At 36.4% G+C, this 243,793-nt stretch overlaps 2 protein-coding genes across 3 annotated transcripts; one reads left to right on the plus strand and one right to left on the minus strand.

Annotated features, from left to right (window-relative positions):
- Positions 1–4,877: 4,877 nt before the first annotated feature.
- On the minus strand, positions 4,878–220,299 carry LOC134652123 (adenylate cyclase type 2-like). The gene is made up of 24 exons (XM_063507291.1): positions 219,979–220,299; positions 185,498–185,643; positions 170,784–170,990; positions 151,465–151,593; positions 140,637–140,831; positions 59,553–59,765; positions 44,087–44,214; positions 43,446–43,604; positions 38,749–38,881; positions 23,898–24,105; positions 23,152–23,322; positions 22,324–22,451; positions 22,169–22,227; positions 21,672–21,833; positions 18,471–18,627; positions 17,884–17,967; positions 17,336–17,461; positions 16,774–16,949; positions 8,638–8,875; positions 7,832–7,981; positions 7,499–7,600; positions 6,787–6,904; positions 6,018–6,162; positions 4,878–5,000 (listed from the first exon to the last, which is right to left on the minus strand). Exons 1-24 carry the CDS (start codon positions 220,016–220,018, stop codon positions 4,886–4,888), a joined length of 3,489 nt encoding a protein of 1,162 aa, XP_063363361.1. The 5' UTR covers positions 220,019–220,299; the 3' UTR covers positions 4,878–4,885.
- LOC134652098 (probable E3 ubiquitin-protein ligase sinah) lies at positions 80,625–134,159 on the plus strand. Of its 2 annotated transcripts, XM_063507263.1 has the most exons (5): positions 80,625–80,800; positions 108,810–108,936; positions 122,249–122,385; positions 126,924–127,093; positions 133,481–134,159. In XM_063507263.1, exons 1-5 carry the CDS (start codon positions 80,777–80,779, stop codon positions 134,049–134,051), a joined length of 1,029 nt encoding a protein of 342 aa, XP_063363333.1. In that variant the 5' UTR covers positions 80,625–80,776; the 3' UTR covers positions 134,052–134,159. The 2 variants fall into 2 exon arrangements, with proteins under 2 accessions (XP_063363333.1, XP_063363334.1); XM_063507264.1 differs by lacking the exons at positions 80,625–80,800; positions 108,810–108,936 and adding an exon at positions 120,476–120,721.
- Positions 220,300–243,793: the final 23,494 nt, after the last annotated feature.

A 243,793-nucleotide genomic window follows, 5' to 3' on the forward strand; every position in this document is an offset into this window, starting at 1 on the left:
TTGGGACCCTTTTGGAAAGTAAAGAAAGCTAATTAAACTAACATTTGTCTACTATGATCTTCTATTTATTATGGGTAATCAAATATATGGTAACTGTCTGTCCTTTGGGGCCCCCTGAGGGCGGGGCCCTGGGCATGGGCCCCGTGTGCCCTTATGGTAAAGACGGTACTGCATCTATTAGATGTGAATTGGATCTCTAAGTCATATCGTGTGGAAATCGTTCAAGAGTATCTCCAGAATCGCAGAAATGTCAAAGACACATTAGATCTTAAACATATCGTTATCGTATCTTGGTGACGTCTAAATGATATCTAGTAGATGTCTATTTCAAAATCCGAATGCGGCCTTTAGACGTTTTTCAGCTGATTTTATGATAAAGTTTGTTTATTTTTCTGGATTCACAGTAAGGCTTTAAGCTTTAGTAGCTTTGTCTAATAGTAATTTTTCTTAAAGCTTATAACCAAACAAGCATACGTAACGATTAACAAACCACATTGAAAAAGTATTCATATTATCAAGCGCCTGCTAATATGTAGGAGCAAAGATCATTAACAGAATTATACAAAAAAAATTGGTATAGGCGCTCTGGTTGAACGGTATTTTCTACTTCGATAGCTAATTATATTCCTCACTTTATCAATGACATTATTCCATGAAAATGTCGAAGAAATGAGGTGCATATGATATTATAAGGAGGCGGTTATCACACTGATGAGGCGATTTCCATCGGCTTTAGTGTGGTAACCGCCGTAGAAAGCTCAAAAATCGATGTGTTTTGGAGTAGCGAAATAAACAAACTACAATAATTATTTTCACTTCAATTTAGTATACAAAATATACAGATAAAATAATAAACCGCACACAAACAATAGTCCACAAGGCGGTTCTACTGAAATAAATCACGCATGCGTACGCGTAGGTGGTCGCAACCACCAATTACCAATTAGCTTCGCCGAGAACGTTCCGAATTCAAAATTCAAATTCATTCGGACGCCGCCCGCTGCCACGGATGCACGTCTAAAATGGTAACGTGAAATTGGGATGTGGGCATAAAAATGGCGGTTATTTTTAACCCTTTATTATAAGAATATTTTGATATTTATTTCAGAATATTTTAAACCGTACCCAAGTTGTTTCTTTTAGGTAGGTCTTATTGATTTCAAATGCCAAACTTATGAAAAATATATTTGAAATAAAACGATATGATTATCGAACATTATTTTTATTAAATTGATAAAATTTTCAAAATTATAATCTCTCAGAACTAGCATTTCAAATTTCTTATTTATTTAGAGTGAACTAATATAAAATTTATAATATATGATGACATTGATAGGTATGTACTGTAAGAGATAATACATTTTTAAAATACAGTTTGTATTACGTATTTATTTTTAACAAGCTAAAATTCTTTAATGTGCTAGTTTTAACTCAAATTACAGCAAAAACCCGACATAGACCATGTTGGAATCTTTTTTGCAGAGCCATCTGCGTTGGTATTTGTCCATAATGGCTCGAAGCGATATTTGGCCAAGGTACCGAGGTAAGTATGTATTGTGATGTTTGTACCGCAAAACCACCCGACTGTAGTCCAAAATACTCCAACTATTATGGTTCAAAACTAAATCGAATATCTTAGTTTAGGTGAAGATTTTTTGAAGTGAAAACTTCTTTAGCGGCGCTGGGCACTTTTTGAGATGGGGAAAAAATTATAAACTCGAGACAGCGTAAGGCGATCACGTGACCGTAAGGTTTAGATGGCCACTCATTTAGATGGCATTTAAATCAATAAAGAAAAACTCAATGACATAATTCAATAAAGCTACATCTTTATTAAATCGCTAATAAAGTGAACTCTAGTACTGGTGAATAAAACTCAAAATATCATGACCAAATACATATATTTAGATGCGAGGTCTGCAAGGTAACTTTACAATTTCTATTCGAATTTTAAACAATTAACGCTACAAATTTGAAGTTCGAATTTTAAACAAGCTCACTGACCAGCAATTTCAGAACTAAAGTTTTTCAATAGAAAGGAGGATGGGTCAATTATACATAGTGCTGCAGACATTTTGGACTAGTCATTGAGTTTTACTTCTGTCGGCACTCCCGGAGTGCAACCCATTGTTTTTTTTTTTAATTATACAACAGTGGTATAATGGACTTAATTATAATTACGCATTAAACTTGTGGACTGAAGTTGGGTGGTTTTAAGTATTTAAATGTCACCTCAAACATTTTAAATAACATATTCACATTCAATATATCGCCTTAGCAAAATAATAAAAATACAAACTTGATATATTTATCATGCTAAATTTTATTATGCATTTAAAATTAGGCTACTTAACAATTTAGCACCATACTAATGAGTATTTTAAAATTAAACTTAACACAATGAAAATTAAACACAACGCCTAAATATTTATAAACTTTCACTATTAAATGCAAAGTAATTGTAATCTCTACTTTAGCCATTTAATTTATTAACGTATTTATAAATAATATTGTCATATTCAAAATAATTATTTATCACACCTTTATTTACAAAATTATACAAAAATATATGGAATAATTTAAACTACCTAAGATTAATTTATGAAGACTTGAAGAGCAACACAATAAACGGAACGAACATAGAATTATACAAAGTGATTGTATTTTACGTTTTTAGATGTGTTGCTCTATTTAAACTAAATAACTAATGCGAGAGAAGTACGGACTTAGGTAAATATTGAATTTGTGCAGTATCTATTTTAGAAGTATGGCCAATCATACATAACTCTATAACAAAATTCTACGTGTACCACATTTGATGTTATAAATTTTTCGAAAAACCAGTAGCATAGACCGTAATCTTACGTAGGTAACTAGTAGTAGTTACGTACTTAGTTTAATAAGTAAAAGATTTACTTATTTATAACGATTTCTAACTATTTCTAGTTATAAATAATAATTTGGCAATTTTGTGAAAACGAGGTCTTGGACCTTTTACTTAAAAATAGTGGGACAGTTTAAAAATATTATCAAAATAAATTACTAAAAAATACTTAAATAGGCTTACTTTTAGCAACTCTTAAAATACCTATTTAATAAGAATTATCCTATTAGATAGTGTTTCAATATGTGTTAATAAGTTTGTAAATTTTTAGATATGTATTAGAATTCTGAAAATATACTTATTTTTGTAAATAGATTGTAAACTGCTTTTATGTGTTGCAAAAAATGTGTATACCTAATTATTTTCATTGACACAAAAATATATCTACCTATATAGGTCTGGTCTATATAGGTGTGGTCTGGTATAGACCACAGAAACTAAACTCGAGTCGAGTGTAAGTAAAACAATCGCTAATCGTCCACTAAAGTCAAAAAACCTTTTACACATAATACACATGCCAGTCAAAATAAAACTTTGTCTGACCTATATTTCAAGACCAAACTGTACAACTAAAGTAAACTAAAATGACTTATTTTCCATATACATTTCAGTGTTCCTCACCAATATTTTATAATCCAGTATTAAGGTACCCTAGAAAACACCAAATCTTTATGTCGAAGAATAGACAAACATTTCTATTTATAATGCCTTTTCTATCAGTTGTTGTAAAATATCACTCGTAAGTGATCAATAATTATCGAAGTATAATAAGATACAGCTTCATCCGCTGTATGTATTACAGCCTTGGAGGATACAACTAAACGGAGTAGCCATTAACAGGCTTTCCCCTCTGTCGAAAATAGGCGGCCAACGGTCATACACAATGTATGGACTGACGTTTATCTGACATGGCTATTTTTACGTTACGCATACATTTGACGTTCCCCTCCCCCGCAAAAATCGGCAGACTGTTTTGTACAGAAAATTACAGACATGGCGTCTCCGTTTGATTATATCCTCCAAGATTACAGCGGATGAAACTTTTTGTGACTATAAAGTTATTCATCATGTTGATATTAAATTAATTCGTTCAATATTTCTTCCAACAAACATTGTTAATGTTTGGTAGGGCGTATGCAAGCTGGTGCAGTTGCACGGAGCGGAGCGGGTAACCGAAAAATAGTTTGAGCAACGCTAACTGACGCGAACGCGTGCGACGGATTTTACCTACACCCGCGTAGTAAGTGCAGCCGCCCAACAACTGCACCCACCCGCCCGCATTAGAAGAAATGTTGGCTTGGCTGTCAGATCATACATACATACATACATACATACATACATACATACATCATCATCTTCCTCGCGTTGTCCCGGCATTTTGCCACGGCTCATGGGAGCCTGGGGTCCGCTTGGCAACTAATCCCAGTAATTGGCGTGGGCACTAGTTTTTACGAAAGCGACTGCCATCTGACCTTCCAACCCAGAGGGTAAACTAGGCCCGTATTGGGATTAGTCCGGTTTCCTCACGATGTTTTCCTTCACCGAAAAGCGACTGGTAAATATCAAATGATAATTCGTACATAACTTCCGAAAAACTCATTGGTACGAGCCGGGGTTCGAACCCGCGACCTCCGGATTGCAAGTCGCACGCTCTTACCGCTAGGCCACCAGCGCTTTTTTACACATACATACATACATAATATATAATCACGCCTATTTCCCGGAGGTGTAGACAGAGACCACGGATTTCCACTTGCTTCGATCTTGACCTACCTCTTTCGCTTCCGTTACTTTCATAACATTCCTCATACACGCTCGCCGGTTTAGGGTGCTCTTGACCTGGCCATTCTTCAGGATTTCCCCGATCTGATCGGAGAAAGTCCACCGAGGTCTGCCCCTTCCAACTCCCTCTTCTACTTTTCCCTTATACACTCTGTCAGCCCTCTTTCACTTATTCTTCATCATAAAGACCATAAAAACCAAGAATCGCTCACATCCCATTTACATTCCTCCGATGGACGTGGGCGGTTTGACGAAGTATGTAGTGAGTGTTCCTTTCCCCTTCACGAATGTAGGCCCGCGGCACTCACACGTGTAACCTGCGTTCATGAGAACCCTGAAACAACATTTCAGATTAACTTTTAAACATAAAGCGCCTGGAAGTATTGCGGAGCAAAGTTTGTTTTAAGGGAAGAAATATCATGTTGCTTCAGGCGTTAATAAGCCGATCCAAGTATTTATAATACGACTTTCGCTTAAAGTTTCACTACAGACAAAAACAGTGTAATATTTCTAGAGTGAGCTGTTATATTAGTTTAAGTAAGTAAGTAAGTTTAGTTAATTGAAACTCGTATGACAATGCATTTGATTTGATTTATTTTAAAAGAAATAAAGCTTTAGAAAGGATTAATTTTAATTGGGTTTTATTTTATTCTCTTATCTAAGTACGTCACTCTTGATAGAGTGGTCGTGAATATGGTCATTTATAGCTGTGACGTCATCCCTACTCTATATTTCTGCGTACCAACGTCCCTATGAACGCAATTTTAATTTGTAACAAGCAGAATCGTCTGCGAACGATGCTATTAAGCTTAGAATACATTTTGAAGTCGAAAAAATACCTATGAATGCACTCGGTGACGGAACATTATCATCAACTTCACGAGGTCTACACATTCATATGTGATAGTCATCAAGCGAGCAGACGAGCCGCCTAATGGGAAACGGTCACCGTCGCCTATGGACATAAGTAGCATCGGAGGAACCAAACCGTTGCCGACCCCTGAGAACCCTGAATACCCACTGGTGTTTTTAGGGTTCCGTACACAAAGGGTAAAAAACGGGACCCTATTACTAAGACTTCGCTGTCCGTCCGTCCGTCCGTCTGTCACCAGGCTGTATCTCATGAATCGCGATAGCTAGACAGTTGAAATTTTCACAGATAATGTATCTCTATTGCCGCTATAACAACAAATACTAAAAATAAAATAAAATAAATATTTAAGGGGGGCTCCCATACAACAAACACGATTTTTTTGCTCTATTTTTTGTTGATGGTGCGGAACCCTCCGTGCGCGAGTCCGACTCGCACTTGGCCGGTTTTTTTTTGTTTTGTTGTTCGACCAGTACTTACTTAGCGGTGTCCTCTGTGACCTGTATGCGTCCCATGACGCCAGTGGAGTCCATTCTTGAAGCCACGTTGACGGTGTTCCCCCAGATGTCGTACTGAGGCTTCTGTGCGCCCACCACGCCGGCGATCACCGGCCCGTGGTTTAAACCTGTAAAAAGATGATATACCTAATAATGTTGTGATTATAGGTTGTGTTATTTAATCCTTTATAAGGCAGAGGGAATACATTTCCCACGTGAGTTTGAACTTTATTTCAAAGCGATAAGGTTCAATTTTGCATAATTCCTGACACTTTTATGCCTTATAAAGGGTTAAGACTACACATTATTGAGGGTGTGATGTTTCGGCGGTTCCGTGGGAATCTGCAAAATCCTACACCGGAACATGCGACATAACAGAAAACCACCGTATCGCCGAAATAATTTTTTGTTATGTTATGTATGTATGTTAGTTAGTAAGGTATAATGGGCCTTAGTTGCCTGACAATAAAAGATATTTAATTTAATTTAATTTAATTATTTGCGTAAGCACATAAACTAAAATTTTATTATTAGCGTAAGAGTCGTTGTAACCATGGATGCGATAAATGAATTATGGATCGTGAACTGCTTTTACTCGATATTTCTGAATGGTTTAAAAGATACAAGCTTCCATGAATCGTGCAATCCTCATCGCAGTCCCGTTCCTATATTTTTTAATAGAAAACATAGTACTCGTAACTGAGATACCAATCTAGTTTGTGTACAACATTGTTTATTGAAATGTGACTCACCTATCCTAAGCTTGAACCTCTGAAATGATTCTCGGTTGATCTGGTCCAAGATTGTGATCAGAGCGAACGCAAACTCCACTAGGATCGCCACTGTGTGCTCTTCCTTTCCTTTTGCGTCCTGAAATAATATATTTTTGTAGTTAATTGACATTCAGTCAGCAGCAATAGTTGCTAAGCGGGCGAGGAATTCAAAATAATCTTGACGCGACTTTATCGTTAAGCGTGTCAAGGTAATTCGACCACCTCGCCCGCTTAACAACTTTAGCCTCTTGGCTGTCCTACGTTAAAAGAGTATACTTGTAGAGTGCCTAAGATGGACGTACTTATACTAATTGTAGGTATTTCATCGTGGTCGTAAGGGCGAAAGTTTAGGGTGTTTTAGGAATCTAAATCAGCTAAAAAAACGAAGTATACTAATCTAAAAGTAGTATACTTCGTTTTTTAGCTGTAGAAAAAGGGTAAACAATCTTGACGTGCGTTTTTATTGAAAATCGCTTTAAAAATAGTAACTATTCCTTATGAAACCAAAAGAATCTAAGTGATCATAATATATATTCTATAATAATTGTTACATATTTGCTGAGATTAATTTTTCAAAAGTGTTTTTCAATAAAAAGGTACGTCAAGATTGTTTATCCTTTGACAAGTGATACTATGTATTAACACAGTCAATTTCATTAATGCTTCTTATTTTCTTAATGGTTTTTCTTACCGTTTGGTCCTCTTTCCCTGGCCTCAGGCCTGAAGCAATCATGTACGTGCTTCCGATGGTCTTGATCTTTTCTATTCCGCTGAACTTCGGTTTCAATAATAACTGTAATATATCAGCAAAATATTATTAGCAGTAGAAGTACCTAGCAGATATGCGGGTGCGATAGAGATAGGAACGGGCGGGTGTACGAAATTCGTGCTTAGTGACCTTACTATAGTAAACTGGTTCGAGTTGTTAAAATTTATTTAGACTAAGACACTCGAGTTCTTACCAAATCTAATGGTAGATTAACTTATTTTAAGTCTATGTGGCCTGTTCAAACACTCGCCTAACCTTATCAAAGTCGCAGATAATCTCGTTGAGTAACCGGAGACACTCGAGTCCCTGCTTGTTGACGTCTGTCTCGTCGTAGAACTCCTTGTAGTTGGGGATGGACGCGAACATGACCGCGATGCTTGAGTAGCGCTCGTGGTAGAGGTCTTCCTGAAATAGTTATGAATTTAAAATTAAATATGGGATGTACTCACACTGAATATAGTATCACTGTTTATAAAATGCGCAAAGAGATTTGGTCTGAATGCGGACATGAAGTTAAATATTCTTCACACTTTTTTACATTTGACAGTGTCAAGTCAAGCTATGTGTTTGGTTCGAATCAATAAAAACAATTAAGAACACTGTTTAAACATTTAGTCAGAATCCTTTTGTTTTACCCAGATTACCCCATAAACTCCATACAAAGTCACTGAGGGCCCAAATTTTCATACAAAAATTGCCTGAGGAAAAATGGGCCGTGTACTTTTCAGGATGATCCTATCGTTAAGAAATGTTGTAGGAAAAAGTTAAGAAATTAATAAAAGGAATTATAAAAGAAAATGTTAAAAATTAAATAGTTTAGAGATTAGGTATAGGAATTTTCAGTATGACCTCAGTCATCATCATCAATATTTAAGAGCTTATGCTCTTGTCGGTGGAGTAACCGCCACTCTTTGCTGGGCCAGCCTTTTAACTCCCTCGTACTACACAACAGAAACAATATCTCAGCCAAATAAAAGATATCAGTAAAAGCATTCAAATATTCTTTACACAAATAGGCCTAGCATCCCTATTAGCAACAATTTAAAACACCAATGTTTTACCTCCGAAGCCACAGACGTCAAGAAGTGCTGCGCCACGTGGGCCGGCAATATATTCTCCAGCAGAATCTTGTTGATCCCCCGCATCGTCTCGACCTCCTCCTGTTCGAACTTGAGCTTGTCTTTCCAGAGGAAGTCGGTCCTGGACGTGAACTCGATCTGACGGTCCAGGATGTGGAGTAGTGCGGCCACGAATACTAGCACCAGGCCGGCTTTGGTTGCGTATGGGAGCATGGAGAATCTGCAAGTTTGAGATTATTTTCTACAATTTAGTTGATAAGTATAAATGGAAACAAGACGGCCAATGCAACCAAGATCATGTGGTTACACTAAACGCTATGGATGAAGAGAAGTTAGCCGCAACTTCGCCTATGTGGAATGATGGTGATAATTGATAAGTATATTGGTTTAAGCGTGAAGAGGAAACAGACAAACAGGCAGATAGTAGGGATTGTGGAGATAGTGATAGTATGAATTATTTTACGCGTCAAATATATTTTGGTCCATTAAGGCCGATTCTGATTTAACAATTTGTTAACGTTTTGATCTTGTTATGATACGACTTTGAGACGACTTCCTTGTGCAATTCAGACGCACGGGCCATTTTTTGAATGGAACGTTTTGATAAAGGGACGGAAGGGGGTTTTGGGAAGGGAAAGTCAGGTACCCTTACGTGCCCTTACTCTTAATCTTACGGTAATTCTCGGTAGGTACTCTTAAGGTGACGGTAGAGGTGGGTAAATTTTCAGATTCTGTCAATTTACCCCATTTCACACACAAGCGCACTTCACGCACACTACCTCACTTTACTGGGACAGGTCATTGACCCATCAAGTTTTTTTAAGATTGCGTTTTGAGTTTAGTGTTAACCACTGACCTCTTTTGAGGAACAGAAACTGTAAAAACGTTCCATTGAAAGAAGAAAGAGAAACAATACATTAAATCTTGCTCTCCTTGTCTGTTCATGTCACACGTGACGTATTTAAATTCTAATTTAATTCATTTGATTGTTAACTATTTTCTGCATATTATGGCTTTGTCGAGATATGCGTTTTGTAAAGTTAAACCGAATAAACCCAGATGTCATTAAGTCAGATGTAAAATGTTATTTACTACTCTATACGGTTATTCATAAGGCGAAAAATCAATTCAATTAAAAATTTAAATAAATAAAGTTTCGGCAGGGTGGAAATTTAATTAAGGCCGACAAAATAAAATTTAATAATATATGTCGGCTGATGTACCCCTAAGATCTTTACAGATTTACTTGTACGAGTATCCTATATTCGCTATTTATTTTGCTATTAAATTTATAAAATTAAAATAAATAATTAAATATTATACTGGCATTCCACCGCTATTATTTCAGTGCTGAACTGATTATCTTCGATCGTAGCCTTGATGATGTAGTTGTACTTACACTTACGGCGGTAGGAGCGGCAATGAACCCCGCGCAGCGTAGAACGAGAGGTGCGTTGGGATAAGTGCATATACATATAATTCTTCGTGCGTCTGTCTGTCTGTCCGTCCGTCTGTCACAGTCTATTTTCTCCGAAACTACTGGACCAATTCAGTTGAAATTTGGCACACATATGTAAATTTGGCACACAAATGTAAATTTGTGACCCAAAGATGGACGTGTAACGTAAATAAAATGTATTTTAGAGAATTTGAAATACGGTAGCCATTTTTGGGGGGGGTAAATGAAAAAATTAAAAAATATGTTTTTTAAACTATATAGTGTTACATATCAAATAAAAGAGCTCATTGTAAGAATCTCAAACATAACTTTTTTTATAATTTTAGGATTAATAGTTCAGCAGTTATTCATGAAAATAGGCAAAAAATGATCATTCTCCGCCCACTTTCTCCGAAACAACTGGATCTAAAATTTTGAAAAAAATACACAAAGTAGTTCTTTACCTATATATGTCAGGAAAATCTATAAGAAATGTGCAGTCAAGCGTGAGACGGACTTAATATACGGAACCCTTAGAATGCGAGTCCGACTCGCACTTGTTTTTGTTTAGCTCTTATTAGGTTTAAGGAGTTTTATGAGTGAAAAAAGAAGTTTTTTGTTTTATGTGCCCGCGTTATTGCCGATCGATTGTGTTTTAAACGATAATTAGACAAAAAAACTTGTTTTTCACCCAACGAATATAGATCCCCATGACACATCTTCCAAGTCGCCTTTGGATAGGCTTAATTTTAAAAATAATTGAAATAATGTTCTATATCATTCATACTTGCAAAAAAAGACTAAAAATAATTTACGTGACCAATGCTTATTATTAGTAAATATCTTACAATTTAATATCTGATATATCACACGATACAAAAAAATGGCCGCAAAGTTAAAAGTTTATTTATTTACGTTACTAGTCCATCTTTGGATCACCGACTCTTTGTCATATGTGAAAAATGTGTACCAAATTTCAATTGAATTAGTCTATTAGGGGCAGACACACGAGTGATCTTAAAAGGGATTTTTTTCTTGAATGATTTGTATGTACTTACCCCAACGCACCTCACGTTCCACGCGGCGCAGCGTAATCAGTAAGTACCTAATAATTAGTGTCCGACCGAAACACAAATTTCTGTATATATAAATATTGTTGTCCTACTTGCTCGCCAACTTTTGGTCTTTGTCACATAGTTTAGTTTCATAATACGAAGTACTATTTCGTATGTTTCGGCCAGGCCGAAAGATTCGGCCGTTTTTTGGCCGAAACCGAAACTACGGCCGAAACATGATTTTATGGCCGAAACCGAAACCGAATCTTCGGTCGAACACTACGAATAATCACAATGGTCTTAAGTACCACAGACCCTACTGTCGCTTAAGTCCTTTATGCCAATCTCTGCCTATTAGAACTTATAAAAAAAAAGAAACCGAGTAATTATATCCAACTACCGAACCTGCTTACAAATTTTCTCGAGATATTTGAGAAATGTGATATGCAAAGGAGAACATTCGAACAAACGAAAGTATTTTTGCCCAAGCTGAAACGGAGACCTTCGCCTACGCTCGGTCAGTGATGGTTTAGGTACAGTCAGCTGCAGGTCACCCCTGCATAGAAGATTGTATGCAGGGGTGGTACCTTTTCTCTGCAGCTGACTGTACACCTATAAAAAATTGTTGTACCTGCTGCAATTTTATACCGGTACCGTACTTTATATTTCAACAGGTATAGTACCTTCAAAACGAAGCGGTATTGATAAATAATAACGGTACCGTACCGCCTATAAATAATAATAATAATTCAGCCTATATACAGGGTGGTCCAAACCTTGACGTCCAAAAATTTTTTTTTAGATTCCTCACGTCGTGGGCTATCAGAATATACCCCATGTATGTTAGCCGATTTTTCGTAGTTATCGAGTTATGATTTTTTTTTACTTTTAACTTTTCATATGAAATTCCGGGGTTCCCATACAGAGTGGCTAAAAAATAACTGCATTTCCGTTGCCAGGGAGGTTTTGGGATTATACTGAGCAACTTTTACAATGGGGCCAACCCCGAAACCGCGAAAAAAAATTACCCTTCCATAGAAAATGGACTAGCCAAAATGTATAAAAAGCCAATTTTTTTTTCGCGATTTCGGGGTTGGTCCCATAATAAAAGTTGCTCAGTATAATCCCAACACCTCCCTGGCAACGGAATGCAGTTATTTTTCAGCCACTCTGTATGGGATCCCCGGAATTTCATAGGAATAAGAATAAGAATAGAATAAGAATAAGAATTGTTTATTGCCACATACATGAACATAAAATAGAGTTAGAATTACTTACATAATAAAATAAAACAGTTGTTATCATATACAAAACAAAAGTGAGAAGATCTTTGTATTAGGCACAGGGTTCCAGTCTCAGCGTGTGCCGGGCCTAGGTGCCCGGCGCTGGTTTTCAGACCGGTCCCAGACTAAGGACGGTCGGAGAATATTACCTACATAGGAAAAGTTAAAATCTTAAAAAATCATAACTTGAAAACTACGAAAAATCGGCTAACATACATATGGGGTACATTATGATAGCCCACGATTTTTGGACGTCACGGTTTGGACCACCATGTATAGACAATAATCTCAACGCTAGCCCAATGCGGATTGGGGACTTCACACACAGCTTTGAATTTCTTCGCAAATGTATGCACTAGGGTCATTCTCTCATTTCGTGCAAATCGGTGAGATTCTCTCGATTTGTAATTTTTCTTTTAAATGGTAAACTTTTGGGTTTCGTCAATTTGTGGATTCATTTATTAACATTTTTCTGCTAAAGGCACCTTTGTAACCTTATTACTTTTCATTTAATAAGGCTACTGGTAATGAACTACGCGCTGGTAATGAAATCGGCCGAGATGGTAATTTTATCTGTGGACGGTAATGAAACAAACTTATGAAATCGAACATAAAAAAACTGTATTTCAAGAAAATTAACACCAATTAAAATCGACAATATTAAAAACATGTGTCTTAAGCACTGTGGAGATGATCAAACCGACTTAACATACACTTGGGGTTGACAATCTCAACTTATAATGTTCAAGCTAGATGGTACATTTACCATTTACTTATCATCATTATAAGTCGAGATTGTCAACCCCAAGTGTTTGTTAAGTCGGTTTGAACATCTGCGCACCATATCACATAAAACGTAGTTTTCAAATTTTCAAAAATTAGCATAGACAAAATATATTTAAATCATTCGCGTTTTGTACCTATGTAATTTATTTTTATCGTTTTAACCCTATAGTGTGGGGTGTCGTTGGATAGGTCTTTAAAAATAAATAGGAGTTTGCAAACAACATTTTTTGATAAAGTGAATCATTTCGGAAATAATAATTTAGAAAGAACAAAAAACGGTTATTCCTTCTAACTTTTGAAAAATCGATCCAAAAATATGAAAAAAAAAATCATAAAAATAGTGCTTAATAAACTCATTCAAACAAAATTAAAGCAAACTTGATAAGTTAAGCCGTTTATGAGTTATCGCTAAAAGTCTTCCCTTCTTATTTTATTTAAAAGCCTGGCAACCCTTATTTGTGATCGGATTTTCGCAAGCAACCCTATAACCACATAATAGTGACCGGGAAAAGATAGGCAACCTAGTTGATTTATATTGTACAAGTTGTATACTTTCCATTGGAACTTATTTTGTTTGTCAGACAGATCGGTGAAATTTAATAATTAAAAATAGTCTTGACCATATTTCTTTAAGCAACCCTATTTATTTATGTTCAGGAACATATTTTCTTTCATAATATGTAAGTTTCATCCGTCAGACATATCGGTGAAGGTCGACCATCTTAGACTACAAAGGCTCCCCTATTATCATATACAGTTTTAAATGTTTATAACAGCGTAGTATTTATAATTACTAAGCCTCTTTTCATTAAATGCACTGCCTCGAATATATTATCATTACCTTCTTAAGTCATTCATTACCTTCCCCAGTAAAATTGGAAGGAAAAGAAGTGAATGAAACCGATATGAATGAAGTTTTGGAAGTTTTTGTCGCCTACATCAGTTGGCATCAGACCTTAATTTTGCAGAATAAACCATCTGAAAGGCGACACTAAAACACTTCATTACGTATAATTATAATAATGTACACTTGCTACTTACTGTATAAATCACGCGATGGCGATGAAGACTATCGAGAACCACACTCCTTCCCGACCCGAGAGATCGTATATATTTTCGCTAACAGTGGCACACGGGCATCCGCTACGAGATCATGCGGCCAACTGACTGACGAACAATGTGTTGCATCGGCGGTAGGCGCTATATACCCTCGCTATGTAGCAAAATATAGCTAATCTATTTCTCGCGTCGGTAATGAAGAAATTACTTGAACCATACACTTATAAGGCTGTATAGTTTTTATTATTTATTTCTAGCTTCTAATATTATACGATTTAAAACATAACTAAATAAGTCATTTATTGCACAAACAACGAATTTTCTATTTGTAGTATCTTAAGGTTAAAATGTAGGTCAAAGTTATATCTTCACGCGTTACATATAGAGATGAATGAAAAAATTGGGTGTTAATTGTACATATAAAGAAAATACTAACTTTTTTAGAATTTTTCATTGGAGATACATATACTTTAGGCCCTATGTTACAACCTTGCATTAACAGATATTCGAAAACGCCACCACATTTTTGGTAAATTTCCGAAAACACCGATTTGCACGAAATGCGAGAACGACCCACTACGAGTATGCAGGTTTCCTCACGATGTTTCCTCCTTCACCGAAAAGCTAGTGGTAAATATCAAATGATATTTCGTACATAAGTTCCGAAAAACTCATTGGTACGAGCCAGGATACCAATGAGTTTTTCCTTACCGCTTATACCGTAAAGAAATAATGCAGTCTCTGCTTTGCACGATTATTGTGTGGACATAATTCTTATAATCACCGAAACATACATACCTCTACGCACAGAATGTCATTGAAATAAAACATTGTTTTTTATAGTAAATTAATATAACATTCGATTTATACACATAACAATAAGCAGGCCAGGCCGCAGCGATATTGGCCTGTAAGCTTCATCTCGGTCTCCAAATCCGCAAAACTCGCTGGTACTAAATGCTGGTCTTGCCGTTATTAATTATCTTGATTCTTGAAGATTATCAGAACAGCACGTTACGTAATCGCATACATAGACGGAACGAACGTCAACAAAGTAGGTGTAGACACTGCAAGTCTTTAGGTATTAAACGAATTACGCTTCGTATTAATAGATGAGTAATATTTAAATGAACATATAATATTCTCTAACATAAATACAAGATTACAATTAATTGACATCAAAAGTCATTGACGTACAGAAGTCATATACATTTTTATAATGACGCAAAATTGATACCAGCATAATGAAAATCAATCCCAATCAGTAAAACGAGTCTTTAAACTTTTTTCATTTTAAGCGGGTTTTGAAGGAACAAGTTACTTAAATTCGATTGTAATCGTATTGTTTTAGGATAATTTACTGCTGTTTTCGACCGTTACGACCCGTAAATAACAACAACTCACATTTAAAATTTGACTGGAGCTCGACGTGATTATATTTATTTACCCTATTTTATGAAATACAATTTATCTACTGGTATACATTTTCGTATGCGTATATGATTAAATGTCTTTATTAATGTCAAAAACGAGCTATGACGATGTACACGTCTGCTTCGATGCAAGGCCAACGGCCATCTGACTCGAAGAAGAGTTTTGAGTGATGTCGTCAATGTATGGAAATTATACGAAAGTTTACATTTGGGATTGAATTTCTGTGTTGTATTTGTGAGTAAAAATATAAGTAGATAATAATCTGGTAGTTTAGTTATCTAGCCTTCAAAATCCCACAACAACTCAATTACTGTCAAAGACAAAACTGTAATGCGTCTTGCTCAAACGGAACTCCATATTTTGATTTTTGGACACTTTTAGTGTCGATTTGTAGAGAATTACAGGAAATAAAAAAAAATATGGCGTGAAGAGCCGGTACACGGCTTCTTCGTGAACAGATTTGCGTATAATTTAATGCAGTTATTAATCATTCATTGAACAAATTGATTGCACAAAGTGAGGTCTAAATCGAAAACGTCATATACCGTCCCCTTATATATTATGCAGGTAGGCACCTACCTTAAAGCTAAATTTGTTTTTATTGTTCCGTTGGCAAATTGTGTTTATTCAATATTTTTAACTTACTCATCCGTCTCCTCGCTAAGCTGCAACAGCGGGTTGTGGTAGAATAGCTCCGAGGACGCGAACAGCGCGATGTGCGCGGTGAGCACGCAGCACATCACTGCCAACTTCAGGACAAAGCCCACGCGGAGGAACACGGAGATCGAGGCCAGAGTTAGCACTGAGCTGTAGAGATAGCTCTGTAATGTAGATTAAATATATTTTTAACTTACTCATCTATCTCCTCGCTAAGCTGCAACAGCGGGTTGTGGTAGAATAGCTCCGAGGACGCGAACAGCGCGATGTGCGCGGTGAGCACGCAGCACATCACTGCCAACTTCAGGACAAAGCCCACGCGGAGGAACACGGAGATCGAGGCCAGGGTTAGCACTGAGCTGTAGAGATAGCTCTGTAATGTAGATTAAATATATTTTTAACTTACTCATCTATCTCCTCGCTAAGCTGCAACAGCGGGTTGTGGTAGAATAGCTCCGAGGACGCGAACAGCGCGATGTGCGCGGTGAGCACGCAGCACATCACTGCCAACTTCAGGACAAAGCCCACGCGGAGAAACACGGAGATTGAGGCCAGGGTTAGCACTGAGCTGTAGAGATAGCTCTGGAATGTATATTAGGTAAATATACTTTATTGTGATTATAGATTTCCACTGCAATAAGTCAGTTTTTAATGTGTGGGATCGAAACAAATGATATACTTAGCAGTGAGCGAAAAACACGCTGAAAGTTTATCCGCTTCGTTATGGTTCAACATGCCAATGAACTTCAATACCGGCAACATTTCAGTGTGGAGTACAATACCTTTTAGTTCTGGCTACTCATAATCAATAACTATTGCAATTTTTTATAAGCTACGTTTTTTTGTTTAATGCAGCTGTTGAAAGTGGGATTAATAATAGCGTTATATGTATACGAATACTCCTAAGTTAGTCTTAAACTTGGATGAAAATAATCACTATATTTTATACATTTCCATGACAAACTTACCGGCGCTTCTTCTAATTCGAAGTGGCGCACTCTATCGGCCTTTACATCGCTAGTAAAGTTGGTGTCGTTATGTAGCCTCTGCCACCTCAGTAACTCGGGCTGGTCGTCGAGGTGTAATGGCTGAAACTATAAATAAATAAATAAAATTTCCACAAAAAATAACTCTGAGATTTAGACGCAAACACAACATTTGGAGACGATGTATTTACTTATTGTAATTCGGATTTGACGCCAGCTGTTCACACAGTATACCTTTTATGTGTGTTGTGGTGAAAAGATTGTGGTTTCGAATCAAACCTCGGTTGTGTTGTAAAGAGCAGAAATATACGTTCTCGAAAAAAATGCAGAGATGAATAAAAATTTGGCCAGGTTCCTTATTTGGTCAGGTTCATAGACAAGACGGTAATTCTTATATTGAACAAAAGATGTTGCAATTACATATTTGATGTCCTTCCATTAACTTCTGGGTCAATGCTGAAAGCTCTATAAGATGAGTATAAAATTTGGTAATTTATAGTATTGGGAGAATTTCTTAGATAGATACTTACTAAGTTGATGACAGCACAAGCGCCTATCAGTAAAACTGACACCAGGAACATTGTAATTCTGATGTATCTATTTTTCGTCACCACCTGAAATGTATAAAAATATCGATGTACCTACATATTTCAAAACTAACACTGACACGAACTAGGATATTATTATGGCATAAAATAAAAAAGAAACTGATATAATTAATAACCAGGAAATAGGTAACTTTTACTGAAACTTAACTCATCTGCCCTCTGTACTTGTTTGGATTAGTTAGCGAAACTAGATTATAATGTGCAAAAAGAGGCTGACTAATCAGTTAAAGTTATTTTGAAGATACTTATACATCACGTCAAACGGACACAGTTAAGACAAGCACAAATTATTTCTAAAAATGCAAACATATGGAAGAAAATAGAACAATGCGAACGGCTAAGGAGTGGAATTCACTTCCTGCAAATCTATTCCCAGTCCACTTGGATCTTTTTAAATCGAGAGTGAATAGACATCTTTTCGGTAAGCATGTTCCATCCTAGACTGCATCGGCATTTACCATCAGGTGAAATTGTGGTTGAATGCTATTTCTAATAAAAAAGAACCTCACCTGTCCAGGTTTTGTGCAGTTGTCAGCATACAGGTCATCGGCAGCGGGAATGTCGGACAGCGGCCGTCGAGGGAACGTACCGTCGTACCACGACAGGTACACGAACACCATGAGGGTGAAGAACGTCGGCCCGAATGATGCATATAGGACGATACCCCTTGAAATATAGAAATTGTGTGCATTGTATAAATGTACAGTCGCCACAATAAATGTACGTCAGATACATAGGAGCGGATAAGGTCCTCAAAATTATTTCAACGTGTACTTTAACGTTTTAATAATAAGGGCTTTGTTCAGATATTTGTGAATACCTTAGCAGCTCCGATATATCTAATAGGAACTATACTCGTAGTAACTAGTTAATACCTAGTATAAGTATAATCGTTGCATGACTTGGAGTGCCCAAGTTAAGAATACCTATGGAGCATACATTATATCATTTTACCTACGCCTAAATAATGTGAATAGTCTATATTAAATCCATATTCGTGTCAAAAAACTAGCTTAACGCTAATATTAATTATGGATTTAGAGTGAACCAAACAGTTGTACAAGCATTTTTTCCGGGACCCCGAGTACAATATCACGAAATGTTGCACGATTTTATTAAGTTCATTTTATACGCGATTAAGTCCCCGTTTTAGTAATTACCAATAGAAAAATAATTGTTTTGTAATACAGGTATTCTACCTAGAAAAATAAGGCCCTGTCACCATTAAATATAACGATCAAATGATTTGCAAGAATATTAATTAAAAATGATCGACTATGAATTTTCTCCATCATAACCTCTGTAGAAGTAATTACTATAAATGAGGTCGGTTAATGAAGCATTAGCTTTAAATAAAGACTAAATAAATCCCATTAAAGTTGAGTGTTCGCGGCTGCAGTTAATTTCTATCGCAGTTAATTTGCTGTTAATTAAGATTTACTGGCGGTCCGTGATTTGCTATTCGAGTTTGTAAGATTTAGCTTAAGCGATGTGAAAATTGCAAGCTTAATTAGTGCAACCTAGCTTGTAGAAATCATCATCATCACTAGCCTATATACGTCTTACTGTTAGGAACTTAAGTTAGGTAAATTAAGTTCATGTCGGAGGATATAAACATAGTGAAGGTATACTTAGATACTAATAAGTGGTTGGTAACCTTAATTGTTATGATCAAGAAAAGGTCCATAAACATCTATAAGTAAATAGATAATATTTAACTAGTCTGATTTTGTTACATCTTAAACCGTTTTGGCATATGTCTCTTTCGAAAAATAGATATGCAATAAATTACAGTGGTTCCTCAATGCCTTACGATGTGGGGCCCGTTTCTCAAAAGCTTGTAACTTGTAATAGGTACAAGTGGAAGTCCCTTTATAACAAAAGCTGTCAAAAAGTGACATCCGCTTGTATTACAAGTTACAAGCTTTTGAGAAACGGGCCCGTGGTGGCAGATCTGAAATCACGCAAAATCTTATAGTCTAATAAAAAAAACCTACAAGTTCAGAACGATGGTCTAGAGATTAACTCAATCGAGTAAGTAACCTAAACGATAAAATGAGATGAAATGAAAAGTCTGTGACTACTTAATCAGTCAGAAAAGAACATTTAGCATCCAACGATTTTACGATCGCTTAAATCCAATGAGTCGTTCATCTCTAAAGCCCTTGCTACACGGTCACCGACAAGCCCCCAGACCGCGTGGCCTTGGTCCGTCCCGGACCGTGTAGACAGTTGTTTACAACAAAATTTGACCAAAACTGACCAAGGACAGACCAAGGTCAGACGGTTAGAAGGCTTGTCGGCGACCGTGTAGCAAGGGCTTAAGTACGAAATGACATTGATCCCTTATCACAGACTTACGTCCAGACTAAAACATTTATAATCTTCGCCTTTTATAATCTTTCGCTTTTAATAGACACCGAAGATAATCTTCCAAGATAACATTCCTCACTTAAAATTAAAATGAAGAAATTGACTTGAAACTTTTATCAGCTCCATAAATTTTCTAATAAAATGAAAGATGGCTTCCAACATGTCTTAATAAATCTAGAATTCGAAGATCAAGACGAATATACGGTGCGCTGGATAATGAAAGTTAATCAAATCCTGAGGCGTAAAGCTGAAACTGCTATAGGTACTAAATTAATGCATTGTTGCTTACAAATTCCGACACACAGGTACTCGCATTGTGCACTATGCAGGACATATATTAAAAAAGCGGCCAAGTGCGAGTCGGACTCGCCCATGAAGGGTTCCGTATTTAGGCAATTTATGACGTATAAAAAAAAACTACTTACTAGATCTCGTTCAAACCAATTTTCGGTGGAAGTTTACATGGTAATGTACATCATATATTTTTTTTAGTTTTATCATTCTGTTATTTTAGAAGTTACGGGGGGGGGGACACCCATTTTACCACTTTGGAAGTGTCTCTCGCGCAAACTATTCAGTTTAGAAAAAAATGATATTAGAAACCTCAATATCATTTTTGAAGACCTATCCCTATATACCCCACACGTATGGGTTTGATGAAAAAATTTTTTTTGAGTTTCAGTTCGAAGTATGGGGAACCCCAAAAATTTATTGTTTTTTTTCTATTTTTGTGTGAAAATCTTAATGCGGTTCACAGAATACATCTACTTACCAAGTTTCAACAGTATAGTTCTTATAGTTTCGGAGAAAAGTGGCTGTGACATACGGACGGACAGACAGACGGACAGACGGACAGACAGACAGACATGACGAATCTATAAGGGTTCCGTTTTTTGCCATTTGGCTACGGAACCCTAACAAACTTTAGCAATTAAAACTTAAATCGCTTTAACGCAACATTAATTTAACATACTTACTCGTAGTTTAGTATTAAGGTTTTAGCTTTAACGGCGCTTTACCTTGGATTTTATCTAAAATAATTTCATAAATTACTGTTTTCTGGTCAAATGTAACTGGTAACATGTTCGTTGCCGTTCGTTCGTTGTTGTTTAAGAAATCTAGTATATTTTCTCGCAGTTTTTTGCCTTAATATTTTTATGTAAATATAGGACACTAATTTATATATTCATCGGTAACCGCTGGCCGGTCATACTGCTTCGACAGTCGAATATGTTTTTCTATGAGAGCACACTCGCACGCAAAGAAATTCGGCACCCACTGCTACTCGCTGCCGTCGGGCCCCTGCGTTAATAGGAATTTTACAAAATGGCACTCACCTTGGCACAGTCAGAATTTGGATCACAGCTAACAGCAGAAACAGCAGCGCAGCGCAAGCCACATTATATTTGAAGTGCTCGTCTGGCTGGTTGCGGTACTGTCGCTCCTGGCTGCCGCGGGTGAACCATAGTGTGACGCGGTTCATGTCTTCCGATGTACTGCTATAATGTGAAATATTATCATTGACTCTAAGCTCTTCTACGTGGAAATTGCGAATAAATATTAGGCATACGTTATTCTACTCTACATGTAGACGTTTACGATGTGCTCTGTGTGATCTGTGCTGTTATCTGAATTTATTGACTGGCTCCATGTTTTCGTTTTTCTAGAAAACAATATTCACAGTTGTAAAATGTGCGTATACTTAAACATTTATTAATTTTGATCTTATATAACTGTGAGTTTTTATTTATTGGTGATAAGTAACAACATAAATTCTGAGTAGATAATTGAATCAATGGTGTTTCTGAAAATTATTACAAATTCTCAAACTAACCTACAATCGCAACACGTTGTCCTTTGAGGCAATAAATTGTGCTCGATCATGGCAAGGCTCTGAAAGAAAATAAGATCTATGGGTAAAATCACACTATTAACAAAAATGTACCTTCTAGGATATTTTAATAATTAAAAAGATTTTGGTACACTTACCGAAATCCCAATATTTTTAGCAAGAGTAGAATCGGTGATGTTGGCAAAGGGTTTATCGGCGCCCCAGCATTCCACGTATTTTGTCATTTTACTAGAAGGTCTAGATCTAGTAGGCACGCCAGGGATAGCTGAAAAGTAATATGATAAGCCAATATTAGTAATTAGCCCTAAAATCACATTTAAAAAGAATCGGATTAAAACATCTATAAGAGAGTGAGATTAAAATCAGTAGGTATGTTATGCATTGATACATATCAAACGATTGGTTGTCACTGAATACCAATCTTTTAATGGAAAAGTCGAATCGTGCTTTAAATCCAGTTTAATCTAAACTAAAGACAGTAATCTAAAGTTTCAATATGACAACGACAAATGAACAAAAACAACAGATGCAAATCATGGGATGGAAGTGTCCCAAGACTAACATTGAGATGATGATTCCGTTGAAATAGTTGTTGAAGTACTTAACATTCTAGAAAATACACAAGGCGGTAGAGAGTCCAACTCAATATCAAAAGTCAGTTCTAATCCAGTGGTATTCTCTAAAGAAAAATAAAAAAAAAACAGTTTAATTAAATTCTAAGTGTCATTTGTTTATCATTATCGTCGAAAATATTACATTTTTAGGCCACAGTCATGCTATTTATTTTTTCTTAAAATTGTCCTAAAACTATAATGCGTATAAATTATAATTAAAATTGGTTTAGTGGAATTCCCTTCTATAAACTAAATCATGATCAAAATCTTAAACAGTTATCAATACTTTAGAAATAAGTGTAATTAATAATATTTTAACTAAGAATATAATTTTCGATAATTTTTCATTACCTGTTCCCATAATAGGACTGATTGCTCCGATGATAGACCCACTTCGACTTTTAGGTTTAGTACTGGCTGGTACCACTCCATTGCCTAATCCTTCGCCTGGGCTCGTTGCTTGGCTTTCAAACGCTACTGTTTTTGCACCTTCAACTTTCACTGATGCTCGTCTGCTGAGATCTGTACAATTTTACAGATAAATATTATCATAACATAACAAAACATTGTTAATGTTAAATCTATCAAATGCATGAAGAATAGCAGGTCCTGACATTGAGATCCTAATCAAGTGAAGTCATCTGGAAGAAAGCTCACTTGACTGTGACTGCTATTTGAATAGTATGCTATTGGTATAAAATATACAGATGATAATAAAAAACTTATAATTAATGAACACGTAACAAAAATCCGCGGTTTTGGATCACGCTGATGCGAGGTTTCCAGATGCGGCGCCAGTGCGTGTATTAACCATTGACGCATATCTCAGGACGGGCCTTACGACCACTAAAAATGGTACTAGTTCAGCGGTTTCACTCACGAATTCGAGCCAATCGTGCAGTCTAACGCAACTAGTTGCGACGAATCGCGCGCGTGATGCGAACTCATCAACCAATCGCGTTCTAGCGGTGTCACACCGCTGTACTGGTCCCATTCATGCCCCATTCTTATTGCCGTTAAGGCCAGTCCTGAGATATACGTCAATGGTGATAACCGTCTTAGATGAACATTCAACTGAAATTTCACTGATATCTTACCACCAGGCGCTCCCACAGTCGTCCTCATAGACTCTGTCCTGAGCACTTTAGGAACGACATCTTCAAAGCTGTTCGTCGACGGCACCGGGCTGATGTTGTCGCGCGGCTTGGTCGGTGAAATGTCGTTGTAGATGGACGACACGATGCTGGCCTTGCGGTCCACTGTGCAGACGGATAGACGACCGTTCTCGGATATGCCGAATGGTTTCTGAAATATAAATTGAAGATTATTTAAAAGATGTGATTATGTAACTATGTCAATAAGTATAAATTTGCACTACGCCCTTTTCTTCTTCGTTGTAAACATCCTTCCTCTGAGCGCTACCGCTTTTAAAGAAAGGGCACTTTTGCAGGCTCTGTTGAATACAATAATATGATGAAATGCCTTTGTTGTACAAAAAAATTAACTTTGTAATGGTGCCGGATCAACAGTAGGTATATGTAAGCCTACTTCTCGTTGCAAAAATCTAGATAATTCGACGAAAACCCTTCATTCCACCAGAGCTTTAAGTTAATCCTCCAATATTCTTCCATTGCTTATCAGCAATGCTTGATTTTAATCAACAAGTTGAAGATATCAATAACGCGAAGAGATAGCATATACTTAAACCACATATGTACTTATGTAACTTCACGTAATTTATATTATAGTTCTCTTCAATTTCCAAACTTCATTCCACAAACATGTACCATGTACAGCAGAAAACAGTTACATATTAACAGCAGTTTTGCCAAATGGCAACCGGCGGCGCTTCGAACACTCGCAAAAACGCAAGACCAAAATGTTTCCAGTGAAACCATTGTTATAACAGCAAAGTTGCGTATTTAATTATGCACCTATAACTACATATTTTACTAACTTTCAGCATAGCACAATAAACTATACAATACACGTGTAACAGTACAGATAATTATAGTTATTTTCAATCGTATTTTCACGGAAACGTACGAACGTGTCTTGCTATTTCAGTCAGTCGACATAAAAAGTACTGAAGTTGAATGAAGTAGCATGACAAATATACCACCGTTTTCAAGAATATACGATGGAAAACAATTATGCACTACGAGTAAGGGTCGGTTGCACCACACTGTATCAGTCATCGTTAAAGAGTTCGCTAAATTTTATTGTATGGAAAGATTCATAGTAAACCGTCACGGCGCGCCGGGTGACGTTGATCAGTCTGTCAAAGGTGGTTGGTGCAACTGGCCCTAAATCTATCTACATTTTCCGATCAAGATACGTAGCCAAACGGGAACTTGGAAACTCCCCTAAACTCCCCTCGTTAACCCTTCCGACTAGACACAATTAAGACGAACCGCTATCGGCGCTTTGATCTCGAATTAGGACGAAAGGGGACGACCGCCCCGAAACCGCCTTTCCGTACACACGTAGTCCTCATTTTCCTGCTTTATATTAAAATTATTGAAAATATTTTTACACAATTTGAATTATTTTAATCATAGATAGCCCGACCGTTTGATTTTTTTATTCTAAGAGTTAGGAGCATTTAAAATTTTGTACGAAACCTGTTTTTCGCTCCTAACTTTTATAATATTTAAAATAATGAAAAAATCTAACGGTCGGGCATAGCTATAACTAAAATACCTACATACAATTCTGTAAGCATATTTTCCATAATGTCGATATCCAGGGAGGCAAATGAGAACTACGTTTATATGGAGAATCGACTGTCCCTTTCCTATTAGGGCTGGTTTATCTAAAGCAATTCAGCGCTGGGACGATAAGTAGATCACCCTGTAAGATACGGTACGGTGTCAAACAAGGTTAGTTTATTGCGGGGTTTTGGGTTTCCACTGGTGGATAGTTGGATAATTTCGTAAACCCGAACTTATCCGCAAGAAACGAGCCAATAGTGTTATCTCATCATTGAGTTGTACTTATATTATATACTAGCTGTTGCCCGCGACTTCGTACGCGTGGATTTGTATATTGGTGGTTATACATTCTACATTAGTTTAGCTTTAGAACATTATGCAGCAAAAGATAGCAGTAGGGACGGTTAATCATTTGTTAATTATTATACAACGCATGAGATTTGTCTTTCACAACCTGGCTACGAAGTTTCAAGCCCCTAACTGAATTTTATTGTTCTCGATATAATCTCTCTCAACCCGCAGAAGATTTTCAAGTCCACTATTTAATAAAACCTACTACCTAACTACCTATTTACGAAGTTTGAAGTTCCTAGCTTTAAATAAAATTTGAACCCTCTACCAACTCTCAACCCCTGTTTAAACTTTTAGGGGATGAATTTTTAAAAACGCTGAAATTACTTTTCTTGTATTGTAATAATATGCCTTTATACAACGATTCAAGTCCCGCACTCAAATAAATATTTGGGTTCCATACAAATTTTTGACCCCCTTCACCACCTTGGGGAATGAATTATCAAAGACTCTGAAATTAGTTTTCTTTACCTTTACCTTTTTACAAAGCTTCAAGTTCCTAGCTTTAAATAAAATTATAACCTATACAATCTTTCTACCCCTTTTTAACCCTGTTATGGGATGAATTTTTAAAAACGCTGAAATTAGTTTTCTTGTGTTCTAATAATATGGCTTTATACAAAGATTTAAGTCCCGCACTCTCAAAAATATTTGATCTCCATACAAACTTTCAACCCCTTTTTCACCTCCTCGGGGGATGAATTTTTAAAATCGCTGAATAGGGTTTTTTGTTTTTTAATAAAATACCTTTTTACGAAGTTTCAAGTTCCTAGCTTTAAATAAAATTGAACCCTATACAGACTTTCAACCCCTTTTGGATCCTTACAGGGGATGAATTTTTAAAAACTTCTCTTTTAATGAAATAACTTTTTACGAAGTTATAAATTCGTAGCTTAAAAAAATTTAAACCCTATACAATCTTTCAACCCCTTTTTAACCCTTATAAGGGATGAATTGTTGTAAACGCTGAAATAACTTTTCTTGAGATCTAATAATATGGCTTTATACAAAGATTCAAGTCCCGCACTCTAAAAAATATTTGATCTCCGTACAAACTTTCAACCCCTTTTTAACCCTGTTAGGGGATGAATTTTCAAAAACGCTGAAATTACTTTTCCTGTCTTATAATAATATACCCATGTACAAAGTTTCAAGTCCCACACTCACAAAAATATTTGATCTCCATACAAACTTTCAACCCCTTTTTCACCACCTTGGGGGATGAATTTTCGAAAACGCTGAAATTAGTTTTCTTGTTTTTTAATATAATACATTTTCACAAAGTTTAAAATTCCTAGCTTAAACTAAAACTTGAACCCCATACAATCTTTCAACCCCCTTTTAACCCTTTTAAGGGATGAATTTTTGGAAACGCTGAAATTACTTTTCTTGAGATCTAATAATATGGCTTTATACAAAGATTGAAGTCCCGCACTCTAAAAAATATTTGATCTCCGTACAAACTTTCAACCCCTTTTTCACCACCTCGGGGGATGAATTTTTAAAAACACTGAAATAAGTTTTGTTGTTTTTTAATTTCATACCTTTTTGCGAAGTTTCAAGGTCCTAGCTTAAAATAAAATTTGCACCCCAAGACAAAGTCTCATCCCCTTTTTTACCCCCTTAGGAGTTGAATTTCCTAAAACGTCGCAATTCCTTTTTTTTGCAATCGGCTATTATGCCTTTCTAAAAAGTTTCAAAGCGTTTGTAATGGATTCAAACTTTCAACCCCTTTTTAACCCTGTTAGAGGATGAATTTTTAAAAACGCTAAAATTACTTTTCTTGTCTTATAATAATATACCCATATACAAAGTTTCAAGTCCCACACTCACAAAAATATTTAATCTCCATACAAACTTTCAACCCTTTTTTCACCACCTTGGGGGATGAATTTTCGAAAACGCTGAATTTAGTTTCCTTATTTTTTAATTTAATACATTTTCACAAAGTTTCAAATTCCTAGCTTAAAATAAATCTTGAACCCCATACAACCTTTCATCCCCTTTTTAACCCTTTTAAGGGATGAATTTTTAAAAACGCTGAAATTACTTTTCTTGAGATCTATTAATATGGCTTTATACAAAGATTGAAGTCCCGCACTCTTAATAATATTTGATCTCCGTACAAATTTTCAACCCCTTTTTCACCACCTCGGAGGATGAATTTTTAAAAACGCTGAAATTAGTTTTCTCGTTTTTTAATTTAATACCTTTTTGCAAAGTTTCAAGGTCCTAGCTTAAAATAAAATTTGCACCCCAAGACAAAGTTTCATTCCCTTTTTTACCCCCTTAGGGGTTGAATTTCCTAAAACGTCGCAATTACTGTTTTTTGTAATCGGCTATTATACCTTTCTAAGTTTCAAAGCATTTGTAATGGATTCAAACTTTCAACCCCTTTTTAACCCTGTTAGGGGATGAATTTTCAAAAACGCTGAAATTACTTTTACTGTCTTATAATAACATACCCATATACAAAGTTTCACGTCCCACACTCACAAAAATATTTGATCTCCATACAAACTTTCAACCCCTTTTTCACCACCTTGTGGGATGAATTTTCGAAAACGCTGAAATTAGTTTTCTTGTTTTTTAATATAATACATTTTCACAAAGTTTCAAATTCCTAGCTTAAACTAAAACTTGAACCCCATACAACCTTTCATCCCCTTTTTAACCCCCTTAGGGGTTGAATTTTTCAAAATCGCTTCTTATCTCTTGTACACTTTACAAATGCAATCTAGTGTGCAAATTTCAACTTTCTAGCTTTTGTAGTTTCGGCTCTGCGTTGATGAATCAGTCAGTCAGTCAGTCAGTCAGTCAGTCAGGACACTTGCATTTATATATATATATATATATATATATAGAAGACAGGGATTGGAACCGGTTTTTTGCAAAAACTTTGAAATAACCATTTTTTTCTAATTATTTTATACTCGAAATGTTGGACGCAGTTGTGTTTTTAGGTTACGACTTCGTATTATTAGATTGCCTAATTAGAAATGAAGTAATAAGCAAAGAACGAAAAAAAGTGGCTGTGAGATACGGACGGACAGACAGACAGACATGACGAATCCATAAGGGTTCCGTTTTTTGCCATTTGGCTACGGAACCCTAAAAATACCGTTTTCGTTCCCAGACAAAAAATACCGGTATCCGATCGATGATATAAGACCACGAAGTACCCACGTTACGTCCACCTACTCCAACATCCCGGAGCTTTAATCTCCATCTAAATCGAGCGATAGTGGACACTGGGCAGGTAAACATATTTGGAAGGACAATAGTGTCGGAAATTGGCAATATTCGTGACCACTGGTGTGTTGCATGGCTGGGCAGCAGACGGTACTGTGTTACTACAGAATTATATATTGATTGCTCAATATCAGCCTTACTACACATCGATAGAATTTCTTCATTTCAGTGAAACATAAATCATTGTTTAGGATCTGTATATATTCAACCTATGTTTACAAATTTTGATAGAAGACCACCTCACTCACTAAATACTTACCTTCATAAAATGTAGCCCAATTCAAGTAAGTAAAGAATTTTGGTCGAAATTATAAAATGAATGGGTTTTTATGCTTGTCTAAGTTTTTATTAAAACAGTACAATAAGCTTTTTAATATTGCTAAATGTACCTTTCTTGAGACAGTCAAAAACAATTATTATTTTATAAACAATGAGCACTAACTTTTAATGTAGTTAATCTGTCTAAAATGCTTCTTCTTTCTCTTTCCTGAATGTTTTCATCATATTGATTTGTTCAAAATTAATTAAGTTCTGCATAATCTTGTCATCGATTGTATAATCAGTATAATCTTCGGTTTAGTTTGTAATTGCCTAGTTAATTTACATACGTGCATGTTGTTTCTCTCAGTACGGCTACCATCAGTTTGACACTGACATAAACGCCATCGAGAACGTAATTTACTTTCTATACATCTCGCTCGTACTCGCATATTAGTGCGAACGAGATGTATAGAAAGTAAATTACGTTCTCGATGGCGTTTATGTCAGTTTTGACACTCTCAGTGACTCATCGTACGGGCTCAGAGCAATAATTGTGTTATCTATAAGTGGAAACTGTTCTGGCTGTTGTATTAACTTAATTTGTTAAACTGTATGTGTAATTATATGCTGTTTGTTTCCCTTTGCAATTAAATAAATAAATCTCTGGGAAAACGCGCTTTTTTGAGTTTTTATATGTTTTTAGAGCAAAGCTCAGTCTCCCAGATATTGTATTAAATTTCAGCTAATTTGGACATCGGCGACTGGTAATTTTTATTCTTGTAGTATATTTATAACCTTTCAAAGCTAACAAACAATAATAATAAAAAGCTTCGAAAAGAGGCAGCGACGTCATAAAAGCAGATAATTTACTTGGTTATTTTGAGGAGACAATAAATATCGAAACATATATGATTATCAATTAATGAGGTGTCTAGCTTCATCCTCTAATATAATTGTTCTAATTTTAGATGTGTATGATCAACGTGAGCATTCAATCTATTTATAAACTGAACGATGTTGGCTTGTTGGCGAACGTTGAACGATGTTGGCGAGGTTGGCTCAGAGACAGCCGCTGCGCTGTAAATACAAATTACTTATACTCTGATGACACAGCGTCAAAGAATATAAGTAGTGCAATTGGCCCCGTAGACAACATGCCAATCGCTAACGCTACGTAGCTAAACGCAACTGTCCCTGTCGCACTAATATGGAAGAGTAATAGAGAGACACAAAGCGGTTCGATGGCGAAGCGCAAGCGATCGTCACCTTTGGCTAGGCCGCCTGATGCACCTTTTAAAAGGGGGTTATTGGTTCAAACTATAGTAAAGTGGCCATCCGATATATAGGAGCGGCCAAGGTGCTCACAAATATTTGAACACGCCTCTATTGTCAAGGCGCTAGAGTGATGGCGACTGTACAGATACGGTATAAATCAAATGATTACATTAAATATTTTGATTTGGTTCGAATCCAGCCTTAGGCACTTTTAATGCCTTAGTTACAAGGTGTACACGACATACTATGAAAATAATTTTAGTGTTACGTATATTATGTAGGTAAGAAAGTTTGGAGACCCGATGTAGAGAATAGGTAAGTCTCAAAAGATTTAAATAACCCGGATACGTATTTATTTATATGTATTGTACCTTTAAATTCTAATCTAATTGTTCCAATCGAACCAGTTTTTTAATGTTAGATATTGACAGTGCATTTAAAATACTTGGATAAATTTGGAGCACGTGCCGCACTCACACGTTTGTTTCATGTAGAGAGACTACTCTTTTTACTATGTAACAAAATAAGTATCCACTGATGCTGCGACACCCACCGCTCCGCACTTTAAGTAGGCAGGTGTGACGGAGCCTTAATATGGTTATGATGCCAGTCTTAGACACCGTACAATAGCGCCTGATTACTTTCAACATTATAGGTATTTGATGAAATTGGCTGGTTAACAACGCTAAAGATACCGTTGTGCCATCCAAAAGTTACCAAAATTGCGTAATTTTGGTAACTTTTGGATACCAAAATTCCACATTAAAATATATGGGAATCGAAATTTTACGTTTCCAAAATGGGGTTGCGTTGTTTCCTGTGAAAATTTCCAACCTTATGGAATCTTTCCGCAACATGCAAAACTGTAGCTAAAGATAACATTTTGGATATAAAAACAAACAACGGGTTGCACTCCGGGAGTGCCGTCAGAATTGAAAACTCAACGACTAGTGCAAAATGTCTGCAGCACTATGTATAATTGAGGTTAACGCCATCTAGCGTTATTTCGTCGCATTACTTGAAACCCCTAATCACATCACTGTTAGTACTCGAGTTATATAAGTACCAGTTAGAGGGAAACTCACTAGATGGCATTTAAATCAATAAAGAACAGTTATTCGATCACGTCACGTGTCCGTCTTACGTCTTACGCTCTCGCGAGTTTAACATTTTTTCCCCATTCCAAAAAGTGCACAGCGCCGCTAAAGGAGTTTTCACTTCAAAAATCGCTACAAAATCGGCAAAGCTGAGACCCTAACAAAAATAAAAATAACTTTATTTTCACGAAATTTAAATTTTCGTTTTTCACGGCAAGCCCTCTGTCTTTTAGATAAATGGGAATATTCTATTGTATGAACAAACAAAAAACACACAGCCTCTCACCCCCAAATGCATATACCGCCTGCTCCGTAAAAAATAATTAATTTAGCTCCACTGGTATCCCCATTGAATTAATTACTGCCCGTTTTTCATGTTTGTTTTTATCAGTACGGAAATTTCCCCTCGCATTATACTTTTATTGTGCCTCATATACCCTCTGCATTAACCAAGATTTTCGACGGCGTACAACGCTCATTTTTTAACCGTAAATAATAAATTAGGGGACATTTTACACAGATCAACCTAGCCCCAAACCACACCTCGGACACTGGCGATCAGATGTATGAAACAAACGCGTTCCTACACACACAGCCTAAGCTCGTGTATGTGAACGCGTACCATGCTTGTGTGAGTGATATAAGATATTGTAGGGTAACTGTGAGGTAACCGAGCGGGTGGGCGGCACTTTCAACGGGAGGCAGGGAGTGTCCATACTGTAGTACCTACTCTTTATTATACTATGCCCAAACTAAGCAAAGCTTGTAGGTACTACGGGTGCTAGGCGACGATACATATACATACTTATACAGATAAATACATACTTATATACATAGGAAACACCCATGACTCGGGAACAAATATTTGTGTTCATCATACAAACAGACCCTTTACCGGGATTCGAACCCAGAACCATCACAGGCAGGGTCACTACCCACTACGCCAGACTGGTCGCCGTTGCGTTCGTTTTGTTCATTTGTCTCCCATTCTATGTATAAGAGCCTGCCATATCCACAGAGAGAAGACATTAATCTCCTTTTTGGACGAGATGGTCTAATTCATTGGCGAAAAACTCTTAAGAGCTATATTATACTGTTCATTCATAAGCATTCTGTTATTTTGCAAAGTATAGACGACAGCGTTGGATAATACTATCTGAAAACTGATTTACATGAACTTGAGTTACAGACCAATTCGAACACTGACATCAGAATGATATTTGAATCATGTTTTTTAGTTATCATACGTCTCGCCCGCGCCAATCCATACTACGGAGAAGTACGAGCGAAATGCACGATAAATAAATCAGTTTACGTTCGAATTGGCCTGTTACGGCCCGATTCAAACTTTAAGATACGTCAAATATTACGTCACGTCACTTTTGACAAATCTTATCCATATCGTATCTAGACGTAATATTTGACATCTTAAATTTCGAATCGGGTCTTCAGTGTGTTTAATACATTCAGAAAACAGTCGCTTTGCCTCTACGAATCATTTCGCTACACGTCGGGAAACCAATAACTATTGGCTACGACTGTAGCTTAGCAGTAAAAGAGCTAAATCTGTTAAAAGTACCTACAATCAGAGATCTGTAATGGAATAAAACCTTAAAACCTACTCTAGACTTGATTGCATACGTACTTTATTTTCATACAAGTTGGAGAATATACCAGTGTATATCTCCCAATATTAAAGCTTCCAGTACGAACAGTAGAATAGCTACTTAAACTCATTTAAGCTTGATTAATCAAATTCATCTCCACAACACTGCCAAAACAGACAGCAGATTACCGAAATCCCTCAAACGCTACATTTTGATTAAAATTGCACTGTTTTGTGGCTAAAATAAATGATCTAAATTTGAGATTTCTACATCAGACAGTCTTTTGCTCATGTATAAAAGATGAACGACGGTACAGTCGACGTGAAAGATATATTTACATTTTTAGCCTTATTACATAGGAGTAAGGTGCAAAAGTGTAAACATATATCTTTGACGTCGACTGTCCGTCGAGTACCGTACGGCGCTCGTTCCCTAATCCATAGGTATTAGGTACCTATAACATTTGTATTATTTTCGGAGTTTACAAACGGGTACTTCGGTTAGACCTAGCGTTCTTCACTTTTAAGAACAATGATTTTAACTGAATCCGTACGATATTATGTCTCAACGTAGCAATATACCTACCTAGTAACAACTTCATTTAGGGTAACAGCACCAGTGGCCAGCCGGGTACCAGTGGTCAGCCTTTTGAGTCGTTTATTGGTTAAAAATATCTGGTATATTCGTTTAAACAAATCGCGAGTACTCAAATAGGAGCTTTGATTCCTTATTGGTTAATACGTCACACGACAGGTGCGGTGAGGGAACGGGGGGAAGAAATATACTCGTTCATACAGGTGCTGTTTTTCGACGAGTGCAATAGTGTCATGTCCGCCATATTTTTTACTGCAAGTGGTGTTCTCTTAACAGGCAACAAAAAGTATGTTTTAATGTTAAAAGTAATTGTTTTTGTTAATGATTGGTTTACTTATTAGTTTATCTATAAATTGCATTATATTTGAATGAAAATATTAATATTTCACTTTTGAGGGGGCTGGCCACTGGATAACACTTTTTTCCAAAGAATCCCCCACGGCTGACCTTTGGGTTATTCGTTTATTTTATTATTTTCGAGCCAATGCGACCGTTAGGACCGTTAAATTTACATTTTCAAATTTAGTTAGGCATGTCCTAGTCAATTTAAAGTAAAACCCAGTAGTCAGCCGCATTTGAAATAACGTTTTAATGCAGCTGAGCACTGGGTTTCGCGGATCCAGTACTCAGCCATTGACCTGGCTTGGTACGTCGCCGCCAAAAATATGCCCTCGTTTTTAAACCCTATCTCATTGAAATAAGGTTCAAAAGTGTATACATGTTTTTGACGTTAACTATACATAACTATCATTTTGCTTTTTCCTGGTCGGTATATTAATGATAATTAGATCTGCATAGACTCAATTAATTATTTTTTACCGAATACCTACTAGGAATATAATTATATATTACCTGATACCTCGTTAATTTTTGACGGATTAATTATTAGAAAATAAATATTGCGATACTTAGTTTGCAAGAATAGTGTTAGTTAATTAAATACCTATGGCCAACAAATTTCGTGTCATAAGAATTGTATGTACCTATAAGATTTTTTTTTATTAAGTAATACTTATATGCAAAAAAATATAAACTAAAATTAAAAACTACAACTAACTACAATAACAATAACTAAAATTATAAATAAAAAATAGACATTATAAATTATAACATCGCTGATTTTGATATATGCAAAAAATTATAAACAAAAATTAAAAACTACAACTAACTACAATAACGATAACAAAAATTATAAAGAAAAAATAAATATTATAATATCGTTTATTTTGATATAAAAATTATTGATTTTGAACTAATTATTATGAATAGTTTATATAGGCTGAGTACTGGGTACACAGAGGCTGCTTACTGGATTTTGGAGGCTGACTACTGGAGAAAAGTGCCACTTTTTGTTTAAACTTAATTAGAGATATTATAAAGAGGATTGTTATTTTTTTAATATTTTGTTTTAAAACTATGATAAACAATTGATCTAACCATGTCATTTGTTTAATTATCCGACTAATCCTGTAGAAATGCCGAACGTTCAAACTTAAAAAAGTCGTTATAAGGCTGACTACTGGTGCCTTTACCCTATTCAGTGTAATAAGAAAGTTAGGATTAAATAAAGGAGTAAATAAATTTATTAATTCTTTGGAAATAGCTGATAGCCGGTGCTCAAAAAAGATTATTTTGGTAAGATTATTTTGATCGTTTTATCAATCAACTTTGTCTTGTTGTTTTATTTCCCTTTGTCCAAAGTAATCTCGTGTCGAATCTCGAGTCGGATCATCTAAAATTGACATTTCCTCGTACCATTACCTAATTCAAAACCAAAAGCCACGGCCTTAAATAAACTTTTATATCAATATATTTTTTCTTTTATTGCTTTTTGTTATCCCGGACACAAATAAACAATTTGTGAAAATTCAAACCCTCAGCCCAACAATTACGATTCATAATACCTATCTACAGTCCATAGACAGAAAGAAAACGCCAAAATCACGCTTTTGTATGCAGACTCCTTTCATTTTTTTATTGTTAGAGCGGCAATTAGTAACACCGGGTCACAGAAATTGGGGCCAACGTGCAGCGAATTTGTACCAAAGATTATCACTCTTTGTAGAGTAGGCATCATAGATATCAACGCAGCCAAGGTGCTCAAAAATATCTGAACACGCACTTTACCGTCTTGATAATAGTTACAATGGAGGCTTTGTTCAGATATTTTTGAACACCTTGGCTGCTTCAATTTATCTGTAACAACTGTACTTATGTGTATTTTTTTCCAAAGCGTGACATCTATGTGTGAGTGAACGTTGTAGAACAGAACTCCCTTAAAATTGCACTCGGGACCAGATGCGAACAATGTCGAGTCGAGACTAGCGCCCCGATTCGAACAATGTTTATAAGATGTCACTGCGATGCGATACCGATCTGTCAGTGTCAAAAATTACATTTCTTCAAGCAAAAACGTCACTTTTGAGACGGACAGATCGGTATCGTTTCGCTGTGACATCTTATAAGCATTGTTCGAATTGGACAGCGTGGGGTTGACGACTGTGTTAACTGAATGGCTGCAATCTGGGAAAGGATGCGAATTGTTCGGGCGAACGTAACTCGCTGCAAGGCAATTTCACAGTAGGGGCCCGATTCGGATTTTGAACTAAACATCTATTAGACATCACCAAGATACGATAACGATAATTGTAAGATCTAGCCTGTCAAATTTGACATTTCCGCGATTCTGAAGATACTCTTGACCGATTTCCACAAGATAAATATTATTACGATATTTTAACGTAAATGTAACATTTTTGCCTGAATTGAGCTGCAAAAGAGAACTAGTTGAAATGTAAACTACAACGTATCTAGTACATATCGTATCGTTCTCTAGTTTAGAACGGATCTTGTTTTCCGAATACCGCGGTACGTCGATTTAGTACTTTGACACATTAAGAGCCAACAGGAGTGGTCATTTCTCCATACAAACGTACTCGACTGTTTCCTCCGTGGGTTTTGAAGCTAGAGCAATGATTTTTTTAACACAGATTAATATTGTCAATATCTGTGTCGGACCGTTTTGCTTTTTTTGATATTTTTGTTTTTTAAGGCGCTAGAGCCCTTCAAAAATGGCCAAAATGGCCTAATTGACTATGCCGCAATGAGAGACGTGGTATTCAAAACTGATATCAATTAGCCAAAAAAGCAAAACGGTCCGACACAGATAATTTAATAATCATTTAGATTTCCAAATTTGGTTACGATTGGTTAAGTTTTGGAGGAGGAAACAGTCGAGTACGAAACCTCGATATTTGAGATTTTTACGCAGGATTTTTCGCCTTGTCCTTATCGCACTAGTTTTAGGAGCCGCTTCCGTTAGCGAGACGGGTATATTTACCTAAAATATTTAAATCTCAGCTCCTGTTGGCTCTAATTGTTGTTCGAATAGTCAAATTGGATTAAAAAATATTTATAGATGTTGGTTATTGCAGAAATTCAAGATTAAATACGTATGGTTGTTAGTGATCATTATGACCAAGACTCTATTTGTGGCAGTGAACTTTTAACTAAATATTATCTACTTACGGCTGAGTTATCTTAAAACCAGTTTCATATATTTTGTGTGACTAAAATATTCTTATACTACCTAGGGTCGGCTTGGGGGTCAGCTTAATATGTACATACATATTTAGCTTTCATTGTCCGACTCCACGTCACAAGAAGCATCATAGTAGAGTCTTTATGTTATGAACTCAGCTGAACCTTTGGAGGTATAATCAGAAGGTCTCCACTTTGTGGTCGGCCAAGTAGCCCTCTCTGAAGGCTCCATCGTTCACCTCAACCTAGAAGCGTGACTGCAACTACGCAGTCTTAATAAATGTGGACTTGGCTGAAACATGTTACCTTCGGGGGTATAATCACGAAGGTCTTCATTTTGTGGTCGGCCAAGTAGCCCTCTCTTGAGGCTCAATCGTTCACCTCAACCTAGAAGCGTGACTGCAACTACGCATTGATAAATATAGACTTGGCTGAAACATCTTACCTTCGTGGGTATAATCAGGAAGGTCTCCACTTTGTGGTCGGCCAAGTAGCCCTCTCTTGAGGCATCGTTCACCTCCACCTAAAAACGTGACTGCAACTACGCATTGATAAATGTAGACTTGGCTGAAACATCTTACCTTCGGGGGTATAATCAGAAAGGTCTCCACTTTGTGGTCGTCCAAGTAGCCCTCTCTTGAGGCTCCATCGTTCACCTCCACCTAAAAGCGTGACGGCAACTACGCATTGATAAATGTAGACTTGGCTGAAACATGTTACCTTCGGGGGTATAATCAGGAAGGTCAACAGACCTCTCTTGAGGCTCCATCGTTCACCTCAACCTAGAAGCGTGACTGCAACTACGCAGTCTTAATAAATGTGGACTTGGCTGAAACATGTTACCTTCGGGGGTATAATCAGGAAGGTCTCCACTTTGTGGTCAGCCAAGTAGCCCTCTCTTGAGGCATCGTTCACCTCCACCTAAAAACGTGACTGCAACTACGCATTGATAAATGTAGACTTGGCTGAAACATTTTACCTTCGGGGGTATAATCAGAAAGGTCTCCACTTTGTGGTCGGCCAAGTAGCCCTCTCTTGAGGCTCCATCGTTCACCTCCACCTAAAAGCGTGACGGCAACTACGCATTGATAAATGTAGACTTGGCTGAAACATGTTACCTTCGGGGGTATAATCAGGAAGGTCTCCACTTTGTGGTCGGCCAAGTAGCCCTCTCTTGAGGCTCCATCGTTCACCTCAACCTAGAAGCGTGACTGCAACTACGCATTGATAAATGTAGACTTGGCTGAAACATCTTACCTTTGGGGGTATAATCAGGAAGGTCTCCACTTTGTGGTCGGCCAAGTAGCCCTCTCTGGAGGCTCCATCGCCCGGTTCTACCTCGAAACGCCCGCCTAGCTGCAGCTGCGTGGCCTTTGTTATGTGGACTCGGCTGAAGAGACAACAATACGCAAAATATTTAAAATGTTTATAACTAAAATATTTATTAAACTGAAATAAATGACATATACTAAGAAAAAGTGACCACGGCCTCCAGTGCAAAATCCAAGGAATAAAAATTGAAAACATTTTTTCTAATAATATTAAAACTATATTATAGTTTGTCAAAGGACTGTCTCATTTCAAACATAGATGAATCATACTATCTGTGTCTTACACTAGTACTAGCACCCAAAAGAAAAGGATGAGTATAGTTTTATTTGTTCTTATTTACTGACAATTTGGTTTGACCAACTATAGTAATGTATTTATAGTCAGTACTCGGCCATGGGGTCCAGTAGCACAACAAGGCCAAAGGCAATGTCAGTTTCGCTTAACGCTAAGCATTGCGATCTTAGCCTTAAAATAATGCTAAAATCCTCATAACAATGGTACAGGCCACAGGGATCTATTTTGTAAGAACTACAATGAAGTATTTTACTTCTTCTTGAGCAGATTAATTTACCTTAATGTTACTTCCACATTAATATCAATTTCAAATTGCAAAAAGCTTTCAAATGTCCCAAATCTTAACTCTCTTCTCTACTGTACAAAACCTTTAAGTTGGTTACTTGTTGTTTATTAAAAAAGTTTTACTATATTCTCAGACGTTATCAAGTCAAGTCGTAGGTATAACTTCGCAACGAAACTCACATATCGCTAAAATGTATTTACGAGTACATACTTACCTGAACTTATTACGAATATAAGACATATTGCCAGGAAAATGTACTTAAACGAAAAATATAGATTAAAATGTTTTAATAGAATGATATCTATTGTATCTGTTGGAAGTTTATTCATTTATTTAACTAAATCTTAATTTTGTCCGAAAATAGGTACTTAGGTACTCCTATTTCAAGAAAACCAAAAAACAATATCGTTAAAAGCCGCGTCATAACAAGAATTATTTTGTCCCTCGGAGCCATAGCCATAGTCTAATAAAACATGGTCTTCTTGACTCTTCTCTTCCCAGAGTGACACAAGCCTACGTCACAATAACATTGCCACTTTATATAGCGCTATCGCATATTATCATATAGCGCTGTCGCATGATGACGTAGGCTTGTGTCAGTCACGTGACCACGAAAAGACGGGAAGAGAGGGTACTCTCTAATAATAATAATATACCCGCCTGGTAAGGCGGAGTATATTATTATACCATGCTCGGAGCTTTATTTTCCGTGCAACATCTCCATTATTCCCTTAACTACTGGAAAGAAAAGTTATTGTTATTAAATTCTTCGAGTCACTGGAAAGGGTGGATTCTCATCAATTTCAATTAGTAAAGAGGTCACCGCCGTGGAACGGTTTTCTTTTAAAGGAGTTTTCGATAGCGTGATTTAAAATATTATACTTAAGTATTTTTAGAAGGTACAAATCGAAACTTATGCGAGTTTACGTATACTTTATATTCAATTACATTTGATTTGATTTATTTATTAAAAATACATAAGCATTACCAGAGCATGTCCAAGTCGCTTACATACTATAGGTATTTATTTATTACATAGTTTATTTACATATTCGGCACTTCTTCAATTATTCTGGCTACAATAATCTTAATCCGGAAGTATATGTAAAATGTATGTATGAGTAATCTAGAAATAAAAGTGGTTCAAAATTAATTGATGCTGCTGTAAGTTGAACTATAAGGTGATACGTGGTATCCATAAAATGTTAAATTCGCGAAAACTCTGTTGGATTAATCATTACTTGAGCTAAATATATTTTACTGATTTTTTTTTTGTTATAGCATTTCTATAATTATCAAGATTTTTTCAATCTACCTCTTGCAATATAATAAATAATAATAAAAAACTAATGAATTAAGAATCAATTATGAAAGCAGAAGACTATAAAAGATCGTATTAGATTCATAATTGTTACATATTTACCGTAACTTATTTTTAAAATAACAATAAAATAACCAAAATAAAATGGAATTTGTGCATTAAATTACTTACTCCGACGGAGTTTGTGACTGTGTAAGTAGCACAAGCATCCAAATGGGATATGGGCATAAGAGTAGATAGTACTAGTATAACGATTGGTAAAATACTCGTAAGAGCAAAATAATTTAAACACAGTAGACAGAATCTAGAAATTAAATATTTGGCAGTGCGGAAGGATTTACCAAGCACTTTATGCCATGTTTCCGCTGGTGAACGGACAAACTGCATGTTCAATATGTTCATCGTCCGGCAGGTCAGCTGTTATAAAATCCTCTGATTCTCATTATAACTATTTGTTAATAAAGGCTGCTTCATATAGCAAACTAGAGAATGATTGATTGTTTTAAAAAAGTGTTTTTCAATTAAAAGACATGTCATGAATTAAGTATTTATTAAATATAGAAAAATCTAAATTAATCCTATTATGTATTGACCTATAACTGTATGTTACGAATAATAAATTTCATTTTATTTCATTTCATTTCATTTCATTTCATGAATTGTCATGAATTCATGATGTCTTGAGTGACACACCCTTAATTCAGGGACATCGGTCATAATTAAAAAGTAGGTACTCTAAACAAAAAAATAAGTACTCGATTAACAATGCTTTTATCATAACTGCATTTTCCCATCCTAAAGCGAAAAGCCAACTTTTCTCCCGAGTGCATTAACCGTAAAAGCTTTTCCCTGGACGCATCCTGTCGGAAAAAAACGAATTACTGGACAGCAAGTAAAAGGTGTCTCTGTTTTGTGTCATATTTCATACGTGTGAAGGAATTTTATGTAGGTACCTAATGATATTTTTTACCCACATACCTAGCTTTTTTTTTTTCATCTTTTGAGATGGTATTTGTTTGTCCATTTAAATAACTGCCTAAAAAGGTTGTGTTTGAAATATTAAGAATATTTATTTAACATGTATATGTCTGTTTGAACAATATGCCTCTCACGTTTGGACGTGTGACATTTTTTTTTCACGTGTTCTGATACTTAATTCGACTACAAGGGAGTTTAGACTCTAGGTACAATAACCTATTTGTTTTCAACAACTTGTATTATTTTATGATGGTAGTAAAAAGTAGAATTAAATCCAATGTAACATTTTGTTGTGATAACTATTCTCTCATATTGAATAAATAATTTTACGGTCTAGACTCACTTGTTTTAAGTCACTCGCGCGCTAGTAGGTATGTTTCACAACTGTTTAAATTCGATTATTCTCTCATATTCAGGAAAATTTGAAAAATATACCTATTATTAAGTACAAAGGTGTTGCTTAATACTGAAACCCACTTTTGCCGCACGAGGCAAAAAATGAACGTTCAATAAAAACGTTTATAATCAATTTTAACTACGTAGGTACACGCGATTTAAGTTCTTCTAGCTATGTGACTAAAATCGAGAATGCAGTACAGGTTCTCGGATACTTAAACCATTCCAGTTCTGAGGAATATACATGGCAAATCCAAATGAATTGTTGATTGCATTTGTTTTGTTTAATTCAATTATTATTAATCCTCACATTGATGTCGTTTTTAATTAAACCAAAATATTACTACCTTTGTTTCCTAGTGACCATTTATAAAAGAATACGAGTAATTATGATTTCCAGCGTTTGAAAATTTAATCACCGTATAGTATGTGTATGTGTATGTGTAGTATGTGTCGAAATATATTCGGACAATTTATACGACGGTAACTTTTCATTCAGATCATCCAGTTAATTGTTTATTCAAAATTCGGCGAAAAGGCATCTCGATCAGCAGCTATCATCGAGAAATTAGTAGCGAACCTATATTGAACCTCTTCACTTAGAAAAAGTACCTACTCACTCGCCAGCATTCGAGTAGACGAACAAACGAACAAAAGTAGAACATGGAGATAAACGATTAATATATGAGTATGTAACTATCATTCCCGCCATTCATACGCATTTGTATCATTCCGCATTGCCGTGTGGTGGCCGGCTTTAGAATAGCGCCAACCCTCGCATGGGATAAGGGTGTCGTACGAGGCGACTAAGTCCACAAACGAAGTAAAAAGCTGTTTCGTCACAGGGGAGATGGACCTCTTAGCATTGGCTTGCAATCCATCTAGGAGAAGGATACTCCAAAATTAAATCCCGGTATGGAGTTACCGTAAGGCGCGCGTAGGGTCCAATCTGAAATAAGCGGCAGATTCCTGCAGCCGACCTGCCTCCACACGTATTGGCTCGCCTCTCCTGTGGGTTAAGACTTTAAGACAATGAAGCCGAGAGGGTAATGCAGGTGCTGGGCATCCCTGCGTTTCCTTAATTCCGTCCCAGGCGGTGTTAAGTTTGGAGAGGTCATTGTCTCTCCGATTTGCACCATAAATCGTCTGCAATAGACGCAAAGGCCAAGGAGGGGGGGGCTCTATCATTCACACAGGATCTATCCTAATCGCTTCCTAACCGTCAATCGGACAGACTATTTACTCAAGAGATTACCGATAACGAACTGAAACCAGTTTTTTGGAAATTAGTTTTTATTTCATAGATTTACTTTAGTAATTATACATTTGCTATGGATGTAAGCTCACCCCGCAATCCCGCCGGACTCCATGTGGTTGGCGAGCGTGACGTCATCACTCCACACGTCGAACTGCCACTTGCGCAGGCCCAGCACGCCGCACAGCACGTTGCCGGTATGTATGCCTATGCGCATGTCCACGTTGAAGCCGGTCGCTTCGCGGACGAATCTGTGGAAAAAGAAGTCATTTTAGACCCTTCACTGTTAGTTTAGGGTACGATATGCAGTATGATTAATTATTGGCGCGGTTGTGGGGGAGTAGAGCACATTTTTGCATCCGCGCCAATTAGATAGTGAGTACTATCAGAAACTCCTGGTTTTACTTACCACTTTCTTTGTAGCATGCCGATGCTCCAGAACTAAGATTAGTCTGGCTTAAACTCTTGCACTGGTTCTGTGAGGTTTATTATAGACCTTTACTTCTTTAAGTCATTTTCCTCGGTGATTACTTGATTAGAGTTATTCCCCTTCCGTAGTGTAAATTTCTGTCATGTTTATGTGTGATTATGTTTAAAACTTCCGCCTCCTCATTAATCTCTGGCAAAGTTGATGACCTGCTGTTATATTTCTGTCTGTCTTAAATCTGCACTGCCTTGATAACCAAGTTTTCTGCCGCATTTCATGACAAAGACCCGAATAATGGCACCATACCTAATAGCGTCGATCATCTGTAGTCCCATGTTGACACAGTTGTATGCGTGGTTGGGCCGGGACACAGGTAGACCAGACACGCAGTAGTAACAGTCTCCCAGGATCTTGATGCGCATGCACTGGTTTTCCTGTGAACAAACGGTAATTTCTAGAAATTACATGTCACAAAAGTCGACAAATTGAGAGGATATTGAGCCCGCGATATTCAGTCAATTCTAAAATAATAAAAATTGCAATTCTAAAATACATCTCTTTTCTCGCCAAACTTGTCCCGACAGAGGATTTTTTTTTATTTATTATTATGAGATAACAAAACAACCAGTTCATCAATATAGCCTTCACCCGAATTGTGGCTTGCGGTAGCGCTCTCTTCATTGTTGCGGTCATGACCGAACATTCTGGGACTTAATGAGGAGATTATAAACAACATAAAATTAGATAGCATGCGAGATATTTCTAGACACAAATATTATCTCTACATCTTTATTAACATTATTACCTATAGCATTAAAATTAGTACGTTTGGGTACATTTAATATGTACCTAAAGGCTTTTAACTATTTGAAATGAAAAACAAAACTGAAATGAAAACTTTCTGAAACATCGAGAACTCATTAAAACAAATATAGTTACCTACCTACATGATAAATAGTATAAATAATAAATATCCTGTTTGTAATCAAAGGTAGGTTATTATGTATTAATAAGTTACTACGTTACTTTGAATGTATTATAGCTACTTTTAGGTACTTATAAGTATATTCGCCTTGGCATGGGGTTCTTCGTTCACATCATTTTTTTTTAAATACGACACCAATAAGTGATTAATTCTAAAATGGCATGTCATGAAATAATCAAAATCTATAATCTGACCACGACAGATATAACAAACAGCACCGTATTAAACAGATAGTGCATCGCCTGAAATACTGATGTGCCTAAGGAAACTTTCCAAAATTGCGAAATGTTTCGGAAATTTAACGTAGGAAAAATTCGGAAAATTTCTTACATTTTTGTATGAGAATTGAAACTTTCCAATTTTAAATTAAAATTTCCCATATTTCCTAGTGATTGTTTCATGAAATTTCCGAAAGTTTATAGAATTTTATGGAAACTTTCCGCAACTTGCACATCTGTAGCCTGAATCCTACTTAATGCACAATTATTGCACACTAGTCAAGTAATTGAGAGCTAAGAGGCAGTCAATTAAAACTGATGGCCGCGGACGCCGTGGCTAATGGAGTTCAAAGGGAGATGAAAGGCTTTGAACTTCGCTAATAGATGAACTGATAAAGACAGATTGAGTTTTATAAATGGAACAGTCTATCTTTGATACATCTGTGGGTGAAACTTTCATTTAAAATATCTAGGAAGATAATTTATACATATATAATACATATTACAATACACATTATAATATACATTTATAATTTATATACAATAAAGTGACATACATACATATGTATGTATATGTACAAAGGCGAACTTATCCCTAATAGAGATTTCTTCCAGCTAACCTTTAGAAAATGAGAGAGGAACAAACACTAAAAGGTGAAAGACAACTAAAAATGAACATATAAAAATACTAAGTGGATACTCGGTAAACATTTCAAAATAAGCCCAGTATTTCGCTTCGATTTATAATCATAAATGTCATAATCAAATCAATTTCTTTTTTCGAACTGTCAAAATGACTTTGCTACTATGGAATTTATATGAAACACTAGCAATAGCATGTGACGTCACAATCAAATTACCTACTCTTCATAGTTTTATACGGGTTTAACCCCTCATTTCCCAGGACCTCTCAAATCCATACAATTCCGACTCATATTGGAGCCACTGGGAACTGAGAGGTTAAAAATAGAAACTGCGTCTAAAAATAACTGCTAATATCTACGTTTCTCTTTTAATCTTATGGTACTTTATTTCATGCATCGTGTAAAATAATTTATTTTAAATACTGTCAAATACCCTATTGTGAAAGACTTTTGTACTTACTTTTCCAAACAACATTTTCAATTTCTCGTTATTGACGTAACCACCAGCTTACAGCTTACATAATGTATGAACGCGGTACGGAACGTCCCACTGCTGGACTTTATGTCACAATAGGCTTTAGGTTTTAATCGCTACGCTAGTCCGATGCGGCTTATATGCTTATTATTATCCCCTGTTAACGATGGGGTTTTTCTTTACTTTGTGCCTAAATACCTGAATACGTAACCTCTACTATAGAGAAAAAAATACATAGATTGCTCACTCCATACATCAGGGTTGGTACTCCATACAGCAGAACTATCAGTACTGCTACTTGACAATAGATGTAGCAGTACTGATAGTTCCGCTACTCGATGCTAGATGTAGACACTGAAATTAATAGTCTTTTTGGTACCAAATCTGATATATGGAGTGAGCACTCTTGTCTTACTATATTTCTCTATGCCTCTAGTTTATCGGTTTAATCGCCAGACCTAGACGCATTTTAACATCGTATTTTAACAGAAACCAACCGAACTAAGCTAAAATGCAGAGAATGTTCCGAACAGCACATAAATCGCGGAGTTACGAACTTCCCGGCCGGTTCAAGATTGCATGTCATACAAAGCTTTCATATTTTATACCCTAAGAGATATAAATGAGATCTTCGAATACCGGGTCAAACTTCTCATGATCTCTAAAAAAACATTGCTCATGGGAAACTCATAGATACAATAGAGTATTCAGGAACATTCTTACGCCCAAAAACAATAAAATGGGTGACACGATATTTCTTGTTACTCATTGCCATGGTTACGTTCCCTGGACAAAGCTTAAAACCCGGTATTTAAATTTAATTAACAGCCAAACTGGCCAAATATATCGCGACTACATTTGTTACTATACGTATAAATAATGATGTGTACCAATATAGTCCAACATATTGGTCACGTTACTATCTTAGACTGTAAGTCATTAAAGTCATTTCTGTAATGGGTTCTGTTCTGTAAACGTGTTAGTAGAACGTGTTACACCATTTCTTCTAACACATTATACCAATACTGTCTCCTGACCTGGACAATTGGTACAGAATTAACAACACAAAAAATTACCCATAACAAAATATTTTCCAAACAAAAAGTTCATTTTCAGTTCATCGGAAACCGATTGAAGCGGACTCGTTTGTACACAGCTAATTTGCAATTGCAATGAAAATTTACTGGCCAAATAAACTAAAGGGTTAACGCCAGTTCTTTTTTGAAGCACTCCAATTGACGCCTTATCGCATATAGTGTAAGGTTTAAATTAAATTGAATATAAAAGCGACATCCTATAAACCAACATAGTTCTTTTGTTTTCAGTGCAAAATGGCATCCGATGCAAACAATGGCTCGCTTATATTGGCGCGATTTAATTTAAGTTAAATAGTCTAGTCTAGAAATTATACGTAGGTACCTACTTATCTTGTTTTACAAGGGGGAAAACGTCGGTGCGAATAAAAAAATCGCCATGTATTTTTAAGCTACTTTTCAGGAGACAAAAATAACTGTTTATTTTCCTGTTTGTATATTTGTTGCACCTGTATTTTTTTTCTAATAGATCAATAATTTTTACATGATACTCATGAAGAAAATAAACAAATTTTTCGTAATTTTTTACAATATTATTATTTTAACCATAATTTTGTCTACATAGCGACTTAAATTTGGTTCACTTAAAATCGTCATGTGGGAAGTTTGTACACATAGCGATTTGTTGCCAAAGTAACATAGTACGAGAGATGATACATAGCGATTTTAGGGTCTATGTCGGGTAATCCATTCTACAATAAATCGCCATGTCCAACATTATCGCCATCACCCTCGACGGAAAACAAGGCATTTAATTTCGTTATGTGCTAAAATATCACATAGCAATTTTTTTTTGTTTCTGTTCTATTTTTTTTGTTCAAATGTTGTTCTGTGTTCACATAGCGGAATTGTTATTTTCAAAACGAATAAAGATATAACAAAAATATTTATGTGGGTCGACGGGAAATTGAAAAAGGAATTCAAATATGCCAAAATAAAAAAATCGTAAAAAAGCACATAGCGTTTTTTTTTATTCGCACCGACGAAAAGTTGTTGTTTAACTACTCGTGCTAATATTGATACCCGAGTAAGCGAAAGATTCCAAAATTGAATTGGAATTCAATGTGGAATCTTGAGCGTTTCGTGGGTCTCAAGGCACAAAGGTTAAACAAACTTGGCTACCGCGTGAAACACGAAACCACACCAAGCCGAGGAAAATACTACGTAGCAGTCACATCTATTATTATGATGTCGTAATTAGTAGACAAGTTAACCTGTTATATCGGATAGTTGATCTACACAAATACTAGAATATAATAAGGTGCGTGGGGGTAAGATTGAAAGGGTTTTTCATGAGGGGTAAGATGACAACTCGCCCGTAATGCTTCGCGGCACACGGGCGATTTTTTGTCGAGGACTAAATAGATTTTATATGATTTGTATTTTTTATAGGTACCTTTTTGTCTATTTATTGTTTGTCACTCTTTTTGTAAAATACTTTTGTTTTTAGTTGTCATTAAAAGATTAAACTGGGAGCCAGCTTTTTCGTCTCCTCAGCTATCGAATTGGTAAATTTCCACAATTCCCGGACACCCCTCATGAAAAGCCCTTTCAATCTTACCCCAACCATAGAGGAAAAAATACATAGATTGCTCACTCCATACATCAGTTTTGGTACCAAAAAGACTATTAATTTCAGTGTCTACATCTAGCATCGAGTAGCGGAACTACCAGTAGGTACTGCTACATCTATTGTCAAGTAGCAGTACTGATAGTTCCGCTACTCGATGCTAGATGTAGACACTGAAATTAATAGTATTTTTGGTACCAAAACTGATGTATGGAGTGAGCACTCTTGTCTTACTATATTTCTCTATGCCCTAACGCACTTTATAGCAGTGTGGGTCATTCAATAAATGTATTTGGTTTATTTCACAATCTGTATGTTTTCGTTACAGCCTCCAATATCCGCAAAATTAACAGAAAATATAAATAATCCTCCAATCAATTTGAGTAAATTAAACCTGTCTCTCTACGGGTATAAAAGGGTATTGGGTCCATATTGCCAAAACAAGTGGAAATTGGCAATAAATAAAGTTATTTATTGGATCACACCGCGCTTTGGAGCGATAACGTTGATTTGTGGTCGTATTGTGGTAGAAAATGCCCACAAAATCACCTCATGACAATAAAGAGCTGAATATTTGGGTAACATGGTTTGTAATCTATTAAATATTATCAATACGAATATTATGGCTTCTAAGTAGGTCCTGTAGAGGTCGGACACGTTTAGGTATAACCTTGAATTAATTTATGCAATTTTCGTAGTAGTAATTACAATACAATATTTAAACTTACCAAATTTTGTTGGTTAAAATACAAGTCTACATATTTATTTACCAGTCTTGGGCATGAACCCGAAGGTTGTAGGGTTAATAATAACACGTTCACTGCCAGCGCGAGCTACGCGCTACGAGCGTAGCAGATAGGTACCTAACATGACAAAGGGTCCGATTCGGATTTTGAAATAGACATCTGTTAGATATCTTTTAGACATCGCCAAGATACGATAACGATATGTTTAAGATCTGTCCAATTTGACATTTGCGCGATTCTGGAGATACTCTTGAACGATTTCCACAAGATATGGCTTAGAGATCCAATTCACAGCTAATATATATTTAACTCTATCTAACGTAAAAGTGACATTGGTTGCCCGATGCGCTGCAAAAGAGAACTAGTTGAAATCTAAACTATAACGTATCTAGAATGGATCTAGTACGTGTCGTCTCTTGTGAATATCTCGAAGAACCGTATGTAACGGAAATCGCCTATAGCCCGATTTACACATTGATTAGTGCGAGTTCACACATTTGTATTTGTATTTTATGTGTAAATCAGGGCTAAGAACAGAGAAGCTAGCTTAGCGGGTCGCTGGTAGGGCTTGCAATATCGGACGGTTTCCAATTCCGGAACTGATTTTCGATATTGGGTCCCAATTCCGGAATTCCGGAACTGGTTCCGGAATTAGGGTTTATCATATTTTTATTAGATTTTTTAATAAAAAACAACAAAAAATATGAAATACTGATACTTTACGTTTATTAAAGAAAGTATTGTTTTAGAGGGATTTAATCTGAAGTATTAACAATCGAAAAATAACAAAAAATTGAGTAGTGCACCTAGTGTCTTTGCACCTTATTACTATGGTCACTTTTATTGACTTCAGTGATACGGTGTATTTATTTGGGGAAATTACGGATGCTAGAAATCGGTTACCTACATGCCCAACTTTATATAATGTTTAAATATAACGGCTCCGTAGCCTAGCAGGTAGGTAGGAAATGGCCCTGTTTACGAAGATGAAGGTCCTGGGGTTCCGGTCTCGGTAAGGACATTTATGTGTTATGACGATTATTTGTTTCTGAGTTAAGGTTGTTTTCTATGCATTAAAGTAGGTATTCAGCTATAGGTACATATTAACTTTATGCATTGCCGACTAGTGCCAAAAACGCAAGCCTTATTGAGATTACGCTTTTTAAGTTTGGTTTTTTTCCTTACTAGTTCCTAAATTCCTAATTCAGAATATTTAAGCTTCTACAGGATCCGAAAATTCCATCGAGGAAACTTCTTTCTAAATTGAGAATAAAATATCCAAATGTTTATAAATTTTAAATCAAAAGTTTCGCGTTGGTAGGATTCTGGGCAAGTAAATGTATGGCTTTGCTTAAAAAAAATATGGTTACGTTAACGGGGTATGTTAATACGTGCTGCTAGACTTCAGACTTTTATCAGTGACGGCTAATAATAACACCAGCATAGTGTATTAGTTTTCTTGGAAATGATCACCTATATACGTATTAAAATCGAATAAAAGTACTTAAATCCAATTCCGGAATTTTCGATATTCAATGGTCTCAATTCAGGTATTGTAATATCGGAAAATTTTTCCGAGATTCCGGAATTTCGAAATTCCGGAATTCCGGAATGCAAGCCCTAGTCGCTGGCAGTTAATTTGTTAAATGTAAATTGAAAGTTTAGTGTCATAACACCTAGCTACTTTTAAAGAGTCTAGAGATACATATATGTCTGGTACTAATTTTCGTTGCTAAAAAATATTCAAAGAAAATAGAGCGCGCACAAGTTTTGTACTTATGTAATACTTTTTAGATTGTATGGCGGCAGCTAGGTTCGTAAGTTTATTTACTGCAAAGCTAATTGACAAAAAATAACGGGTTGCACTCAGGGAGTGCCGGCAGAAGTGAAAGCTCAATGACTAGTGCAAAATGCACTATGTATAATTGAGGCTAACGCCATCTAGCGTTAGCGTTAATTACTTGAAACCCCTAAGCACATCACTGTTAGTACTCGAGTTATATTAACACCAGTTAGAGCGAAACTCACTAGATGGCATTTAAATCAATAAAGAAAAACTCAATGACATTACATGTAACAGTTTTTCGACCAGGTCACGTGTCCGTCCTACGGTTACGTGACCATCTTACGGTCACGTGATTGTCTTACGCTGTCTCGAGTTTAACATTTTTTCCCCACCTCAAAAAGTGCACAGTGCCGCTAAAAAGCGCTGCGCAGCGCAGCGCTTTCAAAAATCCCTGTCAGTATTATCCCTTGAAGCATTAACTAGTAATTTATTAATGTCCTCCATCCGCCGCACAAACTCAACGTCAGCCGTGTCAGAGTGATGGATGGATGGCCATGGGAAGAACTAACGCGGATAACTGTTGAAAAGCTTCGTTTCATGTTTTAAATCATGTAGATACTTACCACCACTACCACCATGTACGAGGGCTGTTTGATAAGTACCCGTTTTCCAAATGTATTAATATCACGGGCCGAAAATATGTATACAATCGTTTTAAGCCATTTTTCAGAGGTGGGAAAATTTAAAAAAAAAACAGCATTCTTTTGTTTTTTTCTCATTTGACAGCGATTCAGTGAAAGCGTGAACTTAAAATTGTGAAAATGGAGAAAGAGCAGTATCGGTCTGTAATTAGATTCTTGTTTTTGGAAGGAAAAACATGTGATGAAATAAAAGTAAGAATGCAAGCGGTTTACCATGAATGTGCTCCTTCTATGACAACCGTCAGATACTGGTTTAACGAGTTTAAGCGGGGGAGAACAACCGTCTTTGATGAGGATCGCCCAGGCCGCCCAATTGAGGTGACTACAGACGATATGGTTAAGAAAATTGAAAATATCGTTTTAGCCGACCGCCGAATTGAACTTCGAGAAATCGTTGATGCTGTAAATGTTCCAATCGAGCGGGTACAAAACATATTAGAAGAAAAATTGGGTATGAAGACAGTATCGGCGAGGTGGGTGCCGCGTTTACTCACGGAGGAGCAAAAACGGAACCGACTGACTACTTCGGAGCAGTGTTTGGCCGTGTTCAAACGTAACCCGAAGGAGTTTCTGCGTCGTTTCGTGATCCACGTTTCGTCTACAAACGTGGGTCACCACTACCCCCCGGAAATGAAAGGGCAGTCGAAGCAGTGGATTTTACCGGGTGAACCTGCGCGAAAGATAGCAAAAATCGTTCCATCGGCTGGAAAGGTCATGGCGACCGTTTTTTGGGATTCGCAGGGTATTATACATATTGAGTTCTTAGAAAAGGGGAAAACGATAACAGGGCAGTACTATGCCAATTTATTGGATGAATTTGACGCTGGGTTGAAGGACAAACGACCCCATTTAAAAAATAAAAAAGTACTGTCTCATCACGACAACGCACCAGCTCATTCGTCTAGAGTTGTGATGGCTAAATTAACACAATTACGCTACGCCCTATTGCCTTACCCCCCGTATTCTCCAGATTTGACCCCATGGGATTTATTTTTGTTTCCCAACCTGAAAAAATGGCTCGGTGGTAAGCGATTTGGATCAAATGACGAAGTCATTGCCGCCACAGAGGCCTATTTTAATGACTTTCCGAAATCATACTTTTTGGATGGTTTATTGAAGCTTGAATATAGGTGGAACAAGTGTATAGAGTTAAAAGGAGACTATGAAGAAAAATAAATGCATATAAACAAAAACAACTGATTATTTTTTTCATAAACGGGTACTTATCAAACAGCCCTCGTAGATGTGTGTACTTAGTACTATTATTTATTCTGTGACTTAGGTAAATTTATGTACTGATCTTTATATACTAAGTCACAGAATAAATAATAGTACTAAGTACAGAAGACTCACTCTCTAACAAGACGCGTCTGTTACGATCAGCACAGATATGGCCGCTAGGTGGCGACAGCGCCACGCGCGGCTAATGGCTTTCCCCAAAATTGGAGCCGAACGGATGTACTTTTAGCTACGTAGCAAAGCGACGAAATCGCGGAGTGAGACACGCCTGCCTAAGTGTCAAGTCAAGTAAGTACGTACATATAGTACGTAATTAGGGCGCGTTTATTTATAACGCCATAAAGGTGTTTGTTTAAAAGTAAAAAGTCACTCCGATTCAAAAGACAAGAAAGTTTTTGATTGATAGATCACAAACCGTAGACACTTGATCTGGACTTGGACTCCTAAACTTTACAACTACCACCAGTTTGGCACTGACATAAACGCCATCGAGAACGTAATTTATTTTCTATACCGCGAGATGTATAAAAAGCAAATTATTACGTTTTCGATAGCGTACGAGTATATGTCAGTTTTCACACTGTCAGTGACTCATGGTACGGGCTCTGGACGTGGTTTTTTCACGGTTAGAACGCATTTTAGGCGTTTGGCTCCTTAAGCGAGTTTTACTGTAACTGAAACAATCCGCAATCCTCGCAAATTGAGGTCATTGAATAAGAGCACTAAGTAGTCTAAGTACTAAACTGAATCAATACGAAAGCTTTCAACCCGCCAACGCTTTCTTTCATGCATTGTTTGTTTCTTTCGTTAAAATCTTAACGCTTGACTCGCCAGTTGTTTCAAGTTTGCAACTTGATATTTTATCAACTGCTTTAAGCCAGAGACAATTATATAATGTAGTCTGTTAATCCTTAAACAAAATCTCGTCACCGACCATTTTTGTATACGCGCATTTTTGCATTTTTGTTTTTTGCGCTACTTAAGGCAGAGTTACACCGTTGCCGACCACAATTGATGAACTGAATTCTAATAAATATAATGTAACCCAGCCGTTATTATCCCCTAGAAAATTTCAAATATATTATATACAGGAAATTTAGTAGTTGTAGATTTACTAAAGTCGAACCAAGCTATACCTAGTGTTTATTTTATAGTGACATTAACCCACTTGTTACTTAACTTAGATGGACACTATCACTGACGGCCAGTGAGCACTTACTGATAAAGTATTTACGGTGTAATGTAAGCGGACATTAAGCGCCAAAGAATATGAAAAGGAATGAACCTATAAGTTTGACCTAAGTCTTTATTATTGTGTAGTCTTTGGTTGAACATAATACCTATTATGTTTCGAGTCTTAGACGGGGGTTATTCAATTTGGCAGTGTTCAACGGAGCTTGGATAACAGAATTACGGGTTTATTATACAGTGCATGCGAAGAGAACCGTAACAAAGTATTTTATTAAAAATAACATTATCATTTTGTATATCAGAGCTATTTTGTTGAGATAAATAGGGTTGTTTAGCGTATAATATTTTATCATATTCACATATAAGCATATATACTCGTATATACTTATGTCTAATAACCGAGTTTAATATTGCTACAGCAAAGTAATCTCATTCCATGAAATAACTAACCGCCCGTAAACATCAGTTTACGTTTACGAATACCACTGTATATAATGAAATGTTGTAAAATAACAAAACAAGAAAAACGTTTGAAATAAAGTTTTCTGAACTTCGGAGAAGAACCAGGGTGCCTAGCCAAGGTGACAATAGTTTGCGCTACGATAACGAAACGCTTGGTGTCTTTCTATTACTCTGACGGCTCAGCCACGACATTGAGCGACTTGCGACAGCGGCAGCGATAACCATAGGTTGAATCGAGACACAGCGATCGGACCTTTCGTTCCCACCTACGGTTGTCGCTGCCGCCTTTGCCAGTCACTCAATGTCATGGCCGAGCCGTTACATTTTAGCCCCACAGTGATAATTCGCGTTTTGTTCGCTATGGAGCGTAAACGATTGGCATGTTGGCTACGCAATCTGTACGTACATTTGCGCTAGCGACTGCACCAATATTAGTGCGACCGAGATGCACTGCGATCGAGTTCACGCAGTCGCTAGGGTAAACGTCAAAATGTCAACTCATGGTATAGTCCGTAGATTTGAAGCTGGCCCCTAACGGCTTATCTTTTGTCTATTGTTAGGTAAATCGGCACGTACCACTACTCCCTGCATAATGGCAGGGACTACACACACAAGAACTACGGTTACTGAGTCCCGGCGAGTCGAACGCTATTACTGAACCAGTCTAAAATGTGCATTATCGGGGAGCGCACCAACACTGGTTTGTTGAGCGTTGGACTAGTCCGCGCTCAGGTAGGTATCAATTAGAATGACACGACCCTTTTTTTCGCCGGTAGCGGCACGTGCGGTTTTACTCAACACAACAGACAAAAGGATTAGCCGTTCGGAGCCAGCTACGTACGTAATCTACGGACTATAGCCGTATACTGAACTCATTGCACCTTAAAGTTCCAGCGTAAAATGTCGCGTTAAGCGTGAGAAATCACTTGAAAGTTGGCGCTAGTTCTGAAACCGCTCCTTGTTATGGATAGGTATATATAGCTGTGGTTTCAAGTCTCCCGCTAACTTGCAAACGGGATGTTTAGTTAGAAAAGTGTGGTTTAAGTTTGATAGTTGTTGTTCTGATGGTAGTTAGTTCCGATTTGGTTTATAACGAATGTGAGCAAGTTTACCAAACGTAATTTATTACTACATAGTATAAAACAAAGTCGCTTCCCGCTATCTGTCTGTCTGTCTGTCTGTATGCTTAGATCTTTAAAACTACGCAACGGATTTTGATGCGGTTTTTTTTTTTTAAAGATTATGTATAATTTGTTAACCCGTGCGAAGCCGGGGCGGGTCGCTAGTATTACCTATTATAAAATAATCATCCTAGGCGTCAAATCGCTTCCGATAGGCAATGCCTTTATAAACTAATAGTCTACCATTAGTCCGCCGCAATAAGTATGAATTTCATGTTTTTTTTTATGATATAGGAGGCAAACGAGCAGACGGATCACCTGATGGTAAGCGATTACCGCCGCCCATGGACACCCGCAACACCAGAAGGGTTGCAAGCGCGTTGCCGGCCTTTAAGATGAGAGTACGCTCTTTTCTTGAAGGTTTGAAGGTCGTATCGGTCCGGAAATACCGCAGGCGACAGTTCATTCCACAGTTTGGCTGTGCGAGGCAGGAAGTTTCTGGAGAAACGCACAGTTGAGGACTGCCAACCATCTAAGTGGTGAAGATGGTAATGTTGTCGCGTAGGGCGATGGCGAAAAGAAGCGGCAGGGATTAATCCGAACAATTCCTCGGAGCACTCCCCGTTATACATGCGATAGAAAATGCAGAGCGAGGCTACATCTCTACGCAGCGCCAAGGAGTCAAGCCGTTCCGAAAGACGCTGGCAGTCGACAATTCGAGCCGCTCTTCGTTGGATGCGGTCCAGAGGGAGAAGCTGGTATTGGGGTGCCCCTGCCCATAGATGAGAGCAGTATTCCATGTGTGGGCGAACCTGCGCCTTATAAAGCTGTAGGCGCTAGGCCGGTGTGAAATACTGTCTCGATCTGTTGAGCACACCGAGCTTCTTGGAGGCTAATTTAGCCTTACCCTCTAGATGACCGCGGAACTGGACTTCACTCGAAATGCCGACACCAAGGATTCCGATACTGGCTGCGGCACTTAGGGGAGTGCTTTCAAAACGAGGTGACACGACGAACTCTAACTTTTTTGCGGTAAACGCGCAAACCTGTGTCTTGCTAGGGTTAAAACGGACTAAGTTAAGTCGACCCCATTCAGAGACTTCCTTTAGGGAAGTCTCAATTTCAGACACAAGTTTGTTCCGGTTCTCGATGACGATTTCCCGAGAGATATTGGTGCGGCCGGTGTAAAAGGCATCACCTGTACTATCATCAGCATAACAATGAATGCCGCTGATTTGCAGCATGTCATTGATGTGCAGAAGGAATAGCGTGGGTGATAGCACACAGCCTTGGGGGACACCAGCATTTACAGACATAGGGTCTGAGCATTCACCGTCAACTACGACCTTTATGCTTCTGTCTGCTAGAAAGCTACTGACCCATACACATAATCTCTCGGGAAGCCCATAGGATGGTAGCTTCGAAAGAAGTGCTCTGTGCCAAACGCGATCGAAGGCCTTCGCAATATCCAAGCTAACAGCCAATGCTTCACCCTTTGTCTCGATCGCCTGTGCCCAACGATGTGTCAAGTAGACTAGAAGATCACCAGCCGAGCGTTAATAGTAGAATCAATTTTGGTTAAAAAACAAATGATGGTTAACATTTCTTAACCATTTGGAAAGGCCGTATGATGGTAAGAAGACACAAACCCCCTTATTCATAAAACTTTGCAAGCCTCAATTAGTTATATTGTGTTTTATCTCTTTCTTACAAATAGATAGGTACTTACCCAAGACAAAATGCTAAATTAAGACAAATGATTAATTAACACTTGTAGCCGTGGTTACAGGACTCTCCAGAAGTTTTAATCTTTTTCTAATTGAGACCTGCAAACTTTTTTAACTAAGAGGTTTTGTTTTTTCTTTTACAAATAACGCCATAATAAGGATTCGCTTTGTATACAATACCTACCTAGGTACTTTATTATTACACATTCGTGATTACACAAAAGTATAAAAAGCCACGAGAATTTCATCTTTGTTAGTTTGTTAACCCTTAAATGCATAGTGTTGCCAAATGTCTACAAAGCATTAGACAGCTCACAGTTTAAGGGTTAAACAAATTCTATTTGTTCCTGTATATTATTTCAATAGTAAAACTAATAAATTTTCCGAATTATTACATAAAACGCAGTATTTTAATTTATAAAAATTACATTTGTTTATAGACGAAATGTAGGAAAACTTGGAAAAACCTGGAAGTTGATGATTTTTAGTATGTGATTTTGGGCAGATTTTTCGGGGTTTGTAATTATTTTATATTTACAAACTTTATTATAGGAACATCATAAATAGTGTACCTTTCTGATGGCACTTAAGATTTTTCCTATACCCCTTACTAATAGCTATATATTTCCAAAAATATGATTTAGCCTATGCAAATTTTAACACTGATTTCGCAGTGAAAATCGATGATATATATATTTTTACTATTTTTCCTAGAAACGGCGAACAATTAGGTGGTACATATATTAATTTCGGGCAAAAAGAATAAATCATGCATTTAAGGGTTAACACAGAGCCTTACAATATTAAATTGTATTTCCTTAACAAACGCAGTAATTACAATCTATTACAATCTCAACGGTCTACCTAAACTCGGCACAAACGCACATAATTTTCAGCTAACGTATTTAATTTCGCATTAGCGTTCCCTCGACAGACGTTCATACTATGAGATTATGTTCAGGCATTCGTACTTTTCTCAATCATCAAGTTCTAAAACCAACTTTAATGCAAAGACCCAAAGTTCATTTTCGCGATTGCTGGAAAGCTTTATAATAAAACGCTTAAGTACTTTATTGGTGTTTCCCGACACATTCAAGTTTGAATTGCTTGTTTTCAAGTGTTAAACTAACATTGAATTCGCGATTGAATTTCCAATTCACATTGACTTGCGGACATTTTGAAATTCAAATTGGGAAACTACAACTATTATGCATTTGGAACTAAGGAGAGGTTGAATTGATAATATTACATTAAGTACTAACCTACTTACATCCTAACTAATGTTGTGCTATAATATCATTTTATTATAAGCTATTATATGTAGTTCATCTCCTAATATTAGCGCATTCCCGGTTGCATTACTTGCACCCTAAAGGTCCACAGTCCACTTTTTGGCAGCCGACTTCCAGGATTAGGTGCAGACACAAGTCATTATGAAAGTGACTTTCAACCCATAGAGTATCCCATAAAACTGCCATCGCAATTTTAATTTTAGAACTTTTTTCTCCAGTTTCTTTTGTCCTGAGTAAAGAGTTCCATTCATTCATAATTCTTCTTACGCCTCTCCTTAAATAACGAGACTTTTATCATAATTTTTTTCCGCACATCCTTAAGAACAGACCGAAGTCTTTTTCTAACCCTGTGAAGGCTACTACGGTGAACCTTATCGGTATGCATGAAGGTTGATATTGTGCTGTAGCCGCGCGCGTCGGTTTACAATGTTTACATCTTTGACGGCCAAAGGTTTAACTTACCTATTTAGGAACAGACCGATGTCTTTAAAGTTTTGTCTAATAAGATTTTTGACACTAACCTGAGCAATCTGATCGAACCGTCCAAACAGCTCATTGAGCGTCTTCACCAAGTCGGACGCGCTCAACCGCTCACTCAGCGGCGTGAAGTTGACGATGTCCGCGTACAGGATGCTGACGTTGTTGTGTCTCTGGACGTGCATCTCGTGGAAGCGCGTCTGTTTGGACGCGTCGGCGCAGGCGTCCGCCATCTTGAGCATTATTGAGCGTTTCACCTAGAACAAGACACATTCAATTGCTAGGTAAGTTACAAAAATAAAACAAGCTGTTCAACTAAGTAACTAAATAGATACTCTGAATGTTTCGGCAAATTGTATAGTGAGGAGAAGATATGTAATACATATGCTATAAAATTTTCATATATTTAATGTCCCTGTAAAGTTGCCACGTTTGACGGTAACCTTTTTAACCTTCTTGGCGTGTGTGAGAATGTGAGATATATTTGGCTCAAAAGGTTAATAATTTTCAGAAGGAGGTTTTGTATAACCACACCAATATTCGTTTATAAATATTCAACCCGAAACTTTGTGTACCTAATAAAAATTCACAGAAAACTCAAATTAAAAACCAAACTTTTAATTGGAATTTCCCACTCAACATAATGGAAAGCCACTGTCCAGTTCAATCACGTTTATTTATAAGACAAACTTTTAACATTGAATAGGTACCATAATCAAATCGTTTGATCGTCTGGATTTTTCCTCTGAAATAAAACCTTAATCCGCTTGGAAAGCTCCAATCATAGATTAATCTCCATAGACCCCGCATTATGAAGCATTGACGAAGATTTGCGGTCACCACTTATAAGCGACCTTATTTTTGTATTTTGTAAGTTACCACGCCAGGAGTCTCATCAGCCAGATTCATCCTACATTATTTCACTACGTTACACTGGCCCATGATAGCTTACGAATTTATTATTTGTCATTGACATGCAAATAAGCCCTAAACGTCGACACAATAGAAATGAGCAGTTGCGCCTCCTGGAAGCCGCTTCTGAGTTTTCCAATTTGATATTGATGTGATTTGCACGGCTCTGTATTTTGTGAACAACAATCAGCGTGAAAGATCGTCAAGCTCGTATCAAAACAAAATCAACACCTTAACACATTCATTCAGTGCCAGCGCTTGCTACGCGCTACGAGCGTAGCCGACAACATGGGAAAAACCGTATGTAACGAAAAGTGACTACGGATAGTGCACCCGCCTGGCGGGTTGCTGGCAGTGAATGCGTTAACAAATTGTTAAAAAAGAATCTTCGTCCGATGACCCCGATTTATATGCGACGTCTAACGGGGTAAGTTGTCTGTAAGCCGGCTATAAAAGTTAGGCTTCGCGTGATGAGACTTTTTCAAACTTCTTTTTGCTGTTGACAGTTTGATGTCGGTAGATAATTAAAAATAAAATTCTAGATTGTTTGCGGTTAGTTTTATCTCTGTAGCCTGTTTTATTTTAACTAGGAAGTTCTGGCCATAGGAAATTGTATGGAACGCTCATTTGATTTAGCATAGAAAATGTTTGACGTAGTACTTTATGGTTTAAAAAAAGACTATAGTCACATAAGATCCTCTGGGCCTTTTAAACCTAATGAATTACGCGTCTGATGAGATTTCTGTCTTTCCAATATTTTTAAAAACCTATACAATAGGTACAATAATATAGTGCATGGACAAATTATTAAGAATCTTATGTAAATTTACGCTATTAAGTGAAGTTTTTTTGTTATTTATCTTTTTGAGAATAAAGTTTCTTAAGCCTGATGTTTACCGTGAAAAACGTTTTGCTATTATCTTCCTTCAGGCGCAATTTTAATACAAATCCTAAATAAGTAAAATATATTTTATTTATTAATTATTAAATTATTTATTTCTTCATCATCAGATCCATATATTATCACGCCTTAATCATTTTTGTTGATTTAAGTTACCTTTGACATACATCTTGATTAACGATTTTTTAGTTGAATACTGTTTTAATTTTACATGAAAATGAGCAGACTAGAGGCTATCCGCGGTATTCGGAAAACAAGATCTGTTCTAGAGAAGAGAATTAACGATACGATATGTACTAGATACCAACTAGTTTAGATTTCTACTAGATATCTTTTGCAATTAATTCAATTCGGGCAACCAATGTCACTTTCACGTTAAATTATCGTTTTAAGATCGTTTCAAAATCGTTTTGGGATCTAAAAATACATAAAGAGACGTTTTAAACATTGTGAAAATTATTCAAGAGTATCTCCAGAATCGCAGAAATGTCAAATTTGACAGGTTAGATCTTAAAAATATCGTTGTTGTATCTTGGTGATGTGTAATAGATATCTAGTTCAAAATCCGAATCGGGCCCTAGAGCTAGGAATTTAATTTAATTATAGTTTAATTTTAGATAGTGTGCCTGTGTGTATGTAATGTAGGATTCGGATTTTGTAATAGGCATCTATTAGATATCTTTTAGACATCGCCAAGATACGATAACGATATGTTTAAGATATAACCTGTCAAATTTGACATTTCCGCGATTCTGGAGATACTCTTGAACGATTTCCACAAGATATCACTTAGAGATCTAATTCACATCTAATAGATATCTAACACGATCTATCGTAAAAGTGACATTGGTTGCCCGAATTGCGCTGCAAAAGAGAACTAGTTGAAATCTAAACTATAACGTATCTAGAATGGATCTAGTACATGTCGTCTCTTGTGAATATCTTGAAGTTCGAATACGGCAGTAGCTTGTCGTCCTTTAAAGGTCTAGAATAGTAATGTGGTGATTCATTAGGTAAGCGTGACATTTCTAACTAGGGCTCCTAAGATCACTCATATTCTTAGAAATTATCGTGTTAGCGAAGTATGAGTGTACAGTTTGTCTTCTGGTTTGGAAGACAGGCTAGATGGCTGAAATTCTTATGGTCTTCTTCTCTCTTTTCCTCTTGATTCACTGAGATGAGAAGGGAGAATTCATCCAGTTCGTTCGTGTAAGTACGTATTACCAAGTAGTAGTTCCGTAGCCAAATGGCAAAAAACGGAACCCTTATGGATTCATCATGTCTGTCTGTCTGTCCGTCTGTCCGTCCGTATGTCACAGCCACTTTTTTCCGCAACTATAAGAACTATACTGTTGAAACTTGGTAAGTAGATGTATTCTGTGAACCGCATTAAGATTTTCACACAAAAATAAAAAATAAAAAACCAATAAATTTTGGGGGTTCCCCATACTTAGAACTGAAACTCAAAAATTTTTTTTTCATCAAACCCATACGTGTGGGCATAGATAGCCCACACGTATGGGTTTGATGAAAAAAAAATTAGGATAGGTCTTCAAAAATGATATTGAGGTTTCTAATATCATTTTTTTCTAAACTGAATAGTTTGCGCGAGAGGCACCAAATTGGTAAAATGTGTCCCCCCCCTGTAACTTCTAAAATAAGAGAATGATAAAACTAAAAAAAATATATGATGTACATTACCATGCAAACTTCCACCGAAAATTGGTTTGAACGAGATCTAGTAAGTAGTTTTTTTTTAATACGTCATAATCCCCTAAATACGGAACCCTTCATGGGCGAGTCCGACTCGCACTTGGCCGCTTTTTTCATTCCTTAAAATATGTATTATCTACCCTATTAAATGTTGTAACCTACCCAAAGCCAGTGTGAAGTGTTAGATTAAATCTTAAGCGATAAGACCGCCTCTTGTAACTCTATCTATTCGTCTTTGTTTATGTTTCTGTAGGTACATGAATTGTAAACTGTGTGAGATGTCAATAAATAGTATAGTATTGTGTTGTATTGTAAATATACAATTTGTTTAGTCACGTGATTGGTATAGGTTGGCAGCTAAACTATTAGAACAAACTTTAAAAAAATACGAGGATTGCCAGCCTTAAATCCAATGGAAGTACATTTTGTGATTTCAGAGGATTTTCCTGCCGCGAACGTTCCACAGCCATGTTTGAACTTTAAGATACGTCAAATATTAGATAGATATCTAGTTCAAAATCCGAATCGGGCCCTTGCTAATCTTGAGTGTATGTGGGTCGTTCTCGCATTTCGTGCAAATCGGTGTTTTCGGAAATTTACCAAAAATGTGGTGGCGTTTTCAAATATCTGTTAATGCAAGGTTGTAACATAGGGCCTAAAGTATATGTCTCTCCAATGAACAATTCTAAAAAGATATGTATTTTCTTTATATGTACAATTAACACCCAATTTTTTCATTCATCTCTACATGTAACGCGTGAAGATATAACTTTGACCTACATTTTAACCTTAAGATACTACAAATAGAAAATTCGTTGTTTGTTCAATAAATGACTTATTTAGTTATGTTTTAAATCGTATAATATTAGAAGCTAGAAATAAATAATAAAAACTATACAGCCTTATAAGTGTATGGTTCAAGTAATTTCTTCATTACCGACGCGAGAAATAGATTAGCTATATTTTGCTATATAGCGAGGGTATATAGCGCCTACCGCCGATGCAACACATTGTTCGTCAGTCAGTTGGCCGCGTGATCTCGTAGCGGACGCCCGTGTGCCGCTGTTAGCGAAAATATATACGATCTCTCGGGTCGGGAAGGAGTGTGGTTCTCGTTAGTCTTCATCGCCATCGCGTGATTTATACAGTAAGTAGCAAGTGTACATTATTATAATTATACGTAATGAAGTGTTTTAGTGTCCCCTTTCAGATGGTTTATTCTGCAAAATTAAGGTCTGATGCCAACTGATGTAGGCGACAAAAACTTCCAAAACTTCATTCATATCGGTTTCATTCACTTCTTTTCCTTCTAATTTTACTGGGAAAGGTAATGAATGACTTAAGAAGGTAATGATAATATATTCGAGGCAGTGCATTTAATGGAAAGAGGCTTAGTTATTATAAATATTACGTTGTTATAAACATTTAAAACTGTATATGATAATAGGGGAGCCCAACCGGGGAGCCTTTGTAGTCTAAGATGGTCGACCTTCACCGATATGTCTGACGGATGAAACTTACATATTATGAAAGAAAATATATTCCTGAACATAAATAAATAGGGTTGCTTAAAGAAATATGGTCAAAACTATGTTTAATTATTTTTTGAAAAAAAAAAATTTTTTTCTTCAAATTTCACCGATCTGTCTGACAAACGAAATAAGTTCCAATGGAAAGTATACAACTTGTACAATATAAATCAACTAGGTTGCCTATCTTTTTCCGGTCACTATTATGTGGTTATAGGGTTGCTTGCGAAAATCCGGTCACAAATAAGGTTTGCCAGGCTTTTAAATAAAATAAGAAGGGAAGACTTTTAGCGATAACTCATAAACGGCTTAACTTATCAAGTTCGCTTTAATTTTGTTTGAATGAGTTTATTAAGCACTATTTTTATGATTTTTTTCCATATCTTTTGGATCGATTTTTCAAAAGTTAGAAGGAATAACCGTTTTTTATTCTTTCTAAATTATTATTTCCGAATTGATTGACTTTATCAAAAAATGTTGTTTGCAAACTCCTATTTATTTTTAAAGACCTATCCGACGACACCCCACACTATAGGGTTAAAACGATAAAAAAAAATTACATAGGTACAAAACGCGAATGATTTAAATATATTTTGTCTATGCTAATTTTTGAAAATTTGAAAACTATGTTTTATGTGATATGGTGCGCAGATGATCAAACCGACTTAACAAACACTTGGGGTTAACAATCTCGACTTATAATGATGATAAGTAAATGGTGAATGTACCATCTAGCTTGAACATCATAAGTTGAGATTGTCAACTCCAAGTGTATGTCAAGTCGGTTTGATCATCTCCGCAGTGCTTAAGACACATGTTTTTAATATTGTTGATTTTAATTGGTGTTAATTTTCTTGAAATACAGTTTTTTATATAAATAATAAATAAATAAATAAATAAATATTGGGGGACATCTTACACAGATCAACCTAGCCCCAAACTAAGCAAAGCTTGTACTATGGGTGCTAGGCGACGATATACATACGTATATAGATAAATACATATTTATATACATAGAATATGTTCGATTTCATAAGTTTGTTTCATTACCGTCCACTGATAAAATTACCATCTCGGCCGAATTCATTACCAGCGCGTAGTTCATTACCAGTAGCCTTATTAAATGAAAAGTAATAACGTTACAAAGGTGCCTTTAGCAGAAAAATGTTAATAAATGAATCCACAAATTGACGAAACTCAAAAGTTTACCATTTAAAACAAAAATTACAAATCGAGAGAATCTCACCGATTTGCACGAAATGAGAGAATGACCCTGTGTACCTAGTACTCGTATGAGGTTCTTCAGGGAAGGAACTATATATTACTAAATGCCCTGCAACGCAGTGGCGCTCATAGGTTGTTACAATTAACCATCAAATGCCGTACCATATCTACACATAAAAAAACAAGCAACGGGTTGCACTCCGGGAGTGCCGGCAGAAGTGAAAACTCAATGACATTGTAACAGTTTTTTGATCAGGTCACGTGTCCGTCTTACGAAGCGTCTTACGTCTTACGTCAACATATTTTTTCTTGACTTTTGCAGTTTTAAATTCCTATATTTATTAAACACAATGAACGATGCTATACAAATCTATGCCTTGCTTTGCCTTTAATATTCCTTGAGAACGGATAACTACAGAAATATCTACATTTCACCCGAGCGAAGCCGGGTTTTCATCCAGTATATTTCTTTCGCTATTTTACACAGACGGTCAAGCCATCATCAGTCACAGTCGCAGTCGTGTGAATTAATACACATGTATCCTTATTCCTTATGCAGACCTCGCATCTAAATATAATTATATTATTTGGTCATGGTATTTTGAGTTTTATTCATCAGTACTAGAGTTCACTTTTATTAGCGAGTTCATCAAGATGTAGCTTTATTTGTTTAAAATTCGAGAAATTGTAAAGTTACCTTGCAAACCTCGCATCTAAATATATTTGGTCATGGTATTTTGAGTTTTATTCACCAGTACTAGAGTTCACTTTTATTAGCGATTTCATCAAGATGAAGCTTTATTGAATTATGTCATTGAGTGGTCCTTACGGTCCTTACGCTCTCGAGTTTATAATTTTTTCCCCACCTCAAAAAGTGCCCAGCGCCGCTAAAGAAGTTTTCACTTCAAAAACAATGCAAAACAGATTTGCGTGCTCATGAGGATAACCTTTAAAAAAGCAATTAATCACATTATAACTAGCTAAACATCTGAACGCGAGGCATCGACACGAAACTGATAATAATTAGTTCACCAACCTTGATTTCCTCTATTTAAGAACATAATATGTAATAGGAAACAGGAATTAAAAGTATGTTTCGTAATCAATATGACTAATATTACTATGGTGCTTATACAGGCATCATGCACCCTGGCGAATAAGATATAGTAGTCCCAAATTCAGCACCCCTAGCACATGATTGGCGCGACAGTTTCTCGCGGCGAGATAGACTACTGGTCTTTTTCTAACTTTTTTTCGTTAGCCTGGTTTAGTGTCCCACTGCTGGGCAAAGGCCTCCCCTCCCTTCCTCCACTCAACCCTGTCGTTTGCATTTTCCCGCCAATCCGGATAAAATGCGTCCAAGTCGTCCCGCCATCTCCTCTTTGGTCTGCCTGAACCCCGGCCTACACCATCGATGGTGTTCCGTGGGTCCCACTCGGTAACCATTTTGGCCCACCTTTCAGGGTGCATGCGGCAGACATGTCCCGCCCAGTCCCACTTAAGCTTAGCGGTCTTGGCACCTACATCTACAACTCTTTTTCTAACTATGTTAATAAAACAGAGACGGGTACTCTATCTCGCCGCGAGAAACTGTCGCGCCAATTATGTGCTAGCCCGGCAGTCCTGTCAAGGGCCTATATTTGTGTTCTGGAATGTTTTTTGTGATGCGTGGTTGAGTATGCCCGTCGCTCTTGAAATAAGTCTTGCCCATATTTAGAACAAAATGGTTCCCTACTGTGCCTACTTCTGTTCTCAAAACATTCGGTTAGTCATAAAAACTTTCAATGACGAATTTGCCATAAGATTACGCCGCCAAAGCGCTACCGCATTGATGTGCAGATGAGCATAATGCATACCTATGCATCACTTCAGGCCATGACCTCAGATTCTGACGCATTTAATCTAGCCTTCTCGCCGCAAAACTGCTAAATATTTCCTATCATTAAAAACTACTACATGCCTAACCTAATAGTGATGGTTTCAGAAATCTAAGCGCTACAAACAAGCAAGAAAAATCTTGCCAAGCTTCGACATGCCTGGACCTGTCGTCCTGCCATTGCTACTTACAGCTAAAGTCTGGTCTGGACTGAAATAAAAAAAGATTGTTAAGAAAACAAAACAAGAAAGTTTTTTTACTTTGACATACCAAAATAGGTAAAAACAGTTTACCTAGAGTCTGTGCGGAAAGCGATGAGTCGTGGAATGTATTGGGCCTCATACATTCCACGACTCTTCTCTTTCCGCACAGACTATATCTTTGTTGAAATACGAAGGTACTATATTATATACGATTTTTGTAGTTATAGTGGACCCTAATTACTCATTATTAGGTAAACAACCCACAACCCAATGAGAAAATAACTTTTTCTCAAAAATGGACGGCAAAGTCGACGTTGCCGGTTAAAAAATAGGTCGCGAAGTGCGTAGTTTATGGTCATTCAAAAAATTAAAAAGTTAAAAACATTGCAGTCTCGATTTCGGGACTGCAATGTCGCATACAAATTCCATTATTTAACGTGTTCCAAACTTTTTAAAACTTTAAATGGCCATATCAAATGAAGGCATAGGTCCCTTAAACAGCCAAACAGATGATCAGCACTTATTATTATAAAGCTTATAACAGACTATCGCACCGCACCGCGACCTTGGAGCGTCGCACCCATAAGTGAGAGCGAGAAACAGATATCTCTTTCTCCCTCACTTATGGGTGAAACAGATATCTCTTTCTCGCTCTCACTTATGGGTGCGACGCTCCAAGGTCGCGGTGCGGTGCGATAGTCTGTTACAGGCTTAATGTTGGTACCGCGACTATTTAGGCGTCTCAAATAGGTTGACGTATTTTGAGCAGAAAAATACACTTCTTTTTTTTTTTAAAGGCGGCAAGCAAATTTTTTTAATGGTTGTATTTTTTTTCTGTGAAAATTAGAACGTTGCTTCTGTAAGTTCTGTAAAATATTTCTATTTCTTGCACCATTTTTGAGAAAAGCACTATATATGACTCGGCTGGAAGGCTACTTGCTGGCTTCGGATTCAATTAAACGGACTCCCAAGGTCGTCCGTTTAAAACGAATCCTTAGCCTGCAAGTAGCTACTTCCGAATCTCGACAATAATGTACTATTGTTGGCCAAACTTGGTATACCTAATAGGTCGGCGAAAGAATGCTTCCAATGTCCTGCCGACCATTTAGCATGGAACGTCGTGTCATACGTCACAAGGATGTCTACGGTGTGTCATTCGCCCCACTTACGGTTCGTGACTCGTCACTTCACCGAATAACGGTGTCGTTTTCCACTTTCAAAAATGTGACGCTTTTGTTTTGATGAGTTTTCCATGAAATTGAGATCACGAAACAAGGACGGTGTCAAGTTACAAATTATTTTTTACCGACTTCAGAGAACTTTTTCCCGTACTGAATTTGTATTTTTTACTAATGTAAAAAATATCTTAGAGGGATGTTTTTTTTACAATATTAAGGAAACCTGTCTTCAAGTCAATCTTTTTTCTTTTGCAGCAAACAATAACTGTTTACCTAAGTATAAATTTCTTCAGAAAATTTGTAATTGGTTATCATTAAGCAAAATTATATTGATTAGCTATGCTATTATCTTGAATTATTGCGTCGTCAACATATTTCTTAACTTGTTTATCCTTAGATTAAAAAACATATAATTTTGCAAGAGAAATTATAAAAATAACATTGATTCAAATGAAAATGTGGTTTGTCACGTGTGCAGGATTCGGTGGTTTTCCAGGGTCCATTCAATGAAGACGTTTATTTAAATATGTAGAAAATTCGTTTATTACGAAAAGTGGCTTTATACAGCTCAAAATTTAAATGTAACGAGTAACGTGTTTATCGTGTCGTATATCGAGGCGAATGAACGAGACAAGATGAGCGCGGAGAGGGGCGGTATAGCAGTTGTCGTCGCAGCGCCGCTAGATGTCGCTAGTAGGTGCGTGAACATGCCCCCGGCCTTGGGAGCACCGTCTCCCAAAGTAGTCTTCATCCGTCTAGGTCTGCCGGCTCTGGTAGTAGCGGGCAGATCTTTGAAAAGCTGCGTCGTATTGTTCCTGTCGCCGTGAGGATGTCGGCGACACGGTTCACGCCATCGCTCCCAGGGTATAGACGTGTGACTCGGCCTAACCGCCATTTGAGAGGAGGCAGGTTATCGTCTTTGATTAGAACAAGATTGTTCAACGCTATGTCGTCTTTCTGCGTCTTCCACTTGGTTCGTCGCTGGAGCTCCGCAACGTACTCCGTGGCCCAACGACGCCAGAAGTGTTGACGTAGGGCTTCGATCCTGGCGTAGCGAGACAGGCGGGAAGGCTGCACGTCCGTCAGGTCCTCGCTAGCAGGGCAGGTCAACGGCCGACCAATTAGGAAATGGGCAGGCGTGAGCGGGGATAGATCAGTAGGATCTGTGGACAAGGGTGACATGGGCCGGGAATTCAGGATGGCTTCGGCCTGTGTCAAAACCGAGCTGAATTCCTGGTACTAACGTACCAGTAATAGTAATAGTAGTGGTAATGCTAGGTTAACACCTAGCATTACCTACTACCCGTTTTAAATGAAATTTGCACGCTTTTATTCCAGCCTCCCACAATCCGCCAAAATGGGGGGAATAAGGAGGAATGAAACTGAATTTGATGCCGTCATTGGCAGCGAAATCGACTATATCCTTCGAATTATTTTTAAAAAATGTGGAAAATTCTTTTTCGGCCCCAACAAAGCATTTTCCGTTATCCGAATAAATTATATGAGGCTTTCCTCGTCTACTAATAAAACGTTTAAGCGCTAATAAATAATCTTCAGTGGTGAGACTCGTAACAAGTTCCAAATGAACGGCTCGTGTGACCATACATATAAACAAACAAATATACGATTTAATAAGCTGAGCTCCTCTCCCCTTTCGATTAAGGATGAAAATTGGCCCGCCATAATCAACGGCTGTGCGAATGAACGGGAAACCAGGCTCTAAACGATCCAAAATAACATTACCCATGATAGGACTAGGTACTTTACCTTTCATTCGAATACAGGTAACGCATTCTCGAATTATCTTCCTTGCCAAATTTCGCGCACCTAAAGGCCACCAACATTCACGCAAAGTAGATAAGAGTAGCTGCGGTCCGCCATGTAGCAGCCGCTTGTGTTCATAATTGAATAACAACACCGTTAACTTATGTTTACTGCACAATAACATGGGATGTTTTTTGTTGTAATCGAAACTTGTGGAATTACACAATCTACCACCGACTCTAATCACTTTTGAATTATTACGATCGTCTAAAAACACGTTAAGACCGGATATACGATTATATTGTTTACTATTCGTCTTAATCGGTTTATTTTTAAGTAAACTATCGTAGACGTCCGGAAATGATTGCATCTGTGCAAATCTAACTAGCATAAGACGTGATGCACTCAGCTCGTCCACCGATAATGAACCGGTTTGGCGGAGTTGTTTACGCTCAGAGTTAATGCGTGAGTTTAATATAAAGCGGAGTACATACGCGCCGATTCTAATTAATTTATTGTAAGATGAACATCTATCGAAATTAAATAGTTCATCTTGCTGATTGCAAACTAAACTTACCGCGGTCGAACGTAACTCGGGTAAATCTTCGATTGCCGTATTTTTACTCGTATCGTCATGAATAAAATCCGATTTTGTGTCTTGCAAAAATGATGGTCCGAACCACCACAAGTTACAATCAATTAAATTATCTAAAGCAACGCCTCTAGACAATAAATCACTAGGGTTGTCTTCGCTTCTCACATGCAACCATGTCGCATTACCGGTGAGATCGTTTATTTGCGTAACGCGATTTTGAACAAAAGGCTTCAATAAATGCGGAGACATGCCTAACCACGAAATTACTATAGTCGAGTCACACCAGAAGTAAACTTTAGTGAACGCTAACCTTAAGGAATCGGTTATTTTCTTGTAAAGTTTAGCAGCAACGAGCGCTCCTGAAAGTTCGAGTTTCGGGATAGTTAGAGATTTCAAGGGTGCGACTTTACTTTTAGCACACAATAATCTAACAGTTACATCCGACCCTTCATCATATGTCCGAATATAAGCGCACGCGCCGTAAGCATGCAACGATGCATCTGAGAAAATATGCAATTCCGTTTGTCGAGTGTGTACACCCCTTACATGACGCGGAATCCGTAAATCGTTTAAACGGCTCAAAGTATTTATGAAATTATTCCACATCGATTTAATGTCTTCTGGGACCGGGGTGTCCCAATCGATACGACTTAACCATAATTTTTGAAGCAAAATTTTGGAAATTATCACCGCAGGAGAAAGTAAACCTAACGGATCGTAAATCTGTGAAATAATCGATAACATCATTCGTTTATTTAAGTACGACGAGTTAGGCGAGGGATCGATTTTTGTAGTGTAATACAATTCATCGCGCGTATTATCCCAACCTACCCCGAGCGTTTTGTTCTGGGTGTGCTCACCAACAAAATGCTCCTTGGACTTATCCTGCGTAACGTCACAATTAAAGGTCCATTTACGTAAAGGAAAGCATCCTGATTGCAGAACGTCATACGTTTTTTGACATATGTCAAGTAAATTTTGGAAATCATCATCTCCCGTGATTAAATCGTCTACGAATATATCTTGGTTGATAACGCGCGCGATGACGTCATCACCACATTCCAACGCTAACTGTCGTATACAACGTTGACTTAAATATGGCGCACTAGTTTGCCCATATGTGACCGTATTGAGTTCATAAACGTGTAATGGATCGGTAGGTTTTTCACGCCAGAGGATCATTTGCAAGGATCTCTGATCTGGTTCGATCAAAACCTGCCGAAACATTTTCTCCACGTCAGCACAAGCAACGTACTTGTATTGACGGAAACGTAGCAGAATAGCAAAAATATCGTTTTGAAGTGCTGGACCCGGCAGCTGAATGCTATTCAACGATTTATTCGTGGTGGTGGGGGCAGCACCACTATACACAACGCGTAATTTAGTGGTGGCACTCCCCTCCCTAAATACACCATGATGAGGATGAAAGTAATTAGGTGTACCATAGTCGGTAACACGAGTCATGTGACCCATTTCTTCGTACTCTCGCATGAAATCACAATATAAACGTTTATATTCCGGCAAACGTTCTAGTTTACGTTCTAAGGATAAAAATCGATTTTTCGCTAACGTATAAGAATCGCCCAACGTATCAGCTGATTCTCTTAGCGGCATTCGGACGGAGAACCGACCGTCTTCTTCGCGTTTAGTCGTATTGATAAAAATATCCTCACATTTCTGCTCGTCAGCTGTAAGAATACTATCTACCTGAGGGATATCCTCGATCTCCCAAAACTTTCTAAGTTGAGAGTCAATCGTTTGAGTAAAATAACAATGGACTTGATTATTAATGCGCAAGTTCCGTGTATTATTTGGACCAGATACCAACCAGCCGAATTTCGAATTTATTAAGTACGGCCCTGTTGGCAATCGAATCTTTTCACCGTCTAAAAGGTCCCAAAATATCTCTGAACCTATCAGTATATCGATTTCTGAAGGCACGTTAAAATTGGGATCTGCTAACTGAATGTTATCAGGAATACGTATACTATCTAAGTCTATGTAAGTCGAGGGCAAACTGGATGTTACGCGCTTCAAGACAAAACACCTTAATGACATAGAATAATCCGAATTTTTAGATCTTATAGTTACATCGCATGACTGATTTGACTGTGTAACTATTTCTGAAACACCGGAAATCTGAATAGTGGACTGTATGGGTTTAACGTTTAATCGATTACGTAACTCTTCCGTTATAAAACAATGTTCACTCCCATTGTCTAAAAACGCGCGACACGTATGGTATTGATTGTTCGCGTCGGCTACTTCTATTAACGCAGTAGTAAGTAAGCCTCGCCTGGGAATGAACCGATTACCTTCCGCGCCACCTTCGCACTGAGCCATAGGCGCGCGGTCAGCTGATACACAGTAGCTAGATGTACTCGGCACTGATAACGGCGCGTTGTGTGCAGGCGCACTCGACGGCCTCACGCACACATTATCATCGCGAGTACTATCCATATGCAATAAACTATTATGTTTTTGTTGACACTGCTTACACGGACCGAATATGCATTCATTTAAGGAATGCCCTTCGCGTAAACAGTTATTACATATGTTTTTATTACGAATTAAGTTTAACCTATCTTGGACAGATAAATTTAAAAACTTAGCACACGTATAAAGCGCATGATTCTCGTTACACATCGCACAGTTTCGAAAACGTTTATTATTTAAAGGCTTTGATTTATTATTAGCATTGACACTAGCAGAGACACAACTGACCACTTGCGTAGGTTTATTGGACGTGTAATTGGGCTTAGTACTAACCGCGGTCGGTGCCTTAGAGTGATTAGAGTTTATCATTTCTAACGTATCCGCCCGGTTTCTGAGGAACGATAAGAGATCTTCCAGCTTAAGTTTCTTAGACTCATTATTGATTGACTTATCCGAGATAGACCCTATGTGAGATTCCCACTTACGCTCCGTGGTCGTATCGAGTTTCGACACAATTAAATGAATAATCAACGTATCCCACGAGTCGGTAGGTTCATCTAACGTTTTTAAAGCGCGTAAATTACGTAACACGGTATCTATCAGTCTACGTATTTGAGTCGAAGATTCTTGTTTCAAGGCTGAAATATTGAACAACGATTTTATGTGATTATGTACTAAAAGCCTAGGGTTATGAAAGCGAATTTCAAGCAATTCCCATGCTTGAATGTAGTTGGCAGCCGTGAATTCTAACGCACTAATTACTTGTAATGCACTACCACTTAGCGATGATCGAAGGTAATGAAACTTTTGAATCGCGTCGAGATCGGAATGTTTATGAATCATTGTTTCATAAGAATGTTTAAATTCGAGCCAACGATCATACGAACCATCGAACGAGGGCAACTTAATTTCGGGTAGTTTAAATTTTGAAAACGGTTTGTTCACGGCAGCATGGTCACAACTTGAAATAGTAACGTTATTTGTCTCCACACCATCGACTAAACAATTAGCGCTAGCCATAGTACCGAAATATAACTCCTCGAGAGTTTCTACGTATTCAGAATTGGCTGACATTTCTGTTTCTGGAGAGTAAAGTTCGATTTGGCTTTCAATGTCATTAAAATTTTTAAAGGTCTCTGTAGCTGCTTGCATACGTAATTTTAATTCAGCAATTTGTACTTTAGAAGGAGTCACCGATAAAAGAGAATCAACGAATTTTTTGAATTGCGTAAGCCGGCCTTTCAAGGTACCCCTTTGTTTGCGGAGGTCTGAAATTGTAGCCTGACTTTTTCTAGGTGACCCTGATCCAGAAGGAATAGTCAATTTAGCACCAGTTTCATCCCCCTCACCCATTTCGAAAGATTAAGAGAAATTGGAACTACTCACGTGCACAAATTCCAAACTGGTACGGTAGATCACAAACTGCTGCTGCGCGACTTGCGTAACGAGCGGCACTGGAATGCACAAAAAAACTCGGTTTTAACACAGATCGATTAGGAAAGGAATAGACGGGATTGGTAGACCTGACCGTTCACTGCTGCAGACGCTGATGAGGTGCTGGTGTCGTCTCGCAAGGGTATTTCGTCTTCCCGACGAGCTGACTTCTCTCGCAGTATCCGGCTCGAGGATCAAATTATGTGCAGGATTCGGTGGTTTTCCAGGGTCCATTCAATGAAGACGTTTATTTAAATATGTAGAAAATTCGTTTATTACGAAAAGTGGCTTTATACAGCTCAAAATTTAAATGTAACGAGTAACGTGTTTATCGTGTCGTATATCGAGGCGAATGAACGAGACAAGATGAGCGCGGAGAGGGGCGGTATAGCAGTTGTCGTCGCAGCGCCGCTAGATGTCGCTAGTAGGTGCGTGAACATCACGTGAATAAATACCTAATAGCTTTTAATTTTAAATTTTAATATTAAACGCAAACTCCTTTGGACTTTGTTACTTATATGTAATTAGTAATTACTAGGTGAGAACTTTCATTTTAACTTGTACTTTAAAGCGCGACTAAGTCATGTTTCAGTAACGTCTCTAACTGTTACGTTATTGACAAAATTTAAGGGATTTGACATTGACCGTCAGTTTTGTAACATTGCTAACCGGTCGTTAACGGTACATAGATATGAATAAGGTCCAGGAAACTTTTGAACCACTGTCAAAAATGTTACATACTTAAGCACCATGTTTAAATAATCTGTCTATAAATCAAATGATATACTTATCGAATACCTTTAAACGAGCAATTCTTGCTTATTTATTTTTATTTATTTATTTATATGCTTATTTATATCCAGATATTATATATTATTCTAGTTTTATTTGAAGGCCACACAAAATGGAGAGTACAGTAGGTATATTTTAATATTGTGATAAACATTTATCGGTATTTAACGTCATCGCCCGAGAGCACTAAATTTATATCTAAATCTTTTGATAAAACTAGAACAATTGCCGGCCTAAATTAAACAAATCGGGCTGTTAACACACATAAGATAAGATAAGGTAATGTGACCCGGTTACTATTGTTTTTCCTGTTAAGTGCGTTGCGTTGATTGATGAATCAAGTTTCCTACACGTAAATTCTAAGAAAATATATAAACATATATTTTCTTAGAATTTACGTGTAGAAAACTTGATTCAGGACGGTTTTCTCAGTTTTTCGCAAATTGTTTCATCATAATCAACGTCATATTTAAGATTAAGAGTGGATATAAAACGTTTAATAATCAAACATGTAAAATTATTAAAAATAAAATAAAAAAGAGAAAGAGCTAGACCGAGACTTTAAGACTAAGTTATTGTAAGTGGAGTTGTCACCATTCATCCCAAATAATGTACCTATGAACCAGTGTTGGCCGAAACGTTAATGCAATTGAAAATGTTGGCCATTAACCATTATAAATTGAATTGTAAATTGTAATCGTCCGTTACGGTTTAAGGTTCAATTTATAATGGTTAATGGCCAACATTTTCAATTGCATTAACGTTTCGGCCAACACTGCTATGAACTACAAATTGACTTATATCCATGCCGAACTTCAGCCTTCTATCACTAAAGATCACGGAGCAAAGCCGCGGACGGACGGACAGACAGATGGACATGACGATACTATAAGGGTTCCTAGTTGACTATGGAACCCTAAAGGAGGTTCTGAAATCGTCGAAATATTTAATATTTAAATACCTAAGAGAAGCATAAACAAACTGAACTTTAATTAAGAAATAATATAGGTACCTAATATTTATTTACACCATGTAACGGCGATGTTCTCAAACGTCAGTTTTCAGTACCTGGTTCTTGATATTAATATTGTAAGATACGCACCAGGTATTCTATAGAAGGCTAAGATACAAGGACAATAACCAACCCAGTCTGATAACCCAGCTAGCTTCCGACATTACAAGAACTTATTGTATTTAGCTACTCCGATTACTAATTGCAAATCAACTGAGTTTATCATTTGTAAACGGCTAATCTGCTATAGGTAATATTCAAGGTAAATTAATAAGGAAAATACCTGCTACACGTAAGGTATGTAGTTAAACAGTTTTGTTTGAGACATTAATGAAATACGTAATGTCGACATTATATTCCAGATACCAAAATTACAGTTTGACTGGTCAACTGACTATGCTAGGCATAATTCATGCATTTGTATCGATTTCGGACTTAAATGTGAGATTATTTGGATTAGTTGAGGAAATATAACTGTCATCTAGGATACAAAAACAAGAATTACATAGGTTGCAGGTGTCTTTTTAACATAGGTAATAATATATGTGAAAATGTTAGATTTTGTGGGCCCAAATTTTCATACGGTTTCACAACTGTCAACTACCAAATAACTAATATGACCAATGGCCATAACCTACCTAAATATATGAACGCGATTGGTTATGTTTAAGAGGCGTATTCTGATTGTTAATAACAGGTTCTTTTGGTCTGTACCTATTTGTTATGGATATGATCTGTCTGAAATCACATTTCACACTGGCATAACTATGGCAGCGCCTAGTACATACTACATACCTATATATATGTATAACAACGTTAGGTATTAGGTACCTTTATTATTTAATCTCTATTACTTAACTCAAGTACAGACGTCTGAGACAATGGAATTGTGTTCATCCACTTATCGTTCGTAATCTACACTGGATTAGATTGCGCAACAAGACAAGAGTGCGCAGCGAAACGACTACACTTGTCCTAGATGCATTATCAATATCGATTTATTCTGAAATTCAGATTAAATTCTATGGGACAGCATACATACATACAAATGTGTAGGAAAAAAGCGAAACCAGCCTATTTTACGATATTTTTTGCATGCAAAGCGCAGTAACATATTGTACCGTAGTTTTAAAATATAAAATATTTACACGTTTTTATTATCAGATTTTGAATAGTAAGTCGCCGTCTGCCTGCAATACGGCCACATCTCAAAATTTATGATTATTGGAGATTCAATCTTACTTAAAAATAATAAAGTTAAGTTCCTTTAAAAATGTTGGTGCCCAAGTGGTGATATTCCCAGACAAGCAAACGTAGTAAATTTGGTCAAACAAGGAAAACTAGAAAATCTGTATTTAACACTAATTAATACGGAATCCCTACTAAAATTATAAATAAACTTTTATTTAATAAACATATAAACCATAATTAACTAAAATATATTTTCCAGGTTATAGAAGTATTAGATATAGTATCGAAATCTGTAATTTTTAGTTATCTTATCTAACCCATAAATAACGTAAACACTAAACACATTTGACTATTACTTAATAGATCAATAACACTTAATCCGCAACATAACATTATCATTATTATCAATAACTACTAGGTAATATAACAAGTGATGGCACGTCATTCCAAGTAATAACACAGTAATGACGTCTGTTCACTTTATTAGGTAATTTTTATTCCATAATGCTTGTACCGACTGCATTTGTCACATTGCAACTAATCTGATAATTTCCTTCCCGTTCAGACGGCTTATTAAGTACCTATGTTATAATAAATATTATTAAAAAATATATTTATTAAAATACATTCATATGAATATTGCAAAAGACTACATAAGTTACCTATGGCTTTTGAAATTCACGTGGTAATAATGCCCTCCTCTTACTTTGTTGATATTTTGTGTTAATTTATTTAGAAACCATTAGAACCTTATTTCCATTTAAATATTATCCTTTGTCCATATTTCCAACTTCCGTTATTAAACGTTATTTACGAAACCCTTTTCAAAATAATAATTAAAATAATTAGCAGGGAATTTACTTGTAAATTATGGTAATAAGCAGTTTCTCGAAGCGTTACTTCTGTTTCAACTTTAATCACTGGATCAAGTTATTATCTGAGTCGAAATGAGTCATTTAACTCGCAGAAAATAAAATTAACTTAATTTCACAGGCCCTACAACAGCCAAACTCAAACATCAAACATCAACATTTATTCAGCAAATAGGCCACAAGGGCACTTTTAGACGTCAACATGGAACTTACATACAAGCAAAAAAAACAACACATCAACAAAGGACCCTTTTCTAATAGAAAGTTCCTAGTGGACATGAAGCATAAGGACCCTTTTCTGTTGGAAAGCCACCTATTTGACCTAACACTCGTGTAGAATTGATGTACGAGTGAAAACTTGTAAATTTAAAAGTGAAAATGTCTATTACCATATTATGTTTGCGTCTTTGTTAGTTGTTTTGCATCCTTTTTGGGGTATTAGGTCGCATCAATAACGGGTAAATCGTCACACGTCAGACAACCCGGTCGCAAACTTGCGAACTGTTACAAATAACATGTGCAAAGATAACTTTTACTATGCACTTAATATTATCGTTTGTATTATATTTCCTTTTTTTTAGCATTAGGAAGAGACAACGCGATCTTGACGTGTCTTTTAATTGAAAAACGCTTTTTAAAAATCAGTAACTATTACTTATGAAAGCAAAAGAATGTAAATAATCGTATAATATTTAATTTAAAAAAACAAAGGTATTTGTAATATGTAGGAAATTTCCAAAAGGTGGCGAAAGATGCCGAAAATTTGTGACATCTCTAATAAATATTCCACGCGACACAATTCGCTGGTAGAATTCCAAACGACTTTACAGTTGAAGCAAACTAGTTAGTGTATTATAGATTAGTGTATTATACATATATACCTACGTATCTAGGCTTCGTTATAGGTATTATAAATATTTCTATCTAAACTTCTGATTAAAAGAACCACATTAAGATACAAACTTTTGATTTAGCGTGACTTTTTTTTGTAATTTATTTTATAGTTGTATTCTTTGAAAAATCCCATATTGTTATTTTTCTGTAAAACACACGAATGTACCACAATGAGCATATGTAGGTACATAAGTAACACGTTTTTCAAATTTTAGGCTTCTGCTCAATTACATGCTCATGTAGACCTGAGTTACTTAGGTACTTACATTCAACCAACATGCCAGTAAATAAGTAGGTCACGAAGTTGTATTTATTTAAATACATACTATGAAGTTGTATGACTATCGATTTCATTCAACTTCAACATTATCTATCGGACCAAAACTATCTGAATATAGTCGTACAGTAGAGATCCCCTATGTCTTATGTCATTAAAAAATATAATTAAGAAAGAATATAATAACGTGGCTTTTAATTTTATTCAACGAATAGACTCATTTATTTTCCATCGCATTAAATCAGCCGGGATTAACCCTACCGTTGCACTCGCCTGTTAAAACAAAACAAAAGATATAGGGCTCCCCGCCATGATTCACTCGCATGCCCGCGCGCACTCGCGTCTCACGCGCCGACTCGCGCGCACGTTGTGTGGTGATAACTGATAAGTGACGTGCTAAGTGACAGTTGTGTTCGTGCAGTGTAAACACGCCTTTGTATTTGGAGTCATTGATTTTTGTCCACAATGTTTCCCAGGATACAGGGGCTGGTGAGTTATTTGTTTGTGTTTTTATAAGTTTTGTTGGTGTATGATGTGTTGTTTTTATTTAATTGCAATTATAGGCACTTAAAGTTTATTTAACTTCATTATATGCGTGCTATTTTTTTAACGTCAGTTAGATCGTAGTTATGTTGATTCGATAGTTATACAAAAGATATGTACATTATATAAAAAGGAAATTACAACTACATCATAAACTCTACATGCAGTAATTTGCATGCATGTGCATTTTTTATTTCTGTTATCTAAACGTGTGATATTCTTCATAAGAAAAAAATGCTTGTGAAAGTAAATAATGACGTTTTTAAAATAACTACTTTATTTTGTTTGATTATCGAGTAGTTTATAGATACATACATGTACATTTAATGTCTTCTATGAAATGTGTAAGTGAGGAATGTTACAATAACATTTACAATTTAATTTACTCATAATTTACCTACGCTTGATGTGCTTAATTACACCTAGGAGACCTTATTTTATTTAATAATTTAAAGGTCATGTGATTATTTATGTGAGTTGCCACATGTATTTATGTTTAGTCCAAAAGTTTTTCATCAATTAATTTTGCTTAAAATTAATCTTGATTATTCACAATCCAGTTATTTTATTAGTAATCAAACCGTTTTGTGGAACCCCGTATAATAATATATTACGACCACATACCTAGTCCAATAAAAACAATATATTCTCGGGCTTATGTCCAAGGATTAAGGTTTAAAATAGTGCTACCTATTCAAATAACGCTTAGATTTCACTACACAGTCACGTATGAGATAGAGATTTGTACCTCCGGGAATGGTCGCCGACAATATTGGAATTGCGATCAGTATAACTGGGTTAAGACGTGATTGGATCATTAGGTGTGGTGTGTGAAGAAAGCTTAATTGTTCTGGATAATACGTGATCTAAATGTTAGTATAATATAGGTCTCGCTCGTTTTCCTAAAAGAGTAAGTAAAACGCATGATAAATTAGATTTAGGACACATCCAGCCGAAACATGGTCTCATCGGAAGATCAGCGCTGGAATTCGCCAGCAACATAATAAGGCTATTTCGTGGCACTTTATTCTTTCTACGTTTTTCTTTTATGTACTTAAATTGTCTCGTTTGTGTTAATGAATAAAATATTTCTATTCTAATATCAATATATGATGTATTGTGTAGCACTCAATAGGACATACATTATACATGACACTGATATTTATTTAACACGCATGGCCCCTAGTATGGCGTAATGGAATAATAGCATGGACTACGTGAAATGCCTTATCATTATGAATGAAAGAAAGCGATCAAAAATGTGTTCTACTTAATAAATGACGCAACCTATCCTAAATGAACCATAACAGTGCTTCACCTAACAAAGAAAAAAGTCCACGTGTAACAATGTGGTCTTTAAAAATCCACATAAAGCAAGTTTTATATCGAAACAGTGTAGGAACAATGCACGGGCAGGTAAATAAAACCGGAGACGAAAACCGGTTCTGCAGTGATTATTAGATAACCGGTAAATTGAATACGAGTAAAACACGTACGACTACTATCGGCTTAGGTGTATAATGCGACTATTAGCTGTGACTTGGAAATGATACGTAGAAAAATGTTCGTAGGACTAATCGTTATCTGCTCAAATCGTAGAATTACGATATCCAAGTATTTTCGTAATATTACTCATCATCTTCCTCGCGTTGTCCCGGCATTTTGCCACGGCTCATGGGAGCCTGGGGTCCGCTTGGCAAATAATCCCAGTAATTGGCGTGGGCACTAGTTTTACGAAAGCGACTGCCATCTGACCTTCCAACCTAGAGGGTAAACTAGGCCCGTATTAGGATTATTATCTACTACTACTATTATTACCTACTTTAACTAGAGATCTTTGTAGTGGTTTTTTGTTTAGAATTTTTTTTTTTTTTTTTTAACCCGCATAAATGTCAATGTGGTTCAGTGAAGGGGACGGACTGAAAATCAGCGCTGCGCAGGCAATTTGTAATGAAATGACTGACGCAGCGTATGCTGAGCCCGTTCCTTTTGCCGCACAATTATTCTTATTTTTTCAATCCTTATGTTTTGTAACCTGTATGCTTTTTGTGTTGCAATAAATGGTTTCTTATTCTTATTCTTATTCTTATTAGTCCGGTTTCCTCACGATGTTTTCCTTCACCGAAAAGCGACTGGTAAATATCAAATGATATTTCGTACATAAGTTCCGAAAAACTCATTGGTACGAGCTGGGGTTCGAACCCGCGACCTCCGGATTGCAAGTCGCACGCTTTTACCGCTAAGCCACCAGCGCTTACTATTAGTATGTAAGTTAATGCTTACTATTAGTATTAAGTTCGTAATATTACTATTAGTATGTAAATTTTAAAATAAAATCATAGACTATTAAAATCCCAACTCTCAATCTAAATGTCTCTCTCTCATTTACATTAATGTCTCGAATACATTTCGAGCCTCAATTACATCAACCAATATTTTATTGAAACGTGGAAACATTTTTAGAACAAACTTCAGCGTCAAATGAAATTTTGTGAAACTTATTAAAAAAGAAAAGGAATATCTTGGTTCAGTTCTGCGATATTGCTAGCAGGTTTATGATTCAGTAAATAAAGAGGAAGATGACGTGACTCCAATAATTAAGAACATGATTCACGATAAAATCAGGATGATGGTGTTACAGTTAACAAAGATGAGACAACAAAGAGTTCACATCTAAACTTCCCGTCAACGTTTAATTAGACGCCGTTGCAAATGAGTAAGAGGTTTGCAAGAACGCTCATTAGATTAAACGGTTGTATTACAAAATTGCATTATAATAGGGTATTTATTTATTTATTTAAACTTTATTGCACAAAATATATACAACAATGTACAAATGACGGATTTAATGCCAAATGGCATTCTCTACCAGTCAACCATAGGGCCAAACAGAGATACCTTCAATTAGTGCAGAGTATTTGACACATGTTCAATTTTATAACTAAATGTTCAATTTTATAACTAGAAAATGAGCAATTTATCACAATACATTGGAAATTTAAAAAATATATGGGAATAATAAAAAAATACAAGATCTTAAAGTTACAAAAAAAATAACTTCCAAATAGGAAAAAATTATCTTACCATTCGATTTCTTACATTTTATTTAAAAAAAAATTGTATAGCAATCATAATCTACCTATAATAATACTACCCATAATCTACCCATAATACTATCTATCTAAAACCTTTAAACGAGCAATTCTTGTATATTTATTTGTTTATATCTATATATATTTCGGGGATCTCGGGAACGGCTCTAACGATTTTGATAAAATTTGCTAAATGGGGGTTTTTGGAGGCGAAAAATCGATCTAGCTAGGTTTTATCACTGGGAAAACGCGCATTTTCGAGTTTTTATATGTTTTCCGAGCAAAGCTCGGTCTCCCAGATAATATATATAAACGCAATATGTCACTGACAAAATCGCAATTTCCTTGTTTTCCATACATTGAAACGGCTTCTAACGTTACATGGTGACGTCACGATGTATTGCGATTTTGTTCGAAGCGTTTCGTCAGTAAAGTGCGAGTGCCAGACTTTGACCATCATTTGTGACTTTTGTATTGCTTTAAGACAATGGGTCAGGGGACCCATCTGTAGGGACAGACATTTAATCCTCAAAATAAACCTGATCGACTTATACCATTCATAAAATAATGACAAATACCCTATTGGGTATATTCACGAAGAAAAAATACCTGCTTGATAGGATAAACTTACTGACGCACATAATACGTGTTGCGTGTGCACTTTTGCATCACTACAAGTTCTTAACTTAATTTGATTCATAAATTATAATGATTAATGTATTAACTGGTTAACAACACCAGTCTGTAATTACTCATTTTTATTTCTTAATCGTTAATCTATTGTTTAATTCGTTACATTTAAGATTCCTTTTGAATGTTGAAACTACTGAATATTTACTAATACAGTACCTATATGTAATGAATGAACATTTGCTTTCGAAACGATTAAGCCGTACATATAGTCATATCAAACCCTATAATCTTTAAAAAAAATAAGTTTAAGTTTATAAAATACATATCTACATATGTTAGTCTGTAAGGTATTTGTAATATGACAAAAATTATAATAATATGTATGCTAGTTTTAAGGTATTTATCTATGGGCCAATAGTTGCCTTAAAATAAAGTTTTTCATTTCATTTCATTTAACTATGGTTGCAATTATGTTCATTTGAACCGGAGTGAAACAACTCTACATGAAAATGTATACCATTTCAGAACGTAATATTCTAGAAATAAGCGATATAATCGTGTGTAATACCTAATAGACTTTAGTCCGACTCCCATTCACGGAGTTTTGCCAAGGTAAACTACGCTGATAACTATAAGAGTATCGATTTTAAATGCAAGCATTAAGTGCAACGCTCATTCACTACGCTTGCTGAAGCAGACTACAACATACTTCATTACAGTAAGACCTGTATGTAAATACACACACTGTACTAATAGCAACGCAACGAGGAGGCTAACGCAAAATTGCAGTACATATTTATATAGAATTTTTACACGTTTTAACCACAGTAAAATGCCATGAAAAAAATCACACGGAAACTATAGGCTATATTTGCAAGGGCAAGGTAAAAACGCACGACGGCCATATCTTGGTACGCCTTATATCTTTGTAAGAAGGTCTACACCTACAACTAGCCAGTGGACTATGGCATATTATCTAAATATTTGGCATAGTATCTAAAGGTCCAACTATAGTGGATGCCAGCTTAATGTCGTGAAAATGTTTTGTGAATATTAATAAGGTTAGCAGTACGTGACTGTCAACACGTTTACAGTCTCAAAACAAGATTTCCTACACAGGTCATGTGAATGGCCTGACGTCAGTTTGGTTTGGAAGCGACCCAATATTTATTGTTTAATATCATTCGTTCAATACTATGCTGTTTGTATTATGTCTCTAAACATGGCTGCCGCTGAGTCATGTGATTTTAAACATTCGCACTTCGAACTCTTTTGATGAATAAATTATGTACACTCACTCATACAACGTCTGTGGGATTTTCTTCCGCGAAAGGTCGGGCTGTGAAATGTTCTACGAAGGTTTTCTCAAGGGACTGCAGTATGAGGTTCTTCAAAGAGAGAACAAGTTTTTAGGCACAAGACATCCTTATCAAGCGTCTATTAGATATATATGCGGTGGAGAATTTAGCGCTTACAAATATTACAACACGTGGGAAAATTGTGAACTTTCTTGGGCAAACGTTTTTATAGTATTTGAGAGAGGTTATTTAACTACAATATAAGAGATCTTATATATAACATACAATGGTCAGTCGAACTCGAACTGACCACTATTAATCACACGGTAGACCGCTAGCTTCCACGGAATTCAGATATTGTAAGTCGTTAACCACTGCCCTGACACTGATTTGAATTCTACAGAAAAGGATAAAAGACCTCATTAGCTGTTTAATCTAAATGGTGGTCTTTATAGATAGTATTCAAGTTATTTCAAAGAAAATTGGGATTATAGACATTGATCTTCAATGCTGATTACTATCTAATTTCAATAAACTGAGCTGAAAGGAAACAGGTGGTGAGTTTTCCTTTTTCTTATTTGATTATTTTCTTTTCTGAGCGCATGCGAAATCATGATATATAATTTACAAATACATATTTACTTTAATCAAGCTTGTTCTTAGCCAATCCTGCCTCGGGAGCGTTTTATAGCCGATTAGTACAAAATTCCAAATCCTAATATTTTGGTCTATAATGATTTTTTCTCTTCTAGGAATAAAAGATGCAACTTTTACCCATAATGTCTGTATGGCGCTGTTATTCATAATATGTTATTATAGTTTATAAACTGCACTTGATTACGATAGGGCTACGGTACTTATTCATTAACAAGGAAGTGGTATCACGCATCCGCCAGTTATCGATTACTAGTAACGCGATAACGGAGGGAAAGGAAGGGAATTTCATTAAAAAGGACATGACGAATTATAGTAAATGAATGACGGTATCGTCATTAGAAACCTGGTGTTGAGTTTTTTGTAGACTAAAAAAGGAGCCTACTGGATGACACGTTATGTTGGCGTATCTTTGATAGAGGCGATGTATGTTTTCATTGTAAGACTGTAACTTAGATTTGTTATCCATATTATTGTCTGATGTCTATTATAATGGACAAAGTATTGCATTAAAACTAAACAAAGAACATATTGTACCAAGAATGCATGCATGCATGCATTTATATAACATGATGTCCTCGGCAAATGACGCTTTGAAGACTTAATAGTAGGTAGTTAAATAGTAAAGTTTATTAGACTGATAATTATTGGATTAATTGACTGTCAATTATAGTGCAGTTACTTTATAATTAAATTCAATTATGATTACTATCATTATCACCTATGCTTAATTTACGCTACACATACTTCCATGACCAAGTAACGCGTAACATTTAAAAAAATCGCAAAATATGTAAAAAATATGCCAAATTTGGGTCAAGTTACAAGTTCAAATTGTCACCATGTAATTTTTCATTTGAATCATGAATTTATCGCGTTAGAATAAACCGACCGTTTTATCCTATTAAATGTATAATTTTTTGTCAACCCAATTGTCAAGCAATAAAGAAGCCAGCTAAACGACCAGGACCGCATAGCCGGCAACCACCTGTCAATACTCCCACAGGATGTCAGCCTCAGCAATTAACCACTCCGTTGCCCCGCTACTCCGCCGCTTTTTCATACCGCACACAGCTTTTTCTACCTTTTTGAAAAATATTACAATCTCGTTATGGCGTGGACGAGATAATTAATTCACAGGTGCGTTTTGTAATTATACAAAGTTTAAACTTAATTGTCGCTCGGATCGTCTATCTCGTTAAAATGGAAGGGAAGTGCTAGATGAACGAGAAATTGTATAATATATTATGCTTGCGGGCTAAACTAGGTTGGGTTTATGGGAAGAATGCAATTAGTGTGTAAGTACGTATAAAAAGCTACATTGTTGAACGTTTTTGAATTTGTAGTTGGAATCTTGAGACCCTGCCAAGTTTGAAACACGTAGTATTTTTATTATCCTATTAGCCTAAGATACATCGGCTTGACTCACAAGTTAGGTATATCATATAGGTGAAAAGACGTAAGTTAATCGCTAACTGGTTTGTAACAAAGCAAATTAAGGCTGGTTTTATTGTCACGCGGACCGTCCGTACGGATCGCTCCGCACCGGACCAATATGTATTAAGTTCAGGGAGCGTTTTAGAGTGGTCCGTCCGGACGACCGTCCGCGCGGACAGCTTTCTCGTACAATTTGGCAATCTGCACGGACGGTCCGCGTGATACTAAACCCAGCCTATGAGAAAGCTGTCCACGCGGACGGTCGTCGGCGCGGACCCGTCAGCTATAGGCTGGTTTTAGTGCCACGCGGACCGTCTGTGCGGATCGCTCCGCACCGTCAAATTGTATGAGAAAGCTGTCTACGCGGACGGTCGTCCGCGCGGACCCGTCAGCTTTACTCTAAAACGCTCATTGAACTTAATACATATTGGTCCGGTGCGGAGCGATCCGCACGGACGGTCCGCGTGACACTAAAACCAGCCTTACTCTAAAACGTTCCCTGAACATTGAACAAATTGTTCCGGATAGTACATAATATTGTTCCGGTGCGGAGCGATCCGCACGGACGGTCCGCGTGACACTAAAACCAGCCTAAGGACAATGCTAAATATAGCGTAATATAGCTCGTAACAAAGAATGAGGCAACGGAGGTTTAGGATCTTAAGAAACACCGCCATTCGCCAATCGTTCGTACATAATCTCCGTTATATCTTTTTATATGAAACGAGCACAAATTTTGTGAAGCAATGACATCTGACCTTGGCTTCCTTCAATGTGCTGATTCTTACTCTTACAAAGGATACATCCGAGTTCACATAACATTTGATTCAAGTACGTTACGTATGTGACATATTGTCAGACAAGGCCACAACACAGTTAAGCCGCACCGAAATTGAATACTAAGTGAGCTGAGATATTAATATTAAGACAAAGAACTTAAGATTCACATTGAACGTATACAGAATACAAAATATTCAAGATTTCCAGCATAATCTTCGGTGGGAACTTTGTAAACAAGTTTTAAATTGGCTACGTGACATAGGTATTTCAGCTTATTTTGTATTACCTCTTGTAAGATAACGTATATGTAACTTAAGCACATTTGACGATTGTCAGTTTGTTAAATGAAACAAGGACTTAAGTATTTTTACTAACAATTAATATTGATGCAAAGATCATAGCAATGCGATATGTTTTTACCTAACTGGACTGAACCAATAACCTAAAATTGTGTGTTCATAACAATATTTGTATGGGGTTCATTAAAAATACCATAAATAATTTGATACTGTTGAACCTGTCGAATCCCACGATATGACGTCACCCATAAGCGTTCTGGCTCAAATGTGAGCCGCTGGGAGCTGACAGATTAACTTGACGAAAGACGACATTATATTATAGAATTTATAGAGTAGCCCACATTCCTAGCATTCGTGTTCAGGCATAATTACTGGTTATAGGTGAATCATTTACATTATATTATTGGATATATTATATTAGGTAAGTACTATCATTTCCATGAAGATAAACTGCGTTGAAGATGAAATACCTACCTACATGCAATGTCACTTTTATTTGTAATTTATTATATTTACACAATGTAAATTAACTTTAATAGAGAATATCGGTACATCTAATGATATTATGTTTTTTTTTTAATTCCGCCATATATTTAATTTAGTTCAATGATCATGTGTAATTAGATGGTGGTAACATCACGGTACAAAAAAATCTCTGGTATCTTTCTTTGCCAGTAAAACATTTCCGTTACAAAGACAAGTCGAATCCTTTCAATCCTTTATTTAAGCCATGCTCGTTCCAAATCCAATTTTCTAAGAGCCAAGACTGGCCAGTTTATTGCAGCTGTTTGCATTTAAAATTCGAATTTCGAACTCTTACTGGCAGTTGGCTGAATTACTCGATGATTTTGTTACAATGTTTAACGTAGTGATATTCTTAAACTTAGATTGGTTTTACTCTTTGTATATTTTTTGTTTGAATATAAATAGAAATTCTATGATTGGAGCATGTGCAGAGCCAATGGAGTAAATAAAATCGAATACTGAGAATAATTTGCATTATATTTTATGCCGTTTATATTTTGTTTTATAGGCATAGAGATTATAAAGAAGACAGATTTTTGACGAAGTAAATGCAATAATGCGTAATTTTTTGTGTTAGATAAGTTTCAAGAAAAGGCCATTCAAATCATTTACCAAGAGTTTGAATAATGGGTAATTTATTAGTGCATACAAACTATACACAGTACATACCTAGAAACAAAACATAATTAAATAACTAACCTACAAAACTTAAAAACTAAATCTAAAAATAAATAAAACTAATCTTAAAATAAATTATTACAAACTTTTCCCCTGCGGAATGGTGCCGTAGATGCTGGCAGCATTTCCTCGTTGTATCGCAATACTTATTCTTTGTGCGAGGAAGCTGCCAGATCTACGGTCACCAGTGGCGTCTGCTTTCCTTTTGGATAAATCTTTAAATAGCGTAGCGTTCGGACCCCATGGGCCAAGGGTCTCGACACCAAAAGGTACGAAATCGTATTCGGGGCCGAGACCCTTATATTTGGTCTTTGAATAATTATTTTCAAAATATAAGTAAGTACGTTATAAACTGAAAAGAAAATTTGCCATACCGATTTCAATACCTAACGTTAGAGTACATACTACAACTCCTTTGTGCTATCGCAATAACAATGAAAAGTTATTATATAGTGCGACATAGTTGTATGTTTGGATTGTTTGTTTATGAACACGATATGGCTAGTCCTTCGCAGTATTTGCTTTAGTCTTTAGCTAAAGTCATTGCACTGTAAAATAACAAAACCGCGGAAATACGAATAGCGACCGGCCTTGTCGGTGAGGTGAAGGTTTCGCCTTGAAACTCTAACCCAGAACGTGAAATGCGGAGAAAAAAGCTTATTTCATTACAGCTAGGTAGGTACATAATTATTTTAAAATGGAGTTTTTTTCTGTTGTTGACCATTTATAAATTCTGTTGCGGTTTATGGCGTACTCAGGGTCGTGAAATACAACAGATTTATTGCCTTTTTATAATAATTAAAAAAATATGGTTGTCTGTAAAGTCGGTTAACGGACGATAATTTTGCGTGAGACGTTATCACGCATAAGAAAACATTGATGAAAAATTGCATACTTTTATACCATGGAGATCTGTCCACAACGTTACCATGGAGATCTGTCCACAACGTGACACTTTATCGTGCATGCTACCGGTGTTCATCGATTTATAAGACGTTATCACGTCAAAAATTCGAATCTAATGTTAATGTATATTATTTGAAAAAGATTTGTATATTATTTGAATATACAGGGTGTTTCCTGTAACAGGAGCAATGAATTAAACTGTAGGCTGTACTCCTCAAACTGACCAACATTTGTTCAGCAACTTTTGAAAATAACGCATGTATTGATTTTTATTACACTTTAAAGTTTATTCTAAGACGCAATGTATTGCAAATTTTGTTATGTTTAAAGCGTGACAAGCAACGTCAAACACACTGATGTCAGCGTACATTGAAGGCAATATTTATTTTGTATGAAAAAGAGGAAGTCTAAAGGATTCATAATTTTTAAAAGTTGCTGAAAAAATGTTGGTCAGTTTGAGGATTACAGCCTTTAGTTTAATTTATTGCTCCTGTTATAGGAAGCACCCTGTATACAAACTATGTTACCAGACCAACTTGACTTTTCTCGATCAGTCTGAAGAAAAGTGGAGTCGATGATAAAATTTTCTAACAAAAGTAGTTTTCTAACAATGTTTAAAAAAAATCTTGATAAAGGAACAAGGTTTTGGGGTTTAGAATAGTATAAAATGTGATACCTAAATAATTGTAAAACGTGCAAATATACAAAAACGGGTATGTATTGAAATGTAATTGTAATTTATCTCTAAATATTTTTCAGGAGCAATAGATATTTTTAGGGTTCCGTACCCAAAGGGTAAAAACGGGACCCTATTACTAAGACTCCGCTGTCCGTCCGTCCGTCCGTCCGTCCGTCTGTCACCAGGCTGTATCTCACGAACCGTGATAGACAGTTGAAATTTTCACAGATGATGTATTTCTGTTGCCGCTATAACAACAAATACTAAAAACAAAATAAAATAAAGATTTAAGTGGGGCTCCCATACAACAAACGTGATTTTTGACCAAAGTTAAGCAACGTCGGGCGGGGTCAGTACTTGGATGGGTGACCGTTTTTTGCTTGTTTTGCTCTATTTTTTTTTATGGTGCGGAACCCTCCGTGCGCGAGTGCGACTCGCACTTGCCCGGTTTTTTCATAATACAAGAAACCGACGCGCCATTTGATGGGAAGTTGTTGTCGATAACTATGAACATGTGGCGCGCTGACGTACCCTTATGGCATTTACGACGACATAACTTTTTTACGCACTTACTTTTTTTTGGCGACTGTATGTTAAACGTAGGTATGTTATAAAAATTTACCCATTTCAACTAAAAGGTACCAATATTTTCGGTGGTCGATAAAGTTGATTTCAAATTGAAGCTTTATGGAAATGTCGTCTTATTTGACAACCGTCACAAATGAAACGGCACAAATGTTCATATAAATCCACGTAGAAATATATTATGTACCTATTTGAATTAATTTCTTAACAGTTATCATTTTACAGATAAAACTTATAGCTTAGTTTTATACCAATTAAAAATAAAGATTACATACGGCAAAAACTTTTTTGCTTCAGTCCTTAGACCTCTTTGTAAAAGGACATGGCCCTAGCCTTACGAATCACCAATCAATTTTGATCCTTATCGCGGTGCAATAAAGCGCAAATTAACTATATTACAGCAATGCAACATGGATGTTGACGACCTTTAGTGAGTCAGAGTTTCGCAACATTTCTTTAAAACGGCTTTGTTTATACGAGTAGTAAAATTTTAACACATCATAAACTTGCTGCGACAGACTATCAAAATTGTTATAGGACACCACAAATTGTACAAATTGTCATCACGAAACACAAAACGTCACATAATTTAAAAAAAGCGGCCAAGTGCGAGTCGGACTCGCCCATGAAGGGTTCCGTATTTAGGCGATTTAAGACGTATAAAAAAAAAACTACTTACTAGATCTCGTTCAAACCAATTTTCGGTGGAAGTTTACATGGTAATGTACATCATATATATTTTTTAGTTTTATCATTCTCTTATTTTAGAAATTACAGGGGGGGGGACACACATTTTACCACTTTGGAAGTGTCTCTCGCGCAAACTATTCAGTTTAGAAAAAAATGATATTAGAAACCTCAATATCATTTTTGAAGACCTATCCATAGATACCCCACACGTATGGGTTTGATGAAAAAAAAAATTTTGGGTTTCAGTTCGAAGTATGGGGAACCCCAAAAATTTATTGTTTTTTTTCTATGTTTGTGTGAAAATCTTAATGCGGTTCACAGAATACATCTACTTACCAAGTTTCAACAGTATAGTTCTTATAGTTTCGGAGAAAAGTGGCTGTGACATACGGACGGACAGACAGACGGACAGACAGACAGACAGACATGACGAATCTATAAGGGTTCCGTTTTTTGCCATTTGGCTACGGAACCCTAAAAATTGAGACTAAATTGTAATGTTGAATTTATTTCAGATAGACCCAATTGTTTTTGACTCTCTGTCAATTTGACAGAGTTAAAATGAAGCTGGCAAATTTTTAAACCAGTCAGGAGGGTATAGCAACTATGATACATTTTTCACTGTGAAACACCGTTTTACACCGTAAAAATTATGGATACTGAAAGCCGTTTATATTTTAAACCAGACCCTGATTTGATTTCAACACTACTTTCAGGGTAGTGTTGAAATAAATCGGGGTAAATAGTACCTAATATTTATTCAGAGCACACCACTTAGGAGTCGTTTGCTCGTGATAGGACATTCACATGTCAAATACCAACTTTACCAAGCGGAGAACCTTTTCAGTTTTACAAATACGAAAATATTCTAATAATATAAATCTAATAACATCAAATAAATAGTATGTAGTTGGTTTTCTGAAATGATCTACTTTGAAATAAGTGAAAATATTTTCTATCTAGCAGGTACATAAATGAGTAATTTGAACCAATTATTTTAAAGCCATTGAACTAAATATTCTACCACGATTATACATAGAGCATCCCATCTTATTAGTCACTTAATATCCTCACGATGTCTGCAGGATTCGGCACACACAGACATACAATAACTTCCAGTCTGGTGGGATGACACATCCGGAATGAGTCAACGCTATTCCCGAAATATCCGCCTGTCTGTCTGTATCTCTCGAACTATTTGTGGGTGTGGGGAAATGCTTACGCTATTTCGATTATACAATACGTTACGCGATAGTTTGATTATCTGTGTATTGAGTTGACTAATTTATATGTATTGTATTGCCTGATTGATACATCAATGAAGTGGAAAAACTAACGGACTACTGAAGTTTGGACGTTTAATTTCAACTGCAGGTAACTCATAATAACGTTTTTCTACTCCAGCACTTAAATGTGTCAATTAAATGACTGACAGTGATATCTAAAGCAATGTCATTTGAATGATTTGTCTATAGGCTCATAAGATGACTGCTAGCAGTCATCTTATGAGTATAATACAACTGCTTTATTTTTTTTAAAGATACAAGTTCCGATCATCTTGATTGAAAGAGGTATGTTTTCATTTACAATAATAACTCTTTTTTTTTTAATAATAACTCAATTTTTTTTAAATAATAACTCTTTTTTTTTAATAATAACTCTTTTTTTTTGCTGCAGCTGTCATAGAAAAAGTAATGTATGCAACAGCTCATAATTGGTTCTTAAAATTCAAGGGTCTTTTTTTACAAAACTCGACTACGTCTCGTTTTGTAACTTCGACCCTTGAATTTTAAGAACCCTTATTATATCACTGTTGCATAAACTACTATTGTTCTACAACCAATATTTCTTAGAAAAGTCATATCCTAGTAGTACTATGCCTGATGGGAAACGGTCGATGAGATAGTTCAGATCCGGAAACCGCTACCAACTTTTAGTATGTTGTTGGACATGGTATTAGGTCTCCAAAACTGCCGGGAGACAGCGGCGCCGGCCATCTACTTCAGCGGAATGACGTCATCAAAATGACTCCCGCTTCGTTGCGAATATTGCATATGAATGGCACATAATTGTGTGGAGTATTGAATGAAAGCCAGTTAAATATGTTATATTTCATTTATACAGTGTGTACCAAAATATACAGCTGTTTAAGAGCCATTTACAAAAGAATCAAAATGATGTAATAAAATATTCCATTATTTGGGTTTTACAAACAAACCAAAAGTCGGATGTTAAAGCAATGTACTACAAAATTAAAGACGACGTCTGACGTCATACGCTGATATCAATAAAGTCAAAATTGGACCAAATATATGGAAATTATGCATCAAAATGTAGATATTTGCCCATACAAATGCATTAAAGTTAAAAAATCCAAATTGGCCATTTTCAGGATAATCCGCGTAAGCTTCTAGTATGTTATTAGTAATATGACCTGGGTTCTAAAACTGTCGGGAGACCATCTCTATTGTCCCCCAGTCAGGAATAATGACGTCATACAAATAATCACTGCCGAATTTCGTAAAATGTAAATTATAGCTATACTATGAGTCACACGTACATGTGTGTTACATGTAATGAAAGATTATTAAATTTAGTATGATTCACCTAAACATTATTTGTAAAAAAAATGTATAGTTTCAGAGCTAGAAACAAAGAAATACCACTTTTTATGGAAAATGTAGATATATATCGATTTTATAGCTAAACTAAAATCGTCAGAAAAATGTTGCGTATAATATTTAAACAACCAGTTATTCAACTATACATCACAATTTAAATTTTACATTTCCGATAAAAACTGTGAAAGTTGTGGAAAAAAAACTAAAGCGCGCCAACAATTCTACCTTAATGCGATCATATTATGCAAAGAATAGTTCTAATTATCGAGTATTAAATGAATGAACATTACATAAAATACATGAAAACGACATTTTCGAATGGAACCTTAATTAAAAAAATAATAATTTACTTGATAAGTAAGCAAAATACGGTTTCTTTAAGTACCTAATCTCCTAAGCGGTTTCCGGATCTGAACTATATTCCCATAAGGCAGTGCACTATAGGGGACTAAATGATGTTGAATGTTATCATGGCTCATGTAACCTACTGCATTTGATACGCCAGTTTTTTTCGGTAAAACCCATGTAAATAGATCCCGGATAAATAACTAATTTTTCTGTTTACATACTCGTATTGCGTGATAAATATTATCCCAACGGAAACTAGTGCACATAAATATAGGGAAATCCAAAATAGGTACTTATAGTTCGCTAGTACGAGTAAGGGCTTACTCGTACTAGCGAACTATAAGTAAGTAAGAGGGGCCTCTTGCATACAGCAATAGGTAATCTGTATCAGAAAAACTACTAGGTAGGTTTGATTTTCATTCATCAATTTGATGGCCGATTACAATCACAATTACTCGCAATGTATGACACATTGGTTATTTGAAATTAACGCTGAATTTAACAATGTTTTCCCGTGTTGTACAGATTTCTTCACTATATGGGTAAATCGGAAAAACACCCATAAGTATAGGTATTTTAATAAACTTAAGCATATACATATCATAATATTTGAAATGTAAAATGTTACAATTCTAAATAAACACATCCTATGGCACGTTGCGTTGTTCAATTCTCAAAACAAAAAAATATCCGTGGCATATCACGCGATATAATAAAATCAAGACTAACTTTCTCACTCACCTGTCAGGTAAAGGAAAGCTATCATTTACCTGCCCATCTGATTGTAGATAACACTCAATATTATCGATAAACCGTGGGAGTTTCTAGACTTATTGTTAGCGTGTCAGCATGCTCTAGTTTAAGGATGGTTATAGTATTAATACTACTTTCGAAATAGGCATTCATTTTGAAATTCAGTCCGTGGTGGTTATTTTATTTAACTTAATCAGATATTTAAAAACGATGAAGCCTGTTGCGCATATCATCATAATTAGTTTATACTAAACATATAAAGTTAATACTATATGTTGACATTATTTAAAAACACTTATTATGTATTTATTATTTACTAAATAGTAATACTTACCATTGATCTTTCTTAATAAGAAAGTATTTATTTCTGTAATATAAGCATATAGCCCTTTAACAATTTTATACAATATACACATAGGATAGGTACCGGCAAGGGAGTGTAAAACTGCATGACCACGTTATGAATGAATTCCACTCAATTTTACAGCTCGTTGTATAAGTATACAGTAGATAGTAATTACAAAAAAGGTCATGAATGAACGGACGAGTCAATGTGATATGAATGTACAATATTCAAGCTGAAGTTGGCTGTTGAACTTGCTATCTGTATAGTCAAGATGTTCACAAATATAGCAACAAAGCCTCTTTTACCAAGAGATTAAAGTGCATGTTATTTTTGGGCACCTTGGTCGCTCCGATCTTATGACACTGTACGAATAAAGAATACTATACTTGGTCAACCAGATCTTGTCAGTGGAAAAAGGCGGCAATATTGAAAAATGTAGGCGCGAAGGGATATCGTCCCATAGAAATTTTGAATTTCGCGCCTTTTTTTACTGACAAGATTTGGTTGACCAGCTATAATTTCAAAATCCCGCTGTCATTACACGACATGGTGTTATGTGTGTGACCTCAACAACTGTTACGTCTAATTATTAGGTTATTACAAACTGAATCACTATAGTGTGTGAATGACTTAACAGAACCGCAAGAAATTTTCCGCATGGTATATTCACAACTATTAAAATAATGGAATGGTTGGTCAGTGTTGGAGAGGCCAGTTAAAAAAAAAGTTATTTAAATATGTCTATAAAATATATACATTTATTAAGTACAACGGACTTAAGTAACAGTAGTACCAGAAATAATCAACGGACTGACGAAGCGATCTCAGCAGTAAACTACAAAACTTCCTAAACAATCAAATTTTACGAACGCGATCATACTGTCATCTTGATTACAAACGGTTTAGTGCAACTCGGCCTTAAACTTGTCTGATATAGGTATATATTTCAATGTCGTAATAAAAGGATATAGATAAACGTGTCTAAGACGTAAAACAAAGAATCTATCCATCGTAACTAGTAAAATAATACTTATATCCGCTGTCATAAAGTTTAGTTTTCCTCGATTGACTCGTGCACTTAGCAAACGTCGCAGAACTATAAGGTACTTTACAAGTGATGAGTTTACGAATTCCTTAGACATAATGTGTTAGTAAGTTGTAGGTAAACATTAGTAGTGGCATAAATATGATAAGACTAGCATTTGCTCTTCGACAACACACTGATAAGCGATAAGAAAACGCTGTATTTTTATTTTGCGACGTAGGTTTAAATAGCTGGAAATAAATACATACATGATAATATTTTTATTAGATAAGGTAAACTTATAAGCATATCCACGTTTAAGTTTCTTTTACCATTTTCCAATGTACATAGTTTTCTTTCTTATTTTATTTACAAAAGGTTGTTATTTAGACAATATACATAGATAATTTTATTCATCTCAATGTCAAGAAATAACCCATTCTTACCAGAAGGCCGATTCTGATTTTATTTCTTGTACTGAAACTGTTAAAATCAGAATTCGTCTCCTGGTTGCAAGAATGACAAAGAAAGGGTTTTGACGACTTGTAGTACTTTTTTGGTTATTTCCTTAAATCTACACAACTGTCTTAATCTATTTTAATATTTGAGGTAAAATATTCAACCTAAAAATTAAATAATCTGCCAGTATCATATAAATCCTTTTTAATAAGAATGTATTGCAATTGCCATTGAAATGTCTAGAAAAATCTTTATTTCACCGCATAGATAAAGTACAAAAACATAAATATGCAGTCAAACATTCGTAAGCTTCAAATACGTTAACAAACAAAATAGTAGCTGCACTATTCAGTACCTAATCAAAAATCAAATAAAACAAACAAACACTAACTTTCTTATTCTAGTCTACCTCTGTTTACTTAACTCCTACACTGCGTAAGGAGAGCCACCTATTTATAGTATTTTAAGACAATTCATTTTAAGAAATACACCAAAACTTCTACTTGATATCATCATCATTGGCCTTCGAGTCTATTACAGACTATACAAGCAGTGTCAGGTAGAGCGACAACGTTTTTCGTGGCTGTGTAAGCCAATACGGGAGCGGCAAACACGACCACAGGCCTGGCAGGTGTAATGTGCCCGTGGAGAACAGGTGTCGCGCTGATGACGCTTGGCTCGCTTACTTGCGAGTGTCTTAAACCAAGCGTCGCCATGAATTTTACGCCCGTCAAATACCAGTTTGCGCCACTCGACTCTGTGCTCGGCAAGTTCCTCCCATTTGTGAACCGGGATGTGGAAGGCGTGCATGTCTCGCTTGGCGCAATCTTTATGTCGTAGCATTGGCCGACCGACGCTTCTCTTGGCATTCGCTATGGCACCAAACATTACACGCCGCGGTAAACGAGCAGGTTGCATTCGATGCACATGCCCCAGCCAACGTAAGCGTCTCTGCTTTAGCAGCGCAAAGAGGCTGGTCAGCTGAGCAATCTCAAGCACCCTCTCATTTGTGACCCTATCCTTCCAGTGTATGCCCAAAATGTTCCGGATGCAATTAACGCATATGAAAAGCGTTAAGACGACGTTCGTGCTTGGCATACGAAGTCCAGGTCTCAGCTCCATACAAGAGTATGCTCAGGATTCACTTGATATAAGTAATTAGTAATTACACATCAAAAAACAAGTAAAACATCTTCCCTAACACTCGAGACGAAGTAGAGAGATGAGATCTAACCCGTAACAAAATATTTTGCGAGGCCACTACAGATATGGATTCGAGTTTGTCATCCGATAGTGTCACGATGTGGGTCAGACTATTCCGATAAGCAAGTACGTGATAAAGTAATACATACTGGCTTATCGACATTAGGTCATCATCATTTGGCCACAGCATCTGTTGTAGATGTGTTTTGCGGCGCCTGTGGGTTTACGGGGAGCATCACCGTCGATGGCTAATCCTATAACAGCGCGGCATTTCTTGCCACATAGATCGCACACAAAACGCGAGTCCGCTAGAGGTTGTAGACTTTTCTCCAACCAAAATATTGGTTATTTCTTAATTAATGTTGAAAATGGATCAATCATTTGTAATGTTCTGATCTACATAATTCTGATAACAATAAATGTTTGTTATTTTGGAAGGTGGTTGACCCGCGAGCCACTTTGGCGCAAAGTAGGTAGATTCACGATAATAATTATTGTAAGCATTACGAACAGTTTATTTAGGCGATGCTGATTATGTCATTATGATTTGTTATGAATTTTGATTATGTTAAACCTATTGAGCTTACTCCAGAGTTATTACAAGTCGATCGGTGTACGTAAAAATGTCACTTGATATTTAGTTACTTTAGGAAGTAGACCGAGGAATAAGTAAAGGAAATTGACTTATAAAAAAATAACATCATTACCTAATTAATTTTATTTATTAAAATGATTTCTCTTCCTAACAAAGATTGTAAGAAAATGCTTCTTTGACATCAAAGGCTGCTTTCCAAATCAAACATTAGATTAACATACATTTATTTGATTATGCTTTATATCGAGCAAATGCAAAAAAGAACTATGTATACACGTTAGCCATAATTTCAAAGCAAATAAAATTAGGACAAACGAATGATAATGATGTAATATGACGATAATAGGTGTAATAAACATTCACATTTCAAATTTCATGGTAGCCGACAATCCTACCCAAAACAAAAGATAACCGTCCGTCTGTTTACGCATGCACGGAAGGTATAACACTTCATTCATTCGAGGAAGTCACACTGATCACATTTCCTTCGACCACAGACAATCCAACCTCTAGACATAGCATAGTCGCGCTACCCCCTCTGCCACACATACGGTAGCGTTACTCCATCTTCGAGTCAATCCCGTGCCGTGATTGGTCCGTGTCTTTGAATGGACCAATCACGGCACGGGATTCGCTCACCTCGTCCCCCCGCACCCCCGTATTTTTGGCAGCATCGGTTTCATGAAAGAATTGGCCTAAGCTCAGTCTAGAGGTTGGATTGTCAGTGCCTTCGACGTACGCACTTCCTTTTGTAACGGATGAAATTTGAGGCGCATTCAAATTTTAAATAGACATGATAGTAACATAAATTCAAAATCTGCGACGTGCATGTGCATGGAAGAAAAGGAAACAACAAAACATATTCTTCTAGATTGTAAACAGGTAGAAGTACAGCAAATACCTAGGGACTCCGCACACTAAAGGAAGCAGTTAGTAACCTGTAGACATTGCTAGGTTTTGTGGAGGAGCTGGGGTGGTTAGAGTAGGTCTACCTCGGTCTCACGCAAAATAGGTACAATGCTTGTCGATTTGCGGAAAACGTTCAGTAAAACTAACTAACTAGGTATTTAACAATGTCTGCAAGCTCGCACTAATGTTGTAACATCAGTGAGGGACTACATGATATCATATTATTTGTTCTAAACATGCCTACTGGAATGTGTTTTCTCTTCCAGATTAGCTATTAAGACCCCATTTAGATGAAAAATACATAGATGTTACTGACGTATTGCTGCTCTGGCGTAGAGACGACACATACAAGTTATATTCCAAATTTTAACCTTTTTTCCTTAATCTCCTGGGCTCCAGAAGCAATTCTGTAACTGTAGTTATTTAATTTTCAATTTTTATTATTACCTCAACTCAAGCGACAGTACTTTCGTAATAGTTTAAAGAAATTGATAGACACGTAACCACAAAAAACTTACAATTTAGTAGTGTCAGAAATAGATAAGTTAGGTATTGGCACACAATTTTGTCACCAGTAGACAAAATAAGCAGTATCAGTAAAAACTCTCCATTGTTGTTCACACAAAGGCTTACGTACTAATTCTGGGCTATTGTCGGTTGCGGAACTTTTTCTGATCAACCGTTACCGTCAGTATTCAGCATTCTTAGAACCCAATCGGTCGTGATTCAAACTATTCAAAATTGGAACATAAACTTTAATAAATTTGGAAAGATTTTGCAAAAAGAGAGTTTAAAAAACTAGCTTGTGATTGAAAAAATCTGTCGAGAATTTTAATACATACTATAATATTAATAATTAAAATAAAGTTGGGACTGCAAACATACATAAAAAGGAAGAATTCAAATGCAAACAAAACGGTTTTAAATAGTTTCTAAATTTTCAATTCTCAAAACAACATAAGCCAAAATAAAACATTTCAGAAACTAGAGCCGTATAAACATATATACAAGGCCGTTTTTGTAACTAACTAACTAACTAAAAAACTAACTATTACGGCTCAGCGACCCAAAGAGGATCTTGGCCTCCGAAACGAGAGCACACCATTTTTCCCGATCCTGCGCCGTTTCCTGCCAAATATCGTTTTTGTAACGATTCTATTAAAAATCATAACCACAGAACAGTTGCAAAAACAAAAGACGTTCGTTCCACATTCGAATTCGTGAATGTAAATGTGACTGTGCAAAAAAGAGGTGTGTTTTTCTTTTGGAAATGAGACGTCGCGCTGTGTATTACCAGGTACCGTCGGATGAAGACGAATGTTATTGTAGTGGCAACTACTCGTACCGGAGCGTGCGGCGGGAGACCAAGATGGTTCTGTTTCGGAGATCCGTAAGTTTAATGAGAAAAGTTATGAGGGACATTCTGAAACATAATGTTACGTTGTTAGACTAACAAAACGCATAAGACGCGAATGTCGCTATGATAATATAAACTTACAAAACTTTGTAGACGATAATTTATAGGTCATAAAACTTTTTGGTGTCCAGTACTGTTACTATAATCTGGTGGACTAATCTGAATTAGTCCAAGTCCAAACCAAGTGAAAGCCGGTTGATTAATTTCCCTTTTCAAAACTTAAATTATGTACTATATTTAACTATTTCCCAGCAACTAGGTATTGCATTGAAAAAAAGTTATTAACGAAACTATGTTATGATATTCTTCTTTGAATTTTTCTTACATGGCTATTTTGACTTCACAGCCTTGTACTACTGATTTTACTTTGCTAACCAATTCTCATAATCAAACTATTTATAACGCGTCATAATTATTATAAACCATTTCGCAAATATAACCAGCGATCACTATTTTACCACGCATTGAACGCATGTCAGTTAAACCAGAAAATTCAAGTGGTAAATTATATGAAACATGTTAAGTTTTCTTATATATTGTATACGTTAACACTATATTGTAAAATCGTTAAGCTTGATTATCTAATTTGAATTATTATCGGTGCCTTGGTAATTGACTCCATCACGAATTGTAGAGTTTAAGTTAACACTTCATTGTATTGTGTGTTAAAAATTTGTCACATGATTGACATACTAGGCCTATGTATTATGACATTGAGTATGGTCAGTATAATGTAGTTGTGTGTTACTAACAGTCAACGGACTTTATACTTTTTATGTCACGTCTTTGCTTTAACTTTTTTTTTTAATTTTTCCACAATATAGGTACCTACATATTTTTACGAGTCGACAATTCAATAATTTCATATTACAACGGTTTACCAATATTGTCCCACAGATTACAAATACACGTTGAATCGATCTCATTTCTTCTTTCGTTTCTAAATTGTATTATTACAATTATATCGGCACTGGCGCAATTATTGAGTTACGTTATTGTATTGAATTTTATTTTAATCGCTTTATGGAAGGAAAACTAAAGTTACTATATGAATCAGATCAGAATCATGCTATGAAAAAGTGATATCGATTCTTCCTAGTTAGCATACAAATTGTGTAATACCTTTAGGATGTATATGACACACTCGTGTACACTCGCTAGTTACCGTAGTATTTTACAAATTATCTCAATTTAAAAATAAATACAAAGCATATGGGCCATAGCTTCGTTTGCCAGTGCCGAGATAGAAATTATAAATCATTTATTGAACATGAATTTAAGGTATTTATACTCAAAATTATAATAAGTTGATATGTCTGTAATATATGTACTTTTACCCACCGCCACCGCAGCATTGCCGGTCAAAAGTTGAATATATCATGCATCCTTTACAAAAAAAATACCTCATCGAATAGACCTATGTCTACATAATACTAAATGAAAAAATGATAGAGCGTAATTTCTAATCAAAACGTAATCTCGGCACGTCCCATCCCTCCCACATACAAAACAAAAACTCGTATGAGCGTGGTCCTGTCTGTACAATGACCTGTTCAACTTCACTAGCATGATGATTTTTATCCACTTTTGTTATAACTTATAAGTAACAACATGAACATTGTACTGTATTAGGCATTATGCTAGGCCTATACTAATAACTTGTCTTACTTGACTGCATGTAGACAATGGTCTTTATTATAGCTTGGATTGATTGTGCTATGTCAACCGAAACAAAACGTAGGTACTTACTACATATAATGTAACTACCCATATAGCGAGATTTAGTAAGCTATTTATTCTTAGTTCTTGTTATTTAATTTATTAATTTAAAGCGTTCGTTGACAATACGTTAATAGCGGGCCTATTTGTAAGTAAACAACGTAAAAGTGTTAAGTTTCGGGTCTCCGACAACTGTGTAAAAAATTAACTGCAATATTCCTTGGGTTCATTTGTCTGTTTCCGCTTCACTTTATTTAAACTCGAAACAAAAAAAAACCTATATTACCGTGGCATATCCTTTCCCAGCGTTAACTGTAATGAAACACACTTAACTCCAGTCTAAAAAACAACTACCTACCTGCCTGACTATTCAGAAAACATTTTAACGATTGTTATTAAACTCCAGTATAACTAAAGCCAATCATAAGTAGCAGCTATTTGTATTGAGAGGCCAGTGTATACTGGTATTTCTGTGGCAAAGTGGTGGGTTAGGGTTTTTGAATTCTGGCATCCGGGGGTAACCTGTTGCTCTGTCCAGGTATTCTCATTGCTTACAGAGCGCAGGCAAATCGACTGAGAACTAGTGTAGCGTGATCTAGACATCCATAGCAACTATGCGTAATCAACGAGCGCACTTATAATGGTTCAACGCCTAGGCAATTAGAACGTCACTAGTTAGTGGGGTTTCGTGTTTTTTTTTAAATCGGCAAACGGCAGACACAATCTAAGAGGCATGTTTAAGTTAGAATTTAACTAGGAGAAAACTCTGACTTAATTTTTACTTTCGTTGATAAGGTTAGTTCATGATCTCAAAATAAGTGCCAGTTCCACCATCCGTACTTAACAGACTGATCAACGTCACCCATTGCGCCGCGGCGTTTAACTATAAAATTTTCCATACAATAAAATTTAGCGAAGCGTTTAACACTGACAAACAGTTTGGTGCAAACGACCCTAAAAGTCTCAGTTTTAGAACGACATTATGCTAGTAGTAGTAGAAGTAAACTCTTTATTGTACAAAACGACATTAAAAATAACAAAAAAATAGTAATAAACACAAAGGCAAACTTATTCCTTTGAGGGATCATTGTAGTTTGGGTACAGAAGTAGAAAAGTAACTTGAGCATAAAAGTAAAAAAATATATATACAGTGCCTTTTGATCCTCTATCAATATTTTAACACACTCATATTACACCTTTACCTATTTCATGCTTTTAACTAATTAAAATCTTACATTACGTATACAGTGTGTGGCCTATAACGCGGGCTAAAAATTAAAACGTAGATTCTACTCCTCAAACAATAAAACTTTTGTTCAACAACTTTTTGAAATTATGTAGTCTTAAAATTGTCCCTTTTTCAAACAAACTAAATAATATTTTCAATGTACTTTAAATTCCGTCTAATTGACATTGCCTGTCAGACTTGTCACCGTACAGGCATAATCAATTTCGTAATACATTGCGTGTTCGATTAAATTTTAAAGTGTTTTAAACTACAAACCACAAGTTATTTTTAAAAGTCGCTGAACAAACATTGTCTAGTTTGAGGAGTAGAATCTACGTTTTAATTTTTCGCCCGCGTTATAGGCCACACACTGTATACTATAATATGATTTCCTGCTCCATTAATGAGTATATTCAACGGCATTTCTATTTGGCATTTAATCGTTACAATTTCCTCGTTTTATTGACATTATAATGAACGACATTGACGTCATACAGGATAAATGCTAAATGTATGCAAATAGTATGTCTGTAAGTACAGTCAGCAGCAGCAGTTACTAAGCGGGCCACGTGTTCAAAATAATCTTGACGCGACTTCATTGTTAAGATAATAAGAGCGTGTCAAGGTAATTTTGAACACCTCGCCCGCTTAGCAACTTCTGCTGCTGACTGTACACACCAACGTCACGTCTGACGTGTGACAAGGAAAAACAAATTAGGTATAATTAATGATTTATTAACCTTCCATTGCAGCTTGGTACTTTAACAGCTGTTATTTCATACAATTTTACGGTTCATAGAGATAAATTAAACTGAGAAGTCAGTCATAGCTATACGCCATATTATAGAAAGAAAACATAATGTCTATTTTTATTTTATTACTGGCCTTAGGGCCCGATTCGGATTTTGAACTAGATAACTATTAGACATCACCGATACGACAACGATATTTTTAAGATCTAGCCAGTCAAATTTGACATTTTCGCGATTCTGGAGATACTCTTGAACGATTTCCACAATGTGTAAAACGTCTCGTTATGTATTTTTAGATCTCAAAGCGATTTTGAAACGATCATAATACGATAATTTAACGTAAAAGTGACGTTGATTGCCCGAATTGACCTGCAAAAGATATCTAGTTGAAATCTAAACTACCAGGTATCTATCTACTACATATCGTACCGTTCTCTTCTCTAGAACGGGTCTTGTTTTGCGAATACCGCGGTTATAATCCCTACTAATATTATAAATGCGAAAGTAACTATGTCTGTCTGTTTCCTCTTCACGCTATTAAGATGAAATTTGTTAATGTTGATAGTTTGACGCCTGGTAATGGACAAAGGATAGTTTTTATCAATCATCATCATCATCATTCGACACAAACGAAGTTGCGGGCAGAAAGTAGTATTTTCATAAATATTATATCATAAATTAAACAGAGAAAATAATATTAAGGTACTTCGGAACTATATGTTGTGGCTGTTAAATTACAGGTCAAATAATACCTAACCCCTTTTTGAGACATGTCTCTGTCTTCGTCTCTTTCAGTAGTTTGTTGCCAGAGTGAATGTGTTAGATATAGATAAAATGATAAAATATTATCTCATGCAATATCTTCTCACGTATAAGATCAATTTATGGCAAAGACCACAGTAGCAGTGCAATACATGCAGTATTACGTCAACTAATCGCAGTTGCAAAAGCCTAGATCTGCAGTGTGTTGCGCAAACGCACCTTTCATAACTGATGCAGCTGAGAGGCAAAACACCCGTTACCATAGATGACAATGTTGCACTACTTGCAACTTGTCTGTTTGTAATACTTAGATGTAAATTATAATCTGAAGGTCTTTATAAATTAGTAGACAGGATACTCTTTAATGCACATCTCAAAAAAGAAACAGTTTCAGAAAAAACCGGCCAAGTGCGAGTCGGACTCGCGCACGGAGGGTTCCGCACCATCAACAAAAAATAGAGCAAAACAAGCAAAAAAACGGTCACCCATCCAAGTACTGACCCCGCCCGAAGTTGCTTAACTTCAGTCAAAAATCACGTTTGTTGTATGGGAGCTCCACTTAAATCTCAATTTTATTCTGTTTTTAGTATTTGTTGTTATAGCGGCAACAGAAATACATCATCTGTGAAAATTTCAACTGTCTAGCTATCACGGTTCGTGAGATACAGCCTGGTGACAGATGGACGGACGGACGGACGGACGGACGGACAGCGGAGTCTTAGTAATAGGGTCCCGTTTTTACCCTTTGGGTACGGAACCCTAAAAACACAATTGCCTATAGATAAATATGATGAGTAGAATCATAAGTTGGTGTCCTTTACTTGTAGCTTGAGATTGAGAGATGATTGTACACATTTAAATGTCTTTCTTATTGCTACGATCCTAAAGTTTAAATTCAAGAACTATACCATTGAGCAGGGGTATCAAAGTAGTAATCCAGTAGGTTACTAGGTTCATATAAATCCTTGAAATATTATTTAGAGCTACATGTTCTTAATCGTTTTTAAATGATGGTAGTATCACCAAATTCTGATACAGAAAATACTAGAACCTACTTCAAACCTCAAATGGGGATAATTTAATTGGTAGGTCAACTTTAGTAACATTTAGTACTATAATAATATGACTTGTTTCAAGGAGTACTTTAGTACAGTCACCTGCAATAATGTATTATGTATGTCGAAGGCCGCAAAAATATGTGACACGCTCTTAATATGGCTCTACAAATAAAACCGTGTCAGATATTTTTGCGGCCTTCGTTGTGTAACATATTATTTATTATTGCAGGTGAATGTACCTATAAACATTATTTTTCACGTTACTAGAAACTCCGGTACTTTCTCATATGTACTAGTACGTGTGTATTTAAATTATTTCGTCAAGATTTTTTTTTAAGTTAATTGTCATTATAAGATTATATTATTATTTTATGGATTTGTTTTATTAAGTCTGTACTTTTAAATAATATCAATGTGATCGTGGTTTGCTGGACCACTTTAAATACATAGGTATTAGGTATATCTGTATGTAGCATGTGTAAATTTGATATTTTCTTGTCCACAGTTCCATTCGGTGACAGAAAAAAGACAGCACAATGACTGTGGAGAAAACAGTGTGACGATAGTCACAGAGAAGAAGATGGAAGATGATTCGTCAGACTCTTCTAGTGGAGAACATGTCGAAATCGAAGGTAATTAAACAATTAATCAATAGTAGGCAGTTAATCTTAGCTAAAAACAAAATGTACTTACTGAATCGAGATTTTTTGCCCATAAAAGCTGACAAAAATATTCCATCTAGATATTCCTTGGGGAACTAAATTCCTGGCGTCCAAATATTTTTCATCGCCGTTGAATATTACAAAAATAATTTAAGGCCAAATTTTTTTTGTCTCCGAGAGAAAATTTCAAAATGGCCGTGGAATAAAAGAGCCTTGTTCAGAAATTGATTATATAAATCTAAAAATAGGTAACAAATTAGTTATAGTAAATATATTAAAAACGGGTCACTCACGTATTTTAAGTCGAAAAACGCTCGACATGTTTCACTTCGTACCGAGAAGTGTCATCAGGAGCTTGCGTTTACGGTGACGGACCGGTGTTATTAAAACAAATTAGTTGACTTTGTAATTAATTAGTTTGATCAAAATCGTCACAAATCGAATACGGACTTATCAGTCATTCTCGGAACTAACTAATAATACGGCTAATTGATTCCGAGACTAATAATTCATTAATTAACTGTAAATTTCAATAACACAGTACATTACAATGGTCAATAAATCCAACTAATTACAATCAGTTTCCGAATAAAACGACAATTGGATGGTGGTTTTAATTTGGCTGACCAACACCGCATAGAATCGGTGAAATTTAATCTATTGCACTACTGATTCCAATGCCGATGCCGCGTCCAGTGATTCGTAAACATTTTAATTTGCAACAATATAAAATTTTTACCAATAAGCGTTGATCAAGGTTTATATACAGTGTTTTTAGAGATCTTGGGCGAATATAAAATGTGTAGACTAGACAATATGACATGATCTACGTGTATTTCAATTAACGTTATACACTTACACAAAATACGAGTATGTATATAATACACTTTAACACCTAATAGACTAATTAAAATCAAAATTATGTGTTTATTTTAATGTTAGTTTAGTTTCGTAGGTTTAGTTCAATTTTAATTTTAGTTTACTATTTAAAATGAAAATAAATGAAGTCAAAATACCCACCTATTAAAAGTCATGATACTCATGCATCTCGTGATCTAGATAGAGTAAGAAATTTATACAATTTTGCGCAAAGCTTTTTATTTTAAAGAAAGATCGGAAATAATTTCTTATTTAGATTCAAGTAAAGATTTTTTGCAAGGCTTCATTTAATGGGAGATACATTTCTTCTTATTTTAAATTGAGGTAAAGTGGTAGTGCCGTTCCAAAGTTCAAAGCAAAAATGAAAAATGAAAATGAAAATGAAAATGAAAATGAAAAAAGTTTATTGTATAAATTTAGACATACAGTAAATCACGTCCCTGTGTCCTGATCTAGGAAACCCTGTGTTACAGGACCCAGTTTCGTTACTTATACTAGTTTCTTAATCTATATCTAGGTACAAATTGTACAGAGAGTTACACTGTGTGTGTGAGTGTGTGTGTGTGTGTGTGTGTGTGTGTGTATGTGTGTGTGTGTGTTAGTGTGTAAAAATGCATACTATAATATTTATGATAAGGGAGTATTATTTCAATGTTATTATTATAAAATGTATATCTATGTAAGTATTGTAAATATTTAATTAATTATTTTAACACGTTTAGGAGGAGTTCAGTGTCGTGGTAATCTAGTTGAGTAAGCCAATTAGTTAAATACCGTTTGCTAGGAGGTCTCTTTATGGGATGTAGTTTGCAGAATGATTTCATTACTAGAGCTGAAATGAAGGGGTGAAATCTTTGGGCAAATTTTGTACGCGTTTTTGTGGTTTTCCAGCGCTGACGGCGTCTTGTGTCTGCTTCAAAAATCTTGTCATGCAGTTTTCCATAATTGTACATGATTTTTCTAAGATACAATTGGCGAACCGAGAGAACATTGGCAAGCGTGTATAGTTCTTTAGTACTGTATCGTGATGGTTTCCGGTAAATAACTTTGAGAAGAGACCGTTGAGCTCTTTCTAAAGTAATGAGGTGCGTCTTTGCCGCCCCTCCCCACACTGAATTGCAGTAGCATAGCACGGATTCACAAAGAGCGAAGTAAACTGTCCTCAACAGCTCGGGATATGCAATATTTCTTAAAGTTCGAAAGACATACGTAAGCTTACGAAGACGGCTTTTGAGTGACTCGATGTGCTGCCGCCAAGTGAGGTGAGTATCGAGCAGTACACCAAGGTAACGCATGGTGTTTGAACGCTCTAAGAAGCTAGCACTGGTTAAATTAGAGGACCCGGACAACACGTCATTCTGATGTCTAACCGTAATACAAAATCCGTCATGAGGTTGGCCTCTGGAGTCGATTGAGAAACAGACATATTTGGTCTTCTGGACGTTTAATGTCAGCAGGTTGGAATCGAGCCACTCTACAACTAGTTTTAAGTTAAGCTCCGCGGTGCTCTGGACTTCTGGCCAGCTTTTTCCGCGTACCAGAATAGCTGTATCAACGGCAAACGATATGGTTATAGCATTTGTTAGTTTAAGGTTACAGAGGCCGTTGAAAAGAAACCTAATAATTGCTACTTACATCTTTATTAAGTTACGAATTAAGTCGGGTATGTTTGCAGTGTGCTAGAATCAAAGGCAGGTAATATCATTGAGGTATATATAAGAGACGACATCTCGAACTCGAAAAAATAAAAAATAAAAAATGCCTTCGTGCGTGTTAAAAAGTTGCAACAATAGCACAAGAAAATATAATAAAAGGGTTGGAATAACATTTCACCGGTAAGCAATGGAATAACTGTTGATTTACAATTATTTAGTTTTCAAAGTAAATTTTGGTCATAGAAAAAGTATTGTATGCAACGTTGTTTAACTGAGTCAAAAAATACCTACTCGTGGCGTCTTTATTAACAATTTTCGGCTTTGCATGCATGCGTGCACTTCTCTGAGGTGCGGAAACATTTTGTTCGAGATGTCGTCTCTTGTATATACCTCAATGGGTAATATGCATATAAAATACGGTAATATGCATATAAAATCTGAGATTTCTCACATTTGTGTGTAAATATGTAATGATTCAAAGTTATTTACAATCGTTGCTTACGATAGCCACATACAAGTAATTTCGTCAACAGTGCAACTTTTTATGTCTCACGTTATTGATACGATTGAGCGTTTGACGTTAAACAATGGCTATTGTGTGGGCGTAGAGGAATTCTCTCAGTCACGCGTATACAAACATTGTATGCGTATAAGTTTGTTTGAATGAGATTGATAGGTAATATTTTGTTGACAAAAAATATGTTGGGGATAGTGTTGTCTTTAAGAAACAGAATTGTTTATTGCCAAAAAAAACCACGTTATAAAAAATGCAACAAGCTATCTAACATTAAATAGTCCTACTAAATTGGTCACATTATTAAGGTATTTCTTATTAAGTAACATATTACATATTAAGTAAATCCTACGTAGGCAGCAAAATCAAAAAAGCGGCCAAGTGCGAGTCGGACTCGTCCATGAAGGGTTCCGTATTTAGGCGATTTATGACGTATTAAAAAAAAACTACTTACTAGATCTCGTTCAAACCAATTTTCGTTGGAAGTTTACATGGTAATGTACATCGTATATTTTTTTTAGTTTTATCATTCTCTTATTTTAGAAGTTACAGGGGGGGGGGGGGACACACATTTTACCACTTTGGAAGTGTCTCTCGCGCAAACTATTCAGTTTAGAAAAAAATGATATTAGAAACCTCAATATCATTTTTGAAGACCTATCCATAGATAACCCACACGTATGGGTTTGATGAAAAAAATTTTTTGAGTTTCAGTTCGAAGTATGGGGAACCCCAAAAAATTATTGTTTTTTTTCTATTTTTGTGTGAAAATCTTAATGCGGTTCACAGAATACATCTACTTACCAAGTTTCAACAGTATAGTTCTTATAGTTTCGGAGAAAAGTGGCTGTGACATACGGACGGACAGACAGACGGACAGACAGACAGACATGACGAATCTATAAGGGTTCCGTTTTTTGCCATTTGGCTACGGAACCCTAAAAAGCAAACCAGAGGCACACAGATACGCACTTTTGCAGCTCGCTGTACCTAACACAAATAATTAATGATTTAGCTACCCACATAAACACAGTTTGCTGGTTCAAATCATTGACGCCTCAATATACCTTATCAGAGGATAATAAACTTTCATCGTTCATATTTTATCTCTTGAGCAATATGTGCAATATACACTTTAGAAGTGCATTAACATCTTGTGAAATTCAATGAGGTACAATAACATGCAACTATGAGTACAGATTAGCTTGCATCTACGCGTTACAGGAAAACGGTTTCATTCAAAAGTGTGTCATTGCTAAAAACCATGCAACTCAATCATGACCAGGCATCGGAGTTTTTGTCGCATGGTAAGACTAATAGCAAGCTATGGAGTCGACATTTGCCATAAATGTAAACTCTTATTCTTATTCTCTCTTCGTGGAATATCTACCAGGTAAGGATGGAAACCGGCCGTGCGTCTAAAAGTCCGATGGTAGAATGGGGACGGTGGAATAAGGTCGTGTAGCTCTTGAGCACACTCCCCGAAGTGCAATCTGTAGAACACCGACAGACTGGCGACTTTCCGCCGATGGGCCAAAGACTGAAGCTTACCCGTTAGCTTCTTGTCACCAATCATCCTCCTGGCTCTGCGCTCCACTGAGTCTAAAGCAGCGAGTTGGTATTTAGCTGAGCCGTCCCACAGGTGGCTGCAATACTCCATACACGATCGGACTTGAGCTTTATAAAGTGTTAGAAGCTGTCCAGGTGTGAAGTATCGCTTCACCTTATTTAGGACGCCCAGCTTTCTGGCCGCAGTCTGTGCTTGCTTGTACTGTATGCTTTTTGTTTATTTACAACCGTTGGCTGTGAAAATCTCGCCAAATATTTTTTTTCTTTAAATTAAAATGCAGCGTAATAATTTAAAAACGTTTCTGATCCATTATTATTCAAATCCAAAACACAAATCTACCGTTGCATAAATATTTGATTGCTTACTTATCAAATATTTGACGAACAGCGCAAACATTAAAACGAGACAAAAAAAATATTCAAGGAAATTCTGATCTTAGTCATATATAATAGCTACATAAAATAAATTAGTCATTAATTTCACAAATTTGCCTATCTCGTCATCCCTTGTGTCAACAATTCGTCATATCAATCTCAGTGTCTCATCTGATGTTCTTTTATCTGTATTTACTTATGTGACTTAATTTGGGGCTTTGATATCTCAATGTGTTGTGACGTCACGCGTGACGTCACTAGTGGACGTTTCTCGAGAAATGTGACCGTTAGCGGTACCGTGAGTAAGACGTGGATTCCGTTGCAATATCCTTCGTGACTTGGCTATTAATTGAGTTTTATTGAACACGATATCCTTTGGAAAATAACTGTTTTAATTTATAGACCAACATAGTGAATTATTACTGGATTAAGTAGATTGCAATTTGATATACCACTATATTTTTTAGTTAGAAAAACGGACGGACAGTCACAAATAATATGGTAGGTACATATTATTATCCGCTATTAACTTTATTAAGTAAACTATAAATTTATTACTAATCAACTTAGAAAGGCACTAAAATTATATACAACAGTTCCCGTACAAAAACACTCTTCTTATTTCCTCTAGAGTACTAAACAAGAACACCTGGCGCTGTATCCGCAAGGACTCAAGGTTATTAAATTGTACCAAGCTTATTACTCCACAATGTTGATAATAGCGGTTGTCCCTCGACATAAAAGATGACTTTACACCTGAGGCATTGTCATATGGCAATAGTAGTTTATGTGACTGCTGCTACATATATGTTCCAAATTTAAACTCATAACGTTACAAAAAATCTGTAATGTAATAACATAAAAGTACAGATTTTACGTACTACCACAGATAAGGAATTTCTCATAGTAAAATTGGTTGCAATAAAGCTCAGTCATTCCCTACGGTTTCTGATTAGTCTAAGCCAAGCTAAGTCTGCCTTATCCCGTCATTCTATTTATATTATCTATGAAAATATGACGTTTTTAATTACACTCCCTTACTTTGTTCTGTTCAAGGCGTCGCAAAGTTAAATTAGACGGGCTTTAGCATTTTTCCGAGTTTTACCTTCATTTTTCCTTAGACATACCTACCCAAATATTCCAGTGTAAAAAATATCCTTCATGATACAAGTTACAAGCTATCGGTGTACAAAATATCACTCAATATCACACCGTTGGGTAATGCATGCATGATTGAGTAACAAACATATTTTACATTACATTATTATGATGTCTTTGACCAACGTCCATTACATTAATTCCTTGCGACATCAAAGCGAGACTACCGGAGTTTACGCCTATGTAAAGTAAATATCCAATTACTGGCTAGCCTATGGGCCCGATTCTGATTTTGAAATAGACATCTACTAGACATATTTTAGATATCACCAAGATACGATAACGATATTTTTAAGATATAACCTGTCAAATTTGACATTTCCGCGATTCTGGAGATACTCTTGAACGATTTTCACAATGTCTAAAACGTCTCGTTATGTATTTTTAGATCTCAAAACGATTTTGAAACGATAATTTAACGTAAAGTGACATTAGTAGCCCGAATTGAGCTGCAAAAGATATCTAGTTGAAATCTAAACTAGTTGGTATCTAGTACATATCGTATCGTTTTCTTCTCTAGAACGGATCTTGTTTTCCGAATACCGCGGTATGTCCCAACCTATTGCAATCTCCGGACCTGAATGCACCATAGAATAGATAGGTAGTGTCTACATGACCTAGATGTAATGTAACCACAACATCGTATATTTAGTCAAAAATCGTCAGACTGCGGTATTCGGAAAACAAGATTCGTTCTAGAGAAGAGAACGATACGATATGTACTTACTAGATACCTGGTAGTTTAAATTTCAACTAGATATCTTTTGCAGCTCAATTCGGGCAACCAAGGTCACTTTTACGTTAAATTATCGTATTAAGATCGTTTCAATATCGTCTTCAGATCTAAAAATACATAACGAGACGTTTTAGACCTTGTGGAAATCGTCAAGAGTATCTCCAGAATCGCGGAAATGTCAAATCTGACAGGTTATATCTTAAAAATATCGTTGTCGTATCTTGGTGATGTCTAATAGATATCTAGTTCAAAATCCGAATCGGGCCCAGAGACAGCCAAATGTACATATATAGAATAGTCAAAAGTTAGCTATTCCATTCTTTTTCAAAATGTATGAGGAAACCAAATGAAATGAAGCAGGTAGTACTATTAAAATATAAGACATGTTGAAATAATACGAGAGAAAATATATGTTGTGGTATTTATTATTATTGGGGTGGTATCGGGCCTTTGAGTGTCACGTCGACCAAGTATTAAGGTTTCCATCAAGTTAAAATGTTCCAGCATTTTGAGTCAGCTTTATCCGCTGTTAAGGTATTTTGGAAGAAGAGAGTTATTGCTCAATTGTAAAATACAATTAGTACAAAATAGCGTTGACGTCTGTCATTGATTTAAAAAAAAAGTTTAGGTCGCTACGCTTATTTTGTGTTCATAATATTGATGTAACAATACGTTTACGGGCATTTTAATTTTTACTTGTATTTCAAAGTGCGACTAATGTTTAAGTCAGTCACGTCTAGCTGTCAGTTTTGTGATGAAATATGGTTTGCCATTGATAGTCAGTTTTTTGACTATTACTAACCAACCTATAAAAGTAAACAGCATATAAACAGTTAAGTGCACAACGCTCTTACGACACGTGAAACTTACTATTAAAAAGTCTGCGCTATAAAAAAGCGAAACGTTATGAACGTTAAACGAAAACAAAACAACAATATTTTTGCGGATAAAAAACCTTGACCTTCAATTAATCTTCACACTGCATTATTTTACAACACCGTTCGCGATTCGTTTCAGTTTCTAGCAAAATCGATAATTCCAATATTAAATCGTCAAATCAACATTTTTACAAATTTATATTTGCATGTCTGGGAGTCGCCACTGATGAACTAGTTAATTAATTAAAGATAAGATACGATAAAGATAAAAGATAGTTTATTCAAGTAGGCATAATTACAATGCGCATGAACGTCAAATAAAGCTAGGTAGACCGGCTCCAACCCTACACCTCTGCCCCGAGAAGATTTAATTAGTGAGCAGAGATTTAGTTCCTCGAGTTTACCACCGGAACTAATATGTTGGTAAGGTATGGTGTAAGCGGATTGGTGCAAACATGATGTAACTAACAACCTTGACAGTCGACTCGTGGACTAGACCACTTTGTTTTAGAAGGGAACAACTAGAAATTGTGGTTAGATGACATCGATGTAACATGTATGCTAACTGGTTCACCAATTTAAAACATTTTAACTAAATGAAATAATTAAACTAAATTAAAAAATATACACGTGTACAGATGATGTCAAGTATAATTACGTTAATATTGTACCTTATTAATCTTATTAGTTGTACAACAGTACAACATCCAAACAAGGCAAGCAAAAAGCGAACGTGCTCGATACGCATGAGATCCGGTCAAACTGGATCTATTAAATGAAAATATTAATCGAGTACAGTAGTCTTAGAGAATGGTTGTTCTTATTCATTGTCTTAAAGGTCTAAGGTCTAAGGTTAAAGATCAGGTATTAATATTTTTATACTTGCAACTCAGGAAAAATCCACAAGGCACACTCAGCTGAATGCACTTTAAGAATGAATTAAATTCATAATATACCATAAAATTTTGGAACTCGCTGTACAGTGAACTGCAAAAAAAATCCATTGATACAATTCCATTTATAAAGTGGGTTTGCACTTTTGCAGCTGCGTGTACCTACATTAGGAGATACGGATATATTTCGAAGTCAGAAAAAAGCTTTAGTGTATAATACCTATTTAGTTTGATAAAAAGGAAACTTTTAGTCAAAGTTGTATGTATATGATAATGATCCCCATGTCAATGTTAACATAATAATTTTCCATCGAAATAACTTAAATTTTGCTATTTATAAAATACTATAATTATCCTTTGCACTGCAAATGCAAACAAGTTATTGCGACGAAACCGTTGACTATCCACCGCAATACCTAGCTCACGCTATAACACTAACTTGTCAAAGGCCAGAGAAAGAGGTTATGCGGTCCTTTAGAAAATCGGTGTTACATGTACGTAGCTTGTGCAGGCTTATGTCTTTCTGATTTTGAGTCGGTATCTCCATATCCACGAGCGAAAATGAGCTTTGATCTTTTGCTCTGTTAAACCAGTCGTATGTGGTCTCCGGCTACGCGTAAGGTACTTGTTTTTTTTTAAATATATGTACAATGATGTATGGCACTGGGCACATAATAACTTATGGACATCATAAGTGGATGTGATGATGCTGTTGACAACTTCGCTCATCAGGGCGGAATATATACACTACTATGGTATTCAGCAAGGAAAAGGAAATTTTGCGATTCTGGAGTAACTTAACTGCTTGGCACTGTGAAATCTAATTGGGGCATTATCTATGAAAAGGGACCTTATTGTCGATGGCGCTTACGCCGCACAGCGTCGCGCGGCGTTGTATTTATATCGGAGCATCGTTAATAATGGCGTAAGCGCCATCGACAATAAGGTCCCTTTTCATAGATAACGTCACAATTAAACCTTGGGAATTTAGTTGCCTCTCTAAATACCTCTTGGATGTTGACTCGGACGTTCAGGCTCTAGATTCTACTATTATGCTATTCCGCTGTGCCTTACCTTTTTAAAAACATTTTTCAGATACTTATAGCCTCTAGAGGTTACACGTTACTCTTTTAAAAGAAGAGAATCTCTGTAAGCAATGTTGACATCAACCCTGAACTGTAGACCGTTAGCTTTTAGCTTAGCCTTAAAACCTTTCTCTAAGAATTGCGTGAGGTGTGTTATAACACTTATAACGCTACGGTATCGTTGTTAATTGTGATAGTTGCGTTATATGACGTAATATAATGTGATGTTTGTGTATCATGTGGCTTTGCGCAAACTAGAAAAATTGAACTAGTATTTAAATTGCAAATATGTAGTTTAATGTGTCCATTTCACAGGATATGTTCACACGTATCAAGTTATATGACTTATATGTATACCATAGGTACGGTAAACTAAGCTATAATGAATAATGTCAATCGTTTTCATAATTCATAATAGATTTTAGGTACAGTCAGCAGCAGAATTTGCTAAGCAAAATTACCTGTTTAAAATTACCTTGACACGCTCTTATTCTCTTAACAAAAAAGTCGCGTCAATATCATTTTGAACACCTAGCCCGCTTAGCAACTTCTGCTGCTGACTATACAAATAATGGACAAAGGAGACGTTAGTTACTAGTATAATATCATCTTTATCCATCAGCTTCCGGCGACCTAGAGAAGGTCGTCTGACCATCTTCGTATAAAGTCGGAAATATAAAAACATAATATTACCGGAAAAAACAAAGCTTATATCACATTCACTACCTCCTCTATAAATAAGCAACGTAAATATACATAGTGAATAAAAGTACTTACAGGTAAACAACGGGTGGGCTTATCGCTAAAGAACGATCTCAGCCAGACAACCTCTGGCTAGCGGAGATTTTGTAACAAGTTCAGGAGAACCTACTCAAATCTAATCCCTACTAATATTATAAATAAAACCGACCTGTAATATTTATTAGTATTCATTTATTATAAAAGTCAAAATAACTCTGTCGATTTAGGTTACATTTGGTATGGAGATAGCTTGAGGCCCGAGGAAGGACATAGGATAGTTTTGCAATCATCATCATCTTACGCAAACGAAGTCGCGGGCAGTAGCTAGTTTAATATTGTAATAAAACTGTTCAAGTGCTCCAAAAAATCAATTACGACATAGAAATAGAAAAACGTGACATAACATTACTACAATTATCTGGTACGTCAGTACACTTGTAAAAGCATTTCAAAGTACTGATAATGAACTAGATAGCGATATGTTACAATCTTTATATAGATAGAATTGCAATCATTAGATCATAGGGTACGTGATACAACAAAAAGACATTTAGAGTATGTATACTATGTACAATATAAATATGCAGGTACTTACCTATAAAAATAATTATGGCACGTGTCAACTCTATGGTACCTATACTGCTTTGAACCGCATATCTAATGTATAGTGTCATAGATTCAAATAGTTACATCTTGAGAATACGCTAAGATGCGTTTCAATAAGTAACCCGTTAATTAATAAACTGCGTAGATAATAGACAAAACGCTTAATGGACGAACTATGTAATGATAAATCGCGAATTTTACGAACGGGGTAATGACGAATCGCGATTAGGACGAACTGCGTGGTGTCGAATCGTGAAATCGATGCATCATACATATTACGGACAGAGTGCGTAGTAGGCGAATGAAGAAATGCGATTTGGACGTACTGCGTACAACAACAACAAAAACACACAGAATCTATTATTACTATCATTGCTGCTATAAAAAGAACTGATATCGGTAAGTTTCAGTCATTCCTTCGTCAAGCGTTGATATATGCGTGACACATTTGTATTATTATCCAAATAAATCGCTATTTAGATAATTTTAGTGAGTCAGTGCTAATTTTGTGTCGTTGGATCATTTTAAAGTGTTAGTTTGGCTCGGGAACTCAAAGCGGGTACACAAATCGACCTTAGTCATACAATTTGGTTAAATAAGTTATTGAAAATATCAAAATGAAGTTTGTTGAATTTGATCCGGCTGATTTTCTACCGGAAAACAAAGGTATGTACCTAATCATGTAAAACGCACAATGTCGCATTCTAAAGTAACACATTAAAGATGCAATTATGCATACTACATAATAATTTGTACCTATTCCAAATGAGCCTAGTAGCACACACATGAACAGTAGTAGTATTTTACACACATGAACAATGTTTATATAATTGTGTAGGTATTTAAAAGGTTGCTACGTTCTTGAAAATGCAATTCATGCCTCAACATTGACAAATATGTAGGTACAGCCAGCTTCAGAGAGAGGTGACCCCTTTCCCCCCTGCAACTGAAATTTGTTTGCATGGGGGCAGACTTAAATTCAGATCCCAGACTACGTTGAATTTTTTGTTCCCACGTTAAACTGAATCTAAAATTCTAAACAAAGCGAATAAAGCTGGCAATTAGAGAGGCTTAGTTTAACTAATTGATGCGAGCCGAGGGATGAAATTAAGGAAAATTAAAGTATTAGGTTCGTTAGCATAATTTAGAAAATCCACAGGACACGTTGCAAACGAAATCACGAAGGTTTAGAAAATACGAACACAGGTTATAAACAGTTTTCACATCATCATCATCATCATCATAACTTAAGAGCTTTGCTCTTGTCGGTGGAGTAATCGCCAATCATTCCTTTCTTGTGCCAGTCTTATAATTTCCTCATACGACGTATCATTTTTTATTTGGCTAAGATAAGTTATTCTAGGTTTACCTTCTTCTCTTGTCTTTTCAATCCTGCCTTCCAAGATGTTCAGGAAAAACTCCGTATCAGGTGTCCTACCATCATGCCTCTCCTATTTCTTATTGTATAAGCATCGCTTTTCTCCTATCATCCTATCATACTCAGGACTTCTTCATTCGTCTTCCTCTCAGTCCAGCTGATCCTTTCCATCCTCCGCCAACACCACATTTCGAAAGCTTCCAACCGTTTTCTATCTTTTTGTCTCAGTGTCCATGTCAGTGTCCCAGTTCCACACATAATAATGTGGAAATTTTAGACTCCTTATTTTCAGAAGGAATTATTATCAAGGATTTAAAAATGGTATTTATAATGGGCAGCTAATACATTTAATTTTGGCGTCTTCAATGGATATCATGGCTATTTGACTTACCATAAAGAGCATTATACTTAGTTACTTATATTTAGTTGTTTACTGTTTCATTTATTATACATCTTGAAAGTCCTTGCCAAGATTACAGAGAAGTCGAGTTTTAAAATTATTTTAGGCTAAGCAGAGACATGCTAGTCGAGTGACAGGCCAATTCGAAAGTACACTGACATTAGAATGATATTTGAATCATATTATTTATTTATCATGCGTAAAAGCGAAATGCAAGATATTTGAATGACATCAGTTAGATGTCAGTTCGAATTGGGCCGTAAGTGTCGATAGCCCAGTTAGAGCGATAGGATTGGTATCCCAAAAGATCGCAACGTCGCAAGTTCGAATCTTGCTCGACGCAGACTTTTTATTTTTATTCATTCAATAAAAATATTGAGGATTATTTTTTACAATGTTATTCTCTTAATTTCAGACAAGCCCCTCCCGATCGTGGAGCCGGCTGCCTTGGAATCAACAGATGAGGGCCACGCGGCGCAATGCGCATGCCCGAACTGCGATGAGGTGCTCGCACGCTTCTCAGAGTGCAGCATTTGCTTGGAACCGTTACAGGTGAGGATATGCTCCATTCACTTGTTTAGACAAACTGCCTGATTCGAACTTTAAATAAAAAAAACAACGGGTTGCACTCCGGGAGTGCCGATAGAAGTGAAAACTCACCTCACTATGTTACCGCCGCCCGGTAACACGATACATACGTTTAGCGGAGGTATTCTATTTATTTATTATATATTATTATCATTCTCAAATAAGATCACACTTTTTCATTGACATGTTTATTTACATACTGCCATGACAACGTCAAATTATTTGAACAAATTATTACCTATGTAAAGAGTCTTGAAAAGGAGTACGCAACATAAATGTCAAATAACATTGAGTTTTTTTTTATTGATTTAAATGCCATTTAAATTATGAGTGGCCACCTTACGGTGCTTACGGTCACGTGATCGCCTTACGCCCCTTACGGTCACGTGATCGCCTTACGCTGTCTCGAGTTTATCATTTTTTCCCCACCTCAAAAAGTGCCCAGCGCGGCTAAAGAAGTTTTCACTTCAAAAATACGTATCTTAAGGTTCGAATCGGGCTGAAACCTCCCATCGTGGAGTCGACGAACTGAGGGCCTACCACGAACCACGTTCGACGTGTTACCTCCCTGTCACACTTACGTACGAATTTACAAGTGCGATAGAGAGGAAACACGTCGAACGTGGTTCGCGGTAGGCGCTCTGTTTACGTTATAATACTTGCCTTACCAAAAATTACTCTATGTTTATGGCCAGTTGGTTCAGGTTATTCTTTGACTAACTGAGCGTAACCGTAAGGGCTGAATTAGACGGCGCGCGAACTCGCATGCGATTTTAGTTACATGGCGGACTGTTGATTGCATCCAATTTAACCGGCCGATCAAAACCCGCAATGTAATGAAACTCGCATGCGAGGTCTCGCATAGTCTAAATGAGCCCTTAAGCGTGCATGCCCGGGATCTGGGATATTTTTTTTGTGTAAGTTTAAAAAAAGTAATTTACGCGTTCGATTAAAAATAAAATAGCGCATTTTTAGAAGCAGTTTTCATGTATTTAGCTTTTTTGCAATCATTGTTACAAATTTTTAAGGTGCGTTTTAGATTCGCGCGGTCTTCTAACCGATTTGGACGATACCAATAATGCCAATGATATTTTCATGAATTCAAAAAAATATGACCTATTTTCTCATTATTCGGTTACTATAAAATCTGTATGATATAACTTTTAGCGCAGGCAATGGTCACATTATTGATTGCAATGAAATAAAAATGCGGAAAGTCTACCAGACGGCGATATCGTGATTGCGTGCAAGAGCTGCACGTTTTTACAACGTTTTAACTGAAAATTAATGAAAAAAAAAATGAAAACATCATCTTTTAACATGCACCGGCTAATAAATAAAAGTTATTACCTGGTATAAGAAAGACTTGTACATGTATACATTTACATATTGTCAAACCTGATTTCCGGAGGACTAGGCAACGATCACGGATTTTCACTTGCTAAGATTTTAACATAGGTAGGTAGATTATTCCTATTCTAAAGTTTCACTTACTTTTGGCACCATAATATCTCACACATAAAATCACTAAAAACTTAGTGAGTAAAACTCCTTTTATAATACAAATACACAAGGTATGTAATCAGGGGTACTATATATCATGTTACCTCAAATAAATAGTAAATAATGTTCTATACAATAAAACGAAATAACACCTCACAACAGACATAGAACATCGAAATTACTAGACATATTTCGCTTAACGATGTAGTTACGTAAAGTGGCACTTTGCAAACGCTCTTTGTGCGTTGTGTCTCTAGTATCGTATTATTGTCACCACTTAAGTATCCTTAGACTAGAAGATAATAAGATGTTGAATAATCTTCATAATAGTCGACTGTTGTTATTCATTACGATATGAAGCTTGTAATAATATCCAGTGGGACATCATAACTCGAACCTCGATAAAGCGAAATCCTCGTTAACAGGAAATGAAATGTCCCTTCCCAGCCCAAAAACTCCATAGCTCGAAATATTTAACCTTACTAAGACGAAGTAACCAACGATTCGCTTCACGACTATGAAGTACATTTTTTACCTCTATAACCCGAAAAATAAAGACCTCTTCAACTCGAGAAAATTGTCGTATTGTTTTACCACCTCTGATCTCTATATCGCGAAGTTAATTACTAACGAACCTCTGTAACTCGAAAAAGATAATAAGACTGTACTTTCTGCGTTTCTATATTTACCTCTCTAACACGATTTTTTCATGCGTTTTACCTCTGTAGCTCGAAAGCTCTTTAAGACAACCAAAAACCTACAAGAACCTCCCTAACTCGATGCCCTCTAGAAATGCAAGGCCTGAGTGGACGCTCGAAGCGGAGCGTTCGGCGGGGCGTGCAGCGTGGCGTCGAGCTCCCAAGTGATTTGAGCAGCGTGCACTAAGGCTGCTCCTATACGTTTGCATTTGTTTAACATGCACGCCGCACGCCCCGCCCCGCTGCACGCCCAACTCAAGCGTCCACTCAGGCCTTACACGAAGAAACCTCGTTAACACGAAGTTTTTCGCGTTTCCCTTGAGATTCGTGCTATCGAGGTTCCACTGAGTAGTTTTAGTGTAAGCACAGGAATAAATAAAACAAGGTTAAATCTTTTTTATATCTTGGGTGAAAAACGTCAAGGTCCCTCAGTTCATTATTTTAGATCGTCTCTGTTATTTTAATTAATTTTATTTATTTGCCATTTCGAAGATTGTTCTAGTACTTCCTGTTCTTGTTGTTCCCAGTTTCCAATCACTTGGTCAATGTGACATTGTTCAGAGTTCAAAGTCTAGTAGTGTTTATTTTTAGAACGCGATAAGGTGCTTTAAGGTCACTTCGATAGCGGGGTAATTTTGAAAATAGCTAGTATCTACTACACTAGAAGGGAAGCACATTTCTATGATTTCTACTATTGCAACAGTAAGTAAGATGCCTTGATAAGGGTTGCCAGAGAATGAAGTGCTTCTAGTTTAGTATATGTTAGCGATTTATAAAATTATTCCGTTGTTGAAGTCACTCCAATGCACTTAAAGTCAATTAAAATAATATTGCATGGTATTTTGGCAATAAGCAGAAACTGCATTTGTATTTTATATCTTCTAATAAAGAAAACAAAACTAAAATATTATATAACATATATCAACATATACATAAATAAATTTCACAAGTATTCGCTGCGCTGCAGTTTGATGTATAAGTAATTTTATACTAGGTACCAATTAATTTTCTTAAAATTTTAATCATAAATTGTTCATACAAAAACACAGTAACGTTTGAACTTTTAGTCAGACATATTGATATTGATCCTTTGTGAATAATAATCTTATATGTGACGTTATCTATGAAAAGGGACCTTATTGTCGATGGCGCTTACGCCATAATTAACGATGCTCCGATATAAATACGCGGCCACGCGACGCCGTGCGGCGTAAGCGCCATCGACATTAAGGTCCCTTTTCATAGATAATTCCCCATATTAATAACAGTCTCGTATCTTTTAAGAGATTTAATTTATTTTTAATCAATTTCAATCTTCTGAACTATGAAAAGGTACGTACATAGGTATTCGCATAATATGTATTACGCGATGTGTACCTCATAACTCGGTGCCTTGGCCTGAATTCATCTTCGAGTGTTACCCAATTGTGAATCTTGTTCATATGACTTCAGAGTTGATTTCGCAATATAACCTTCCTCTTGAACTCGTATGGACGAATCTTTATGAAGTAGTTTTACTTGAAAATGATGACCTTTGGACATTTTTGCTTACAATTTTAAGATTAAACTATTGGCGAAATAGTTACATATTAAGATTTAAATCGCAAATTCATCCGAGTAATACGAATTGATCAATAAATTATTTAGCCAAGAGTTTACAAATACTAAAACGAGCATAACAAAACATCATCTTCTGATTCCACTGTCTTTGGTGTCTTAACTTAACCAGCAGCATAATTAGAAAACTAAACCAAAAATTCGAATCCTGTCTTTTGTCTAAATGCCACATAAAAAGTGCAAACAGTATGTGTATGTGTATGACATAATATTACTATAGGAACAACAAACAACCCTCCACCTTGTATGAAGATCTTACACAAAGTTGGTTCACCTGCCGGCCTAGCCAAGGTGACGTTCGCTTGCGCTTCGCTATCGAATCGCTTTGTGTCTCTCTATCACTCTTTCATATTAGTATGACAGTGACAGTTGCGGTTCGTACTTCACTACGACGTGGCGTTAGCGATTAGCATGTTGTCTACGGGGCCTGCCGGCCTAGCCAAGCGGACAATCGCTATCGCTTCGCCATCGAATCGGTTTGTGTCTCTCTATCGTTCTTCCATATTAGTGCGACAGTGACAGTTGCGTTTCGATCGCTACGGAGCGTAAGCGATTGGCACGTTGGCTACGCGGCCAGATTCGTGCGCTGTCAAGCGACATCAGTGCCAATTTTGACCTGCAATGCATCTCATACTGAGTCAACGTAAAACTTGGGTTGTAACGAATCCATTGCTTCTTTTCCAGTGCTGCGGTCCATGTGTGTGTCCCTGGTGCGGCGGTGTATGGTGCGCGCGCTGTTCTCGACGGATCTCGCGTTGCGCGTGGTGTAGAGGCGCCCTACGAGCGCCCGCGGCGCCCTGCTTGGCGCTTCAGAGGCTTGTCAATGATCTCATGCTACCGTGTAGGAATTACAGGTAAATATACTTTTTTTATAACTCTTTAGCGCCACTTGCACCATCCCACTAACCCGGGGTTAACCGGTTAAACCGTTAACGGTAACCGGTACTGGTAACCATGGTAACTCTAGATTTAACCGGTTAACCTCGGGTTATTGGGATAGTGCAAGTGGACCTTAATATATTATTTAGTAGTCTTTTAGTTTATTGACATTTAAGTTGAATATAGAACAGGATCTCTAGAACTGTGTCGTATGCATAATTATTAGACAATCTGCCGTATTCGAACTTCAAGATATTCACAAGAGACGACACGTACTAGATCCATTCTAGATACGTTATAGTTTAGATTTCAACTAGTTCTCTTTTGCAGCGCAATTCGGGCAACCAATGTCACTTTTACAATAGATCGTGTTAGATATCTATTAGATGTGAATTAGATCTTTAAGTAATATCTTGTGGAAATCGTTCAAGAGTATCTCCAGAATCGCGGAAATGTCAAATTTGACAGGTTAGATTTTAAAGATATCGTTATCGTATCTTGGCGATGTCTAATAGATGTCTATTACAAAATCCGAATCGGGCCCAATATTAGTCAATTCATGAATCATCACTGAAAAAGATGGGACTGGTGGACTGTATGAGATGAATAAAAGCGAGTTTTACCTTTGATATTTCTATATTTAATTACGTTTTATGTTAATATTTAGAAGGATCAGAAAACCACACGTTTGACAACCAAATCAAGGAATCTACAAATCTAATGTGTCAGTTTCTTCTTTTGAATTTATAATCGGAAAAAAGAATAAATACTCTAAAGAGTCTGCAACAATCACCATCCACTTTTTTTGCCATTTCTCTTTGTGATTTGTGCTCATGACACGGTAATAGGTACATGAATGTATAGAAATAATATATACACGCATAATTTGCAGGGTGGACTTTTTAAATAGGGTACTGAGGGTAGGTACAAAATCTCGTGCTGCTGTGCCAAAATGGTCTTAGGAGACCTGCTTTAACTTTTTAAGAAACAATATTTGACATTTACAATGACATGAACTTCCAAAACGTTTGAACAGATTTTGTAGACATTAGTAAAAAAAGTGCGAATAGCTTTTTAGAAATCTATAATGCAGTTTAACATTTTCAATCCTAATAGCTTCAACAAATTAGTGCCATTTTAGTCTAAAAGGAATTTTACATCTTGTCCCATTTAATCTAATTTCGTGTTAGGTCACAGCTAGTACAATATTTGATTTAAGAAAAGCGGCCAAGTGCGAGTCGGACTCGCCCGTGAAGGGTTCCGTATTTAGGCGATTTATGACGTATAAAAAAAAACTACTTACTAGATCTCGTTCAAACTAATTTTCGGTGGAAGTTTACATGGTAATGTACATCATATATTTTTTTTAGTTTTATCATTCTCTTATTTTAGAAGTTACAGGGAGGGGGGGGACACACATTTTACCACTTTGGAAGTGTCTCTCGCGCAAACTATTCAGTTTAGAAAAAAATGATATTAGAAACCTCAATATCATTTTTGAAGACCTATCCATAGATACCCCACAAGTAAGGGTTTGATTAAAAAAAATTTTTGAGTTTCAGTTCGAAGTATGGGGAACCCCAAAAATTTATTGTTTTTTTTCTATTTTTGTGTGAAAATCTTAATGCGGTTCACAGAATACATCTACTTCCCAACAGTATAGTTCTTATAGTTTCGGAGAAAAGTGGCTGTGACATACGGACGGACAGACAGACGGACAGACGGACAGACAGACAGACAGACATGACGAATCTATAAGGGTTCCGTTTTTAGGGTTCCGTTGCCATGTCTCTCATAAAGAAGTTACGGCTTTTTGATCTTTTTAGGGTTCCGTACCCAAAGGGTAAAAACGGGACCCTATTACTAAGACTCCACTGTCCGTCCGTCCGTCCGTCCGTCCGTCCGTCTGTCACAGCCACTTTTCTCCGAAACTATAAGAACTATACTGTTGGGAAGTAGATGTATTCTGTGAACCGCATTAAGATTTTCACACAAAAATAGAAAAAAAACAATAAATTTTTGGGGTTCCCCATACTTCGAACCGTATCTCACTATCTCACGAACCGTGATAGCTAGACAGTTGAAATTTTCACAGATGATGTATTTCTGTTGCCGCTATAACAACAAATACTAAAAACATAATAAAATAAAGATTTAAGTGGGGCTCCCATACAACAAACGTGATTTTGGACCGAAGTTAAGCAACGTCGGGCGGGGTCAGTACTTGGATGGGTGACCGTTTTTTTGCTTGTTTTTTGTTGATGGTGCGGAACCCTTCCTGCGCGACGACCGTCCGACTCGCACTTGGCCGGTTTTTTTTAATAAGTACTTAGAGGCTAATAGATTGATGACGTATACCGAAATATAACTTTTTTTTTTTTAAATTGATATTTAGGACAACAACAGCCGTAAATAAAAGTATTACATATGAATGCTTACATAACAGACGGCCAATAACAGTTATCCATTGATTGCATATTACTTAAAATAACGTAAGTAATATCTAGGTATTACTTAACATATTTACTTAACATTTAAAAAAGAAAAAAGAAAAAGTGTGCTAGTCATACAAAATGCTCATCATTGATTTAAATGGTGTATTTTTGGTGTTTGTTTTAATTAAACTGCTCTACAGTTTATAGCTAAAATATGGAGATCTAATTAACATAAATAAACTACCTCTTATAAATGTCATAAAACTATTGCCACTCTACCAACTGAGACGAGTCTAATGTCAACTGACACATAAAAAAATCATCAAACTACTTAGGCTGCAGAGCATGGACAGATAAACATACACTCTAAAACAATACTTCACAGTTATCTTTACAGTAAGTTAAAAATTAGGCCACAAGAACCCTTAATTCTGAAGCGAGCCTAATAAACCTAGTCCCAACCCATAAATTGTGCACTTTTAATCTGTTTTACGATTTATTTGATACCTCTCTGGATCATTGCAACGTCAAAGTTACCTTTAAAACTTTTTTTATGAGGGTACTTTAGGCAGCAGTAAAGGTTCGATCTTATTTATTTTGTTTGAGGTTTTTTATTACGATTTTATGGACGGTTAGAAAGTTACTATCGATTAACTTGACTTCATTCAATTCACACGTCCCTAATTCTTCTAATAGCCGTTTAGACTCTCGCGCGAGCCACGAGACGAGCTGCGAGCCGCGCCACGAGACGCGAGTGTAAACGGAAGGCTCGCGGCTCGTCTCGTGGCTCGCAAGCTCGTCGAGCTAATATAATTTAAACACTAACGGCACGGCATAAGGTTTTTAACCGAATGACAAGCCGAACGCGAGTGTGTCGAGGCGAGCCACGAGACACGCTACGAGCCGATCCGCGAGCCGCGAGTCTAAACCGGCTATAATGCTAGTTTATATTTCGGTCACGTTTAATATTCAATCGACAAAAGTTGGCTTTGGTACTTTGAAACAGAAACAGAAATCGACTGGTAGAGTTTTCACTATAAAACTCCAATGATAATAAATGTACTCCCTTCTGTATATTAAAAATGTGAAAAGTTTCAAAGCACAAATAATTCGAATACCGCATAAACTGCTCAATAAAATATGAGTAACCTTTTGGACATTATCATCACATTCACTAAGGGGGTAAAAATTAGTATGGTGTAACGAGAGAAAGAGGGAGTTTAACGTCTACTAAACAAAGTCTAAATACATGGCAGCATGTCCAACGATTCAATAAATATGTACCTGTGAAAATTTTACGTAACCGTAAAGAAATTTTTAGATCAATTATTTGTATTATTCAAGAAACAAAGACTAAACCTATGCCCCAGTGACCTGCAATGTCAAATTTCCTGCACTTGAAAACAAAATGAGCTGTTAACCACCGTAATAGAATGCGAAACAATCACAGTAATGCTGCTATTATACCCTCATTCACATAATAACCGTTAGATACGTTATAAAATTACCTTCAAATGGACAAACCCATTATGGTGATTAAATTTTTGTTTTCGATTCGATTAGATTCCTGGGGCCTAACCAAGATGATAATCGTTCGCAGAGAAACAAAACGAAACGATATCTGTCTCTATCGCACTAATATGGAAGAGTGATAGAGAGACAATATCGTTTCGTTTCGTTTTCTGCAAATGACAATCTTAATAGCTAGGCCGCCCGGTTCAAATATTTAATCGCTACTTGTAGGCTGAAGTGATATATTATGTAGCGACCGCCTCTTATACAAAATAAAGAGATTCCTTTTGGAGACAAGTTCGCCTTCGTACATTTAATTCATATTATTCTAATTTTCACCTGCCTTATAAAAAAGTGTATACTCGTTCATACATACAATAAAATGTTAGAGACGTATTAAATAGCTTTGCTTTAAAGTACTTATAATTTAATCCTAAATAACATTTTCAAACGAAGGTAACGCGCATTAGGTACAATAGGTATAATATAATTATACAACAGTTCCCAAGTGACATAAAATGGTAAATTTATATAAGCCATAATATAAACAACTCCAATCCCATTTCATGTTAAATAAATCCTGTTTACTTAACATCTGAAACATTATTTTGTTTCTGCTAATTTGAAACCGATACCGATGTTACTTTTCTTATACTTATTGTCAAATAATTTGAATTCAGCTGAGACATATTATAATTCGTTGTTTTTATTAAAACATTAGACTAATTTAAAAAATTAATTAGACATGTATCGGACCACAATGCCTTTATAATTAAAGAATAAGAATACATTTTATATATAATAAATAAGAAATACGCATGCATCATTTATTGTTTTTTTATAATTAAAGTTAGGTACTTTGAAAATATATATTGATTTGATTCTTATTTAATTCTTGTAAAAACAATAGATGGATATTCGATTACTATAATTAAATAGTCATTTGCTCTTTTTAATTATACCCAAAAATCGTCTACATTGTATCCTTTATTAAATATTTTATATCCCTGGTGATCATAGCTCTGTAAATTTATACTTACGTGTATTTTAATTAACATAAAGTAGCCCCTTTTAATAATACTGTAGTTTTTAACTATGTATACCTTTAATTTTCGCCCCTAAGCGCACATTATGTAATGAAAGACCACCCGTGCAGTTCCATTGTACGAAACTAATGAAAATTAAAACTGTAAATCATAAAATTAATTACTAAGTTGGTTAGCAAAGCGAAATTAAAACAGGTGTGTTTGGGTAACAATGTTGACTTCAGTAGTTTTAACGAGGTTTTCTTATGATAATCAGGGGGTCCAGCCAAGATTACAATCGCTTGCAGAAAACGAAACGAAACTCTATCATTTTCATACATAGTTTATCATCTGGGCTAACTTTGACACGTAACATGAAGTTAATATAATATTAACCAAGTTTCAAAGTGAAGTGTGCGAGCAATTTTTCTTATGGCATGTTCATGTTCTAGACTAATCTAGACTAACTAAATTCCAAACGATGGAAACTGACTTCCATTAGGTTATTAAAGTACGAGTATAACGTCTTTGGAATAACCAAGGACGTGATTTTTTGCTTCAATCTTTTTTTATTAGCATGATTGAATAAATATATAAAAGATGTATTTTTGATAAACTAAGGGGTCAAAAGGGCAAGGCTCATTTAATTGGATTTTGGCGACAAAATAATTACGTGCTACTTTGTACAATTGTTACATTAGTTGTGTTAGTGAGTGCGATGTTTTTTTCGGGTTCTCTAGTATTTTTACGAACGAGTTCATAAAAATAAACGCGTATGAGTGCTACTATAAGTATAGCATTAAATGTAAAAGAATTAGCAGTTGCTATAATATCTAAAAATAGACTTAATAACTGAGTCTCAGACACGTACTTAAAGTTATTAGCATAACTAGAGCTAAGACGTAGACGTATTAAACACGACTAGAAATTGTGGAATAACCTCATGTTACTCAACATGCCTAGAGCCTACGTGACTGTAGCCATCTATACACAGCGCATAATTGATGTGCTTCTTGTATTGAATTCGAACGAAGCAAGCTAGCAAGCTACGTAGGTATCTTGTAGGATTTCGTTCTAAGAAAATCCTATTCCTTTTTAAAAAAATATGATGAATAAAAACATAGCTCAAAGCTTTCCCAACCCTGGAAACTGTCGCAATCTAATTAGTAGGCCCGCCTATTATTTTCTCCACAATTCATAAGATAAGCCAGATAAGAAAAATACATATAGGTAATAGGTAATCACCCGGTCATTTCATCATCCTTGTTTTGTAGAAATTAAATGCGTCCTTTACTGATAGGCCACTACCAAGAAACATTTTCGTAATCATAATTACCTACCTATTTGTTTCAATTATTGAAAACTAACCATATCTTTTCTTTGTCAACAGACGCGGCTGCACAGAGCTCCTCACAGCGGCCACCAGACCTAAGCACGAGGAAGACTGCAAATTTGATACCATGACCTGCCCCATTACGGCCAACTGCTGTTCCATACCATTCGAAGAACTCTCCGCTCATCTCCAGGGCACCCACAATATCATCGCCGTCTACTCACAAAAAATCAAGATCCTCATAGAAAACTTCCAAACCAAGTTGAAGAAGACCGCTTGCTGCAGAACTAAATACAAGATCATTCTGCTTCATCAAAAAAGCGCCTTCATCATCAAAGTATGCATCTACAATTACCATGTCAGAGTAGAAGTGATGAGAAGAAAACTAGGATACATCGCAGACGCCAAGTCTGAATCTAGAAAAAGCGACTACTGTGCTTTAGTCGAGTTTCAATCTAAAGCGCTAAGTACAAAGTCAGCCATCCTTATTGAGAATGAGAATTATAGCAAGAAAGCTGAGATACAGTGGAATGATGTTATAATGAAATCGGAAAACGACGAGGCTATTACGATTCACGTTAATATTGGTAAATCTGATGCTGAAAGGAAAGATTATGCGGAACCATAATCGGCGTGACGATGAATAACTTCAGCTGCTAATTGAACAATTTTGAGAAGTCTAACTAGAGACTTGATTGTGATATGAGGGAAGAACTATTCAAGCATAGGTGCTACTGTTGGTATTGACCTTTCATTGGAAAGGTGGACGGTTTTGACCAAAAGCGTCGGTTGAAGTTCTAGAGCTGCTGGTGCCATCTGTTAGCTTGACGTGTGATTCCTTTAAATGGACACTTTGCTCAACTATCTCAGTGAGCAGTGAGTGTGTGTCTTATTTTTAATCAGCGCCGGAACTTTTAACGAAGGCCAATTCGGCTTTGGCGATATCGTAAATGTGGTTAATTATTTCGGCCTTAAGAGATCTGTGAGCTTAAATTGTATCATTTCCTATTAAAAAGGTCAGAGGTTTAGTAAATTCCATAAAACGAGTGACGTCTTTCAGTTATCGGTCTCATTACGTAACGGTATGAACACATATTTTATGTAGAGTAGACAGTGTAAACGTCAAGGCATTGATAAAAATTATCTCTTAGTCAAATTACAAGGAACAGTTACATTCCAAATATATATTAAATACATTTAAAAGCATTTCTTTTCGACGTCAGATTATTATATTGCCATAGAAAGTCATCGTTCAGCATTAATTCCGTACCTACCTACATGAATTTGTATTGTTATGAACGTGAAGCAAAGTTCCAGGTTTATTTTATGTAAAAGACCAATTGTGACTGATCTAGTTTTAAACATAATTGTATTGTAATACTAAGAGTAGTATAATAAAATTATTAATAAATATGTACTTAGATTTTTTTACACAACATTGCATTTTTATTTATATTTACTTAATCCCAGATGGAAAACAAATATTATCATTGCTATACGATACGACACCGTTCTAGGATTCCATGAGTCATTCAAAGGAACGGCAGTTCAAATATTTGGTATATAATTAGTTTTTTTGGAAATCGCTTTTTTCTATTCTACAATTAAAGATTTTACCCATTATTAAAGAAAAACAAGCAACAACGGTTGCACTCCGGGAGTGCCGATAGAAGTGAAAACTCACCTCACTATGTTACCGACGCCCGGTAACACGATACATACGTTTAGCGGAGGTATTCTATTTATTTATCATATATTATTATCATTATCAAATAAGATCACACTTTTTCATTGACATGTTTATTTACATACTGCCATGACAACGTCAAATTATTTGAACATAGGTAAAGAGTCTTGAAAAGGATAGTCCGCAACATAAATGTCAAATAACATTGAGTTTTTCTTTATTGATTTAAATGCCATCTAAATTATGAGTGGCCATCTAAACCTTACGCCCCTTACGGTCACGTGATCGCCTGACGCCCCTTACGGTCACGTGATCGCCTTACGCTGTCTCGAGTTTATCATTTCTTCCCCACCTCAAAAAGTGCCCAGCGCCGCTAAAGAAGTTTTCACTTCAAAAATGCAGTAATGTTGATATATGTCTTGTTAGGTACCCACTGATTTAACCAGTTTGTATATACATACTTAAAATATTTACAACGCCGACTTTGTCAGGTGGCCACAAATCCGCAACAGGCTTTTTATAAATAACAAAATATAAGCAAAGTTAAACAAAATAAAGGCTTAAAAGTCCCCATCACACTGGCAGCGTTACCACGCTTAATGGCCAATGAGATCTGCTAAACCCCCTGGTCACAGCCCCTGTCCCTCAGCCTTATTTATTTTATATCTAAATTAAAAAACTCACATAAATATCAGAGTTTCACTCTCATTTTTTATACGAATCTGGGGGCACGGTAGTGCCCCCGCCAAGACGAGCAAAGCGAAGCGCAAGGGCACTACCTACCTTTTCTCGAAGTGCTTCGTCGTTTTTTTGAACCCTCTTAACTTGGGTTTGGATTATACCAGATAAACAAAACTCTCGGGATATGATGTCAATAGTGGACTTAGTAAGCATAAAAAAATTCAATTGCATAGCTCTTATACTTTGGATTTTATGAATGTCTTAAAAAACCCCGATTTCGTCACTGACTCATTCACTCACTGTTGATCATCAAAACCTCTAGGGTACTTCCTGAAGTCCTAGGAAGCTGAAATTTGGTATGTGAGATAGTATTAGTCCACAAACAACAAAAAAATTCAAAAACTTGAAATTATTAGCCCCTAAGGGGGCGAAAAGGGGGGTGGAATTTTGTATGGGAAATCGATAACCGCGGAACCGATTTAGCTGAAATTTGGTATGTAGATAGTTGTTGTTATGGGGAAGGATATAAAATAGTTTCAACCCCAAAATCACCCCGTAAGGGTGAAAAGGGGGGAAAAAGGCGTTAGGGGAAAAAGGGGGTTGAAGTTTGTATGGGGAATCAGTAAAAAAGCAGATTGTATATAAAAGATGCCCCCCAAGTACGTATTTCAGGATTTTTAATAGTAAATCACCCGCAACCCTTTAAATCAGAAGATTGTCATAAGCAACTTGCAAAAAGATGTGAAATCCCACCAAAAACATTTTCATGTAAAATGTTGCCAAGACGAAACCATAAGGCTCGCACTGACAAAAAGTTATCAGATATCTTGTAGAGCCAAGCTTCTAACTCTACAGGCCCTACCTTCACAGACTCTACACTTTAGTCAAAATATGTGGCTTGGCCGTTTCATTATTACAAGAACTATTTTATAATAAAAAATAATGAATAATGAATACATATTTCACCTTACGCCCATGTGACGAAACGGCCAAGCCACATATTTTGACTAAGGTGTAGAGTCTGTGAAGGTAGGGCCTGTAGAGTTAGAAGCTTGGCTCTACAAGATATCTGATGATAACTTTTTGTCAGTGCGAGCCTTATGGTTTCGTCTTGGCAACATTTTACATGAAAATGTTTTTGGTGGGATATTTTCTTTCATGTTTAATCTTCAGAGCCCTTGAAGGTGACATTGCATACGGCATTTATAGTTTATTGCCTCTGAATTCACGTCGCGTATCTTATTTTATTTGTCAATATTACTCGTAATTGGTACATACCACGACAAAATTTCATTTCGCTTGTAATTTTTTACTGTGAACCTAGAAAACCTATATAAAACGTGACATTAATTGTAATCAGTTCAATCCAAGTACGAATCCGAGGATCTGAAACTAAACTACTCCTCTAATTCGGAACCCATGTAGCAAAATCAAAAATTTTAGATAGCCAGAGATCCATACAGTATGTTAAGATAGTATAACAATTTAAAATACCACAATAATAATAATTCAAACAGAATAAAATCAAAAAACTTCAAATAAATAAATAAACTTGAAACAGACGCATTAAAACAAAATTAAAATCCCAGTCGGTCACCAGTCGGTACATTACATAATTAAACTATTTTTCTCGCTACGCTCGTGGTCCAATTTTGGAATCTTTCGCTTGCTCGGGTATCAATATTAGCACGAGCGGTTAAACAACAACTTTGCCCCCTTGTAAAACAAATAACTATTTTATAACACGCACACCCCAGATAAAGTCAACCCTTGCCCAAGGAAAGGCTTCTACCCTTATTCTCAGCCTGTTTCATAAAATGAGATGAGAAAGTATCCAACTCATATAGGAAGTGCCCCTTGTATAATAGCGATTTGGGCATAACATATCTGGCCGTGCGCGTGACCTGTCAAACCAGATGATAAATAGTTCATCGAACCAATACACAAGATATTAATTAGTACAGGTAGAACCACGACAACACGGCGTGACACACTAAACACGTGATCTCATTACGTGATCTTGGCTAAACCGGTCGATTTTTTAATTAAACCAAATTTTGTTTTCGTTTTTTTTTCGTCAGATTTCAATAAAATTTGGTGCATAGAGTTCCCTATTCTGCGGAACTTTACGGAAAATTACATAAGTGTTTGTCCCAAACATAGACAAGACATCCTCCAGACTGAGCATAGTAGCGCTACCCCTCTGCCATAAATAGTAGTAGTATAATAGTATACGGTAGTTTTACTCCATTTTCGAGTGAAAGTGTCTTTGTGTGAGGTCCGTGTCTTTGAACGGACCAATCACGGCACGGGACTCGCTCACCTCGTCCCCCGCACCCCAGTATTTTTGGCAGCATCAAGTTTCATGCAATAATTGCTGTAAACTCCGTCTAGAGGATTCCTAGTCTATCGGTCCCAAATTGAGATTGGTGTTGGTTCCGTTCAGAATGAGGAGAATTTTCCATCGGACATACTGTTTTCGAGCTACATATAAGCAAAAAACTGAAAAAGAACATAAATGTTGTCACATGCACTCTCTTGGGATAGCGCATAACTCTGATTACATGCATTTAGGACCAAATGAAGGTATTCAAATGATTTCCAGCTTGCTGGGAATTAATTCCTTGAAAAAAATCTAATTTGATTGGCCTAATGTTAAACAAAAGCTTGTAAAATTGGCCCATATGGGAGTAGACGACCTTATTGCAACTAGGGGTATTCAACAACAACGTGACGATAAACAGTATGTCGACTCATCATAGACAAGATATCTGCAGTAGAGGTAACACCACAATTACACACAACCGTAGGGTCTTTACCACAGGATCATATATTACGTGACCTTGGCCAAATGGTAACAGACGGCCTTATTGCAACTGGGGCGGTAACGGTCATCCACTTGGCATGCCACGCACGGAGCGGGAATGTTTCCATTGCGTACTTCAAATTGGCTAACATGAACTTTCGACCTTTGACAGACGTAGCGTAAACGTCTAACAGACGTCATTGCGTCTGTCTCATAATTCATAGAGTACCTTTTTATGTATCACAAATACCTTGCTTTTTCACTGTCTAGTATTATAAAAAAAAAAATTAAAATTTAATCTGTTTATTTTCAATCAAGAGGTTAGTTGTACAATCAATCTCAGTTACAATCTCTATATTTGGAGATTATTTAAACCAAGCTTAGCCTTATATGTGAACTTATATTGTTTTGTTACAGTTAGTTAGTGCTTACATGTTAATACTAGTTATATCTTACATTAAGAGGCCGGTATCGATTTTAGCAGCAAAAATGTAAAATTGATAGATTTAGTCGATGAAATTGGACACCTTTTGTTACGTAATAGAAATAACAAGTACTGGTATCTATTAGCACGTCTTCTTATCTTGCACTTGTACAGATAATTTTTTTGAAAACAGACTCACTAAATTAGTAATGATTTTTTTTCTGATGGACGTTTAGGTAAACGCGCGCAAAGCACTGATTTAGTCGATCCTATTTGGAAATTTCGTAAAGTTTGGACTACTAAAAATGGTAATTTTGTATTACACATATCCTGTACTCCAACTTTCATAGACTACATTTTTGTTATATGATATTGAACAAGAGTAAATGAAAGTTCGACGAAATCAATTTTCACCAGAAATTACATCAAAACAAGTGATTTATTTTCGTGAAAATCGACTTAATTTCAACGTAATTTTGATACTTAAACAATCTACAACATTTCCTGAAACTGTTCTGATACATCATTTTGTATAATTTACCATTATAATTTTTTGATGAATTTTTAAAAACTGCCCCTTCTCGTCATATATTGCCGGTGACGCACGCTCGAGACCTCATTATTAAAAGGCAAGATGAGAAGACGTGCTAAAAGAAACCAATACTTGTTATTTAGATATTACGCAACAAAATGTGTACAATTTCAACGACGAAATCTATCAATTTTACATTTTGACACTAAAATCGTTAACGGAGCCTTAATTCATGTTAATCAATGCTTTCTTAAGTGTACTCTTTGCTTTATCAGGATATTTTTCTAAAGTTTCTACTACTTGTTTGGGTAAGCTGTTCAGGATATTAGGTAGGTATATTGACCATTAAAAGGAGTGTGAGTGACTACTAACGTGCCTTCATTTGTCCGAAATCTGAAACAGAGTCGATAAAGTCGAGAAAGTAACACCAAAGACCAAACCAATGTCAATATCGTAGACAATCATTATTACTGAAATCAATCTTATACATACATAATTATAATTCAAACATTTGTCAACCTCAAATTATCATGAAGAGAGCAAGTTTATTTTCAAATCATTTTAAAATTATATTCGTCTTTCCCGTGTGACAATGGACACAATTAAGACGTTTGTCATTCACAAAGCAAAAATGTCGCCCATTATAATTCATTATTTCGGGATAATGTTGTTCTGAAAACACGAAGAGGTAATGCTTTTGTTTTTTTCAGACCTTTTAAGACGCTTTTGCAAGGTTTTAAATGTTATTTTCACTTTTCATCCCGCGAAACCAACTTCATAAAGTGGTTATTTACCATTTGTTACTATTTTTTACCGTTTGGGAAGTTACCATGGTTTGATTCGCAAAGGCCATTTCCTTTGTAAAGATGATATTCATATTACCTACTCATTACGACACGCTGTTTGAGGCAGGCCTGGCATTGAAAGTCTGCATCAGGCGGCCTAGCCAAGTTGCTTGCGCTTCGACATCGAATCGCTTTGTGTCTATCACTCTTCCGTATTAGTGTGACAGTGACAGTTGCGTTTCGTTCGCTATGGAGCGTTAGCGATTGGCATGTTGTCTACAGGACCAGTAGCACTTACCTCAGCAGCGATATACGCAGGTATGACAGAGAGCAACAGCCTCTCTTGTTGCTCCCGCTCGCACTCCAGCTTGACACGCTGTTCCAGACAAGTCCTGGTGCCAGCGAAGGTGTTCCGGTGCGCTCGCTCGGTCAGCGCTCGGTAGTACAGCCCGATCCCGCTGGCTGAGAAGAGCAGGGCCAGTTCACAACATAGCTGGGAAAGAAAAAATGAACTTAAGTAAGTAGCATATAATATTAACCAAAAGCTGTTCTCTTTTTAATATAAGCTTGTTTACCCTAATAATTAATAAATAATTTCATCTATGTACAGTCAGCATCAAAAGTCGCTAAGCGGGCCAGGTGTTCAAAATTATCTTGACGCGACGTTATTGTTAAGAAAATAAGAGCGTGTCAACGGTATTTTGAACACCTCGCCCGATTAGCAACTTCTGCTGCTGACTGTATTCTAATTTTCAGCGCGTAATCGTCAAAAGTTCCCTTGGTGACGTCATATGCTTCGACTACCGCACTGTGCGCACTTAATAATATTGTATGAGAAACTACCAACATTTCAAACAGAGCTACTTTTAACTTCTGAAATAGTACTGCGGATTGGACATCAGAGTGCCTACCGCGAACCACCTTCGATGTGTTGCCTCTCTGTAACCCGTTTTCACAATTACAATACCCTTAAAATACCTGTCTGGTACACGTGTTTTACATTAATACTTCATTACCGGTTATCACTACTTATCACTGTCACTTGTCAGTTGTCAGTCACGCCTATAACGACCCTTTAATGTTTTATTTCCTTCACACGCGCTCAAAGGTCACAATGCCAAGGCTTTCAGAGCACGTGCGTACACTAATAAACTTTTTTGGCTTACGCCATCTTTTCCCATTTCATTTCAAGTTTTTAAGCATCCGTTGGGACCTGAAAATCTAAGTAGTTATTTACCTAATAATGAGGTCTGAGACAAACTGTTTATTGACATGGAAGCAATTCCGAATGTGAGCATTTCTCAAAAAGTTTGTACATTTCGATCACATCTTAGATTTTTATAAAAATTGGTATGCTGATAAAGTACATGAAGCTGAACAATTTCCACCATATTTCCCAAATGTCCGAGAAAGTTTGTATGAAACATTCCTTTTGTGTTACCAAATGTGCACAGAAGTGCAACCCGTTGTTTTTTTTTATTTATTTAAGAACCTCCTCCTCTTTCAAAGTCGATTAAGAAGCTTATGTCGATGGAGAAATCACTAAACAAAATCGGTTTAAGAGTTTTACGCTACGATGGCTTAAATCATAATCGTTCCTGTAGTCGGGTAAAGAAGCGTCACTTTACATAGTTTTATTACGAAACCACTCGTAGTTTTATTTCCTTCACACGCGCTCAAAGGTCACAATGCCAAGGCTTTCAGAGCACGTGCGTACACTAATAAACTTTTTTGGCTTACGCCATCTTTTCCCATTTCATTTCAAGTTTTTAAGCATCCGTTGGGACCTGAAAATCTAAGTAGTTATTTACCTAATAATGAGGTCTGAGACAAACTGTTTATTGACATGGAAGCAATTCCGAATGTGAGCATTTCTCAAAAAGTTTGTACATTTCGATCACATCTTAGATTTTTATAAAAATTGGTATGCTGATAAAGTACATGAAGCTGAACAATTTCCACCATATTTCCCAAATGTCCGAGAAAGTTTGTATGAAACATTCCTTTTGTGTTACCAAATGTGCACAGAAGTGCAACCCGTTGTTTTTTTTTATTTATTTAAGATCCTCCTCCTCTTTCAAAGTCGATTAAGAAGCTTATGTCGATGGAGAAATCACTAAACAAAATCGGTTTAAGAGTTTTACGCTACGATGGCTTAAATCATAATCGTTCCTGTAGTCGGGTAAAGAAGCGTCACTTTACATAGTTTTATTACAAAACCACTCGTAGTCAGCTACAAACTTGTACTATGTTGCTATTGCACTTCGTGAGCTCATTGTTTGCTGGATCGATGCCGCAAATATTGGCGAAGAAGTTCTACTGCCACGTGCACGTGTCTTCGTGTTGGCTCAATGATTGGAATAGCTTGACATGAAGCACGTAGCCCTGAGTAACATGTCAGGTTCAGAAGTAGCCAGCAGATTATAATGCGAAAAGTTTTTGAAGTGAAAACTTCTTTAGCGGCGCTGTGCACTTTTTGAGGTGGGGAAAAAATGTTAAACTCGAGACAGCGTAAGACGATCACGTGACCGTAAGATTAAGATGGCCACTCATTTAGATGGCATTTAAATCAATAAAGAAAAACTCAATGACATTACATGAAAAACTGTTACATGAGTGTAATGTCATTGAGTTTTCTTTATTGATTTAAATGTCATCTAGTGAGTTTCGCTCTAACTGGTATTAATATAACTCGAGTACTAACAGTGATGTTCTTAGGGGTTTCAAGTAATTAACGCTAACGCTAGATGGCGTTAACCTCAATTATACATAGTGCATTTTGCACTAGTCATTGAGTTTTCACTTCTGCCGGCACTCCCTGAGTGCAACCCGTTGTTTTTTTTGGTACTCCGTAAATATGTAACAACTGCCTATCTGTCAACTCCAGGTACCAAGGCTGCCGCCATTGCCATACGCTCTGAAAGGTCGATTAAGATTTTTTTATGATAATCCGATATCGTACTCACTCATCGGGTTTTAGGTATTCACCGTTCAGCCGCGAGTTGTGAAATAATCATCTTTGTATATTCATAATTAGTCCCTCGGTCAAATAAATATAATTTAATTAAAATGCATTTAAATCATAGTAGAGTCTGTGCGGAAAGAGAAGGGTCGTGGAAAGCATGGGGCCCAATACATTTCTCGACTCTTCTCTACGCACAGAGTCTATGGACAATTAACTAGTAGCAATTATCATTATTTCTGCAGACACTACAATGTGGCAACTTTTTAATTTCTACAAAATCTTGTTAGTCTGTACCAGTGTATGTAAATTAAGTTGGTCGGTCATAGCCGTGACAATAAATAAAGTTGAGGTAAAGTTGAAACGGGCAAAGCGTGTGCGAGCTCAATTTCGAGAGAGCCGTGTCTGGACTAGAATACAAAGTGTAAGTAACATTTCATGCAAATTGAGGAAGCTGTCGGGAATGAACCGCAGTAAACGAATGTCATTTATCATTTTACTAGTGTCATGCGGTTTTAGGTAACCTGCTTTGCATAAATGTAATGGTACTTCAATTATTTATTCGATTTGTAAATGTACCTATACTATACATTGTTGTTTTGTTGAAGTTTATGGAAAATTCACATTTTTGCCATTAAGGTCAAATGTGGCGAAGACCGACAGTAATAGTTTTGGTTTGGCAGACCGAATTTTGGCAAGAATTCTTGTATTTGTGTACCTACATACTTTTATCAGACAGTCGGAAAGGAAGAGCTTCGCTCTTTCTTCTCCACCGACCTTCTGTGAGTGGAGAATGTGTACTCTAAATCTCCTTTATTTAATATCTAAGTAGAATTATTCATGAGTACATTGTAGACACGGCACCGCCAGACATGTTGTCTATTCGACTATAAAGTTCCTTGTCCTGTAATCCTTAAAAAACTACTTTCCTTCCGTTACAAACTTTAACAAAAGAAACTGAATATTTAATATCTAGTCTTATATATTTAATATGATCTCAATCTGTTTGCCCCTAAGCCTTAAACATGTTGAAAGAAAATATATTGCCTTGACTTTTGTTTGGAATAAAGATTTCAGATTTTAGTTAGTGTCGTACACCTAGTACCTACCTAAGTATCATGAAAATTGTTGTCTAGCCAAGATTATTCAAGTATTTTCGTTTTGTTAAAACCTGCACGTAACACTTAATTGTTAGGGATCCGTATCCGTACCCAAAGGGTAAATACAATTACTAACCAAAGGGTACTACTACCATTACCAAAGGGTAAATACTCCACTATCCGTATATCTGTCTGTCTGTCTATCCGACTGTCCGTCTGTCTGTCATCAGGCATGTATCTCATCATGAACCGCGCGTGATAGGTAGACAGTTGAAATTTTCACAGATGATGTATTTTCTGTTGCCGGTGGGCGAGTCCGACTCGCACTTGGCCACTTTTTTAAAGATTATTTTCTGTGATTTTGGTGTATTTGTTTACGTCAGTTTCTAGTGCCCAATTCAGATTAAATAACTTGTTATGGTTTTAAACAGATTTTGTTTTGACACGACCTCCGATTAGACAATGTGAAAATGCTCTAATCCTAACAGAATATGATGAATACCTACGTAAATACCTGTTACTCAAGTTTTATCTCTAAACAAACTTAAATGAGTTAACTTTACAAATTCTCTTATTTAGAAGTTATTCCTAAAGAAGTCGTAAAAGTTTTTGTACTTTTAGTAACCTGAAGGCGAAATTCTTAACTTTATTTCCACGATTTCGAACTTCTGCTGAATTAGTACGATCGTAAAGAATATTAGATTTAGAATACTCTAACGAACTTAATGTTTCGGTAAAGCTGTTTTTTTTTTGAAAAATGTGACCTATATTTTTATAAAAGAAAAAAGCCATTCCTTACAGATGTAGTGCATAATTATTTTCCATCGTATTTTCAAGGAAACATACGAATGTTTCTTGCTATTTCAGTCAGTCTTGGTACAAAAAGTACTAAATTTGACTGAAGCATGTATACGAAAGTTTCCGAGAAAATACTTATTATGCTTAGAAAATAAATACGACACTGTAAATGACAAAAACAGTTCAGTATAACGTTTTCTACAACACTTCATATTAATATTAAGCTCATCCTTTTAACACCCTTGCACGATGCACATGCAAGCGCCTGCACAAAACAAATGAGCAAAGATTTCCAATTACGACACGTGGCTTATCGCGCGTCGGCAGGCGCTCGCATTGAACTAAAAAGGTTCGCAGCTTCGCACGAGGAGTATTATAGATACGGTAGCTGGTTGAGTTATATTCTAACTAGTGTTTAATTAATACCAAAATATTAGCTTGCTTTTGGTATTAATCAATATGGATTTCCGTAAAGTAACGCCTGATTCTATTCATTTACTAGTTATACAATTAAAAATCCTTAATAGGTGCCACCATCCTACACGTATAATTTTACATGTAATTTATGTTTACCTATGCGGTATATTTTAAACGTGCTAAATGCCTGGAATTATCAACTTTTCCTGATTGCTTCATTAATTATATAAGTATAATAAGTAATTGATAATATTATATAACCGTGCATTCAGATCTCCATGGAACATTCTGGGATTTGTGTAATCTGATTACCTAACCTATTTTCCTGAGATGTCAACAAGAACAAAGCACATTTTAAAGGTCTTAATCTTGACAATTCAAAGAGCTTTAAGCCAGTTTCTCTAGAGACAATGTAGAGATTCCACAGAGCTTTAGTCTAACTTAACCGTCTCCTGTACAACCGGGCTCCAAACCCATTGTTCTCCACGCTAGCGAACAGAGGCGTATTCCGATGGCCTACTAAGAACAGGTTAGTTGTGTAAACCGGAATAAGGACCTCTACTAACACAACTCTCATTTATCATATTACATAATATCACCTACCATCTATTTATTTATTTAACATTTAATGCACAAAAGAAATAAACTTGCAGGAGCACTTTTTCTTAGTCATGCGCTGTCCTGTTCCGCACAATATAGACGAGATTGTATAGGTAGATCCACCATTTTGTGGAAAAGCCTTACTTTAACTGCGAATTGTAGTCGTGGACACAACTAAAGAACCTTCCACCTTCTTGTTCCAGCGGCCATCTGGTCTACGGACAGTCGCCGCTTAAGTTTGACAACTATATTGAAGCCCTTGACCGTCTGGCTTGCAGTAGGTACACGAGCAAATATGTGGCTCATGGTACAAGTTAATAAAATTAGTTTTTTAGGTGACCGCTAGGGGCTCTGTACAATTACGGTCTCGCTAACTAGGTATCTACGAATCTTGTTTCGAATAGTAACCGAATTTGAGATCATGCTCAGTGGACAACGCGATTCGCCCGCCCTCGTGCGACTAATACGAACACTTGAACAGGATTTGCTCTGAACTCCAGGAGATAATGACGAACAATCACAGCAATAACCTGGTTTCCCGCCCTTCATTTGTTTTCTTTCGCTCTACAGCAGCTTCAGAAGGGATAAGATAAGGAGCATGTGGAGCAAACAGTACGTACCTATTTACCTTACTGAGGTTCTTAGGGATAAACGTGTAGCTAATATTATTTTCTTTCATGATTGTTTTACTTTCGAATAACGAAAAGCGGAAGATAATTTATCTCCAATGTACAATTCAACCCTCATCGCCAATCTATAATCTAAAAAAATCCGTACAAGAAAAAAATACAAGAAGATAATGTTATAGGATGGTCTTTTTTGAGACCTTTGGCCTATAAAAGTATAAAGAATGTCATGTGTCTATAAGCAGATCATATTGATACAATCTTTATAAAATTATTGAGATTCTACTGTCATTTAGTTACACGAATTAGTACGGTATACCGTAATATTTTTCAATTCATTTTGCTGTCAGTTCGAAATGTACATAGTTGAGTTTAGTAAACTTCGTACAAAAATGTGCAAATGCATGAATATTCAACAGACCTTGCATGTTACAACCTCCCGAGCGATTGAACAAAATGGTTATAGTCGACGGCAAAAAAGTGTACTGACGGCCAGATTTCCATTTTAACTTAGATATGAGCGCCGCGCCGGCGCGCCGCCGCCGCCGACAAAATTTTCGCGCCGCCGCCGCCGACGCTACGCTATCGGCGTGGCATCGGCGTGACCTTGGTAGTTACTACTACTTTCAGAATCAGATAATATATTTTTAATCGAGTTTCGATCATTAACTGCGCCACTTTGAATAGTTTATAGGCATTCAAAAGGTATTTTAGGCCCATATAATTCAAAAATATCGAAGGCAAATGCAAACTTATCTGTCTAGTAACCGCGCTACTAGTCTTGGGAAACGAAATTATTTAATATCAATTTTAACATCAATATGCTTGTAATAAACATACTGATTTCCTTCCATTTTATTGTGGGACGTTCCACATTACAATTTATAGATTGTATATATATATATATATACACTAGACATATGTCAATCACAATGAAAAAATTAAATGTGATCAACTCTGGCTAACGTGAGACTCGAACCCACATCTTTGGATTACCGATCCAATGCATTTTGCCAGCTAACCATCCGTCATTTACCGCGAATTTAACTATTGCAAATTGCAAGCATGGTTAAACGTCTTTAAAAGGTATAAAATGGGGTTAATTTTGAGATATTAAGCGTTTCCACGTCCAAATGTACGGCCGTTGGCTTCGCACGGAAGGGCATCGGAATCGGGTCTCAATTAAACTTGGCCACTGTTCAAATTTCAAGCTTTGCTCTCTCGCAGCTCAATCTTCGGCCTTGCATCGCTCGCATGGAATTAAGCCGCTATCTGAACCTGCAAGTTTTTGGCCCTGTTTGGAGCTCAACTTTCGGCCTGTTTTAAAACGCTTGAGCATTGGTCCTTATCCGATCTTAGCTCCATTGCAGCTCGGCCTTTGGCATCGCACGAATGCGCCCGCAGGAAAGCTCCAGTGGGCTCAGCACGGTTCCTTTTTTATCGACTATCACTATGCCCGTCACTTTCGCAATTACATACTTGTTAGAACGTGACAGGCATGGTGATAAACGATAAAAATGCTACCGTGCTACTAGGGCAGATCTTTAACAGCTCTATGGCTTCAGTCTTTATCGGCCTGCACCCTCGCTCTGCTCTCTTGCAGCTCGGCCTCGCACAGAAGCGCGTCGCAATCTGCGCTCCAGGCGTTCGGCCGTCAGCCAAGCTTACACTTGGCGTTCGATTCTTAGCTGTATGCTTACCTGCAGCTCATCCTCTGGCCTCGCATTGGGAGGCGTCGAAATCAAGTCTTCAGTGTTACATGGAGCTCGGCGTTGGGCCTCACTTTTTGACATAAATCGGTTTTGTTGGGTCGATATTGGTTAATGACGGAGCTCGATTTTCTTTGGACTGTCGACAAGACGTTTCCCTGATACAGTCAATCCGCAATTTTTAACTTGGCACAAAAGATAAGGGCCTCGCTAAGATCTTCCGGCCAGAGCCTCGCCAAGATTAAGACCGCCTCTGATGCCGCGCGATACCGCTTATCCACAGTTTATACGATATCAATTTTTTTCGTACCATTATTCAATAAATTATCCTTGAAAATAAAAAAAAAGCATTTATTTCATAACTTTCTTACAGCAAAAACATGTTTTTTCGGTAAAATTTTGGTTAGAATTCTTTTTTCATTAATCGAAGGTGTTTCAAGGCCACGCCGCCGATTCGCCGCCGCCGCCGACCAATTTTGACCGGCGCGCCGCCGCCGGCTAAATGCCTATCGGCGCTCATGTCTATTTTAACTACATACAGTCAGCAGCAATAGTTGCTAAGCGGGCAAGGTGTTCAAAATTACCTTGACACGCTCTTATTCTCTTAACAATAAAGTCGCGTCAAGATAATTTTGGACACCTCGCCCGCATAGAAACTATTGCTGCTGACTGTACAACGTTTCATTGTTGGCTGTTAAAATTCACTATGAAATCAATTTAAACTAATCTCAGCATATTTAAGTCACATGTGACCTTACTGCAATATGATAACAAGTATCAAGTGTGTTTGTTAACGAAATTCGTATAAGATAAAATAGTGTAAAAATAAATAATTATGCAATATTTAAGTAGAAATACCTAATATTGAAATGGTTGTTAGCCCAAAACGTAAAATTAGAGTTCTCTTTGCCGTATCCGTCCCACCATAGAGTAAAAATACATAGAGTGCTCACTCCATACATCAGTTTTAGTACCAAAAAGACTATTAGCATCTAGCATCGAATAGCGGAACTATCAGTACTGCTACTTGACAATAGATGTCGCCACCGACCGGAAAGTCTTATGCTGTTGAGATAAGACTTTCCGGTCGGTGCTACATCTATTGTCAAGTAGCAGTACTGATAGTTCCGCTACTCGATGCTAGATGTAGACACTGAAATTAATAGTCTGAACTGATGTATGGAGTGAGCACTCTATGTATTTTTTTCTCTATGGTCCCACGTACCTAATTGTACGTACTAGTCGCAATTTTCTTTAAGTAAACATAACAAATGTAAGTAACATGTAAAAAAAATCCTAGTTCTTATAGTTTTCGTGGCATGAATTACTTTAAGGTAAAAATTTCCTAACTCCATTTTACCTCCATGTAGAGTCCTTTGAACCTATTTCGCGCTCCTTACACAGCAAAGAAAATCAGCGTTTTTACTTTTTTTGCTAGCAAAATTGACACATTTTATTCTATATGGTGTTGGCGAGGATTAAACTCAACGTTTCTTCTAGTTTGCCAGGTTTAATACATTTTCAACTTCATATTTAATTACACAAACGGGTCTAACGCGATATAATTTCATTGTTTTTACCTTTAATTACCGTTGACATTTGTTGAGACGTCAGTCTTTCTGTGACCACAGCTGGTGCAACTCAGCTGAAACGTCGGAATTAAAGGTAAAAACAATGAAATTATATCGCGTTAGACCCGTTTGTGTAATTAAATATGTGTACAAAACGCGAGAGTTTAAAGTGTTATATTTTCAACTTCGTCAGGCTTTTAAGGAAAACTGTGGTCCGCTCTCAGCAGCATTACTAGGTACTGGATTTACGCGCTACTTTACCCTACAAACGCTTGGGTGTTTTTTATGAAATGATAAGTAAATAGTTTATGATATTAAATTTTTTCACAAACACGCCTCCCTAAATGACGTAAAACAGTCACTGCCGTATTCTAACTTCAAGATATTCACAAGAGACGACACGTAGGTACTAGATCCATTCTAGATACTTATAGTTTAGATTTCAACTAGTTCTCTTTTGCAGCGCAATTCGGGCAACCAGTGTCACTTTTACGATAGATCGTGTTAGATGTGAATTAGATCTCTAAGTAATATCTTGTGGAAATCGATCAAGAGTATCTCCAGAATCGCGGAAATGTCAAATTTGACAGGTTAGATCTTAAACATATCGTTATCGTATCTTGGCGATGACTAAAAGATATTTAATAGATGTCTATTACAAAATCCGAATCGGGCCCTCAGCCTCTGTTCATCAATGACCTGAACAAACTTTGTTAAATGGGGCATCCAATCCACAACTACTTTCTCATAGGAAAAAGGTGCTAGGCCACATTTGAGTCATTCTAAGTAAAAGGGACCTTGATGTTTAGTTGTTTATGTCGTAAAGTGGCCTATTTATATTGGACCGGTGTTAAAAAAGGCGTAAGTGCCTACTCCATTAGGGTCCCTTTTTGTAATAATGATGACGCATTGAACTCCGTAGAGTTAGAACCTTTTTAGAATCTTGGTTAGCTGAATCGGTGTCCGCTTCGCTAGATATTTATTGACAGTGTGTAAGTGTACCTACTATTAGAGCTCGATACTTTTATTTTTATAGTTTGTTATTCATTCAAGCTTTAACATCTCATTTCTCCTACATTTTTTCGTAGTAATATATTTTTAATTATATTTGTCAAAATGTATATGTTTTATTAAAATTGTAAATATTAAGTAATTTATTCAAGAAAAAACTCTAGTTATAATATATTATTAATCAAGTTTCTTATATTACTCTAAGGTAAACATATTCACAAATCTTAATGCCTACACTTTTTGAAATCGTTGTTCTGTCCTTAACACGTCAAATAGAAGCTTACTTTTCATACTTATGATTTTGATTGGATGAAGAAAACTCATCAACAAACCTGCAAATGAAACTTGTTCTCCGCGTTATGGGGTCCCAGGCCTAGGGCGAGGCCCATGTAGGCTATCGTGAGGGCCGCGGACATGGCTAGGGCTATGGAGCGGGCTATCGGCATCATTGTGTGCACCATCTAAAAAAAAAGGAAAAATTGGCAATGTATTGTTAATATGCCATTATTGAATTACGAAGAAGAGCATGCATTCACACAGGTAATAAGACTAGACTAAATATTCTGTGGTAGTTCTGATTCCTTTTCTCATTATCTTAATGCTTTTCCAATCGCCTGTAACTACTTTTTACAACAAAAATTCGAAGTATGAATTGGTTTTTAAGCGACTGCCATCAGACTATATCCAACCATTCTGGGTTGACCAGGACTTATGGGGGTTAATCTGTTTCCTCACAATGTTTGCTTTGACTGAAGAACAAAGAGTAACTGGTTAATTTCAATAATTTTTCACAAGTTTCAAGAAATGCGTTGCCGTTGATCGAGCCGAGAGTTTAGAAGTCAGATGTTACGTACGTATTTATCTATGCATATACGAGTTGAATCAAAGCATTCATTAATAAAGAGCTTTAAGCCTGCATAGTTGAACGAGAACGAAACAAGAAGTAACTAGGATTGCGCATAGAGAAACAATCAATCGACTTTAGTCAAGCTGCAATTGACAATGGTTTCAATCGGGGTTACAATTATTGCAGTTAATCGTTCCGGAGCCGCATAAAAAACGCTACAACGGGGAATGCTAAGCCACTAAGCTACGTGCAGCCCACGTGTATAAATCTAGCCTTTGTTCGTGCCTGAAATCCACAGTTGTGTCAGACACAAGGCTCTCAAACACACAAAGCTTAAACGTTTGTTTGTTGCAACAGGAAATAGGTTTCTATACTAAATTCATGTGGCAAAGCCAGATGGAAGCCTGATTTTCTGTGCAATTCGTTACTAAATTCAAGTAGCGAAGGAACCCGAGGAAGTCGGTATCTATCCACGGTTAAATCTTTACATACTCGTACAGTACGCAGACGTATCTGATCGCTAAGTATATAAGATGGCAAAGGAGGTTAGATGTATCTGCTGTTTACTGTACCCGAAAGCCAGAGTCACCTTAACACATTTATATATTTATTTTATAATACAACTTTTGACTTTTACAAATACAGATGTAGTAGTACGAGTACGTCTACGGGCTAAGCTCTTAATTTACGTATTTGTAAGAATTGTCATTGTCAAGTTTGCTTAAGGTACCAATCACCCTCTGAAGAACGATTTGGCATAAATAGAAAACATTACGAAAACATATGGATTAATTAGCATTATTTTTGCGATTGATAAAGTATTTTCCACCACACCAGAGCTGGTAAAGGCTCTCTTAATTGTTCAAAAACTGATAGGATAGTTGCATTTTTCATGTAACCAGCCATGGTAAAAGATAAAGATAAAAGATGTTTATTTGTGAGGATCACAAAACATGTACGGACATGTACAGACAACAACAGCAAGAAAAGAAGAAATTAATAAGTGTGCATCACGAAACGATGAGACGTCATTAAAATTAATCTTTGAATAAAATGTAAAACCGACTTCAAAAAGGATAAAATAAAATAGTATCCCTTTTTATATGCTCTAGCAACTGAAACGTTTGAAGTCGGTGCCAAGCAATTGATACCCGAGCAAGCGAAAGATTCAATTTTGGAATTTTTCGCTTGCTCGGGTATCAATATTAGCACGAGAGGTTAAACAACAACTTCGCCCCCTTGTAAAACAAATGACTATTGTTGTGTAAAGATTCAGACAACCTGCAACCGTGTGATGTGGCGCAGGATTACCAAGACGGCTGACCCCAAATAAACTGGCACAATAGCCAGGAAAAAGAAGAAGAGATGTTGATTTGCACAATATTTTAATGTAATATCCTACTTGAGTCTGTACCCATTCTAAAAGTATGAAACAAACGCTAATACCACCTTTAAAAACCTATTACCATACGCATGAGTACGCATAATTAAGCCATTAGCATACTTTTAGCTCGGCGTCATTTGTAATCTCAACCTAAAAAAAATTCGTACCAAAACTCATTATTTGTTCTTTGTGCCAAGCAGGGGTTGCAAACCGTGAATCGCAACCCGTATTTATGTTTCTTTTAGTTTTTCGAAATATACAACTATTTTTGCATTCATTGTTTTGGTAGTAACTAGTGTACAGATACACTGTATTGTACCTACAAGTTTTCATGAAAATTATTTTGTGTAGATACGGCAAATTTGTATATTTTTATAAATCGAGCGAATTATACGAATAACTTTTATTAATTATCAATAGGTACATACTACCCAACCCAATCATAATACGGACTCTTTAACCCCCAAAACTTTTCGAGTCTAAATTAGGTAGTTAGTTTAATGCTTTATTCCTTTCTTACAAATACATAAGTTAACATGATAGACTGAGACAAACGATTAATAGCTAATTGAGGCTTGTAGTGCGTTTATAAATAAAATTTCATCATGTAATAATTATGAGTATGAGTAACGGTGCTATTTTGACCTAAGTAAATAAAATACTTGCTATTGGGGCGAAAGGACCACCTTCGGCGATCCATGATACGATACCATATGACTTGGTATGACAGAATATCAATTTCTCGGACTAAGTATAGATTATTAAAAAATAACCGAAGCCGCGAACGCATGCAAGAGATTGAAAATAATTACATTCTTACAATGCGGTCGAATAAAAACAGTTGAAGATTCAACCTTTCGAACGTTGTTACTCCAATTGCAAACCAAATGCAGGCGAGGAAAATGCTCAACCCAGTGTAACAGAGCTTTCCAGTTACATACAGTATTAATAAAGCTTGAAGCCACAGTTATGCTGGTTCGGCGAATTGTTGGAAGCAACGGGAATATGCGGTTGGCAATTTGTATCCAGCCAGCCAGTAAAAATAAAACAGTCGTTGAAAAAGAAATGCATTCCAAATTCAATTTGGATCGTTCGCTTGTTTCAGAGTTGTGGAGGAGTCGGAAACTCGGAAAAACTACAGATCTAGAATGACGTTTTTGCTTAAAGATGTGCGTCAGTGACCTCTATTAATTATTATAACAAAATAAGGGTGACAGCTAGCAACTTTTGCCAACAGTTGCCAAAAGCATGTGAGTGGATATACATAGTCGTACTCATGGTCTAATAAAACATGGTCTTCTCTTCCCAGAGTGTCACAAGCCTACGTCACAATAACATTGCCACTTTATTTCAACATAACATGTTACATGGGTACATTACATCTATGGAGTTAAAATATTTCTTTATAATTTTATAATTTTCATTTATATGTATTTTATCTTAAATTTTACAATAACACGTCACTTTTTATTATTCGTTAGCAATATCTTCCGATTCACGAAAGAAATTTCAGACGTTCGGGTAATTCTGTTTACACTACTGGCAACACAGGATAGCGCTGTCACATTTGACAATCCGCCATTTTGTCCCTGACCGTAATCTTTGTCGAACGCGTGTTAATTGTTATTTCCTTCTCGCTTAGTGTCAGCAGTCGCATTGTTTTCCAAATTTTTCACGTCGTAAGCTTGGTAATTAATGTTTTGTTACGAAAATGGTTGGCTGTTCTATTCGGAACTGTAAGAGTAGGAGTGCAAAGGGCAGTATAGATTTGTTTTATTTTACTATGTTTCTACATGAATAACTTAAAATTAATGGCGTTAAAATAATTTTATTAATTTTCACCGTTGATTAAAATTCTCCCACATTTTAAAGTTTGAGAACCTGTAAACAGCATGATGACGTAGGCATGTGACAGTTAGGTCATTCGCGAATCTCGGAAGAGAGTACCAAGCGGAGTATATTATTATAAAGTACGGCTCTTCTGAGGTGAACTTTTCGCTTCGAACGTTAATCTTTCAAACAAAGGCCATTGTCTCTATTATCGCACAGCCGCTAGCTCGAGCGTTAGCACGTGCCAGTACAACATTCATATTGAAAAACAACCGGTGTCGTCATAGTATTAAGGTTCAAATTTAATGTCACTGATATTCTAGATATTACGTTTTGGTAGTGTAGGAGGATAAACCGCCCCGAAGCGATACGGCACTCATATTATTTTGATACTTAGTGTGGTGTTAAAAATGAAACGTGGTTACATATTTATTATATTGTTTTATTTAAATTATTAGCTTGCGGTGGTAAATGTAATAATTTACAAAGGTGCAGCTGCAAGCATTGTTATTTTTTCTTATCTTTAAAATAACTATACCTACTGTGAAATTAGCACCTCTGATGTGATGCCGACGCATAGTGACAATAAAAACACTGATAAGGATTTGCGACCTGACCACTATTGTTTGGCATAGGTAAATACAATAGGTTTATGAGAAGAGCGGTGTGCAAGATCCGTGTGCATACTCATGCACACGTCCACTACTCAGTGGGGCACATTATTTTATCATTTAGCGACCCTAAATCAGGCTGAAAGCGAAGATGATGCAACATAAATAATGTTAATTTTAATTTATGTAAATATGTAAATTTATTATACTTATGTATATATTTTTACCTTTAATGCATGTTTTATTTATTTGATGATTTATGATTTATAATTGTTAAAAGATTTTTTTTTTTGTAATTATAAGAGAATGATTTATTTAATTTTATTTAGTGTTTTTATGTAATTTAGCCGGCCTTTTTCTTGCTTTCCCAACTTTATTTGCAACAATAATCATTTTCACTTGTAATATTTTATTTTTGATTGTTGAAGGTTTATAATTATAAGAAAGAAATTGATTATATCTGATTTTTTATGACACGATTTTATCTAGTAGTAAGTACGTATAACTTTATATACCTACACGGAAAAATGTTGATTATACCTATGTTAAATTTATTAATCTTAAATTTACATTGTTACCTTAGATTTTGTTATATAACAAATATACAACGCTTTATAATAAATAACCGTGTTTCATTTTTAACACCACACTAAGTATCAAAATAATATGAGTGCCGTATCGCTTCGGGGCGGTCTATCGTCCTACACTACCAAAACGTAATATCTAGAATATCAGTGACATTAAAATTGAACCTTAATACTATGACGATACCGGTTGTTTTTCAATATGAATGTTGTACTGGCACGTGCTAACGCTCGAGCTAGCGGCTGTGTGATAATAGAGACAATGGCCTTTGTTTGAAAGATTAACGTTCGAAGCGAAAAGTTCACCTCAGAAGAGCCATACCATGGTTGTTATTATGTTACATTATCTCATACGCGTTATTCTTGGGAAATTATTTCAAGTATGAAATTGTTCCAAGAGCTGTCTTTGTGAAGTCACTTCTGAAGAAGTTGTAGTGTTTACGGAAACTATCTGGTGCACTTACTTTGAGAATGAAGTTACGTTTTACAAGACAAATAGTTTGAGTACGCTGCTGTCTTGTCAGATTCTTAGGTATCAGCTACTCTGCATACGATATCTGAGGATTTAAAACGGAGCCCCGAGCCCGTACCATGAGTCTTTGACAGTGTCAAAACTGACATAAATGCACGCGCTTTCGAGAACGTAATTTACTTTCTATACATCTCGCTTGTACTAATATGCGAGTCCGAGCGAGATGCATAGAAAGTAAATTACGTTCTCGATGACGTTTATGTCAGTGACAAACTGGTGGTAGTGGTACCGGTGGTCCTCCTTACACCCGCATTCGGTGCAGTACTTTCCACCCGCTCATGTCTATATCTATACTTAGCTTTTTTCAGAATTTTACACTAGTACCTTTTTGTAAATGTGGAGGGTACAAGGAAAGGAAGCCCGAAGAAATGGTGTATGGACTGTGTGAGAGATGATATGAAACGAACGCAAGTGAATGATGAGATGACGGGTGACAGAGAGGTATGGAAGAAAAAGCCGATCCCAAGTAAATGGTACAGTCAGCAGCAATAGTTGCTAAGCGGGCGAGGTGTTTTGCCTTGACACGCTCTTATTCTCTTAATAATAAAGTCGCGTCAAGATCATTTTGAACACCTGGCCCGCTTAGCAACTATTACTGCTGACTGTACAAGGGCAAACGAATGATGGCCTTTTTCTTCTACGGTTCTTATGTAATGTGACTTAACTTAAAATATGTATTTTAACAATAACATTTTTAGAATATAGTCATAGAGAATGGTTATTTAAGCCATTAAAGCAATTACTTGATAAAATTAGACTAAATTGTATTCTCAAGAACGAATCAGACTTATGTTTATCCTTTTAATTTAATGAATAATTGTTTCCCTAGTGTGTTGTTGACTGTTTAAAGTACCTACCTAATTAAATTAACGTGAAGAGAGTTATTTCTGAGTTTTTACTGACGGTAATACAGCACGGAAAAGTTACTTAGCTAAATGTTTACCAACATTTTGCATTTAATCGCACTTTGCATGTAAAACGCAGTTGTTTATATAACCCCGTTGGGAAAACTAGATATTTTACAAACTTTAGTAATTTAAAAGTTATGTACTATATCTGCGCCAAAGAAGGCCCGGTTCTTAAGCTTGGTTGTCTTATCATCTTCCTCGCGTTGTCCCGGCATTTTGCCACGGCTCATGGGAGCCTAGGGTCCGCTTGGCAACTAATCCCAGTAATTGGCGTGGGCACTAGTTTTTACGAAAGCGACTGCCATCTGACCTTCCAACCCAGAGGGTAAACTAGGCCCGTATTGGAATTAGTCCGGTTTCCTCACGATGTTTTCCTTCACCGAAAAGCGACTGGTAAATATCAAATGATATTTCGTACATAAGTTCCGAAATACTCATTGGTACAAGCCGAGGTTCGAACCCGCGACCTCCGGATTGCAAGTCGCACGCTCTTACCGCTAGGCCGCCAGCCTTAAGCTTGGTTGTTTATTTTCAAAATTTCAAACTTATAAGTGGGCATAGGTTCAAATTTTGTGTTCATGTTCGCTAATACCATAAACAAAACTGCAAGTTCATAATAAACACAAGAAAAATAAAAAATAAAAATAACGATGGGCTTCTTTGGCGCAAGTAACGTAAGTATACCAAACGTATTCCACATAGTAACGGGCGTTCTGAATCATCGTTAAAAATTCAGTGAAACGCGCCACTTCTCGTCCTGTCCCGTGGGGGAAGCGTGGTCCCCCACGCATCAATTATGTACGCAAGCTTAATCAATTCGGGAAATATTATCTTAGCTATCATTTCACTTCTTACTCGTGTCTTTCCATCGCTGACGATTAGCGGGAAGTGTGAATTTTTGACTCGGATGATTTTGATTAAGTAAAACTCGTCAGGTCAGTGATTATAGTATTTTATGCAACCGTTGTTTAAGAGAGGTCAAAAAAGGCGTGGCGTGAGTAACAATTTGAGGCGAAGCCGAAAATTGTTAATAAAGACGCCACGAGTATTTTTTGACTCAGTTAAACAACGTTGCATACAATACTTTTTCTACGACCAAGCACTTACTTTGGAATAAAATTGTAAATTTAACAAATATTTTTAATTCAAGAAGTAGCAAAAATGGAGGGTACGGGCGGGAAAAGAATGAATGAATGAATGAATGAAATAAAAAAAAAACATGGCTATGGTTCACTTATTCGTCAGAGATGACATTTAAAATAAGGTTGGCAACACTGTATTTCATTCAATATTTTTTAAGTGGTCATTACGCGAAGTATCGTAAAATCGCCAAAAAGATACTGCGTGTATGCACAAATTCTTTTTTGGGGCATAGACTAAAGACTTGTTTTGACAACTATAAGGTAGGGTTTTAAAGGTGTGTGAACGACCCTTTAAATGACAAATAAAAGTACGGGAGTAGAAAAACTATTTATCGTTGTCTTGAATCCTAAAAGACAAAATTACTTAATGTCAAAAGATAAAACGTAATCCTTATCTTTATTTACTTATTATATTTTAACTTGTCCGTAAAACACTGTAGTTAGGCCCCGTAGGTTCGTGTTCATATCTCACTCCACTGAGCGTAAGCGATTGAGAACTTTTTTCATTAAAAAAAAGGAAATGATAAGTTTGAGAAAAATTGCAAAAAAAGCAATTTTCATATTTTTAGATTTTGTGCATAAATTGTTACAAATTTTTGAAGTAGGTACGTTATGGATCTATATTCCTGTTTTTTTTTTCTATTGATCGAATGTCAAAAAATCAGGATTCGAATCGATGTAGTCACTAAAAAAAGTCCTCAAGATTTCTAATAAAATTTTTGGCAACCGTATTGTAATCTAAATAAAGCGGTACGATTTTTCAAAATGCCCGCTCTCTTAACCTACGGCACCTTAATATGAAACAATTGATAGACTTTACCGTGCGGTAGAACGATAAAATGGAAGAATGAAATTAATTTCCGAGCAAACTTATTCAACAGAATGCAAAAAATTATTCATAAAAGTCAGAATTAGATTGCAACCAGCCCTGGCCCTCTGGTAAAACTCCGTATGAAAGTGAATATAAAAATATTTTGATTTTCAAAACATTGTCAGAATAGAGTTCTTATACATTTATATCGTGTTTGAAAGAACTTTGTAAACCATGTGAATTTCATTTGATGCAGTTAAATGCTCTTTATTATTGTGACCTCTTTTGATAAATATTTATTGTTACATTAATTGTTACTCGTGTCGGAGACCAAGACTTATTTTGGGTCGCTGAGATGGTCAAACCCGGATTAAAAACCGTATTAGGCATTCTTCACAAAACCTGTTACATGAAGTTGAAAGGGGTAACAAATGGACCGCTCAGGCAAACGCAAGGGCGGAAAATTGAAAAATAAATCCCGCCACGAACGGCATTAGGGTTGTTAGTGAGTTATTATGGGCAACTTACTCGAGAGGATTTTTGGGTACGAAAGGGTTTTGTTTTTGCCATTTTGCATAGTGCTCATTTTTCATATTCGGACCTACATTAAGTACTGGTCTCCACTCACCTAGATTATATTTTAAAATTTTCAAGAATCCTTTCTTACTCGAGCTTTTATTTGGATAATCTGTGTTTCAAATCTCAAGGTATTTATCCTCATCGATGTCGAAGGGAACACTAGTTGCTGGCGTGCATAGACTACGATGATCACTTACCATGGTTCGTGATATAAAAAAATACTGTTAAAAATACTGCGAGCAAAAAATTTAACTGTAAGCTGTATTCCTCTAACTGACCAACATTTGTTCAGCGAATTTTAAAAATTATGTGAACGTGACAAGCAACATCAATCACAATGTACGCCATTATCATTGAGATTAACGTTGCCTGTCACGCCTTAAACATAACAAAATTCGCAATACATTGCGTCTTAGTGTAAGGCCTGAGTGGACGCTCAAGTTGGGCGTGCAGCGGGGCGGGGCGTGCGGCGTGCATGTTAAACAAATGCAAGCGTATGGGAGCGGCCGCAGTGCACGCTGCTCAAATTACTTGTGAGCCCGACGCCACGCTGCACGCCCCGCCGAACGCTCCGCTTCGAGCGTCCACTCAGGCCTTACACTTAGGATAAACTTTAAAGTGTATTAAAAATCAAAACACGTTATATTTTAAGTCGCTGAACTAATGTTGGTCAGTATGAGGAGTACAGCCTACAGTTTAATTTTTTGCTCGTGTTACGGGCTACACCCGGTATTATGTAGATTATTTCCAAACACATTATGCAAAATAGTGCTCACTCCTAAAATGCTCTTACGTACGAGGGGTATTCAAAATATTCTCGGTATGAGAATGAAAACAAACAAGTACGAAAAGTTTGATATTTTTATTTTTCAATATACTCCCCCCCTATGTTCATACACTTAAAAGATCGATCAATTATTTTTTTTAATCCCTCGTAAAAATATTTTTTATTTTTCGTGTAAAAATGCTCCTCCACTGCCGCCTTCAATGCTTCATCGTCAGAAAATTTATTTCCACGCAGATCCTTTTTAAGATTGGGGAGCAAAAAGAAGTCGCTGGGGGCTAAGTCCGGACTATACGGTGGGTGAGTAACAGTTTTAAACCCACGTTCAACAATAGCTGCCTTGGCAATATGAGCAGTATGGACGGGGGCGTTGTCATGCAGAAGCAGAATACCTTTGGTTAACTTTCCTCGCCTCTTTTCTTTAATTACATCCTTTAATTGACGTAGAATGTTAGCGTAGTACTGTCCTGTGATATTTACACCTTTTTCTTTATAATCGATTAGTAATACTCCTTCACAATCCCAAAATATCGTGGCCATGACCTTGCCAGCTGAAGGGATGACCTTCAACTTCTTGGGATGAGCTGAACCCTTAATGTGCCACTGCATGGACTCTTGTTTACTCTCTGGGTCATAATGATGAACCCAGGTTTCATCTCCAGTAACTATTCTTTGCAGCACCTCATCAGGATTTTCACCGCACAGGTCAATAAAATCGGAACAACAAGCTACACGCATGTCTTTTTGAAGCCGAGTCAGCATTCGCGGAACCCATCTTGCACTTACTTTTGACATATTAAGATGGTCATGTATAATATCATGTACGGTACCAATAGAGAGATTGGTTACTTGTGCTATAGATTTTACCTTCACTCGACCATCTTCCAATATAAGTTTTTCCACTTTATCAATATTTTCTTGTGAAGTAGCTACTACAGGCCGGCCAGGTCTAGGGTCATCTTCAATACTCTCCCTTCCGCGTTTAAACTCGCTTGACCACTTTTGAATGGTAGATAAAGAAGGAGCAGACTCACGGTAAACACAATCCATTTCCTCTTTTATGGTTTTTTGATTTTTACCCTGTTTTGTCAAGAATTTTATCACGCATCGATGTTCTAATTTAGTTAACATTGTCAATTCGCACAGGATGTTCATGTTTGTTCAGCAATTGCAGAAAAACAAAAGACTATCTCGGTTCGAATTATACTTTTTTTTAATGTCAATGAATGATGATGTTTAAGGTTGACTGGTAGAGAATGCTTTTGGCATTAAGTCCGCCTTTTGTACGATAAGTTTTCTTTTGTGCAATAAAGTTTAAATAAATAAATAAATAAATGAATAAACCTTAGCGGCCAGTAACGAAAGAAATTTTAGAAGAGGTCGTAAGATATCAATACCGAGAATATTTTGAATGCCCCTCGTAAATAGATACCCCGCTGTCGAAGTTATCCCAATGCACCTTACAGAAAATAAGTAACTTTTATAATAAAATAAAAATAATAATAACAAAAGCACATAAACTAGCAAGCCAAGGAAACCAATATTAAATTAGTAGCGTTCGTGTTAATCCATTTACCCCCCTTGGGACCATTCACTGATGAAAATAAGAAGAATTAATTTATCTCGCGGGTACGATCGCTCACCGGCTAGTGATGTAGGTTTATGACCACAGAAAGATGGAACCTCAACAGCACGAAACTCAAGGAAAACGCCAAAAAATTCCTATTAACGAGTTTTCGTCCCGACTAGACTAGACTACTACCTACTTAGACTAAAGCTAGAGGTACCTAAAGATTTTTGTTTAATCAAAATGTTTATTAACTAACAAATATTCATTATACAAATTATACACTTACTAGTCTCAACTTTCTAAATGAAAAAAACATTTACTTCGAGTAACATTTCATAATCATTTACAAAACAGAAGAATTTAATAAAAGGTTTTTTCACCTCAGCAGCTCGAACAAGGGTACTTTGATTCTTAAAAACAGTGAGCAAAATGACATTCAAGTGACCTTTATAGTCAATAGTTATTTGTACAACAAGAGATCAAAGTTTGATATTTCTTCGAGTGCTTATTTTGAGTCCCGTGCAAGCGAAAGATTCTATAATAGATTCACGAGCGTAGCGAGTGAATCTAATTTAGAATCTTGAGCGTAGTAAGGGACTCAAAAGCGCACGAGATGTAAATAACTTTGATCTCGTGTAGTACACAACATTTTTCACCTCGGCAGTGAGAACATATTAGAGAACCCGAAAAATGTATTCCTTCTTCATCACTTACCTCTATTCACTCATGTTTTCTTAAGATATACCAACAATTAAATTTTCACCTTAGCAGCTCGAACAAGGGTACTTTGCTACTTAAAAACAGTGAGCAAAATCGTATTTTGCTCACTGAGTGAGCAAAATCGCATTTTGCTCATTTTGTCTCACTCAGTGAGCAAAATGCGATTTTGCTCACTGTTTTTAAGTAGCAAAGTACCCTTGTTCGAGCTGCTGAGGTGAAAATGTCATTTCAACATGCGGGGTCTAATAAAAGTTCGAAATACTTGGGTTCTATTATCTCTGTCCCTTTCACACTGTTAGCATAAACAGACAAAAAAAAGTTAAAACGACATTCAACGGTATATTCACGGTTTATAATAGACCCCCGAAAAACTTCAGACCGCATCGTTCCAAACCACGTACGAGTATGAATTCTTAATAATCAATTAATAAAAATAAAGTTTAAGATTTGATAAAAACTGATAAAATACTATATTTTAGGTATTTTATTGTACAATTAAAATAATGAACTCAAAAAATACACAGATCATCACCCAAATTTAATTATTTTACTTTTAAGAATTTCTACCATACTTGACAAATAGTACGTATCCGCAATTCGGACCAAGTCATTATACGTATTACAAATTAAAGATAATATATCTTATTGATACGGTTTTAACACCCCCTGGCACTGATTAAAATAACCGACTTGGTTTCACATTACATCTCAAAACTTTTTTGTAGTAAAAGCGTTGCGAGACTTGCGCCTTTTTACATTAATAGGTATTTACAAATTATACTAACATTATAAACAATGCTGCCAAATCACCTCGCAATTATGTTAATAAGTACAATACCTAGTTCCTAGGTAGGCGTTCTTTAATTATTAAGGCCTTATTTTCTTCAAAGGGGCTCGAGAGAGTCCTTGTTATTACCCCGTGCACTAAGTATAAATAATAGAGGTCAGGATATTTTAATTAAAAGGCCTAATTTCTGCAGAGCGACTCACAAACCTTTCTATGGTGAAAGCAGACCAGTGTGAATTGACCGTTGGGTAAGAGTAGTTGTTTTAATGTTGGAGTTCAAGTTATACTGGTATGGGAGAGTCGCAAAACAAGTTGCTTTTTATTTTTTTACAGTCAGCAGCAGAAGTTGCTAAGTGGGCGAGGTGTTCAAAATGATTCTTGACGCGACATTATTGTTAAGAGAATAAGAGCGTGGCAAGGTAATTTTGAACACCTCGCCCGCTTAGCAACTTCTGCTGCTGACTGTATCAGAATTCGGTGAACTGTCAAAGCCTCTGACTCAAAGGGGAATTTCTTATGGAAAAACTGCCTTTTTTAATTAAAAATCACAAACAAACAAAAAATCATACGAAGGAGCATAGCTATATTTAGTACCTACACATCATGTGGTATAGAAATATTTTCCTTAACGTCTATTATATAAGTATATAGTGGAAAATAGATACTACGTTTGAATGGAGAAGTGGACGTCCATTTTCCTCTTAAACTTTCCCATACTGGCCTATTTATTATTCAAACTTTACTGTTCATAAAATTTAACAATAATTAAAGTAAATATCGGTAGAAAAGTATCAAACTCACGAATTCCACGTGGCTATTACAATATGTCTGGCAGATCGATGAATATCATGAATAATCTATTAAAACTTTTCCTTTCTAAAATAGAAATTATGAATTATGTAGATTGATATATAATTTACCACGTTCCTTCCATGAAATAGTATGTGGAATGGAGCGCGCCATGCTCGGTATCAAGCTTCAAGATCCAGTAAGGAATGTCGAGATCCGTCGCCGCACCAAGGTGCAAGACGTGGGTTGCGTCATTACCAAACTAAAATGGACTTGGGCAGGACATGTTGCTAGGCAGAGTGATGGCCGGTGGACTAAAATGTTAACAGAATGGTGGCCGTTTTCGGATGACAGAAGCGCCTGGCGTCCGTTGGCTCGTTGGGTGGACGACATCCGGAAGATTGCGGGTCACTTCTGGATGAGATTAGCTCAGGACCGGGACAAGTGGCGTACTAGAAGAGAGGCCTATGCTCAGCAGTGGGCGATAAAGGGCTGATATGATGATGATGATGATGAATTCTAATTTAACAATTAGAAGAGGTTTTGATCTCATGCACGACTTTTACTTCATTGCCCATGCACCAACCAGCATGAACGATATTCAAGTTTAGTGTGGCTACCACCAGTTTAGCACTGACATAAACGCTAGCGTGAAATCTGAATGATATCAGTCAGTTATCATTCGCACGTTTATTTCCCTCGAACTTGTCTGTACATGGATTAGTACGAGCGAAACGCACACGCCAATGATAACTAATTGACATCATTCAGATATGGTTTTGATGTCAGGTGAAAGTTCGAATTAACCTGCGAGAGTATTTCAAACAGGTACGAGGGGTATTCAAAATATTCTCGGTATGAGAATGAAAACAAACAAGTACGAAAAGTTTGATATTTTTATTTTTCAATATACTCCCCCCCTATGTTCATACACTTAAAAGATCGATCAATTATTTTTTTTAATCCCTCGTAAAAATACTTTTTATCTTTCGTGTAAAAATGCTCCTCCACTGCCGCCTTCAATGCTTCATCGTCAGAAAATTTATTTCCACGCAGATCCTTTTTAAGATTGGGGAGCAAAAAGAAGTCGCTGGGGGCTAAGTCCGGACTATACGGTGGGTGAGTAACAGTTTTAAACCCACGTTCAACAATAGCTGCCTTGGCAATATGAGCAGTATGGACGGGGGCGTTGTCATGCAGAAGCAGAATACCTTTGGTTAACTTTCCTCGCCTCTTTTCTTTAATTACATCCTTTAATTGACGTAGAATGTTAGCGTAGTACTGTCCTGTGATATTTACACCTTTTTCTTTATAATCGATTAGTAATACTCCTTCACAATCCCAAAATATCGTGGCCATGACCTTGCCAGCTGAAGGGATGACCTTCAACTTCTTGGGATGAGCTGAACCCTTAATGTGCCACTGCATGGACTCTTGTTTACTCTCTGGGTCATAATGATGAACCCAGGTTTCATCTCCAGTAACTATTCTTTGCAGCACCTCATCAGGATTTTCACCGCACAGGTCAATAAAATCGGAACAACAAGCTACACGCATGTCTTTTTGAAGCCGAGTCAGCATTCGCGGAACCCATCTTGCACTTACTTTTGACATATTAAGATGGTCATGTATAATATCATGTACGGTACCAATAGAGAGATTGGTTACTTGTGCTATAGATTTTACCTTCACTCGACCATCTTCCAATATAAGTTTTTCCACTTTATCAATATTTTCTTGTGAAGTAGCTACTACAGGCCGGCCAGGTCTAGGGTCATCTTCAATACTCTCCCTTCCGCGTTTAAACTCGCTTGACCACTTTTGAATGGTAGATAAAGAAGGAGCAGACTCACGGTAAACACAATCCATTTCCTCTTTTATGGTTTTTTGATTTTTACCCTGTTTTATCAAGAATTTTATCACGCATCGATGTTCTAATTTAGTTAACATTGTCAATTCGCACAGGATGTTCATGTTTGTTCAGCAATTGCAGAAAAACAAAAGACTATCTCGGTTCGAATTATACTTTTTTTTAATGTCAATGAATAAACCTTAGCGGCCAGTAACGAAAGAAATTTTAGAAGAGGTCGTAAGATATCAATACCGAGAATATTTTGAACGCCCCTCGTACCTTCTCCATACTGCTTTCTCGACTGCTAATAAAACTTGTAAATGGCTTCAAAGAAACAACAAAATAACAAATTCATCAACAAACCTGGGATAACTCGGGGCACTTATGCTAAAGTGACGTAGCAAAATATTTTATCGACGATTAAATATATCGATGTTACTGTCAACATCTAAATGTTCTACAAAATAAATAGAATATTTACTTGGGCGTGACTTTTTCTTGGGCGACATGATTATTTTGGACTTCGTAACAATCGTAGCGGAATATTACATCATATATACCTATTATTCTTACTCTAACATTAATGGCACTGACAGTAAATTGTAATTTTTTTTGGAATGACATCCGCATACATTTATTATTGCGACTTCAAGTATGGTGTCGCACGCGAGAACGCAACTCATGCTAGACCGTCAGGTGTGATATATATAGAACCTTTTTATAGTAATCGAGAATTTTCAATGAGCACATGTCCTATTATTAATTATATATCGACATCTTTTTTATCGATATCAAATCCCTAGACTGTGCCCTGACAGGTTTGTTAATCAATCACCTTTAAAAATAAATATAAAAACTTCAATTAGATAAAAATTACTGAGAAACAAATCGTTCATTCCTGCCACTTTGGATACATTAGCCGTCAAAGTGTCTGTTCGGGCGGGCCAGAAAACGCTTGTTTCCTGTCCCGCTATTACTGTGGGCCCGATTCGTATTTTGAACTAGATATCTATTAGACATCACCAAGATACGACAACGATATTTTTAAGATCTAGCCTGTCAAATTTGACATTTCCGCGATTCTGGAGATACTCTTGAACGATTTTCACAATGTTTAAAACGTCTCGTTATTATGTATTTAGATCTCAAAACGATTTTGAAACGATCTTAAAACATTGATATAGTATAAATAACTGGATACCCAATCAGCCGCCAAAAATGGCCCCACAAAAGTAATGTCAAAACAGATCATGCATCACTTTTGCGTTTAGTCTTGTTTGAAACGCTCAAATGTGAAGTTGTCAACAATTACGAAATGTGCCGTTAAAATATGTAAAAATAACAATGATAAAACAAGGAAAAAGGATGGAATGTATTTCTTTCGGTTAGTTCTTTGGATAGCATTACATAATTTATGTAATCTGGTGGTAATTATATGGTTTTGAATAAATTAATTTGTTAGTATCAAACAAGGGATGTCAAGGAACAAAAATCTAATGAGTCAATGTGAGGTCAATATTTTTTTATATTTTTATATGGAATTCATAAGGAATAATATTATGTTTAAATTCAAGATTTCCGAGAAAACCTATGCCACGTGCAAAGTGGACTGCTATTTAATTATAGCAAGAGATAGGGGTGATGCAGTTTTAAACAAGGCAAAACGGCACTTGTGTGTTCGGCCCATTTCCCTGTTTCCGACATATACACCACCAATAAGGGCTTATATCGACTAACTGTAAATGCTAAACCTAACACTGATTTAAACTTTCACGATTTTACTGGAGTCAGGACCAAACCACTGGATTGAGCTGCATAACCCTAAAATCCCGGATCGTCATTTCTACAGCAGGAAAGTACGGGAAGCCATTGAAATAAAAAAACATAGTAATTTCAATCGGGACGAGGGTTTCAAGATCTCATCCACATGGAATCCAGTCATTAGTAAATGTAAGCGTAAACGAATATCGACAGTCGATAAATCGAATATCGTTAGTGTTGTGTGTCGACAGAGTGACATCCCTAGTGCGCAAAACGTTCAAGCGGATAAACAAGACCAAGTGCGGGTAGTTCGAAAAACTCGCGCGGTTAGACGATGCTGATGTCAACTTAAGCCAGTCTTCTCCGAGACCACGGGGACAACGCCGTCCTCGAAACGTCGGAGGTAAATCTTAAAACTTAGATACGCGATTAAGTCCCGTTGTATAATTTAATAATGCTAAACCTGTCTGAACACAGTGACAACCACAGGATTTTTTTTGTAAAGTATAGGTAGACTTTATAAAAAAAATCCAATCAGTACCTAAATGTCCCCGTGCACCCGTGCTATGAGTAAATCTTAAATACACAGTTATTTAATAAGTAGAGTTTATTTCAAGGAAATTAGTATTTAAGAACGTATACCTACTTACGAATTAAAAAATTAATTTGTTTGAATTTGAACCACGAATTAATTTCATTTGAGCTCTCGATTAAATTAAATTTGTTTTATTTATTACTTCAATTGGTTTTCCTGTAATACATACATATTAAAGTGTACCAAAGTGACTCCATTCCTTCATTATTCTCGTTTGACGTTGTTTGACATAAATACGTTACGTTTAGTGCCATCGGACTAATTTTTTTAACAGTGTTGGTACTTATGTTTGCAAATTTGACACTTAATGCTTACGACATTAAGCTCTTTTCTGTACGAAACATTTATCTTGACTCAAAATTTACGTAAGCGTTTTTATCATCAATGCAAATGGTGCGAAACGTCATTGGGATCCACATTTGTTGACGTTTTTGTTCTGCTTTGTGTGTCTATTTCTTTTATATTAAGTCAGTGTCTTAAAAAGATAATTTAACGTAAAAGTGACATTGCTTGCCCGCAAAAGATATCTAGTTGAAATCTAAACTAGTTGGTATCTAGTACATATCGTATCGTTCTCTTCTCTAGAACGGATCTTGTTTTCCGAATACCGCGGTGTGACAGTTGGGTGAACGTTCACGCTATTCTGAGCAGAAACGTGGGTCTCTGCACAATATTTTGTCATTGAATAATAAACATAGTTAATAATAAGCCGTCTGTATTTACTGACATTAATTCATTATTCTCATACTTATTTGAGCTCATTATTATTGGAGCTTAAATTAATTTAAGTGATTAATGTAGAAAAGCAGGATACCGTTCCTAATCTCTACCACAACAACATTACACATCCATAAATACACAAGCACATAACTCATCAGATTTCCGGAATCTTAGCACCAAACCCCACACATCCAATATGCTCTTATTTCGGCCTAATCCGGATAATAACCGGATGAGTGTCGCCGTCGCCCGAGCTGTCCTGAATTTCCGGATAACAGGCGTCCCCTCTCACGTACTCAAGGGATTTGGAGAAAGTAGTGGCGATTTATTTATTGGCTATTTGGGAAGTTTACCTGAAAAGTTGAGCCCTGAAGGTTTACGCAATTATAGTTTGTGGCTTTTGAGGTAACGTCGGTTAAGTGGGAATGTACACTAGTTTTTTGGTTACTCGTGAGGGAATACAAAATTTAGGGTACAATTGTCGAGCACCTGCGCTGGCAACAGCGCCATCACCAGCACGATAGATACTCATCAATATGAGGGCGAAGAGCGGTAACGGCGCATGGTGCGTGGCCATCAGCGTGCCTGCGCCCAGGCACGCCGTCACCAGCACAGAGCCGGTGAGCGCCGACCTTCCCACTCCGGCGCAGCTGGCAACAGCGCCATCCCCAGCACCATGGATACAAACCAATATGAGGGCGAAGAGCGGCAACGGCGCATGGTGCGTGGCCATCAGCATGCCTGCGCCCAGGCACGCCGTCACCAGCACGGAGCCGGTGAGCGCCAGCGCTTCCCACTCCGGCGCAGCTGGCAACAGCGCCATCCCCAGCACCATAGATACTCACCAATATTAGAGCGAAGAGCGGCAACGGCGCATGGTGTGTGGCCATCAACGTGCCTGCGCCCAGACACGCCGTCACCAGCACAGAGCCGGTGAGCGCCAGCGCTTCCCACTCCGGCGCAGCTGGCAACAGCGCCATCGCCAGCACCATGGATAGTATGAAGACGATGACGGAGAGCGTGGCCAGGGAATGGACTTGTTGAGGCAGTTCCTGGAACAAATAAGGTTTTTTATAGATTTCAGGGACAACTCTCACTTGGCGAAAATAGTCGATCATACCAAAAAAGGATAACTGTTCTAGTTCTACAATATCTAATTTTATCTTTATTTTCAATTTTTTTTTAATTCCCTGTGTGTTAAAAGTTTTTGGTTGAATAAATGTCACTTTTGACACTGACAGATCGGTATCGTATCGCTGTGATATCTTATAAGCATTGCGCGAATTCGGCCGTGACTCAGTTCAGCGGATGTGGCTGTTAGATACCCGGCAATATTTGAAGCAATCATTATCCAATGATACGGATGAAATAAAGAAATCAGTTGTCAAGCCCCTTCCGTAGAGGGACTCGATATGATTGGGTCAAAAAGAAAACTGTGTTCACGTCTTTCCTGTAGACATACACAAGAGTTAAGGGCTATAAAGGATAATTTTCTTATTTAACCATTATCCACGTGAAAAGGTTCTCCTTTTATTTAGAGAACTATGATAAAATCATTACTTACATACCCACAAGCTGTTAACTGTTGCCCACAGGAGAGAAAAATGTACAGTTCGCGCGAACACACTAGTTTTCTACCCATTACTAGAGCAAATTTGTGAACTGGTTGACTACTCTCTAAACCCTAAACCCCCCCTTTAATCAACTTAACTTTGACTCTATAATCTTGATTTGTAGTATCTCAGACTCGTTAGCTTTAGCCTCCCATTTTCAAAATAAAAATACGCCCTCAGATATATAAATCCAAGGTACCTACCATCTATTGAATTGAACATTTCCACGGGTTGAAACATAATTACTGATAATGTTACGTTTCGTTCACATACCTACTCGTAAAAACCTGAAAGCTTTCTCTTGGGAAATCTACGAGGCGCCCACGTGAATTACGATTGCGAAAAAAACGATTAGGTAGGTACCTACTTGAAAACTGAACTTTTCATTTTGATTACCTATATGTGTCTTTTTTAAACAAAATTAGGTAAATAAAATCATTGAATCGCCTATAATGTCATTGAACGATGCAAATAAGTAAAAGTATGTCCATTTGTAAGAGTGTTAACCACAAGTCGTCTTATACGCTCCGTCTAGATTTAACCTGTACCACAGAATATATAATAGTACCACATATTTAATATATAATAGTACTACGTCTTTTAATTTATTTTTTACTTTTTAGTTCTCGCTGGACAGGTTTCTAAGTCTGTTCATCTCCGTTACTAAGCTGTTCTGAAATATGTAGGGACAAATCTAGAGGGTTGATCAAAGAATTGGGGCCCGATTTGGATTTTGTAATAGACATCTATTAGATATCTTTTAGACATCGCCAAGATATGATAACGATATGTTTAAGATCTAACCTGTCAAATTTGACATTTCCGCGATTCTGGAGATACTCTTGAACGATTTCCACAAGATATTACTTAGAGATCTAATTCACATCTAATAGATATCTAACACGATCTATCGTAAAAGTGACATTGGTTGCCCGAATTGCGCTGCAAAAGAGAACTAGTTGAAATCTGAACTATAACGTATCTAGAATGGATCTAGTACGTGTCGTCTCTTGTGAATATCTTGAAGTTCGAAAACGGCAGTATGTCTTTGTATTCTTAGGCTCGAAGCTCTTCGCTGCTCGTCAAGCATAAGTGGCCTTAAGTAGGGTAAACATTTGTGTAAATTAAAACCAAAATATTACTTTGCTAATCCGCGAAAAGATAACGTGCTAGTCAATCAGTGCTAACCCGTTATACGTAACATTTTACGTAACATTTACGTTACGTAATATTTTGGTTTTAATTAGTATGGATTTCCGCAAAGTAACGCCTGATTCTATTCACTAAATATTTGTGTATTTGGTGATTTAATGCAGTTGCCTCCTGTGCGAGGAAATCAAGTCTTTGATCAACCCTCTAGATTTGTGCCTGCAGAGATCCGAATAGCTTAGTAACGGTAGCCATCTTAAACAGTTAAACAAATGCTTACTAAAAACACATTCATCTCCTTTATCGTTTCAACTTTAATTAAAACCCAATTGAAATGATAGTAATGTAATTTCATTGTTCCAATATTAAGAAACGCGTTAAGAAAAGCTAGGTGGCTACATCATAGCATTAGTAACATTCGTAGCACGCGCCGAGGATATCGTAGCTAAGCTTTAAACTGAGGTGATTTAAACTTTAAAGTCGGCGTACAGCATACTTGATGCGAAAAGGCAATTGCCTTTTCAGAGGCGATACTTTACAACAAAAGTAATTTTATATTAAATATTATGTATGTTAAAACGGGTCACTCACGTATTTTAAGTCGAAAAACGCTCGTGTCTGCGCCGATCCGCCAACGCAAGCTCCTGACGACACTCCTCTGTACGGAGTAAAACGTATCGTTTTTCGACTTAAAAATACGTGAGTTACCTGTTTTAATATATATGGCTGCGTCTATAAGTTTTGTTGTTAAAATAAGTAATTTTGTTTTTACCACACCATCATAATTCAAAAATTCAAAACCTAATTATTTGCATTTTATCCACAAGAGTGTCAAAGTTTTTTTAACTGGATTTCAATCAATCAGTTATCATATTTATGATCTAACAATTATTTGGTACGTTTCTTTGCCTCACGTTTAGTGGTAAATAATAATAAATGTGGTAATCACGTATTTTATATATTAATTACTTAAGGTTTTAATTTATATTAGAAAGAACTGTAACCCTAATCTAATCTTAACTCTTTCGCACACACAAGTAAAATAAGATTTTAATTATCTACATTTGTACCTTTCTATCCTCAGACATAAAGCAAAGTTAAAACTAATTAGCACACCGTAATTAACAGAAAGCTATGGAACATAGCACGAGTTGTACTAATTAGTGAATTCAGAAATTTCTGAGCTAAAGCTGTCGGCATCGCTGCTGCATTTAATAAGAATAGTCACCTCCATTAATGTGTTACTCTTCGAAGGCCGCAAAAATAAATGTGACAATCTCTATAGTAACAGAGCGCCTACCGCGAACCACGTTCGACGTATTGCCTTTCTGTCGCACTTGTAAATTCGTACGTAAGTGTGACAGGGAGGTAACACGTCGAACGTGGTTCGCGGTAGGCCCTCTGGTACTGGATTCGATGCTAGAAATTGTTATTAACCGACTTAAATATTTTTACAGTACACATGGGGCTACTTTTCCGCAGCAGTGCGTAAAATAGCACTTTTCGTGCGTAATATGTCGGAACTTTAAAGTGCCATATGTATGTACTGTAAAACGTTGTTCGATACACGTGCGAATAGGTAATTCGCAACTCGTGTCGATTTATTTATGCCACTCGCAATTTATCGCCACTCGTTTCGAATTTCCTCTTTTTCGCACTTGTATCGAAAATAACTACATATTTTGAATAATTACAATTTTCAATAATTATGTATGTTCGTGCGCCACACATTGGGGTGGTATCGGGCCTTTGAGTGTCACGTCGACCAAGTATTGATCTATTGTGACGGCCCTTTAAAGTTCATTACTAATGCCCGTTGCATCCAGAAAATTACAGATGCTTTGGGCCGTAACGTTCTGTACCTCATAGGGTTGCAATACATGCCGCCCTAAGTAGGTACTTCTTTTTGACATTAGTGGTCCACAGGAACAGAGAATGTGCATTGCAGTCTCCTCTGACTCCTGGCAGAACCTGCATGTCGCATCTTGTTTCTTGCCAATTTGAAACATGTGCTTGTTCAACTTACAGTGTCCAGTCAGTATTCTAGTCACCGCGCAAGTTTTGTGCCTTTTGAGCCCCAGAAGCTCCTTAGCGATTGCGCCACACATTCAGTCCTAAAATGTTGTTTCTTTCACTGAATCACAAGATATTGGTACATTGTTACATTGTCCTCAGGTGCAGGCGTGGGTTGATGACCTCTCTAGGTTTTATTTAACCCCTAAACTCTTCTTCCTCCTGCCCTTATCCCAGTGATATCCCACTACGTTATGTGGTCGGCACAACAAGGTTTTCCCTTCCATATCTCGATTAAATTTGTTAAAACAAACAGCGTAAAACTTCAAAAAAGCGACAACTCGATAATTAGAGAAGCAATGAAAACATGGACGCGACAGGAATTCCAATATCTCCCTACGACCATCCTACGGCGCTGGGCGGTGCAGTAACCTGACTAAATAACTTTGAGCACAGCCGCGAATACCGAAGTTCACAAATTGCGGACATATTTCTCGGTCACTCTAATAACGTCTTAACTGGAGTACCTAAAAGAGAAAGATGCATTTTGCGAATTTCGGTGTTCGCTGTAGGCCCTCAGAGCGTACTGAAATAATTTGTGTGTAGGTATTCTTCTTTCTTTTTCTTTTTCCTCGTTACGTGGCATTCTTAAGGTATTTAGTTCAGCAGAGTTTTTGAAAAATCATAGTGCTTTTTTAGATCACAATACGGGTGCCAAAAATTTTAGGCCGCACTTCTTCATGTCCCTCTGAACATTCGCCATCCAGGTAGTCAGCGGCCTACATCTCTCTCTTTTACGCACAGTGGAAAGGTACTTTTTCAAGATGTGGTCTAAAGACCATCTTCGTATTACATGGCCGTACCGTTCCTTAGCCGTGAGGTTAATATTGTATAGTTTGACAGTAATTGAAATCATTTGTTTCTAAATACTTGTATGTGCGCTCAAAATGTTTGTTCAATTTGTTTGTAAGTCATTCAGTCGCTTCAACAAAATTTTAAGTAACCATGGCAAGAAATTACTTAAAAATTAGGAACTATGAAATTACAAGTTTAAAAACCCCTTACACCGCCTACGCTTAATCATACGATTTTAAATATACGATATAAATGCAATTTTACCTGGATTATTAAACCGTGGAGCGCCCTAGTGTCACACGTGTGATGCTAACTCAATTTGGGTCGTAGCGACTCAGTATCAGGTATGTGTTACTACGGATCAATATGGGTCAAATTGCTTTGCATCAATTTGTTGTATGGTGGGCGTTCGACGGGTTAACCATGTTTTTACTCATAGGTATGCCTCTATTATTGAGGTCTTGTCAGATACTGTAGTAGCGGAGACTTTGAATTAGTCGAGTTATACCGAATACAAAAATACACGTTTAAAAATAATCCTTGCCGCCGGCTTTCGACTGCGTCATGTCTTTTATTTTTTCTAAAACTCCCAATAAATAATTACAGGCAACCGATTTAAAAATAAATATCAGATGTCGTTTATGATTATTATCTTTTTTTAAGTTTAATTTGTCATTTGAGATCTTACTTTTTTAGCCTAAGTTAGGGCATGTTGTTTTTTTACAACAGTTTGTATGTTTATCTAAAACATATCGGCTGTAGCTGTATACATCAACAACCATGCAATTTACGTGGCCCTCGCTGGTGCCTGTCTGTTTAACACTTTCGCTGACCGGTAATAAAGTTAAGTGTCGTTAAGCCTACACCTACAACCCCGCTGACGTACTGTCAGCGAACACGAACGGACGTCAGCGAACTGTCCAACTCGGATGTCGTTATGGCCCTTTCAGTAGTCCACTCAAGCCGTACATTAACCGCATTAGGGTCAAATGCCATGTCTCCGGGCAACTTTATCCGATTACTGCAACCTCCATAACCAGATACGCCAGACTAGTCAGCTTTCAATTGCAGTAGTTTTTACAAGCTTTTATTATTATTTAATAACTTGCAATGTACCTATGTAAATATGTATGTAGTTAACTATGTTTGTACGGGTCAAATCTTGCAAGCTAAATTTGACCCACTTTCCTACTTCCAATGAAACTGTTGCATCAATATGTAAGTCGGATGACAATGCAATATTATGGTACCATGGAGCTGATCTGATGATGGAGACAGGAGGTGGTCATAGGAACTCTGTGATAAAACAACGCAACCTAATGTGTTTGGGGTTTTTAGAATTGTCTCGATGAGTATAGTTGTCTGTGAAAAGAAAAGTACAGTCAGCGATAAAAGCTTGTACCAAAAATGAAATTTTTGCCCAAAACTTATGTTTATTGTTGCGTGTTCAGATCGTCTTAAAGAGTCCTAGAAATTTTCGGTTATTTTTATTCATAACCATGAGTATGTACCTACTGTTGATTTACTAGACACTAGAGGATAAAACCTGTACAACATTTTCAGAATCAACTAACGCTAATTATTATTAGTTCCCAGATATTTCCCACAACTTCCTTTGACCATCGGCTTTCCTTTTCCAACATTTCCACCATTTTCAGTTGCAAGCGCTCATATCTGTCACGTCAGATAATTTAAGCTGATGCCCTTTCGCCCAGCACAGCACACAGTAACCGGATTAGGTCTAAGGTCACGCTGCAGATCATGTTAAGTCTCCGTCCCACACAATTATGGTTTATGAGATTACTCCCGAAGTATCACGCTTTTGGCAGATAGTGCAGAATAGTCACTAAAGTCTATTTTTTTATTCGGTAGACTAAAATGACATTTCATAGTATGAAATGACACATGATGTTCATACTATGAAATGTCATTTTAGTCTACGGAATAAAAAAATAGACTTAGGTAATCTTACGCGGTTTTAGTGCATTGACTTGAAGACTGCAAATAGGATAGGAATAGTACATTACTGCAGACGCCGGGAAAGAAGGGCTTGCCGGGTGAGTAGGTATAGGGTGGAATCACATCTGTCAGCATCGAGCCGCATTTTGTATATGAGAAATCGCTCGTTAGTATGAAGATGCGTATGTGAGATACGTAGTATAAAAACAAAGATCACACTTACATTTTCACGAAATAGTCCACTTTTGCTAAGCTAATACGTATATCGAAATAATAAGTTAGAACTGCTGTTTAATTACACAACTACCCTCCATGTATATTTCTTGACCATAACTGTCAGAACATTAGTAACGTAAATAAGGTATCCTATAATAATAAGCCATGATATTAAATTCGTATTAATTTGCTATTAATTATTCTATAATAAATTAAATTAAAATGTAGCAAATACATTTGTTAAATTGAATTATTATGATAACCGGATGTGCCGCAAACATCTTACTTGTTATTCCTACCAAGAAGTGGTGGAAGGGGTGAAGTCTGATCGAATATAAGCGGGTGTCTGACAGTTGTGGCTCACTTCTCAGTTGGAGAGCTAACAATGACAAACGAAGCTAAGTATCTATTTTATTGTGTTTTTATGACTTTTATGTTTTCTTTGTGTTATAGTCTGATGGTATGTACGTTACAACCTTTGATGACCTTTTAACAATTGCTATGTAACGTATATTCCAACTGATTACGGTGTAATACATCATGTAGCTTATTGCTAGATCTTTATTACTGTTTTAAATTATGTCAAGTGTGTACGGTAAGGTAGCCAGTACTAACTATAAGCCACCGATATCTATTACGCAGCGTACCTACTTGACTAATTAATTTAGCAATACAATTATTAAGATTTTTGTGAATTATGTGGTAATAAAGCCGATTAATTGTTCAGTAAATTTACAATATACTTTTACTTACAATTTGCTTATATAAATATATTACTTAAATAATGTTTGCCATTTTTATATTCTAAACCTTGTAGTTGTCCCTATAATAAATACATTACTTGAGCAATAACTAACTGATCTTAATTAAATACTGCATTACATCCTGATTTCCTATGTTATTAATGATTTTACTGGTGGTAAATCTGACATCAGAAGTGGGATAGTATCCAGCTACATTTTACATATATACTTATATAATTTCAGATGAATTTGGTAGCTGTGGAAAGCCTTCTGATAGCCGTTACGAAAACCGTCTCCGGTGCTCGCGGAAGAGACAAAGACATCGCTTTGCCCACCTTTGACCCACTACAAGCGACAGTGGAGCAGAGTCCTGGTGTACCATGAAGCTATCGTCACGTAATTAATATGTTTAAATGTGCAATGATTCGTCAGATTGGCCGAACGATATTTGGAAAGGTATTTTTTTTTGTATTTTACACAAGATAATATCTACTGTAGATTTGATATGTGATCGCTATGTCTGTGTATGATTTGGCATTTATGATACATGCTACCGAGGCTGACGTGATGTGATAAGTAAAACAGTAGCATGGTGATTGTAACTAGGATTATTGCTGCCGAGCCAACGAGCTCTCGCTTGATGTAAGTGAAAAAGTAGCAATATAGGGACCTGCTGCAGAGCCTGTGTGCCCCACTTGATGTTATAAGTGGACCAGTAGCCAACTCAGGGCGATACATGCTACCGAGGCTGACTTGATGTGATAAGTGCCCGTAGCATGGTGATTGTAAGTAGGATAATTGCTGCCGAGCCTGCGAGCTCTCGCTTGATGTAAGTGAAAAAGTAGCAATATAGGGACCTGCTGCCGAGCCTGCGAGCTCTCATTTGATTAATGTGATATAGTATCTGACTAATAAAAAATAGTCATTGCATACACTAAGTTTAATATGATTGCAGAAATAAGGTACTTCGAGAACGAAGCACCTGTCAGTATGGCCGTGTGAGATACGTAGTATAAAAACAAAGATCACACTTATACGTATATCGAAATAATAAGTTAGAACTGCTGTTTAATTACACAACTACCCTCCATGTATATTTCTTGACCATAACTGTCAGAACATTAGTAACGTAAATAAAGTATCCTATAATAATAAGCCATGATCATGAACCTATAATATTACGGACAGAGTTTCGCTTACAACACAACTGTGATTCCAACATCCACCAGTTTCTAAGTATTTACGCGTGACACACACACATTGACAGCCCACATCCACCAGTTTGCCGTCAGACGAATCGAAACGTCATTGAAGTAAACATGTCGAAGAAAAATATAAAATATGCCGGCATGCGTAGCTAAATCCTGCTAGAATTGTACCGACCGAAAGAAAAAAAGTCACGGAATAACTTTTCATACTTAGTTTATCAATTAGTACGTAAAATCACGATAATTAGTTGTTTATAAATTATCAAACTGCAAAACAGGAGTGTGACCAGTAACATGAATAGGGTAATTTCCCGAAAGTAGGGTAATTGATACCCTTCTTATTAAATCATTATGTATAGCCTGACCAGTAATATATGATAATTGTCAAGAGGGCGCTGTTATTCTCATGTATAGGGTGACAATTCAGTGTAGTATGAAAAAATTAGTTCCAGTGAAATTCCGCAACATGGCGCACCCTCAATAGATCCTGGTTCACCTATATTAAGAGATCATTTAGGTAAATGGTTAAATTATTGATTATGCATTTCAAACTAGGTCGGTATGGTAATTTCCCGATACTAAGGAGCGATACTTAACGTTTGTTTGTTATGTATTATATTTTTTTTGTTGAAAACCAGATATGTTTCAAGTTAAATGTATAAATTAAAAAAACATGACGAACTGATTTCATTACGATGCTAAATATCATTAGGTATTGAAAATAATGTTTGCACAAAGTAATTGTGCAATATTGCGCATTTTCAAGACCTATAAAATCAGATACGTACACACCTTTTTTATTGTCTAACGTAAAACTGTCCTCATTTTTTTATTTGAAAACAAGGACGATATTAAAAATAATTGTTTCACCATTAGGGGAGAATTTGTGTTACATGGTAACACTCGTCTACACGCACACATTCAAACCGTCCGCCATTGCAGTGTCACAGTTTGTCTTAGGTGACAGTCCGTCCGTAATATTCTAGGTCCATGGCCATGATATTAAATTCGTATTAATTTGCTATTAATTATTCTATAATAAATTAAATTAAAATGTAGCAAATACATTTGTTAAATTGAATTATTATGATAACCGGATGTGCCGCAAACATCTTACTTGTTATTCCTACCAAGAAGTGGTGGAAGGGGTGAAGTCTGATCGAATATAAGCGGGTGTCTGACAGTTGTGGCTCACTTCTCAGTTGGAGAGCTAACAATGACAAACGAAGCTAAGTATCTATTTTATTGTGTTTTTATGACTTTTATGTTTTCTTTGTGTTATAGTCTGATGGTATGTACGTTACAACCTTTGATGACCTTTTAACAATTGCTATGTAACGTATATTCCAACTGATTACGGTGTAATACATCATGTAGCTTATTGCTAGATCTTTATTACTGTTTTAAATTATGTCAAGTGTGTACGGTAAGGTAGCCAGTACTAACTATAAGCCACCGATATCTATTACGCAGCGTACCTACTTGACTAATTAATTTAGCAATACAATTATTATGATTTTTGTGAATTATGTGGTAATAAAGCCGATTAATTGTTCAGTAAATTTACAATATACTTTTACTTACAATTTGCTTATATAAATATATTACTTAAATAATGTTTGCCATTTTTATATTCTAAACCTTGTAGTTGTCCCTATAATAAATACATTACTTGAGCAATAACTAACTGATCTTAATTAAATACTGCATTACATCCTGATTTCCTATGTTATTAATGATTTTACTGGTGGTAAATCTGACACGTACGCATCGGAAAGCTGAAAGCATGCGTACGCATCTTCATACTAACGAGCAATTTCTCATATATAAAATGCGGCTCGATGCTGACAGATGTGATTCTACCCATAGCCGGCCGACCGTAGGGAGGCCGGATAGTGATACGAAGCCGGCAAGACCTTTTCACGGCTAGGCATGTATAGATTGTATAGTGCTTTTCTCAAACATGCAATGAAATAAAAATATACACCACTCAAAAAAACAAATTTATAATCTTTATAATAAAAATCCAACTTCACAACAAAAGTTTTTTAATTTTCCTTCCAATCCCGCCATAATTGTTTTTTTTTTTTACGGAAGTCGTCCGTATTTCGCGTGTTTAGTGTTCGAATAGACCTTATTAGGGCCATTATACACAATCTGATAATAAGAATCTCAATTTCTATAAATAAAATAAATGCAGAGGATTTTAAATATTGTCTATGGTCTCTGGTAACTTACGTATAGACACAATTTTAAATTTATTCATCAACACATTGAATCATACAGATTCGTATTCTTAATATCAGTACGTTCGTGTATAACAGGCGTTAACACGGATATTTTGGTCCGATAACCATTAATTCACCAAAAATATAAAAAAAAATATCGTCTGTTTAGTCTGTTCATGGACACAGACCCCATGTTTACATTAGAATTTAAAAAAAATTACTTCCCGGCCCAGGCCTTCAATTTCGTATGAAATTCCTTTACAGTTCTCTAGAGTTGTTCCGCCCTAAACGTGATACTTCGAAGCCTGATATAACGCCCGGAGCGACGACATTTCATTGCATGTTTGAGAAAAGACTTATTACCTAATGTAAATATTCCATATTTATCTGTCTGCGTAATAGAGAGTTGTACGCATCCGTGTCTATTCAAATAAGTAGAAGTACGATATACCTGCTTTGATACTGCACGATGTTGTATGGGAGCCTTGCACTTTGTGACTATGCGCTGAAACTTGGCACAGTTGATTCTTAGCTGGTCTTGAGTTGATAGAGACCGGGAGACATCGAGAGCCAACGCCCATTTAGTGGGGGGAGGGGGGTAATTTCGACGCTGCCGCGCTTCAATTGAAGCCACATTTCTCTAAAGCTATAAATATTAGGGCATGTGATATATCATTTTCAGATAAATTGAGGATGAGGAATCTATTTTTAGAACAAAAACAAAGCTCTTTCTAACAAAAAAAATGAATAAAGTAGAAAAGACTAAAAAAAGTAATAATTTGTTTTATTTATAATTACCATTTCTTTTTTAAGTGTAACAGAAATCTCAAAACAAAAAATATAGTCGTAAAGCTACACTTATCTAGTTTACAAAAATATATATAGTTTATTATATAAATCTGTTGAAACATGGGAGATAAAAAATAATATTCAGTGTCGGTTAGGGTGATCTCAAATTGAGATCACCCTGACTAAGCCCTACTTCACGGACGATCATGCATTAAACTAGATAAGTGTAGCTTTACGACTATATTTTTTGTTTTTAAATAAAAAAAATGGTAATTATAAAAAAAAAAAACAAATTATACTTTTTTTAGTCTATTCTACTTTATTCATTTTTTTGTTAGAAAGTGCATTGTTTTTGTTCTAAAAATAGATTCCTCGTCCTTAATTTATCCGAAAATGATATATCACATGCCCTAATACTGCTTTAATTGAAGCGCGGCAGCGTCGAACTTCCCCCCCCCCCCTCCCCCCAACCACTAAAAGGAGGTGGCTCTCGTCGGCTCCCGATCTCTATCAACTCAAGACCAGCTAAGAATCAATTGTGCCAAGTTTCAGCGCATAGTCACAAAGTGCAAGGTGTCGTGCACTATCAAAGCAGCTAATAGTTAACTTCGCAAGTTTATAAGTAGTGATAAATTTACTTCTTGGTAATTCTGTAGATTGTATTTTGTTTAATGAGGTGTTGTCATTCTCTTTGGTTATTCTTTAGTTTAATGATCAGTTTTAGTATTTTATACAGGTACAATATTTTATTTTAAATATTCATAACATAATCCTAGGTTTAATAGATGTTGACATCTATTTAACCTAGGCCATTTTCTGATAAGATGGATTTGTTTTGAGACAGACGTATTTAGTGATGAATAACCGACCGGTTTTATTAATCTGAACTGGACTGTTCTCTCTGGGACCACTGGCGGTTTAGTGGCGTTTATTTAGTTAACATGAGGCTTAGGTCCGGAAAGCTCTTCATTAAATTTAATACCTAAATAAGCATCCTAAAGCTCCCCGCTGAAACGTGCGTCCAAATACTCGGATTATAAATTCTGTAACTAATTATTTACAGAATCTCGCAAACTACGCACATTATCATTCTAAGCAAAGATACCTATGTTGATTTAGTAAGAGGCAGGGCTCCACATGGTTCGTGTATTATAAGTACAACACACGGACGCTGCGTCACCAGTTCTCTTCTTTTGAACTTGGCTTGAAACGCTGCTGCTACTTACAAACTAAATTCATAATACCAAAAAAAGGACTAATATAGTTTTTTTATTATTATCTGCTACTGATTTGGCTTTTCAGACTAAAACTTTCCTTGTATAATATACATATTTACATTAATTATGTAAAAATAAAAGTTTACTTCAGATCATGGATCCATAAAGTTATTAGTAGGTATAAACTTAAAAACTATGTTAATTACTAAAGCAAATAAAAATAAAAGAACCAATTTTAATTTAAAAAAACTAAGAGCTAGGGTATTTGGCGGATAAATACATATTTTACCATAATGCGTGTATGAACCACGGCACCACCGTATTGTTTCAAGCTATAAATTCACAAGCCGCCAGCCGCGTCTCTAACCAATTTAATCTACACTACACTAGTATAGAGTTAATAAACATCACTTTGGGGAAGTTTGCTTGAGCTTTAGTATGCCGAGTTTCGTAATTAGGTAAATTCATAAGCGTTTAACCCTTTGAACGCCACGACTATACTCGTAATAGTACGCGGCACTTTATTGTGAACCTTGTCGGCGCGCATGAAGGTTGATATTGGGCTGTAAGCGTGCGCATCTGTTGACGTATTTGGCGGTCCAAGAGTTAAGGGCCTAAGGAAGCACGTTACACACAGATAAGGGAAGTTAAAGTGTGTAAAATTTGCCCTTCAGCTAAACTAGCCTTTGTCTAAAAAAGTACGAGTCGGACTCGCGTTCCAAGGGTTCCGTACATTAAGTCCTACTCACGCTTGACAGCACATTTCTAATAGGTTTTCCTGTCATCTACAGGGTGCTTCCTGTAACAGGAGCAATAAATTAAACTGAAGGCTGTACTCCTCAAACTGACCAACATTTGTTCAGCAACTTTTGAAAATAACTCATGTTTTGATTTTTATTACACTTTAAAGTTTATTCTAAGACGCAATGTATTGCAAATTTTGTTATGTTTAAAGCGTGACAAGCAACGTCAAACACACTGATGTCAGCTTACATTGAAGGCAATATTTATTTTGTATGAAAAAGAGGAAGTCTAAAGGATTCATAATTTTTAAAAGTTGCTGAACAAATGTTGGTCAGTTTCAGGAGTACAGCCTTTAGTTTAATTTATTGCTCCTGTTACAGGAAGCACCCTGTATATTGATAATGAACTATTTTTGTGTATCTTTTTCAAAATTTTAGTCCCAGTAGTTTCGGAGATAAAGGGGGGTCAGACAGACGCATGCACGAGTTATCCTAAAAGGATCATATGAGTATAATGCCTAATTATGTACTATGTACTTGTGATTATGTATACTATTTTATCTACACACAAACCTATAAGCTCTGTATGATGTGTTTAGAAACCGCATGTTACGACTGGCCTTGCGACCGGGGACATCAGGCTGCCTAGCCAAGGTGACGATCGCTTACGCTTCGCTATCGAATCGCTTTGTGTCTCTCAAGCACTTTTCCATATTAGCGTGACAGTGACAGTTGCGTTTCGTTCGCTACGGAGCGTTAACGATTGGCATGTTGTCTACGGGGCCAGGTCTAGCGTCTATCACATCACAAAATCACAATAACTTACATCAGCATGTAGTATGCACACAGCACACAGCAACATAAGGGTGAATAAGAGTGTCACGCAGAGCGCGGACACGAAGAGCGCATGTTTCAACCGCACGCAGTACCGGCGGTATAGCGCTTCGAGTTCAAGCTCTGTGCCCTCCTCTTCTGTGGACAATTAAATAGATACACATTTTAAAATGGTTTTAAAAGGCTCATTTTCTTACTGATAATTGATAATGATGATCTCAACTATTTTTTAAATGGCTGCTACGTCTGTAATATGTGAAACTTTTTCATAAATTCGTTCATTTACAAAACTATTAGAATAATATGAACAGTCTACAAATATGATCGTGTCAGCCATTTTTCACGCTCCATCGTGTGAAATGTGCAAGATATTAATGCAGATGACTACAATATTGCTGTACCATCATACATCTTGTATGAACCCTTATGGCAATGTATATCTTAACCACACAGCGACTAATTATAATGTACGACGCTATTAACATTTGTTTGGAACAAACAACACCTGCCACCCCACGCTCACAATATCAAAAAGTTATAACCACCACAAAACTTATACTGACTTACGACTATTGTAAACTAAATGAATGTATCGAGAAGAGAAACGACATAAGGACCATAGAAATGCGATAGAGTTAAAGTAGAAAGATAGTTCTCTATAGGAGACAACAAACTCGGCAAGTTTCATGAATTCAAAGCAATTCTTTTTTGAAGTGAAAACTTCTTTAGCGGCGCTGCTGTGCACTTTTTGAGGTGGGGCAAAATACTCGCGAGAGATGACTTGACCGTAAGACGATCACGTGACCGTAAGACGGACACGTGACCTGATCGAAAAACTGTTACATGTAATGTCATTGAGTTTTTCTTTATTGATTTAAATGTGAGTTTCGCTCTAACTGGTATTAATATAACTCGAGTACTAACAGTGATGTGCTTAGGGGTTTCAAGTAATGCGACGAAATAACGCTAGATGGCGTTAACCTCAATTATACATAGTGCATTTTGCACTAGTCATTGAGTTTTCACTTCTGCCGGCACTCCCTGAGTGCAACCCGTTGTTTTTTTTTTTTCATCGCTTACGTACAAACTGTCCATCGGTGGGCCTTTTGCCTTTTGTAATAAGGTTTACGAACGGTCAGTTAACAGTGTGGGCGATGGTACTTAAAAGCAATGAAAACGAAACACTCTTATGGCTCAACAAATTCAAATATTAACTGCAGATGACTGTATGAAAGGGTATACAAGTGAATGTAATGCAAGATTGTTTTTCGTGTCGTATTTTGTCGGAAACGTTCGTATTTGTCATGCTACTTCAGTCAATTCCAGTACTTTTAGAATAGAATAGAATAGAATTTATTCGTAAGCACAGACAATACCTACATAATATGAAAGAAAACACAAAATAAGATTAAAGTGCCACGAAATGGCCTCATCTCAGCATGTAGCTGGTGGCTTCCAGCGCTGGTCTTCCGATGAGACCATCCAGTGAGAAGAATCACGGAGGGTAACAGACAATTGAAGAAAAATACATCAAATAACATAGTATACAGTGAACGGATAGTAAAATAAAATAAAATAAAATAAAAGTTACACAGAAGGAATATATATACAACATAAACGACTATATTAAATTAAATTAAGACTATTTTATACATATAAAACAAGCATCGTGCTCGCAACACTTTATTTATCCGGTCCAACCATACCTTGGCTGTACATTACAGCTGCATATGCAGCTAGCGCCAACGGTGGCTACACTAAAAAAAAAAGGCAATGACTTTTGTACCGAGATTAACTGAATTCGTATTTTTTCGTGAAAATACGATGGAAAATAATTACACACTACATACACTGTAGTAAACGTTGACCACTTCACGTATGTACTGTTGGAACCGCTCTATGTCACACATTACGTTCATTAATTACAATTTGCCAGTGTATTATTACGTTGACAAAACCACAGATCTACCTAATAAGTCATCGAGTGCCTTTTGGCGTTGTTCAGTCAGCAGCAATAGTTGCTAAACGGGCTAGGTGTTCAAAATGATCTTGACGCGACTTTATTGTTAAGAGAATAAGAGCGCGTCAAGGTAATTTAGAACACCTCGCCCGCGTAGCAACTTCTGCTGCTGACTGTTTATAAACGTCTGTCAAATATAACAAGCCATTGATAACCGTTTGTACAGTCACCTGCAATAATATGTTACACAACGAAGGCCTCAATAATATCTGACACGATCTTATTATTTGTAGAGCCATAAGAGCGTGTCACATATTTTTGCGGCCTTCAAAGAGTAACATATTATTGCAGGTGACTGCATGTACTTATTGGAATGTGTGTTTGTTGAAATGAGACGAAGTTTAATGAGTGTTGAATTAAGCGAAGTTTAGACTAGATCTAGAAAGAACTAGCATGCCATTTTTATTACATTGCGGTATCTGATCATACTTTTGAATGCAGCACGGATATGATGGTCATTCTTGTCTAAGTGACAGCATGATAAAACTGTATCCGTCCCTGTCTATCTCGCGCTGTTAAAAAGTAACAGTTATTTTATCACCTGGATAAAGCCATCCATAATACGCCCGCTGTATACCTTAGTAGTTGACATTGTAAAGTAAATTGCATGCAAGTTATTGCTAGTCTACGCCTTTTCTTTAACCTTTTGGACGCCAATGACCGATATATCCGCACCGTAGGTTCAACGCCAAAGACCGATTAATCGGTCACAGACCACAGAGCAACATCGACCTACGTGCATATGCATAAAGTTCAATTTTAGTTTTGACACTTCGGTGACGTGGCGTCAGCGTGACAGCTTTGGTGTTTGACACGGCGTCGAAAAGGTTAAACCATAGAGAAATATAGTAAGACAAGAGTGCTCACTCCATACATCAGTTCAGACTATTAATTTCAATGTCTACATCTAGCATCGAGTAGCGGAACTATCAGTACTGCTACTTGACAATAGATGTAGCAGTACTGATAGTTCCGCTACTCGTTCGTTGCTAGATGCTAATAGTCTTTTTGGTACTAAAACTGATGTATGGAGTGAGCACTCTATGTATTTTTTTCTCTATGGTTAAACCTATATCTATTCCCAGTCCACTATAACTTGGATCTTTTTAAATCGAGAGTGAATAGACATCTTTTAGGTAAGCATGTTCCATCCTAGACTACATCGGCACAGGTGAGATTGTGGTCAAATGCTTAGGTACATATTCCAATAAAAAAAAAACTTTCAGGCCTACAAGTAGAAAATTAATCGTGTAAAATAACAGGACAAAATCAGCAGATATTTCAACCCTCCGCCCTATAAAGGCCCTCAGCCTAAGGACCTACACAATGCCAAGGGCCTACATTGTCTCTTATAATAGATTCCTTGATAGACCCTGGGCTTGACCTATCACTAATTGAGAGAATGTAAACCTTGGGGATTACGTTATTAGGAAGATTGAGAATTTGTAATAATAGCAAGTACATATAGCTGGTCAAGCAAATCTTGTCAGTAAAAAAAGGCGCGAAATTCAAATTTTCTATGGGACGATATCCATTTGCGCCTACATTTTTCAAATTTGCCGCCTTTTTCTACTGACAAGACCTGCTTGACCAAGTATAGTTTAGAATTAAAAACATAAAGCTGGTCAACCAAATCTTGTCAGTAAAAAAAGGCGCGAAATTCAAATTTCTATGGGACGATATCCCTTCGCGCCTACATTTTTCAAATTTGCCGCCTTTTTTTACTGTCGAGATCTGGTTGACCAAGTATACATGCTTTTTTTAAGCGACTATAGAATTTATTGACAACTAATTTCAATGCCACACTATGGAAATAAATGACAAAGTAAATTAAATTAAAAAATTCATACCTTTACAGAAACGTGACTCTCTGGTACTATCTCTATCGCACGTACATAATTATATTGCTGTCCCGTCCATACGCCGGTTAATGACACTGTAATATAATTATGCGCGTGTGATAGTGATAGAAACAGCCCAACAAACAGGTGAATCTACGGAATTCTTCGTGCTTAGCGTCCATACTTTAGGTAATATTTGATGATTGTGGAGTTCCAGGTTTTGACAATTTAGAAGATTTATCGTAGTTCGTTAATTTCGTTATCTATGATTTAAACCAGGGCTCTCCAAACCCCGGCCCGCGGGCCAAATCTGGCCCGCGAAGCGTTCCAATCCGGCCCGCCGACAGCGTTCCAATCTGGCCCGCGGGAGTCAGGCACCAGCTGTTCAGCCCTAAAAAAGTTTGGAGACCCCTGATTTAAACCATAAGACTAGCATTAAAATTAGCCTTTATTCCGACGCAATAAGGCTTATTTTAAATCATCAATTCATATAAATCTTGCAGTTACACAGTAGAAAGGCTTTCTTAAGCGAAAAGGCTTAAAAAGTTTGCGGCTTAACTGGCTACCGATTAAACTGACAAGTCGTATTTTCAGTGAGACAAAGTCCCATCTCACTATGAGCAACGCCTCACTTACAACCTTGTTACATAGTAATTTAAATTCTGGTAGAATCTGTTTGTCTTTTATAAGCATTGGCTAAACTTCTTATCTTTATCCGTTTGCATTACTTAGTTCAACTTGGATGTGTTTGGTTAACGCCTAGGCAATTATCTAAAGTGGAAACTGTTAGCCACCTAGGCTTTGAACCTACAGCCTGGCTTGGTACATAGGTCTCTACCTAGCTATTAAATAGAGATATTAATTTCTTATGCGGATATGGGTGTCGTGGGACCTCGGAATAATAAACCAATTGGATTATTACTCCGAGCGTAGGACCGAATCCAATGAAAGTCGATTTAAAGTTGTTTTTATGCAATTAATATTATTATTTTGATAGTGCGATGATTTCGGATACCCCTCAGTAATTGTTGTTCTTCGATTTTCTTGGTTGTCTGGAAGAGATCGCTTTTTAGCGATAAGACCGCCTGTTGTTTACCTCTGCTTGTGTATCTGTTTTATTTTATTAAGGTGTGCAATAAAGAGTATTTGTATTTTATTTCTGTGGAGCAATAATGCGATTTGAACAAAACATATTTACACAAATAGTAAATCAAAAATTAACGTACCTAATCATTCTACATAAAATAAGGATGCTTACAAAAAAATTTTTATTCTTTAAAAACGGATAAAAAGTTAAATTTTATCGACAAGAGTGCAAAGTAACAAATGTTGAGTGGTTCCGTTGTGTAGAACTGACTTTATGATGATTTTGAATAATATATATGTATCAGTAATAGCGTTCATTTGCATTTGATTTGTAATGTTATAAAGTTAGTATTTTCCTCGCGTTGGTGTGGTGAAAAATTGGGTTCACTCGGTAGCAAAATTTGTTTAACCCTCGTGAAACCTTCGCACAGGTTCCACATTCCAGAGCACTCGCTACGCTCGTGGTTCAATTTCGGAATCTTGCTCTTGCTCGGGTTACTCGGGTATCAATATTAGCATGTAACACAAATAATTATTGTGATTTGAGACAGAAATAATGTAATTATGTTAAGTAATTAGGCAACACAAAAACGTTTAACAATCATAAAACAAGATTGTGTTTACAATATTCACATTTATATTAACGAAATAATAAGCTTAAAAAGAAACACGTAGCAACAGGCTGGGATCTCACCGTACATAAATATAAAATAATTACAAAAGTTGCAGCCCCGAGTTTGCCGCTTATCCATTGTCAACTTTGTCTAACTAGCTCCGAAAGGGAACAATTTTAACGAGTAAAATTGCTACAGAAACTAGGAAGCCAATTTAAACTTATATGGTGACATCAGAATCATATCTAAATAATGTCACCCATGCGTCTCGCTTGCGCCAATATGTGTACGGAATACTTAGAACGAGCGATTGCACGCGCGACTGACATCATTTAGATATAATTATGATATCACAATGTAAGTCTGAATTGGCATCAAGTAGTTTCTTTATATGTAGCTTCGTAATATTGTAGGTATCAACTTTTTTGTGTTGTTAAGCACCTTTGTTTGAATCACATCATGCCATTTTATAATAAAATTGGTCTTATTTTACTCGTATTCGATTTTAAACACAACATTTTCATTTCTTTCGTCCATTCATTCATAATTCGTAAACCTTGATAGGTTTCCTGCACCTCCTCACTTAAAATGCCACTCCTCCTCCCACTCCTCCCTCCTCTCCTCCTCCTTATCGACCACTTTGACATTTATGTACCTATGTTAGAAAGGGACAGTATTTGCATTGTTTTCATTTAGAAGCATTGTAAGTTTTAGAAAAAATGAGGTTAGTCTACAATAACCTCAATGTTCCAGTTGCGACACCATTCTATTTGGTAATTACTTCATGAATAAGCTAGGAGCCGGTTCAAGAAGGCAGACTTTGATGAGTGTCTTCGTTGAGTGATAAATTGATAATGGTTTTAAATTAAACTGACATAAAACAAAGGAAAGAAAGAAGTTGGGTCGTTTCTACTCAAGGCAGTCAAGCAAAATATGTGTCATACAAGGACGGGCATTACGGGCACTAAAAATGGTACCTACTAGTTCAGCGGTGTCACTCACGAATTCGATCCAATCGTGCAGTTTAACGCAACTAGTTGCGACCAATCGCGCGCGTGATACGAACTCATCAACCAATCGCGTTGTAGCGGTGTCACACCGCTGTACCCCCATTCATGCCCCATTCTTATTGCCCGTAAAGCCAGTCCTGGGATATACGTCAATGAAATCATAGCTAAAATATCAAGTGACTTGAGTTTAACATGGAGCCCGATTCACACTTAACGACTTGTTACGGTTTTGAACTAGTTTTGATACGACCTACGATCGTCTTGGCGATTGGCAGTGAACGATCTTGAAGGTCGTATCGAAATAAGATCAAAAGTGTAACAAGCCGTTGTATCTGAATCGGGCTCAGGGGGTTAGCTATTTAGAATTAAGTATTTATTACCTTTTTTTTTATGCATTTACTAAATATTTACTGAATATTATTACTGTTTTGTTTGTAAAGGATTAACTTATAAATAGGTATGTGTAAATTTGCATACTTTCCTACAATTTATAATAAAGGTTTTGGTGTATTATAAATTAAACACCTAAATACAAATTCAAAATCTTTGTTTTTGATTATAAACCACATTTCCTGATACACTAATGACCAACTGCTATAAATTACAATTTCAATCGATAATGTGCCAAATTATGTTTTGGCTCTTTATATATCCACCGTATTCATATTTTAGTACATTGACGTGTGATTATCATGAACTTACTTGAATTACGAGTAGGATGACCCACGCAGCCATCCACGCTAGAACCCTCCGGGTCCGGGCCGAGGCTTCCGTCACTTCGTTTTCTATAACGGGTGATCGGTGATCACGTTATGCTTTCTACAGAAAACTGGAGTGTTGTACGCCTCGGCCCGGACCCGGATTGTTCTAGCTTGAGCGTTGCTTTATCTTATTTCCTATTGTACTTAAAATGTACCAATTTTGCATAATAAAATTTGCCGCCATCAAAATTCTTACAGCATACCTCACCTCGAGGGCTAAAAAGGGTCTCAAAAATTTGCCATCCCAGAGGACCTATAAGTTTCAGAAATCTACTATTGAAGATAAATCTTAACTTTCCACAATGTAAAAGTGACAACGGTTTTTTTTATTTAATTACCGATACTGTATGAACATTTCTTTATATTTATATTTAATTTTTCTTTTGAAAGGGGTTTGTTTTGTTGTGTTAGTGTTGTATTACCCTTACGAAAACAATAGTTTATTGGTTTCTAAATATCAGGCTCAATATAGAGAAAGTACTTACCTATTTTAAATATGCTACGTCACTACGTTAATTTAAACAATAATAATACTTTTTATGAGATAACTGAATGTTTTGATTGAATAAATATGATCGAAAAATGCAAAGTAAACTTACTGAAGCATTTGTATAGATAGATGTACCTGTGTAAGTTTCCAAAGTATTTTATCTGACACCATCTATTGTTAAGAATATAAGTACAGTCAGGAGCAAATATACTTAAGCGAAAGAGGTGATTACCTTTCGGTTCTGTGTCTAATAGTTTATACGTACTTAGAACATACGCTAGAGAGCATTGGGCATGCGAATGCCTAAAACTAGAACTTAAAAATCTGTTATAGATATTAATATGTTATTAGAGTTATTACCCACAGCACATCTAGCTGTACCCCTAGTGTAATTTGCAATAGCGTGACGTACCTACGTTTGCGTTAAGAGTCATTTTGCATGGGATTTTGAATTTCCAAAACGTCCCGCTTGGCGCGCTGTTCAAAATCTCATACAAAAATATCTAGACATAACCATAGAGAAAAAAATACATAGAGTGCTCACTCCATACATCAGTTTTAGTACCAAAAAGACTATTAGCATCTAGCATCGAGTAGCGGAACTATCAGTACTGCTACATCTATTGTCAAATGTCAAGTAGCAGTACTGATAGCTCCGCTACTCGATGCTAGATGTAGACACTGAAATTAATAGTCTGAACTGATGTATGGAGTGAACACTCTTGTCTTACTATGTCTCTATGACATAGCGCAAACGCTCGTCACGCATTCGAATGAAATTTACACTAGGGGTTACCAATACAATTAAAAGTAGGTACGAGTAAGATACAATATCTGGGAGACCGAGCTTTGCTCGGAAAACATATAAAAACTCAAAAATGCGCATTTTCCCAGAGAGAACCCTAGCTAGATCGATTTTTCGCCCCCGAAAACCCCCATATAGTAAATTTCATCGAAATCGTTAGAGCCGTTTCCAAGATCCCCGAAATAAATATATATATGTAAATAAATAAATAAACAAGAATTGCTCGTTTAAAGGTATAGACATCAGTTTGTAGGTAAGTACGAGTCGATATCCTGAGGTTGTGGCATTGAAAAAATAATGATTTTCCCGGAAGAAGAATATCACTTAAAATTTTGTACATAGACACAGAAGCTATTTTTGCTGTACCTACGTAATATGTATGATTGGACACTTAATACGACACGACCACTTCTTTAAAACTATCCTGAAGGGGCGGATAGGACGCAAACGGGGTAGAGGAAAACCCAGACGCAGCTTTTTGGACCAAGTGAAGGAAAAGTGGGGGTCATGTCGTATTAGAAAGTCAAAGAACTGGCGCAAGATAGGGAATGCTGAAAGATACACCACCGACAAGAGAATAACTCTTATGTTAATGATGATGAATATACCTAACACGTATGCTCGAGTTAAAAACTTTTCCTACGTTAAACAACATGTACACATGTAACGTATTTTAAGTAGCTTTGAGATTTTGTCAGAATGGTCCTAATTAAAGAGGCACCTGTGTGAATAATAATAGGGTTCGAATAAGTTTCAGAAAGTTGCGCTTGTACCGCTGCCGGATGTACTTACTTGTTTACACAGTAACAGCTAATAATGTATTATGTACTTTCAAGTTGTTGTAAATAACTTTTCAATACTTCCTGAAATTATCTGATATTTTGATGGCACGCGGCAGGATTAACTTTGAAGGTTGAGAAGACATCCGTCAAGTCGTTGAGGGACATCTATTTGACACGATTCAAGGTCGAATATCACTATCACTACACTTTATATTACCCTCCTTTTGCTTTGCCGTAGTCGGGTAAAAACAAAATCCCCCGCCGCATCTGTTTGTGTGTGTTCGCGATAAACTCAAAAAGTAGGTACTGAACGAATTTTCATGCGGTTTTCACCTATCGTATCAATAGAGTAATTATTGAGACAGATTTAGGTATAAGGTAAACGTACTGGTGCTCGACGCGGTCCCAGTACATGTCATCTTAAAACTTAAGTCATTGTCAATAGAGGTGACAGTAGGGTGTCATCTATTGGGCATTAGCATATCGAGCACTAGTACGTTTACCTTATAATTGTTGTCGCTCAAGCGTTTCCGGTATATTTTTGGGACGACAGCGCTATCTATGGAGTATAACACGAAGCCTCGGCAGAAGCTACTAGACGTGGTGACTCATCAGATCGGCAAGTGGTTTACAAATTCCATCACCACGCGACGCCACTGTAGAGGGACGGAGGTGGGGACGTGATGATGAAGACACGGCCCAGCACTTTGCCATCGAGCAGCGTCGTGAGCGGACACAATTTATTGTATCTCCCAATTGGTGAACTTGGTTATACATACTTATTGATTTGTGGTAAAGTAACGTTGAGTAATCTAGTCGTAGTTAAATTATTGTTCCAATCTAAATGTTAACTGTTATTATTTGATTGCATTAGCATATTACATGTAACTGAAGATACGTAGATCTATCGTGATTAAAATATGCGTTAATTTAAATAGTGCTTACCTCTGAACTCATTTGGTCTTGTACTTATGTTTCTCAAATAAAAGGTGTTAATATATACTCTGTGTATTTTTCTTTTATCAGAAGTGGGATGTGCGTGCCTTGTACGCCCACAACAATGCCACGTGGTCGGAAGAGAAAAGCGGCAAAAAGAAGATCGCACCATCGGTCTACTAGCTCCGAGTCATCATCTACGAGCTACAGCAGTTCAAGCAGCTCGTCAAGCAGCGACAACAGCCGCGCTAGGAAGCGGCGCAGACGGCAAAAGAACAAGCGAAGCCGAGATGCACTGCCAACCGTGAGTCAAAACATTGTTTTATCGTCAGTGATACCCGAATTCGATCCGTTAATCGATGACGTTGATAGTTGGTTAGATGTAGTTGAGGCTAATGCGCGTACGTTTGGGTGGTCAAACAGTATGATAACATACCAAGCACTGCAAAAATTGAAAAATACGGGTAAAATTTGGTTAGATTCTTTTCAAAAGAATGAGTGTAAATGGACAAATTGGACATGGAAACAGTGGAGCGGTATGTTATCAGACACGTTTCAAGTTAAACGGAATACTTATGTGCTTCTCAAGGAATTGATAGAATTGAAACCGCTGCCTAAGCAGTCATTATATGAATTTTACTTTCAACAAAAAGCAAAAATTGACCGGTTACATTAAGGGTTTCGAGAACGCGACGTGATATCAATTATTGTTGGTTCGATAGGTGATGTAAACATTATAAGCGCTGCGGAAGCGGGTAGTTTTAAATACTGTGACGAGCTCGCTTCATTCCTGCACGGTAAAACCTACACAGAACTCGAGAAACCCGGATCTAGCAAAAATAGTACGACTACCAAACATCCTTTTCGATCAAATAACACGATTCAAAGTCAAACCGTCACAGAAAACAAAGTAACCAGTAGTGCAACTGAGACTTCTACGCCAAGTAGTAACAGGAATGCAACCAACGGTATTACATGTTATCGTTGCGGTGAACCGGGGCATAGAAGAATCAATTGCACTGTTAAAGATAATGTCAAATGCACTTCATGTAATAAATTGGGGCATTTAGAAAAAGCTTGCAAATCAAAAACCAGTATGAAAGTCGAAAAGGATGCGGAAGTCAAAATGATTAATGATTCTAAGCAAAAATTTTTCAAAAAAATATTTTTGGATGAACTGGAATGTGAAGGTTTCTTTGATATGGGGGCTGCTTGTTCTCTTGTAACGGAAGATTTTGCCAGACGGAATAACTTGCATATATTTCCGTTAAACGCTCCTGTCAATCTTTTCGGATTTAGGAATGACTTCTCGGTTCAGGTGACTCACGCGGTGGCGGTTAATTTAAAAGTCGATTCGGTTGCGATGATTACGACGTTTTATGTAATTGACACGTTGTCGGGTGGCGATATTATAATAGGTCGCAATTTTACAGAAGATAAGAGGATTATGTACGTTCGAGTTGGCGATAATTTAACATTTAAATCGGTCCAGTCATTGGAGGTGTTCAATATTGACACTAATACACAGAATAGTGGTGACAGTAAGGAGCACGAATCAATCCTGAAGGGAATTTTTTCGAAATACCCTAAATGTATATCCAATGACTTGACAGATTTGGGTAAAACAAGCTGTGTTGAACTTGATGTAGAGTTGACAACTAATAAACCAGTATGTCAACGACCGTATAGAATGTCCGAATCTGAAAGAACTGCCACTCGCGAGATATGTAATGACTTATTAAAAAGTGGTATTATTCGTAACAGTAATTCACCTTACGCAAGTCCCGCACTGCTTGTTAATAAGGCGTCAGGAGCCAAACGCTTATGTGTAGATTACCGACAACTTAACAAGATCACGGTCAAGGAAAAATACCCAATGCCGTTAATCGAAGATCTCATTGATAGGCTTAGGGGTTGTAAATATTATACCTCGCTAGATTTAAAAAGTGGGTATCATCAAATCTCAGTTAAACCCGAATCGGTTCATAAATTAGCCTTCGTCACGAGTGATGGGCATTTCGAGTATGTTCGTATGCCTTTCGGGGTCTGCAATGGTCCTGCAGTCTTCCAACGACTAATGGACACAATCTTAGGTAGTTTGCGTTTTGGGCGTGTCATTTGCTATATGGACGATTTGCTCATTGCCACAGAGACTCTAGAAGAAAATGTCGCGTGTTTAGATAATGTGCTGCAACTCCTTGAAAACAATGGTCTAACTATCAATATGGAGAAGTGTAAATTTTTTCAAACGGAGGTCACTTTTCTAGGCTATCTAGTCTCACAAGAGGGGGTGCGGCCTAGTGATCGTAAATTGAAAGCAATAAATGAGTTCCCCACCCCAAAAACTGTTCACCAGTTAAGACAATTTCTGGGCCTTATAAACTATTTTCGAAAGTTTATTAAGAATTGCGCTTTACTTTGTAAGCCTTTAAGCAATTTACTAAAGAAAGACTCTGTGTGGCAATGGAGCGACGAGCAAGACATGGCGGTAGCAAAATTAAAGGGTGCTTTAGTAGATAACGTCACATTAAGCATTTTTGATCCCAAGCTCCCAATCAATCTATATACTGATGCGAGTCGCGACGGTCTTGGTTGTATTTTAATGCAAACCACGCAAAATGGCGAAAGACCAGTGCATTTTTACAGCCGACAGACAACTAATGACGAAAAGAAATACCATTCTTTTGAGCTTGAGCTATTAGCCATAGTTACGGGTTTACAAAAATTTCGTCATTACTTGTTGGGGACACAGTTTAAAATAATTACCGACTGTAACGCTGTGAGGTATGCATTAACTAAGCAGGAAATAGTGCCACGCATCAGTAGATGGGTCTTGTATACTCAAGAATTTACGTTCGAAGTACAACACAGAGCTGGATCACAAATGCAGCATGTCGACGCCTTGAGTCGCAATCCAGTTAAAAATGATGATTTACCTACTGAAAGGGATGAAGTTATGTTAATAACTGAGGGCGATTGGCTTTTATCCGTGCAATTATTAGATCCAAATATCAGTCAAATTCGAGAAATCTTACAGTCAGGCGAGGCCGAAACGAATAAACAATTATTTAATGAATACGAATTAGTTGGTAATAAGGTATATCGCAGAACAGAATTTGGTAGACGCTGGGTAGTTCCAAAGAACTGTATATGGCAGGTTATCCGATTAAATCACGATGATGTCGGACATTTTGCGGTGGACAAGACAGTCGAAAGAATAAGAGCTAAATATTGGTTCCCACGAATAAAGAAAATTGTCGCAAAATACATAAAAAACTGTCTCAATTGTATTTATAACAAACATGTCCACGGCAAAAAGCCCGGCGAGCTTTATCCTATACCTAAACATTGCAGACCGTTTCACACGCTGCATTTAGACCACTTAGGCCCCTTTGTCAAAACTACGCAACAAAACAGCCACTTATTAGTAATGGTAGACGCATTCACCAAATTTGTGTTCATATCTGCTGTCAAGAGCACAAAAAGTCAAATCGTCATAAATGAATTAAATAAGTTGTTCAAATTGTTTGGGCCACCAAAACGGGTTATTTGTGATGCAGGTAGTGCTTTCACGTCAAAATTGTTTACTGAATTTTGTAAAAACTCTGGAATTAGGGCTCATATTATTGCCACGGGTGTGCCTCGCTCTAACGGACAGGTAGAGCGTTATAACCGGACCATTTTAGACGCTTTACGTAGTTTGGGCGCGGACACGGATGACAATAAATGGGACCAACACATTACGAAAATTCAGCAAGGAATTAATAGTACAATTAATAAAACAATAGCTGCGGTGCCAAGTGAGGTATTTTTCGGGTATCGAATTCGGACTAGTAATGACGGAATCACTGATGATGACAATGTTGAGAACTCGGTCGACGTGACGGCACTTAGGAATCAAGTCGATTCCAACATCAAAAAGAACGCCGTGATTCAAAAACAAGCGTTCGATGCTAAACGTAAGAAAGCGCCTAATTATATGGTAGGTGATTTGGTGGTACTGAAAATTCCGAGCCAGTCAAATGACGGACAAAGTACAAAGTTATTGCCGCTTTACAAAGGGCCATTTCAAGTAACCGAGGTTCTAGGTAAGGATCGCTACAAGGTTGCCGACATGAGAGGAGCAGAGAGAACTTCAAAACGTTACGATGGTACTGCATGTGTTGAGAACATGAAGCCATGGATCAACTTTGGAGCAGATTCTGACTCCGAACGGGACCCGGATGTTGTCAACAGGATCGAAGGTAATATTTAACCATATTTATCAATATTTGCATAAACAGTTCATTTACTATTTGGAAATGTTTGTTATTGTTGATCTGAACATATTTACTCGAACAGGTTAAAACCTCGAACTAAAAGACTTATTTTCTTTTGATCTAATGCAGTAGCCTCGTACAGATAACTAAGTGTGAGTACTTAAATTGTAGAAAATAGGAAGTGAACGTCACTTACTATTTTATCGGGTATGTGGTGATACACGACTTGTAATCTGAACATTACAAGTTCAAACCACAATGTGGAGTGAGTTGGCCGGCGATGGGATAACAAACTCTACCCGAATAAAACAATTTATTTACTTGCACTAGTCGTTTAAGGCCGCTTTATTTATACCTACCTATAGTTGTCGAATAAACTAACTTAGACGTTTCTGTTCTGTCCTCAGCTCCTGCATAAGATCCGGACGTGGCTCGGGACGAGCACGTACTCCAGACTGGCCGGATGTTGTCGCTCAAGCGTTTCCGGTATATTTTTGGGACGACAGCGCTATCTATGGAGTATAACACGAAGCCTCGGCAGAAGCTACTAGACGTGGTGACTCATCAGATCGGCAAGTGGTTTACAAATTCCATCACCACGCGACGCCACTGTAGAGGGACGGAGGTGGGGACGTGATGATGAAGACACGGCCCAGCACTTTGCCATCGAGCAGCGTCGTGAGCGGACACAATTTATTGTATCTCCCAATTGGTGAACTTGGTTATACATACTTATTGATTTGTGGTAAAGTAACGTTGAGTAATCTAGTCGTAGTTAAATTATTGTTCCAATCTAAATGTTAACTGTTATTATTTGATTGCATTAGCATATTACATGTAACTGAAGATACGTAGATCTATCGTGATTAAAATATGCGTTAATTTAAATAGTGCTTACCTCTGAACTCATTTGGTCTTGTACTTATGTTTCTCAAATAAAAGGTGTTAATATATACTCTGTGTATTTTTCTTTTATAATTTGTTAAGGTTTTATGTATCCGGGAAGGGTCGCTAGTAAACAAGATGGAAACTTTAGCAAATTTTGTGACATTTTTGTGTCACATTTTTCGGAGATTTTTGTGATTTGTTATGTTGTAGGTATTTGAGACCCTAAACTTTCTTTTTCGTCTAATTTTGTGCCGAAGTTCTTTATTAGGTAATGGATACCCAGAAAGCAGCCTGGCTGTAAGTAGGTATATCAATCTCATAAAAAAATCCCGAAAAATATCTAATATTATAGCAATCAAATTAATAAACAACTGAATAGCGTATAGAAACAAAATAAACCTAATAATAACGAATCAACAAGTAATATTGTATGTCCAACTAATCAGTTTATGAAGTCGACCGAAATGGAATTTGCTTCGGCAGAAAATATAATAACGAAAAAATGTAACCCTGAACGGCGAGACAGCGGTTCAGGTCCAAAATACATTATCTCGTCATGAGCTGTGGCGGTTATAGGACTTTTTGGTAACACTTAGGTTTTGGACGTGAACTTTGCTAATAAAAGTAATGAGGATTTCGACTGGACATGTGACATTTGGGATGTCTCAGCTTAGCTGTCCCTTTAGCATGTCCCTAATCTGAACGAAACGAACGAAAAACACGAAGTTTGCCTAATATAGTACGTTGGCAAATCAGGTTTTAGGTTACTTTTCGTTCATGTCATTTCAGATATGGGTGAATACGGTCAAACTTCTTATGAAATTGTGACTTATAATAATAACACTTGCACTGCGTATGCTATCATAATCGTTGCATACTTATCTTGGTCGAACTCTATCAATGCATTAATTTAATGGTTGCAAGAGAGCGCAACCCTTAAGACCAGCAATATAAAACACAAAAGATTTAATCAAGAGTTTAGAGGCCATGTGCGCCTGGGTTCAACAAAATGGAGACGTTGAGGTCGATTCCGATTTAACAAATTGAAACGGCTTGACCTGGATTTGATACGACCTTGACGAGAGGTCACGCTGATTGGTGCGAGCGGGGTGCACTAGAATTCGTGTTGTTATATATCGCTCTTGCGCTTATTGGCGCGCGTGAGTTGCATGTGAGGGCGGCCGCTAGCTGGCGCGGGTGCCGTAACGATGTAAGTAAAATCAGTCGCACACGTCCGCGCCAGTTAGCGTTGCTCATATTATTTTTCGTGGCGGACGTCCTGGTCAAGTGTCAGTATCAGGTGAAAACAAATTACACTGATTTAAACTTTCGATAATTGACAGGAAACGGCGCAGGATCGGGAAAAATGGTGTGCTCTCGTTTCGGAGGCCAAGATCCTCTTTGGGTCGCTGAGCCGTAATAGTTAGTTAGTAAACTTTCACGATTTTTACACATTATTCAATTGTACAACGGGATTTAATCGCGTATCTAAGTTTTAAGATTTACCTCCGACGTTTCGAGGACGGCGTTGTCCCCGTGGTCTCGGAGAAGACTGGGACAATTCATAACAAATTAGTAAATCAGAATCGGCTTCTTTGTAAGACTCAGATTTTTACTACTCGTACTTTAGATTATCGTAGCTTGGAACAAATTGGAAGTTGTAAACAAAGATATAGGTAGCATAACAAAGTAGGTACATCAATGGTTGTAAAACTCAGTGACTGTATCGTAAATAACAAACTGGTGCAAGTACGAACTGTACGAATTTTTTTAGGATTAAACTCGTACCTTATTATAATGATTATAAGTAAAATTTGCCCTAAGTGCTTTTACCAACCCTTTTCTGCTTAGGATTGCATTTTTTTTTCTATGAACAGGTAAAAAAAAAAACAGAAAACCCAGCGTTTTTGTAATTATTCTGTTTTCAATAAATCATTCAAATAAAACAAAAACGCTAAAGTTTCTGAAAACACATATCTGCAAATAAAATAAAATACACGAGATGGATATTCCAGTATGCAGGACGTAGGTACCCTGGCGTGCCAAATGGTCGAAGACCTTCTAGACGTCCTAGGCACCGTTGGAGAGACGAAGTGTAAAAAGACCTTACCAAACTCGGCGTCGTCAATTGGACAGAAACGGATTTGGACAGAGAAGCATGGCGGTCGTAATGTCGTAATACGTGTCGGAGACCAAGATCCACTTCGGGTCGTCGCGCCAGAGCAGTAAGTAACATACTATCAATTACATTTAATTACGTCTGTTACAGCCAGACTGTTAATTAAGTCTATTGTATGCTGTATACGTTCGTAGCTCATTCATCTAGTAACTGAATTGAATACGACAAATACCAAAGTTGATATAAACTCCTCCTGTATGCACACCTCCTGGGATTGCGCAAACACGGATTATACGCATTTAGGACTTTTGTATAAACGATTTCCAGCTTGCTAGGAATTAATTCTTCAAAACGCGTTTTATGGATCTAATTTGATTGGCCTATAAACTAATTTAAAGACGCTAAACTCCATAACATCAAAATCGATACTACTTAAACTTTAACAAAGGTTTCTTGAAGAAACCGCTCCCTTTAATTTCTTTATAACGCCTTTTTATCTATGTGTCATTTTAATTTTATTTATTTCTTTATCTTATCTTATACCTTTAAACGAGCAATTCTTGTATATTCATTTTTAAATATATTTCGGGGATCTCGGAAACTGCTCTAACGATATCGATGAAATTTGCTATAAGTATGCGGGACTTCGTGGGCGAATAATCGATCTAGCTAGGTCTTATCTCTGGGAAAACGCACATTTTTGAGTTTTTATATGTTTTCCGAGCTAAGCTCGCTCTCCCAGAGATTTGTTTATTAAGGAACAAAAGGTTGTATACATTTACAGTTAAAAGAAATATATGATAATATACTTAAACCTACAGTTTCCTTAATTAAAGATACTAAAGCTAAGGTTATGTAGCATAAATTCTAAAATCAAATTTCCTAAGTACGAAATTCCTCAAGACAGAACATCGAAAATCAGAATGTCTAATGTACGAAATTCCTAAAAATGCATGTCCTATGTTTAGTCAACCTATTTTTTTAATGTCTAAAGTACAACTAGTGCATGAAAATACTAACGACCTTTTTTCCTACGTCCAGTTGACCTAAGTTTAAAATGTATAAATTGCGAAATTTCTAACGACATGTGTCCTACTCCTACGTTTAGCTGACCAAGGTTAAAAAGTCTACCGTACAAAACTGATAATTTTATTTAACGTTTCTTCAAACAAAAACGTCACTTTTGACACTTGTATGGATGGGATATGTTAGTGTCAAACAAGTGACAAAAGTAACGTTTTTGTTTGAAGAAACGTCACTTTTGACAATTGTTTGACACTGACATATCCGGTCCATATCATTTCTACATACAGTAAAACCTGGATAATTGCAATCTCAAGGGACCGGCAATTTTTTGTCAATTAACCAGGTTTTTCATTTAAGCAGGTCGTGCCAATTAACGAGGTTCAAAAAATCGTTGTTGCAATTATAGAGGTTCTCATTAATAGTGGTTGCGTTCTGAGAAATTGCTTTTATGGAGGTTCAAATAACCATTGACAGTAGATTCTGGGTTTCTGGTCTGTATATTATATAACTTGCACGTTTACACTTACCTAACTACATTAGTTACTGTTTATAATCATTTGGGTTTTTTTTAATAATCCCTTGAATTGTAGAAGAAAGTATTATTGGAATGTAAAAAGTATATTATGTTTTTGATTTAATCAAAACTATTTCACCTACGATGTGATAGATACCCAATTAATAAATTGAATTCTGGGTGAAGATTTAAAATAAAATTATCATTGCTATTAAAATATAGTTTTTTCTCTCTTCAAGTCTACATTATTTCAATTACAGAGGTCTTACTTATAGACTCGTGTCAATTATAGAGGTAATAAGAAGAGCTAAAATAACGGATTTTTTTGCACAGTGTCAATTATAGAGGTCATAGTTGCGATGTGGTCAATTACAGAGGTAAATTACGAAAAGCACTAAAATCAAAATTTCAATTATAGAGGTTCAAAAATTTCAATTACTTATAGAGGCCTTTTGGTCTCAAGGGACCGGGACCGGACCTTTGGTTGCAATTATTGAGGTTTTGCATTTATCCAGGTGTCAATTAACCAGGTTTCACTGTAAGGTAGATTAGGTATATAAGGCCCACCATTATTTAAAACGAAATATCTGTCGATATAATCAGGATAACAAGTAAAACTCATTCGATATAGACGACACGTTTATTTAAATTTCTTCATAAATTAAAATAACAGTGAAAATATTAATGTATTTGAGGTTAGTGTAAGTTTTTTAAAACTACTGTTTTGGGCCTTATTAAACACTATGTAGGTAGTAAAGCCCGCCAAAGAATTGATCATATTAACGTAAATAACAGGTTTTTAAACTTTTTAACGTCACACTTACACATGAAACAATATTTGGTACCTTCATAACATGAGGATATTTATAATTTGTCTTTTTATTTGCCTTTGGGCCTTATTATACTAAACATATAAGAAATCAACGATTTTCCTCTAAAATAGTAAGAATTAACATAAAATTAAACCTTACTTTGTTACAGCACTGGTAACATAAATATTTAACAAAAATAAAAAAGAACCGCTCATAATTTTTCAATCAACCATAATTTAGTGGGCTATTTTGAACTAAAGGTTTTATATAAAAGCTAATTTCTAATAAACATAACGATATTCGTCACTAATACGTAACTGTAACATTTTACTTATTTTTATTTGGCACTTATCAAATTAGCTATGTTACGAGATCTATATCTATTGACGCACTTCAAATTTAAGTCTACCATTACATCTCATACGTTCAATAAGGCCCGGGCCCGGGCTTTGTTACCTACTCTAACAGTGGGCCTTATTAGCTAAAGTAAAGGTTCTAGAATAATGACGATTATTAAACATAAAAATAGACATGAAACTAAAAACTTACCTTTCTACATACAGCCAGGTAACCTCTGTTTACATCCAAATTGAAAAATAACACAGTGCATAATCAAAAACCTCGAGAAAACGCAATTATCTTTTAGTAAAATTTACATCAAGCCCAGCCGCAACCTCACTCAAAGACTGTTTGGACGGTACTGACAAAATGGCGGCGCGTGCGAATCCAAGCGCTGTTGCCAGCTCGTTGTATCGACTGCTTCTTTGTGTGCGTGAAGTGTCGAACGAATAATACTATTGGAAATGTGATTTTTGGCTTCTGGGCCTTGTAATCAGCTGGGCCTTATATGCCTGACCTACCTTATATGTCATATTCAACGTATCTTAAAGTTCGAATAAGGCTGTAAATCAATAGGTAGGTTAGGTTCGTTAGGTAGCTTCAGATGCCCGAAGGGCAAAACGCCCAGAAAAAGGAGCCCCGCGTAGCGGGGCTCCGTTGACTCAGGGTAAGAAGGAAATGTTCTCGGAAATATTGAGTTTCAAAGTACTGTCATTAGGCTTTTTGAACGTAGCTATTTTGAGCACTAGACATATTGACTTTCGAAATATTGTCATTAGGCATCTTGTACAAAGGAATTTTGATTTTCGAAAATGAGATCGTTCGATTAAAAGTGTATTAGGACATGCATTTTTAGGAATTTCGTACATTAGACATTTTGATTTTCGATGTTCTGTCTTGCGGAAATCCGTACTTAGGAAATTTGATTTTAGAAATTATGCTACATAACCAAAGCTAATTACATCCTTTTATATTTTGTACAGTTTAAACTGTATAGGTAATTCTGTTTATTTTACCGTTGTGTTGAGGTACTTCATTACATTATATATATGTTTACTTTTGTCCCCGATCTATCATTGGTTATCTCTTCAATGTATGTAGTCCCATACTAATGAGGACACATCGTGCATATAAGTACGTTACTATTAAGAACAATTAAAACCAAAAGCAACTTTATTACTTTGTATTAAAAACCATAATGTCCTTTACAGTGCAACGCTGTTTGCATACGATTGTGTGTGCATTGTTCTGATATTAAGAACCTGTAGGTAATGCATTTAGCTGAAAAGTACCTATAAATATTGGAGATGAAATTTTTTGTGTGCTAAAAGCGCTTAGAAGTTCGAACACATCATTCCAAATCCAATGAGTTATCATACGTATTTTTAGGAGTAGTACCTCTATTTTTCACCATTTTGAACCTATTATGGGATCACTTCGGTCTTGCAAATCGATTAAACACGGGTTTTTTTTTTCATTTGAATATCGTTATGCCATTGATACATAATCACAAGTTATTTCAATCTTTAAATAGGAAAAAGGTGCTCCTTCATTTTTGTAATAGAACGGCCGAAACGAAAAAAACTAAAAAGTATAAAAGTTTGGGATATTTTTTTTCCTATTATACTTGAAATAAAATATTGAAGCGTATTCTGTTTGAAATAATAGGTTTTGAAATTGATCTGGATTTTTTTAATTATTTCATATCCATTGCAATTCCTGATCAAATTCATAACCTGTTCTTACAATCAGGATACACCTAATTGCTTTCAGCACATCGAACCCACATAGTCATAATCATAACCCTTCCCAGACTATAGTTAATTACTCGAGGAGTGGTCCTCGCGGCAAATAAACTGATGTCACACGCGACGTTGTCATGATATGAAGTAATGGATCCACTCGTACACTCGAGAGCAGGGACCGGAACCGGTTACCTTAACCGGGGTTTTTCATAGGGTTATTTTAGAAGTGGTTATAAAAACCCCTACCATAACGGTAACCGTCTGATAAGGTAACACTTTGATTCGGTAACCGTATCAGATCGAGTTAACCCCTGTTACCGGTAACCGAAATAAAAACCCCGTCTATGCTGTTACCTCATAATAAGGTTTTGAACCAGTTCAAACGATTGTAAACTTTACGCAGACTTAAATTCAACTTATTATTGAATAACCGTGGTTGGCATGGGCGGTCTATGAAGCCTCCAGCACAAACAAGTTTTTTTGCCGGTAACTTCGCTTATTGTCAATTCAAACAATATTGCACTTTGAGTCCTTAAGCTAAAATTGAAAACAAGTGAGCGATTACAGTATTATTTTTAGAGCGACAGCCGCGGCGCAGCGCGGCCATTCCTTTGTTTATCTTTATACCTGTGTGTTCCTATTGTTTTTGTCAATTCTAGTTTAGAAATTTTTAGAAAAGGGGTTGCAAGTAAACAACATCCTATCCTAGTAATATCTGCTATTATTTAGATATATTTTATGCTACTTAGATTATTATTTTTATTTTCGGGTTCACACTTGATATGTACCTACAGATTAAAGACTGATTTAAAGAAAAATTTTCACCTAACTAGTAATTTTACTGGTACCTAGTTAGGTATAATTTATCTTAAGTGATTTAAAAAAAAACACTTTGTGATAAAGATACATGCGCTAGCGGATTGTGGTAGATATTTTACCATTGTTAACAAATGACATATGTACTAGTTATTATGAGCTTATTTTATAATAAGCAATTAAAGTCTATTTTTTTATTCGGTAGACTAAAATGACATTTCATAGTATGAAATGAAATGACACATGATGTTCATACTACGAAATGTCATTTTAGTCTACCGAATAAAAAATAGACTTTAGTTTAAAATGTTTTCAGATGCGGTGAGTTGTATGAGCTAAGTCGTAATTTACCTTGTACCGCTTAATGCAGCGATCAGAAAATATATATCTATAGCAGTTATAAACTTATTTTAATACTACAAATCTTTCATTAATACCAGGGGGCTCAGCACGGTTCCATTTTTATCGACTATCACTATGCCCGTCACTTTCGCACTTACATACTTGTTAGAACGTGACAGGCATGGTGATAAACGATAAAAATGCGACCGTGCTACTAGGGCAGAATTCATTATACATATTCATTGGATATCTATAACATTGGTAGGTGAAATAGTTTTGATTAAATTAAATAGATACATAATTACATACATACTTAGTAAGCAGTGTTGGGCATTCAAGAATAAAATCATTATTTAAATAAGAATTCCTAAGAATAAAATCATTTTGATTTTATTCCCGTCAAAATTATTCAAATAATTTTGATCGGAAATAATTCGTATGTGAAAAAATTGAATAAGAATAATCTCATTCTTAATCAAATAAATATAATCATGATTTTATATTCTAAATAATATTCCTGGATTAAACATGTAGTATGGGTGCCGTATAGGCGTTACGTATAGATAGAAGTAAATTAGACAAGAAACTATTATGTTTCTTGACTAATTTATACCTGATTTTATGCAATAAAATCTTACAAATTTAATTTACTGCCGCATAGTGCATTGGACGATACCCGTATTTATTTTAATGTGATAACTAAATCATCAGGTACAATTCAGCTGCTCTGAACGGATGGTGGATAGCGAAACTCTTCAATGGCTGTGCCTAAATTAATGTAAAAAATAAAAAACCGGCCAAGTGCGAGTCTGACTCGCGCAGGAAGGGTTCCGCACCATTATGCAAAAATTAGCAAATAAATCACGTTTGTTGTATGGGAGCCCCACTTAGATATTTATTATATGCTGTTTTTAGTATTTGTTGTAATAGCAGCAACAGAAATTAATTATTTGTGAAAATTTCAACTGCCTAGCTACCACGGTTCATGAGATACAGCCTGGTGATAGACAGACGGATAGAGGAGTCTTAGTAATAGGGTCCCGTTTATACCCTTTGGGTACGGAACCCTGAAAAAGATGTTTTTAAAGGTAGGATAAGGAATGGCTTGATATGGTGTATTCCTATTTCTCCCCGCCGGGCACAGATGGGAATAGGCGCTTCATTTAAATCATTCCCATATGTCCCCGCCTCATGTATCGCGGCGATCACGTTGGGCAGGAACAAATGAGGAAAATACTCATGATTTTTTTCTGTTTTCGAATTATGTTTATAATTCGTTTTTTTTAGCATTAGAAAGAACTTGAAAGAAGGTAAGCGATTTTGACATGTCTTTTAATTGAAAAACACTTTTTAAAAACCATAACTATTACTTATGAAAGCAGAAGACTATAAAAGATCGTATTAGATTCATAATTGTTACATATTTACCGTAACTTATTTTTAAAATGTGCTTTTCAATTAAAAGAGACATCAAGATTGTTTACCTTATTTCTAATGCTAAAAAAAACGAACTATAATATGTGGTTTCAGTATCCGAGTTACTACCAAGACTTATGGTGTTTTTAAAAGCTCTTCTGATATTTAAAATTTGCATTTATTATTTAGACGGAAATTAACAAGTATATCGTTTGACACAACGCTTGCCGCACGTGTTTAGCAAATGCTGACAAAGAATTCACCACGCCACGACTTAATCCTATTGTTATTGCCAATGAGTAATAAATGACGGTCTCAAGTGCAAACACGCCTGCAACTTTCTGCAAATCTATTTAATTATAGTGATAAGCGTAGGACTCTTTTCTTACCTGCAGTAATTTACTATCTCATTCACTTTCCGTAGGTGTGAAAGAGATAGCATACGTAAGACCTCAAGGCTGGTAGGAATAATAAACAAAATACATACTTAATACGCAAAGAAATATACATTGAACCATCATAATTATAATTTCGCAGTTTACTTTCTATGTAGCTTCATTATAAAATTATCATCACCGTTTCGAAGGCTTTAAAAAATTCAAATCAATCCAACCATTGAAAAGAGGGGTGAAATTCATTTTACTATCTATATACATTGTACTACATATAATATGACGTATAATATGACCAAATAAATGCCATTTAACCTTGTTACCACTAACTCATGTATCTACAATTACATCAATTAGTCATGACACGGCAGAGTACTGATAACAATACTGTAGTGTAGTACAATAATAAGGCTTTATTGTTGTCACTATGACTCTCACCGCATTCTGCTTAATCCTAAATATCCTAATACAATAGAAAATACCACGACCTTTAAACATTCGGTGCACTTGCGTTGTATGTAGCGCGTGCCAGCGGAGCGCAGCGTTTCGATTTAAATACGCATGTTGCTTCGCCTGTGTAGGTATATTTATTATCTTCATGTTATTAGGTACTAGGAAGTGCAAATAATTGACTTCATACATGAAAGATATTTTGCAGATTTTGTTCAATAGTCACCTTCAACAACACGAGAGTAATCTAGAGCAGAGTTGGGCAAAAAATAACTTGAATAAGAATAAGAATAAAAACAGAAATTTCATTCTTATTCCAATCGATTTGAATAAGAATAATTCTTGCACTCGTTATTTTAGAATAAATAGAAAGTTAATAAATCATGACACTTTTATTTTAAATGAAAAAGACAAAACGGAATATTTATTCCAGATGTAGGATTATACTAAATAACGTTTTATTCAATTAGAATGTTATTCTGAATTAATTTAACTTTTGTAGTTACATACTACTACTTTTAATTTTGTAAGTTTCTAAAATAAATAAAACAAATGAAATAGATAAAACAAATAAAATAAATAAAAAAAAAACAAATAAATTATATTATTTACATCTATTTTATTAGTATTGCATTTTAGTTTTTATATAATATTATAAGTATTAGTTTAATTTTTAAGTAGGTTTATTTTAATTTTAGTTTAGGTTTTAAATTTTTAATTCATAATTTCATAGTTAGTTGTAATGTTTTTTTATTATTACCTTTTAAGTTAAATAAATGAACTTTATCCTAATAAAAAAATAAGATAAATAAAATAAACAAAATAAATAAAATAAATAAAATAAATAAAATAAATAAAATAAATAAAATAAATAAAATAAATAAAATAAATAAAATAAATAAAATAAATAAAATAAATAAAATAAATAAAATAAATAAAATAAATAAAATAAATAAAATAAATAAAATAAATAAAATAAATAAAATAAATAAAATAAATAAAATAAATAAAATAAATAAAATAAATAAAATAAATAAAATAAATAAAATAAATAAAATAAATAAAATAAATAAAATAAATAAAATAAATAAAATAAATAAAATAAATAAAATAAATAAAATAAATAAAATAAATAAAATAAATAAAATAAATAAAATAAATAAAATAAATAAAATAAATAAAATAAATAAAATAAATAAAATAAATAAAATAAATAAAATAAATAAAATAAATAAAATAAATAAAATAAATAAAATAAATAAAATAAATAAAATAAATAAAATAAATAAAATAAATAAAATAAATAAAATAAATAAAATAAATAAAATAAATAAAATAAATAAAATAAATAAAATAAATAAAATAAATAAAATAAATAAAATAAATAAAATAAATAAAATAAATAAAATAAATAAAATAAATAAAATAAATAAAATAAATAAAATAAATAAAATAAATAAAATAAATAAAATAAATAAAATAAATAAAATAAATAAAATAAATAAAATAAATAAAATAAATAAAATAAATAAAATAAATAAAATAAATAAAATAAATAAAATAAATAAAATAAATAAAATAAATAAAATAAATAAAATAAATAAAATAAATAAATTACATAAAATACATAAAATAAATAAAATAAATAAAATACATAAAGTAAATAAAGTAAATAAAGTAAATAAAGTAAATAAAGTAAATAAAGTAAATAAAGTAAATAAAGTAAATAAAGTAAATAAAGTAAATAAAGTAAATAAAGTAAATAAAGTAAATAAAGTAAATAAAGTAAATAAAGTAAATAAAGTAAATAAAGTAAATAAAGTAAATAAAGTAAATAAAGTAAATAAAGTAAATAAAGTAAATAAAGTAAATAAAGTAAATAAAGTAAATAAAGTAAATAAAGTAAATAAAGTAAATAAAGTAAATAAAGTAAATAAAGTAAATAAAGTAAATAAAGTAAATCAAATACATAAAATAAAAAATAAAAAAAAATAAACAAAATAAATAAAATAATCAAAATAAATTATATAAATAAAATTAACAAAATTAATGACAAATAAAATAAATGAAATAAGTAAAATAAACAAAATAAAAAAATAGACAAAGTAAGTAAAATAAACAAAAACATTAAAATAAACAAAAACATTAAAATAAGCAAAATTAAAAAAAAAATAAAAAAATAACAAAATAAACTAATAATGTTCTATTAATAAATTAACTTTTTCTTTTAGTAGGTATTTGACTGACGGCACATCACTAAATACGAATGTAGCAAACCAATAAGCAACCGATAATAAAGGTTACCATAACTGAATAAAAACCGGTTAAAAACCCCTAACAAAAACCCTAACGCGATGGGGTTTTGAGATTAACTCGGTTAAAGGTTAAGGTTACCGTTTCAATAAGCTTACCGTTACGATCAGGTAACAGTATGATAGGGTTACCGAATGATACGGTAACCGAATTGATTGGGTTACCGAATGGATAGGATTAAGCGTAAAGAGGGGTTTTCCGGTCCTTGCTCGAGAGCAATAAAAAACGCTCACTTTTCATGGGGCTTCGTACAATGTGAAATGTTTGCGTTCGTGTAAGTCGTTTTACGTTGATGTTGTACACCACTATGCTGGTAGGGGTGAGGACGGGATAAAATAAAACCCAGGTTCATATTAATGAATTAGAAGTAACGTCTATGTGGCTAATTTTGTCATATAGGGACTATTCCGTCCATTAGCGGTTTTCCCGAAATTCGAACAAAATGGATAAATTCATCGACATAGCAGCGATTGCTTTTAGTTTCAGCAATCAAACGCAATTTTTTTTTTGTTTTAAGTATAATCTGCAATCGGCTGTTCTAGCCATAATCAGATGGTTTATGTTTTTTTTTTAATTATTATTTAGGGTGGTGTTCCACTCAGCACCATCACCAGTTTGCGTGGGGGCTTATTGTCTCTGATCTAGCCCTAGAATGTGCCATCTTTTTCGCGTAATGTCCGTTTCTTTTCTTTTCGTCTTGATGTGGTTGGCCCAGGTCAGTCTTCTGTCGAGGTGGAGTCCTAGATATTTGACACAGTTTTGGCTAGGAAGGGGTTCGCCTCTGGTAATCAAACGCAAATGGTATTTTTTTCCTACGATTGAAAATCAAAGAAATATGCGCTCGTGGACGGAATAGTCCCTATGACGGAATTTGCCACATTGACCTTAGGTTTCTTAATTCTTTGTACTAGTCGCTTTTTGGTGAAGAAAAACATCGTGAGAAAACCGGACTAATCGGTTCAGCGGTTCAAGCGTGAATGAAGAGGCAACAGACAGACAGGCAGTTACTTTTGTTAACTTTTGTATTTATAATATTAGTATAGATATTAGGTAGGTTTATGCAGGTAGTTTTCATCTATTGAGATGTGTCATTATGAGTATTTGTATTTTGTATTTGTACTTAACGACACTGCAATTAACTTTAACTGTAACAGATAAACCAAACAATATAAGGTACCTTTGTTGACAAGTCACGTACGTGTATAGTAAACTAAAATAATAAACTCAAATTGAGATGCGACATTTAACACGAAAACTAGTGCAAAATTGTCCCCGCCCGGACACGATCAAACCAAAGCATTTTCAGTCGTGTTATCCAAATACAAACCTTAATCCTTTGTGTTAAGATTAGTTTAGGGTTTAGAATTCGCAAAAATATGTTGGGAAGCTGCCAAATCTGTTCCAAGGCCAATGACCGGGCACAGTGAAAGATAAGAAACAGTGTTTCAACTGAGCAACAAGTTTGAAGTTGCGAGGAACTGGCGCATTAAACATACTACTAGTTTATAAAAAGTGTTTGATTGACACATTTACAAAATGAAGCAAATAATATTTATAGAAATTTTGAGATGAATAATAGAATACGATAATCGTTGCAATGATCGAAAGTAGACAACAAAGATTTTACTTAAATTATATTATTTGACTATATCGTTATATTATAAGAGTCAAAAATAAGGATATGACAAAATATGTCGGCCAGAGTGTCAATTTTATATTTTTGACCGAAGCGTTAGCGTTGAGTCAAAACTCAGACAATCTGCTTTCGTATGTCCGAATGTTCTCCTCTCCCTCTACAGGTCGCCATTCTCAACCGATTCTCGTGAAATTTTGTGAGCATGTTGAGTATTTACAATGATGGAAATTGGCATTAAGGACTTAATTGCCATTAGAGTCAATGGCACATAAGACCATTGTGAGTACGCTGTGATAATGACTCAACGAAGTATTTTTTGTTTTTACATGTTTCAAGCTTATCAATCTTATCGCGAGGTCTACAGAGCCACTAGTTGTTTGTGTTTGGTCGCAACAGTTAGCCTTCTAAAACAGCATACTATTAACTTTACTATTATAGGTATTAAAAATGTAAAAGTACCTGTTTAATACCGATTCAGAAATTTTGTATGAAGACAGTTTGAATCCCGGGGCAGAACATACGATCCTCCTAGCCCAGTCGGTACTCGGTAGTGACCCAGCCTACGAAGCACGAGGTCCTGGGCAGTGTTGGCCGAACGTTAATTGCAATTGACCATTAACCAGTACCTACAAATTGAACCGTAAACCGTAACGGGTGGTTACAGTTTACGATTAAATTTATAATGGTTAATGGTCAAAAATAATCAATTGCATTAACGTTTCGGCCAACACTGGTCCCGGGTTCGAATCCCAGTAAGAGCATTTATGGGTTCATCATAAATATTTGTTCCTGAGTTATGGATGTTATCTATTTATGTATTAAGAATGTATGTATATCGTCGCTTAGCACCCATAGTACAAGCTTTGTACTTCGATCTGTTTATTAAGAATGTAGCCAAATATTTATTTATTTTTATCACAGAAGAAGTCCATTCACAAGCTAATTCCTAATAGAAATAACAATGTTCAGGAAGTTTAGAATAGTCGTTTGTCATCCGTACTGTCCAGGAAGTCCCCACTGCGCCCGCTGTACGGAGATCAAGTATTTTCACCTTGACTAACAATCGTTGTCACTCGCCAGTAAAAAGGCGAGACTGATTACACGATCACTCATACCCAATTCCTATAATTCTCTAATATAACTTGACCTAAAGATCCAAGATAAACAAGAATAAAAAAGGTCATTATGTACTGGTTGCTTTTGGAATTCTCTTGGACTCGTGAAATTCTAGAAGATACAGGCATAAGAAAATCAGTTTATATTCTTATAATACGCAGCATCATAATTAAATTTTATCTATATAGGTACCAATGATCGGACGACATTATCAACGATTATGATTGGCTAAACTAAATCATTGCTTTAAAAGCGGCCAAGTGCGAGTCGGACTCGCCTATGAAGGGTTGCGTATTTAGGCGATTTATGACGTATTAAAAAAAACTACTTACTAGATCTCGTTCAAACCAATTTTCGGTGGAAGTTTACATGGTAATGTACATCATATATTTTTTTTAGTTTTATCATTCTGTTATTTTAGAAGTTACAGGGGGGGGGGGGACACATTTTATCACTTTGGAAGTGTCTCTCGCGAAACTATTCAGTTTAGAAAAAAATGATATTAGAAACCTCAATATCATTTTTGAAGACCTATCCATCCCACACGTATGGGTTTGATGAAGAAAAAAAATTTGAGTTTCAGTTCTAAGTATGGGGAACCCCAAAAATTTATTGTTTTTTTTTCTATTTTTGTGTGAAAATCTTAATGCGGTTCACAGAATACATCTACTTACCAAGTTTCAACAGTATAGTTCTTATAGTTTCGGAGAAAAGTGACTGTGACATACGGACGGACAGACGGACAGACAGACAGACATGACGAATCTATAAGGGTTCCGTTTTTTGCCATTTGGCTACGGAACCCTAAAAAACCAGTAAAGTACATTTCTTACTTCGAAAAAAACTGTAAGTAATACTAATAACATCCTATGTACATGACTATACAAATAAACATTAAGATGTTATCTTATCTTATCTAACACGGCCCATAAGGTGACATCTGACACATATACTGCCCCAGATGTCAAAATCGATATTGCTGCCTCGATTTTTATCGTCTGAATCCGAACGGTACCTTTACCGATCCGCACAACCGCATCACCTCAATATTTATAGATGGAAATATCTACTCGTAATAATTATATGGGTTACGGATGCGATTTGGGGAAAAAACGTTAGCTCATGTATGTACTTACAAAACTTATAAAAAAAATTAGTAGCTTCTTTATATACTTATTTGACTACTTATAGGTTAATCCCCGTCTGATCTTCAAAATGATTAGATAACTGCACGTATTTCGACCTAGGCAATTAGTTCCATTTCGAATGATAATTTTCGATTGGTTGAAGTGGCCTTTTGTTAAATTAAAGGAAAAATGGGAATAATTCACCGCTTCGGGTATGATTCGAACTCGCGACCATTCGGAAGTTCCGAATCGGAACATCCGTCCGATCGCTCTAACCAACCAACCAAAGCTTGCCAGACCTGTGCGAATTTTTGCATTCCTTCCTTTTGTGATACGCCTTAGGGGCGCATAGCGACATCTACCGTAAGAATAATATATCTTAAGGGAGCAGAGTCCCAAATGACTAAGAACCCGCCAATAAAGGTGACATTCGGATGATAACTGTAACTGCATTACTGATGCGGCCTTGACGCGGGTGCTGTTACTGTCTATTTTCTTAATGAGTGTCGGATTGAACGTTCTAATCGCTGCCATCCAAATGTCACCTTAGAAATATCCTACGTTTTTTACTATCTACAATTCCACAGTGTCTACAACTACATACATATCATAAACCCTCTATGATGCGTTCAAAACCGCAAATTACGACCAGCATAAAAAATATATAAACTGTTTTGTTAGAGCAAATTTCCTTACCGTGAAAATGTTATTGCACAATGAATACTTACATAAACGTCGACTTTATATTTGCATTAAAATTTCGGACATCTATGAAAAACAAAGCAATTTGATTTGACCTCTATTTTAATATCATCGAGATGACGTTTTACCCGAAATGAATCTCGCACGATTCTGCTTCGCGCGTTTGAATGGTGCACGTGCGCTGCACGATTCTTTGTTTTTATGTGTCAAAAAGTGCTTTTTTAGAAGTATAAATACCTACGTATTTGTTTGTTTTCGTCCCCTTTGTATCGCTTATTATCCGTTCTCGTGATTGTATTGTAAGTATTTACGTAAAAGGGAGAAGGCGGCAACTTCTGGCAATGTGAGACAGGTGTCCCTTTCTCCCAGGCTCCTCAAAATGGAGTCCGACCAATTTGATCCAGGAAACCCGCTATCACCGGCTAACCATATGGTAATTGAAGATACTCTGGCTGAGATTTCCCTGAGTCGCAAGCCAGTTTTAAGTCAGCAGTTAAAGAAAAAAATATTGTGACATGCGTGAAAAAAGTTTTCATTTAAGTACCTACTTACTGCAATTTGGCGTTCAGTTTATCTTTTAATTAGTTGGTTGGTTGGTGGTGGTAATGTTAGTTGTTTTTTTTATTAGTTGGTATAAAATTACTTTGTTTTATTGTTTATAAACTAAGTAAAGCAAAATTTTCGTGTATAATGAACGATCAAGATATTTCGGAGACGCCACCTCATATTCGCGAGTTCCGTGACCCGTGACAGAGCAACGATGCCACAATGCATGCTGCTCGTAAAATGCGGTTTCTGAACAAATCATGTAGAGCTTATAATATGTGTGTGTTGATAATAACTGTAGGTACATAATTAGTCATTAAAACATTCGCGTGATTCTTTTATGAAACTCACTTGTATTATGAAACAGTCACATAAATAATGACTACCGTAAAATGTGCCTACTTTGCTCTACACTGGGTGTTTGTGCTCCAAAAGTTTTTTTAAATATATGAATTAAATTATAATCAGTTCTATCGTGTTGTAACACATGAGGTTGTGATACCATGATAGTAGTGATGGTTCGTTTCAACCGTTTGGAAGCTACGGTGCCTCAGCAGAAGATAATTATTAATATTACCCCGACGCAAAAAGAAGGGATCATTACATAAAAGTCTTACAAAACGAAGTGCTACGAGTATACCTACACCAAGAAGCATTTTTAGGGTTCCGTAGCCAAATGGCAAAAAACGGAACCCTTATAGATTCGTCATGTCTGTCTGTCTGTCCGTCTGTCCGTCTGTCCGTCTGTCCGTCTGTCCGTCTGTCTGTCCGTCCGTATGTCACAGCCACTTTTCTCCGAAACTATAAGAACTATACTGTTGAAACTTGGTAAGTAGATGTATTCTGTGAACCGCATTAAGATTTTCAGACAAAAATAGAAAAATAACAATAAATTTTTGGGGTTCCCCATACTTCGAACTGAAACTCAAAATTTTTTTTTTCATCAATCCCATACGTGTGGGGTATCTATGGATAGGTCTTCAAAAATGATATTGAAGTTTCTAAGATTATTTTTTTCTAAACTGAATAGTTTGCGCGAGAGACACTTCCAAAGTGGTAAAATGTGTGTCCCCCCCCCCTGTAACTTCTAAAATAAGAGAATGATAAAACTAAAAAAAATATATGATGTACATTAGCATGTAAACTTCCACCGAAAATTGGTTTGAACGAGATCTAGTAAGTAGTTTTTTTTTTAATACGTCATAAATCGCCTAAATACGGAACCCTTCATGGGCGAGTCCGACTCGCACTTGGTCGCTTTTTTTTTTCTCTCTACATTGATGGCTTGATGCTTCTTAGGTAATAAACCTACCTACTTTAGTTAAATTTTATTAATTTTCATAATTAGATTTTTCATTAATGTCATTCTAACTTACTTTACTACGTACCTGTCTCCAATATTATAATTAACCTATTAGAATATATTTTTTGCCCTTAAATGGATTTCTAATTCTCGTTTTTCGCTTTAGTCGTCGTTGCTTAATAAGTGAGTAGGTAGAGTATCCAATGTGTAACACAACGTAATCCAATCCAATACACTACTATACCTAGTAACAAAATATAAACATACCTTCAACGTCGTCCTCTTTGTCCAAATCAGCCATTTCCATAAAAAAAATTAACAAAAACTCACGAAACTCATTTTATAAATACACAAAAAACAAACACAAAACCGCAGAAACGCAATCACAAAACTAAAACAACCGAAATATTTCGCGACGCAACTTATGAAGGATCGGGAGCGACGGAACACAACCTCCCTCCTGCACAGCCGGAGCGGTACTAAACTCTTTGGTACTAAAAGGAAAACAAGAAAACCGTTGCCATTTTAGCGGGAAAATCTAGTCAACCAGCTTAGTATTCCAAACGCGAACGACGAATTACTTTTTTATTTCTCATACACAGATGAAGGAAGTTCAACTAAGCCAGTTGTATTAATTAAAAAGTTACACGTATTTGGCATAAAAAGGAAGTACTTAGTAATAAAATTGCGGACCCATTTTGGTTGGTTTAGCCGACACTCTTATTTATATTGGGTCATTATGGCAGATTGAGTTCGTTAAGCTTTTAGTGCCTAAGTGACCTGTTGCGCTCTGTCGAATCTAGCCAGTGGATTTTTCTTGTACTTAGGTCCTGAATTGGTCCCACATCATCAGTTCGGTAGCTTAAAGAAGTACCCAAATGCAGAAATATCTGCGACTTATATAACAATCATATTATAACCAATGTAACGCCGTAACAAATTAAAAATAAATAATTCCCTGTTTTCCTCTAGAAAATTATCGTTTGATCTTTAAACGTTACAAGGTCAGAATCCCCCTATCCTCATGTTTTTTCTTCGCAAGTATGTAGGTACATGATACAATTCGAAAATGTTTCTTATAACCTTGAACCTTCAAATGTATAAATCTGAATTGATATAATATAACTGACTGGCTTGCAGTGCTTTTTCCTCACTCACTAAAAATTAGTGACCAATTAATATGTAAGAGACTGCGTAAGAGAGAAAAACACTGAGTAGTATCCAACCAAAAAACAGATTGGGTATTTTTTTCAAACTGATATCTCCGCCATCGATTTTATCATCATGACACTTTATAAACCACCTGACTAACTACGTATAAATATAGAAGTGATTTCTTGACCTAAACCTCGACAGAATCCCTCAGACTAAGAAAGATGAGATGGCTGGACGTTGTGAAGGCCGACAACAGCAAAAACAGGCTCGCAGAAGAGGTCACCAGGAATCGTTCGTTCGTGCAAAGTGACCGCAAAATTACCTAGATCTTTTGATGTGGCATTTAGATGTGTTATCTAGATGTGTGACTACGTGGCTGGGGTCCTCACGTGCTCTCAATGTGCGCGAGGGTTCACCTCGAAGATCGGCTACGTCAGCCATCTTCGGGCGCACGAGCGCCGAGCAAACTAGGAGTCGAAGTGGTCGCCTTGGCCGAAATCGGTCGGAAGGATCATCATCATGTGTTATTACTATTAAGTACTTCTCGCAACGAATGATGGTCCCTTTTTAAGTTTTTTTCTACTCCAGCACTTAAATGTGTCAATTAAATGACTGACAGTGATATCTCAAGCAATGTCATTTGAATGATTTGTCTATAGGCTCATAAGATGACTGCTAGCAGTCATCTTATGAGTATAATACAACTGCTTTATTTTTTTTAAAGATACAAGTTCCGATCATCTTGATTGAAAGAGGTATGTTTTCATTTACAATAATAACTCTTTTTTTTTAAATAATAACTCAATTTTTTTTAAATAATAACTCTTTTTTTTAATTTGCTGCAGCTGTCATAGAAAAAGTAATGTATGCAACAGCTCATAATTGGTTCTTAAAATTCTCGGGTCTTTTTTTACAAAACTCGACTACGTCTCGTTTTGTAACTTCGACCCTTGAATTTTAAGAACCCTTATTATATCACTGTTGCATAAACTACTATTATAGTCTATTTTGGTGAGGCTAAATTTAAAAATAATTACTTAACTTACCGTTGTAACGTATTTTTATTCCTTATATTATATCTTATACTCATTTCTAAATAAATTAATATAATGCAAAACTTCTAAAACATGACAACAGACATTTTGCGTGACAGCTACTCCATACAAAATGAACTGTCATAGGGACGGGGCCCGGGGCCCGTTTCTCAAAAGCTTGTAACTATTGTAATACAAGTGGAAGTCCTTTTCTAGCAAAAGCTGTCAAAAAGTGACATCCGCTTGTATTACAAGTTACAAGCTTTTGAGAAACTGGCCCCAGGGAGAGAACTTATAAATAGAGCATTTTTTTGCATTGTTGCAGAGGGGTGGAAAGAAAAGTTATTAAACACGACTGATTTTTATACATAAGTAGATAAAAATACTCAGTGGATTCATAGCACGGGCCCGGCTTGTATAAATGTGCGGCTGTTCCTAAGTAGTAAACAGACTTACTTCCTAAGTAGTAAACTGTTTGTAGTAAACAGACTTGACGAACAAACAAACTTGAATGTACCTTAGTCTTATTTTCATCCCAATTTCAGTCAGAGCCGGTCAATATCAGTCATCACAGCATCCACTATTGACGATTCACGGCAAAATATTGCCCAATCCACCTTAATGCTTTTTGATCCACATAGATCTTATTACAAGACAGTAAGAGTTATTTTCAAACGGCGATTCAGAACATGATGATGGACAGTATCATTCACAGGAAAATTGGATATAAACTAGGGTCAGTACATGGCATAATGTATGTACGTGTTTATAGATAAAGGAATAGCGTAGTACGTTTGAGGAAATGTAGTGGAAAATTTACCTGTTTATATATTTTGATGTTTAGCTGACCTATTATGGTCAAGCGAATAATCGCGCGACAAGATATGACATCTGCACAACTTGCTGTTTCTATAGTTTTACGCTCAAGGTAAAGTGGTGATCCGTAAATAAAAATCTAACTCCAAATTATATTATTTATTATAATTTGGAGTTAGATAATGTTACTGTTATTGGTTGCGTGTTGATTAGGTACTAATAGTCAGAAAGAGTGGATAGGCGTGCGAACACAGTTGGATCTCATACTATCGAGCGGTGTCAAAGAGTGACTAATGGTTATCAGGATACACACATCAGGATGTCATTGCGCAAAAAAAATGTCGGGTTCATCATATGCCCACGGGTTATTTATTTGCTACATATACGCACGATTGATTATGCAAGACCCTGCGCCTGGGGCCAATTTTAAAAGCCTGTGTATAAATGATTTTAAATTTCTTCAACTTCTCTTTTGGACCCTAAGGTCCGCATCATTAAGTACCCCTGTAGGTATATTTTTAAAATGGTATTATATTTTGGACAACTAACAAAAAAACTTATTTTTTGAATCACTTTCCACAATTTAGTCATAAACTGAACGTAAGCACCTGTAAATCGGGTATTAACATTGACGTGTTATTTTAATGAATAATTCAATTAAATAGTTATTTGTACAACAAGAGATCAAAGTTTGATATTTCTTCGAGTGCTTATTTTGAGTCCCGTGCAAGCGAAAGATTCTATAGTAATTTACTATACTAATTTAGAATCTTGAGCGTAGTAAGGGACTCAAAAGCGCACGAGATGTAAATAACTTTGATCTCGTGTAGTTCATAAAACTTTTCACCTCAGCAGTAAGAACATTTAGACAACCCGAAAAATGTAATCCTTCTTCATCACTTACCTATTTAGTCATGTTTCTTAAGATATACTAACAATTAAGTATAATTACCGCAATCAAACACAAAAACAAACAAACAAACGTAGTAAATTTCAGTAAAATAGGTAATATATGAAAACAACGACCATCAATTGATTGACATTTGAATCGGCAACTTTTTTTTTGTAAAAAAAAAATCATTGTAAGATACGGTCCGAATTACGGATACTTACTAAAGTCCGTCAACCAAATCTTGTCAGTAGTAAAAGGCGGCAAATTTGAAAAATCGCGGGTTAGCAACACTGTGTTCAAATAATTCCAAAACGCGTGTCATCTGTGTTTTATCTGTGGAATGTGGATCGTGAATGACAGCCGTCACCTTATTTGTTTTCATTTGGTTTTCATTCTGAATCGTTTCTGTTTCAAGAGATATTTCTGCTGTCACCATTAAATACCAATACATTAAATAAGAATAAGCAAAGCTAAGGGGCCTACAATGTACAATCATGCTCGTTGATGGTAAACATTACTAAAAATTGAGGTTATGATATGACAAGTATTGGAAGAACTCTTTCGAACTTTTAAGATTAAGTTCAGTTTTTTTGTTTTAGGGTTAAAAGGCATAAATAAAATTAAAACGTATGCCTAAATCTATCCAACAAGACCATAAATTGTGTCCTGGAAACCGTCTATAGGCCCACATGTCTAATATTTTCAGCAATCAGTTGTGACTATTTACAAAGGTAAACCTTTTAAACACTATTAAGAGCCTTGATTATATCGCCGTTCTTTCGCAATATCTACCTAATCCATACATGTTTGTTGCAGGATTAAATCTTGCCCAATATAAGGCGTTCGTAGTACGTAGTATCTTTTCAGACAATACTTACCTATGGCGGTTTATGTACGTGTACAACGCAACCAAGTCGAAAAGTGACCCTTATCTTATTTACCTTTAAATTAAATAAACATCCAAATATCAGTTGTTTTATTTTTAATATGTATATTGTACAATATATACCAATCAAAAAAATTACACAGGTATGTCATATTCATCCAGAACAGTACACTAATTTACATTAACAAGTGGCATATTATATTGTAAATAACAAATATATGCACTATCTAATTATCTGCATTTTGATATGATTTTATTTTAGTAAACTTAGAAGACGGGGAACAAAGAGAATACAAGCAGTTGTTTTTGATATCTTCAAATTTGTTCATCATTTTGATTAACATTGTTTTAACATCGCTTTTAAATTGTCCGTCCATGTTTCAATTTTTTTCAATAAACCGCGAGTGACAATCTGAATTGACGTACGCAGGGCGCGCTCAGCGGAAAAAAAAATCTGTTGGTTCGATGTACATTGCTGCTTTTCTTAGCGCAATACTGCTCTTTGAGTGTTGCCCTACTTTAGTTTGCTTTACATTGCTACTGACAAGATTTGGTTGACGGACTATATTTGTAAACTATTGTAGATTCTTAAAAGTATAATTATTTATTTTACGTGATATACTGTGTATTTTTTGAGTTCATTATTTTAATCGTACAATAAATTACGTAAAATATAGTGTTTTTATCAGTTTTTATCAAATCTGAAACTTTATTTTCATTAATTACATATTAAGAATTCATACTTGTATGTGTTTTGGAACGATGCGTTCTGACGGTTTTCGGGGGTCTATTATAAACCGTCAATATACCGTTGAATGTCGTTTGAAATTTTTTTTGTCTCTTTCTTTTTGCTAACGACGTGAAAGGGACAGAGATAATAAAATCCAAGTATTTCGAACTTGTATTAGACCCCGCATGTTGAAATGACATTTGAATATTAAGGTCACTTGAATGTCATTTTGTCTCACTCAGTGAGCAAAATGCGATTTTGCTCACTGTTTTTAAGTAGCAAAGTACCCTTGTTCGAGCTGCTGAGGTGAAAAATAAATTAATCAGTAATCCACAAACCGCAAAAATAACTAGCATCATTGTTTAATATTTAAATAATATCATAATATATTTGATTATACGGTTTAAATTTATGAATAATTTCAATTCTATGTTACGTTATGATTTAATCATGTGATTTGCGTGCGTGCGGTTTATATAACATCACTAGGTATTCACTCATTCATACTCGTAAATAAGGATGAGAAGAAATATTTCAAACTACCTATATGACATAGCAAATATGTTTTTATATGGATTTCGTACCTACGCAAAAACGCACGGAAAACCTAATTTCCTCTTTCCTCAGTGGATCACACAATATAGGGAATATCTTACATAAATTCCTTGATACAGGATGTAGGTACGTCGCCGTATAAAGGATGCACAAAATAAGCTAAGTTCCGTTTTCAAACTCAATCCCACGGTGCCACGGTATAGGTTATAGGTATTCGCGGGCTTGGTTTCCGCAACTCGACGTCATATTATTGCGCCTATTTTGCGTGATGGGTTGGCGGCCTATTCCTGCCAACCCAGCTCTACCAGGAAGCCTAGCAAACCCTTGACGTTGCTGACGACTTCTGGGAGCGACCCCGGTGAGCCGAGATGTTGTGCCCGGTATTCTGCCACCCCTGATGGGCATTCGAGAATGACGTGGGCGGCTGACGGTGCCACGGTATCGGATACCTATTGATTCCAACACTTCAAACTTCGACTATGCAGTAAATTAAAAAAGTTCACAGCAATTCCAACCGTACAGTCATTTCTATAGGGTTTAAAATTCAACAATGATAGCTAGGGTAAAGGTGGCGATATTGATCTTTTAGATATTTCCAAGGATGGTTTCTCGATAAAGGAATTTGTATAGTAACGCATAGCTATATATAAAAGGTACAGTTCTGGCATATTTGTAGCACCTGAAGTACCTATCTTGATCCCAACTATGCTAAAAGTTTAGTGAATGTCTCGTTACTGTTATGGTGCAAGAGGTAGGAAAAATGTTTGCAATTTATTAAACAAGTATTTCATACTCATACTACCTAATATTTACCTACATACCTATCTTTATTATTTAATGCGGAACATGGCAGCTATTCAGTAGGAAATCCCAAATATCTAAACAAAGCCTTTATTATCAAGACGTTAAAGTGCATACTCAGAAATGTTTGAACAGCTTGGCGAATGTTCATCGGTGGAAGTTTGAGTTGCAGGACTCGCAGGCTACGGCGATACAAATATTACGAGTATCTTGACTAAATCAGCAGTGCGTTGACTTCTACTCGTAGTTGCCATCACGCGTTTATAATATTTTATACTGCAGGGTGCCTAGCCAAGGTGACAATCGCTTGCGCTACGACAACGAATCTCTTTGTGTCTCTGTCTTCTATATTAGTGCGACAGTGACAGTTGCGTTTCGTTAGTTACGGAGCGTAAACGATTGGCATATTGGCTACTCACCCTGCTAGTGATTATATTCTCTTTGGCTGTAGGTAAGTACATATCTAAATAAGTAGGTACCTAAAAGTACCTTTAGTATAAATTTTTTCGCAAACTGATTTCGGCACGATTATGTTTTATAAAATACTAGCGACCCGCCCCGGCTTCGCACGGGTTAACAAATTATACATAAACCTTCCTCTTGAATCACTCTATCTATTAAAAAAAACCGCATCAAAATCCGTTGCGTAGTTTTAAAGATCTAAGCATACAGACAGACAGACAGACAGGAAAGCGACTTTATTTTATACTATGTAGTGAAGACATAATATTTTGCACTAAACCACACGTCAAATTTTAAAATTAATTAACAGATTAAAACGTACCTACATATTTATGACGAATTTCCTATGAACAGTGTTAAATATAACTTGGTATCTGTGTATCAGCCCACGGTGTGCGCGAATTCGCCATAAACTTTTATTACGTCGTCACGCAGCTGACGGCCAATTATCAGGGTATTATCGGGCGTTAAGATTTTACAATAAAGCTATAAATTTCTAATCGTTTATGAACAAAATTATACAAGTAACTTCAAAAAGTCATCATGAATTCATGAGCTTACCTAGCCTAGGCCCAGGTTCCAGGTTCCCGTAACCCCACCAATAGGGCGGCGAGGTGGCATATGGGGGGTTTTTAGTGGGTATACCGTGGGCCTCATTAGCCTAGACGGGAGTCCCACATAACCACTCGGGTTACCCCTCGCACCCGTGTGGTATGCGAAATGCATTTTCCCCACTAAAAAAAAAAAAAAAAAAAAGGTTCCAGGTTTGATGGGTGCAATTTAGTTTACCGTTTAAAAAGTTCAAGGATAAGGTGAAAAGCTGTCCTATATATTATATGTACTACTTTTTGCCCTAATTGGCCCTGGTTTGTGAAGTAAAGGGTGCAATTTGGTTTGACGTTTAAAAAGTTCAAGGATAAGTGAAAACAATAAAGTCGATGTCGATAAAATTATGACGTAGTAAGACAGTGCCGTTGTGTATTAAAACAAAAATATAGGTACTTTGCTTATCCACGGAATAACGTGCTAGTTTATTTTTTACATGCAATGATTTTGGCACCTTCCCCCCGCAAAAATAAATACGCAAATAAATATTATAAACCACCACCAAAAGTACAAAACTCGACACGTGTTTCGCCACTCTACGAGGCATCCTCTTGAAGGTCTGACTTCCGGCAAGGAATTCCGTTGCCGGACGTCAATCACTCACTCAACTTCGTTTCATTTGTACTACGAAAATAATAGCCTTTTTGGTACCAAAACTGATGTATGACCACTCTATTCTTACTATATTTCTCTATGCCCCAGCAGAGAGTAACAGGATTAAAAGAAGATATCTGGCATCACTGTGATGTTAATATTACCATGATACCTATTATTTACCACGCTAATGCGGTAATATATCGCGGTTATTTATCGTGTGATATAGAGCCAACCAGCTCAACAATATTTTAAAGCTATTTCGGACCTTGTCTGTTTATTATATTCATGATGCGGTTGATCCTGAAAAATACTTTAAAAATTCGGTTCATATCATTTAGCACAGAATTTGTTTTTGTGTTTGATTTTTCTTACTCTAGATCATTAATTTTATTTATTGCCAATTGCCAACATAGTTTGATTTAAGAAAACCCACGGGCCTATTCTAATTTTAATAATCGTCAAAAATAACCTAGATCTCGATACGATATAGATCGGAACTGTCAGTGTCAAAAGTGACGTTTTTGTTTGAAGACGTCACTTTTCCCACTGACAGATCTGATCCATATCGTATCGGAATCAAATTTTTGACGTTTACTAAAATTTGAATGAGCCGACACTGTAAATCGAATTATAAGACACAAAGATTTATATACAAAAATTTGGTAATTATTAACGCCGATATAAAGAAATCGTCTCTTTACTATATTTATAACCAAAAGCAGCTTTTAATTTGATTAAGTACTTTAAAATGTCTCTCTAGATGTAACTTTCCTTTGTGTGTCGTCAGAGTCAGTTTAGCCCTCTGAAAGCTGAGCACTGTACACCGATATAGGGCTGTCTCTTTATTGCTGTAAATGTAGAAAGTTCTTACTACGTACCTACTTAGGTAAGACAGGAATTTAAAAACATTTCAAGTTAAGTTTTATTTGAAGAAAGGATGACTCCCGTTAGAACGGTCCGGGTCGAGGCGTCTGACACTTCGTTTTCTATGATGGGTGATCACTATATGGGGCATTATCTATGAAAAGGGACCTTATTGTCGATGGCGCTTACGCCGCACAGCGTCACGCGACATTGTATTTCTATCGGATGATCGTTAATAATGGCATATGATGCCTTGTGAGCAACAGCTTTAAATCTTTTATAACAGGATAACTTATTAGGCTACGAATATGAAGCTTGAGTTGTTTATTTTTACAAAGAATAACGAGATAAAGTGTTTCTAAATAGCTCTTGTCCGCAAATGAAGAAAAAGCTTTATACATTAAACTCTAAATATGAAGAAAGAATGTTTCCTTTAGGTTTTGATTGCATTTTACTATTCGCTATTTATTTTGAAATACTTTATTTTATATGTATTTATTTTATAAATCCCAAGACAATTTCATTCTAAACCGCCTAGACTACGTACTAGGTACTACTCTGGAATCCTACTACCGTAAAATGGGGTGAGTAGGGTTCACGGAGAGAGTTGGGTTATGAATGGGGAGAGAAGGTTTGAAAGGGGGGTGAGATGGAATTTTAAGGCTACTACTACAAAAATTATGTATTCCAATTTAAAATGGAGCTATAGTAATACTCATAATAAAAAAAAATCGATCCAACAATCTTCCAAAATCACCTTTGTATGAAATCCCAGCTCACCCCAATTACGAGGGACTACGGGGTGAGGTGGGATTTCCTGTTTATCATCAAAGTTATGAAATGGAACTACCCAAAATAAAATAAAAACTAAAATAGGTACAAACGTCCGGAACACTTATTATATATGTCGGCGGCCGATCGTAAGATCAGGCATATCGTGAAATTCCTAGGCATATCGTGAAACGTGAAAATCTTTGACCCGTTCCCTGAGTCGACGGAGCCCCGCTACGCGGGGCTCCTATCTCTGGGCAGTTTGCCCTTCGGGCATCTAAAGCAACCTAACGAACCTATCCTACCTATATATTGGTTTAATGTCACTATCGTCAAAACATTACACAGGAACATTACGATCGGCCTGATCTTACGATCGGTCCATTCAGTTTGCATATGTAAAAATAAAATTGCAGCTCGCCATTTGGCGTCGCACGGATGCGCCTGCAGGAAAGCTCCAGATCTTTAACACTATGGCTTCTTTCTTTATCGGCCTTCACCCTCGCTCTGCTCTCTTGCAGCTCGGCCTCGCTCAGAAGCGCGCCGCAATCGGAGCTCCGGGCGTTCGGCCGTTAGCCAAGCTTACACTTGGCGTTCGATTCTTAGCTGTATACTTACCTGCAGCTCATCCTCTGGCCTCGCATTGGGAGGCGTCGAAATCAAGTCTTTGGTGTTCGGCACATGGAGCTCCGCGTTGGACCTCACTTTTTGACATAAATCGGTTTTGTTGGGTCGATATTGGTTAATGACGGAGCTCGATTTTCTTTGGACTGTCGACAAGACGTTTCTCTGATACAGTCAATCCGCAATTTTTAACTTAGCACAAAAGATAAGGGCCTCGCTAAGATCTTCCGGACAGAGCCTCGCCAAGATTAAGACCGCCTCTGATGCCGCGCGATACCGCTTATCCACAGTTTATACGATATCAATTTTTTTCGTACCATTATTCAATAAATTATCCTTGAAAATAAAGAATGCATTTATTTCATCAATTTCTTACAGCAAAAACATGTTTTTTCGGTAAAATTTTGGTTTGGATTCTGTTTTCATTAATCGAAGGTGTTTCAAGGTCACGCCGCCGATTCGCCGCCGCCGCCGACCAATTTTGACCGGCGCGCCGCCGCCGGCTATATGCCCATCGGCGCTCATATCTAACACACACACACACACACACACACACACACACACACACACACACACACACACACAAAGTTAGAATAAATTGTACTATTAGCTTAAGTTTTCTTTCTGTATGTTAGTTAAATATTTCTTAAATCTACAACTTGTTGCTACGGAGGAGCGGGGCTTCCTGATACAGGTATAATATACTTAATAGGGAGTCCCAACCTGTTACCTTGTTATGTAACATTTATTAATGTAAATAAAATATTTTCATTTTCATTTTCATTTTCATTTTCAAAATGTTATCGAAGTTTGAATGTCACTTTTGCCCCTACTCACCCCATTTTACGGTATGGCCTAAGGGCTACGAACTAGTGAAGCTTCGTTTGATGTGAATTTCCTTCTTTGTGCTACAAAATGGCTACCATACACTCGAAACAAATTAAACATCCTTCTGTATTAGTCCAGTAAAAAGTTTCAAGTCACATGGTTACAACTTACAAAGGGGCATCTTTACAATTATTCAATATTTTTCAGAAAAATTATGGCATAAGAGAAGAGCCGTGGAATGCCCAATACATTCCAGGACTCTTCTTTTTCCGAACAGACTAAATAAATTGCTCTGATACCTAATTGGCTTAAGAAGATGTTCTAAATTCACGATTAAAGGTGCTGTACATAGGTAGGTACCTACTTATGAATAGACTTTTTCATTTTGACTTATTGTCACTTAGTCTAGTAAGTGAAGTGGAACTTTCATTTCGACATATTGTCACTCAACCCATTTAGTGAAGTGGAATTTTCATGTCGGATTAGTTCGGTTTAGCGAACTTAACCGAGACCTTCGTCTATTTTGGACAGTCGCAGAAAAGCAATAAACCCATTGGCCAAATAAAACTGAGACGGATGCGGGGCGTCAGCAAAACAGTCACGATGTTATCGTGATTTTTTTTAAGATTCAAGAAACCCGCTGGTTTATAAAATTATGTGCAGCGTGTAGTGCAGTTTACGATCACCCAATCGTAATTAGCTTAACATATATGTGTAGGTGTATCTGTCTATGCATCGTAACTCCCTAAGGACATTGCCTAAGGAAGAAACGATTCGAAAGCGGTTTTGTCTTGTCTGTCGACATGGTTCCTAGATAGATTTGAACTAAGTACATATTGTCGGGGATTTTTTAGGGTTTGATTTACAGTAATTTAATTCAAACAAACCTCCTGAGACCCAGAAGCATTTGTTTTGTTTTTGAATTTGGAACCCTTAGTTAGGTAAATACGTACTCAATGAAAGTTCAAAATATTTTTTGGCATATGTACAAACATTTGTACGCCCCTGGTCTTAGGAGGTTAACAATGGCTGCCTTGCCTATGTTGCAGACTATACGACCCAAGTAAATACCTATAAGACTCGCCACTTGTTGCTAAATATGTACTAGACTAATTTTTTATCTGTACTTAAGTCTAGCCTAGACTAAGTCTGTGATAGCCAGATATTGAATATCATGACGAAAATTAGTAATAGAAATACTTATTAGACTAATTAGAGCATCGATTCCGAACTTCAAAATAATTACCCCCATTTTGATAGATTAAATCTATTCTAGTAGCTATTTCATTGAAGTAAAAATGTGTTAATAGTTGCTTGGAATCATTTGAATTTGGGTTATAATCGGACTTCCACAATTTACAAGGGTAACAATTTTGAAAAGGTTAGGAACTAGTGGATCAGAAATATTCTGCGTAATGATATTAAACACGTTCACTGTCCCGTGCCCCACACATGGGTCACGGCAAGCCTCTATTAAAAGGCCGTAACGTTGACAGTTAACAGTTGGGACAGTGAAGGTGTTAAGGTAAACTAAGCTTCTGCCTGCGATATCGTCTCCGTATAATTATGATTTCCATTATAAAATCTATCCTGTCTTTCAGCGGGAGTCAAACTATCTCCCTGCCTTTCATCTCTAAATTGGTTCAGCGTTTTAAGTACAGAGAGATAAATAGTAACAGTTAGTTACTTTCACCTTTATAATATTAATAGGTGGACGGTTTTTTCATATTAAATGTACACCGTTGCTGTCGGTACATCAGGAATAAACATTAACGCCACCTGTTGCTAGATACTGACGCGCGTGTATCCGACTACGATAAAGCTGTTAATGGTGTTAGACGAGTAATGAGCCGTACTGATAGTTTGATCGTTCCCCTCGCAGTTTTGCTAAGACTGCTAAGTTGCTGTTAGCAGATAAAATAGCAAAGGTGTTAATAATGATATTACGAGTAATTCAATTTTGGTGAAAATTTTACACAAACAAAATTAAGAACATTATTGAAAACACGCCACTGCTACTAAATAGTATGTTAATAGTATGTAAGAAATCGTGATATTTTGCCACGACGGTGGCAAATAAGCGTGCGGTCCGATTGATGTTACGTAACCACCGCAGCCTAAGGGCTATAAACCATCAGTCAATCAAAAACTAGTAACTACAGGTAACGAAGGTGCTGAGTCTTTCTATCCTTCTTAGGAAAGTTAGTTTAGTATTTTGAAAACAATAGGGATGTTTCCTGTACTTAAAATAAATTATTTCAAACCGTGCCGGAAATAAAGCACCAGATAATTATTAGAAAAACATAGACAGCAACTAGTTTTAAACACAATTTGTATTTAATAAATCGGATTGAAATATAAAAAGTAGGTGAGTTTACCGTGACGTCACTACATTCGTTTTCATATAAATTCCATATTAGCAAATCGTTTTGACAGTTCTAAAAAAGAAGCTGATTTGACTAGTAGGAATGTAGCCTATTAGTAGGTACACAAAGAATGTGAAAAGATGGACCCCTCCTTTTGTGATACCCTCCTGCAATTTAGGGGATAGTATTTAAATATTCTCGGATTGGATGTGGTGTTAGAGCCAGCGTAGCTTTTTTTGACGTTCATAAGCGTATTGCGTAGCGTTTAAGTATATTAATACTTACTTGAAAAATAAAGTGTCTTTTTCTTTATCTTCATATGTAGCTCAAATCGACCACTAGAACTTGACATGAAATCATTTCACGAGTCGACAACTGACATACTCATATAACAGTCATAACGGCTACGAGTTTCCATCCCTGTGACTCCAACAACTGACGTGACGTCTTTGTACAACTAGATTATGTGCAGAATATCCACTTCATAAGAACTTGACAGGAAATCAGGCGCGCATTGACGACTGACATATATTACAGTCATAACGGCTATGAGTTTCCACCCCTGTAACTCCAACGATATGACGTCTTTGTACTTACAACAGGATTATGTGCAGAATGTCTACTTCGTAAGCAGGAGGACTCGAGTTCGAATCGGTAAGGGCATTTAATTGTCTATACAACACGAGTGTGTTTATAACTACCTATACGAGTACCGTAAAATGGGGTGAGTAGGGGCAAAACTGACATTCAAACCTCGATAACATTTTATTTTTACATACCAAACTGAATGGTGTATATAATAAGTGTTCCGGACGTTTGTATTTTAGTTTTTATTTTATTTTGGGTAGTTCCATTTCATAACTTTGACGATAAACAGGAAATCCCACCTCACCCCGTAGTCCCTCGTAATTGGGGTGAGATGGCATTCCATACAAAGGTGATTTTGGAAGATTGTTGGATCGATTTTTTTTATTATGAGTATTATTATAGCTCCATTTAAATTGAAATACATTATTTTTGTAGCAGTAGTCTTAAAATCCCATCTCAGCCCCCTTTCATCCCTTCTCTCCCCATTCATAACCCAACTCTCCCCGCGAACCCTACTCACCCCATTTTACGGTATTAAATGGAGAAAGCTTTGGTATCTTACGAGTTCAAATCTTGCTCTAGAGTTTAGACGCAGATTTTTCCTTAATCCCTAATCCCTACTACTATTATAAATGCGAACGTAACTTTGTCTATCGTATAAACCTCTTCACGCTTAAACCGCTGAATCGATAATAGGAGAGAAAAAATAGGATGGTTTTTAGAGTTCCGTACCAAAAGGGTAAAAACGGGACCTTATTACTAAGACACCTCTGTCCGTCTATCTGTCTGTCACCAGGCTGTATCTCATGAACCGTGATAGCTAGACAGTTGAAATTTTCACAGATGATGTATTTCTGTTGCCGCTATAACAACAAACACTAAAAAGTACGGAACCCTCGATGGGCGAGTTCGACTTGTCCGGTTTTTTATAATCATCATCATTCCACGCAGACGAAATCGCAGGTAGAAGCTATTTCAAAAATAAAGTTATGACGGTACCAAAAGAAAGCACACGCTAAGAAATGGATCATCTGCGAGTTTATCCTGCGTGAAAGCAATTTCACGGATGCGTTCAAAAGGAAACGTGGATAACGTGACGTAGGGTTAGCATTTTGATTGCTTGCTTTGCTTTGGTTCTGGTTTAACGAGGACGACGTACATATCTCGGTCTCGGACTTACGTGCAATGGTTTAAAACTGATAACTTCAATACAAATGAAGTATGGTACAGTCAACATCAATGATAGCGGATGAAATAATGCTCCAAGAGTATCTACCACCCTGGAATTATTTTCCAAATAGAGATATATATTTACAGGTCGCGCTAAAAATTATCTGTCACAGTCTAACTGTTCTACACATAGAACCATCCCTTTTTGTTAGTTTTGAAGTGTAGTCTGATCTGTTCGATGCTGAATGTACAAAGCTTGTGGCACTCTTACTAAAATTTGTACGTTTGGGTGTTCGTTCTTCCTTCAATCAAAAACGATTGAACAGATTTCGTTGAAAGTTTATAACCTGGAAAAAGCCATAAGATACTTTGTATCTCGAAAATCATCCCCTAAGGGGTGCAATGATAGTTTCAGTTTACGAGGGTGCGGACAGAGTTTAATGACTTCTACGAGGACAAAGTCATGGGCAATGAATATTTGAATAGCATAACCTAGTATTAAAGTGGTGGAGTATACAAATACATGTACTCCAGAAGACCGGTTACATCTAAGGGTACTCTAGCTTCGATCGCGTCTAGGGTTTGCACGACGGATCCGAAGTGTATGGGAATGTCCACGGATCCGGATCCAGATCCGGATAAACCCTAATCGCGCCACAACGTGCACTTCTACTGTTTTGTGGTGCGCGTGCCGCGACCGCTGCGTGGGACCATCGAGTGCACTAATTTCTGGCCGAAGGTTGTCGATTAAAATAAAAATAAACAATTTATATATATTTTCATGGACTGTCGACATTTAAGGGACTACCCTTACTTACCCTTGCAAGACTACTTGCAGGGGCAAGAAACTTGTGTATATGTATAGGTATCTTGCCCTTTAAGCCACGTCTCATTGAGCTGCCGCCACATATTAAAACCATATTTAATCAAGGGTAGCCAAGGGTTTTATTTTAGGGCCGTCAAAACATCTTCTCGACTGTTAGTTGAAGGTAACCTTTGAGTTTTACTACTCGTATATTAAATACTCTATATTGGAATACCTCCCCATGTTATACTGCTACACTGCTGACGTTTGGTAAATTAATCTGTCTTAACAAATGAGGTGTGAGTTCGTCAAATGTGTGTTAAATAATCACCGGACGACATAAGTACCTAGATATAGCTCTATGGCTCTACGCTCTATGCAATACTATGCTATACTGCATAGAGCTGTGCTACCGACGCATGGTGGTTTTACAACTTGTCTTGATTCTAAAACGCTAAACTGTAATTGGACGAGTTGGCAGAGGATTATCTTTCGTGACTCGTAAAACTACGTACTCGTATATTGTGTTGAGGCGTGTTGTGATTCCAAATGCTTTCAAGGTTTTAAGAAAAAAATCTTGTTAAGAGCTTCAAAAAACTGTTCTACCTTCAACGGCTTGTGTATTGTCTGCCAATGTCTATATAAGTGTAAGTATAACTTGTGTAAATATTTACGACTAATCACGACACGGAGTTTTAAGGTTAATTTCCGCAATAATCACTTCATTACCGAAATTAGCTTACCAAATGTAAATAGTTACCTAATACATACCTACATTCATCGTTTGATGGATCTAAATGTATTTAATTACATTAGTGTGTCAAACATGTTACCTGTTAACTAAAAGCAACACCATTATCCAATTTGGCGTAGTCATTTCCGAAGCCAAGCCTAAATTAAATTACCTAACAGGACAATTCGAACGCACACTGATATCAGACTGGCATCTAACTCATATCATTCCTGCATTTCGCTCAAAGGCGCGGGCGAGAGGCGAGACGCACGATAACTAATATGATTCAAAAATCACTCTAACGTCAGTCTACAGTTAAGTGTAAATGAGTGCACACATCATACTCACAAATATGTCCCATTAGCTCTTATGTCAGCGAATTGAGAATTTATGGGATATATTTTTGAGTAAGTTATATGCACCCATATTTTTACACTTCACTGTACATTCGGATTGGCCTGTACGAGTATGTAGTGAGTTGGATTAATGCCTATGTATATGTATTTTCGATTTTTACATTTTGGTTTATCAATCCTATAGCGAAATTTTGTTAGGATATGTGGGTGTATTAGTATTGCAAATGTTAGTGCCTCTGGGGAAAAGTTCGTAATTGAAAACCACGCACTTTTCAGGCCAGATGGAAAAATATATATTGGTGTAGGCATTCTAGCTTCGCGGGCTTGCTGTTGCTCTGGGGCCCATTTTTTGAACGGTATTAGTCTAATATTATTAATGTGTTGCTGTGTTGCCATGGTAACCCATATGACTTGACAGTTTGTGGACTAATAATATTAGTCTAATATACCGTTCGAGAAATGGGCCCCTGCTAGGATTTACTTACTTGTGCCTTGAATTAACAATGGTCGCTTTATGCTAGTTAAATACGACTTGGTAGCTATAAGCTGCAGCAGTTTTCTTAAAAACACTCGTTCAGACTGTTTAAGTACTTTTTCTCAATTTAACTGAAAATAATCAGATCATCAAGCTGTTATTTATCAACCTACATAACAAAATTGCACTAACCCCTCTGGTGCTCACCTAAACAAAAGAAAATTGAGCAGAAATTATACTTTAATCGGACAGAGCCGCAGGCACAACTATCCACATATAATTGTGTCGACAGATCTCAATGTCTACGAAGCCATAAGATACAATGATTCACGCAGCTCGTAGCTCCGGCAGTGAACTTGAATCAACTAGGGCCGGGCCGAATAGCCTGGAAGCGGGCCAGCAATCTATTCTCGGCCGATGTCACCGAACCGATCGTGTTCAGGTGACATTTGGGATCTGTCGATGCTTAATTAGTTTATTTAGTGGTTGCATATTTTTTGAATTCGTGTTCCGCACGATGATAAAAGGCTAATAAGCTACTAGGCAAAGTAGGCAAACTCTACATGCTTTGCAATAACAATATGCGGAAGTGTCACCATAAACGTCAAGTTTCCATGAAAACATGACTTACTCGTACCTAGGGTTTGCAATCCGGATCCGGAATGTATGAAATTATCTGGATCTGGATCCGGATCCGCGGATCTTCCCATACATTTCGGATCCGTCGTGCAAACCCTACTCGTACCTTCACAGTTTGTTAATCTAAGTTATTGCAGAGTTATCTTAGAACGGACTCTTCTCAAAGATTTTACGGGAAAGCTCAACGCAGATGACGCTGCAATCGAAACGGACCCAACCCAACATAGACAGATAGATAGAATACTCTTTATTGACACACAGTAAAAGATACAGCTTAAAGAAAAACAATTGATTAAAGATAGAGGCAGACAAGAGGCAACACGTTCGAGATTTAGATTTCGAGTTTATAAATTAAACTAAGATAATTCAGCAAGCAAGTGTTAAAGATAGACCATAAACTAGGCACAGAAAACATACTGACAGATAAGTATAATGTATTAACAACTGGTAGTTTTTAGGGTTCCGTAGCCAAATGGCAAAAAACGGAACCCTTATAGATTCGTCATGTCTGTCTGTCTATCTGTCTGTCTGTCTGTCCGTCTGTCCGTTCGTATGTCACAGTCACTTTTCTCCGAAACTATAAGAACTATACTGTTGAAACTTGGTAAGTAGATGTATTCTGTGAACCGCATTAAGATTTTCACACAAAAATAGAAAAAATAACAATAAATTTTTGGGGTTCCCCATACTTAGAACTGAAACTCAATTTTTTTTTTCATCAAACCCATACGTGTGGGGTATCTATGGATACCTATAGGTCTTCAAAAATGATATTGAGGTTTCTAATATCATTTTTTTCTAAACTGAATAGTTTGCGCGAGAGACACTTCCAAAGTGGTAAAATGTGTGTCCCCCTCCCCCCCCTGTAACTTCTAAAATAACAGAATGATAAAACTAAAAAAAATATATGATGTACATTACCATGTAAACTTCCACCGAAAATTGGTTTGAACGAGATCTAGTAAGTAGTTTTTTTTTTAATACGTCATAAATCGCCTAAATACGGAACCCTTCATGGGCGAGTCCGACTCGCACTTGGCCGCTTTTTTTTTTAATTGACAACGTAAATGTTACAGTAACTGTCTTGATCATCAAAAACAAAAAACACGATATAATTCCACTGTCCCGTTCCAAAACAAACAAAACAGATGGATTACCTACATGCTGTGTAAATTTTATGAATTAATAAAATAAAAAATAAAATAAATAAAATGAGAACTTCATTTAAATGTAATATAATATGAAAATATTCAGTTTTAGTAAATCTTAAAACGTGGCTGACAGCTGTCAACTAAAAGAAAAGCGTTGATTTCTACACTGTTAATTTGGATGTGGCATAAAAGTTTACACCCTGACATGCAAAGCAGGAGTATATGTGATAAAAAGTAATAAAAAAACTTCCGTGAGACTCAGACATATGAAATACTCGTATCAGTCACGTATTTTAGGTCGAAAATTGCTTGACATTTATCACTCCGTACCGAGTAGCATCATCGGGAGCAGGCGTTGGCGGTTGGCGGACCGACGCAGAAGATACGTGAGTGTTCATTCATTTGAATAAATTAATTCATTTCAATACCAGAAACCAGAATGGAAAGAGTGACGTCAGACAACCGTAACCATGACAATCACTGGTAAGAAAAAGCTGATTACCCAAATGATTTCAAGGTGAAAAAAGTTGAGGAGTAAGTACGTGGGAGGCAACTCTTCATTACAAAGCAATTAGCCGTGTAAACAAACAAATCATTAATGTCAGTATATTGAATACGTACGAAATGTCATGTACACTTTCGCATTTGGCAAAGAAATTATATACTTTTAATGGGAAAGGCAACTGAAAAAATTACGTTCCCAATGGTTTTTAAAACAGGCTAGTATGACGAAAAGTAAATTTCATTTTCTCAAACTAGCAATTAACTGAAGACATGATTTTGGCCATCGTAGCCTATGGATATTTCATTGAAGGTTTGAGAAAAGCTTAAAATACAAATCTCGAACGAGAAACGGGGTTGCCGGCCGCGTATCCCAATTTTATAGTACCTACTTGGCCTGCAACCCTTCATTTCCCGGCCTCCATAGTAATGTACTATTATTTTCGCGATTTGTTTTTGACTTTGTTTGATGCGTACTGAACGTGACATCCTGTATATTAAAATAAGTACTAAACTTCAGTAAGTGGTACTTAAACTACCCAGTACCTACCTACGTACAGGAACAGGGTATCTATACTATAATTGTAGAACCTATGTTGATGTTCATCAAACAACATGATAGCCCCTCAAATTAGTAGTTAGCACTTGAATTGGTCGTTAGCGTTTATAGGTGTGCTATAAAAACCAAACTAGATACCTATCCACTAATACTAAACTACTAGTTGTAAGCATTCATAAACAGCTACTAGACTATGGCAAATTAATACATCAAAACTACATAATGTAGGGCATATTTACGGGGATTCATATTAATTCTAGTAAATATGTAATAGTCGATTTAGACTCTCGCGCGAGCCACGAGACGAGCCACGAGACGAGCCGCGAGCCGCGCCACGAGACGCGAGTGTAAGCGGTGGGCTCGCGGCTCGTCTCGTGGCTCGCAAGCTCGTCAAGCTAATATAATTTAAACACTAACGTCACGGTATAAGGTTTATAACCGAATGACAAGCCGAACGCGAGTGTAAGCGGTGGACTCGCGTCTCGTGGCGCGGCTCGCGGCTCGTCTCGTGGCTCGCGCGAGAGTCAAATCCGCGTATAATACTGTCATGGCATTTAGGTATATGTCTGTATTACCTACCCAAGGATCAAAGATATTTCACCAAGTCCATTGTACGTGTTTACACCTAAACCCAAATCCAATCCAGGCTTTTCAAATATTGTATCACGATTTATTAAGAGCCTAAACAAACATTAATTTGTTTAGGCTCTTACAATTAGAATGAACGGCAATGGCGCCAATGACAAAAAGCGTGTGTAAGATTACAATGTTGGCGCCGCGCCCGAATGTCAGCGGTTTTATACACTTTCGAGACATTTCCTACAGATTCTCCATATTCTTGTGGTTCAAACAGCAGCAATAGGTGCCACGAATGCCGTCCTCAAACAAAAGGCCGCTAGAAACTTCTAGTCTGAAATAAGATAAGAAGAAGGTCGAAGTGCATTGGCTCAGTTAGATATCAACGAGTGAAAGATTTAGGATGATGTCACGTTTAATGAAGCCTCGTCGTCACGTCAACACGTCTACCTCGGCGGTAATTAAATGGCAAGAGAAAACAAGGAACTATAGACCTTAGCAACAGATGTGAATCATAATTCCGAAGAGGAGAGAGAGTGAGAGAGAAAGACTTTCAGGAATTGGCACATTCCCTATTAATTTAACTAAATAGGACTTCTGTGTTCCCGACTATTGTTCTTTTTCTGCAATTAATTGACGAAACAGTAGGTATACTCGGTCAATCAGATCTTGACAGTAGAAAAAGGCGGCAAATTTGAAAAATGTAGGCGCGAAGGGATATCATCCCATAGAAAATTTGAATTTCGCGCCTTTTTTTACTGACAAGATTTGGTTGACCAGCTATAACAACCCCATTCGGCCCGATTCGAACTTTAAGATACGTCAGTTAATAGATCTAGAAACGAAATGGATTCGATATGTCAGTGTCAAATGTGACGTATCTTCAAACAAAAACGCCACTTTTGACACTGACACATCTAATCCATATCGTTTCTAGATCTATTGACGTATCTTAAAGTTCGAATCGGGCAGATTGTCCTATTTTGAAAGTTGAATTATTATCGTAGTAATGTTTCCATAGGATAGGTACGATAGGTCAGAATTTCAGAAATTAGTACATAATTACAAATCAAAGTCGTAAAGCGAGCCATTCATCTCTCACGTCAGAAATGTGTACATTTTGTTCATTGTTTCTGTTTGATATGTTAGGTCTTGAGTAGGCATTTTAATTGTTGTACATGTATTGTATTGTAAAATTGTAGAGCAGTACTAAGGTCAAGTTTTGATACCAGCAGTCACCCTTGGATATCCACAAGGGCAAGGAGAACCTAAATCCAAAACTAACATTTAATTAAACTAATTCAGTTCAATCAGAAATTAAACTACAGCGAGTTCGCATTGCAATCAGCGTGATATAAACCGTGAAATTGCCAGTATTATGTTTTGTATTATGACTTTGATGTTCCCTACTGTGAAATTAGCAGGTTACCTTCGTGCGTATTACATAATTATGTACCTAAGAAAATTTGTGAGGCAAACAAGAATACAAAAATATTTTAATAGTTCACCTTGAAATACCTAGTACCATCGTCGAGACTATTAAAGGTTTGTTTCTAGAACGAACCATGTTTCGCAGGTCTCACCAGTGGATATTCCATCCATAATCTGGGATATTCCTGTTTTACGCATAACAAGCTCACTGTCTCAATGTTTGGATACAGTCAGTGTCATGAATAGCCTTTGAAGTGCCATAAATAGCCGTCAAACGGTGGACAGTGGACGTTTACGTTTACCAGCCTTGGACCGGTGAGAATAAACAGGACACTGTTATTTTGTGTCGAGGCATTTATCAATGGGTAAATGTATATTTAAAATCGCAAATGTATATGCAAATCGTAATCCGAATAAACATGAACATGAGCTACATAATGAGCTCCGAACCCCCTACTCTTTATACGGGTCTGCTTAAACCCACCCTATAGACAATTTTATGGTATCAGCAATATCAGCTACACTCGTCTCATTCGTTTTTCGTCAATTTCTTATTTCGTATAATTCTGTATTCGTTACTCGTTCTGCATTCGTTTTTTGTCTTCTATGGTCAAAGCCTGTATAATTCCGTGAAAATTAAAATACACATTATTATACTTTTAGTCTATTGCCAATAAGTTTTGTTAGCGATAACCACCTTTCACTTTAGACTTGTGCACTTAATAAAAATTTATCCTGCGGAAATACGTAAGGCAATGCAAACAAAATCCCAGCCACAAGGGAACCGAGTAACAACATCCAATATTTTTACAATGATCGCACCCTCATTCCAAATAGGGTTGGTCTGTCGATTCCTTTGAGCCCTCTGCTTAAAGACTCGATCTCAATTTTCAGACTTACGAGTATATAATTAAGTCAAAACTCAACTTGTTACATACCCGAGTCTTTGTTAGAGACTAGTTATTTTCAGTCACCTCTTATTTTAACATAAAAAAATCGAAATGCATTGTCTTATGTAAAATGCATGGGTTAGGTACACGTTACCATACAATAACGCTTATATTCGTTACTATTTATACGTACGTATTTAGATTATTTTAAAATTAAAACC

Source organism: Cydia amplana, chromosome 11, assembly GCF_948474715.1.
Source record: "Cydia amplana chromosome 11, ilCydAmpl1.1, whole genome shotgun sequence".
Classification (NCBI taxonomy): Eukaryota; Metazoa; Arthropoda; class Insecta; order Lepidoptera; family Tortricidae; genus Cydia; species Cydia amplana.

Excerpts from the sequence above, each read along its gene's own strand:
- LOC134652098 (XM_063507263.1), top strand. The coding sequence starts at position 80,777 with ATGTTTCCCAGGATACAGGGGCTG. Across the intron at positions 108,937-122,248 it reads AGAACATGTCGAAATCGAAG|ACAAGCCCCTCCCGATCGTG; the intron begins GTAATTAAACAA and ends TCTTAATTTCAG. Across the intron at positions 122,386-126,923 it reads TTTGCTTGGAACCGTTACAG|TGCTGCGGTCCATGTGTGTG; the intron begins GTGAGGATATGC and ends CTTCTTTTCCAG.
- LOC134652123 (XM_063507291.1), bottom strand. The coding sequence starts at position 220,018 with ATGGAAATGGCTGATTTGGACAAAGAGGACGACGTTGAAG. Across the intron at positions 170,991-185,497 it reads TGTGCATACTACATGCTGAT|GAACTGCCTCAACAAGTCCA; the intron begins GTAAGTTATTGT and ends TATTTGTTCCAG. Across the intron at positions 22,452-23,151 it reads CAGTCCTATTATGGGAACAG|CTATCCCTGGCGTGCCTACT; the intron begins GTAATGAAAAAT and ends ATTACTTTTCAG.